Source organism: Chelon labrosus (assembly GCF_963514085.1).
Source record: "Chelon labrosus genome assembly, chromosome: 23".
Taxonomy (NCBI): Eukaryota; Metazoa; Chordata; class Actinopteri; order Mugiliformes; family Mugilidae; genus Chelon; species Chelon labrosus.
The window spans coordinates 13,281,974-13,570,331 of record NC_140356.1 but is presented as its reverse complement, the minus strand read 5'-3'; the positions used below and the strand labels follow the sequence as shown (position 1 = coordinate 13,570,331).

General features: G+C 42.3%; 10 protein-coding genes across 12 annotated transcripts in view; 5 read left to right on the top strand and 5 right to left on the bottom strand.

Moving 5' to 3' along the window:
* Positions 1-3,361, top strand: part of mettl25 (methyltransferase like 25) — a 12,610-nt gene extending 9,249 nt beyond the window's left edge. Inside the window, exon 12 of the mRNA XM_084573483.1 lies at positions 2,735-3,361. Within this exon, the coding sequence (XP_084429609.1) occupies positions 2,735-2,842 (108 nt within the window). The 3' untranslated portion in view covers positions 2,843-3,361. The remainder of the gene's footprint in view (positions 1-2,734) is intronic.
* Positions 3,362-9,570: 6,209 nt separating this feature from the next.
* Positions 9,571-68,748, top strand: LOC311508571 (protein O-mannosyl-transferase TMTC2-like). Its single transcript, XM_084573392.1, has 12 exons — positions 9,571-10,014; positions 36,134-36,737; positions 50,603-51,437; positions 52,126-52,240; positions 52,905-52,990; positions 53,684-53,868; positions 54,220-54,298; positions 56,184-56,305; positions 59,864-59,945; positions 61,978-62,092; positions 64,670-64,733; positions 68,220-68,748. Exons 1-12 carry the CDS (start codon positions 9,932-9,934, stop codon positions 68,427-68,429), a joined length of 2,580 nt encoding a protein of 859 aa, XP_084429518.1. The 5' UTR covers positions 9,571-9,931; the 3' UTR covers positions 68,430-68,748.
* A 5,526-nt stretch (positions 68,749-74,274) lies between these two features.
* On the bottom strand, positions 74,275-79,324 carry LOC311508314 (protein mono-ADP-ribosyltransferase PARP11-like). The gene is made up of 8 exons (XM_084573024.1): positions 79,184-79,324; positions 76,391-76,505; positions 76,243-76,312; positions 76,037-76,100; positions 75,180-75,280; positions 75,012-75,100; positions 74,781-74,928; positions 74,275-74,603 (listed from the first exon to the last, which is right to left on the bottom strand). Exons 1-7 carry the CDS (start codon positions 79,277-79,279, stop codon positions 74,804-74,806), a joined length of 660 nt encoding a protein of 219 aa, XP_084429150.1. The 5' UTR covers positions 79,280-79,324; the 3' UTR covers positions 74,275-74,603; positions 74,781-74,803.
* Positions 79,325-83,132: 3,808 nt separating this feature from the next.
* On the bottom strand, positions 83,133-98,718 carry LOC311508882 (uncharacterized protein). The gene is made up of 14 exons (XM_084573871.1): positions 96,964-98,718; positions 96,757-96,871; positions 96,617-96,686; positions 96,411-96,474; positions 94,771-94,904; positions 94,535-94,686; positions 94,166-94,454; positions 88,576-88,735; positions 85,590-85,704; positions 85,446-85,515; positions 85,236-85,299; positions 83,861-83,994; positions 83,626-83,777; positions 83,133-83,545 (listed from the first exon to the last, which is right to left on the bottom strand). Exons 1-14 carry the CDS (start codon positions 97,060-97,062, stop codon positions 83,247-83,249), a joined length of 1,917 nt encoding a protein of 638 aa, XP_084429997.1. The 5' UTR covers positions 97,063-98,718; the 3' UTR covers positions 83,133-83,246.
* Positions 98,719-99,892: 1,174 nt separating this feature from the next.
* On the bottom strand, positions 99,893-103,494 carry parp11 (poly(ADP-ribose) polymerase family member 11). 2 transcript variants are annotated; one of them, XM_084573145.1, is made up of 8 exons: positions 103,355-103,494; positions 102,983-103,107; positions 102,049-102,169; positions 101,880-101,955; positions 101,564-101,636; positions 100,870-100,997; positions 100,374-100,525; positions 99,893-100,259 (listed from the first exon to the last, which is right to left on the bottom strand). In XM_084573145.1, exons 2-8 carry the CDS (start codon positions 103,097-103,099, stop codon positions 99,943-99,945), a joined length of 984 nt encoding a protein of 327 aa, XP_084429271.1. In that variant the 5' UTR covers positions 103,100-103,107; positions 103,355-103,494; the 3' UTR covers positions 99,893-99,942. The 2 variants fall into 2 exon arrangements, with proteins under 2 accessions (XP_084429271.1, XP_084429272.1); XM_084573146.1 differs by having other exon boundaries at positions 100,431-100,525.
* Positions 103,495-104,312: 818 nt separating this feature from the next.
* On the top strand, positions 104,313-118,185 carry LOC311508702 (sodium- and chloride-dependent GABA transporter 2-like). Its single transcript, XM_084573619.1, has 15 exons — positions 104,313-104,573; positions 105,002-105,136; positions 105,393-105,533; positions 105,650-105,764; positions 106,241-106,288; positions 106,979-107,108; positions 108,102-108,236; positions 110,162-110,265; positions 110,358-110,482; positions 111,622-111,734; positions 111,812-111,949; positions 112,111-112,213; positions 114,748-114,848; positions 116,479-116,625; positions 116,832-118,185. Exons 1-15 carry the CDS (start codon positions 104,384-104,386, stop codon positions 116,997-116,999), a joined length of 1,893 nt encoding a protein of 630 aa, XP_084429745.1. The 5' UTR covers positions 104,313-104,383; the 3' UTR covers positions 117,000-118,185.
* A 10,404-nt stretch (positions 118,186-128,589) lies between these two features.
* Positions 128,590-139,288, top strand: LOC311508703 (sodium- and chloride-dependent GABA transporter 1-like; the record flags this gene model as incomplete). 2 transcript variants are annotated; one of them, XM_084573621.1, is made up of 14 exons in its annotated part: positions 128,590-128,830; positions 129,416-129,547; positions 130,272-130,372; positions 132,048-132,157; positions 132,236-132,368; positions 134,681-134,815; positions 134,905-135,008; positions 135,094-135,218; positions 135,367-135,479; positions 136,111-136,242; positions 136,572-136,674; positions 136,957-137,057; positions 137,782-137,949; positions 138,372-139,288. In XM_084573621.1, the coding sequence occupies 14 exons, from the start codon at positions 128,590-128,592 to the stop codon at positions 138,465-138,467; spliced, it is 1,794 nt and encodes a 597-aa protein (XP_084429747.1). In that variant the 3' UTR covers positions 138,468-139,288. The 2 variants fall into 2 exon arrangements, with proteins under 2 accessions (XP_084429747.1, XP_084429746.1); XM_084573620.1 differs by lacking the exon at positions 138,372-139,288 and having other exon boundaries at positions 137,782-138,258.
* A 4,414-nt stretch (positions 139,289-143,702) lies between these two features.
* Positions 143,703-244,414, bottom strand: iqsec3a (IQ motif and Sec7 domain ArfGEF 3a; the record flags this gene model as incomplete). Its single annotated transcript, XM_084573426.1, has 14 exons — positions 143,703-144,417; positions 148,298-148,341; positions 149,885-149,977; positions 152,597-152,755; positions 152,955-153,054; positions 155,159-155,284; positions 158,792-158,931; positions 162,437-162,603; positions 166,639-166,761; positions 172,592-172,753; positions 182,344-183,659; positions 193,234-193,921; positions 223,455-223,535; positions 243,741-244,414. The coding sequence occupies 14 exons, from the start codon at positions 244,412-244,414 to the stop codon at positions 143,836-143,838; spliced, it is 4,455 nt and encodes a 1,484-aa protein (XP_084429552.1). The 3' UTR covers positions 143,703-143,835.
* A 13,201-nt stretch (positions 244,415-257,615) lies between these two features.
* On the bottom strand, positions 257,616-258,575 carry tnni1d (troponin I, skeletal, slow d). The gene is made up of 4 exons (XM_084573030.1): positions 258,414-258,575; positions 258,226-258,315; positions 257,935-258,117; positions 257,616-257,851 (listed from the first exon to the last, which is right to left on the bottom strand). Exons 1-4 carry the CDS (start codon positions 258,543-258,545, stop codon positions 257,750-257,752), a joined length of 507 nt encoding a protein of 168 aa, XP_084429156.1. The 5' UTR covers positions 258,546-258,575; the 3' UTR covers positions 257,616-257,749.
* An 8,185-nt stretch (positions 258,576-266,760) lies between these two features.
* st8sia1 (ST8 alpha-N-acetyl-neuraminide alpha-2,8-sialyltransferase 1) lies at positions 266,761-280,304 on the top strand. Its single transcript, XM_084573939.1, has 5 exons — positions 266,761-267,458; positions 268,239-268,383; positions 272,376-272,485; positions 274,403-274,495; positions 274,978-280,304. The coding sequence occupies exons 1-5, from the start codon at positions 267,280-267,282 to the stop codon at positions 275,456-275,458; spliced, it is 1,008 nt and encodes a 335-aa protein (XP_084430065.1). The 5' UTR covers positions 266,761-267,279; the 3' UTR covers positions 275,459-280,304.
* Positions 280,305-288,358: the final 8,054 nt, after the last annotated feature.

Genomic DNA, 288,358 nt, shown 5'->3' with positions numbered 1-288,358 from the left:
GCCCCCACTAACAACATTCTGTTGCCAGACACCACAGGACACCCTCAGAAGGACCATGTCCATTCTCTGATGAGTCACGACTGTTTTGGACGCACAAGGGAGACCTACACAATATTAGAAAGTTGGTCATAATGTTATGCCTGATAGACGTAAGTGTACGTTGAGTTGACAAACACAGAATTGCAGCACCGGCAACTGGCATTTAGCATTGCAATAAACCCCAGCTCTTAACACAAGCCTAAAAACGTGGACATATGGACGGACAGTGAACTCCACTCTTTATTGAGCTGTCATGCAACTTTGCTGTATGTCCCACACTTCAGGTCTCCTGTTAATGTGCAAATGCCAGGTAACCCTTGGCTGTCCGCAGAACTGTTTAGTCTGAAAAACCTTAACCGACATCCAAGAAGTACTGGCAGTGAAGGCTGACTGTGACTTGGCCTCACGTTGCCGGAAAAGCTCAGGTCACAGATGCTCCCCAGTGGCCCGACCCCATCAAGCAGCTGATTGTCATCTTGTCATGTCGTGGCCTTTGGATGCATTGTTTTGTGAATGCAGTTTGGCAGGGCGATGTGGACCAGCTCCATGGTGCTGAGGAAGTATTATGCACTATCATGACAAGGCCTGGGATACATGAGTCATATTGAAGGACATAAGGTCTAATGTTACCTGGAATGGAAACATAAAACTAATGAAAACACAATGATGTCAAATACCAAACTGTTCCCCCATTATGTAATCCATGTCACAGCTATTCTCTTTTTACTTTTTACTCTTTTTCAGCTGGATTCATCTTTATTATTTGCTTGTACAGCCCGTTGATTGGGATTTTATTTTTGCATGATGAAAGGGAACACGCGGAAATCTCAGCTGAAATCTGGAAACCTCTTTTCAATCCGGACACGAATATAGGTGTCGGCCAGCCTGCAATTTATCGTCCCGCGCTAGTGCAGCCAAACACAACACGGTAATCTTCGTTCTGAGTCGCTGGGACGAGAGATGTACGATCCGAAAGCTTTGAAGTTCTGATTACACGTGATTGTATGTCAGATGGGCTTCCTTAACTGGGTCGCGTAATCAAAATATGTAACATCAAGAGAGCTGGTCAGCTTTAGGAGATGTCCCTCGAGGAGGTGCGGAGAAGAAAGAGAGGAGGCGATGGATGTATGTTAATGTGATCCATGTGATGATAAATGTGCTGGAGCGTGTTCGTGACCGCGTGTGTTAGCTTTGCGCCTTTTGATTGAAAACACATTTTTACATATTGATTGGCATCATTCAGGACTGAATATCAGGTAATTTCTATGTGTCATGATTGTTCTGACCATGCAGGCTGAATACTCTGTGTTCTGATGTGGTTGTCTCAAAGATCAGTGGATCAACAGTGGACAATGAAATATACATTGGTTATCATGTGTTTGGAGATTTTACTGCTCAGGCAGTGAGTCCTAATAACCTGGCAATTGTCTAACATCTCTTGTAGCGTCACTGTGAGGTTTCTGGTTTTAAGGCCACGACACACCAAGCTAACGGTCGGCTGTTTGTCGGCCATTGGGGAGCATCTGTAGCTGCAGTTTTTGCAGAGTGTCACACATCACTGCCACTAATCTGACCCCAGCATGTTGAGTTGGCCAAATGACGAATACAGACTACTGCCAGCAGCTTGTCACGATTTCCGGTGAGGTGGGACCCAAATGCAGGACACAGAGGGATGAGGCAGAAGTAGGAAACAAACTGTATTTAGTGACAACTTACAAAACAGGGAACTAAAGATGCTGCAGTTGAGAGCGAGGGTAATCCAAGAACACAAATTCAGAACAGGGCAAAGATTGCAGATGATGCAGAGAACAAAGGGAATGGCAGAGGGGTGACGAGACACAGGTGAAACTGGATTTGAAAATGAGGGAGGAGCACACAAGGAGAAACCAATCCAGCAACCAAAGGGGGGGGGGGACACAGGAAGTAACACAAGACAAAATAAAACAGTAAACAAAGAAAACCAAACAGGGTAACGGAATATTCAAAATTCAGAACCATGACACAGCTAGTACGAGCAATTATTTCCTCTTATGCAAGCACAGAAATGGATGTGCCTCATGGCCGTTGGCTGTAGTCTTTGCGGTGTGTTCAGTTTTGTTTGTCATGCAAGTGTAATTTGCATGACATGAGGAAACGTCACATCGGTTTGGTGTGCCCATGCCTTTAGATTGGTGATGCAAAACCAAAACCATTCCCATCGTCCATTAGCATTGTCAATATGTTAGCAGGCTGATTATGCATTTCACTAAGTGATTGTGAATGCAGCAAGCACTCTTTCCCATTAGTCACTTTAGGTCCAAGCAGAATCTCCATCGCAGGTACTTACAGTAGATCTAAATAATATCTAATACTAAGAGTAGCAAATAAGACTCAGCTAATGTCAGATACCACAGCAACAATAGCTAATTTAGGCTATTTAAATGGTGTGACTGCTTTGCAAACACAGTAGTTACCTAGCTACCAAGGAAAACAAACGAAAAATGAAAAGGAATCAACATTTGTATAGATATTTTTCCTTTGAGGATTCAATAGATAAATCGTTAATAGAGAAAACATCACAGAGGAGAGGAGAGGACGCCAAGGGCCACAAAGCCAAACTAAACTGGAGAAGACAGATTTTTTATATATATAAATACATCCATGTGTTTTTCATTCATTTCTGTTGTGAGTTATTGTTTTACGTGTTTTTCTGCAGGAGGGTGTATCATTCTCTGCTCTGGTGCAACTGTTTGAACCCCTGCTGTCGCCAAGATGTTATGCCGTTGTCGGTCTCAAGAGTTATGGAAAGAGGACCACAAGCTGAACAACTTAGGCACATGATTGTAATACACTGATTCGGGGATTACACTTTAAAAGTGATTGCATTCTTGCTTGCCTGTTTTAATAATATGTATGATTTTATTTTTTATTTCAGTAATTTTGTTTAAAATACTGTTATTGATGAAAGAATGTGAGGTTCTTGGCTTTGATCTTGTTCTCTGTGAGCAGCACAAAGTTTTTGTGTGAAGTCACTAAAAAGCCAAGTGCTCAAAAACACCTGGAAAAACTGTCCCGTCTGTTTGATTGAATTACGTCCATTGCAGGCTTTTGTCTTCAAGTTTGAGTGACTCTAGAGAAAACACTTGTTTTTAAGGACCATTCAGGGAGCCAGGGGCATTGTGGGATTTTGGGAGGATCTGATCCCCTCGACAGGTCTGCAAAGTCCATTTCTAGGCTCCCTAACCAGGAAGTAGGGGAAACGATAGGCTGGGCAAGAGGCGCCCTTGACTTCTTTTTTAATGTTTACTTCTGTTATGCTTTGTTCTTGGTCATTCAATAAATCATGTTCTTACATGTTTAACGCAAATGTTTTAGCTTTGAGTGCACACATGAATTACGGTTGTGGGAACGACAGTAAAGCTGAATGGACACAGATAGATGGAGAAAGATGGGGAATTAAAACATTTTCCCACCAAATTCATCACACTATGTCAGAACAGTATTCCTATTATTCCAACTGTATTTTACTGTATTTAAATTCAACTTCTTTATCTCCAACCAGGAGAACTTCAAGTAATTTTTTGGGGAAAACCTTAGAGTATAACACTTGAAGATCAAGCTATATGAGTACACAGAGAAGTTAGCGAGTAGAATAGATTCAGCTAAGAGAAGGCAAAGTGATTAATAGTTATAATATAGCCCTACAGTTAAGTAGCCAAAAGTAATGCCTACATAACTGCAACAATAGGCTGTAACAGTAATAGGCCAACACATCGTTTAAATAACTAAAAGTAACAGTTTATTAGTTGAAAGCATTAGCTAAATGGTTGAACTTGCTAATGCTAAAAGTACTAGCTAAATGGTTGATATTTCTATCAAAACATCATGATGGTTGAAATAGCTAACGAACAAATATTTGAAATAGCTAATGCTAATGGACCAATGTTTGAAAAAGCGGTTGTTGTGACGGTTGTTCTTTATTGTTTGGAATAGCTAAAAGTAACTAGCCTGACCAACAAGCCTGTCCTTCCAGGCTAAATTTGTAATAGCTAAAGATTTTTAAATATTTAGCTAAAACAATTGACAAATGGATGAAACTGTTAAAAGTAATAGTTAAATGGTTGAAAAAGCAGTAATGGATAAATAGTATAGCTAACAATGCTCGTTAAATATTTAAAATATTTAGCTAAATATGTAGATAATTGCGTAGTGGTTGAAATACAAATACAACAATGGACACAAATAGTAAGAAGTAAGAAGTTAAATGTTTGACATAGTTAGCTAGTAATAATAAATGGTTGACATAGCTAATGCTAATAGATACGTAGCTTAAACTAACAGCTAGTAGTTGAAATGTAGCTAAACTTAGCTTAATGGATAAGTCAAAATAGCAAAAAATGATGGATGGAACCACTAAACACGGACAGTGCACATCAATTAACATGAGTGCCCATCCTGTAAATGTACCATGATTTAGCCACGAAAGCTAATTTTCACCTGCATATGGTTGAAATAAGTAAAAGTAATAAGATAAGTTAAGATAAGTTAGGACTTCATTCATCCCCGTGGGGAAATTAGGGTGTTACAGCGGCAGGGAACAACAGTGCAAGATACAAAAAAATAGAATAAGGCAGTAAATATCTATTGTAATGACTAAATAGTTAAAAGCTCCAGCTACTGCCTTTCAGTGCAATGGCTGATTACAAATTTGATCAAACCAAGCTAAACATACACTAATATTGCTGAATGAGTTTTTAAATTAGCACATCTGGAACATGTAGCGCCAGCAAAGGGATTCTTGAGTTTATTTAACGATATATATTCAACCGTTTCAAAATGAGGATTAATTCTGTTCCGCCCTAGTGGCAGCAGTGCATGTGAACATTATTATTTATAAACGTAGAGACATTAATTTTCGGGAAATTATAGAGACCTTGAACTAAATTGGTCTGAAACGAAGGGAATAGGGCATACTTCCCACTGTGCAGTACTGGTACAGAGCATTTGTTCCCATCACATCTTCCACTGCCTCTATTATTTGTCACTGTGGCCACAGCGGGCTGCACATCTGCTGGCCATTCATAGGCCTGTCAACATTGCTGTGGTAAAACTATGTCCCAATGCTTTATTTTTATCATGATAAAGACAGATGGTGAGCTTCTCTGCTGTGTCTGGGCCGTGTTTGGAGCCAGCACCATGTTTCGCACTGACAGCCCGCAGCGATGGCCAAACCGGACTGACACGAACACAAGCAATCCAAGACGCGAATGAAGCTTGTTTGGGATATAACGGTTGGGTTTTGTTGTGGCAGAGTGAGTCACGTCCTCTCGACCTGTCCCATCCTTGATGCTTGCACGCATGTATTTCCGCACGTGTATGTATGTATAAACACTGCGGACTTTCATGTGCCCACATAGAAAACAAGAAAAATGACATGATGAAAGGCCGGCATCCAACACACACACAAACGTTTAGGGAAGAAGTCAGTTAAAGCTATCCAGGTGGCGAGGAAGGTAAACTACAATTTCCTGACCTTGCACTTAACAGAAGACAGGAAGAAGTTTTTCAGGACGTGATGAAGGCTCGGAGACAGAAATAGGCTGGAGAATCTCGCATTGCTTTCCCACCTCAGATGAACTTGCGCTGCAAGGTAGGAATGAAAGGAAATGGAGCGGAAATGAGGAGAGTGCGTCAACACTTTGGCCTTTAGCGCCAATCACTGTTTCTCACGGTAGTGTTTGGATATGATACAATGTCAGACCTCCCTTCCTGATTTGAAAAATAATAATCTCAGTGTTCTCAGAATTTGACAAACACTGGGGGTGATACACTTTAAAGGTAAACCAATAATGAAGGAATAAGTCAATGTACCCAAACAAATCCAATGATACAGTTGGAAGGAGAAGTGGATTTATCAGACCTCTTAATGTTTTTCCAACTGAGCATCGTCACCATATTGTGTTGTTTTAAATGTCTCCAACAGAAACTGGACGAGTGCCCTAGCCGCCACCATGATGCCCTTCCAGTCAAAAAGTGAATTCCCCGCTCTGCCAGATGCCACGTTTGTGAAAAAAAACAATACATCTGACTGGTCTTTGAGCTGGGCCCACTGCACTTGCTTTACATAAAAATCACTGTTATCGCCTCAAGATGTATTCCCCGAAGAAACACGAGGAGCGAAATTCATTTTACAGCTGTCAAAAAGTGCGTAAACAGACTTGGGGAAACTGTGTCGATGTTTGAATGTTGTCCTTCTGACTCATGTTTTCCATTAATGTCGCAATATTTCTAGGAGTGTTGTCCAAATTAGATGAGATCAGTCTAAAAGAATAGCTGTCCTCAAACCAGAAACATTATGTTTGGTCTTCAGACTCTTCTAAACACAAATGGAATCAGAAACCTAATCAACCCTTATATCATAGAGGAAAAAAGTCATTTTTCCCACAAACTGTAAAACACATTTCAGGTCATATGTACAACTATAATGCTACAGCCACAACTTTAATGGACATGACAGAGGGACACAACTGAAGCTTTCCTGCCACGTAGAATAAACCACTTAGTATCTACACTGTCCTTTACTGTCACTGCATTTAAAGACTTTCCCGTTGTTGTATAAATTTAGATTGACTTCACAGTATTTACAAACCCTTTAACCAGTCAGATCAATCCACAGACAAAGGGTATCCTGAACTGCTGCATTTTAGTGTTGAAGCAAGTGTTTTCATTTCATTTGAATTGTATTTCTTTCCTTTTTTCATTCTTCATAAACTGTTTTCTTTTCTGAAACTATACAATCCAGAGAGCCTTTTAACCGCAGTTTAGGCCATTTTACAGCACATCATTAGTGCGTTTTTTTTGTGTGTGTGTGTGTGTGTGTGTGTTATCCATCTAAATCCAGGGCCAAACCCAAACAATCATCAAGCTCCCCGATTTTCTTTATTTTTTTCCTTTTTTCCAGACAGCATTATATTTTTAATCTTCCTGCGCGAAAATAGGAAGTGCCACCCTTGTGGATGTTCCGCGCAGCCCGGCTGGATTTGATCTGCTGATTTTCACGTTGCCGAGCTTCAGTGTTGATATTAATACAGCTAGTGGGCTATTTTTGTGAGGGCAAAGCCCCGGCCTGGCCCTTCCAGCTGTGATTATCTGTTTCCTGTGTGATGTTTATCTGGTGGGGTGAAGAGCAGTGGTTCCGGAGTGAAAGGCATGGGGGGAAATTACCGCTATTTGCGTTGAATGGCTTAAAGGGGCGAGGACGCCTCTTAATTGCAGCGTCGGTGGAAGCAGACTTTGTTGTTGAAGACGGTCCGTAGGCTACGTGTGTGGACTTTCCCTGAGGCCTTGTCTTTCACTTGAGGTTGCTGTCTCTCAGGAAAGAAATAGTTCTATGCACAATTCCCCTGTAAAACTCATGACTGTATACAGTATATGACAACACTCTTTGGACATGTGGACAGTTGACCCTTTGTTGGCCAACCAGAGAGCTCAAGACCTGTCTTCTTATGTTACTGTCAGGGTTGCTAGTTCCACTTCCATTGGAAAAGCATTAAAAACTTGCAATAATAGAGCCTAGAGGTAACGTGGAAGCGGGTCAGCTAGCATTAGCAACTGTGCTAACTTTAACAAACACCAGGATAATGACTGGTCTTTCACCCCTTTCCTCCGCTGTACCTACACAGTAAAAAATGTACAGTTTTCACGTTTTTTCAAGTTTTAATGCTAACTAAGCTGGCATTTGCTTGTTTTGTGGGAACGGACCCTCGCATTGCTATCGTTTGTCTAACCTAGCAACAGTAACTTAAGTCGGGACTTGAGAAGGGGCAGGAGCCCTCTGGTTGGTGGTACGCAAATCAATCAGAAGTCCAACAAAGGGTCAGTTATATACTTTTTATTAGCCTAAAAGTTGGTGGGCTTTAGAAAGTGCCGAGTGGTGTCCCCTTTTGTTTCATGTCTTAACGCTAAGCTAAATGCTAACATCTAAAGCAAACATTCTCAAGCTGAAGACACATTAAATCATTAGCTTTGTCCGTGAGCGAAATAAAATGTGGTTTAAATAAGAAAACTCATGACCTTTAAATTATAAGCTCTATAAATGTTTGTTATTTCCCCCCCAAAAACTGCAGAAATGAAATAGGAAAGGATGGAAGAAAAATACATCCATCAGATATGGCAAATATTTAGACAAAAGGGCAAACAGTGCACGCATGCTCAAAGATTCCTAATCATCCATGTAATCGAGGCCTAAAATGACCCTGAGGACCTGCTGCATCTGAAACTGAAAATAAGATGTTTTTCTTCAGGACTGCACCTAAAGTGCAGGAAATGTGTTAATTACTGCACGGTGAGGATGTAGCAGGTAATCAGTCAGAGGGTGTAAACACGTTTTTTTTCCCTCCATATAATGTGTTTGCTTTGCTCTGGGCATGTTTATACTCTCCACCAGAATATTTTTTTGCCTCATTTTCCTCAACTAATCCCTTAATCACTTGTGCAGGCTGCTGCCAGAGAGCGCTCCGCTTGTCCCCGTGGGCCAGACTGAGGGCAGAGTGCTCATTTTTGTGTTTGTTTAGTTGTGTGCCGGTGACAATGCCGGTGCGGTGCACGATCTAACAAAAGGTTGTCTTGCAGATAAAGTGCCACAAGGAGCAGGTCTCCTTCCAACAACAACCAAAAAAACAAAGACTCCCATCTGTCACCTCTCGACGCTGACGGATGCCACAGAAGAGGAAGCGCGTCGACATAAGTCTCAGGTACGGAAACAGTGCAAGCCTTCCTAAATTATCCAACAGGTTCCTGGAGGACGAGGTCAAGTTTTGTTCAGAATCAGGGTCACCGTTACAAATGACTCCCCGACCAAGCTCTGTCACTGTCTCTGCCGTTGTCTTTATGCTCCACACATCCATCTGTTTTTCTTTTTTTCCTTTCTCCGCTGTTCCGCACTGGATTTATCCTTTCAGAGCCCCGGCTGTGGGACAGGCGTCGGCCCAGCTGGTAGTCAGCAGGACCAGGCTGCACGTTTTCCAAACTGATGCCCAAATGTACACCCGCCATAGGCAGTCCACCAGACGCGCCCACTCAACAGAGACGATGGGCAAATGAATCTTTATTTTTAATTTGAAGTCAGGATGTGACAGCATTTCCTGCACCCCTGGTTCTTAAATTTAAACAGAAACGCAAATCAAGTGCCCATAAAGTCTGGATTTATGTGGCCTACTTTATAACTCAGAGCATATATAGTTAAGAAATGCTGTCTGCTGTCTGATGTCAACTGTTTTCAGTTGAAATGACTAATCTAAATATTCCATATTAATTAAACACCTGCTGTTGAATAAAAAATAATGCAATCTACTACACATATCATTTTAAGCCTGACTTCCTCTTTATAATTGATTCAAAGTCGATCACTAATGCATAATACCGTACCACGATTCCTCACATCCCTCCCTCTCCACCTTTCCTCTCCGGCGCAGAGCCCACTGCGCATGCTCCGCCTCCCTGAAAACCACATGCGTCTCCCCGCTCCGCTCTCTCCGGTGCCAAGGCAGAGAGATGCGCACGCTGAGGACACCGCAGCAGCAGCAGCAGCAGCAGCACCGAAATGCGCACGGCTCCGAGGCAGACCCGGCGGCAGATTCACCTCCCCTCCAGCAGCCCTCGCCCGCCTCTCAACGCAATGGGTTAGAGGGAATATGGCAAACTTTGACACACTTTGCGTGACGTGCGAAATGCCCCGCGTTGTCTGGAGAGCTGCGCTGCCGAGCGGCTGAATTGAGAGCACAATAACACAGAGACTTGAGAGAGAGAGAGAGAGAAAGAAATAGAGAGAGTGAGAGAGAGGAGGGGACCTGATTCCAGTCATTTCTATCCAGGATCCTCTCCCAGGATCCAACCTCCACGTTGGTTTTGAGAGATGATCACGGAGCTGGTGTGCACCGCCGTGGCTGTGGGTCTCTATCTGAACACGCTGGACGCGGATTTCTGCTACGATGACAGGTAGGTTGCGCCCGCAGAGCGCAGCAGCGCCGCCGCCAACGACATCACCATCCGCCGCTCCACTTGTCATCTCCTCTTGTTACCTCGGCACGGAAGCGAGAAGGGGGGGACGGGTCGTTGCGCCTGCCCGCTCCCTTGCCTTGCATGTGCTGTTGTTTGTAGCCCGCAATAAATCACAGCTTATTTGTTCATCAGTCAAAGACACAAAGACAGGGAGAGGATGGCAGTGTGCTGATACCTAAAATTACAAGGAAACGTGCATGCATTGGTGTCTCCTTAGAACTTGTGCTGCTCCTCACTTCACATAAACACACATCCCCCAATACCTCTCGACACTTGCACATAAAACAAATAACCTTTATGTCTTTATGACTGATAGAGTGAAAGCCCAAACAGATATTTCCACGGAGAGCAGCCCACGAGAACAAAAGAAGTGGAAGTGTGAGGTAAAGTTGTGAAGCGGCCGTCTCCCCGCCGCACGTGGAGCGCCTCAGATGCTCTTTGTGTTGATGGAGCACTTGTTCTAACAATGCTGCGCCCTCCGGGGAGTAATTTCAGTTTGAAGCGGGAGCGGTTTTGCAAACAGCTGAACAAACGTGTCAACACGCTCACGCTGTGCAGGGGCCGGTCGGAGGCAAACCTGTTCTGGAGGTGAAGGTGGATAAACCAGGGCTTAAAGTAAGACTTCTGTCAGCACAAGTGTTTGCGCAGAGACGTGCATCAGGGACTTTGACATTATTCGGTAATCTACTCTTTATTTTAGCTGTTAATCAGTTAAATGTGCAGACTACAACAAGCCTAAAGGTTTTCAGTTCAGACATCTGTGATACAATGATCATATCCATCTTTGAAATAAAATAATATTTAAAGAAAAACAAAGTAGCTCGTAACTCATCACGCTGAGGCCTAAATGGCGATGAGTGCTCATAAGCCAGAAAAGATGGGAAGTCATGTGCAAAAGAGAGCAAAGACGTCTTTGGGAGGACATGTATATATGTGATTTTGAGAATAACCATCCTTCCTAGTCGCGCCACAGCTGCGCTTATTTTAAAAAGCACATCTGGACAGCCAGCTCCTTATGTTCCCTGACGATGTACCATACATGGGCATGAAGTTTATTTTCTCCTCTCCGTCAAAACCGATGTTTGTCTTTTATTATCAAGTGCTGAATCGCCGGTCGAAAACGCTAATACGCGAGGCATGTGGTAGATTTCTCTGCGGATTATGCGCATGAACGGACAGTGAACAGGTTGCCTCCCTTATTTCAGCTCAGCCAGGGGGTTGCTGTCTGCTTAGCATCTGCAGACACCCCTCAAAGGTCAAATATCCCCCCTGCACTTTGCTTTTCAGCACCATCAGCGGCCGCTCTGTGTTTTTGTGTGACTGGGACGGAGTGTGTGCGGAGGTGAAGAAAGAGGAGGAGACGTAGAGGTGGTGGTGGCAGAAATGAGCTCCGTATGTTGTCTTAAGTTACATCACACCCCGCCAAATATCCAGCGCAAAACGCCCAGAGGTCACGCATCCGTCAGCTCCGTCTGCACGACACCGCGAGGTTGTCAGAAAGCCAGCTGGTGACAGATGACCCGGGGCGCCGCCTCGGCCCCCGCTTCGGCCTACGCTCGCACTCCATCCCCTCGGTGAAAGCTCGCTGTCCGCCGACACCGTGTATCTATCAAAGTCACCGGGTTGATTTACACTCTCGGGGACAGACACTGGTGTTTTGGTTCAGCGCTCTCACATGGAGGAGGTTGAATACCAATCAGAGGTCTGACCTTCCCTGGTCGTTCATCAAACGGTGTCCTCTCTCGGGGTCAAGAGTCGTGCGCTCCCGCTCTCTTCCCTCAGGAATTAGAAGAGAGTTACGGGCTAAAGGTTAAGGCAAGAGAAAGACTGAAGTGGAGGGGTGTTGAACTTATCATTCTCCTCTGGAGATGTCTGAAAACACTGACCAGGGTGTAGACCAACTAGTTTTTCTTCATTTGACCCGGGCCGTGAGCCGATCTTATCTTTCCTCTCGCTCTATAATCAAATTCTCGTTACATGTCACATGCAGTTCTCCACATCCTAGACGAGATGGCGAAGCAGATAAATCTTCAATATTACCCAGGCGCCCCCGAGTTGTGGGGATGTTCTGGGCCGCTCTGTTTTTTCAATCATGTCAAGTGTTTTTCCTGGGCATAGCTCAGAGGCTGGCCAAGCGCTCTCTGGGTCGGCGGTAATCCCAATGAAGAGCCTCTGCGTGTGAAATGACTAAGTTTTACGGGAGCTCTGCGAGGACTTGAGCCAGCCCTTTTTTTTTTTTTTGATTCAGGGAAAAATCAAGACGTGATCTGCTGCTTTATAGTCTGTTTTTTTTCCCTGTTTTAGCTACATGTAAGGGAAGGCTTATTATCATATTTTTAACAAGACATCACAGTGCTGATATGTTTGTGCAGGCGGCTAGATTGATTGCCTGCAAGCTGTGTTCATAGATTGGAAAATATATTTACCATAACCTCTGAACTCGGCTTTGAATACCCATCATCGAAGCTTTTGACAGGTTAAAAAATGAGGCTCTGCTTCATTCTGACATGTTAATGATATTGGTTTTTCAACTACACCTTATGACAAATGGACCCGGCGGATGAATGGGTCTTTACTTGGAGGACAAGAGATAAAGGAGGCGATGCTGTGAAATGAAATGCATCCTAAGTGACTTTCAGTTCTTGCGGTTCTGTCTCCTGAAACATCTATGACCCCAGTAACGTCACATTCCCTCCGCTCAACTCAGAAATGCATTATGGTCCCCCAGGGGATTGAAGTGAAAACATCTTTTCTCATTTCTACTCAAGCGCAAATCAGTTTCATCTCTGGATTTGGAGATGTTTGGTGCGGATGGGAGTTTAATATCTGGCACTTCACGGTTAATATTCCCTCTGCCAAAACTGAAGATGTTCATCCCGTTCAGGGATTTATACAATTAAGTAAGCCACACAAATAACGCAGAGGTGACGCTGAGTGGTGACTGGGGAGAAGCGGCACAGTGAAGTAAGAGGATCACAGAGTCTGTTGGTTGCAGCATCTGTTTCTTTTCTAGCTCGGTTTCTGAGGTTGACCGATAAATGCATCAATATGGGATTGTCTTTAAGAAGCGCCCTTTCATCATAGTTCAAACCACAGAGCTTTTGAATTGATGTCCTAATGGTTTACTTTTATATATGTTAATGGTGCACACATTGCAAAGCACGCTGGGACGCCTGTAAATAAAACCCATATTGTTGGGTGTTCTACCAAAGACAACACACACCGAAATCGGCAACAATTCGTCTTAGTTCCTCGCTTTTGTCATTTGTTCACTTACCACACATATAAATCTTTATGTGGACACTGTGACGAAGTATGCCGACTTAATAAGGGTCATTGTCGTGTCAGGAATGTCCACATGCTTGTATCAACAGCCGCTGAGATAAGAGCTGCAGTAAATTCAATCAGTTTGAAGCACGAGGGCAATTTTCACGGTCATTTCTATGCTACCCGCTACTATTCTGAATTTATCACAAAAAGTCATTGCATACCTCGGCTTACTCCTATAAACTTTGGCTTCCAACCGCTCCAAAACCGCAAAATGTCACATATTTAAAGCTGCCGCACTCAAAATTTGTATTTTCAGCCTAAGCTAAGTTCGGACCTTGGCAGGAAGTAGTTGCTAAAAAGCCAGATAAAATGCTAACGTTGTCTGCTAGGATCTTTACTCTTCTAGTCGTGAAAGGATGTGCACGAACATTACCGATATGTGCGCGTAACGTACGCCTACTGTCCCTTACTTTGTTTCATTGTTGTTCTATGAGAACAATTCAGTGGTAGTCTATGTTTGTCCTCACCACTGCTTTTGTTTTTAGACTGTAATCTTTCCTCAGAATTTACTTTTTTTATCTGGAGCCTCAGAAAACCTTTCTTCGTTGCTTGGTTTTATGTCATTCTTCATGACCCTCAGAGATGGTGAAATCATAGAACCCAAGTTACCCTCCATAACTCCCCTCTTCTGCCAAACAGTAATTCCTGATTGATGTGGAAGCGCATCGCTTCCAGTGCACTAGCGCATGAATGTCACCACAAAAAACAGACCAAAGACTGTAGTATTTGGCAAAATACAGAGAGATTTAGAATAGGACGTAACGTACAACAAAATTAAGTTAATGTGAGTCTTTTGGGCTTTCAGTGGCTTGGTAACAAACTGAAAAAGACACAGCCCTGTCTGCTGAAAGGAAACCTCTATGCAACTCTTGGAAAGACAGGAAACAAGCCAAACCCTAACATGTATTGAGGGTTTCAGAGATTAGTTGCAGATTTACAGAATCGTATAATCTTTTCCACTACCAATCAAGTGACAACAATGCCGATTATTGACCATGACACAAGTTTCTCAGAATCCAAAATTGCAGGGATAATCACCAGACAGATGTGATGTGTTAAAATGACAGGAAGCCAATAACAATAATGAAAGATATTCAACAATGTAGTAATGTTGGTTTGTGCATGACTGTTTGCAAAACTACTATATAAGATGCTCTATGTGTAGATGAAGCACAAAAATACCCATGTTGCCTCAATCTGTTTTTAATAATGGCTCATAATCATTATCTGTTATGGGCTGGCACTCCCAAGGCTCAGTGTGATCAGTTTCAGCCCCCTGTAGTAAATGCTACCAGGAAGGCCCTGTGCCTCTAGTGGAATAATTATCTAAACCATGTGCCCTAGTTGTGTTCGGGCTGTTTAAGTTACAGTATGTGCTTGGAGCAGATAAATATTGAGTGAAGAAGTAGGCTAATGAAATGAGTGAGCAGAATCCCTTTGACTGAACTGCGTGCGGTACAGCCTAAGCGAGAAAGAATGTGTCAGGAGGAGTTTCCACCGTAAGCATTTTAAACCGCCTGCAGACAGGAATGAGGTGAACAGCGTGGCGAGGGTAACTGATGAAAAAAGTGTTTATGAATAGTAATTGGAGATGGTTTTGTGGCAAGAGGCTTTTAACCAGATTTGCGTTCATGAAGGATTGTGGGTTTTCGAGGAGAAACGGGCAGACCTCGTGAAAAGTGGTGAACAAAGCGTTTCTGGTTATGTGTCGCCATCGTATGCGCCATCCCTCTAAATTTAACATGTGTTTTTACTTCCCTGAAAGTGTTGCTATTGATGTCTTGTTTTTGCAGTCTGTGGTCACCTTAGATTTGCAGTTGGAGGGATCAGACTATCCTTAAAACAAAAGGAAGGCGATATTAAAAAAGTCGTATTGATTACTAGCAGATTTAGTCAAAGTAAGCACTTAGTGGTCAATTCTTCTATCCACAAATGAAGGCTTCAGGGACCTAGTATGTCGAATGGGGTGAATTGGGATTTCTTGCCAGCAGTGTCCAGCTCAATTTTTAAAGAAAGAAGTTGTGCTGAATGCACAAGATGAAATGTTATAGCTCATCTTGTTGCGCTCGGATGAACTCCAGGTTTTACGGGGGCAGGAAAAGCAGTTTTCTAGTAAACAGCCACTTGCATGGATTTTTCTTTGTAATGAATAGGAAGTGAGGTATGGGGCAGTTTTTTTTTTCTCTTGTCATAATAAGCTAAATCTGCTTTATCTGCTGTGGTATGGTGCGCCAACTTTAACATCTGACTTTAACAAAAGATGAAGACTTGAGGTTTCCTTGGACTGAGTGTCCATGGTGTTGGATATCTTTAGGTAGTTTGTGAAATTTTGAAAAGCGTTGCAGGGTTAACTTTTGGACCTGACATTCATGTGGATGTTGTTTAGACATTTTCCACCCACCTAGCAGGATGCAGCCTGACACATGCACACAAACAAAAATGGTTTGGGAACAACTCAAAAAACATGAAAAACAGCGCAAGATGTTGACCTGGCCTCCATATCCCCTAGATACTAAACTGATCAAGTGCCTGTGGGATACACTGGAACAAGCCTGATCCACAGAGGATCCTCCCCTCGACCCATAGGACCCAAAGGCTCCCACTAACAACATCCTGTTGCCAGGCACCACATGACACCCTCAGAAGGCCAATGTCCATTCTCTGATAAGAATGTTTTGGAGGCACGAGGGAGGCCTACACAATATTAGGAAGGTGGTCATAATGTTATGCCTGATCGGTGTATGTGTGCATTGATGTACATTTTCTGACATTTTATTGACTAAATGAGTCAGTTTTTCAGGAAAGTAATTGACAGATTGGTCAATATTCTAAAATAATCAGTAGCTGCAGCCATAGCTTGAAAGCCCTAGGGGATGTATCTGGTCTCTGAAGCTAGCATGTTACATAATTAATAATACTTCAACCACGCTTGCCTCTAGATCATCTAGTCATAGATTTTATTTGTATGTGTTTGTCCCGTTGGATCCCGGCGACGCACGAGTCTTGCAGAGGCTGCTGCTAACCCTTGGCTGGCCCTTGTGCTCCGCAGGCCGCAGTCGCCCCGCCCAGTCTGCCAAGACACCGCGGCCAAACCTCAGTCCCACGACCCTGACTGTATACACACCATATGTGGCTCCCAAAACAGCGGTATCCAAGGACGGCCAGGCTTATTTGATTGCCAGCTCTCTGTGAGATACACATACCAAAGTCATAGATTTGTCATGTAACACCCATGCCGGACTGGGGAGCATGAAACCCTCAGAACCGCAGATAAAGTGGTGAAAACACAGACTCGCAAATTTCTCTCAATCATCATGCTCTTCTTTAACTGAGACCCTTCATAACTGTGTTCACCAGCATGGGGTTGAATTTCTACCACAGCGCACTAAATTCACTTTGTAAGCAAAGCGCTTTTTTGTGGCATTGGATTACACTTCCAAACTGGCGTCCGCTTTCCCTCTTTAAACTACAAGGTGGACTTCTGAAACAACTTACAGCAGTTGAGGCGTAATACGAAACCAAAACCAAACTGGGGATCACACGATTAGCCTTTCTACCTTTTGTAATCAATAGCCATTGAGTATCGTCTTTCGGTGACTGCAGAGATTTTTTTTTCCTCTGTAGCCCAGAACAGCTGTCGGAACAGAAAATCAAACGTGTTTCTTTTGTTACTCTTGACAAAGTGCTCATGTTTTACGACACAGCAACAAGGAACGGTGAGCGTGAAATTCATCGGGCATTTTCTGAGGATCTGAAAGGGATCTGTTGTTGACTGACCACCAACAGCCTTTCTCTGGTGATGGTGAAGCTGTCACTAGTAGGAAATGATCAGACTGATGGATCAGGTCTGGCTATGGTGCTTGTGGTTGGTGTGATCTGTGAGTTTTTCTTTACTATTTGGTGTAAAACTGTAGAAGAGGGAATGTCTGACATGAGTTCTGTTTTCGCTTAGGCTAGACTTGAAGAAATAGTTTGGTTTTTATCCAAAGATAGTTGGTTGTTAGCCACTCAACCAAACAATAAACTATATTTTGTGTTTAAAACTTGGGTTTTGTGTGAATTAAACCAAACAAAACTATTTATTGTATTCCAGTCTTCTCATATAACTCTTGCCAAAAGACCAAATCGAATGGTTTCTTTGCTCTTGCTTACGCTAATGATATTTTTGTCAATAAAGACATCGAACCTTTTTTGGCTACTCAGAATTTTTGCAGATATAAACTATGAATCCTGCTAACATTTAAATCCATCTGCTATTATTGCCTGATATTTTAGATTTTTGATATTCTGCTCCTGAAGATGGTGAGGAAAATTGCGTTTTAATAATGGCAAGTACCTAGAAAATGATGAGTTAAAAATGCGGCGCAAGCTGTGGTGAAACTCCCAGTCATCTCAGCGTGTGATTCCGAGACAGCGCTGTGACTTAATTACAATTCTAAGTGCCGAGCGCTTCGCAAAACCAATAGAGATTCATTAGCTAGGCAGCCTTGGCTCTGAACCCTAGCTGAGCGCTGCTCACGCTCTTTCCATCTTCACGCATGGCTACTCCAGGTAGTAAACCATACTAATATGCATAAGGCTTTCTGGGTCAGAACAGGGCCAAATGCAGTGTGTGTGTGTGGTGGGGGAAATCAGTTTGTGATTCTCACCTCATAAAAACCTGAGAGGGGGAGAGTGAGAGTGTTGGTGTGAAGGCTTGAGGGATTTGCTACCTTTAGTCATAGATGCAGTTCTGGAGCTTGGTCCTTGTAGCATGTTACCCGAGATTTTATAATGCAGAGCCTGTGGGAGGTCACCATCTGTGGGTAGTGATGGATTTTTTTTAAATTTGCATTCACACTTTTAGTTAAGAGGGAATATACCGTATTCATATTTCACTCCCGTCCACTTGATTTACCCTGCAGAGGGAGATGGCCTTTCTCCTTTTCCTGTTTCCTCCTGATAAGCGCCTAAACGCGGAGAACAACACTAGAAAATACAGATAGAGGAAGTGTGGATGTCTTGATACATGCCCGTTGTTTAGAGGTTCTCTCTTTGCGGTACAATGGAGGGCTATTTGGAGGAGTGATGACACAATCTGCATTATTAAAGGAGAGGATTGTAAGGCCATTGTGGCTAAAAATACTGCTTTATTCAAGAAGAGTCCGGATCCGCATGCTTTAATGCTAAGCTGTCCTGAGCTGAAGGCACATTTGTAATTTCCTGTTTCATCATTTAGCCACAGCGTTTGGTTTCCTGAGCATTTCCGGCCCAAATCAAAAGTCACTGGATCGGTTGGAAAGTCGTTATTCTGCATTTAGAACAATGCTTCAAGTTAACTATCCTCCTTAATTACCCAGCCAGGGTCAGGAAACATTTGATCCAATCCTCCCAATTTGATGCGCTAACCTTTTAAACACCGGCTCAATAGTCTGCTCAGCCAATCTCATGGAGAGGAACTGAGTTATACCTGCTTTTATACCTGCTTATATCTCTATACACTTATACCGGCCATCTGTATTTGATAATGGCTGTGTTTGAGATAAACCGACCACTGTACTTATCTTTCTTCAGAAAATAGTTTTCATTTTTTTAGATGAGTGGCTGCAAAGTTATAGTGCTGCCGTGATGAGCTGTAATTTATTTTGCAGGGAGTCTTCACAGTTTACTCTTTGAATCTACTATTTTTTACTTTTAATCTGGAGGACTGTATGAAGACCAGTGAATTATGCATAGTGCTTTTGATAAGCCCATGATCAGTTTCTGTGAGGTCTGTGATGTGTTTTCACTTTGATATGAAGAAGCAGCAGGGAATTTGGAATGTGTCGATACCGTGACTGGTTGCCCCCCCCCGCCTAAAAAAACATAAAAAAATCTGTATCCCACACATTCAGTCATTCTGTTTCATGTGAATGTGAGCTAAGGAAACATCCCGAGGCGCCGTCCAGTTGTAGATTGGTATCTCTGCTGTGTACACATGGCGAGCAGTCGGAGATTAGAGGTCACCGCATAGTGTGACGATGCCAGCTCATCCGCCACACTGGCTGCATTTCATCTAAAGATGCATGCAGTCTCTTCTCCGCCCCCCCAAGGCTCGCTCATTACTGTGATACCACATCCAGTCAATCCGCAACCGAGGTGGCTGACAACGGCAATTTAATCTGCACTCCTTGGCCTTTCCCGGGTTTTCCCTCTCTAACCAGCAGCAGCTACTCACAGCGTTATCAGCAGAAAGGAGCACAGCATGTGACATCCCTATAGGAGACAGGAAAGATGTTTGTCTGGGTGGTGACCCATTTTTCACCCGGTTACACACATGAGGATATATTGTTCTGTAATGAGATGTTTTCCTGGTGTGTTTAGCAGCTGTCGAGGAGTTAAAGGTAAATATAGATTTTTTTGGAAATATGCTATCTGACAATTGGTCCTTGCCTGGAAATACTTTTGGACTTAGAGCCATAAAAACACATGGATTATATATGAAGATGTACAAACCACCTAATGTTGCCCATAGTTTTCTTGAAGAACAACGTTAAAACTCAGTGTGGAAGGCACATTGAGCTTCTTGGCATTGCTATCTTGGCATTTCCTGAATCCAACTAACAAGAAGGTGGAACATGAGTGGATCCGAGGTGGGCGGGTTATGCCCTTAAACCTTAAACTAAAATCATTATTTTGTGCCAGGATGTATACATGGTTATTTCTGCTGTAATGTTGGGGAATTTAATATTCAGGTTTGTGCTCACTGTATATAAATATGGACAATGCGTCCCCACTTCCTTGCATTAGCCAAACTGACGCTATTCTTCCCGGGGATACAGGTGGCGCCATCTTGCGACTTTGGAGCCAATGTATTTTTAACATGTATTTTAGTGTTTTAATTTGGCCCAATTCCCATTCACTAACATGGAGGGGATGGAGCTTATGACCTGTACTGCAGCCAGTCACCAGGGGGAGCTCTAGTTTGGCCGCCATCCATTTTATATTGTCTATGTTTGGAACCAGTCACCTAAGGACCTGCCATTTTTGATACCTTGCATTGGCTTATTTTTTCAACTGCGGAGGTTGCCACTCGGAAAAACGGCAACACTTTTGTTTTTGTACAAATAAAACTCCAAAAATACAATGTGCAAATTAGTGAGCGTTATGTTGAGCTACATAACTGTATGCCTAACTACTCCTTTAAACCTACAGTCAGTTCTTTTTAGATGTAACGTGATGGAAGTGTTCGGTTTCTTTCCGTCAGCTCCTACTTCTCTTGTATCTTTGCACCGAATAACAAAAGGACCAACTTGGCTACAATCGCTTGTAACCCGGTCGTCCATACCCGTGTCACCATGCCGCACCATGACATAATGTCTGCGTGTCCCTCCAGTCTATCTCAGTGGGGAATATGGTATTTTTATGACGCGTTTTATGGTTTTATAATGGAGGTTCCTGCAGCATTTAAACAAGGCCATATATTTTCAAACTCCTGCTGATAGTTTGTCAAACTTGGATCATATTAAACCTCCTGCAGGAAAGTGGATTTGACATTTTTTTATACACTGGATTTTGTTGGTGTCAGAATTCATAGACTATAATATTTTGTGCTCGCACATGGGGACTTGGTAGAATTTGCACTGATTGGTGTTTCTGAGCCAAATAAAAACAGGGCTCTAGTCAAAATACCTTTGAACCACTTTAGTCGACTTTTGCTTTTATCTGAAGTTAAGGGTCAAATGGATGGGGTTTGAACTTTTGGGATGACTTCATTGGTTCCAATGTTAAAGTTGAGCTCAGGCAAATGGTGGTGTTGTACCAGCCGTGTTCAACAGATCACAGATCAGAATTTGAAAAGATCTTAGATAATTAGCTCAGGTCCTTGAAAAGAAGACAGATTTGGTTTGGGTTGGCCCCAGTGGTACCCCTCTTTAACTGCCGTTTCTCTCTGGCTAATGCTGGAATGTGACAACTGGTCACGGCAGAAGAAAGGACGGCCTATTCTGGATTGGATACAGTGCTGTACGGTCTATTAGTGTGGCTTACTTGGCCATTACGAATGCTGCATGTGAATCTGACCACTGAAAGCTTTCAAAACAGAAAGTGGCCGGCATGTGCGCTCTGCTTTTTGTCACTTTCATTCTTTGCGTCCAGTATATAGGGACAGATGACCTACATTCTCAAAATAGCTGCATTTTTTAAATATGCGATCGGATTACGAACCAAATTCTAATGGAGCTTTAAGGTGATTTTATTTTTTTTTTCTAATCAAAGACAGAAAGCTTTTGAGCAGAAACAGAATGCTGCTTTGTTTCTCCAGCTGCTCCCTTGGCAGCACTGCACCCCTCAGATCCTCCACTGGCTCTGTGATTTGTCATCGGCAATTAAACTTGTCCTCATTATAATCTCCACAGCGGATCAAAAGTGATCCAGTTTTTCAGGGTCTGAAGAGAAGTTCTGTCTCCATGGACCAGATTTGTACCTCAACGTATGGACTTACCATATCCCCAGGTTCATTAGTCTTCAGCAAAAAACGAAAAACTTCCTGAGCGGCACAATTCAGCGCTTCGTATTCCAGTTGTTTCCAGGGCCCGATAGACAAATTTCTGGTGCTGAATCAAGAAAAGAAATCAAGACTTTTTTCTTGGCAGTTGATAGTAGACTCAGCTGGTCATTTCCAAGGCTTGCCATGCTTTTGATCCCAGCGATTAAAGTGGGCCTGCACCGCTCTGGAGAGGGCATTGTGGATGCTTTGTGTCCACACCTGGTGCTCCGCATGTGCGAGCTCAAATTTGAACATATGTGCGCGCAAATCGTACAGCTGGACCGAGGTGAAAAGTGAACCGTGAACATTGGCAGCCCTTTGTGAGCCGCGGCTCTCCGTGACCCGTCGGCATCCGTCTTTTCCCCGCGGAGAAAAAAAATCAATGCCAGCCACCGTATTTGCCCCCCCTCCCTCCCGCGCCGGATTGCCCCGTTTTAATTCAAGTGTGGAATAATGATGAGTTTAGGTGGATGGAGCTTTTTGTAGGTCACCGTGCCAACACCCACAGCTCTTTGGAACTAGGCCGGTGGAATTGATTGTACAAGCAGAAGGTAAAATGTATTAAAGAGCTTAGGGAAAAGGATCTGTACCTGAAGCTAAAAAAGGACACCATGTCGTCGTGTAGCGGTGCAATAGCCATCCCAGCTGTAATAGTAACCTCAGCAGAGCATCTGCACAAAAACATCATTGCTCATTATGACAGCCACTATTGCTTTAGGTGTTATCGGCTTGGACAGTATGTTAAGTATCTGCTAGGTAGAGGATTGATTACATGAATGATTTCAAAACTAGAAATTCAAAAGTCTTTTACCTTTATTCATATCTGTGGTGTAAAATCCAAATTGATTCCTCACATTATTTCTTAGAGGCTTTGGTGGCATGAATTATGGCTATCAGAGAGAACAAAATTAGCCCTGTTTAATAATCACAAACATCCCTTGCTGGACTTTGCCAAAATCTTTACATTTACACACTTGGAATTTTAAATTGAAATATATAATTATTGTACTATGAATATTACATTTTTCTGCTACATTCAAATGGTAGTTTGGCCTTGTGGCTCATTTTTGCATATTTTGAGTAGATAATGGAAGGCAGGAAATTAAGGCCCAAGTAAAAATTGGGTAATTCTGCATAAATTCCTGGAGATGCAACACCGTTTTATCAGCAGCAGCAGCAAGCTGAGATACAACAACATCTGTCTGGCATTTTAAATCATATCCCCAGCCTGTACACGGCCGTGATTTGTGTATTGTTTGGCTGAGTCTGAGAACAGCGTTCTGTCCGCTCGCAATCAAGCATCACATTTATCACTGTGGATGCAGGCGACTCGTGAAGGCCACCCTAATTACCCGTCCACAGTCAGAAGTTGTAATTAACTGTCAAGCCCCTGCTAGATGGAGAATTGAGAACTGATTGGCTGCTCATTTGTTTTCTTGTAAAATGCCGGAGGAGGTTGTTCTGGCTGGAACCCATTGGTGGGGATGGATGGTGTTAAAGTTGGCGACTGTTTCACTGATAAGAGTTGGCAGAGTGGGAAAGCCTAAGATTTTAGAAACTCTTAAGCATCCAATACTCCTGGCAGTGTTCTGCCGTTCTTTGACCACGTTCATATTTTTGTGAACTGTGAACTGAACGCATCATTTTCCCAACTGAGAGCGTATACGTGAGTTTCGCTCAATCTGGAGGGAAATAACGACGTTCACCCCCGTTCAGGAAAAAAAAAGACAATAAAAGTTTTACGACAGCTGTCAACTGACGTGCGATTTACGGCATACAGGATGGCTGGTGCAGCTGAAAGAGAAGCCGCCTCCGGCACCGCAGAAGCAGCAGATCCACACAAACATTTGAGTTATTTACAAGTCTGTACAGTCAATGGTTATTCAAAAAGGCAGTAAAGATACTGGCGGAAGAAATATCACGGGCTGGGGATGGATGGGCAGGTCAGTCAGAGATTATTTTTTAACAAGAATAGCTCGAAGCTGCTCATTAAAAAAAAAAGTGGAGTCTATGAAAAAATGTGAACTATGAACTAGTTCACTTTTGTCGATGCGAACTGAACTTTGAGCTAGTTCAAGTTTTGTGTGAACTTGCACAACACTGACTCCTGGACATTGGCCCACTTAAATGTATGTGAGTGCTATTGGGCACGGTACCAACTGCACCGTAGGCATATGGTTTATTTATTGGGTGAGACTTCTCGAAAGCTATAAATTTCACAGTCGGGGCTCCTATCTTGATTTATATGTGATAAACAAGCCAATGCCTTTTTCCACAAGAGTTCCTGGTGGTCTTTGGTCAGTTCATGAAGGTGAGAAACTGTAAGTTTTTGTTGAATTGAACAGTCAAACTCTCCAAACCATGACCTTTAGCGTTCTTCAGTCTGATTACATGCAATCATTCTGCTTACTGTGTACAAGTACTCTCAAGTGTACAAGGAGTCCTAATCTCTCTAAACAAGCTAAGTATCAACAAACTGCGGCTGGGAGGTAATATTATACATGAAAAACTCCATTAATTACACAGCTTTTTGGAGCCTCGACGCCTTTAAATCCCGACAAATTCTTTCCCGTCACTGCATCTGCTGTATTTTCCTCTGGGGCAGCGTAAAGCATTAGTTTTATTAGCCATTGATTTCCAATAGCTTTCCTCCTCCGGTGAGGCTGAGTATTCATCACAGCCTTTTATTGACACCATCACTCAGGAAACGTTGCAGTGGGCCCAGAGTCTCCTTTTTAGCTGAGGTGGTGCTGGTGGCGTTGTTGTCGGATCACCTCTATTTTGTGCGGCCAGCTAATGGGAAGTGATCAATCAGTCACTTAGATAAAGACTGGGCAATCAATCTGCTGAAAAATAGATGAGGAGTCGAACTTTCAATGACAGGGTTCATCTTTTTTTCTTTTTTTTTTCTCAGCATGTTAAAAAATGCCTTGGTCAGAAATACTCTATGAGATGAAATATTGAGTAACTTGTGCAGATAATTAGATCAAATGACTTTTAACTACCGCATGTAAGTATGACCTTAGAAACAGTCCCGGAGACTTCTTTGGCAAAAAGCGAACTCACTGTAAAACCCAAGCAAATGTAAGAAATTAACTAGCAAGCTTTGAACTGTTTGCACCCATTCACAGATATAAGCTAAGATAAGCTAAGCTATGCTAGGCTAGGCTAACTGCTTCCTGGCTCCGGAAATAATTTTTATGAAGCATCTACTGCACTTTCATTGTTGCATAAAATATACTTTATACTAAATATGCTTTATCTTTTCAAGAATACAATGGAGCTTGATGGCACAAAAGAATAAGCCAGATAAGCTACTTGTTAGCAGGATCTGTTCTCTATAGGTTTTTTTTTTTTTTCCCATTAGATTTGTTTGCTATGAATATATACCATCATATACCATCTTTTAATTTACTGTCCTTTCACTGATGGTTCCAGCTACCAAACCCCCGACTCTCTCTTTTCAGACGAAGAATTAAAGATTCAATAGAGAAACAATGTTTGGTGTTCATTCAAGGAATATAAAGCAGCCATAAATGGAATTTATTTCATTTACGTGTACATTTCAAGTCAGGTCACGGTCTATTAAAGTGCACAACACAAATTAACTACAGTGAGTCGACCAGGGCTGTGGCCTATTTGTTAGTCGTTCTGCTAATCAGGAAACCGACTTCACAGGGGACATGAAAGCAAGTGCACTGCCTGACAAAGGAGAGACAGCCAACTTCCTGGCGTTTAGCTCAGGCCTTCCTCCCCCTCTTTGAAGACAGGAGCCCCCGGAAGAAATGTGTTTGCCCCGACTAGCTTGCTTCGACAAACTGAGGAAGTAGAGGAGACTTTATCTTAATCAGCTATGAGTCGACCTGTTGGGCCTGATGGTTATGAAACTAAAACAGCTGGGCTAGACTGGACTGATGAGGAGTAAGTATCCTAAATATTGCTTTCTTTGGATCACAACAATTAAATCTAAGTAGACATACAATACTTCACTGGACTTAAACCAAACAGTGATGTGAGTGGAACATAAGTGTGTGTCAACTATCCTTAGTCTTTCATCAAGATAAATACAGTTTCTTTTGTAATTATTTTTGTAAGTTTCGTTAAAGTAAGAGAAACAGATGCTTCTGGAAACCTTGTGCTGCTTGACAATGGCAGGAAACGATTCCCTGGAGTTAACGTATTAAAAGGTGCATACTAAAGGAAAGCTTTGAATATTTTGTCTCTTATTTCTTTAACCTTGGTGGGCCTTTATCATCAGGATGCACCGAAAGCGCGTCCAAAAATAGTTTTGGATTGCCGTATTTCCTCTAATAAAACCACAATCGGACTGGTCCGAACAAGCAATGATTTGGCCAGACCCTGCACTGTTGAAGTATATTGTCAATTGTCATTTACAGCCGAGTGCATACTCAGCAGTTTTCGGTTACTGTAATTCCTCTAATTCCTCTTGCTGCAAAAGACTCTGTTGTGCACTTGTTGACATTACTTCAGCTAGTCTTCTTCACACTTGGCAGGGAAGGGAAGGGTTAGGTTTATTGAACTGCCACGAGTTGAACAGGTACATGTTGTGTGTACGTTCAGTGCGAGAATCAGGGGGTGCTGTGGAAGCATTGCTTGACTGAAAGCTAACTTCCAGGAAAGACAAAGCGTTAATTCGTGAGCTTTAGAATCTGCACCTGTTCCCTGCTTTAAGCTAAGCTAAGCTAAGCGAAGCGAAGCTAAGCTATACTATGATAGGCTAACTGTTTCATTGCTTTAGCTAATCAGACAGAAATAATTAAAGTAACTGCTGAAAATTACATTTGGTTTACGATCCAACACTTTTGCACCGTTGCACAAATTTTGCCTTTGCATTTTGAACCACCCCTGTTAAATCAGTAGGCTTGCGGGAAGAAAAATCAGAACTTCTCCATCTTTTGCATTTTACTCCAGGTAAATTGTGAGTTGATGGCACCACTTAAGGTCGGCATCATTGGTGTTTTCGCTAGAATGCAGAAGAGACTGAGTCAGAGTCTCCTTTTCCTTTAAATGTTTGTACAAGTTGTGTATATATACCCCAAGCATGGAAGCCAGCTACTTTTATACAGTAAACATTGTCCTTATAAACAACTCCACCAATGCGCATTTCCTCAGAGTAAACATATACATGGCATTACATAGATTTGTGTGCCTCAAATAAAATGTAAACTGTAAATATGAACAGTTACAATACGTCATTGAACTGGCCTTTCCATTCCACCGCACTTCCCACTGGTTTCTCTGCACCCATGGGAAAACTACTGGGAACTGCAGGATGGACTATTTTTAATCAATGAAAAGACAGACCCAGCGATCTGAGCAGGAGGATAAAAAAAAAAATAAATGAATGTAGGTTAGTACCTTGAATACAAAGTAAGCTTCATCCTGCGTATCTGTAATAAAAACAGATGAATATCTCGCCATTTTTTTCCCTTCATCAGTGGCCAGCAGTGCGGAACGCCGCTTTATCACTGTTCACACATTTCAGATGATGGAAAGAAGCAAATAATTGCGTCTGAGCCGGGCATAAAGCCTGCCAAATTAATGTCAGACTCCATCAGGAAAGGGAAGAGCCTCTGCAAAGCTAAGCATAAAAAATTTCACAGCCAGACCACTGGCGGAATGACCGAGTTTTATGAATGCTATCTGGACATTTATTCAGTTTTCCCTCTCCTCCCATGTTCGTGCCACGCTGGCGTGGGACGGAGTGTGGGAAAGCAGCCGTGCCACTTCTGGATGGGGTATTGTTCTGCCGGCGGTGTCGATGACGTACGACGTTAGAGCGCACCCTTAATGCTCACTTCCTGACCCTTCAGCCTACAGATACGCAAGCTAAACAGATACACTGGGGAGAGGGGATACAATTTAAATAGGAAACGTATGTAAGGCCCCTCAAGATCTCGCTCTTTCATCTTCATCACCATCTCCTCGTTGCCTGCCATCATGCTGTGGCTACATACTGGCAGGATAGTAGCAGCTGATAATCAGTGAATGAATCACGTATAGGTCCAGCCAGCAAGCACATAATGGAGTTACGCATGATTGTCCAACCTTGCACTGTGATGGATGGGTAGCTACCTTCGGATTAAAACCAGACCAGCCCCGTCCCCATGTGTTCAGCTGCCTCATGCGGTGCAGCACAACGCTCTCCCCTTCAAGAGTGATCATTGAGGTGAAATTTATGGGATTTTGCTCCCGAGCCATTTGTGGCGTCAGCTGGGAACAAAGCCCTGAACACTGTTATCCTGCCAACTACAACACTGCACAGGATTATGGCACTGTACTGCATAGATTACATGTACGGCGCATGCAGAACGGCACGAAAGTCTTGGAGTCTTGGATGCACATACACAAAGCACACAGCTATTAATGAGATTAGCCGTTGACTCCCGACCTCCGTGCATGTCTCTGAAACTGTGTATATGATCACTTTCTAATCCTGTTATTTTTGGATTAACACGGAGGTGATTCAGACCCTGACATCCACTCACACATACACTCTCTCACTGATACACTGGTCCTCATCCAGCTCCATGTAAGACTGAATCTGAATTAAGATGAGATCAGTTATTGGTAGCAGTCTTCGTCCAGTGCAAATCACTTATTAAAATAGGACAAACTTGGTGTAAACCAGTTTCTTTTATCAGTTCACGGTGAGCGTTGGATTTTGACAATAGCAGAAACACCATCAGAAGATGGGACCCACAAATACCCGCATTGGAGAAGCTACGATCAATAGATGAATTGTTTAGGCAGCTAGTTTTCTCCGCTGGTTTAATATTTTCTCCATTCACGGTGGCCCGGCAGCTTGTGGCGTGCTCGATTTTTCTCACACTGAAGTCGACAATTGTGAGAAGCGAATGATATTTTTGATAGGGAGACCAAAACAATGGTACGCTCATTGTTTTGCACTGTGGCACATTGTGACGGTTTTGACAAAGTCAAACAACTTAGAAGCGAGGTCTTCAGTGCCAGCCAAATAACTGAGCAATGAAGTCAGTGTTTGAGCTAATCAGTGCAATATCTGCAAAATGCAATATTTACTTGATTTTGGAGTCAGCCTCGGCGGTTGCGTCTCGGTGTCATTCAGTCAATCTGCAGATTATGTGTCCATCAGGATCCCCTTTCTCCTTACCCTTTTGTCTGGTTTTGAAAATTCCTCTCTGATTCTTGTCAAATTCTTTTAGACATTTTGTTTTAAAATGCGTCTTGGGTGATCAGCAATCAAAGCAGTCGTAAAAGGCTTGCATAACCAATGTGATATGATTACTTAAACCTTTTGCCAATATGGTGTAGTGGCCTTTTAACAACATGTCTTTTATATGGCAAATGCATATTCGCAATGCTTTTCATTGGAATACCACACACATTTACACCAGTCCTTGAAATGTTTTTTACCTTCTTATCAAGCCTGTCTGACAGAGGGACGTAATAGCTCTGTGGGGGGCTCTGACCTTGTAGCGAAAGCAACGTAGGCAATAATGAAATCTAAACACAAGTGTTTAGCTGGAAAACATGGAGAGAGCACTTGTGTCTGGGTCTTCAGATTTTCCAATCTAGTGTAAACAGGGTCTTAGCATCAGAATGAAATGAATGCAAAAACACGTAATAATTCATAGTAGATCTGTCTGGTTTATAGAGATGGCAGCTCTGTAATCAACTCCGAGAGTTTGAATCATCTGGGTTCTGGACAGTCCTACACAAAGCCAGGAGCATCAGCAGTGTATTTACTTCAGCGGTGCGCCAGCCCAAGATTAGCATTGTGTGAATAAGGCTGTCTGCTGCAGCTCCATGACTGCCTGTTTAATTAGCACTCAGATTGTGCAGCAAGGAGATGGAAATTTAATAGATCTTGGCCAGACGAGGGGTGTTGTAAAAGGCTCGGTAGTGAAGCAGACTGCTCGAGGAGATATGGTCCAAGAGGCAGATAGTAAAGATAAAAAGGACAAAGAAAAAGGAAACGGACAAAGCGATCTTAACTGCAGAAGAGGCAGAGACATAGATAAAGGAATGAATGGAGACGGTGAAGTGGGTGAAGGCGAGACATAATAGAATAAAATGGAAAAAGAACCAAGAGGCGATGATGTCCGTGAAAAATTTGTCCAGGCCAGTTATCCATTAACTGTTTCGTGATGATTGGCTAGTCTATCTCATTACTGCCATCAGGGAGCAGGAGGATGCACTCGGCTACTAAAGGTTGTGTTTCAGCCTTCCCTGATTATATTAACTGATGGCAGTTTACTGGAAATGTTTATTATAGTGGAGCAGGCCGGCCTGCGCACATGCTGCAGACAGACAGTCTGGACCAGAGCCCAAACATTTAAAAACAGACTCAAGTAGTGCAGTTAAATGTTGTTGTCCTTTCAATAAAGGTCACAAACACATTTAGACCAGTGGTTGGTTCGCCATGTCAGACCACAGTGGGAGAGACGGGACTGCAGCGAAGCACGGTGTATGTTTGTGCACAAACATGTCATCTGAAGTCTCTAAACTGAACTTTTCAAGGGTGCAATTAAGAAAACAACTTTTCATGGGCTGCGGTTGGTGATTCAAGCTTTTAGCTGATGCAGTGTTTGGACCCAGCCATGTATATCCAATATGGCGCATTGGCATTCGTGCAGCTAAATAAATGAATCCAGTTTACATGAGCCAAAACATCAGTCAGCATGTGCAAAGCGGTTCTACCCTCTGTAGGGCATCAACACTGAATCCGTTCAATGGGAGAAGATGACAATGGTGGATCCGTGTTTTCGACGACACTGCCCACAAAAAAATGATGGGAATGACCAGTTCAGCAGTGCTGTTATTTTCCCATTCTACAAATTATTAAAAGTTTACCCCACCCTTTTTGGCCTGGGGCAGAAAACAGGTTTTCTAATATTCCTTACTCTACACATTATTAACCAGTCTATTCACCATCCTTCTCAATGAAGTCAATATACTGTATATATAATAGGTTTAACATATATATTTCATAATATCAGCCCAGTCTGGTCCGACTAAGGTGATTACACGAAGCATTTTTGTTCTGATTGGGTTATTATTCCAGTCATCACAATACTAGTGTCTAATAAATGGAGCCATTGATTTCCATTTAAAAGGACTGCATGGACATATTAGTTCTATATCATGTGTTTCAGGTTTTTTGATTTGAAATACAGAATGGACACTTTTTGTTCTTGTTATAATGGCTAGGAATTAATATTGGATGGATGGATGAAAAAATGAAACTGCAATGAAATGCAATGAATTTACAGCCACCAACCTAACAACCATGTGCCAAATGTCCAGTAACAATAAGTTCGGTCCAGTGTCATCTATAGTGCATAGTTACATAATGTGTATAATATGCACATACACATTGCAGCTGACAACTTCAGATCTTTAGCATATATGTAGAACTGAGACAATATTAACTCATTCATTTGACAAATTACTATGCAAATGAGTCGCTTTATCAAGACTATGAGGGTGGGGTTTGATAAGGTTTGACAAGTTCGATGTCCAAAATCTGATTCCAGAAATCTGATTGGTGCATAAAAGGAGCCCCATCCAGCAATTTTACAATAAAACTTCACACCAAAAACATAAATAAGGTAATAATTTTATGAAAGTACCTAAACTATTTGGTGCTCAGGTTTTCAAGTCCTTTTAATATTCAGAAGTGCTGGCATCAATCATACAGCCTTGTACTAGAGGTGTCCACTTGAAGCACCTGCTGACATTAGTGACAAGTCGACAAGACTCAATCCAGGAGACGAGGAAGGCATTACAGAAAAATCTGTGCTTCTTTTCCAGTTCTGTTCAGCATAGAAATGGAAAAAAATAAAGAATGAAGACCTCATCCTGATAGATTTGGATGCCTGTGTATTATTTTAATATGTACAATTTGGGATTTTCGACATTTCATGAATGAAGGAATCGTAATTTACATTCGGCGTGATAGTAAAAATGCCTAATAAAGTCCCCATAAAGGCCTGGTGTGCTGTGTGGGCAGCCAGAGCACATGAAAAAGCAAATCACTGGTGGTGAGATCACTGCTCGGGAGGCGGTGGAGTGCCTCATTTGCATACTGAAAAGACACATACCCAAACACCCAAAGACGGCCAATTTTCTCTCCACTCAAAGCAGCAGACAGGTGAAAAAAAAAAAAAAAAGAAAAAAAAAGACCTCACCCCGTCACCCCCGCCCAGTAATGTCTCTTTTCAGAGATGATGGAAATCCCTCAGATTTTTACCTCCCCCCGCCCCAAAAAAAGGAAAAAAAAAGAAAACTGAAAAGAAAAAACCCCGTCCTGTACTTTGTGGATTGTGAATAGAGTGCCCTGCAGCCCGCCTGCCTGCCCCACATACGGTGGCTGAATACAAAAGACCCCCTTCTGTAAGAGCAATCACTACGGGAGGCCGCTCTATCTGCACCGCTGCAGCGAGCGGCCTCAATGAAGCCGTCAGCACCGTCTCTGTTGTCGCACACTCTCGCGGCACAAAGACGGAAACATTGCATGTAGCCATTTACTCCTTTAGCCTTTACGGCGCACATGCACGGGCCCTTTCCCAAACCCCTTGCAGCTAATGCATTCTTTTCATCCGCCGGTGCCGGGCAGGAGCAGGGAGGGAGACGAGTGTTTGGCGGCCGATTTGAATATTTAAATTATTTATCACCGCAGAGTATTGAGACCCAGGACATGCCGAGGGACACGGGGGGAGCCAAGGGAGCGCGAATAAAGCCGGGTTTGGATTAGTCCGCTAACTGAACGCCTCTGGGGGACGGGAAAACAGTTTCAGAATTAGATGGACGCCATATTTATTCAGTCGAACTCTTCCTGACAGAGGCGGCGGAAACGTGAGGCGGCTATAGTTTATACATTTTTGAGACGTTATACTCAAAGGACACGGCGCACTAATAAAACTTTCAGTGTTGATCATCATTACATTTCAATATGTTTATTGTACTTGCATTGCCGCCCTCGTATCAAACCGGAGAGGGACTGTTAAACATTTTAGAAATAATGTCTCACTGTGGAGTTACAGTAAAAAAAAAAACGAAAAAAGAAAACAACTGGATGATGTAATGCTCTCGGTCTGCAGAAATATCAGACAAGAGAGAGTTTGGCGCTTGCTGTACTTATTGAAAGCCTGAGAAACACACTTGCTTTTCCCCGGCTGAACAATCCTGGGAAATGGAGGAATTTACTACAGCTCACGCGATGACAGGGCCGTAGGCTCGTAGGAAAAAACACTTAAATTAATTCATTGAGCAGTTATCGCTCTGACACCGGATCTGTATCATTTTTGCTTCACTGTCGGGCTCTCGCTTTTAACTCGTCTGCAAGCTCGAGCTCTTTCTCCTTCATGCTGCTCTTGGTTACAGTCTGCAGACAAAGGAAGACCCCGACTGGCCCCCATTTTCCTTTTTTTCTTCTTTCCTCCCAGGCTCAGGCACAGTAGCGCCGTTAATGACAATCAAAATCCTCAGAGCAAGAGAGAGAAGGCTGCCGCCGAGGCTGCGCGATCAAAACCTGGAAATCCGAAGCCTTTCATGCTCACAGTACCCAGGTTTCACGTTGCAGTATGCAAATAAAAATATGTGGCCTGCTGAGCGGCATTGTCCTCAGAGGATAAGACAAGCTGTTATGACTCTGCTTGTTGTCTTTCTCCCGGCTGCTTTTAATTGGCACGTCAGCGCTCAGATCAGTAGATTTGGCCACCCTTTGATATTCTGGAAGCTAGAAATGTGCCTTTTCTATTTATTCCTTCATTGTGTTGCAGTCTTATTGCACCCTGGGTTTGTTTGATGTATTTTTTATTTTATTTTTTTTACATTCTCTATGTGATCTAGCTTGTAAAGCCCATCTTAACATGTCCATTGTTGTATATATTAGAAGACAAATGGCAGTGGAATGGCAGTGTACCAGTAAAACTCTTTTAAAAACAAAGGATCAGAAACCCAAGGAACTAATCTCGTCACTTTGCTGCGTGGGGTTTATGCTGCCTTCAAAGGAACTCATGAGCTTGTGGTTACACAACATCAACTTGGCTGCTAGGTAGCGTCTAAAAGCATCCAAGGCTAACAGTTTAGCAGGGTAACTTAACTTGCAAATGGAAATGCATAAATGAAAGGAAGAAATTTTGGGAGTATTAAAAATGTCCATATTTACTTGCTATGAAATCCTAAAGAAAACTAATTTCTGAAAATCCAGCAAACACATCACAACTTGTGAACTACGAGGTGGTAGTAATACCACAAATGTCCTCATTTGAAGGCAGCAGTACTTACGATGTCTTTCTTTGGTGTCTGAGTTGGACATGGAGAGCTACACCGATCAGCCACAACATTAAAACCAGGAGAAGTAAATAACATTGACCTGTGGGGGGCCTTTGGGTCCTATGGGTCATCCCATAGCTTTGCTGGGAAACTTTTGGACCTGGCATTCATGTGGATGTTACTTAGACATGTAGCACCCACTTAGACCAGACCAGGCACCCCCAAAAAACGGTTAAGGAACAACTAAAAAAAAACATGAAAAACAGCACAAGGCGTTGACCTGGCCTCCAAATTGACTAGATCCCAAACTGATCAAGTATCTGTGGGATGATCCACAGAGGCCCCTCCCCTCAACCCATAGGACCCAAAGGTCCCCACTAACAACATCCTGTTTCCAGACACCACAGGACACCCCCAGAAGGCCCATGTCCATTCTCTGATGAGTCACAACTGTTTTGGAGGCACAAGGGAGACCTACACAATATTAGGAAGGTGGTCATAATGTTATGCCTGATCGAAGTAGGTTTATCTAAACATCGCAAAACACTAGTTTGATAAGTAAAGCTGGATGTTATCTGTCACTCATTACCATTCTCAGCTTGTGCAATTTGCCCTTCGTCTTGAATCACATGCACATACATCTGAATTATTTCAATATCACAACTTGCCGTTGCGTAGCATAGATTAGTTTTGTTTGAGTGCAGTCAAAGGTGAGCAAGTGTGCTCGAGTCGCCGTCGAGCAGCGGAGGGGCGGGCGGGCGGGCGGAGGCAGAAGTGCAGACCAATTTCCATATTTATAGCCCCATGCATGCTAAATGAGTCAGAGGCGTAGAGTTACATCTAAACCATGTTAAGGTATGAAGGGATTCTCTTCATCTCTTTAGTGATACATCAAATTATCCTCGTTCTGTTTGGCTGTGGAGCCTTTAAAAGTTAATTAACCGCCCTTCAGTTTGTGATTCAGTTTGGGGAAATAAGTTGTAATGCAATAGAATAAAGATTAATTTCATTGAAGTGGTGCTGCCTTCATATGGCGTCGTTTTTTACCGTGCTCACAAGAATAGACGTCTAAACACCTTCCTCTGGCGCTAATCACAACCTCAGAAGTGGAAATTTTCATTAAGTTCATATAAATTTAATCAGTTGTATAGAGTCTTATTCCTAATTTTAAGGAAAATGAACAACCGTTAGCATCGCACCTCAGAGCCACGTTTTAAATTACAGAGAAATGCAAAAAAAATACATGCTTTATTGATGATTGCATTAAAATAAACTCAAATTTGAACTGTGTTTTCCTTCTGTGACATCCCTTTGTTTGTTCCCTTCGACTTCCAGCTGCCTAGAGTCAGGAGAATCAAATGCAGATACTTTTTTTGTTTGTAATATCTAGGCCAGTTTCAACTTTAATCAAATTTCACTTTCTTGAGGAAAAAAAACCCCAAAAAAACTTGTTGTGCTTGTGTTTCCTGGGGGAATTTCTCCCACAAGCCTCCGAGTTGTTCCAGCGGCCAGCCCATTCATCACTCTTAATCCCCGCAGTGATCCTGATTTGTAGCCGCGCGTGAGTGTACACGAATGCAGCAAAAAACCCCAAACACACACACACACTGGTAATGATCCGCTAATTATGAGGATCCCGCAGCAGCCTCGGGGGTGTGAAACCACCTGTCTGCAAGTGTGCATGTGCAGGTATCTGTAACATATGTACATGCTGTGGCAGACCGCGCGAGGGTATAAATCAAATATTCTGTGGCCTGTTATTACATTTGGTGTCCTTGTTGCCTTGGTCTATTAAATTTCACTTGTGAGGCGGTCGACAGCAAGCTGGGAAGCTCATTAGGAGACCATGCTTTAACAGTTCATACTTAAATACTTTGAAAAATAGACACAAATAAGACATTCGTAGTGGTTTACAGTGTATTTCTTTTGTTCTTTCAGCCGGGCCATAAAGACCAACCAGGACCTCCTCCTAGATACTCCGTGGACCAACATCCTCTATGACGACTTCTGGGGCACCCTGCTCACCCACAGCGGCAGCCACAAGTCCTTCCGCCCGCTCTGCACCCTCTCCTTCCGCCTCAACTACACCCTTCACGGCCTGCGTCCCTGGGGCTACCACCTCCTGAACGTGGTGCTGCACGGCCTGGTCACCGCCCTCGTCACGGCCTTCAGCCGCCCGCTGCTGGGCGGAGGGCCGTGGAGCCTCCTGGCGGGCCTCCTTTTCGCCTCTCACCCGGTGCACACCGAGGCGGTCGCCGGCGTGGTGGGGAGGGCGGACGTCGGCGCCGCTCTGTTTTTCCTGCTGTCTCTTCTCTGCTACGTGAGACACTGTGGACTCCGCGGGGCCTTCCAGAGCAGGCGATGCGCCGCCGGCTCGGTCACCAGGTGCTGGGGCTGGATGCTGGGCAGCGTCTGGTGCGCGGCGGCGAGCATGCTGTGGAAGGAGCAAGGCGTGACGGTGCTGGCCGTGTCCGCTGTGTACGACCTCTTCGTGTTCCAGAGACTCCGGTTTCGCCAGGCTCTCCTCCTCCTCTTAGGAAAGGTAAATCAATGCACGCCGCCGGGGCCGTAGAATATATGTGTGTTCACTGGCTCTCGTCTCGCATCTGTACTTATCCAGTTTCCTCTTCCTGCCCTCAGAGGCAAACCTCAGCCAGCCATCTGTGAATGTTTCCTGTATTGTGGAGTGTTGTGTGCAAAGAAAAAAAATATGTGTTTGCTTTTCATTACGAGTCCAATTAGGAAAAACTGTTTGCTTATCCGGGCCCGTCTGCTGGTGCACGAACTATAAGCTTTGCTCATTTGATTCTGCTTAACAGGAAGTAATGTATGTAGAAGGGGAAGTTTCCTACTTCCTCGCAACGCCGCTGCCAGCTTCAATTTGCTGCAGTAAATAGATACACATTCATGCAAGGAAATCTAAATTAGGATCTCGGCCTCATTATGTGTGTGTGTGTACATGTGTACTCGTGGAAAGGACGCTTGAGCAGGAAAAGCTATTTTTGGGGTGAGTTGTTTTCTCATTTTAAGGTGACAAAAGGTATTTGCAGGAAAAAAAAAACTAATATCGCGTCCTTCACAGGTACATTATTTGGTTCACTTGTTCGAGTAAGCTGTCCAAACATACGGTAATGTAGACACAAAAACCTGCCTTCCACTGCAGGGAATCTCTGCAGGGCTCCTTCCAAACTGAAGTTATTTGAGGAGGACAACCTTGACGCAGTGACTCATCTGATTATGGGAATCAGCGTTTGACTGGAAAGCCTCCTCGCACAAGCACTCCACATTTGATTAGAGAGACTGCTCCTCAGCCAACATGATGGGCCTCGTAAAACGCATAACTAGCGTAATAAAAAGTCCCCTTGGGTTTACTGAGCAAGGACGGCCTAGCGCCGAACGTGCATGTGCGCGCCCGCTGATCTTTTTATAGAGGTTTCTTCTTGTGGAAACATCTATAAATACCTCAGTTTGTCGCAAGGGTTTGTGACGTAGCCTTGTACCGGCCGTCGGAAACGTCTCGCAGGAACTCGAACAAGCTGTCAGCGCTTTGCAAACTGATGCGTGACTTTTCTTATTTATCCTGCCAGCGTCCAAATGAAAATCACCTTCTTACCCACAATTGGCTTTAGCGTACCTGTGGGGGGCGGCTTCCGCAGGAGTTGTTTCTGGCAGGGTGAGAACCGACAGCTGTTATTAAAGGGCTCGCTGTGAGCGGCCCGGAGAGATCACAGACAGGGGAGAAAGGAGTTACAGTGTGTTTTTTCCTTGTCTGTGCTCAGCGGGGGTGACCCAACCGCTAGGCCTTAGCAGATAAAAACACAACACCTGTCTTTCAAATTGTACTCTAGTAAATCTAGTAAAGCTGCAAAACTATGGCTGAGTTTATATGGAAACAAATATTCTGCTGATAATCAGAACAATAGTCCAGTCACAATAATAATGACTCACTTAACCACCTCATAGGTGGTTTATGCTAATCCGTCAATACCCAGACCCTAATGACGTAGCCTGACGTGCCCCTCTCCAGAAATATAACTACACGTTGCGGCGTCACAGACCGCAGGAGCTGTGACTTGTCCACCTGGTAGTAGCGTATTTCCACTTTAGTATTTCAGGTTGCTTCTCCATCTCCGCAATTTTCTAATTGATTGTTTTGGGTTGATAAAGATGGAACAAATCGAGGAAAGATTAACTGAGGGGGTACAAGCATTTGTGTAACTCGTCTTTGATGCAATTTCAGCGAAAGTTTCACTCGCTATTGTTGAACGTGAAGCAAAAAGTGGAAAAAATTAACCCGACTGGCAAAAAAACACTGTGCTGACCAGCGTTTTGGTGGTGTTTTTGCAGAGCGAGCCAGACTGACGAGGTAGGCTATGTACGTAGGTTACGGCGTCAAGTCCCACAGTACAGTCCTTGCCACTTCGTGGGTTTTTAATTCATACATATCTAATTTTATATTGTGAAAATTTCGCTGTATCTCTATAGCGGGAAAATATGGCCAATAAAAAGTTAACATAACGGTTTAAAATACATATACGTAAACCCCGCGATAAACGAGGGAACACTATACTATTTGTTCAGTAGGAAAACATTAATATGTACCATGTTCATAGCTGATCTGATTGGTATTCTCTTGATGGAACAAATACGTTCTTAATGCACATGTCTACATGAGGTAAATGACGTTGGAATCGAGTATTGTCAATAAAGTTCGAAAAAAAAAACTTATTCTTCTTCTTCTGTTAAATTTCTTGTAGATTTGACACAATAACTTCTCATGGGTCATAAAAATTATATTCTGATTGATCCTTTTGGGTATGTATAGATAAGACCATATGTGGAATAAGAAATATGAAATAATGAAGGAATTTTATTTTATTTTATTTTATTGGTTTATTTAAGACAGGGACCATGTACAAGGTTCATTAATTACGCGAAGTAAAAAGATGGCTTGTACCAGATTATAGCTAGGAGCTAATTTCCATCTGCAGTCCCTGGGCAGGTAAGAATGTGCCACCTTTTTATGAAACCGCTTTGTCCCCTTAAAATAGAAGACCGCCTATATAAATTGTTGTAATTCCTTTCGATTTGGATGTCAGTACTGTTCTTTAAGTCCATTTTTTTTATATAACAAATATGTTTTGGGAAATAAAAAATGTGGCAGTGACCAGACATATATGGTCCTAACTGTAAATCATTGTAAATGGATAAATTGCAATTTCCTGTCTGAATTATTTCAGCTGGCTTGAACTCCATGTTTTACCTGAATGGGAATTTGCATTTGTGTCATGAATACAATACTTGAATTTGGTGAGACCACCTTTCTGAACACGTCTCAACTAAATAAGATAAGAAAAAGAGAAAATTGGCTAAATCTAGTTATTCCATATTTTTTTTGTATAAACAAAGAAAGTAGAGAGACACAGCCTTGGAAACGAAACCGCAACTTGTTCCAGTCTGTTGCATTACAGTCTGACAGATTTCATCACCCTCACTGCTTGTCAGGAGTTGTTATGAAAAGTCACAATTCCTTACGTATTTATCAAAAAGTAGAGGAGCGGGTCTTTGCCCAGACACAACAGACCTGGCCAGAATCCCCGTGCCAGCCCGTCGGGTCTCAAAGCCAACACCCCAGCGCCTCCCGCCGCTGCCGGCACATCTGGCTCGTTTATCACTCTGGCAATGCCCTCCTCGACTGCCCCAGTCACGGTTATCTTGGCCGAGAGCTCGTTACGAGCTGGGGCCAGCCACGGGGGCAATCATTTCCTCGATTATGAGCCAGACGTCTCGGGACGCATGGGAAAACAAAAGGGAGAGAGATACAGAGAGAGAGAGAGAGAATAAGAGAGAGAGAAGGGAAAACTATGCCCTCACTTCCTTTCCTTTATCTGTTCTCAGTGTTTCTCACCCCCAGTGCCCTAAAAGCACTCAGCTTATCCTGCTTTATATTCTACAACTGAGGCACAATCAGTTGCTGTTGAATCGGATAGTAGGTGGAGAGACTGCAGAGGTCTGTCATCGAGAACAAGCCGGCTCATTATATATTCTATTCAATCAAAATTTTTTCCATTTCTTCCCAAATGAAGGAGAAGAATGAAAAATCAACACCTGACCGCGGCCTCACAGCAGCCACAAACAATAAGGAAATGCAAATCAGATCCGGCGTAGCAGAGGGGACAGATGTGTTTCGAACCAGGACTCCATTTCTCATCCTATTAACTCTCTAATCAGAGCGAGATGAGATTTAAAATTAGACAAGGTAGAACGGAGGGAGAGTTAGAAAGTGATAGATGGAGACAAAGGGAAGGGGTGGTGTTTGCGCCGCAGCCTATCGAGAAAACTATTATACCCTGGGATTATAAGAACATGATGTCTTTGTTCTCTGAAGTCAGTGTTTGTCAGTGGCAGAAACGTGGTGACGAATGAGGCACCAGGCTTTAGACAGGGCCAGGAAAGAAGTTTTGTTGTTATAAGAAAAAAAAAAAAAATCTAGATCTGTGTGAAAACAGCGGCATGCAACATTCATTAAAAGGTGCTGAGCTGGGATTTTCAGCATCTACGTACTTGGTTGAAAAACACAGATGTGAGCGATTATACCTTTCAGATAAAGTCATGCATGAAAAGCTCTGAATCTGGAGTGTGAAATTAAATATTGTAACTCAAAGAAAACTGGTTTAGAGGCTAAGGCGTTTTTTCCCACTCTCCCCGATCCTCCGCACCTTTGAATTTCTCCCTGCACCTGGAGCCAAATGAAAGATGACGGATAACGTTTGATCAGAGGCCCGTGGATATTAGAAGGATTTGATGGCATCTTCACCAGCCTGCGCCCGAAAGCGTCACAGACTCCTCCTTCCTCGTTTGTCTCAATGAGAGCCGCAGACGCGCAGATGAAGTTCAGCGTAACCAGCTGACGGCTTGACGAATCGCCGCGCCAATTATCCCATCGCCAAAGCATTCAGCTGTGAAATGATGCCCTCTGTTGCAGATTCTGCTGCGTGCTCTTTATTTAGCCGGCATTCCTGTGGATGTTGGCAAGCCCAAAGCGAGTGTGAGCGTTCCAAGTCGGATTCAGAAAAATCCTCTTAACCGCACAAACTTTTGTTCCAGCCTGAACACGGCCTGTTTATGGGTAGATGCATGCTCGTACGGTTTTCTGGGACCCGGCATAGTGTTGAAAAAGTGACAATGGCTGCTAAAGTCATTCCATCACAGGAGCAGGTCAGAAAGAACAGAACAAATGTTGGACACAGATGTAGGTAACTGAGTTAAGGGTCAAACAAGAGATATTGAAAAGCACGCCTATCTAACTCTTAACCCCAAGCGATTTTCTTTGTGAACAAAACACTTCAGAATTTTGATCATAAATTGGAAATAATTAGTAAATTCAACAAGTTCTCCTTCCACTTAAAGGGGAATTATAGTTTTTTACAACCTGGACCTTATTTCTGGCATAAAATACGATCGTTTACTCATCCATATAAGTTTTGTGTAATTTGGAGTCGTTTGGGAGATAGTTAGATCTGTGTATATCCATATAGTGGGAGTGACTGGGGCACCGAAATGCAGCCTCTAAATAGTGCATTATCTGCAGTGAAACTTGTTCATTTCACCAATATTTTGTTATGATACACTAGTGCTATTCCACGTTGAGCTCCAAATGACACCAAAGTTGTATGGGTGAGTAAATGATCGTATTTTATGCCAGAAATAAGGTCCGGGTTGTAGTTCCCCTTTAAGGACTTAAGGCTCATTTAAAGTACTGCAGGACATAGGCGGCATAATCTACGTACGTAACCTACATATGTAGCCTAAGCTGGTGCGAGTCATTCACCCAAACTCTAGTTGGTGCTGTGTTGTTGTTGTTTTTTTTGCCAGTCGGGTTAAGTTTTGTTTCTACTTCCTGCTTCACTTTCAACAATGGCGAGTGAAACTTTCAGAGAAATTTCGGTGAAACTTTCAGTCGAGGACGATTCACACAAATGTTTGCATCTCCGAACCTTCCTCAGTTAACCTTTCTGCGATGTGTTCCATCTTTATTGATACAAAACAGTCAATTAGAAAATAGCGCAGATGGAGAAGCAGACGGAAATACGCGACTACCAAGGGGACCAATAACAGCTCTTGCGGTCTGCATCGCTGTGACGCCTAGTTATATTTCTGGGGAGGTGCACGTCAGGCTACGGCATTAGGGGCTGAGCAGGGTCTGGGCTGATAAACCTTGCATTATGGGCATACACACAAGAAGAAACCAGTGGCAATGAGACGACAAGGGAATACTTAAATCCAGCAAGTTGTAACAACCTATGGTGACGCCAAGTGGACGGGTACCAAGAACTAAGCTGAACTTTGAGGTTACACAATTGAGGTGGTGAGCAGTGACTAATGAGTTGATTATCCTATGACACAAACACAGAGTGCCTCAAAGATTTACAAAGAAAACCCTCGTCCATGATTTTGGTTCCCACCGCTGAATTCACCATGCTGATTGCAGGCTTGGAGCGCCTAGACCCAGATGGAGCTGTGGTGGAGTTGATGGTATTTTCTTTTCAAACAGAGAGCAGTGATAGCAAGAAGGGCTGGCTCCGTCCATACGCTAGCAATATTTTTATGTTTAGCTCGTTTCCCTTGGAAGCAAGGGGGTTACCTAGGCAACCAGAGCATGGAATGTCCACTGTCGGATACAAACATACTGTATATATATATATATATGGACTGGGCGTCAGTCATTAGCTGTTTTTTCACAACATATTGTGATGTGCATTTTGAAGTATCACGTCTGGAAAATGGAAATGGCAAAATTTATATTATTTACATTCTTTGTCTTGCATATATCCAAGGCAACTGGTTTTCTTTCTTCTTCTGTTTCGTTTGCAACCTCTTCTTCAGTCTGTTTTTTGCAACCATGCGCAACTTCCAAAGCATCTACTGCCTCTATCTGGTAAAGATTTGTTCGTTCAAAACAAGTTTTGCATGTTTGTTTTCTCCAAATTGACTTCAGAATTATACTGAGGCAAGGCTACTTTACGTCCCTTGGACTGATCCACCGGCTTTAGGAAAAACATGTGTAAATAGCTTCACAAGGTCTTCAAGACAGGTAGAAATTCTGTTGCCAGTCAAATCTTGAAAGCCTGTAAATGCAGCCGTCTCCTGGATGCATATGTAATTTTCGTCCTGCCATGTAATTGCATTCGAACAGTAAGTGGTCTGTGGAAATAACACTCACGGCTTGTGTCAGCTAAAAGACGTGGCAGCTGAAATTACACCAGTATTACCTGTCAGGACCTAAGTTCCAAGATTCTCAACACAGAAAGTTGTTTTTTTGTGATTATTTGACTCATTTACACTAAGACATATCTGTCGACTTAGTATTTGGCCAATGGATGTACTGTATGCTTAAGTGTCTGGATTATAAAAAGATGGATAGATGTCATTTGAAGCAATCCAAATACTCCAAATGAAGCATCAAATCACTTGAAAATGTTCCTTTTTGTTTTTGCAACAGGTCTATTGTAGTTGTTGTACTTGGAACATGCTGCTCCAACAGCACAAATGAACTGATGAGAGTCTTTTAAGCGACTTAGCAAGAACGAACGGGGAGAACTAATCTAAATCAGATGCGTCACATCCCTTCGAGAGCATTAGGGGAACCCTGTGTTTTACTAACCCCCCTCGGATTCTGACGTCCCCACATTACTCAAACAGGAAGCTCTTTAAACGTCACGTTAACACGGACGGCGCCCCCTCTTTGATCAGTTGTTCTAGCGCATGGCATGCCAAGGTTCAGCCCGTGACCCGTCTCATTACAGGCCTCTGTGTCGGCAGCAGCGCGGCCAATCATGGAGAGAACTACGGGCTAAATTGGGTCACTCTATCAAAGTCATTCCTTTCAGTGCCAGCTGTCTGCTGACTTGGATGAGCTGCGCCAAGTCAGCACAATCCAGAACACATTAGAGCGCTGGAAAAGGGAGCTGGATGCATGCCTCGTTGTACCTTCCATCACAACTTAGCATGTCAGTGATAATGCAGCAAATGGGAGCGCCGCTGGATGTGTGTTGTGCAACGTGTCCAAGGCTTTTGAAGTTACTTATTCTGTAGTTTTGGAGAAACTTTTTAGCTTTGTAGGAAAACAGGATTTTAATTTACACATCTCAAACAAGAAGTCCAAAAAATGTTCTGTTTAATCAGACCAGTATGTTGGAGGGAGTTATGAGCAGTTTAAATAGGACATGACTTTAACAAGAAAACCCCGGAAGATTGTTCCCCTGCTGTTTTGCGTCACTCCACAGCAGCTTTAAACAGCGCACGTATGAAGTCAAGCCGCAGCTCGATGTTTCTTCTGACATGTTTTAAACATTTTGCACGCTACGTGTGTCAACAGGCGGACCACACACTTCTGGGATTAATAAAAGCGAAGGCTAATAACGAAAGGCACCTTTTATAGATGAAGGCTTGGGAAAAAGGAAAGAGAGAAGGGTTGGTTCAAGAGAGAAAGTGGGTAATAAACTAAAAGGGAATAAAGAAAAAAGAAGTATTAGAAGGAGAGCTGTAGAAACTGATGTTGAATTTCCAAACGAGGTATCCAAAGTGGAGGAGATGTGTGGAAGAGCTTTAGGTTCAAAGACTTGGAGCGGGCGGGATGCTGCTTTTGACAGTTGGCTGGGGATTGTGCCAGCCGTTCTCCATGGATACACGCAGATCTCAGGAAGGCCAATCAGTCATAGTTAGCTCCCAGGAATTTCTGTTTGACAGCAGTAAGACTGGAAATGTTGAAATCTAAAAACAACACACTAGTGATAGAGCAGGTCGTACTTCTTTTTCTTGGTGCACTCTCAATTATTCCACAAAAAAACAAAAACAAAACATGGATCTAGCACAGATAGATCACTTCCAGAAGGTACTACAATTTGTAGTAGTAGTTTACAGAAAATGCTATCAAGCCAGTATCCTTCCCACAATGAATTATGCTAGCTTTGCACTAGTGACCTCTTTTTTTCCCCTTCCCATTAGCCACAATAGCTAATCCGGAGGGTACTTTTTTACACTCTGTTTACTTTCAAGAGAATTGAGATCCCCCATGTTGACTCAAACCCCCCGTGTCTGTAACAGGAAGCACTTTAAATGTCTTGTTAACACAGATGGTGGCCATGCATTATTAGCTGTCATCAGGGATGCTGTGCGAGGCTTTCATCGCATGTCGCATTAGTTGACTTTCACAAATCACTCCTTTGCTAAAGCTGTTGCACGGCTGATTGTGGACGATGCTTAGTAAGGGTCTAAAACCTCAAATGTATGGCTTTGCAAATCCTGTGTATTCTAGATAATTTACATACACAGGCATGTTCCACATAAATCATGGTAGCAGCCGCAAAAATGGAATTAGTTTCTTGTATTGGGCCAGGTGTTAAGACCCGGCTCGAGGGCCACAACATAAAGTGGAGACACATGACAGAGTTACAAAAATAAGGACTTATTTCATGAAAAAGAAAGACAAAAAAAAAGGCAACAGGTGAGACACGGTGCGTCTGCAGCTGACAAGTGGCCAGCTGAGGCCTCTTCAACAAGGCCCTTTTATTCAGTCTTCTCAGGTGTGGCTGGTTAAGGTGATTAAGCACGAGCCAAAGACACTTGCACAGCCAGTGGAAGGCCGGTAGAGGTGCAGAGGAGCGTAACATTGGGAAACATGGAAAAAGTCAAATGGACAAAAACCGTGTTTAAATAAAAGAATGGGATCAAATGTGTGGAATAGATCTCGTGGTTCTCAAACCTTGTAGAACTTGTGCTTACGACACTGGAAGTCATATACGTGACTAATGTCATGTCTGTGAAGGTTCTCAGCCATCCACGTCATGGTATTTCCAAAAAAAATGGCGACTGGACTTTGAGTTTTCAGTTCAGAACTAAAGAAGTGGCTAAACATCTTCAAAAAAATAAAAAATCTACATGTCCAGTTGCCTTTTTTTAAATGTTTTTTGGATACCCGACTAATGACCTTTGAACTTATCAGAATTTCCACTTAAAGGGGAACAACATTGGTGAAATGAACAAGTTTCGCGACAGATAATGCGTTATTTAGAGGCTGCATTTCGGTGCCCCAGTCACTCCCACTACATGGATATACGCTGATCTAAATATCTCCTGAAGGACTACAAATTACACAAAAGTTATATGGGTGAGTAAACGATCGTATTTTATGCCAAAAATAAGGTCCAGGTTGTAAAAAACAGTAGTTCCCCTTTAAGTGGTCATGAATACCACAATTTGGGTACGTTCATGTGGAGTTTACTCATGAAGCTGATAAACAGAGCACTGTATGGATGTTCAAACCACGAGTTGCTCTTTACACTTCACCTCAGACGTTTTGTGACAAATTATCCACCGAATCCCTTCCTTTCCGTCCTCATTCTTCATTTTCTGCTTTTTTCTTTTTCGTCGTCTCCGTTTTGTTTACATCCGCTTCCCAGCGGGATCACGTGAGGTGGTGCATTTAATCACCGCTACCCGTCATTTGCAGGATAATACTGTCCCGTAGCGTGTGTTCTCCCTGGTTAAAGGCAACAAATCAGCAGTTGCCTTTGTAAGAATTTCAGCAGCGTTGTAATATATGTTTATAGAAGCAGAAATAATAGTTTGGCTTGTTAAAAAAGAGCTCTTACACCACAAGCTTAATTAGGACAGCCCTGGCTTTGCTCTGCTACCTTAATGGCAGAACCATGTGATAGATGGTGGTTGGCTTCACCCAGCCTTCTCCTGCCAGGAGCCAGGAGTGTGCACCATGAAAAAAAATCTTTAGAAATTTTCCGTGTGAGCAGATTCACAGATACCAATACTGGTCTGAATAATTTGATTTTAAACCAGAAGTACAAAGTAGGAATTAAGTAAGAGAATTAAGAAAATTGCTCGTAAATATAGAATGACAGATTCAACTGGGATTATTAGGGAATTCGATAAATCAGGGCCAAGCGTGGATATAAAAGGACATTTTAGAGCAATTAAGGAGCGAAAGGAGCGATTCAGCTGCTAAGAGGGTGATGCTATTGAAGATCTATTTCCATCTGACCACAAAAAGAGAACCGAGTGCACAGGGAAGAGACTCTCCAACAGTATTGGTTACAACTCCTACACCACTCCTTCCATTTCATGCTTGCTTCGGCAGCCAACCTCCAAAACAGACTAATTAGAAAGCTCGCGTCAGGTTGGCTTGAGAGGCGCAGTCACTTGTTGCTTTTGTGGATTCGCGGTCGTACATCACTGACAAGCAGAACCAGCCTCTGCTCTGCAGCTTGCACGTGTGTGTGTGTGTGTGTTTGTGTGTGTGTGTGTGATTGATCGCCAAGTCAATTAGGGAACGATTTAGAAATAGACAAGAGCAGAATGAAGCTCATTCACCTAAATACCGCAGATGACTCTCTTACTGGAATTGGCTTATCTTCTAATACCAAGCAGAATTGGATTTCTCGGGCAGTTTCCTCCCTTGACAGGCAATGTGGCCTCATCCATCAATGAGCACATCCTTCTTTTTTTGTGTGCAAAAGGCGCTCTCTCTCTTATCCTTTATGCACCAGTTTTCAGGGCTCCAATCAATATCCAATTTTTTGCCACGGTCGATTCCTCAATGCTCCTCAGAGTGCTTCAGAACCCTGAACTCCTTGAACTGGCCCTTTTTCATCTTACTATTGACAAGTCACCGACTGTGTCTCCATTTCCTTCCTTCTTTCTCCGCTGACTTCTTTGGAGAACATGAGCTAGAGCTGGAGCTCGTTGGTCAGGCGAGTCAATGCTAAACCTCTTATTCTAATCCCAGCGTGGGTTTGATGTGGAGAACTTGTGTTTTCCATTGTGAGAGTGCACACATTGGCTTATTCAATCAGTGCTCGCTGTGAGACAACTGGATTGTTCTTTGTGCATTGTACAGCTTCCAGAAGCCCTGTCCATTGTGCAATCCATTTAGAGTGGATTACACAACGAGAGAATTATTACTATATTAGAGTAAACTCAAATAAGCGATAAAACCAGAAGTGCGGCAACGCTGACTGTTATTATCGGTTATATCAAAGCCAACGCTGATAAAACAACTACTGGACAAGAAATATGTAAACTTTCCCATTTCTGCGGCAGTGATACTACACAGCATAAACTTACAGTGTGCGAGCATGCAGCCCTAATTCCCCCAAGACAGGTTCAAATAGAGTTCATATTACTCTGAAAGGAATAAATGGGCTAAGAAAACAGGAAGTGAGCAGCATCTCCGTGATGAGGGGGAGGAAAGCGGATGGCGACCACGTTTGGGTCAAGCCTGCGCCAGAACGTCTCTGCCAATAAGTCTATATTACTTTAAAGTTTAGAATGCAATAAATGTAATCAGATTTACTCAAACTTGGCAAAAACACACCACTAAATCACATTTGTGCAGTAATTGATTTCAGAGAGCATCATACGAAAATGTGTTGAAGGCTCGTAATGTTACGTGTGGCGGAAAACCAAAAGGATTTGCTGTCATTGGTCTCAGTGACGAACTTTACATGGACTGTTTTTTCGTGCCAGATTAAAAATCGTTCTGAATCCAACTTAATCGTTTACTCGAACGCTTAATAAGATGATCTAATAAGTTATACGTGTTTATATTCACCGAAGCATCTACCAGAATGTAACTTATTTTAACGCGTCATGTGGGTCTGCCCATGTGGAGCATTGGATCTGCCTGAAGTATAAAACTCATTCAATTGATTTAATGCAGTAAAAGAAGAAGAAGAACAAGGGAGACTCACATTCTCAGCTGAGCTGCCTATATCAATGTTGATGTTGTCTTTTTTGAACAACTGGTTTTCCCACCACCATGTTTCTATACCGCCTAGAAACCCCAGAGTTGACCCGATGTGGGGCAAACAATCTCAGAAAGAACGTATTTATTCCAATCACAGAGAAAATAATCAGATTAACAAGGAGGTTACTACAATACGAGTGTCTGTGTAAATACAGCAACTGGCAAGTGTACTTACACCAACCAGGCATAACATTATGACCACCTTTCTACTGTGTAGGTCTCCCCTGTGTCTCCAAAACAGTTGTGTTTCACCAGAGAATGGACATGGGCCTTCTGAAGGTTGTCCTGTGGTGTCTGGCAACAAAATGTTGTTAGTGGGGAGCCTTTGGGTCCTATGGGTTGAGGAGACGGGCTTCTGTAGATCAGGCTTGTTTCAGTACATCCCACAGATATTCAATCAGTTTGGGATCTAGTGAATTTGGAGGCCAGGTCAACACCTTATGCTGTTATTCATGTTGCTGTAGTTTCATTACTATGGGGTGGGGGTGTCTGGTCTGGTCTAGGTGGGTGCTACATGTCTAAGTAACATCCACATGAATGAATGCCAGGTCCAAAAGTGTCCCAGCAGAACATTGAATTGTCACAAGATGGTCAATGATATTTACTTCTCCCGTCAGTGGTTATAATGTTGTGGCTGATCGGTGTACCTTATGCCTTGGGGAATGTCACATAATTCCTGTCACTTGCTTTGACTCTAATGAGTGCTACGTTGCCGTGTGAGTTCAGGGAAAAGGTGTTGCGTGACAGAGGACTTAATGTGGTGATCATGCTGCAGAATTAATGCTCTCATGAGATGTAAACAGCATCTACATGCCAACACATTGAGTCCTAAGCTGATTACCAGTCACACTCAGTGCAGCCCTGACAGGCAGCAAGGAAAGACTTAGGAGCAAAGCCTCTCGTGCTTCAAATGACCCCAGTTAGGTCAAAACTGAAGGGAGTGTGGATTATAAATATATGGAGAATCATTGAAGTACATAGAGTTCGCTCTTGTTATCCTTAATAAAAACCCCCTTGACATTTAAGAATTTACTGGTGAACCAAATGTGAAATTCAAAATAATAATCTTTCACCGGCTTGAATATGACAAACTCAATTCTTTCAACATATAAACAATCATATTTCTGCCTGCCGACAGTGACATTCCAGACAGCATGCAGCTGTCCAAACCCCAGCGTATCTTTTTACCACGCCGAATGTCATAGCTAAGTATTTTATATGTAAATTTGGTGGTGTTGTTTCTGGCTTTGGTGCATTTGAAGAAGCATGCCAGTGTTACGCGGAACTGTATAACTGCACCAGAGTGTGGTTTAAACCCAAGACAGCAGCCGAAAACATTCCTGAGATCTTTTTCAATAAACTGCAGCAGAGAACTAATAATTAATCAGTTCATGCTCATATAAATAATGACAAAAATTAGATGTCTGTCTTCATAACTTGTCATTGACTTTGAAAGATTTCATATAAATAAAACTTTCTGAATGAAAAATACTCCCGAGGCTGTGGAACCCTGACAAAATGCTGTGGCTTTGACCTAAATGTTGATTTAGGTGTTTTCCTTCAGCATTATTTTTGCTCTCTTTCAGAAAAAGAACGGCAGCGTTCTGCTGAGTCTCGCCGTGCTGGCTTCTTCGGGAGTGATTCTGCTGTCAGCTCGCCTCTACTGGATGGGTAACAAGCCTCCCAACTTCTCCAACTCGGACAACCCCGCGGCGGACTCGCCACATTTCCTCACCCGGACGCTAACGTTCCTCCACCTGCCCGCCGCCAACGCCTGGCTCCTGCTGTGCCCCGACAAGCTCAGTTTCGACTGGTCCATGGATGCCGTGCCCTTGGTCAGGTCCTTGGCCGACTGGAGGAACCTTCACACTGTGGCCTTCTATGGTGGAGTTATCCTTCTGGCATTGTTTGGCCTTCGCGGTCCCACCTCCAAAATCAAAGAGACCAATGGAAAAGCCCACGTCACTAATGGGAAATCCATCACTAATGGGAATGGCTACCATGCCCATGACGCAAATCATAACACAGACCAGGGGTTGCCAAAGACCACCCTGAACGGGTCAGCTGAACTCAACCATTGTCCTCTGCAGACATCCCTGCCCCCTACAGAAAGCCTAGTGCTATTTTCATTAGGCATCCTGTCGTTGCCTTTCCTCCCAGCTACCAACCTATTCTTTTACGTAGGTTTCGTAATTGCAGAGCGGGTACTGTACATCCCCAGTATAGGCTTTTGTTTACTGGTTGCTGCTGGTGCTAGAACCCTGTATGTCAGACTGAGGACTAGAGGCTGCAGGGCCTTAGTTTTGTGTCTCTGCACGGGACTAGTGCTGCTGAATGGATTCAGAACTGTTCAGAGGAACAAAGACTGGAGCAATGAGGAAAATCTCTACAAATCAGGGATTAATGTTAATCCCGCTAAAGGTAAGAACGCTACCAGTTATCATTAGGGATGGGAATTAAGCCTACTACATATTTTTGGGATACAGACTCAGTCAGCAGCCAAAAGCTGGCAGTGAATATGTTTCCTTTTTTAATATTTCCCCTGTTCAATTTAAATTAGTATTACTTGAATGAAGCAATAACACATGTTTTTTTACACAGCTGCCTTACTCGATCTTGAACAACCACTAGCTAGCTTAGAGCGGCTAAAATTAGCTAATGTAAGAAAACAATCTTTGTAGCTTATTTTTACCAATTCATTTTGCAGACTAAAATTGTGAATTTAGTGGGATCAGAGTGATCAGAATTTACAGTCATGCCTTTTTAAATAGCTTAGTTAAAGGTGCTCCATGGAGGTTTCGACCACTAGTGGGAGCTGTTGAGCAGTTTGCTGCCTTCGAGTGGAACTTGCGAGCTGGTGGTTACGACATGTGAAGTTGTGTACAGGAAATTCTAGTGCATTTATCAGTAAAAATGATTTAGAAAGTTTCAACTATGGCTCAAGGGTTTGTAGAGGTTTGCAGGTTTTTCTACGGAATACCTAAGTTTAGATGCTGACGTTATAGTATAGCAGTATAATTTAAGTTTATTTTGTAAAACTGGTGGCAATAAAACTATTTAAATGAAAACCAACACTGTGTAACTTTTGACTGACATCTGTCTCCTGTAGCCTGGGGAAACTTGGGGAACGTACTGAAGAATCAGGGCAAGATGGCGGAGGCGGAGAAGGCGTACAGAAATGCTCTACACTACCGAGGGAACATGGCTGACATGCTGTATAACCTGTGAGTCTTAAAGACACCCGTTCCACCTCCTCCTGTTTGCACAGTCTTGACACGAACGAGTTCCGATTCCTCCCATCCGTCACTTGAGATGGCAGCCGCTTGAGGAGAGAAGGCAGCAAGAGAGAGATGGAGAGGGGATAAAGCGCAAAGACAGCGAGTGACAGACAGGGAGAACTTACAGAAATAGATCTAACACAGGAGGAACATAGCAAGAGAGACGCAGAGCACGGCTTGAATCAAGAGTGCGGCAGAGAGGAAATAACTTCATGCGTCTCTTGCGGCTCTTTGTACTTTCTGCTGCTGATTTGATTAGTCATGGTTTGCATGGCCTTTGGGAGAGCACAAAGCCACTTCCAATCCTGCGACTCAAGGTGTCAGAGGTGCCAAAACCTCATAGCAGACCCATGCTTCTTACTCTCATGCCGACAATGTTTTTTCTCCCCACTTCACTATTCCCTCTCAAGTTACGGGTGTCAGGACGTTGGCAAGGAACGAAAAAAGAGAGACAACCAGAGAGACAGTGGTGTTTTGCATTCTTTAAAACATAGACGCTATTTCCACATGACGTATGGTTGGATATATTAGAAAAACTGAGCTTAGCATTAGATTTGAGAAACCATAATGGAGGTAAAAGGTTTCATATTTTTGCCTTTTCATTTTTCAGGGGTTTGCTGCTGCAGGAGAACGAACGTTTTTCTGAAGCGCTGCATTATTACAAAATGGCCATTGGGAGTCGGCCAACACTGGCATGTAAGTAAACATGGTCTCGTTTTGTAGCTGATGCAAAATGAGTAGACTGACGAGGATCAGGAGGAGAGATACAGTATCAGCGATTAGAGGTTCACGCACCTTTGTCTGGATTAATGAATTTGCCACGTGGTCCTTTTGGAAGGCCGTATTCAGCTTGACGGTATAATGTTGAGATTCAATCTCACACCTGAGTGCTCTCATGCGAGATGAGGGTCCGTCTTTTAATGTACCAAGGACGCTTCTATGACAAGGGATGCCTTTCCTCTGTGCGTTAACGTTAGTTCTTCTCTAGCTTGATGTCTTTTTGGCCTAATTTATTCTCTATTTACTAAGTGCTTTTCTCATGGTAATATCATCTGCATCAGAGCACTGCCCTGTCTTCTTTTAGCTGTATTATGGCTTGTACATTTTTGCAGATCCTCCTCATTGTCTCCACTCCAGTTTGTAATTTTTTGAGTGTCTACTACTTGTAAATTGATATAAATTGGAGTATATATCTGACAGGGAGTTGTGCTTTTGTGGTGTTTAGCGTGATTCTGCCATAAATCACACTGTAAACACCACAAAATACAGATTTAGCCATTGTCTCCTCTTAATCAATGTATTAAAAGACCTGAAGGTGGATACATATCTTCACTTTGTGCGTTTCATGACGTTAATATAGCCCTACTTTCTCATACCTCTGACCCTCAGCGGCCTACTTGAACACAGGAATAATCCTGATGAACCAGGGAAACCTGGAAGAGGCCAAACGCACCTTCCTCACATGTGCCGACATTCCCGACGAGAACTTGAAGGATCCGCATGCCCACAAGAGCTCCGTCACCAGCTGCCTGTACAACCTGGGAAAACTACTCCACGAGCAGGGCCAGCAGGAGGTCAGTGTGTCTGGCCAAGTGAATATTTGGCTCCACACAAGTTTTTAGCACAGTTTTTAAACAGCTCGCCGCTACTGAATGAGTAACAAGCCTCCCAAGAAACATTGTCACAGATTGCCTGAATAGTGGCTCCTAGAGGCAGTAGTCAAGTGGTAAAATACAGAATATGTAGTTAGTTAGAGTAGTTAAGGCTGAGGCCTTTCTACAGTATTCATCTGGAAAAGATGAATACTGAAAAGTTTTGTCACATGCTTTGTGCCCCACTTCCAGTTACAGGGTCTGCAATTACGCTGACGTAAACCAAACCTGAAAACCTGTACTGCCTAAATTAACATTTTTCTTCTTCTACAGGAGGCCCTGTCTGTTTATAAGGAAGCCGTGCAGAAAATGCCCAAACAGTTCGCACCGCACAGCCTTTTTAACATGATGGGTGAGCTACTGTTGGAGCCTTTCAAACCATTTCTGTGAAGTGCAGCAACAGAAAAGTCAGGATTAAAAAATAGTCAAGTGTCGATCTTACATTTTCATACATGTAATTACCTTAGAAACAGCTGCGAAGGACTTTGTCATCACTGTTTTACAAGGAGTGAAAACAGTGCAGTCCTGGGACAAGTTTGGCTTTGGCTTCGGTGCCTTAATCTTACATGTTAGTTTCCATTTTAAACGCTGGTCTTTCATTTTATCTGAGCTTTGAATTTAGTTCAACAAACTGACATTTACTTATTGCCAAAGAAAACCTCCAGAGGACTGGAACCACCTGTTGGATTCCACCGCTGCGGCTCTGTGCACAAGCTCGGTGTGTCCTCTCTGAGAGGACCGAAGCTAATCCGTGTAATAAATCACTTCCCCTTCTTTGTTATTCTAGCACTAATTACATTATTGGACGCTCATCCTGACGACATAGCTGAGATTGCCGGGTGATGCCTGTATGAAAATAGGAGTCGTGTTTAGTCAGGTGGAAGGAGAGGTTGAGGAAGGCCAGTGTTTTCTATTAGTGTGACATCTGGGGGATACTTTGTAAAAACTGATGTCATAAGCCCACATGTATCCTCTTACCTCAGGGGACATGTCGTCGTCGTGTCTTCGCATCCAAGGGTTTTAACAATGGTTCTTTCAGAGAAAACTGTCATTTATTTCAGCAGTTTTCAGAAGAAACACTTCACTAGGGTAGATTCAGATGATGACAGTTAAATATGGAACTGCAGACATGAATATCAAGGTTAAGTACATGTTTATGTGCTGTCGTAATTTGCTCCGACCAGCCGCTGACTCTGTTACTCAGTCTGGGAACCTATCGGCTATTGTCTGATGGCTGGCCTTCTAGCCAGTGACCATTATTGTGGTGCTTCAGGTGTAGCTAGCTAGCTAACAGTGCCAGTCATCATTTACAGTCCGACTAGCAACTTGAGAGACAAGGACTGGTTGAAGACTGGAGAGTTTACACTCCATTAAAGGGGGACTTCTGTTTTTTACAACCTGGACCTTATTTCTGGCATAAAATACGATCGTTTAGTCACCCATATAACTTTTGTGTAATTTGTAGTCCTTTGGGAGATACTTAGATCTGCGTATATCCATATAGTGGGAGTGACTGGGGCACCGAAAATAACACAATATCTGCCGTGAAACCTGTTCATTTCACCAATATATTGTTATTGTACGCTAATGCTAGTGCCCTTTGAGTCCGGAGTTAGCTGTTATTAGCGGAGTTAGCTTGCACCACAGCCGTTTGTCTGACCCCCACTGACAGCGTTTCAACCGATTGATCGAGGGGAATTGGCATGCTTCTGGAGAGGCCGGCTTTTTATGACAGTTTGCAGCTCTTCCCAGGCTCCCAGCTAATAGTAGCTCTTCTGGTTTTCCATTTGAAATGACGAATACAGGCTACTACCACCTGCTGGTATGGAAAATGATTTCCTTTCATGCGGGTGCATAGTGTGTGTGCTAGCTGGCTGTCGGCTGTGGTCTCTGTGGTGTGTTGAAATAGAAAGTTTTGGTCCAGGCGCAGGCGATGTGAGGCAATGTCACAGCTGGCCTTCGTTCTTTGATGTCAGTTTTTGTGTTTTCAGGCCTTCAGCTTGATTTCTGACAAGGTATGATACAACTGCCCGTCTCTTTTGTTTACCTTACAGTTTACCTTCAAATATAATTGGTTATACTTCTTAGACTGAAATCGCCTGATGCAAAAACCTTGTCCTTGCCCACAGACTCTGCACGTTTGTTTAAATGATGTAAAACACTTCTGTCTGTCTTTAAATTTGTGCTATTTAATTTTTCTTAAATAATAATTATCCTGATCTGTGATTATGTTTCAGGAGAGGCCTACATGAGGCTCAACAGGCTGGAGGAAGCAGGCCACTGGTACAGAGAGTCCCTCAAGGCCAAGCCCGACCACATCCCAGCCCACCTCACTTACGGCAAACTCCTGTCCATCATTGTACGTCCCTCCCCTTCACGCACAAACACAGGGGAAGAATCACGAGGCAAAACATTATCTCAGTAATGATTGCAGTGGTTAACTATGCGGCAGAGTGTAATTAAATGGGACCTGAAGTAGGCAGAGAGGAGGGATGAATAATGCATATCGAGTGAGTTACGGGACACTGGAGCAAGGCAAATTCATCCTATTGATTCCTCTGCAGAGCCTGAAGAAGTGTGATAATTGTTATTAGGTGAAAGCTTCTCACTGGGAAAGGTGGGGGGAAAAAAACTCTTCTCTCCGGATCAGAAGCCTAAGAGGATTTCTGATGCCTTCATGAATATCGTGTCTGACCTCCAGCACTGTAAGTAGTGAGGAAAATGAATAATACACTGCGAAAGAAGACCAAAATATTGCCGTAAATGGCATTTTGTGTGACCTTGGGTTGACCCCGATCCAGGACGGATGCCAAATGCTTTAACAAACTGCTATCGGAGCTTCATAAATACACTCCTGATGTCTGAAGGTCAGAGACGTGGGGAGACTGTCTGGTGTGATGGGATGAGTTCCAGACCTTCTGTGTGTTTGTTTTTCTGCCCCTCGCTGTGTGGAACTGTACACGTATGCGAGCGGTGGAAGACATGCAAACTCTCTCAGCTTCTCCCAAATGTTGCCTTGATTTCTAAAGACGGTATCGTCATCCATAGGATTTCTGAAGGAGCAGTTTTGAAGCTCTGCGTGGCGGCTGTGGTCGTTGCCATGTTGGTATGAGGGTAGCCACCTGTCACTTTACTACGACAATGCACTAAATTATGCGTAACTGTATTGTTCTCATGAAAGTAGCTAAAACCAGTTTGATATCGGACTCTAAACGCGATTGTTTCACATGTAAAGTGGGTGCATTTCCCCATGGGGATTTGGAGTATGCCCCAAGTGGCCATTTGGGGAACTGCAGTTTCCGGCATTTCCGCCTTGGCTTACGTTTTCACCCCTGGAGGTTACAGCCTCTAATGCATTTCTCCTGCAGGAAATAAAAGCTACCTATGATTCATCCACTCTCCCCATTCCATAAAAACAAAAACACATTTATATGACAACAGATGTGTTCACAGCTGAGTCCAGTTTAGATCTGGGAGGTGAACCGTGTGTCCTTTGCAACCCTCGCGAAGATATTTGACTTCAACTTGTGGAGTGATTGCAGCTGCGAGCCTTAAGGGCTCTTGACCTTCGTTCTGACCAGTTCCGGTCTAAGTCGAAAGATTTGAAGATATTCAGTCACAGACACACACACCCACAGACATCATGTAGGTTCAGATTATAGCAGAGTCGCCCGGTGTGGTTGGACATCTGCAGTGCTCCCTGAGGCTCAGGGCTCCAAACCAGTGCAGGGCCCCAACTCGCAGAGAGGCCGCCACAGGGCTTAAGAAACAGGAGATTGGATGGACGCTGGACAATGGTCGAGTGGACAGGCTTATAATGCAATTACTCTGTTTCCTTATTGAATCACTCCATCAGCTACATTTTTGGTCATCCAGCTGGAGTCAGCCGGCGATACAGACAAGAGAAGGAGAGGTCAAACTGAAGTCTCGTACTGTGGTTTACCCCGTCGCGTGGTGTCGTGCTGAAGTACAACAACTTTCAAAGTGAGCCACGAAAAAAAGCTACGAAGGGGAGTCAACATAATAATAAAACCGTCCACCTCGCAACTCCAAAGCTACTGATTTGCCTTACTCCTCCCAAGTGTCTGGCACAACATTAGAGCTCTCCGTCTGGAGTCAGAGTGGTCCGCTTTAGGAAAAGTTGTGGCCACTCATGACTGAGCTTATTTATGAGTTCAACCTCAGCCGTATACGTAGATATTTCAACCCCAAGGCTAACGACCGTGTCTCACTGCAAAAGACAGCTCAGTGACGAAAACGCACAAGACCTAATCTGAGCTGAATCTCGACCTGAAACCTTTCATGAATCCGCTAAATGATGGCTCGCTCCAAGCTAACTGGACTGAACCGCCGTAGTTTCAGCGCTGACGGATGACTGGGGGAAAAAGGTTTAATTGAATGTAAAGAGGAAGGTGCCAAAGAAAATGCGAAATAAGCCATCCACTCCCCGCGTTCGCTCATTCATTTAGAGCGATCGCGGGCATGGGGGGAAGCTAATGAAGCAAACCTAATATGCCAGCTCCTCTCATTTCTCGCCGCATGGCAAGTCCATTGGCAATGTGGAAGCAATCAGTAGTGAGGCATGAAACAAAAGAGGTGGGGGAATTCGAGGCTCATGCACACACAGAAGCAATATCTCTCGCAGGTCCTCACACACACCTTGCTGATCGTTCTTTAAAGGTTGCGGTGAAGCCGGGATACTGTGTTCTTTATTAGTATCCGTTTCCAGCAGATAAGGAAGCAGCAGGGGATGTCTCAACCGATGCATGTCAGTTCAGAGCAGATACAATAAAATACAAGGCCAGTTTGTAGTTTTTGTCTGTATGAGTTGGTTTCAAGTGGAGGAAGTATGTAAAATGTTAGAGTCTGACCACTGAGCAAAGCCTTCTCCAGCACGTCCCAAAGATTCTCAATGGGGTTAATGTTTGAAAATGATGTCTCATGCTCCCTGAGCCACTCTTTCACAATTTGAGCCCCATGAATCCTGGCATTGTCATCTTGGAATATGCCCGTGGCATATGCAATTTGCGATTTGATTTCGCCAAACGTTTAAGTGATTGCCGATCACGATTAATCAGGATTTTTTTCCGACCACATTTCTTCCTCGAAGACGATGGTTCCCTGCTATCCTTCCAGTTTTTAATAATGCGTTGGACAGTTCTTAACCCAGTTTTAGTAGTTTCTGCAATCTCCTTAGATGTTTTCTCTGCTTGATGCATGCCAGTTGGGATTAAATAACTTGTCGCCAGCTGAAAGATAATCGCCCATGCAGTAATTATCCAATAGGAGGCTCATACCTAGTTGCTTAGTTGCCAGGCAGTGTAGTATTGCATTCAAACCCTTACTTAAGTACTATACAAAAGTATTAAAATCAAAAAGTAAAAGTGCAGAATGGTCCATTTCAGAATGACATACAGTATACGACTGGATTGATATGTTTATCTGTGATGTTGGAGCTGGTAGTGGTAATTTTAAGTTATCTATAGTAATACATCAGAATGTATTAGTTGATGTTTATTTTATGTTACTAATATGAATCTACAAAGTAACTAGGTACTAAAGATATCAAATAAATGCATTGGGGTATAAGGTATATGCTTCCCAAAAGGTAGTGAAGTATAAAGTAGCAAAAAATACAATTATAATACTATATAAGTATCCTTTATACATAGCACTAGTGATTAATGAATGAGTTTAGTATCATTTTATAATAGTATTTTATTGTTTCCGTGAAGTTTTATGTTAGATTCATTAGATTCCTCCACTGTTACAGACAAATCCATCAATGAAAAAGTGAATTTAATAAATCTCCATTACCTCTCCGGTGGTGGCTTTAACTTTCTGGTTTGAATACGCTGTGTGGTTTAGAACATTTATCATGCAGGTGTATTTATCACCGATTTCTTTTTCCTTTTAGGGGCAGAAGGCCGAAGCGGAGAAATACTATCTGAGAGCAATTCAACTGGACCCGATGAAAGGAAATTGCTACATGCACTATGGTAAGAAAAGCCACCCCCTCATTTGTAGAGAATGGTGAACCCTTTGTAGCAAAACTGACACACTGATTTTAAAAATGCAAACACCTCTATCTGCAAAAGTACCTCTCTCGTGTAGACAGAGCTATGTAAATCTGGTTTGAAGTGCCTTTTCTGCCAGCTAAAAAAACCACACGGCTGCATATTTATAATACCATAATGATCAGGCGGTGCAGCAGTAAGCTGTGGCATCCTTTACACTCTTTAATTCCAACCCTCAGATGCAGAGTCATTAAATTTACCTCGTTATAAAACGGCCTAAATCAAAGCTTGTTACTTACGTACTGTAACCTGAAAGAATGTTGGCTAGAGGTAATTATCTCGAAATGCCACATCCCTTTTTCAACGGCTATAAGGAAATACTGGTGTATGACGGTAATGCTTTATCTGCATTATTTAATGTTCAGTTTTCTAAACGGCGTTGGCAGCGTTGGAGCTGGCTGAGGTTTTGCAGATGGTGCGATCGGACGAACGTGCGCAAACACACAAACAGACATGTATGCTGTGTTTATCCGAGTGAGGAGACGGGATCAGAATACACTGTTTGCTATTCGGAACGGAGAAACGAAACACGATTTCATATCAGTTTGGAGGCTCCTCGCTGGTCCGCGTTACTATCGCCAGGATATTCGTAGGAAATTAAATCTGTCCTGTAAAGCTGAACGCGCCATTGTGTCTTCCTTATCGCTTTCCGTTCCCGCTGATGCTTTCGCTGCTCCGGTATCTCGGGTTTTGGGTTTAGTTTGGTCAGCAGCGAGGGCTCCCATGCTGTCTTTGGACTGAGCTGTTTCCTCTGCTGTAGCCCTACACTCTTTTGTCCGTTTTCTTTATTCAATGTTATCTTGTAGTGTCTTGTTATAGATGTTTATTCGGGCTGTTCCCCTTCCATTATCTCACATCTGGCTGTGTTAGCTATCCTGGGGTGACTGGAAGAGCTCCAGGTGTGTAAGGAGGAGCTGATGATATCTGTCCACGTTATAACACAGCGGATGCACACAAAGACACACACGTGGGAGAATGCGTGAAAAGGGAGGGTCAAACAGAAGGTCAAAGCTAAGACAAGGTCCTCTTTCCTGCCATTGTTTACAGTCACACATTTTAGAGCCACAGTCCTTCGCAAGGCTCTCCTTTGGTGTCTAGAAGCTGCACATACAGACCTCGAAGGGGCCAGCTGAACCATGCTCTTCTTCCTGCATTAAGCAACATCTGTGGCCAGGCATGGCCGACAATTTACAGCCCCTGAAGCAGGCGCTCGTGGGTGCCGCACCAGGTGGCCAGACTCCCACAGGAAAAAGCATGAAATACAGGACAAACGCTTTCACTGACTCACTTCTCCCTCGCTTTGTCTGCCTGCGTTCTCTGCGGAAGGCCGTCTCTTTCACAGCCTCCATTCGTCTTCGTTTCTTTCTCCGCAGATGTCCATCTTTGCCAGCCATTGCTCCTTTACAGGCTTTCTTTTCTCTGTGTAACACCGACATATAAATTCAAGACTAATTCACACACACAAGCTTTGAAAAGTATGTGCAGGGTATAAAACTGTATTCAGGCACAGCTGGTCTTATACTAACACTAATGTCTGTGTGGTAACATGCTCACAATGTCAATGCAAAAATGTTAGCGTAATTTAGCAATATTAGCAAGCCAACAAATTTGCTAGTTACTTTTTAACAATTTTTTTTTGCTCTTAATGGGTGGTCAGAGAATTTAAATGGGTGTACCAAATTTCATCTCAATCTATCCAATAGTTTGCAAGATATTTCATTTGAAACCACAGATTTAACCTGATGGTGGCACAAGATGGAAAACCAAAACCATGAGCATTCATCATCTAGGACGTCTAAGACTTTCTTTCTTCTATGTAGTGGAAATTAATAAAATTCAATATCTGTAAATGTCTAACCATCCAGTAATCGTTGAGACATTTCAGTCTGGACCTGAGTCGTGGAGTGGAAACCAACCCTGGAAATAAACGTCTCTGCCTTGCCTCTCTCTGCAGGTCAGTTTCTGTTGGAGCAGTCTCGTCTTGGCGAGGCGGCGGAGATGGCGGAGCGAGCTGCGGAGCTGGACAACTCCGAGTTTGATGTGGTCTTCAGCGCTGCTCACATGCTAAGGTCGGTCCGGCTGCTGACGTACGGCGGTACCGCTTCCAAGCAGGGTTTCCCTCGTTCCCTTTCTAGTAGTCCAAGCAGTGTTTGTGTTTTAAGTTTGCAATTTGCTGCTTCACCATTTGCGGGTTTTCCTCCTTACTACTCCTATTTAATGACCGTCTTTGAAATATAAATTATACAAATGTTATAGGATAGTAAATGTCCTTTGAGTGGAAAAGCTGCTATAAAAGTGTGTATTAAGTATTACATATATAAAGAGCAGTACAGTTTCAGTCCATCATGGGGAAGTTTTAGTCGAGGGCTTGTAAAGAAGCCATTGGAGCATTTTCCTACAAAGTCTGGCAAGTACGTGTGCACAGACAGCTTATAAATCTTAAAAAAGTGTCAAAAGGGACTGCAAATGTCCTCTGCTCCCAGCAGCTGAAGGGAATATTGATATGATGTCCCCTAATTCTTTTTTGCTCTACATATCTGGGAAAGTCATTACAGCTCTCTTAGCATTTCTCTTGATGCGGGACCACAGAGGATTTGTAAAAAGTTAAAAGTCCCAGGTCTTGGCGGCGGCTCGCTTTCGGTAACGTAAGAATAAATCTAAATGACTGATCATCCTGCCGTGTTCTGGTCTGAAAGACTGTTCTCAGCGGAGACTCTTTGGGACTTAAATCCAAACAGATTAGGGTTTATTAATGTGACATGCACCTATTTTAAGTTAAGTTAAACTTGCTCTGCGAGAAGAAAAATGAGGCAGAAATATTGGCTTGGTTTACAGTATGTACTGCTATTGACTGACCATAAACATGGCAGTAATAATGACCTAACAACCCAGTGTGATAATATGAAGGCTTTCTTGTAATTGCTTTTACATTACAGTACATGGCAAGTCATGCAAGTAGAGCACTGGTGATGCGCAGCCTAAAGCGAGTAACAGACCTGCTGGTCAATTTGAGGTGTCTGTCATGTTTTACCTCATTTACGCGTGAAACGTACGCCACATGCGAAGCAGTACCAACAGGGGGCGATAATTTACTCAATGTCAACCTGGCACCCTCTGATAAATGAAAACAAATCCAAAAAAATAAGCACTTTAACGTTTAAAAGGATCTGTTTAAGCCAAACTCTCTCAAGGATCTTTTCCTAAATGGGCTAGGGCCAGGGCTAGGATTAGGTCGAGGGTTAGGGTTAGGGTTAGCGTTAACCAAGAGTTTTCTTTGCTAATCTGCTGCCGTTAGCAACTAAACACGGTGAAAACCAAACTTAAGTGTAAAAGTGAAACAAAATTCAAAATAAAAAGGTCCTACATTGGATTTAAACCCCAGTCTCTGGATTTAATGTTCTTAAATGTGGACTTCTATCAGTGTTCCTACTTGATGATACCTTTGCCTATTTTTCGCGTCTAAATGGACGAAGCGTGTCTGCTACACACTTTGGCGTGACACCAAATCTGATAATTTTTCAATATTTAGGATTAACATATTCCTCTTAAATAAAATAAAAACAAAACAACACCTTTACTTCTCCCCGGATACCTTAGCTTCCTTTAATCCAGACTTCCTGAATCTTCATCTGTCACCGAACAACTCGTAGCGCTTGACCAAACAAAACAAAGACAGAGGAAGGAGCCTAAAGATGACGACTGCGATATCACTTAATAAAATAAACTAGCATGAACCCGGTGTTTTCGAAGACATGTTGTACTTGAATAACAGGCTTATAAATATGAATTACCATGTCAGGAAGGAATGGCCTCTTTTGACTTTATTAACTTTGGCGCAGCAAAGTCCGGTTCATGAACTCCTTGAATAAAATCGTATGTATGGAATAGATTAACTGCTGCTACTTTATGTACCCAGCTGTAACAAGGAGGACTGGCAGGTGTTTCAAGTATTTATGGCTTTGACACTGTCCCCAGAACTTGCATTTCTTTTCCTTCGTGCTAGAATAATAACTTAGCTATAACGTGCCGTAAGCCAGTCAACTGAAAGTGTGTCCCTAACAAGGTAAGTTAATGTCCTGGCAGAAAATGCATTATCCCAGTTATTACACGCCTAATTACTCGTCCTGGAACACTCCTTACTCATGATTTTATAAAAAGCGTAAATATTTTACGACCATGTACCGTCCTTTATTCAGCAGCCTCACAATAAATGATTAAACATTTTCATCTGTAGGAACAAAGAGTTTTGACAATAACTTGTTGAATATAAAGTAAAACGCTTGCCAGTCAATAAATTAGCACTTAGAATGTGTTCATTATCCTATCAGTATATAGTTAATTAACTGGTCTTGACATGATTAACAAAAGAAGAAAGTTTCTGCTACACAAACTTATCTTTAAATAACCTCCAAGTTATTAGGTAGCAGGGTTAACATGTCCATTTCAAGTGAAGCCATCAGAGACCCCTCTTTCTTACTAATACGGTTAATGACTGACTGACTATAATGATAGTAATTTATATGCTAAGCGGTTTAACGATGAATGAAGACTATCATTAGCAGTAATTTGCATTAGTGCAGCAATATTAATATAAATTGTGTTATTACGTGCAGATTTCTTACTCTTGTGTTCTTCTTCCTCTTCAGACAGGCCAATCTAAATGAGGCAGCGGAAAGGCAGTACGAGCGTGCAGCCAGCCTCAGACCAGATGTAAGTAGCTGGACCGGTCGGCCTGTTAGCACTTAACATGGAAATGCGCACACACGCCTGCACTGTAAATGCGATTTACAACGCACTATGTGTTACCCATCATTCTGACATTATGCTATAGTGCTGTTGTTCCTGGCAAACAGGGATACAGCTGCGTATAAAATGGAAACTTCTCCGTTCGTGGCCGTGAACCGGTGCCCCGATGTGCTTATGCAAACACAAAAAAACCCAGAAGAGAAATGAGTTGTCTGACAGTGAAGTCACACAGTCGGCTTCAGAGTGGTCATCACAGTGCAGTTAAACAGGCAGAGCCTTGTGAGATGTCAGCACAGGCGGTTGAGGAAGTCAGGCGCTATTATATCCTGTTTTTGCCTTGTGTGCATCAGTCACTTCAAAGGGTGAAAGGGGTGCGTGAACCAGTCAGAGAAACGTAATTTAAAGTCATGCAAACCCCTGCTTTTTTTTTTGTTTTTTTAAGACAGGGCCTAGAAGGAGCTTCCTGCAGCCATTTGTTATGTTAGTCTGCTTAGACGGTCTTCTCTGTGACTTATGTTCAGCCATGAGACGGGGGTTAAAGCTTCATCTGCACGTCTCCACTGCATTAACCGATGTTTTTTTGCTACACCCTTTGTAGCAGTGGCGCCCAAGCAACCACAGCCCTGTCAGATAAACACAAGACCACCATGTTATGCCCACCACCATGTCCCAAAGATGTTATTTTGAACTGAAATGAAACGTAGTTGTTTCAGTCATTTATCTTTTAGCTAATCTTTGCTTTAGCTTGTTAAATTCTTTTTAATTTTTAGTTTAAGCTAATTTAGCTATTCATTTATCTGTCACATTCATGCCAGTATATTATGTGTATTTTTAGATATATTCGTACTTTTAGCTGAGTATTTAAACAATTTCTTTGCTTCTGATTTATCATTTTAGCTTTTAGCAGCTACTATGGCCTTGTCTGTTTATTTTAGCTGTCTTTTCTCTCTTATTTTATCTTTAGCTTTTTATCTTTCAGCTATTTTTAGCTATAACAAACTGGTTAAATCTAAAAATACAGCAATAGAGAAAAGCATTAATGGCTAAAAACTTTCATTAACAGCTAGCTACTAGCTACTATTTCAGCAATGTATTGCCATGTTATGCTCACGTGTCTGTTTAAATTTTTTATGCATAATGCTTATTTAAGTGTTCTAGTTGCTAATGTCAACTATTTTTTCTATATTGAGTCCGTTGATTTTATCTTTGAGCATATTTTTAGATTTTAGCTTTAGCATTTCATTTTTTTTTTAGCTAATATAGCTATTCAGACATCCTTTATCTGTTTCTGTGTGACTCTTCCTATCCTATTTTGTAGCTAAGAATTTACAACCATTTTTTTTCTGCTATATAACTACTCACTAAAATATATAATATTTTAATTTACTGCAAAACTACCCCACTGAGAACCAGTATAAGCTGTGAATTACAGCTTTGTAGCATCTGCGACCCTTAAGATGAGGTCTTCCTGTTTATATCCTCTTTAAGCCTTAAAAGCTCAGTAAAACCATAGACGAGAAGAACTCCGGTTGTCCATTTTAATCTGGAAAGCTGTGTTTATATTATGTTCTGTAAATACATAAGTAACCTCGAAAGTCACAGTCATTGTAATTCACAGCGCGGCAGCCGTCATGTGCTCTTTCAGACACGCTAAGGGGCCCCTCTTGTCATTTGTCGGGAGTATCGCGGCTCTTGTCTTTGACATTTTCCCCCGCGCACGTGGGCCTGGTGAATGGCAGTCCTCTCAAATATCATCTTAATCCAACAGCTTTGAGGTCATGAAAGATTCAGTGGCGGCTCTGCGTGCTAAGAAAAGCAATGAATGCGCGCCTCGGGGAGGAAGGTGTGAGGGAGTTTTTCATTTTACACTCTGAAAATGAAAATGCCTCATTCACCAGCTCAAACAGGCTCTCATCTCAGAATATAATCGGGTATCTGAGCAGAATATCCAGCATTTAGGGCAAATAGTGATCATTTTAGACGTAAAATGGTGCAGCAGATATCATAAAATCTTGTTCCATTGCTCCCTGCTATATATAAAATGGATCTGCTATCAAACAATGATGAAGTAATTTTGTCTAAGTGTGTTAAATAGTGTGTCAGTAAAAGGCTTCCAGGTGTTTGAGCATTTGAAGTAGCATAAGATGTTCTGTTTTGTCTTTGCAGTAAAGTAATACAGATTTGATTTTATGAATATCTTACGGATTACAATAATAAATATGATAGTGGTCTGCTAAGGATTGTAGAACAGTATGTGGGTTGTAGGGATGTATGTTTTGACTCTGATCCAGTAGTGGAATTATTTGTCTAGAACTTTCTAAACAGACTTTCTGGTTTGTCTTTTTATATACACAAAAGCTTCATTCCTAATGTCACCTAATCAGCTCTGGTGTGATTTATCCCAGACAGTGTATTGCATATTGCCCTGTTGTTTAGAAAGATAAAGGGATCCCCATTCATCTGTCTTAGTATGTCTCATCTCTCTACATGTATGGGATGAAAACCAGAGCATGGCTTTGAGGGGCTTTCAAATACCGCTCATGTGCAGCTGCGTGTGTGAGAAAACGAAAGAGGTGGCAACGCCGCGCTGCGACGGCCCCTGATGTAAAACCGCGTTCGATTAATTAATTTCCTGCCGTCTTCCAGGCCACTGTTTGAAATGTTCCAGCTCTTTACCATCATTTGTTACGCGAGGTGAGAAAAACAAGCTCTCGCAATCAGTCGTCTTGAAAAGCGGAATGTAAACGTGCACAATATCAGCGCTGAGAAGATACAAACAGTTGCGCTCTGGGGAGAGAGAGAGAGAGAGAGAGAGAGAGAGTCTGTGAACTAGTTGCCAAGTTGCTAACCATATGTCACACAGAGAGGACTGGGAACGAGGCCAGGTCTGCGGGATGAGGTGCAGATGAGTTTTAGGATGAGTTTTGGGCGTGTTTGTTAGATACGGCCTGTCGAGGGTCGTGTCTATGACTTGGATTTTATTTCTTAAACTCCCACAACTGGTGCGCCACTCCAGGTGCAGATGGTTTCAATTTGCGGCTTGAAGAGATGGGATTTTATTAAATCAGACTCCAGGAGCACACCTCTAAATGCGGTAGTTCGACTACATTATAAAAAACTCGCCCACACGCACACATACACACAATCTGTAGCTACTTTTTTGTTCACCCTTTTATCTTTCGCCCATTCCTGCTGCAGTGAGATGGCATTAAGGCTAATTTAATTTGATTTTCTTCGCCTTAGGCACATTTCAGCACAGCCCTTGCCTTGATCCACCTTCCACAAAAATCCTGGCAAACTTCCTAAAATGTGTGTCTCACGTAAATGACCGTGTCAGATGTAGGAGTGAGAAGTGCGGGTTTAAATGAAGTATATCCGTTTAAATCCCGTAACCCAGCGCTCTAAACCTCTCACATGTAACACCCTTCACTCCCTGTTTCTTTTTCCCAGTACCCGGCCGCTCTGATGAACCTCGGGGCCATCCTCCACCTGAATGGGAAACTTCCCGAAGCGGAGGCCAACTACCTGCGGGCCCTCCAGCTCAAACCGGACGATGTCATCACCCAGTCCAACCTGCGCAAGTTGTGGAACATCATGGAGAGGCAGGGACTCAGGACTAAGAATGGGCTCGGGGTACAAAAAAGCCAACCCGTGAGCTGAGGGAGTTGTTGAACTGCTTCCCTCGCTGAAGAGTCCTCCAGAGAACGAACCAAGAGGCTGGAAGTCCGATCGAGGGCGAGACAATAAAGACAATTTTGTTCTCGGTTTGGCCTGAGATGCTTGTTAAAGGCTTGGCACGTTTGGGACTCAGTGGGCAGGTTCTGCCCGACGCCACCAGTGCCGTGCGGTGGCTCAAACTACTAAAACCTTTATATAAGATTTTATAATACTCACTTGTTAAGTGATACAAGGAAGAGAAAAGTCCAAAACAAAGAAAAACTTAAACTTCTCAAATATGAGCTGATTATTATTATTTCATGTTTTAGAGCACTTAATTTGAACGAAAATGTAGCGAATTTAAATAATTATTTCTGCAAAATGGGGTTTTGAAGCGTAACCCCGATCAGTAGCTGACTGCGATCGCATTGGGTTTTATTCATGTGCCAGAGGAAGTCCATGTCCGCGATTTTACTCATCTGTTTACATGTAAAAAGAAACTTTTATAAAGCCTTTCGTGGCTCCAGAGGGAGCAAGTGATGTCAAGTGAGTTAGCGCCATTTGGGCCGAAGACAAATACAACAAGGAAATAGTTCTAAAGGGTGCAACCTAGACTTAGGTCGTTGGAACCAGCGCGAAATTTAATATTGGTCCAAATTGTCGCTGGTCAAGTTGCAGGTTTCAACAAGGGAGAAGGACTTCTTTTGCTAAACTGTCCGCCATGAGTCTTTATTGTTGTCGAGTGCAATGCTTAATAGGTGGTGTACTCATGAAATCCATGATAGAGTGGTCTCAAACAGTAAATGCATAAGCAGACCACTGCTTTGGTGGACACTGTGGGACCTTATTTCAGACAAAACACAAAGAGTTTTAGGATGAGAGACATCGTTATTTTGATCCCGTCGGGCCCATATATCATGTCCCGTGAGACGCACATACTGTATGTTGTTTGTCAGCTTAAAAGATAATTTTGCAAGTGAAGAAATTCCGCAGTTTTATGTATTTTCACAACCGTTTTTTTTTTTACCACAAACGGGATCAAAAATCCTTGATGAATGCCTCTCAGGGTGGTCTCTAGCCTCGAACTTTGACTTTCTCAACACTCACTGCACAATAAATGTATATAGTATCAAAAGTATACACATATTCTGATAGCACCCACTAATACAGTGCTGAACAGTACATTGCTCCAAGTACGTTAAAGAATAGGTTTAGGCACAGAGAAGCAAAAGTCTGGCAGTGTGGGACAATATTTGGGGAAAAATATGTCAAATAAACCAATGGCGACAGAAGAAGAAAAAAAATTTGGATGTTGTTTGAATTGTGGTCACGAATTACAGTTTGTCAAGAAACCAAAAAAGATGATGTTTGATGTAAAGATAGGAAAAAAGTAATCGGTTTTTCGGCATTAGCTCCCAGACGGAATAAGGTCCTCCTGTGTCCACCGACAATCTGCATCACTGAAGCTTGTTCGGTGGATATTAAAATATCTTGCGACTGTAAAAACGGAAACCGACCACGAGGAAAAACTCGTCGGCGGCACCAAAGCTTGTACCGAGTCTCAACACCTCTCAGGCCAAGCAAGAACTTTACCACGCGTGTGTTGTCGTGTTCCTTGTGTCAAATGAAGATGTTTCATTTCTTGTGGTCAGATTTAATTTATTAATTAATATGTGTTGTTTTATGTAAAAAAAAAAAATGCCAACACTGTGCCGTTTCACTGTCATATCAGCCCGTCCGCTCTCATTTCTTTCACATAGATCGCTGCAGTAGGCAACATGACATTGAGATGCTTTTATACTGTATATGTGTGTTTTGTTTGTTCCTCTCTGCTCAGGGACATCAGGATGTGATTTCTGTCACAGAATGGGTTTGTGACACAGAGAGAGCAGCTTTCTTAATTTTTTTTTTTTTTTTTTTTAAATGATTGTGACGGTTAAACGGTTAAATTATAGAGAGACATGTAGCTGAAAATTGTGTTGTGTTTTGTAAAAGAAAAGCGACTCTTTTTCCATAATAAAAAGATGATTTTTTTGCGGTCAGCAGAGTGAAACACTGTGATATTTTTGTGTCACGCCACAAAGATCTGCCTTCAAAGACTGGGGAGTGACCACTGACTATATATAATAATGGGTTACCATAGGATTACTGAGGAGGCTCTGGCAGTCGGCATCTTGGCTATTGCCTGACTCTTCCTAACTAAATGGCATGAGTGGAACTGAAGTGGATGGGTGTCATCTCGGCAGACAACTAGAAACTTGAGGCCACACCCACCTGTCACGGAAGGCATCCAACCACTAAATTACGCGTACTTACTTAACTTAAAGAGGTGAGTTATACACAAATCCACCCCTTCTATAGTGGTCATAAATGTAGAAATTATCTATATAAGGCCAAAAGTATAAATATGACAATTTTTTATTGTTTCTGTTGTAAAGTTGCTCATTTTAACACAGAGGTCTATGGGGATTGACTTGCGAGAGTCACCCTCAAGTGGCCATTTGAGGAACTGCAATCTTGGAATTCAAAAAAAACGGTATGGGAGTGACGCGTAGCCCCTGAGCACAAACCACCATGTCACTGGTTTCAGTACACCTGGCTCATCTCTCCACTGCCTGACCCAAAAAGACATTAAGAGTGACAGTGATACCAAATAATATGCATCATAGACATGACTTAGAGGTTGCATATGTAAATTTGTGTATGGAATGGGCTGAAGAGAACCATTGTTTGCATCGCAACAGTACATACATTTATAACTCAAACACAAGACTTTCACTAGTGATATCTGAAAGAGAAGACATTACAATCAGCCACAATAAAAAGCAATTTACACAACATCAAATCCTGCACAAAGGCTCAGGAGGAGTCAGTGCAAGACATTTCTTTCTGCAGATCTATAGGGGACTTGCACAGCTTGAACTGAAGCATGGACTCGTGGTATTGACTCTTGCACAAGCAGCAAAATAAAATGTTGCAGGGACCTGATGACAGATTTGATTGTACTTGTATGTGACAGAGAGTTGACGAGGCTCGTCGTTACTAGGAGCAGAGCAAATGTGGCACAAAGGTTTGGAAAAAAGTGTCATGCAAGGGCACACAAAATGAATGGGTTATAGCAGAATTGATCTAGCAAATGCAATTAACACTGTTCTTTTTGACTGCTTAAACCTCATTCTCACAGAATATGTGATTACTTTATATAAGGAAATGTCTAATGTTTCATACGCAACATGGACGACGGAAAGAGTGATCCTGATGTTGATGGGAAGTCAGACACCAGAGAACCTGGAAAACGTGAAACAGGATCTGAAATACAGATTGGGGTGTTTGAGATTTGGTACCATCACTGCAAGTCACACAAAAGGATAATATGAAAAGCAGTTCTGTTTAATCTTTTAAAACTGTACTGTAAAATTATCCATATAGTGGGAGTGACAGGGGCACCGAAACGCAGTCTCTAAATAAGGCATTATCTGCCGTGAAACTTGTTAATTTCCAATATTTTGTTATGATACGCTAGTGCTATTCCCCGTTGAGTCCAGAGTTACCTGTTATCATCATCGGGATCTGTAGATTGACCGATGCGTTTTGGTGCCCCAGTCACTCCCACTATATGGATATACGCTAATCTAATTATCTCCCGAACGGCTACAAATTACACAAAAGTTATATGGGTGAGTAAACGATCGTATTTTATGCCAGAAATAAGGTCCAGGTTGTAAAAAACAGTAGTTCCCCTTTAAAGAGCAGCCAGGACCCCAAATAGAAGCGTCCTGTACAAGTTTGCAAGATTTGCTCCATTTGATAAAATTCTAAACCATTTTGTCCAAGCGTTTGATCGGTGCAACATTAAATAATTTGAAATGAAAATGACTTCTCTCCAGTCTCGCTACCTGACACTCGTTTCATTAGAAACAGAAGAGAACTTTGCCACAACCTCGGTTTCTCTCTCACACGCGGACCCACTAATTGAAGTTGGTCTTTCCAAAAAAAACTCCACACGCTGATATCATCTGACATCAAAGAGTCCATAATCACGCGCCAGACTCTGAGCGCACACCAGGCTGTAAATATTTAACCAGATATCAAGCCCCACTCACTCGCTAAGTCGAGAGAACTCGTAGCCCCAGTTCCGAACATCTGAAAGCGTGCACTGTATCTGTGTGGACATATTTAGTTATGCGATGACGACGACGAAAACAGCAACACAGGATGAAGAATGCGTTTATTATGCACAGAAAGAAGTTTAGTTCGAAACACCATCTGCTACGCCGAATCCATCCATCTCACCCGCAGCACCAATTAAATTCATCTCACTGAGAGATGATAGCCTGGCTCACGAACACAGTTGCATCCAATCAGTATGCAGCCACACACTGTGGACTCCACTGCAGAGGACCGTACATGATGAAGTCTGAATGAAATAAAAGGGACGGATCCTAGAATATAGCTGGCTAAATATGAATCTAAAAATATTCTAGTATTGGACATGTTTGTTCTTTTTTTTTTTTTTAGTTTAGCCTTTTCATTTCTGTTCAAATGGATTTAATCGTTCACAAGGAGCCCGGACACAGCCTACATGCTGAAGCAGGCTACCACAATACCCAATTCAAATGAACTTGGGACGAGTAAAACGTGAATAAAAACAGAATCTAATGATTTGCAAATATTTTTCCAACCTACATTCGGCTGAATACGCTACAAAGACAAGATGTTTAATGTTCAAACTGATAAACTTTTTTTTTTTTTATTATAGACTCATTTTGATTTTGATGCCTGCAAGGCATTCCAAAGAAGCTGGGACAGGGGCGTGTTTACCACTGTTTTACATCACCTTTCCTTTTAACAACACTCAATAAGCATTTGGGAACTGAGGACAAAATTGTTGAAGCTTTGTAGGTGGAATTATTTCCCATTCTTGCTTGATTTGGACTACTACATTAATTGCTTAACACTCTGGAGTCTCCGTTGTTGTATTACGCGCTTCATAATGCACCACATGTTTTCAGTGGGAGACAGGTCTGCAGGTTGTGCAGGTTATACAAGTACTGGCACACTGTTGTAACACATGCAGAATGTATGGGCAATGCCTTTGTTACGGTCTCTTTTTCTAACTGCTCAAAAGACTCAGAACATACACTGCCTGGCCACCTACAACCCAAAATAAAATAATAAAGCCTACGAAGTTCTAATACCTCATAGGGAATGGAATAAACCACCTGCTTAAGGGAAAAGAAAAATCAATTTAAAAGACAACCTGGCCTCTGGCATTGTCACGAACGCGTGCCAGACAAAGAGAGCGAGCAAGAGAGAGAGACATCGCTCCCCTCCTCCTCCTCCTCCTCCTTTTATACCCAGTCATGACACTCACCTGTTTCCAATTAACCTGTTCACCTGTGGCTCGTTCCAATCAGGTGTTTTTCTGAGACTTCCTCAACTTTCCCAGTCTTTTGTTTCCGCTGTCCCAACTTGTCTGTAACGTGTTACAGGTGTCAAATTCAAAATGATTTTTTGTTATCAAGTTAGCTACTGATCCCATTAATGTTATGGCTGTTAATACACTGCCTGGCCAAAAAAAAAAAAAAAAGTGGCCAATTTAAAGCTGTACTTGTGTTTATAATATTAATAATGTACATTTCACTGAGCAACCTTCCAACATGACAAAGGTCAATAAAAATGCTCTAGAACCAAGTAAATAACCTAATAAAATTTGAAGAATTAATTCTGTTTCAAAATAAAAAATATCTTCACAAATTTGGACAAAATTTCTTGTTACAGCCTCTTTTCTAAAACGGCTCATAAGACACATAACATATAGAAAGGACGCCAGACTACAACTGGAGGTTCCAGAAAAGGTGTGTTTTATTTTAAATTGAAAGCAGGGGAGAAAACAACCAAACAAGTGCCGAGACAGGAAGGGCCCCGGAAAAGGGCACAGGAGTAGAAACAGGATCAGGATCTGGCACAGGAACAGGAGCGGAAGCCTTCCTAGGAGCTGGGACAGGAGCACATGGAGCAGGGACAAAGGCCAACCTGGGAGCCGGGTCAGGAGCACTAGGAGCAGGAGCCACAGCCTTCCTAGGAGCTGGGACAGGAGCACATGGAGCAGGAGCAGGTGCTGAGGCCTTCCTGGGAGCTGGGACAGGAGCACAAGGAGTAGGAGCAAAGGCCAACCTGGGAGTAAAACAGGAAACCGGAAAACATGAAACATGAAGAAAACTGAAAACACGAACACAGGAGTCACAAAACCAGAACCATCACAGATATTGCATATGTGACTTCATATATACTGAATCAAATATTCTGGGTAAATCTAATATGGATGAGTAATAACAAAAATCGGGAGATTACAGGTGTCTTCAGAGGTCCCGAGCCTAAAATAGTCCTCTAATGGTTCCAGCGTTGAAAACTTGCAGCCCTCCACCATACATCAGCAATGGATTTGTGCCATTACTGCTGAATATGTCTGCAAACGATGCATATCCGGCAAAATATATTCCTGCAGGAAACACAAAGACACTCAAATCAGCTCTGGTGGTGAACAGTTACACGTACATGAAAAGTATCAGTGAGGCAACTCACCTCTGCCAGCTAAATCAAAGTTTTTGTCAACGCTGTCAACAATGACGGTATCAGTCCCATGAAAGGTCCATGGCGCGACACATTTAATCCTTGCAAAACACAGAAAAAAAAAAACATTTAGGAATCATGAAAAGAAACAGAGAAAGCCAAACTTGAATACATTCTTACCTGTTGTATATTTCCCAGAAATCCAAACTCAACAGTCCGTCAGTCTTCACAAAATGTGCAACAGTCTGATACCCAGGGGTGGATTCAGTCAGCGGAATAAACTAATATATCAGAAATATAGGTTCAAGGCTGCAGCTGACACTAGTGCATGTACAGTCTGAATTACACTAATGTGCCTAAAGTGTAATGAACATTTACATATCCTACTTAATTTGACTATCAACAATTGTAAAACTTTTGGTATGTTTATTTTTTATGCATTGTTCATCCTTAAATTTGAAGAAAAATAGAGCTAGGCAGGAATTCCATCCTTTTTTTCGGTGTCACATTGCTACGCTAACAGAATAGCTGCGTACAGAACTGTGCAAAAAATTACACTTTTACATGTGTCAACCAACGTTTTTAGTATTTTATTCAACCACTAAGCATCTATTGTTTTTCAAGAAGACAAAATCCTCTACTGCATAACACAAACGCTTTTCAACCAGTTTCAAGCTGCTACAAAATGCTAACTGAAAATTAGCTTCCCCAGATTCTGGTCGATTTAATTGTATTAGGTAACACTGGTAGCCTATTCTCTTCCTTTTCATTTCATACAAAATGTTCATTTAATTTCCGTAGTCACACGTTGGACTTCTTGAATTCATCTTATCTTTCAGAAACAAACCCTTAGTTAGCTACTGGAATACATGGGGCACAAAAACTGGGGCTGCACAACAGCTAGCTTGCTAATGCTAATTATGTAGCTCATGGTGCCTTTAACTGGATTGCAGTATAGATTACACGGGCTACTTGCCCACTTTAACACCTTATAATCAATGAAAAATATTTACTGCAAAGTTTTCTCTTACTATTACCTGATACAGACACATAGGATTGACTGTCTCCCAGAAAACTGGAGCAGAAATAAAACAGGAGCAGCTGTGGGAGGAGAGTAACAGGTTTCACTTTAATTTTCAGAGAAATCATACTGAAGACTTGTATTGTTCACAACCTAATGTTATCAGTGTCAGTCATAGACCGTAGAAGAGTCTATGGTGTGAATTCTTAAGGCCTATTTCACCTTCTTTTAATGTCGAAGCTCCGCTTGATTCTTTTCTGCTTTCCTGTCATGACATCAGTCAGTAACATTGCTGTAAAGGATCAGGCACATTGATCAGTTCATCCAAATTACATGGACGGATTGAGAACAAGTAAATGTTCACACATACCTGAGAAATCAATTATTATGCAGCAGTTGGATGAAAATGTAATCACAACGACCTTCAGGCCCATTAGATAATATTTTTCAATATTATCACTGTTAATGAGGTCATAGAGGTAAACCTGTAAAATGGAAACATGAGGTCACAGTTGATCAGATCAGGGACCGTATTCCTAAATTCCTCTTAGCGCAAAGAGTTGCTCCTAGTGGCCAAATTCTAAGAAAATTCTTAGACTCCTGGGCCCGTATTCCTAAAGATTCTAAGAATCCTCTAAGAGAGCTCCTATCTTAGCCTAAAAATTCCTAGCTAGGAGTCTTAGCTTAGGAGTGATTCCAGAAAATTCTTAGAGAACTCTTAGCAAGGAATGGACAGAAACTCTTATCTTAGTGAGGAGGTGTGGTTGACCCCGTTGCTAGGTATGAGTCATCATTTCAAGAGGTGTGATTGGTTGATCCTAAAAGCTAGATAACAATACACTTTTGGTGATAATTGGCCTAGAATAGACGTCAAATTAATAGACTTAATAACAGAGTCTAATCTCTATGAAGACTGTATAATTATAAATAATACTTTACATAAAAATAAATAAATAGTAAGCTATACTTTAAAAAGTATCCTATAAAATGTGTGATTAAACTCAGGCCACTACCACAGTATTCACATGCTGATAGTTCTATTTATTTGCTTTCATTTATTTACCACACTGGTAACATTTTGCACTTCACCTATTTGGTATTAACAAGAGTAAAATGGCTCAGCTTTCATCAATTTCTGTGATTGCTAACCGGCCTAGAAGAAGCAGTGTTGGTTAGTGTTCAAATCTTCCAAAAACCGAACAGCAGTGGAGAAGAAATGAAGTAGGAAACCCAACTGAAGAGGAACAGTGTTTGCTTCTGGATCAACTGGTCAATGAGAATAAAAGTGTTTAGAGACGTAGATTTGGCTCCAAGTCATCACTGCTGCATTGTTGCATTTTTGCATTTTTCCTGTTGCTAAATACCTCAGTGTTGTGATGACTTTCATTTCCGGTGATACAGTAGTCCCTCGCTATAACGCGGTTCACCTTTCGCGGCCTCCCGGATTTTTTTAGTGCAATTTTGCATGTTTTTTTTTTTTTTTTTTTTTTTTTTTTTACAGCGCATTGTTTTCTGCGTCCTGATTGGCTAAGGAACTGTAGACCATTGTCAATCAATCTCCTCCGTACGGTGTCTACAGAATTGTTGCAAATTTACATATGTATCTTTGATCGCTGGCAGTGTGACTGAAGTGCGGTATGTTTGCAAGTTATTGAGAAAAGTGTATAAAGTGTGTAGCGAGGGGTTTTGCAACCTTAAAACATTTATAATCATTGTAAAAAATAAAGCTGACTACTTCGCGGATTTCGCCTATTGCGGGTTATTTTTAGAACGTAACTCCCGCGATAAACGAGGGACCACTGTATTGCGATTGTAACAAGCTTGATTGTCATTCAGTGTTTGGAGAATATCTCTCCTCCTCTTCTTTCAGCCATTTTCTCCTCTGCTTAAGAAATTCCTAAGGCTCCTAAAAGTCCTCCTCCCTGCTCTTAGCAGATCTCACCTTAGGAGCACTCTTAAGAGCTAAGATTCTTTAGGAATAGCTTTTATCTTTACTAGGAGCTACTCCTAACTTTGAGAGGGAAACGTCATGATTCTAAGAATTTTCTTAGAATTTGGCCACTAGGAGCAACTCTTAGCGCTAAGAATCTTTAGGAATACGGGCCCTGATGTTTTCATAGAATTCCCCTCAAAGTTAAGAGTAGATCCTGATAAAGATAAAAGGTATTCCTAAAGAATAAGAGAGCTCCTAAGGTGAGATCTGTTAAGAGCAGGGAGGAGGACTTTAAAGAGAACTGGGAGTTTAAGCAGAGGAGAAAAGGAGGGATTTATCTGTTGTGCTATATTTTCCCATGCCTGCTTCTTGGTAGTGATGACACCCGGGGCACTGACACGTGTGGTAGCTCAAGAAACGATTGTACTGAACCACTGTGCTAAGACGTGGTTCGGTCATGTAACTAATGATGTTTGAAGCATCTGAGTGACGTTCGAAGCAGTTGACTGCTTCGGTTTGTCATGCAAATCACCTGGCGGAATCGAATGTGTTTGGTGTGTTGAAGGAGGAATTTTCCCTCTCCTTCAGCCCAGGATCTTTAGATAGATAGATACTTTATTGATCCCAAAGGAAATTCAAGCATCCAGTAGCAGTAACATACATTGACCATACTTATAAACTATATTAAAAATATAGCTTCAGCTTTACCACCTTATGGGTAAAAAAGGAGAAGCCCCGAGCAAAGCATGCACAGAAATTTTGTTCTATCTGGGTTCTGCCTGAAGACAACAGGAGGACCGCTGCCTTTCATGTATCAGTAGTTTTCCATGTGTAGCCGAGACCGGCTCTAACTGGTTTGTACAAGGTGGAACATGAGGGTGAGGTGCATTCTATCTCGTGACCAAGGCTGCAGCTGATACCGACACCTTTTACTTGAAATCTCATGATCATTGAATGATTTTTGTCATTTTGCCTTTGATTAGTCATGGGGTCAACCATAATTCCTCATTAAGATAGTAATTTCTGTCCATTCCTTGCTCAGAGTTCTCGGAAAATGTTCTGGAATCACTCCTAAGCTAAGGCTCCTAGCTAGGAATTTTTAGGCTAAGTTAGGAGCTCTCTGAGATGATTCTCAGAATCTTTAGGAATATGGGCCCAGAACTTATGCAATAAAATGCAATAAAATAGACTGACTGTGATCTAGAGACAACAAAAAAATATTTTTCTTACCCCAAATTTGTGCAAGCTTTTACAATCTGCCTTGTAATGCCAAACCCAAGAGGTGTCTGACGTGTCCATGGGTTCCACATCATCACTGCCCATCATTAAAAAAATTTTTTAACTTAAAAATCTAAATGAATAAAAGTATCCTTCCTCTGTCTGATTTGCTCAGGCACCTATTCGAACTGACAGAGTTTCAAAACTCATTCATGGCTCCGCCTTCTCAGGTGCGCGCGCAGCTTACCTCACAGAGGAAATAGTTATTAGTGTTGCATCTGATTGCCTATTTTGTGGGGAATCATTGTAGATAGATAGTAAGTTACAGAGAGAAATAGACAGATAAATTAGTCTGTTAGATAACACTAGATTGGTAGATAGACATAGGTCCTATGTACCCCAGCTTCATCTGTGCCTTGGGAACAAGTTTTTTCTAAGGCTGGGGAAATACTATGCAAAAGACGAAACCACCTGAGTCTGAAAACCGTGAATAAACTTTTATTTCTTAATAAAAATTTACATCAGTCTGTATTTGTAGCGCACATCTCATGAATGTAGCAGCACCATGTAAATGTTTTATAACACAATATAAGTGAGGAGTATTATTTTATCCACTCGAAACCATACAATAGTCTAGAGCAGGGGTGTCAAACTCATTTTAGTTCAGGGGCCATATACAGCCCAGTTTGAGGTCAAGGGGGCCAGACCAATAACACGATGTTTACCTATAAATAACGACAACTCCAAATGTTTCCCTTTGTTTTAGTGCAAAGAAGAACATTATGAAAATGTTGACATTTAATGACTGGACATTTCTTAAGAAAAATAAGTGCAATTTCTGTTTAGTTCTAGGTCTCAGCGTTGTGTTATGTCCACAACTCTAACTAAATCTGTGTGAACCCTAGGAATAGCAATTACTTTTAATGGAAAATTGCAGTTAATGTCTTCCGTGTAATTTTTGCAATTCACAAATTCATTCCACGGGCCACATTAGACCCGCTTGCGGGCCGGTTTTGGCCCCCGGGCCGTATGTTTGACACGTATGGTCTAGAGCAATCAAACATTTGCTATACAGTCCTGTTTTTCTAACTCTCACTCAGACTCTGAGTCAGGCGTGCGTGTTTAGTTTTGGTACGGACAAATCACGTGTTTTATGACGTATGAACCACTTTACTGCTTCATTCAGTTTTGAGACTAGGGGTGGGTGATACTGAATGTTTTGGTATCGATCCGATACCAAGTAAATATGGGGCCAGTGCTGCCGATATCAATCCCTTTTACTTGAAATTTCACTGTGGACACTGTGGGACCTTATTTCAGACAAAATATGAAGAGACGTCAAGAGACAGCATTATTTTGATCCCGTTGGGCCCGTATATCACGACCCATGAAACACACCACTGTATGTTGTTTGTCAGCTTAAAAGATAATTTTGCAAGTCAAGAAAGTCCACAGTTTTACATATTTTCACAACCGGTTTTACCACAAACAGGGTGATCTCTAGCCTTGAACTTTGACTCTGAACACTCATCGCACAATAAATCTATATAGCATTGAAAGCATACACATATTCTGATAGCATCCTCTAATACGGTACGTTAAAGAATAGGTTTAGGTACAGAGAAGCAAAGTCTGGCAGTGTGGGACAATATTTGGGAAAAATATGTCAAATAAACCAATGGAGACAGAAAAAGTAAAAAACTGGATGTTGTTTGAATTGTGGTCATGAAAGGTTTGTCAGGAATCCAGTGATGTTTGATATAAAGACAATAAAAAGGTAATTGGTTTTTCAGGAATTAGCTACCAGACGGTAGTGTGTCCAACCACAATCGGCAGGACTTCCTCTCTTTTTCCATAATGAAAAGATGATTTTTGCTGCCAGCAGAGTGAAATACTGTGATATTTTTGTGCACAGAGGTTATATATAGAGTCTCATAGTATAATTCCCTATAATATCTCATAGGGAATGAAATAAACCACCTGCTTGAGGGAAAAGAAAAATCTATTTAACCCCTTGACGCTGAGTATCGCAAATTCACGACGCACTGCTTCCGCTCAGACTGCAGCTGAAATATACTCTCATGTCGGTTTGTGCACATTCAGTACATACCTAGGAACCTTTTGCATGCACTAGTTTCTCATAGGACTAGTCGGAGTTCAAAGCACAAACACAAATAATTAATTTTGTATATAATTGTAAATCAAATCAGGCGTCAAGGGGTTAAAAGACAACCTGGCCTCTGGCATTGTCACGAGCGTGTCCAGACAAAGAGAGCGAGCGAGAGAGAGAGAGACATCGCTCCCCTCCCCTCCCCTCCCCTCCTCCTCCTACCCTGAGCACAAACCGTATTCAGGTGCTCAGCAGGCCAAGGGAGGAGTGATCAGGAGGAGACAGGAAGCAAAGCTGCACATATCAGTCTTGCTGAAATAAGCAGGGACGTCCCGGAAAAAGACATTGATTGGTTGGCAGAATTTGATCCAAAACCTGTATGTACCTTTCTGTATTCATGGTGCCTTCACAGATGCCATGGGCACTAACACACCCCTATGCCATCTCAGTTGCTAGCTTTTGAGCTTTTCGTGATAACAATCTGGACGGCCTTTTTCCTCTTTAGCCCTGAGGATACAACGTCTATGATATGCAAAAACAGTCTGACTTGCTTTGCATGGAGTTTTAACTTGTACTTGTATATGTGGCAGAGAAACTGAATTAACTGATTTGTCTGAAGTGTTCCTGAGCCCAACTGGTAATATCCTGTACAGAATGACGTCAGTTTCTGATGCAGTGTCAGTCGAGGGGTCGAGGGTCATGGGCCTTTAATGTTGGTTGGTTTTAGCCTTGCTGCTTTGGTAAGATTTTTCCCATTTTGATATTATATGATGGACTGTAGAGGATGAAATCCTTAAATTTCTTGCAATTCAGATACATTATTCTTAAACTGTTTGCCCAGAGTTGCTCACAAGGTGATGACCCTCAACCCACCCTTGCTTGTAAATGAATGAGTATTTCGTCGAGACTCCTTTTATACCCAGTCATGACACTCACCTGTTTCCAATGAGCCTGTTCACCTGTGGAACGTTCCAATCAGGTGTTTTTTTGAGACTTCCTCAACTTTCCCAGTCTTTTGTTTCCCCTGTGACATGTTACAGGTGTCAAATTCAAAATGAGTGAACATTTGAAACGAAACAATAAAGTTTGAACATTAAACATCTTGTCTTTTGCAAATCATTTTACACAACGTTCCAACTTCATTGGAATTGGGGTTTGTACATCATAGGCAAGAAACAACAAACCATTTCCTCCTGGTGTTTCAGCACCACGTCTAATGACGGAACAGTCACAGAAACAAACACATCTTCAGTATCTGAAGTGGTTTTCTTCCTTTTTCGTGTTTCAGTTGCATCGTTTGAAAATGTATATAAATTACTCTGTGTTAGCCCTGCGATAAACTAGTGCAGTAAACAACCTGTCCAGGTTGTACCCCGCCTCTCGCCCAGTGACAGCTGGGGTAGGCTCCAGCTCCCCTGTGACCCACCAGAGGACAAGCAGTTACAGAAAATGAATCAATGACTTCATGAATTACTTAATCTGGATGTAGGAAATATGAATTTGTGGCAGCTTTTTTTTATCTTTACACAACTTTTCCTCATTTAAAAAAAGGCCCAAACAAAATGTAAGGTTTCTTCACAACCTGCATGTCTGTTAGAAATGTATTGAATTTAAAGCTGCACTTGTGTTTATAATATTAATATTTACATTTCACTGAGCGACCGTCCAAACATGACAAAGTTCAATAAAAATGCTTTAGAACCAAGTAAATAAATGAAGACTTACTTCTCTTTCAAAATAGAAAAAAATATCTTCACAGATTTGGACTCAATTTCTTCTTCAAAGTCATCAGGAATCATAAGACATAAGACACAAGACATAAGACATAAGAAATTGTTTATTTACCGTATGGGAAATTTCCATGTCACAGCTCAAATTTGGCAAAAATATATAATAGAAACAATAATGAAAGAACCTTGCATGCAAAGAAAATCTTTGAGACTCTGGACATTTTGATTTTGCACTTCATCTGTACCAAATCAAGTATTCCGGGTAAACCTGATTTGGATCGAAAATAACAAAAATCGTGGGATGATGGGCGTCGTTCACACAGCTGTCGTGAGAATTTTCAAGTTTTCCGTGATCAGGTTTTTGGAAAGAAGAACATCCAACAACAGATTTTCCGATTATCACCCGAGCCAGAAACATTACTCTAGTAGTTCCACTGCTCAAACCTTGCGGTCCTCCACCATACACCGGCAATGGATCTGTGCTGTCCCCACTGTATTTGTCTGCATATGATGCATATCTGGCAAAATATATTCCTGCAGAAAAACAAAGACACCCAAATCAGTTCTGGTGGTGAGCAGTTAGACGTAAATGATTAATGTATCAGTTAACTCACCTTTGCCATACGAGCTGCCATGTTTTCCAGCTAACCGTAAATCAAAGTTATACTTGCAAATGCTGTCAACATTTTCGATATTAGTCCCATGAAAGAGCCTTCGCTCTTCAATGTCTGTGACACCTTTAATCCTTTCAAGCTGTATCTTTTTCCTTTGATAGAAACACAGAAAAAAAAAATACATTTAGGAATTATGAAAAGAAACAGAGACAGCCAAACTTAAATACATTTTTACCTGTTGTATATTTCCCTGATGTCCAAATTCTGTATCCTTGTGATAGATACAACGGGCCTGTCCAACAGCCCGTCAGTCTTCACATAATTTGCCACAGTCTGATACTCAAAGGTGGATTCAGTCAGCGGGATTAACTTTAAAACATATCAGAAATATAGGTTTAAGGCTTCAGCTGACACAAGTGCATATACAGCTTAAATTACACTAATGTGCCTAAATTTTAATGAACATTTACATCTCCTACTTACACTGACTATCAATAATTGTAAAACTTTCAGTATGTTTATTTTCTATGCATTGTTCACCCTTAAATTTTTGGTGTCACATTGCTACGCTAACAGAATAGCTGTGTACAGAATTATGTTAAAATAATCAAAAAATTGATTGTGTCAACCACGTTTGTATTTTGTTTTTAGCATTTTATTCACGGATTGCAGTATAGCATACGTGGGCTACTTGCCCACTTTAACACCTTATAATCAATGAGCAACATTTACTATGAAGTAGTGCTGGAAAAAAAGATTCTGGATCCAGCCCATATAACCAACGAATCGAGAATCATGAATCATGAATCTAGACGTCTATTTAACCGACTCAGTTGAGTCCTACCACATTTGACTGACATATAATCAATAAACAGCACCATTCAAACATCTTACATCTCACTTGGCAGAGAAACAAAACGTACTTGACCACGAGCAAGCAGCACAAACTAAGGCACTCAGTCACTCACTCACTCACTTACGCATAATACGCAGAGAAACGAAACTTAACCAACTAATAACCAAGACTTGTGGATCCCTGCTTAACCAAGAGCAGGGATAAGATTTTCTGTCAAGTGAGTGGGCAAGTGAAGCCCCATTCTCATCTCAGAGAAAACACAAATGCTCTTCATCTGTTGCCACCTACAGCCAATCTAAAGATAAAAAAAAAAAAGACCATATTTTAAAATTTGGACCATTAATCAGACACAAATGTCTTGTTTACTTCTCGTGCACCTAACTCATGACCGCTAGAACATCAAAACCAAAACTAACCGACAGCTAATCGTAACCATAACCGTAACTCACAAGGCTTCACTTGTGGATCCCTGCTTGATATGATTTTTAGTGGCCATTTACATGAACACAATGAACTGATAAATGGCAATAACAGGTGGCTGTAATTATCCGTTCTTAGGTGTTTACTATGCTTCATTATGTCTCGAGTGAATGTACTGGAAACACGTTCTTTCGCAATTGGGCCATTTTGGGTTAAGTGACTCAAGTGACTCACACAACCCGGCTCATATCAGTGAGTGACTCAGAATGATCTGAATCCCTCGAAAGATCCGGGTTTCACACTGCTATACTGTGAAGTTTTCTCTTACTATTACCTGATATGGAAATTTAGGATCAAATGTCTCCCAGTGAACAGGAGCAGAAATAAAACAGGAGCAGCTGTGGGAGGAGAGTAACAGGTTTCACTTTAATTTTCAGAGAAATCATACTGAAGACTTGTATTGTCCACAGCTCAATGAACGTTATGAGTGTCAGTCATAGACCGTAGAAGAGTCTATGGTGTGAATTTTTAAGGCCCATTTCACCTTCTTTTAATGTCGAAGATCCGCTTGATTCTTTTCTGCCTTCCTGTCATGACATCAGTCAGTAACATCGCTGTAAAGGAGCACATTGATCAGTTCATCCAAATTACACGGACGGATTGAGAACAAGTAAATGTGCACACATACCTGAGAAATCAATTATTATGCGGCAGTCGGATGAAGGTATCTTCAAATCTGCCTTCCAGTCCTTTCGAAAATATTTGTCAACTTCTTCACTGTTAATGGGGTAATTGAGGTAATCCTGTAAAATGGGAAAATCAGGTCAAAGTTGATCAGATCAGGGACCGTATTCCTAAAGATTCTTATAGCAAAGAGCTGCTCCTAGTGGCCAAATTCTAAGAAAATTCTTAGAATCATGTTTTCAAAGAATTTCCCCTCAAAGTTAAGAGTAGATCCTGGTAAAGATAAATATGGAGTGAAATTAGTCTCAAAATGGTCACAAACGCGTGTTTCATGATCCACGCGTGAAACATGACATTCACAAATGTGTACAACGATTTGTGTGTGAATTCTGGGGGTCACAACTGCATACCGAGCTATCTGAACGTGTGTGACCCCACTAAACATTCGACGTCTGATAGACGTGCAGATCAGGTCTATATTGCGTCCGTCGGTCCATGACCAATTCTGAACGTCTACACGACGTGCAAACTAGGTCCGCTATTTCGACGTCTAACCATGACCCCATTTAGACATCAATATGCCGTTCAACATTTGATCGTCAGACTTAATAACTTTTCTGGAGGTCATATAGACGTCTAAGACAGGTGCAGGAAATTGACGAATGTATATATTTTTTTTTATTTAAGATAAATATCAAACTTGTTGTTATCAACATGATTAATCAATACGAATGATTAATAATTTATATTCATATTCATTGTTGATTGTTGATTTGAGATTAAAAAATATTTATTATTTATTTATTGTATACATAATATTTTGTTATTTTACATTTTCGTATTTTTCCTACTGTTTTATTTAAGGGTCTCTGGACCGTAGTTTGTGCAACTAATCCGGTCTGGCTAAATTTAACTGAGTTCTGCGCCACAGTCATATCGGGCGAAATCGAAATGTGTGCAAATTTGCGACTCTAACTGGCTGAAGCATTGTGTCATCACATACACCGTAAGAGCCACTCTGACTGGCCCAGGTGTTCCTCTTCTGTGGAAGCAATGGCCGAGTCTGCTCCGTAGGCTACGACCGCTACTACAGCTGTTCTAAATCAGCGTTCACTAAATTGCAGGTAAGTTCGGTCAACCCATACTGCCTATGTTTATTTATAGTGTTTGCAGTTTTAGCTTTGTCGTATTAATCTAAACAGTTGTTGCTGCAGTTAGCATTGCATCTTTTCCCATCAGCTCGTTAGCTTTTGAACGCAACCACCGTGCTAACGTTTACAGACGCTTTAACGTGAACAATTGTACACATTAAAGCGTTTATTAGACGTCGAAATGTTTGCAGGGAACACTGCAAACAACAGTTGTTCGGTCGCTATCATTATGAGAGCGATAGTAGTTATTCCTGTGTGAGACTTTGGCTGGCCGCCATTGTTGGGATAACTGTTCTTGTTGTTTTTTTCCGGAAATACAGACGCATTCTAAAAAAGCTGGCGGTGTTAACTGCCGTTTCGATCGCTAATCATTTGTCTTTTTCTACTTGTGCAGATGGAGTCATCCTGTTTCATAATCGGGCAACTGAGGACTTCATACGGGCACTTTTTTTTTACTTTTATTTTTATTATTATGTTATTGTTCTATTTGTATTATATTTGTAGGCTATTGCTACATTTTTATTCACAGACCGAAGGTAATTTTATTTATTGTATTTTACCACTTTTTCCACAAATTGTACTGCATTTTATGCTGCCTAAGACTGACGTTTGCAATAAAGATTGGGGAAAAAACTGTCGGGATTGGATTGTGATTTATTGAAGACCAGATTAGTCTAAAATGAGTTTAAGTTTAACGTAGAAACGACGTCTAGAAGACCACATTCGGACTACAACTGGCTCCTATACAGAGGTCCTGTGGACGTCGGTAACGGACGTTCACTCGACGTCGGGAAAAGACGTCGTCTGCTGTAACAGTCTGCACCTTCAGAGGACCAAACTTCGACGTTCAAAAACGACGTTGAAAAGACGTTGTTTGAACGTGTCTTTGCGCAGTGGGACTGTTTTGCAAATTCACAAATCAGATCGTTCAACTTCACAAAGCTCATCCTTTCGTTTCCAAAAGACTACCTACGCATACGGATCGGCAGATACGGACGGATCAGGCACCGCACGCACGCGGAGGTTTGAGACTATTTTCACGCTGCTCAGATCCGCAGATCCACAAATGGATGGTGCCTTTAAATGTCACTGGGAAAATGGGAAATCTGGGTTTTGGGCGAAGTGCGCTTTATCGTTCCTTTGGGGAAAATTAATCGTTACTGATATAACTCGCGTCTCGTTTAGTTACAACACTGAACTCAACAGAGGACCACGTAGATATTATTATATATTTTTAATTTAAGATTATTTTAAAAATTTAAAAATCTTTGACTTTTAGCCTCTACCAAAGACTTATTGGACCAAAGTTTTTTCAATTTTTAAAGAAAGCTCTTTTTAAAATAATAATAATTAAAAAAAAGATGTGTGCCTTATGTGGCACACATGTTGGCATGTGGGCTTGCACCTGGCCCAGTTTTGCTATGGGGGATGGTTAGAAGCAGTTGACTGCTTCGGTTTGTCATGTGAATCACTTGGCGGGCTCGAGTGTGTTTGTTGTGTGGTTTGCATTTTAATGTTTCCAATCGCACTTTTTGAAATGATAACTCATACCTAGCAACGGTCTCAACCACATTCTTCACTAACATAAAAGTTTCTGCCCATTCCTTGCTCACAGTTCTCTGAGAATGTTCTGAAATGTTCTGGAATCACTAACCTAAGCTAACGCTCCTAGCTAGGATTTTTTAAGCTAAGTTAGGAGCTCTCTGAGACGATTCTCGGAATCTTTAGGAAAACGGGTCCAGAACTGTATGCAATAAAACAGACAGACCTTTATCTAGAGACATGACAAAAATTTTTTATTATTATTATTATTATTATTATTATTATTATTATTTTTACCTCAAATCGGTGCCAACTTTCACAATCTGCCAGGTAATGCCACATCCCAGATCTGTCTGATGCATCCATAAATTCCACATAATCATTGTTTGACATTATACAAAATTTAAACAGAAAAATCCTTTGTCCGTCGGATTTGCTCAGGCACCTATTCAGACTGACAGGATTGTATCAAAGGACAGAGGTGTGGTTCGGTCGCGTAACTATGACGTTTGAAGCACCTGAGTGAAGCAGTCGACTACGTCGGTCTGTCATGTGAATCAGGATCGAGTGTGTTCAGTGTGTGGTGTTCATTTGAATTTTTCTTTGCAGAGAAGGTTGGTTTGTTGCTGTTGTTAGTTGCTTTGAGAGTTAGTAATGTATCAGATTACATATTTTGTGGAGAATCATTGTAGATAGATAGTAAGTCACAGAGAGAAATAGACAGATAAATTAGTTACACAGAGTTTCTGTCTCTTTAATCAAAATTCATTCATAGCCACACCTTCTCAGGTCTTATTGTGAGGAAGTCCATTCTTGCTTTTGTACACCACCTTGTGACGAGGTTGATAGATTGATAGACAGACATAGGTCCTATGTCCCCAGCCTCATCTGTGCCGAGGGAACTAGTTTTTTCTAAGGCTGGGGAAATAGTATGCAAAAGAAGAAACCGCCTGAGTCTGAAAACTGTTATTTCTTAAAAAAAAACTCAAACAAAACCACAAGCACATCCACTGCCCTGTTTTTAAAGCACACCCTCTTTATCCACGTAGCTTTGAACCTCTTTACCAATGAACCCTAAAATGTACTTTGGCAAAATCCATGATATAATCTGTATCTGTCAGTCGGTATTTGTAGAGCACATCTCATGAATGTAGCAGCACCATGTTTTTTTTTTTCTCTAAACTGTTATTTATTGATTGATTTATTCTTTTTTTTCTGTTCAATAGATAAAGGTTCTGTCAGTTATGTTTCATTTCTTTTGGAAAGAAAAGGAAGAAAAAGAAAGAACCCCCCCCCCAAAAAAAAACTATCCATTTACATTGCTGTAATTCATCGAATTAGGAAATATTAATAAATTAATCATTGAAAATATTATTTGTCTTATTGTAATTAAGCAAAACATAATGTAACAGATAACATTGATTTCTTGTCACCCTCTCCACTCTTTGTTTACTAGTATTGCAATTTCTTTCTTTATTTACTTATTTATTTATTTTTTTCTTCTTTTTTTTCTTTTTTCTTCACCCACCCACACAACACAACACGTACAACTAGCACAGTTTATATTGTTCAATGTTCTACACTGTTTTTGTCCTTGTCCTATAAGCACTTTGCTTGTTTTTCTTTATCAATAAAAAAATAAATAAAAAAATAAAAAAAATAAGTGAGGAGTATTATTTTATCCACATGAAATAGTTTAGAGCAATCAAACATTTGCTATACAGTCCTATTTTTCGAACTCTTACGTGAATAGTTTTGGTTCGGACAAATCATGCTAGAGCCGAGATGAGTCTTTGAAGCAAATAATGACTGAGACGAGAGAGATTTGAGGGCTACTTTCCCCGAAGTCCTCCAGGCTGATTTCCAAGGGGGCCTGGATTTGAAGCGTGCTCACTGGTCGCTATTACCAGCAAAACAAGGCCCCCACAAGGCCTTTCATTGTGCGTTTACGGAGGTTTCAACAGAAGGAGTGGGTATCAAGACTTCTCCAAGGCTACGCAGGAGCGATAACACTCTTTCCTTGAGTGTAAACGTCTGCTTCACTCAGCTAAAATCCCGTTTGGCATCGATTCTCCTGCTGTGCTTTCATTCACAACGCCTAGCGGGATAAAGCATAGTTTTGAAAACATTTCGGGTTCATAACACTGAAGCTGGAGATGGTTTTTCTTTGCCCAGCCTTTGGACTATGTCAGGTGCCACTACCCATAACCTACCTCATAGTATAGGTCTACCACTTTATCCTTGCTATTGTCATTGTTGTTTTTTATAGGTTCACACTCATATATAATCCTGATATATAATCATATATTAGGTGTGCATTTATATTTGTGCCTAGGTTCGGGTGATGTATGTGTGGGGTGGGGGATATGTCCAGAGGTGCCATGGGATGCTGAAGGTGTCCCATGATGTTATAAGGCTGGTGTTCTAATGTTGAAGAACATGTTCACACTGCTGCTGTTTTGCTTTTTGATAATTGGTGGTGTTGCTGCCAAACTTGGGCGGCCGGAAACTCTTAGTTCCTAGAGTTAGTTTTCTAGTTGTGGATTATCAGGAAGGTTTGATAGTACTTTTATTCTTCACCTTCCAGCAATTTCATTCAATGCCAGGGGTCTTAACATTCTACATAAAAGTACCACTGTACTAGAGTTTCTCCGTAAGGAGTCTCTAAAAACTTATTTATGGGGATAGATATTTATTCTTCTATACAGACTATAACTAACCAGGTACTCACTCCTGACTGTTCTCCGTGGGTTTCAAGTGTTTGAGGTATGGAGTCTGGACCTTATATGTATATGTATATATTTATACATTTTAGACAGTACTTATTATTGTTTTTTTATTTTTGTTATTTACTTTCCATTTATACTATTTATTTTACTTTCTAATTTAATTTTTTTTACACGCATTTTTAATTTAATTTTACTTGTTTATTTTGCCGTATCTGTTCATTTGTATAGGTATGTGTATATGTGAATATATACTTTGTGATACACTAGATGTCCTAACAGAGCACTGTGTCATTCAAGCCTTGCCTAATAGCTACCTCAAGCATGGTGAAGGTAACAAAACAACCTGCCACCACTGAAACCAGAGAACATTGGTTCCGCTATGTAGACAATATACAGTTCCCTTTTAAACATAAATGATTTGTGTTTTTAACTGAATTAATAATTAATTTAAATGAACTTAAATAGTATAACTGACTCTGATGGCATCTACATCAGATGAAATCCTTACATTTCTTGCAATTCAGATACGTTATTCCTAAACTGTTTGATCACAGAGTTGCTCACAGGGTGATGACCCTCACCCCACTCATGCTTGTAAATGAATGAGGGAGACTCCTTTTATAATCAGTCATGACACTCACCTGTTTCCAATGAACCTGTTCACCTGTGGAACGTTCCAGTCAGGTGTTTTTTTGCACGTTCCTCAACTTTCCTAGTCTTTTGTTTCCCCTGTAAAATTCAAAATAAGCAAATATTTGAAACGAAACAATAAAGTTTATCAGTTTGAACATTAAACATATTGTCTTTGTAGTGTATTCAATCGAATGTAGGTTGAAAAAGACTTGCAAATCATTGATTGTGTTATTATTTATTGTCAACTTCACTGGAATTGGGGTTTGTACAAGAAACAACAGTCCATTTCCTCTTGGTGTTTCTGCACCAGGTCTAATGCTGATGTTCGTCAGCGATAGATTTGCTTTGACGGAACAGACGGTCATAGAAACAAACACATCTTCAGTATCTGAAGTGGTTTTCTTCCTTTTTGGTATTTCTCTTGCATTGTTTGAAAATGTATATAAATTACTCTGGTTAGCCCTGTGATAGACTGGCGACCTGTCCAGCGTGTACCCCGCCTCTCACCTGATGTCAGATGGGATAGGCTGCAGCCCCCGCGACCCTCCAGAGGACAAGCAGTTACAGAAAATGAATGAATGAATGAATTACTCTGGATGTGGCTGGATATGAAGTCTTTTTTCCTCATTTAAAAAAAAAAAAGCCCCAAAGCTGTAGAACTGGTGCTATTATTTGCCTATAGTTAGCTGTCATTTGAATTTGTAAAATATAATTGCAGTTTAAAGTGTATTGAAAGTATTATTTTTTTAAAAAAAAAAATAGAAGTGAGAAGGTGAACATGAAAGTAAGTGTTAAAACCTCTTTTTGAGTTCACCATACATTATGAGTAAATGTCTTGCATTCAAAAAGCTATTGGAGACAAAGAAGAGAAGTATAAAATACAATATAAATGTATAAAAAGTAAAAATGAGCCCTCTGGTTGAAATGTTGTAATGTCTTACTGTTACAATAGACAATGCAGAGTTCAGTCCAGTGGTTCACAAAGTCAGGAGTCACAAGATAGACCTGAGGGCTTGTTTCTGTAAAATACTGCATAAAAATTCATCTCCAAGCCACTTGTTAAATCAACCCTTCTGACGAGGTAAAAGGAGAAAAGTAGTATTTATTTATTTTTTTTCTCTGGAATTCACTACCACCCCAACTCAGAAATATTGATTCATTTCCCCTTTTCAAATCACAACTCAAAACATATCTGTTTAAAACTGCCTATTCCACCTGATGACAATTACTGCCTTTTTTTTTTTTTTTTTTTTTTTTTTTTTGTTGTTTTTATATATATATATTTTATTCTTCTGCTGTCTTTTCTTATGAATGTATGTACGGTGTCCTTGAGTGCCAAGAAAGGCGCCTTTAAATAAAATGCATTATTATTATAACAGCTCATATACAGAGACGCAAGCCAGGAATATAGGGAACCATTGGTTAATGAATGGATTGCCACGTAACAGGAACCAATCCCCCTTCTGCAAATAAATGCAGTGGAACACAGGTAAAAAATAGGCAGAAAATAAAAAGCCAACACCTCAAATTTGTATAGTTATTGTATATTTAATGTTATTTCCAGTGCATCCAATAGTGCAAGCAGAAAGTGAACAGTTTTAATAAATTACTAGGAACTGCTGACTTGCTCTGAAATGTATTTTTTATTGTATTTATTTTTTAAATATGGCAGAGCTTATGCTGACCTGAGTAAAATCTCTAGGATGTGTATACAGCATCCTCTGCTGGCGGTTTCCATGAACTGCAGATGTCTATTAGACCAGCTGTGGTAACGAGGAACTGAAACCCTTTCAGGTGTGTGTCATCTAAGTGAAGTGGAGCTGAATGAGGCTGGCTTCAGGAAAAAAAGGAAGACAAATGGCTTTTATCCAGGGATGAAAACTCTTTATTTATTTATTTATTTCGCTTTGCTTCCCTGACAAGTTATTTACTTTGGGTGTGACTGGACTTTACCTGTTTTGATGTCATTCATTTAATGTGAATTCTGCAGAAATGCCTCTTAGGAGTTAAGTTTCATTTTCCTGCAGAGAGTGCAAACAAGTTTCTTAAGTTTATCCAAGAAGCTTCTTAAACAATAATTAAATAAATATAGTGTATTTTACATTAAACGACTCTGTGTTTAGAAAGTATTTGGAGAATCATTATTTTTTTTTAAAAAGAAAATATATATATATATACATTATTATAAATTTGTTTTACAGTTTACAGTTAATATGTGCCATTGCTGCAAGGGTTTCTTCACAACCTGCATGTCTGTTAGAAATGTATTGAATTTAAAGCTGCACTTGTGTTTATAATAAATAATAATTTACATTTCACTGAGCGACCGTCCAAACGTGACAGGTCAATAAAAATGCTTTAGAACCAAGTAAATAAACTAATAAAATCTGAAGAATTACTTCTCTTTCAAAATAGAAAAAATATCTTCACAGATTTGGACTCAATCTGTTCTTCAAAGTCATCAGGAATCATGCCAAGAAAATCTTTGAGGCATGTTGATTTTGCACACGTGGCTTCATCTGTACCGAATCAAGTATTCCGGGTAAACCTGATTTGGATCAAAAATAACAAAAATCGTGGGATGATGGGCGTCGTTCACACAGCTGTCGTGAGAATTTTCAAGTTTTCCGTGATCAGGTTTTTGGAAAGAAGAACGTCCAACAACAAATTTTCCGATTATCACCCGAGCCAGGAATATTACTTTAGTGCTCCCACTGCTCAAACCTTGCGGTCCTCCACCGTACACCGGCAATGGATCTGTGCTGTCCCCACTGTATTTGTCTGCAAATGACGCATATCTGGCAAAATATATTCCTGCAGAAAAACAAAGACACTCAAATCAGTTCTGGTGGTGAACAGTTAGACATAAATGATTAATGTATCAGTTAACTCACCTTTGCCAAAAGAGCTGCCATGTTTTCCAGCTAACCGTAAATCAAAGTTATACTTGCAAATGCTGTCAACATTTTCGTTATTAGTCCCATGAAAGAGCCTTCGCTCTTCAATGTCTGTGACACCTTTAATCCTTGCAAGCTGTATCTTTTTCCTTTGATAGCAACACAGAAAAAAAAAACAACATTTAGGAATTATGAAAAGAAACAGAGAAAGCCAAACTTAAATACATTTTTACCTGTTGTATATTTCCCAGAGATCCAAATTCTGTATCCTTGTGATGGAAACAACGGGCCTGTCCAACAGCCCGTCAGTCTTCACATAATTTGCCACAGTCTGGTACTCAGGGGTGGATTCAGTCAGCGGGATTAACTTTAAAACATATCAGAAATATAGGTTTAAGGCTTCAGCTGATACAAGTGCATATACAGTTTGAATTACACTAATGTGCCTAAATTTTAATGAACATTTACATGTCTTACTTACACTGACCATCAACAATTTGTAAAACTTTTGGTATGTTTATTTTCTATGCATTGTTCACCTTTAAATTTGAAGAAAATTAAACATTCCTTCTTCAAAGTCAAACAGCTAGCAAGAATTCCATCCTTTTTTCCGGTGTCACATTGCTTGTTTTTCAGCATTTTATTCAAGCACTAAGCATCTATTGTTTTCAAGAAGACAAAATAATACATCTATGCTTTTCAGCCGGTTTCAAGTTGCTACAAAATGCTAACTGAAAATTAGCTTCCACAGTTTCTGGCTGATTTAATTCTATTAGGTAACACTGGTAGCCTATTCTCTATATTGGAGCCACTTCCTTTTATTTCACGCAAATTTCTCCTTTAATTTCCGTAGTCACACATTGGACTTCTTGGATTTATATAATCTTTCAGAAACAAACGCTTAGTTAGTTACAGTAATACATGAGGGCACAAAAACTGGGGCTACACAACAGCTAGCTTGCTAACGCTAATTACGTTTAAGCTCGTGGTGCCTTTATTCGTTAGCAGTGTTGTTAGCATGCCATGACTGATTCAAATATGGCAGCAATGAGGAGCAAAGATTTTAATTTTGTAACATTATGGGAAAAAAAACAAAAAACGTTTTTTAGCCAAATGCTAATTGAATTGCTGAAAATGTTCGCAAATTCTGCTGCCATTTTGATCGTAAGCTCAGTATCCTAAACAACTTGTAGGAAAAATGGAATCTCAAAGGGAGGAATTAAAATTTATTCATTGCTATTTATAAAAGAGGCCTATACCTACACCTAATAAATAAATAAATAGATAAAGTACCTAAAAATACATACATCTTTGCTGTTCTCACTTGTATTTTCATTATCAAGCTAGCTACTGTGTGTGTTGTCTTATTTTTATATACTGTTTGTGATTAAGTGATTAAATTTATGATCCCATTGATGCCACGGCTGTTAATATAAATGCATATATGCAGCAAAACTGAAAGCTCTGATATGGCTGGGTCATCATGAGCATCATGTGCTTGTTGTCAATGACTCCTCTGCACAAACTGTGAATCTGTGCAACAGCTCAGCTACTGTAGAATGTTATTTAGGCAAGATTACAAATCAGTGCAAATAGACACTGTCAATTTTGAGACAGTAAGAATCACATGCAGTACAGGGCTGTGTACAGCCCTGTACTGTCTACAGCAAATCCATACCATATTTGTGTGATCAGCATTTGAAAAGCAGATTGTAAAGAGTTGTATGCATACTGGCAATGCTGTCATTTGGATGTCAGGAAGAAGAGAGGGTGCAATGTAAATATCAGAAACTGGATTGCACTATAGTTTACACTTTAACACCTTACAATCAATGAGCAACATTTACTGTCAACTTTTTCTCTTTACTATTACCTGGTACGGACACGTAGGATCGACTGTCTCCCAGAAGACAGGAGCAGAGCTGAAACAGGAGCAGCTGTGAGAGAAGAAAAATAGGTTTCACTTTCATTTTCAGAGAAATCATACTGAAGACTTGTCTTGTCCCCAACTCAGTGTTATGAGTGTCAGTCATAGACCGCAGAAGAGTCTATGGTGTGAATTCTTAAGGCCCATTTCACCTTTTTTGGATGTTGAAGCTCCGTTGGATCAGTCTTTCCTTTCCTGTCTTGACATCAGTCAGTAACATTGCTGTAAAGGAACACATTGATCAGTTCATTCAAATTACACGAACCGAGAGCAAGTTAATGTTCACACATACCTGAGAAATCAATCTTTACGTGGCAGCCGGATGAAGATTTATTCAAAACTGCCTTCTGGTCCATTAGATAATATTTGTCAATATCCTGACTGTTAATGGAGTCACTGGGGTAATCCTGTAAAATAGGAACACATGATCAGATCAGAACTTTATGCAATAAAATCGAATTGACTGTAATCTGGAGATGTGACAAAACTTTTATTTTACCTCAAATTGGTGCCACCTTCCACAATCTGCCAGGTAATACCAACTCCAAGAGGTGTCTGATGTGTCCATCAATTCCACGTACTCACCGTCCAACATCATGCTGAAAAATCTGAATGAATAAAACTATCCTTCCTCTGTCTGAATTGCTCAGAGACCTATTCAAATAGACGTCAGAGTTTCTATCACCTGAATCAAAACTCATTCGTAGCCACACCTCCTAGAGTAGGCGTCTTACCTCACTGAGCAGCATGTAATTTATTGTGAGGAAGTCCATTCGTCCTTTATACACCACCTTGTGGCGAGATTAATAATAATCTGATGCACTTTGTTTCCCTGAAGGCTCAAAAACAAACCACACAGCAAAGCAGTTTTACATTGTATTGTTCATTTTTATTACAGTACTGCACATGTGTTGGCTACATTCATTTTTTTGAATGAATTCGACAACAGGTGCAAAGACAACCTGCTTATTTGATCAGGTGGCAACATCACAGTCTAATGATTTTGGTTTGAAACTAACTTAGAAATTCAAGTCATCGTCAAATCTTATGCAGACTGAAAAAGAAAATAACAAAAACACACAGGAGTGACGAGTGAGAACGACATCACAACTTCGTGTCATTGTGACACAATTACAAAACCTTTCGCGGAAAGGGGGATAAGCGAACTGATGCAAAACAAAAATGTAGAAGAGGTAGAAGCGTTTTTAGGAGAACAAACTAAATTTAAAAAATCAACAAAAATGATCTGTAAAAATATGTGTGTAACTAGTGTAATATCAATATATAGGCATGTGCAAAATGAGTGAGCAGGAACATGTTTTTGGTTTTGTGAATAAGCGTATGCATGGCACCGTGGATGTGAAGGAAGGGGTGTGCACCTTTGCGAGAGCCACTCTTAATTTTAACAACACACTGAATACGCAAGCACAGGGTCTGAATTTAATACAAAATTGACACGAAGACTGATCTTCAGTCCTTATTTCTATCCTTGCACGTCACAGAAACATACCAGCCACAGGGTCCCGACTTTGAATATCCTGTACAGTAGTCAAACTGTACACAGTGTCTTTATTGTCTTCGTGCTTTTCCAGTTTTTCCAAAGGCACTTTATATGACCAATGATCCCGTGAGGCGCTGGATCTGACCGTGATAAAAACCAAATGCCTCTTAAAGGGCCAGTGTGTAGGATTTACAGCTATAGACAGAAATATAGTTTACATTAGCTCATTCTTCATTCTTAGCTAATAAGACTCGATTACTAGCTGCTTACTTAGAATAAGGCTAAGGTTACATAAAAGCATAGCCCTAAAAGCTAAACCGTTTTTTAAGCTTTGAATAAAGCTAAGATTTTTGTTAGCTTAGCTCTTTTCTAAGCTAGTAGCTAATAGTCGTATTTTCATTAGTTTAGCCTTATTCTAAGCTAATAGCCAATAGTTCTGTTATTAGTAGCCTATTTATATCATGACTAAACATGAATATCAGCTATTAGTTTAGAATAAGGCTAAGCTAATAAATATATATGGAATAAAGCTTTTTGTTGGTTTAGCCTTGTGCTAAGCTAATACTAAGTATAAGGCTTAAAGGGGAACTACTGTTTTTTTACAACCTGGACCTTATTTCTAGTGTAAAATACGAACGTTTGCACTCGTTCAGGAGATAATTTGATCAGTGTATATCCATATAGCGGGAGTGACTGGGGCACCGAGACACAGCCTCTAAATAACGCATTATCTGCCACAAAACTCGTTCATTTCGCCAATATTGCGTTATGATACGCGAATGCTATTCCCTGTTGAGTCCGGAGTTACCTGTTATCATCATTTGTAGATTTGCCTACAGACCCCGGATGATGTCTTCTGACCTGGATGATGTCATCCCCCTCACCCTCCCTCCCATCACCCTCGACGGTTGGCTTGTTTACCTGTAATTTGCTACTGCTCTGGATGATGATAACAGGTAACTCCAGACTCAACGGGGAATAGCACTAGCGTATCATAACAAAATATTGGTGAAATTAACGAGTTTGCGGCAGATAATGCGTTATTTAGAGGCTGCGTCTTGGTGCCCCAGTCACTACCACTATGTGGATATACGCAGATCTAATTATCTCCTGAACGAGTGCACATGACACAAAACCTATATGGGTGAGGAAACGTTCGTATTTTATGCTAGAGATAAGGTCCAGATTGTAAAAAACAGTAGTTCTCCTTTAAGGCCTAATTTATTAGCTAATAGATATGTTTTTGTTAGCTTCGAAAAGGGTCTTCATATCTACATAGGGAGCTCTTGTCATCTTTTTACAGTTGCCCAGAATAGACAAACCAAACACTGAAGAGTCTTTAGCAATTTTACACTTGTTTGAATCCAGAGTTACTCCTTCACGCTTGGAAATGGAGGGGCTTTCGTTTGGATGCCAACTTCAACCTCATCGCTGGACGCCACTAAACCCCACACACTTGTCCTTTAAGCTGCTCCTTTACTGATTTCCTCTCATCATCCGATCCTGTAGCCTAACATTTCCATGTTGGAGATTTGACCTTTATATATATATACTGTATTAGGGCTGTCAAAATTAACGCGTTAACGCGGATTAATCCATCATCCTGATTAATCTGATTAAATATTTTAATGCAAGTAACCCATTTGTAGCGGAGAATGACTCTGACAATGCATTTAGGGCAGTTTGTCCAAGTAGAGTTACTGTTAAGTGACCGATAAAGATGGAAGACGCTTAACAGCACGTTATCTTTATCGGTTGGTTCTGCTGCCTGTCATTACCGGATCAACTGCCCATTTGCGCATGCGCGACGGTAACTCTACTTGGACAAACTGCCGGAAATATATTGCGTTAAAATTTTTAATCAGATTAATCAGGGTGATGAATTAATCTGCGTTAACGCGTTAATTTTGACAGTCCTGATATATATATATATATACACACACATGAATATGAAAGTGGATATCTTCTTGTTAGGCATCAGTAGAATTCAATCAGATACTCTGGGTAAATCTGGTTGCTGTCAAAAATGACGTAGATCTTTGGATTGGCCATGTCGTCCACGCAGCTGTCGTAAAAGTTTGTGAAGCTGGCATCCTTGGAGGGCGGTCTGCAGTACATAGGATGACCGACTGTGTATTCTCCAACAAGCACTCTGGCCAGGAACATGGTCTTATATGGTGGCTCAGTAGCAAATATAGGTGGCGTGAGTCCGTGTCTTTGTAAGGTGTTGTTGTGTTTCCCTGTGGTGTGACAGAATTTACTGGAGTATTTGGCATCCCGGGCAAAGTAGCTCCCTGTAGGTAGGACGGTGAAAAGAAACGTTTACAATCAGACAAAAAGAAAAAAAACAAAAAAAAAAGTGCCATCAATTCTTTTCATGGTGTCACGTCACAACACAAAGGATCTACCTTTGCCATAGACATCACCATGGCTTCCTGTCAGCCGCCAGTCAAAGTTAAACGTACATATAGCTTGTATGTTGCTGTGTCCCGTGCCGTGGAACAGCATTCGCTCCTCAATATCCAAGGTTCGCTTGACTTTTCGCAACTGTGTTTTCTTCCTTAGAGGAGAACCAAGGAATGACAACACAACACTGATCATCGCTTGATAGTGCTCATAACAAAGGACAGCGTGACTGACTTTCGCCGGCAAACACAAACTCGGTGTGGACTCAGATGCCACAGGAAAGTCTATTCAAAGCTATACTCTAACAGAGGACATGCTTTGTCTGTAATGGGAGTGGTTCTGGCACAGTGTCTGAAAGACTGTAAATTCATTTAGGCAGTGCATGAAAATAAATTAGTGGAATCAAATTACAATCATAGCAGAATCATCCGCTTATACAGAGCATTGCTGTGGACAATGTACAGTCCACTTAGCGTTACAGATGAAACAGCTATCTACCTGCAGAAGAACTCCCATAAGTCCAAGTTCTGAATCCTCTGGATGGATTTGATTGGATGATCCATTGTCCTTTCATACAGCCTGGCTACCTCTTTAAATTCATATGTGTCTCTGCCCAGCTGGATGAGCTGCAGAAACACAATCACGTAACGTAATTACACTTACAAGGCTCTGCTGGAGAGTGAAATAAATGAAGATTTTGGTAAACAACTAAACAATAAGAGTCCAGGTCATTCAGATGCAGTAACGCAGCAGAACATCTATTCTGCTGGCGCAGCATAAATGCTAGACAGCATATAAATTGGTTTCATTTTGTATTTTTAAGATGATGATAAAACTATTGATACAGTGATCATAAAAGCAAGGACTGTGTCTGGTCTTTTTCTTTAAATTACATTTATCCCCTTGCAGATGAAACTACTTCTACTACTAACACTTCTACTGAATGTCACAGTAAACTTGTAAACTACACGGCCTCCACTGAAAAAGCACTTTTGGGTCGAGAGAAGTGACAAGCTGACGGTGTCAACTGTGGCGACAACACGTCTGCAGACGCCGTCAGTCTGCAGAGGCCCACGTGCAACAATTCCAGGACCTTTTCAGCTTTAAGGCTTTTAAAAAACAAATCTAACTCCAGCCTTCTCATCACAAAAAAGTAAACGGGAACGCGAGAATACGGAATTATGTTACTCACCTGATACGGCTCATCTGTGTTGATTCTTTCCCAGTGACAGGGAACAGGCAAGGCAAGATTATCACAAATGAACCTGAGGGAGTAGGAGAGAATAATTTGTCAGTTATTAAAAGATTGCAAAACAGAGAATGTCTCCTTGCTAAAAGGCAGAAATCATCTTTTCTAATGCCAACTGTTTTGGAATTTCATGCTGGCCTCTCAGATTCCTAAGATGCTCACATCCTGACCTTTTTATTTAAAGCATGGCCCTCTTAACCTTCCAGCATGTCGTCTAACATCATATCTCTGCATGTTTACTACGCCCACCGGTTTTTACCTGAAGCCAGTTGCAGAGTGGAGGGAGCGTTTGATCGGCCGCTGCTTTCCCGTTGTTACGTTTATCTGCCGCATTACTGGAGAGGGATTTAATAAGTGAACAAGTGAACTAAAGACATTCAGACAGACTTAGTAACTTTCATTTTGGATTAGGAAACTCGTCACCGTACCCGAGAAGTCCAGCCTGTACGTGTACTTGGCCGTGTAGAACTCCATGACGCCACGCTGGTTTCTGTTGTAGCACTGCTCTATCTGAGCGCTGGTCACAGAGCAGGCGGCACTGGGGTCAATCTGACGGAGGGGAAAAACAGTTAAACAATCAGTTCATAATCAGTAGACAGAAAATAATCAGCAACTTGTTTGAAAGAAGACTGAGTTAAAGCAGGTTTATCAATAGTTGGCTGCCTTTAAATGTATTTGCTGCCATTCTAACCTTCCAATTATAATGTGCAAGTAAAAAAATGATTAAAATGAGGATTCTGCAATTTCCCCATTGCAAATAGAGTTTTTATTAATTCTTAATTTAATGCATTTGTTTGTTTTGTATGTGTGTAAACTGATTATATTTGGGAGCTGGACTGAAACAAGATATCTGAAATTAACACTTTGGACTGGTCGAGTTGGGCGGCTGTGGCTCGGAGGGTGAAGCAGGTTGCCGAACTGTCCTTGAGCAAGACACTGAACCCTCAGCTGGCTCACTGGTGTGTGAATGTGTGTGCGCTTGTGTGAGCGCTACATAAAAACAAGGCCGTTTACCATCAGTGTTTCACTAGAGGGCATTTATTATAGACAGATGTTTACAGACTGTAACTGATTAATCAAGATAAGTGTTAGTTGCAGCTGCACGTGTCGGCAACTAGGTTTGCTGACACGTGCAACTGTTATCTAAAGCTGTCACTTCATCATTCTGCTGGTTACAGTCATAGTCTAATAGTTTGCATATAAATAAACTTTTTTTAATGTGTACCTGTGCATTGACTGATTTGCACTGATTTAGACTTTGGTTGACACTTAAACCTGCAGACTCTGGGTTGCAAACATTGCATACATTAAGCCCAAAAGGGGGGGATGTGCATTAGAAAGTTGTGGCATCACGTGAACTACCTCAAACATGTGCCACACTCCACACTCAGCCAGGTAGAACCAGCACCAGTTGGGCTCTGAGGTGTCCATCTCCTCCATCTCTGTGCACTCCTCCTCTGAAGCTCTGATGGCTAACATAGCTAAATCTGAAAGTAACAAGTGAAAACACGCCAGAACACACTTAGGCAACTAAAATGCAAAAAAAAAAGGCATGCGGGGGGCGCCGAGATTTGTGTTTTATTCCTCGGACAAACCTAACGCCGGGGCGGTGTTTGCTTTTAAACCGTGGCCCTGAGGGCATTTCGTTCTGTAAACAAATTCAAATAATACAGCGACTTGTCATGTCGAGCTAGCTACCATTAGCGGCTGCCGAAACCGACTCCGGTGTCTTACCAGTTGTCAGCCTCAGTCTCCAAACGCGTCTCCAACCTTATCGGGATATTAATACTTCATACATTATTAATAAAACACCAGCAAAATCACAGACTCGGTCTGAGTTTCGATGACAAAATACCATTTTCGTCAACCTCTCTTAGTTGTTTACTTTTATTTCCTGGTTAGTCACAGCACGACGTCAGCACGTCGACGCACGTAACTCCGCCCTCTGACTTTGGAGCGCTGCTGCCCGGAGTTGGTCCCGTTATGTGCGCAATCTGTGCAGAAAACACATGGTTTAATTAAGATGAGACAGCAGATACGAAGGATATTAAAAAAAAAATAATCTAGAGTCAGATAAAAGTAGAAGTCAATGTCTGGGACATAATAGACAGTGGTTACAATTAGCTTAGACAAGCGCCTGCGTTTAAATTGGACTGTCAATGGGCATGTGCTGCAAGAAAGTTCTCGGGGGTGGGGTAATGGGAGGCAACGGGGGTTATTCTACATAATCTGATTCTCGTTTATAGTTTGCTTGCATCACATTCAGTTGTGATGCATATGCATGCTTTTTTTATTGCTCTGTATAGATGCGTCCTATTCGTCTTCCAGTGACCTTTGAATGTTCAAAAAAGGGAGGGTGCATTGGACAACCCGAGTTTGTTTGGTAGCCTATCCTACAGGACACACCCCTATTTAGGCTTTTCCTTCAACTTCGCTCAGCCAGTAAAGGAATCTCATTGTCTGCGCCCACTGAAAGCTCACGGGTGAGTTGCATGCATTCGGATCTGTTTGAGGAGCTAGAAAATCTTATTTTCCTATGATCCTCAGCGCAAATTAATCGAGGCATGTCAGTGATTTGCAGCATTTGGAGTTTGATGCTCATTTCTGTTGGAGGGAATGAGACCTATATAGTGTGTGCTGTGCTGTAGGGTGGACATTATCAATTATATTCTAAATCTGCTGCATAGATGCACGCATGCAAGAGAGCTGAAGAGAATGTAACAGCCACTGCCTTTCACTCGTCTTTATCACATACAGCAGAGGATGACTGAGGAAAATGCCAGAGGGGCCCGTTCTGGAGAGCCTGGGCTAGAGAAAGGGGCTCCCGTGGACGGGGCTCTGCCGAGGGGGAAATGGGCCAACAAAATGGAGTTCTTATTGTCCATGGCTGGAGAAATCATCGGCCTTGGAAATGTTTGGCGCTTTCCCTATCTGTGCTTCAAAAATGGAGGAGGTGAGGAGCTGGGTTTGTTTGTGGGAGAGTCTTAGGGACTTAAGGCTGTCATTGTGTATTTGCATGCCTGCTCATGCATGTTGGTTGCATCTGTTGCGTGCATGAATGAAATAAGCTATTGAGCTATCGTGGGAGCCTGGACAAAACCCAAAAGTACTCAAAAAGAGACTTAACAGGCTACTTTAGATATAATCATCTGAATGAGTTCTCAGTGAAAGATAAGTTTGTGTGTTTGCAGCACACTCAAAAATGCTTTGTTGTTATTAATGAGAGTGTTTGCAGGTAAAATCACTTTCTGTTCATTGCAAATCATCCATGAGAAGTTGAATAATCAGCTTCCTGGAGAAATCAAAGAGGCTTTGTGTGCACGTATATGACATGCTAATAAAACTCTCAATTACTTTTTTCATCTGTGTTTTTGTTTTCAGGCGTGTTCTTCATCCCATACTTTATCTTCCTCTTCTTTTGTGGCATCCCCGTGTTCTTCCTGGAGACGGCGTTGGGCCAGTACACCAGTGAGGGCGGGGTGACGGCCTGGAGGAAGATATGCCCCATGTTTGAGGGTAAAAACAACATTTTGATGGATTTTTCTTGCAGAATTAGCCCGGCAAGGGATTCAATTTTGACTGAGGATGTGTCTTTAAAGAGAAGCGGAAGGGAGGAGTAGGTCTTACTTATATCAAATGCTGATCTTTGTCCAGAACTGAAATATAACAGCACAGCTCAGTGTCAGACCCTGGCAACCGAACGAGTTATGCAGAGATGTTGTGAAATGCAGAAAAAGTCAGCTAACCATGTGGAAACTCACTTGCCCTGCAGGGATTGGGGTTGCATCGCAGGTGATCGTGTTCTACCTGAACATTTACTACATTGTCATTCTCGCCTGGGCTATCTTCTACCTATATAACTCCTTCAAAAACCCCCTGCCCTGGTCCACATGCGACAACGTGTGGAACTCCAGTAAGCCCCTCTGAACACATCTGTACTTCATTGGCTTTCTTTAAGAGAAACCTCAAGACAGTTTCTCCCAAACGTTGGTTCACCTCGCTTAAATCTTCCTTTTCTCAACCTCTTAGTGTCGTGCCACAGTCGCCTTGGCGTCTTTGCTAACCCGAAGCTGTTTCAGCCCGAGTCCAACTGGTCATTCCTGAACAACTTCACCTTTTTTGACTATGACAGCGAACCTTACTTGTAAGTGGCATCTTTGTTTTTTGAGCTGTGCCAGGTGTCTCAAGTTAGCAGTTTGTGACACACACACACACACAGGATGAATAGCAGGTATTCATTACACTGATGGGATCCACGGAAGGATTGGAACGGCCTTTGTTTTTGGGACACGCCCGTGCTTTTATGTGCACCACGCTCACATCTGTTATTTGTGATTTATCAAGTTTAGGCATGAAACTTGCACCCAGTACATCTAAAGGACTTCTGAGAAATGAATTTGCTTTATAGTTGTGAAAACAATTAGAGTGTCAAATGGAAGAGAAATGACATATTAAAGTAGTCCTTCGTGGGAAATATGTTAATAATCAGTCTTGCTAAGAGTTGCATGTCCTTATTGTCTGTGAAAGATGAACTGCATTACGAGAACTTTACTCATAATCTTTGGTAATATTTCAGTTTTTGTCAGAGCTCTTTACTTACTGCAATTTTTATATTTCCAGGAATCACACAATTCTGACGATCAAGTCACCGGAAGAGGAGTTCTGGACGTGAGAATCACACATACACACACACACACACACACGCGCACTTGTCTTCTTTAAGCATGACAAACGCTTCGACCGTACGCTTGTCCTCCCCACTGAGCTCGCCTTTGGGTAGAGCATTCCTCAGCATTACCGCTTAATGCTTCCCAGATACTGAAAAAAGGCCATATTTACTCACGGCGAGCTCGTGAGTGCCGCGTTCACTGTGAACCGACAAAAGGGAACCAAAACCAGACAAGACGGAACAATTGAGAACGAGCCGGTTGCATTCCTTGCAAGCTCCAGAGTTCTTGTGCGACTCCAAGCGTGATCAAAGTTCCTCAATTCTCTCTTGCCTTTTTTTATTTATTTTTTTTTGGGGGGGGGGGGTATTTTGAAACCCCTGCTCTTCACATGATGATCTGCTGATTCGATGTGAGAGCAGATATTGGGACATCACTGAGTTACATGATGAGAACAATATGTGCTCTTTCCCCTGCAGCTTTCTAAAATAAACTGAACAGTTGTTAACGTAAATCTGTTAATCAGACCTTTGGTGCTTTTCACCTTACGCTAATATATTTCCACTGTGAGGGATGCAATTAAAAAGGCTGTGTTTACTGCATGTGCTGCTCCATCATCTCGGTTGTTGTTTATTTATTTGCAGAGGCTGCATGGACGCATGCATGCTCATATGTCTCTGTTCCCCCGCAGTAATCGTGTGCTGAGAATGTCAGACGACATGACCTTGGGTAACGTACACTGGGACCTGGCTCTGTGTCTCATGATCGCCTGGGTCATATGTTACTTCTGCATCTGGAAAGGGATCAAAACCACTGGGAAGGTGAGTACTCCTTCAGAATATACCCTCTCTTTGTTTACTTCTGTGTCACGTGACATAAATTTAATAAAGAGGAATTAATACACGATAATGTGACATGGATGTGAAGGTTTCAGAATATTGAAAATGTTTCTGTTTGCGTTGCTGGTTGCCGTTTCTGTGAATGCAATCAGAAAACCTGCTTAGGCGCACTGTAAAAAAATTATTTTGCTGCTCAAGTTGTGTTTACTGCCCCCAGTCACCAGCGGTCATTTTGGAAACAACAATACGTACTTGCCGTTGCCAAAGATGTTGTCAAATGAACCAGAAAATCTAAAGGTTTTTTTAATTATAAAAAGTTCAAATCGATGTTTTTTTATGTTATGGGTGAATTAATTATTTTGTACAGCGCACAAGGAACATTCTTATAACAGCAGCCCCTCCCCTCCATGCTGTATAGCCCCAGGCAAGCGGGGAAACTGCTGTTTCTTTCAAATTCCTTCATTATTAATTCATCCGTAGATAAAAACTTTCCACAAATAAATAAATAAATGTGTGCGGGGGAAGTTTGAGCTTGCTTCACTTCTAACGGAACATTTTAGCTCCTTTCAGCTAACCGCACCTAGCTTCAGCCCATTAAACAAGAAAAAAAACTTTGATTAACTTAGTGTGCGCCTTTAAATGAGGACAAAACTGCAGCAAAAAAAAGTAATTGCTCATCTTGTTGGTCGCGTAATCGTGCATTTAGCTGCTAAAGATTCTTCATTTTGGAGGTGCAGACCAAAATTTAGCAAAAAAAAGGAGTCGCTAGTAACATTAATACTAGCATTGCCTCGTATATGTCAAGATTATGTATGGAAGCAGCTCTTTGCAACACTTCACGTCACATGTGTCTCGTGTGTTTACATCACTGCAAAACACATCAACTTTAAACAACAGAGCGAGTGTTTGTGTGCGAGACGTTTTGCGCTCACGCGTGAGTAACCCTGACCTGCTTGTATGTGTTTTTTTTGGCAGGTGGTGTACTTCACCGCTACGTTCCCCTACTTGATGCTGTTCATCCTCTTCATCCGTGGAGTGACGCTCCCAGGAGCGGCGGAAGGCCTGAGGTACTACCTCCAGCCTGACTTCGCAAGACTGGGCGACCCAGGTGTAAGAACTCACAATCAGCTGTTTTTCTGACAATGTGTGGTCCTGAGATGATTAATTCCAAACAGACTGCAGCCTCTTTGCTGACAGCTGAAATCCACAATGTGAACGATGAGGTCAGCGCTCATCTCCTCTGGAAATCACAACCAAGCTTAGCAGCGCCTGTCTCTCCATTTCCCAACACATGGCTCTCTGTTAGAGTCCTCTCCGCTCTAACAGGGTGAATGAAGTGTCCTGTTATCCTCAGCCCCCCTCCTGTCGTTTTCTTTGCCTAGACTCTTGTTTCCGGTCCCAAGACGGACTCTTAACACGAAAAGCAAACCACGAAGAAGGCTGCGAAAGCAGGTCTTTCCCCTTGAGTAGCATCGTCACGCAGAAGCGCTCTCCGTGGGGAATGTGTAGCACATTTAGAGGATGTATTCACCTGAAAAAATCTGTGCAACTTGCTTAAAAGTTACATCAGTTTTTTATTTAATAAAAACTGTAGGCTGTATTACAAAGTAGAAGGTAAATTCTGGGCTGTGCAAGCCAGCAGCATTTGTTTAGTTCATATTTCACAACACATTGTGCAGAGGTTTGAATTGTCCACTGCCTGGGTCCCTCACAATGTATTTCTTTGTTTTTTAGCTCCTGAGCGAGCTGTACAAGCCAGGAGCATTTAACGTGTTTTGCCTGGGATCTTGGCACAGGGGATTGTAACATCTAATCCCACGTATTAACGAATGGGTTGGTCAGCATGCTTTTGGACAAGGACGCTTAAAAAAAAAAAAACTGGATCTTGCTTCGGATGGCTTTGCTTTCTCCAGCTCCACCTCCCCCAGCGTGTCTGTCTCTTTTCACAGCATGACTATCAGCTTCAGGGGTCATATGCTAACCCCGCGGGGTCAAGCCTCGGAGCTTGTGCCGGGGCGGAGGGAGGCGGCTTCTCCGATGCGCGCCTATTATGTTTGGATGAGTTTCTACATAAAACAACACAATCAAGGAACGATGTGTGTTGGAGGTCCTTGACATTGCCCAGGATTTCTCTGTTTCTAACTCAAGACTCTCTCTCTCTCAATAAAAAAGCGTCTGCTCCTCTAAAAAAAAAACAGTAAAAACACATTTCTCACGGGGCTGTGGTCCACCATAGGAGTTGTGCACTGTTTGAAGAAAAAAAAAAACTGTGAGAAAATGGTTTAAAGTGATATTAAAAGCAGGTGAAAGCAGTCATAGCTAACAGAGTTATGGAATGCCAGATGCTCTGAAACACAGATCTGGAAGCGGATTCTTGCTCTAGCATGCGAGTGTCTGTTTTCCACAGAGGAAGTGTCGGTCGAGCTCTGGACCACATCTGGAGTCTTTTCATTGCGCGCCAGTGTGCGTGCGTGAGTCTCTTAGAGCGCTTCAGAGTGAAACGCATGCTTCTAAAGGGCACAACAGCTTCCCCTGTTTCCAGTGTAAGAAGTGAAGCTCCTTTGCAGCACATTCGGGGGTGCCATTCGTGACCCGAGCCACAGTTAGGGGCCTGTTTACTGCCTTGGAGCCCTGCCAAGTCTGTCGTTTTTGCGCGAGGGAGAGCAGAGCTGCGATACTTGTAATGTTAACCAGATGCCGTGGGGACTGCAGGCTGCAGACTGTGTAAACAAACCCCCACCTTTGCCCACAGTCCTGAATGTGCACTCACTCGCTCGCATAATTCTCAGTTATCGCGCAGCAATGACAAAAAAAGATGCAATTCTGTTCCTGTCGGTTTAATTAGTGCATCAAGACACAGATTTTGTATCGTTGTTATTGAGGCCGTGTCATTTCCTGTGCAGCTCTGTGACTTTTTATTGCTCTGCAACAACAGAAGTTGATGGAAAACACATGCTTTGGGTTATTTCAACACTTTTAAATGTTTCACTTTAGCCTTTCAAATGTTTCAGCGTGCAATCTGTAACCCCCTCCAGGTATGGCTCGATGCAGGGACTCAGGTGTTCTTCTCCTACGCCGTGTGTCAGGGAGTGCTAACGGCTCTGGGGAGCTACAACAAATACAACAACAACTGCTACAGGTCAGTGTCCTCCCACCCCAGCCTCGTCACACGTGCGCTTTTTCCATTTGCGTGCTCTTTTTAACGGTGCATCCTCCACTGTTCTGCTGCAGGGATTGCTTGGCCCTGTGCTGCCTGAACAGCGCCACCAGCATCTTTGCTGGCTTCGCCGTCTTCTCGGTGTTGGGATTCCTGGCTCATGACCTCGGAGTTTCGGTATCCGAGGTTGCTTCAAGCGGTCAGTTTATCACGCATTTTTCTCCCTCTGCATTTTCGTAGGCGTTATATATTCTGAAACGTGTTTATTTTTATGCATCAGGGCTTTAGGGATGGCGTGCTGACAGCCGCCACCAGTGTCCACAAGATGGCATCTTATGAATGTTTTGATACCACTGAAGGGTTGTGCATTTTCCAGTCATTGTTTTTTCAGTGACTTCTTCTTACTTTTAAAATGATTTATTTTTATTTATCAGTGTTTTAATTCACCAATTAACTTCTCCTCAGCATGCACATATTTTTCGGCAAAAATAGGAATACCCAACATAGGACAATGTAATATTTTAACAGTTTTATTAAAGCAGTGCTACTTAAAGTGTAGGTCGAGTTGTCTCAAAGATGTGGGATAATTCTAACCAGGCGAAAAGAGAAGCACAAGCAGATGAATTCATGCATCTGGATAAAGCCTACGTGCAGAATATAAACATAATACAGTCAACAGTTTATGGTACTAAGTGACATATGATACCCGGGAGGCAGCATTCCTTTAGGAAAAGCTCAGTGGTTGTACAGTGTCCTCATAAAGTTACTGTTATAGGAACAAACAGGAGGCAGGAAACTCAGTGAGGACATGCTTTAAATTACAGATGAGGATGCCATAAAGTACACCGATCAGCCACAACATTAAAACCTGACACAGGCACACGCACAAAAACAGTTTAGGAGCAAAGCAAAAAATCACGAAGAATTAGATCCCAAACTGATCAAGTATCTGTGGGATGATCCACAGAGGCCCCTCCCCTCAACCCATAGGACCCAAAGGCCCCCACTAACAACATTCTGTTACCAGACACCACAGGACACCCTCAGGAGGCCCATGTCCATTCTCTGATGAGTCCCAACTGTTTTGGAGGCACAAGGGAGACCTACACAATATTAGGAAGGTGCTCATAATGTTATGCCTGATCGGTGTATGAGGAAGGGAAATAAAGAAAGGGAGACAGAGTTAATGATGTGAAATACAGTAGTAGAATATGAATCCATGGTTGATGAGAAAAAACTGACCCCAACAGCCTGGGCCTATATCAGCACAGTTTGTCTTTCTTGGGCCTTGAACTGCAGCAATCTATGTTAATAAACACATTTATGTTCTCCGTACAGGTCCCGGTTTAGCCTTCATAGCCTACCCCACGGCTCTGTCGCTGCTGCCCGGCTCATCCTTCTGGGCTGTGCTCTTCTTCCTCATGCTCCTCTTCCTGGGCCTCGACAGTCAGGTATTGTACGGAGAGCAATGCACACTGCACACGGAGTGTTATGCTAAATAAGGTAACCTGCAGCCCTGTGCTCTCAGTTTGTGTGTGTGGAGAGTCTGGCCACAGCCATCACGGACTTGTTCCCTCGTCACCTGAGGAGGCCCGGCGCAAGAGAGATACTCATCCTAGTGATCGCCGTTGTTTGCTTCCTGCTGGGGCTGCCGCTCATTACTGAAGTAAGCTGCTGGACACACTGATTAATTGTTTTGTTATTCATGGGTAAAAGAAAAAAGAGGGAAGTGAACTGTGCAAAGTGCAAAAATGAGAAATTCCAAACACCTTCTCATGGACTCATCTCTGTTTTCTCCTTCTCGTGGTTTGTCTGTCCATGTTTCAGGGAGGGATCGTCGTCTTCCAGCTGGTTGACAGCTTTGGTCCGAGTGGAACCACTCTCCTCTTCATTGCTTGTGCAGAGACCATCGTTGTTGCCTGGGTGTACGGTGAGTCACCGGCTGCTTTGATTGTGTTACACAATCCTTTCTTTTAGGCTCTGCACTTCCAGTTATCTAGTTTTCAAACGTCAGAAGGCGTTTGCATTAAGGTATTACTAATGTATCCCTGAATTATTATGGCTGCAGTCTTCCAATGATTACTTAAAGTGTTTGGGACGTAGTTTATCTTCCCAGTATTATTATATTCAATGCATCCACAGTAGCTATACAAAGGGAACTCCATTATACTTCCTTGGCTTATGCAACTCAGACAGCAGCATTTGTTTCATCAGTGTAATCAACTTATCTGTATGAGCTTATCACTTGGAGTCTAACTTCTGACTGAAGGGGAACAGGTGTATTTTTGTCCTCTACCGACGGCATTAAAATGCACATTTTAATGAGATTTGAAGGATAACAGCATTCTCTGTTCATTTCTGTTTTACACAAGACAATGTTTTGCTCGTACGCCCGGAACTACAGTAAAAAGGAAAAACAGCCAATATGGTGTAGGACATGGTGACTCTTATATTTAAGGGTGTCCCTGCCTCTCAAAAATACCATAACATAAATTTGCTTCTGCCATTGTTTTCCCACCCCTTCCTACATCTTCATTATGAGCTGCATTGCTGTCTAAATGAAACGATGTAGGTGGAGATTTCCCCTGTTCTCACATATTTCCCTCATCACTCAATTCTTCAGCCCGCTTGTGTTGCAATGACACAGGCCATTTCCTTTAAAGAACCTGATACTGTGCTATATTACTCACAGAATTATTGCATATTCTTTGGAAATGCAAACCTCTTGACTTGATACATGTTCAGATTGTGTAACTCATGGGAAGCACTGAAAACAGATGCAGAAAGTGATGTTCTCCAGCGTCTTTCCCTTCCAAGTTGGAGTTGTTTATGGAGTTGTGACGTTTGCGAACGAACCGAATCTTTTGACTGGCTCTTTAAAACGAATGATGGGAACCGAGTTGCAGTTGTGAGCCGTTTTTCTTTTTTTTTTTTACCCAGTCACTGCAAAGGTTTTTACCAAATTTTCCACATCTAGACTCAATATTTCAGAATAATTCAAACTCAGACATCCCACCAATAGAGTCTATAATGGCGGGATGTCTAAGTTTGGGTGATCAAAATCTGCCCTATCATTCCTCCCATTGAAGTAATTCCTGGATAAAATCTTAAAAAGCATCTTAAAAATAATTAAATATAAAAATGGGCCAGTCTTTTGTACGGCTCTTTAAAAAGGAACAGATCCACAAGATCCGTCTCCTTTCAAAGAGCCATAAATCCCGTCTCTAGCTGTTAAGTCATTTGTTTACCTGCTCCGCCTCCTTTCAGAAGGAGTCTGTGTTGAGACACGTCCTCACTTAAATTTAAATGAGGCCTCTCGCTATCCTCCTCCTCCTCCTCCTCCTCCTCCTCCTCCTCCTCTGTAAGGGCGCACTTAGTTTCAAGGTTGGTCACTGTATCATTTATGGAGCTGCTTTTCCTAAAACGATTTGGCAACTCCTACGGCTGTTACGCGCTCGCAAAATTCAATCTGCGGATGTTGTTCCATCCAGCGGGGTCGTGTACTTTTCCAGTTTCCCCCAGTTTTCTCTTCAAGGTGAGCAGCTTTCTCATCTTCATCTCCCATTTAATTCCTCCTCCTCCTCCTCCTCCTCATCCACTCCCCGTTAGCCAATGACTACAGTGTTACGAGTCATCATTCTGTCCTCACTCCTCATTTGAGAGTCGTTTTGTTAATGTTCACATTGCTCGCTGACCCGACCTCAACCTCGCTGTGTGCTGAAACATCACATATGCGATCCAAAATTCCATCTTAGTTTGTCACTCTTACTTATTCCAGTACCAAAATTGATAGCAGTGGTGTTGACATGTGATTCTGAATACATTACAGGAGTATGAAGAATGACTGATCAGGCATAATATTATGACCACCTTCCTAATATTGTGTAGGTCTCCCTCGTGCCTCCAAAACAGTTGTGACTCATCAGAGAATGGACATGGGCCTTCTGAGGGTGTCCTGTGGTGTCTGGTAACAGGATGTTGTTAGTGGGGGCCTTTGGATCCTATGGGTTGAGGGGAGCGGCCTCTGTGGATCATCCCACAGATACTTGATCAGTTTGGGATCTAGTGAATTTGGAGGCCAGGTCAACACCTTGTGCTGATCGTCATGTTTTTTGAGTTGTTCCTAAAGTGTTTTTGTGTGTGTGCCTGTGTCAGGCTGCATCCTGCTGGGGATGGCTGCTGCCATCAAGGAATGTCATTGTTATGGGGTGGGGGTGCCTGGCCTGGTCTAGGTGGGTGCTACATGTCACATCCACATGAATGACAGGTCCAAAAGTTTCTCAGCAGAACAATGAATTGTCCACAGATGGTCAATGTTATTTACTTCTCCTGTCAGTGGTTTTAATGTTGTGGATGATCGGTGTAGTTCACATAAAAATTTTCTGACACTTAAAGACCTCATCCATGCATTTATTTTGACAAAATCTAGACTCCCCCTGACTGACTTATCTTTTCACTTTACAGGTGCAGACCGTTTCTTGGACAACATTGAGGACATGATCGGGTATCGTCCCTTCCCCGTGCTGAAGTACTGCTGGCTGTTCATCACGCCGCTCATCTGCATGGTGAGTCTTCACACCTGGGTCACAGATCTGATCTCATCTACTTTGAGTCTCTTCCTTCCTCTTTGATATCTGCTTCCTCTCATGTTTTCATTTCTATTCATTATTTTTCCTGATATTATTTCCGGACACAGATCTTTTGCAGCCTTTCATCTACGCATATTTCATTTTGCCACATCAGCAACTATGCTTGAGCGCACATATAGGAGAGAAGAAGAGCTGCATTTACCTGAATATGTGGACTCCCTGCAGATATGATCAGTACAAGAAAAGAGATTGCAGGAGGCATAATAGCCAGGTGTCAAATGAGCATGTGAAAACAAGGTGAGGATGTGTGATGAATATATATCAAATATGCAGATCATCTTGGCTGGATTTCAGCTTCATAGTGAGTTTCAGCTCATGCTTCTAGATTAACGTTTTGGTTCACTGTCACAGCTGTGAAACGCCCATTTCTACTTTAGCAGGTGACAGTTCAGAACAAAAAAGGCCAGAGCCCTTTTGTTCACTACCTGCTCAACACCACTAAATCCACTAAGTGACCAGGACCCATAATTACGATGATGCCAAACTGGCTGAAACAAGCTTGAAGTGTAATAGAAAAATAAATAAAAGTCCTGAAACTTGAAACTTGGTAAAAACAACATGTGATTGGACTGTACATCTTTTTGGCTTTCCTCTTTCTAGGGCCTGATTCAGAGTTTCAAAAGAGATAAACAAGAGAATGCTGCCACATGACTTAAAAGCTCGTAACTGTGACGTCAAAACCTCTGAAAACTGGAGCATCTGAAAAAGAACAGAAAGTTTCACCATCTGAAGCTGAAGTTTAAAGCTTTTATATAAAAAAAACATTTGACCATGACCATTTAGAAGTACTCAAACTTGGAAAGCATTGACAAATTTTAAACTCTGAAACACAAAAAGCACCGCTGCAGCTGTCAAGAATAACATTTGCAGAGATTTGATTAAAAAAAAATGAATATGCAAGCTTTCCAAAGCTGGTTTCAGACTTGCAAAACGTTTTTTTAATTTGATTTCAAGCTTTTAAACAATCACTCTCAGTATCCTGTATAAAACATTCTTTGCTGACAACCCAAAAAGCCTACTACCACGTCTATCTCAAAGACCTCATAGTGCCATATCATCCCAATAGATCCCAATAGAGACTTCGATCTCAAAGTGCAGGCTTACTTGTGGTTCCTAGAGTTTCAAAATGTAGAATGGGAGGTAGAGCCTTCAGCTACCAGGTCCCTCTCCTGTGGAACCAGCGCCCAGTTTGGGTTCGGGATGCAGACACCCTCTCTACTTTTAAGGCTAGGCCTAAGACTTTCTTTTTTGATAAAGCTTATAGTTAGGGCTGACTCAGGTGACACCAAACCATCCATTAGTTATGCTGCTATAGACCTAGACTGCTGGGGGAATGCCGCACTGAGCACCTATCCTCTATTTTCTTCTCTATGGCACCCAGCATCTATCCTCTAATTGTTCTCTCTTATACTCATGCATTGTGTGCTACTAATGTTTAGAATGTTATTATCTGTGTGTCTACCTTTCCATCTTCCTTAAAAACTGAATTAAATGGAATTATTTTGTTACATATCTTTCTAACTTTGACTCATTTCCCCTACCATAGATTACGTTACTTTATGACCTGACACAAAGATCTCCCATCAACGTGCATGGTTTTGCACTTGGCAAAGGGGCCTACGTGGTGGGCGGCCTTCTAATTTGCACTCCACTGATATGCATCCCAGTATTCGTTTTGGTCGCACTTTGTAGGGTGAGTGAACTTTATTTATTTATTTATTGGATTTATTGGATTATTTATTGTCAATTTCCCTGCGGGAACCTCCCAAAGGGATCAATAAAATTGTCTGTAATTTCCATCAAATCGTATTTTTAACCAGATGAAACTAAATTTAGACGCTTATGCTGTTCTGTGATGTGTGCCTAACACTTTAATTACACGTCTGCTCTAACAATCAGAATCCCATGAACATGACTAGGCCGTCCAGCAACCTACGCCAGGCTCGACCACACAAGCCCGTGCTCACGTTGTGCAAACGAGTCATCTTCAAGGCCCAGGGCCTGCCGGACGGGAACGTAGACGAAAGGCATGATAAGATGATGATGGAGGAACCAGCCAGTGTTTGATGGTTGCTAGTGATTTCTTTAAAGATGTGAACATTTCTAAGCATTTATAAATGTTTACACTTTTCTTAAAGTCTTCAGGGAGTTTTGTCTATGTGTTTTGCTAGCATATTAGTCTTTACCGTACTACTACTTTTTACTGAATAATAACGGAAAAGCTTTGTATATTGAAGCGTTGTAACCACTATGCCTGTAATCATGCAGACAGTAACTGGATTAGAAGGTAAAAGTTTATTTCGCATTGCGCTTGTGTAACACTTATGGACAAAATCGATGCAGCAGAACTAAAAGTATTTTAAAAATCCCTTTATTAAAACTGCCATTTGAGGTGCGTACGTAAGTATGGCAACATAAAGTGCACAAATGCTGGACACTTATCCCCCTTTGTTCCAACTGCGATCAAAAGGTATGATTTAGCTAGCACAACAATATGCGGCAGGTAGTGTTAGCTCGGTAGATTAGCAAACGTTGCTAACGTCTAGTTTCTAGTGCGCGCGCAGTTAACTACTAAAGATGGAAATCCAGGAAAATTGTTCTGTTTCTAGTACATTTTAAAAGCATTTTACCATTGTGTAATTATATAAAGTATTACTGACTACAACTTTATTAATACTACTAATGCGTTTTTTATTCACTAATATTAGGGCTAGAGGGTGGGTTCTGAAGATGAGTTACAACTCGTTTATTTTTTACAAAAACTGCCTTATTTTTGTCTTATCCTTCCATACAGTCGTTATGTGACGGATAAGGAGATATTGTTATAGTGTAGATGAAGTATTGAATGTGCAAAATTATATCAAAAATTTAACTGTGTGGTCGTACGTAGCTGACTAATGAACATAAACTTGCCGGTGTAGGAATAGTGGTGCACTAATGGAAGTATGGAAATCGGGTAATATTAATAACGGTGATAATCTCAGGCACTGCTGGGACTTGAACCCACGATCTCTGTTTACTAAACAGGCCCTTTACCAACTAATCATCAATGTCGATGGCTTGAGCACTTCCGCAACTCAATCGTTTGCTATTGATGTCAATTTGAAACATCTTAACACTCGTTTAAGCTGTTGCTTTTTAAAATGTGTGCATTCTTCTTGTATCACCACGTTTTTTTTATACCATGTGAAGACAACTGTGATCGACCGTTTCAGTAAACGTATCAATACACTAAACACCCTGGTGCAGTGTGCCTCTGTGTGATTGTGTCCGTATCGATCTCTGACCTGAAAGGATCAACATTCAATACGAGCTGATCACTTTTCATCTCATTTCCTGTTTTGTAGCAAGAAAACAAGCTAACAAGAAGATATTTTATGTCTTCCGGGACATCCTTCGTGGTTGTGAAATAACAAAAAAAAAAAAGGCAGGTTACTCTGCATGTGTGTGATCTGAGAATGTGAACTTGCTCCACCATAATGCCAAACTCAGTCATGTGTGTGATCCAAACCGGCATTCAATTAACAGGCAATTCCACCAAGTTGCCTCCCGCCTCTAGTCACCCTACATCCCTCCGGTCCGCCCCCGTTGACACTAAATGACTTGAACAAGTTTGGACGTGAAAACTTAGGTCAGTGTATGACCTAATTTTGACATTGATCAGAGGATAAAAATCAATAAGAGGAAGTTTTTGAGGTGGCCTTTGGGTGTTTAATGTTTCTCAAGTGCAGTAATATGTAATAATTTTGTTAGTGATAGCTCTGTGCTTGAAGCTGAAGGTTGCCCGAGGCTTGATATAGAACTATAGGTCTACAAGTGCAGCAGTTCTTCCAGTATTTATAAGTAGAGCTTCTGTCCATGAGCTTTTACATAACTAGCCACTGACACAGAGTCACAGTAATGGAAAACCCCTACAACTGGCATGGGTACCAACAACTGACTCAATGTGCTATTCAAATACAGAGCACTACAAAGGCCAGTAGGGTGTCATGGAAACAGCAATTATGGTGAGATCATCATTCCATCATCGGCAGCTGTGTTATTTACACTTTTTTCAACCCAAATAAAATTGTTCTGATCATAGATTCCAGCTTCACTGTTTATGTTGGCGCTGAAGAAAAACCTCATAAGATATGAGTTACATGCGTTATACTAAGAAAAGACATGTGCACAGTGGTTCTGCCAGAAATTTCATAGAAGAAGTTTCTATCCTGACTTTACTGACAGCGCTGAAGTCATTCAGCCACATTGGGCTATTACACCGATCAGCCACAACATTAAAACCACCGGCAGGAGAAGTAAATAACCATCTTGTGACAATTCAGTGTTCTGCTGGGAAACTTGTGGACCTGGCATTCATTCATGTGGATGTTACTTAGACATGTACCACCAACCTAGACCAGACCAGGCACCCCCACTCCATAGCAATGACACTCCTTGATGGCAGCAGCCAACCCTAGCAGGATGCAGCCTGACGGGCAACAAAAACATGAAGAATAGGTGTTGACCTGGCCTCCAAATTCACTAGATCGCAAACTGATCAAGTATCTGTGGGATGATCCGCAGAGGCCCCTCCCCTCAACCCACAGGACCCAAAGGCCCCCACTAACAACATCCTGTTGCCAGACACCACAGGACACCCTCAAAAGGCCCATGTCCATTCTCTGATGGGAGACCTACACAATACTAGCAAGGTAGTCATACTGTAATGTTATGCCTGATTGATGTATTTAATTCTCTAACTACATTAAAGATGCAAAAGCTGCTGTACAGAAAACCTATGGGCAATGTCACAGACCGGCCATCTTTTTATACATCTCCAAGAACCCTAGAGACTACATTTCAATTTATGCAACTTGATGCTATCTTTTGTTCTGCTTCCAGGCTACAAAACATACATTGTGTCCCTTAGTGTCCCCAGGGAGACTCCTGAAAACAGGTTTCCACAGCGTGTCCCTGCAGGTAAACTGATTAGTTAGATTCGTCAGGGCGATTCGTCTCACCTGTACTGAGCGCCGCATCCTCAGATTGTTTTGGTTTGCAATTAAAGTCTCAATTCCTGCGTCGTGTCATGCGTTCTCTGTCCAAGACATGTCGTGAAGATGTTTCAACTCTTTCAAATTAAAGATTTAAGATTTAAGACGCAACTCTGTCCCACTCGGTTAGCATATCTTTCATGTAACTTTCTCCCTTAGTTTCAATGTTAATGCAAAGGACCCCTCTAAAACAGTCATTGCCCTCTGTCTGGTCCTGGGCCCCTTTCCAAAAAGCATCTTAAGAGAGAGATCGTAAATCAAATTTTATGAAATTATCACAGATTAACGAGGAGCTCCTGCCCTGTCAATGTGTCTTCAGATGTATAATAACCCTCAGGAGCCACCGTGGACTGCATGCTTCGGGTTCAGTTCTTTGGCTGAGACTGTTACTGTTATATATTGAGAGAAATATTTATAATCAGTACTAGCACAACCTACTTCCGCAATTTATTTAAAATTGATCATTTTCCATCCGCTTTTGTTTTGAGTCTGTTTGTGGTGGCAGCAAGCTAAGCACGTCTCGCTCCCTAGCAATTTTTTCCAGTTCTTCTTGAAGGATCCCAAAGCGTTCACAGGCCAGATGAGATGTATAATACCTGTGCATCACCCTACAAGGGAACATGCACAAGAGGGATCGATACCGGACTCCCGGACCCCTTCAGCTTGATCCAAGCTTCCTCCAAATGTCTGAGCTCCTCGTCCTATCTCTGAGCCCAACCGCCACCACCACGTAGGAAACCAATTTTACCTTCTTTTATCCATAAATCTAATTTTCTCCATCAGTTCACAAAGTTCATGATGATGGGTGAGAGTTAGGACGCACTTTCCCTTACAGCTCAGGTACCTCTTCACCTAAATGTTCCCCATACAGCAGCGACATTACTGCAGACGCCACGCCCTCTTATCCATCTCCTGGTCCATGGCCTCAGATTCTGAAGTCCTGACTTGATTAATTAAATCGTTTTAGTCTAGTTTGACATTTTGGTGATGGCTTAAGGCTTTTTTTTTTTTAAATGAAATACATGGTAATACTTTTGAGAGGCGGGCCCCTCTGTGCCTCATTTCTAGCCATCTTCCCCGGACTGTATGTCTTCATCAGCGTTTAATGGCGGTGTTGATTGTTTTGCTGCGCTCAGCAACTATTCCCGCAGAAGAAAGAAGAAAAATGTCTGACCTTATCGCTTTTAAGTCGCGGGCAACACCAAATGCATTAGAGTGAGTGACTTTAATAAATTCCATATAACAGATTGTCATTTTCCTTGATTGCTTCTTCTTCTTCTTCTTCTTCTTCTTCTTGGGGGCTTTTATGGCGACAGTGCCTCGATGTCATTTGGAAAGGACAATGACTTTGCATATAACAAGGTCACAAGGTTTGGAGAGACTTGCAATGATGAAACATGACTCAGGGATAATGGCAGGAGAGCAGAATGAGATTTAGAAATGAGCCTGCTGATGGATCTCCGGCGGGGAATCGCTCGCTCTGCAGAGAAGCGAGCGAAACTGTAACGGATACATGTATCAGCCAAACTGTGAATGCAGACATGCCTATGCCCTCTGTCACTTCTTTTATCTGATGTTCTCTCCATTTCTTTTCTCCCCCCCAATCTCTAGCAATAGAGCAGTCTTCCCATGTGTCTTACAGTCGTCTCCTCATTTCTATGTATCTTTTAATCTCACTCTCATCTTATCTACCCGAGCCCAGCTGCGACATATCAACTTTTCCTATTTTTATCTCACTATCTTTTCATTCCGCCTTCCAACTCATACCTATACCTTCCCCCCTCTTCTCATTCTTTGCAGAGATTTCTCTGCCCCTAGCATTTTCATATTTCATCTTTCCACTCTTTCCCTCTCATTAACACAATCATGCCGTCTCTGATGTGCACCTCTCTCTCTCTCGCCGCGTTTGTCCTTAACCTGTGGAAATTTATGCGGCGCGCGTCGTCCTGCTGCAATCCTGGATGAAAATGTTGGTAATATTAGCCTCCTTTCGAGGCGTGCCTATCACCTCTGGGGTTTTCTCGCTTTATAATAGCCCCTGAATTGATTCGCAGAACACAACACGTGCTGTGAATTAAGCTTGCGGAGAGGCCTCAAAAACAGCAGGACTTTTTTTTCCCCCCTTTCAAACTGTTTGTTGGTGCGGTTATTGAAGAATGATTTTGTTTTCACTTTCACTGAACTGATTTAAAAAAAGGTAAACTTATTACTTGATGTACTGAGTCAGCGTTCAAGTGGTTGAAATTCTGCTTGCACTATGCATCCACAGCAAATTTCCGAAGTATTAGTTTTAGTATATTTATAGATTATCTCATTACTTACACGTGAGCGCTTTGTATCTTTATTACTTTACGAAGGAGAGTCATGCAGCTCTGAGGCTGCGTGGCTGAAGTGCTAACATCAGCATGCTAACATTTTCACAATGACTGTATGATTGAAGTGGCAATAGAGGAAATGTCATTTAGATTCATCATCATCTATGTGTCTGCACATAATCTTGCACTAGTTTCTGCATCAATTAATGCAGAGATCGTGGAATCAGTCGGCTAAAAGACTAGACATCGCCATCCAAGGAACCATGATGCTAACGTGGCTAAAAAGTCCTTTAACACAGGAATATAAAAAGTGCACAGATGATTAATTCGATGTGTCATGTTTTAGTCATTACTCAGTGACAGGACCAGGGCTCATTTGCAAAGATGACAGATCTGGTAATGTCTATATCGAAGCATGCAACTCAGACACATTTGATCACATTAAGCCTCTGTTATAAAGACACCAAAGCTATAAAGCTCTATAAGCTACAAAAGGTTTTGCAGTATGTAAGTGAATTGTATAGAAGTGTTATACTCTGCAAAATGTTAACTTTTCAAAAATGTTCCTCATTCATTCTATCAAATATAAGCTTCCTTAACAACTTCCTTTTACGGAGGTAATATGATCAATCTTAACATAATTATCATCGGGCAAACATTAACATTCAATCTCCATCCTCTGTCACCTGCATAACCGCTCTCTATTATTCTTGGATGCTCTGGAATCATAATTAGGCTACATTGATCGGGGGATGCTGTAAGCAGACTGATGAAAATCAGCTTTGACAACTCCAATCCAGCCAGTTGTCATCATTAGTGTCCACATGGACAATAAACCCCGCCAGAGATTACACCGAATCTTCTCCCAACGGGTGTCGTTAGGCTTTTAATATGATTTAATCTCTCACTTTTGAAAACCCTGAGTCAAACAGCGATCCTCTTCCCCCAGCAAACCAATGGGCATTGTGGGAATCTTCATTAGTCTCTCTAATTGGCTGCTGATAGAATTTCTGGAGCAGACGCTGAATCTTTGAAGTTACTTGCCAGAAGAAACAGGGAATTTCATTTCTGATATCTTATTCCATTAACTGAAGACATTATTTAACTATCACTAGAGTAATTAAAGAGACAATGCTGATAACATCAGCAAATCTCCTGTTTTTACATTAGGAACATGGCTGCAGGCTTATATACAGTCTATGGCATTGACCAATTACAAAATAGCAAGGACTGCTATGTAACTTTTAAAAGAAAAAAAATTACAATGGCACACGTTCATCTGCGGAGTGACTTCCATTACTGAATCATTTCACTGGCTTTATGACTCTCCTCTTTGTTACGAAGTGAACAAATACAGCATCAGGTTGTGTTATGATGAGGTCTTTCAAGCAAGACAAAAAAATCTCCGTCATGGGATTTGGTTTTTACAAAATTATTGAAAATAATATTAATTAAATTCAATAAACTTAACATTTTGGGAAATGTAATGTAATGTTTCCTTTGCAGAAAGTGAGATGACATGACTGGTACCACTTTCATATGTTATATAGTAAGCTACAAAAGGCAGCCATTAGCTTAGATCAGTTTAGCTTGGCACAAAGACATTAAACAAAGTGAAAAAGCCCTCCAAGCTGTCTACAGATATTACAAAATCTGCCTGACAGAAACTTTAATTGTGCTTTTAAACTACTGGTTAAAAAGAAACTGGGAACAAGTTATTTTTAATGGATGCTGAGGATAGAAAGCTACAAAGTGACACTCATTTGTTGCTTTGTGACGTCCTGTAAACTAAAGCTTTCCAGACCTAATCCTTTCTCAGTGCTCAAACAATCATTCATGTGTTTTCACCAGTACTTTTTTTAGGCTGACAACTGAAACAAGGAACTTGTACAGGAATCCAAGACACAGATGGTGGACTGAAAGTCTTTGCTTGACAAAACAGACAAAGAGCAAAGCAAAAGAACTAAATACTTTTGAAACAGGCTGGTACACTTCTGGCACAAAGCATAAAGACAAACTGGGAAAGTGGGAAAGGAACACAGAGGTTAAATACAAGTGGGACAATGAGGCACAGGTGAGATACATCAGGGCGGGGCTAACAATCAGAGACAGCAACCAACAAGGGGGGAAGTGAAGACATCTGAAATGACAGAGAGTTTAGCAACTAACTCAAAGTGCCCAAAAAACACAAATAGAGTTAACCATGACCAGGCGATACAATGAGCACTTTAGCAACATTTCACTTTGGCGTCAATGTAGCTGGCCATGCTTGGCCATTTTGCAACTTTGTAGTAGGAACATATCACAAGGCTCTGATTGTTCTAAGTCGTAGAATGGCGTGACACATAAACAAACACATTTATTCTTTTGAGCAACTGAACAAAACAAGATATAACCACGCTAAGCTAAGCTAAACTAGCTGGTGGCTAGGGGTTTCAGTTGTCGGTTGCTGCCGTTCCTAAAGATATCGCATAACTGTACAGATGATTTTGCATGTCAAATTTATTTGGAAGCAAAAATGGCGGCCACTTGTAGCCATGGTGGCTGCTATTTAGCTAAAGATTCTTTCTTAGATGTCATTGTGATGAGATAGAAGACAGGACTAGCTTGAAGATAGAACGGGAGTTTATGGAAATATAAAGGAGAGAAGGCATAACATGGCACGGAGCAGAATGTTGTGGAATTTCCTCTTCTGTCTGTGGATATGAATGAGTGTTTTGGTCTTCATTAAATGCTGGGTGCAGTGGACCGGTGCCTGTAGATGCAGGCCTAGAATGGTTAGCAATCAATATGCCGCGTCTTTAGTCATAAATAGCCACGATTAGCAATCACACATTCACACATGTCCGACTACACATTCAAAAAACATTTAGACATAGAAAATGATCCAATCTTTTTTTCATCTGTCCCATATTTTGAACCATTCAAACGATGACACTGTAGATGAATATTCGGCCACTTCATGCGCTGATGTGATTCTGGGTCCGATGTTGGCATGACTTCACGCTCATACAGTACATTTCCCGGGTCTCTGCCAGCAGCCGTCTCTAGTTTCATTTTCCAAAACTCCACGAGCTCTTTCATTGATCAGGCCCTTCTCCGCTGGGAAACACCATGGTAACAGCGCTGGCAAGGACCGACCTCAGCCATCACAACAAACACACATGCCCGATGCACATACACACCCACTGTAGCTGCCGCTGCTAGCATTTCCCACCCGAGTTGGGCGATTGATATACTGTATCCCCCCATCAGATGGCCGCGGGGCCTCACCAGTCAGAAGTGAGCAGTAATCAAAACAGACACACAGGTCGAACTTTATTATCAGCCACTCGATACCAGGCACAGGAAGAGCCACAAAGTCCTCCAAAGTACAGAGCACGGGCAAGAGTGAGGTGCCAAATCAAAAACGAGGCACCAGATACATTGCGGCTTCCTCTGGGCCCGTAGGATCTGCTTGAAGCTTTTCAAGTTTTCCTCTGGATGATACGTTTTGAAACTTTTGTGCTGCAGAACCGAAGCTGATGACCTGACAAAGAAGTTGGAAAACTCTCAGGTAAGTTGATTTAATTCCACCCGTCCTGCAAAGTTTCAGGATTGCAAGTGCACGAATGCACCCTTAATAGTCACTGCTGTGATTGTTGGCAAATAACAAAACTTTTCTGCTTTGGAAAGCCAAAATATAAAAACTGGCATCCGCAAAAAAAGAAAAAAAAAAAAGTCCCTGCTGTCAAAAACAGCACGAATTACTTTGAATCTAAATGGATGACACTCTCAAAGGGAATTTCTGATGTGTTTCATATTATTGGTTTGCTTTTGAAGCAGGCGCCCGGACTCACCTAGATAACAATTTGAAAGCACATTTGTGATCATTTCACGCTATTATGCACAACTGAGGCTGAGTATTTTTCACACAGCGTGAGAACGTGACTCGTCTCACAGCGGGAATATCTATCTGTGTGAATTTGTTTCATCAATATTGATTAAAACTGAAAATGTGCCGTTTTAAAACTTTTTCTTTCACCTTACACGACATTTGTTTTTTGTAATACAGAATATGTACGTTCACTGAAGTTGTGCACGGTATGTAGTAGACTCTGGTGAAACTTATTTTCATCATCAAAGACTCGGAGGCATAAATGAGACGTGTGAAATGCTACAAAGGCTTTTCATCGTCAGATACAGCAACTGGACATTCTTTGAAAAAGGCACCAAGTATAATGAATTAGGCGCAACACATACACTCAGAACTCTATGTAATAAAAAGCAGTGAAATTACCCAGAAAAAAATAAAAAAAATAAATAAAAAATCAGGGTTGAGCTTCTCTCTGGGAAATATATCAGCAAGCGGTTTGTAATTAACCTCGAGCAGCGGCATGAAGCAATTTGGACAATTTCTGGGTCAATCAATAGCCGCAAACATCAGCAACTTCCTCCCAGCGCTCAGACTTCCTGACCGTATGATGCTATCCATGCATGAGATGCATAGGCAATGAACAATTATTGGTGCAAATGTGCTATTGTTCCGACAACAATGACCCGCTCTTGCTATGAAGCTGATTGCAATAATTCGTGAGCAGGTGTTGACGACGGTAGCAAAATCCTGCATTTATTGAAAACAAGTGGCCAAAGCTTTGAGGCATTTTCATCAAGGTAGCTCCTCTTCTGGCGTTTGGGTGACGCAGCGTGAACGGGACGAGAGGGAAAGGTGCAGCAGGAGGTGATAAAGACGTGTAGAGCGTTGTTCTCAACGTTGGCCTTGACTGTGCCGCCTGTCCCCTCGTATCAAGCTAATGCAGCGTGTTCTGTGCTATTTCTGCGACTCGGTTTGGTTTGCCCACAAAGAGCACCAACATCAAATGTGTGTAATGGTGCTATTTATATATGCTATTATGAATCTGAGGGATAGAAGCGAGAGATGCATGTAAATTTAAATGAGCTATTTTGATTATCTGTTAATAGACTGAATCATTTTCACCAACAAAAAACAACATTTTCTGATTCCAGCTTCGCAAATAAGAGCATGTGCGGCACAGCTGGATCTAAAGCTTAAAATTCAAGAAGACACCTGAAGGCATCACTTTGTCTTTGGGAAAGTTGCAATTTTTCACAATTCTCTTGAAAACGAATGAGTGAGTGTTTTGATTATTACCACACTGTGCACATGGAAAGCCAACACACCTCTGATTCAGTAGTCGCCCGGCTATCTATAACATGGTTGTGTTCGTAATAGAGTTGTGTTTTTAGAGCTCCAAACTGTCAAATAGACACTGCAGGCATCAGTTAAAATGTTAATCTGGATATTGGCTCTGCAGCTAATATCTAGCATTATGCAAACTAGTGTGGTTAGAAACACACTCACAGATCTAATAATCTGCACAGAGAGTCGACTTTACTTCTTAAATATCAATACTTACAGTTAGCCTTAGGGCTAGGGCTCAGTGCACTCTATAATGAGCTCTTGGATTGGCCATCTATTGACAGTATCTGTAGCCGGATTAGAGAAGTGACACATCAAGCTGACGGTCACCCAGTTGGCCGGTGTCAGGTGGTCAATGAGCATCCGTGGTCCTAGATTTAAGCGCGTCCCACACCGTTGCCAAAAGTCTCTCAGTCCTAGCCCTTTCGGTTTCCAGACTACTGCCACCTGCTGTTGTGGAGGGCTATTTCCCCTCAGGCCGATGCGGAGAGAATGCCTTGAGACGTAATCAAGTGCAGCTTTTTGGCAAAGGCTCAGGCGACATGACGCAACGCCACAGTCAGCCTTCACCGTCTCTAGATCTTTGATGTCAGTTCGATCTGTCAGGGGCCTTTAAAGATAAACCGAGGAAAGTCTAAAGTCTCTCTAGCTAAGAAGTCAGCCTGAGCCCGGACCCCTCTGATATCATGTCGTCACCTGCGATCAGGAAAATGTGTCCTCTTTCACCATTTTTGTTCTTTGCTCCACTTCATCTTTTCTTGTGCAGGAGTTTCCTGAGATTTATGTTGCAGCAAATGAACTTTAGTGTAGTTTAGCTCTAGTTCATAAAAAGGTTGTAAAAGGCCGTAAAAATGTCTCAACATCAGTAAATTGTAATTTGAGTAGTGTTTCCCTCCACTAAAAATGCTTTAAATGCTTAGAATAGATAAAACCTTTAAAAAAACACATCCCCTATGCTTTTTTTTTTTTTTTTTTTTACAGCCTTTCTGCACATCCAGTGTCAGCACGTTGTCTTTAATCCGTCCAGCTGAGATCCAAACTCAGACATTAACAGACTGTGAGGACTCGGTGGCTTTCTGACCCCACTGGTCCGTAGAGGTCCCGCCATGGGGAAGACTGGGCAGAGCACGGTGGACTTAAACTCCCCAACAGAGGTCAAACAAGCGGTTCCCTTTGAGGAACTGAACGCTGTGGCGCCCCCTGCAGACGGAGCAAAGAAAGAGGAAGAGCCGCCTGACAGGGGAAGCTGGAAGGGCAAGTTTGACTTCCTGCTGTCGTGCGTGGGATATGCCATCGGTTTAGGAAACGTCTGGAGGTTTCCGTATTTGTGTGGCAAGAACGGAGGAGGTAAGAGAGCCGAGATGAAACTGAAAAAACAAAAAGTGCACAAAGTATACAGTCTGCTCTGATGAATATTGATTTGCTCCATGAAAGAAAATCAAGGCGATAAAGCAGTGACGTTTTATCCAAAATCACCACAATAAATCAGCTTTTCCCTTTAAACCAAATCACACAGATACCTTTAGGAATACATTCTACTGGAATAAAGTGTTTAGCAGCACAATAACTTTCCTAATGGTCATTTTTGTCACACTTTTTGAAATTATCCTCTGGCACGTTTCATAAAATTCTAATAAAAAGACAGATCTTCAGGCAGGAGCAGCTTTTTAACCAACTCAAGCCGAGGATATGTCATTCTCACTATACTATTACAACAAGAACATTTCTTCTAAAATGAAGAAAATGAATCATTTGATTTTGTGTGTCAGAGACTTTCTAATACGATAATATGGCGTCACAGTACACAGCGATGCTATATTATGCCACTAAAATGACACATCATTGCAAGGAAAAGAGTAAATGCATGCGACTTTAATTTATAATTTGTTATTTCTATCTACATGAACTTCTCAAACGTATTCTGTGTGCCAGGAGCCTTCCTCATCCCGTACTTTATGACGCTGGTGTTTGCTGGGATACCCCTCTTCTTACTGGAGACGTCTCTGGGACAGTTCACCTCGGTTGGAGGACTGGGCGTGTGGAAACTCATCCCTATGATGAAAGGTAACACAGGTTTTTGCAAAAAGGCAGATATGGACGTACATATGTGTGTCATTTATACATCTAAAACTGAGTGAGAGTGAACTTGGAGCCGTGTGAAAGCTACTTTTTGTCCAACTCCTAGAAGTAAAAAATTGATGCATCATCACTGATTGAAAGTCTTCTGAGTCAGGGACAGATTTTACTTTTTTGGGTGCTTCAACTCTTTTTACACACTCTTAACTTTTCGCTCATTATTCCAACCTGACAACGGGCTGTCTCTTTAAACAAAGATGACAAAAGGAAAAAGAGGTAAAATGGTTTTGCTGACAACTTATTTTTTTTATTATTATTTTTTATTTAAACATCTTTGCTGCTCGGCGGTAGCAATTATACCTCTCTCTGCCTCCAAGCACCAAAGAGCTTCAATGAAGCACATTTTATCTGCAGCCAGCACAGACAGCAGCGGTTGATAGCGAGGCTGGGGCTGCGCCAGGTTTTTGCTCAACGCCAGAGGCAAGTAAACATTAGAAACAGCAAAATAACAATGACGAGGAAGATGAAGAAGAAGAAGAAGATGTTGAGTGACACCATATTTCTTTTCTGTTAGGCAAAGTTGGTGCTCTAGTCATTGTCAGTATAAAGTGTTGACTTTTGTACCTTACATCTTATATTACATATGACTTTATGTGTTAGCTGACCTTTAAGATGTTTCACAGTGCAATGCCGATGTCTCTTCCCTCTAAAGGTGTTGGTCTGGCTGCGGTGGTCCTGTCCTTCTGGCTCAACATCTACTACATTATCATCATTGCCTGGGCTCTTTACTACTTATTCAACTCCTTTGCTTCGGTATGTAACGCTGAGAAACAAACCTTTGATCTGCTTCAACTGAGTTTTGAAAGTGGAAGAAACAAGTTGTGAATGCGACATTGACATCATGACCTTGGCCATATCTTGCTCTGGGACACATTTGGCATGTGGACCATGTACCGGGGACGACACCACTAACTCTCTAGTTCCTGGACTGAGCCAGGAACTAGCGTTGGTTCACTTTCACTGCTAACCTCTGCTTCGCTTTCAGCAGCCACTGGCAGCTGTATTTATTGAACAAAGTGCTCGAAAACTCTTTGTAATACTACCTACGGAGCACTAAACACTGGCTAGCAATTGCTAACAAGCACCTTTCTGTCAGCAGTTGGTGGAGACCAAAACAGAGCTAAAAGTGTAAATTAGAGCTCCAGTCTTCAGTTGTTTAGAAGCATGGCTTTATATGATACGATAGAATAGCTAAATATTTGCTAAATGTGTAGATATGAAGCATTTTTTTGCTAATATAAACTTTACAAGTCCATAATACATGTTGTGTTCACAGTTTGTTCAGCTGATCGGCATTGTTTTCAGTAGCAGAAGCAATTCTCACTGAACGTTTTATTTAAAGGAAATTACCATTTTTTACAACCTGGACCTTATTTCTGGCATAAAATCCGATCGTTTACTCACCCATTTGGAGTCCTTCGGAAGATATTTAGCTCCAGCAGAGCGCCGCATATATCTATATAGTGGGAGTGATTGGGGCACCGAAACGCAGCCTCTAAATAACGCATTATCTGCTGCGAAACTCGTTCGTTTCACCAATATTTTGTTATGATACGCTAGTGCTATTCCCCGTTGAGTCCGGAGTTAGCTGTTATCGATGGATATACGTGGCAAAAATGACACCAAAGTTAAATGGGTGAGTAAACGATGCCAGAAATAAGGTCCAGGTTGTAAAAAACGGTAGTTTCCCCTTAAGACTACGAGCCTTTATAGATAATTGGCGGAGAAAAAAACTGGATAGAAACACAAAAGGAATGCTAACAACTTTGGATCTGATCAACTTGTAAACATGTTCTATGAGAAAACCCTTAAAGTTTGTAATGTGCCGTTTATGTTGCCCCCATGTGGCTAAAAAATGTACTGCTGCAGATTCACCGTCCCATCAGATAGAATTTCACTTCTGTATTATTATTTGTGTTTTGTACCTGACTGCAGCCAACCAGTTTTTCATCACCTCATCCATAAGTCACAGACATTTACGACTTGTTTACTGCCTCCATCAATCTGCAATGGCTTTATTTCTCTCCTTTGTTATTTCTTTGCGAGACGGCCCGGCTCAAAGAGGCCTGGTGGCGGGAATATAAAGACTTTGCAGATATATTTTCACCGTTTCTTGTGCGCAGTGTTTTCAGCTGAAGGTCGAAAGCATAGTCGGTTCACTAAATGTCATTTTCACTGTTGGATGGTTTGCCTTTCTGTCTCTGTGTCCTTTGTTCTGAAAAGTCTTTGTGCAGTTCGAGGCTGCTGAGTCACAAAAAACAGGTGACTGAAGAGTCAAGGAGACTCAAGTAAACTTTTATTTCCGATAAAGTAAATGTAGAAGCTTGTGTTAATCCCACTAAAATATATAATGAAAAATGCAGAGATGTTTCATCGTGTTTTGTCCTACCTGTTTCAGTTCATGGATACCGTATGCGTGTGTTTGCAGGAGCTGCCTTGGCAAAGCTGTGATAACCCCTGGAACACAGAGAAATGTTTTTCCAACTACAGTCTGACAGACACCACCAACCTGACCAGCGCTGTCACCGAGTTCTGGGAGTAAGTCAGTGAGAAGCTATTTCTGGAAAATGTTTGCGGCTTCCTCTGTCTGAATTCGGTGCATGTGTGTTTCTGTAGGCGTAACATGCACCAGATGTCAGGTGGTCTGGAGGAGCCAGGAGAGGTACGCTGGCCCTTAGTGGGCACGCTGGCGCTGGCGTGGGTCCTTGTCTACTTCTCAATCTGGAAAGGAGTGGAGTGGACGGGGAAGGTCAGACGCTGCAAAAGTTTTTCTTAACTCGCTCCCTTTATTTCTATGCTTCGTGCTTTCTTTGACCTCAGATTGCTTTTGCAACATTACACAGTCTTCTTTATCCGAGCTCCTCCTGCATATTAAAGCTGCAATCATGCAAACATGACTCTTCTCAGGAGGCAGACCTCCTGCTGTTGGTGCCCGAGTGGAGCCAAATAAAAATGGATTCAGTAATACAAACAGTTAAATATTCAATTCTTAGTAGTACAAGCTGCAAGGCTCTAAGGATAGTATGGTCAGCTGGTCCACTGCGTCCTAGTGTGAGATGCAAAAGTTTGCAAGAAAGAAAGTATAACTCTTGAAACAGACAGATATATGGTAAAATCTTTGTCATGTTTCAGTCATGTTTAATACATTGATTTATTTACTTCCAACATCTACATCCACTGTTATACTTGCATGCTACTTTGTGTTTAGTGCTAATTAGCACTAAACACAAAGTAGCATGCAGGCAAATTGAAATTAGACTGTGGGAATGGTTAACATAACACATCACTATGTTAGCATTGTCCCTGAGGTTACACTGATCAGGCATAACATTATGACCACCTTCCTAATATTGTGTAGGTCTCCCTTGTGCCTCCAAAACAGCTGTGACTCATCAGAGAATGGACATGGGCCTTCTGAGGGTGTCCTGTGGTGTCTGGCAACAGGATGTTGTTAGTGGGGGGCCTTTGGGTCCTATGGGTTGAGAGGAGGGGCCTCTGTGGATCATCCCACAGATACCTGATCAGTTTGTGAATTTGGAGGCCAGGTCAACACCTTGCGCTGTTCTTCATGTTTTTTTTGAGTCGTTTCTAAATCAATCAGGCTGCATCCTGCTGGGGATGGCTGCTGCCATCAAGGAGTCTGTTCTAGGCAGGTGGTACATGGGTGGCCAGGTCCAAAAGCTTCCTATCAGAACATTGTTTTGTCACAAGATGGTCAATGTTATTTACTTCTCCTGTCTGTGGTCATAATGTTGTGGCCATAATGTTGCCATGCTTTAAAATCAAAGCATCTTAATTTGTATCCATTAGTCCAGTGGTCCCTTCCAAAAACTAACACACCTAATGTGCTTCTAGTGAGTTTTTTTTTTTTTTTTTTTTTACATCATTTACGACTTGTCTTGCTCCAGGAACCACAATTAACTGGTTCGTTGCCCATTTAAACATCTTGTTTCTCTTCTTCTTCTTCTTCTTTTGCAATATATTACTCTCAAAGAGGATGCAACTCAGTCAGAAACTTCTTATAACCGCTTCTAAAGCTATTGATCCGTGCCAGAATTTGAAAAAGTGAGCTTCTAAAAGGGCGACTTTGATTGATCGTCCATTGATCCAGAACTAACACTGACATGAATGATTGTGCATTAGACTCAGCTGAGGGGTTTCCGGTCAAGCAGGTGGAACATTTAAAGCCCTTCGCCCACTTTACTAAACGTTATATCGTGATTTTTAGTTGATTTATTGGAACTGGAGACGACAATGTTTCGATTTAGTCTCTTCCTCTTTATAAATATACCGACTCTCCTTTGATTTCCTGTGTTGATGACACCTCTGTCTTGTAAAGTTTGTGTCTTTATGATGCCAGAGCCAGTTGTAATGTTAGAAAAGAGCAGAGGATGTGTTAATTGGCTCGAGAGCCTAACAACAACCTGAAAAAAACCCTGTCTCTGTGTATTAGTTTGTATCATTTTGCTGTCCTCCTCTCGATTCAGTGCAAATAAAAAATGTTTTATCTTAAACGGCTGCAAGATTTAGAGCTGATAGGAAGGGAGTAAAAGGAAATAAGCGTAACTCTCCGCACTGCCTGGGATTTTTAAATTATCACCAGTCGAGGCAGAGTATATAAGCAGAAACACATTTACACATTCCCTGCCAGGAATAATTGGATTTTAATGTGTGGCATCTGAGAGCAGTGAGAAAAATGAATTCCTCCAAGGCCCTGGCCTTGACGGACATTACCAATTAAGCATAATGATTTTGCTACAGAACTGCGGGCCATGTCCTGCAGATACTCTTCTAGAGAGAAGCCATGGAAATATTTCAGCATCTCTCCCTCTCTCTCTCTTTCTGTGCACTGTTTGTTTGCCACTGGCTGTTTGCAGCATGTCATTATTTAAGGCTTATTTAAATGGCTTGTTTGCGATTGTGATTATCCTGAAAACAAATTCCTAACCCTATTTTAACACACACTGACGCCAACGTTACTGTATGACTAATCATTTTCAACCAAAACCCATGTTTCAGATTAAGCTAACACCTCAAAAGAGCTTACTCCGTCTCTCTTAGGTGGTGTATTTCTCAGCCACCTATCCCTACTTCATGCTGTTCATCCTGTTCTTCCGAGGAGTCACGCTGCCCGGGGCCATCGATGGAATCCGCTTCTACATCACCCCAGACTTCAATAAGCTCGTCCGATCTGAGGTACGCACAGCCGGCACACATCGAAGCTCGCAAATGTGCCCGCAGACAAACATTTGCACTGACTGTACTTGTTTCTGTCGCCCTCGAAGGTGTGGCTGGATGCTGCAACTCAGATCTTCTTCTCGTATGGGTTAGGCCTGGGCTCGCTCATTGCGCTGGGAAGCTACAACACGTATCACAATGATGTCTACAAGTAAGGACAGGAAATCAAAGCTTTGATAGTTAATATTGTATTTTTTCTTTTACCCTTACTCTTTACTTTGGTTTTCCCTCCTCAGGGATTCCATCATTGTGTGCTGCATCAACTCCTGCACCAGCATGTTTGCTGGATTTGTCATCTTCTCCATCGTAGGCTTCATGTCCTACATCACTAAGAAACCTGTACAGGAACTGGCAGCATCAGGTATGACCCTAACGGATAAGAAAAGCTCACAGATGATGTTGTTTTTGAAATAGTATGTGTGCTGGAAACATACATGCAATTATGTAAATGCATATACGTTGCAGATAAACGATATGTAATTTGTAATGGTCTTGTTTGTGCCATTTAGGTCCAGGTTTGGCGTTTTTAGCTTATCCTCAGGCCGTCACCCAGCTTCCCATGTCCTCGCTATGGGCCATCCTCTTTTTCTCCATGCTCATGATGCTGGGCCTGGACAGTCAGGTATGAACAATGCATTCACAACTCTTGGGACTTGTATGTGGGCGGGGCATTAACTGTGCACATCAAAATCCAGTTGCAGGACTAGAGCCAGAAATCTCCAAATCTCATAAATTACCTCAAGTGATCTCGATTGAGAGTAAATGTTTAAAAATTAAAAATAACCTGAGGGTTTAAGAGTTAGAAAGTGAGACCTTTGCGGTCTGCCACTTATCTCTGCTTGAGGCTAGAAGCTTGAGGCTACGTTAGCAAGAACTAGCATAACTCAGAGAATTTCGCATTTCCGACTTGAAAAGCTGGCACAACCTCACCAACCTTAAAATTAAAAATAACCTGAGGGTTTAAGAGTTAGAAAGTGAGACCTTTGCGGTCTGCCACTCATCTCTGCTTGAGGCTAGAAGCTTGAGGCTACATTAGCAAGAAGTAGCATAACTCAGAGAAGTCACATTTCTGACTTGAAAAGTTGGCGCAACCTCACCAACCTTAAAATCCAAGATGGATGTTGGGCACCATGCATTGACAACCAAAAGTTTAAACTAACCCTAATGAGCCTGACGATATTATATCTGGGCCATGCTAGACTGGTGGAGTTCTCTATGTTACACCCATGCCTCTCCATAATGTTGTGTTTTAGTTCTGCACAGTAGAAGGCTTCATCACAGCGCTCATGGATGAATATCCAATGGTGTTGAGGAAGAGGAAGAAGGTCTTCATCCTCATCGTCTGCTTGGTCTCCTTCATCATCGGCTTCTCCAACATCACGCAGGTGCAGCAACCACATCTCTGTATATTGAATGAGCAGTGTCCGTTTATGAAATCCAAACTGTGCGGGTTTAAACTACTCACAGCCCGCGTGCAAACCCATGTGAGACTGAATATCATAAAGACCGTTTTAAAAACCCAACACGCGTGAACACCGTTTCTGACACTAGGGAAAAGAACTCGTGCATTATACATAATGACAAAGCGGATCCCACAACAACCTGCAGTGTACATTCACCATGCATATTTTATTCAATAAAGAGAGGGGTGTTAATATTCTGGCTCTAAAAGCAGGTGCGTGCGTCTCTCTGTGTGTGTGCTGAAATCTCTCAGGGTGGCCTGTACGTGTTCAAGCTGTTTGATTACTACTCCGCCAGTGGGATGTGTCTTCTCTTCCTCGTCTTCTTTGAAACCGTTTCCATAGCCTGGTTTTACGGTAGGAAATTCATTTTTGCTCTACAATTGCCTGATTGAAACAAACGTTGCAGACTAAAATTAAAAGCACAGCTGAAATAATCTGAGGAAATCTGCATAATCAAGCATATAGATTTTGTACATTGCCGTCCAACAGGAAATTACATCTATCTGCTTCCCTTCCTCTGATAAGACCCTCGTCTTTCACCGTCTTTCACCCCATCATGCTTTTGTTCTTGCTGTTGTTCTCTCTCCATTAACACACACCCTCCTTCTTTTTCCTTCTCCTCTCTTTATAACACAGGAGCTGAAAGGTTTTATAAGAACATCGAGGACATGATTGGCTATCGGCCATGTGCCTGGTGGAAGTATTGTTGGATGTTCTTCACGCCTTTGATTTGCCTGGTAGGAAAAGAAAGATCATTGATTAAACCTCCCTGACCTTTAACCTGCTGAAATCTTTCAATGTGTTATTCCCAGTCAAGCTTCCTCCTCGCTCAAGGAGATCTATGTACCCATCAAGCTGCAATGTGCAGGTGCCAATCGGTAGAGGATTGATGTCATTGCAGCAAACGGTTCTTTTGCCATGAAGTGATTTGTACTTCATCTCATGGCCTGTCCGGCCCTCGGGGAAATCATGGCAATGTAGGGAAAAGGGAAGTGTACTGTGAGCGGAAATGGAAGGCAAATTAAGTGGTAAAAAGACAAAAGTGCAAAAGTGATTATTTGATAATTTGCAGGTTTAAAGACAGAAGAAGCTACTTGGATGAGTGGTGAAACATCTTCTCAAAAAAACTGTACGAGTCCAGTTGCCTTCTTTTAAATGCTTTTTTGGAGTTTTCGTAATGGTAATGACAATGGGTCACTGGCTTGCATGAAATATGGTCACAGACATTTGTCCAGTCTGGTTTAAATGCAAATACCTGAGAAGCTAATGAAAATTAGCCTAAACTGCATTTAGCGTTAATTAGCAAATATTAACTGTTAGCATGCTAGCACATAAAACTAAACTAAAAGAAGTGAATGTAACCTTTAGGGTACGACTCTACTTGTAGAGTTGGGCTCTCGTTAAGGCATCATGGGAACAAATAACGCTGTTCCAAACATGTTTCTCCTTTTTTTTTTTTAGGGGGTATTTACCTTCAGTGCGATTGAGATGACCCCTCTGACCTTGGGGAAGTACGTATATCCAATGTGGGGCCAAGTGATTGGGTGGTTCATGGCTTTGTCGTCCATGATACTAATCCCAAGCTACGTCATCTATATGTTCTGCACCACAAAGGGCAGCATCAAACAGGTACAAACTTTCCACAGGACTCGTTGTCTTCTCAGATTTGAATGTGCGCTTGTTCCAGATAAACAGAGGTCTAACAAGGATACCGTGATGCAGAGCTACGGCAAGGAGTGTAGAAAAGAAAGTAAACAAAGTAATATAGCAGAGGAGACAGAGGAGGATTTTTTTTCTTATGTATGCTGAAGTCATTTGGGAATGAACAGAGAAGATGAGTTTGGCTCAAGGCCAACATCATTATCCTGGTGTTAGGTAGGAGAGAACATTTTAAAGGTGAGCACAGCTCGCTACAGATGTTTTGTTATTGCTTTTCAAATATAGTTTGTGTTGAATGTAAGCAACAATTTTAACAGCACAGCTCTTAACTCTATCTTCTGTATTACTGTTTGTCACTTAATCTGATGCAACTCTCTTTATGTGACCACCAGCGTTGGCGGATGATGACAAGTTCCCAGGAGGATGAAAAACCATCGGGGCATGAAGAATTCACTCACACAGGGAGCGTGGGCGAAGCTCCTGTCTAGCCAGGATCGCCCAGGTTGATATGATCTGACTGCAGGGACTTAATCTAGTCAACACTGAAGCCTGACAACTGGACAGTCTTGTCTCTACAGTATTGTATTACGATTGTTTTCCTCCGTCTTAAATTGCGCTGAAAAATCCGGCAAACGAGGAAAAACCGTGAAGAGGTTCTTCTGATAAATTTAGAGCATAGAATGATTCCTTTAACTGTAAAAACTGACCACAAATTAAATGCTATAGCTCAACGATGAACCTTTGTATGAAATCCAAATGCCACATATGACTGTAAATCCCCTCCCTTCTTGTAAATCTTGACGACTCAACCATAATGAATGTTTTTATACAGCGAAATTAAAGAATCTGGTTAAACTTGATCTGAAAACTGTAAAAAAAAAAGTCAATAATTATTTGCTTATCTTGCAGCTTAAAGAACAAGCAAACCGCTTTGATATAGTTGTCCACAAAGTAAGTGTCACTTTTACCATTAAACATCCATTGATGTCTTCGGTCTTCAGACAAATAGAAGGAATCTACACATGCTATTTACCATACTCTGTCATCTAACACAACTTTGACGTACTGTACGTATTTTTAGTTTGAACTTGTGTATATTGAGGAGTATTCACGGAAATATGTTTTACGATATTAGAGATCTGTATATAATATTATTGTTTCATTATACTATGTATATTTTTTTTCGTACCATTGGATGATAAAACAAAGCACTAACACTATAAGGCAACTCTGAAAAGCAAGCATCTCCAGAACACACTTTTTATGAGCTCAGAAATGGTTTTTAATAATTTTAAAAGGTTTATTTTCCTCAGTCCACTTAAAGGGTCAAATATAAATTGACCAAATTTGGGAATACATGGTTTTCTTTGGACTGCAACTTAATGATCTGTATTAAAGATTCACATGTGTGACTTCACATATGTCATGTCAATAAAAACATCCAAAAAAACCCCACAGTAGATGGCACCTTGTGACTCCATTTTTAGTGACTTGCATGTAACATATTATAAAATGACTTTCTGCTGAGGTCTTAGCAAGGCAACTTTTTATTATTATTATTATTATTTCATTCCTGTTCTTCTCTTCTGTTGTTTCCTTAAAGCCTTTGAGGAAAATTAACTTCCTTTACCAAACACTGACAGATTCAGTATGTTGACAGCATACTTCTGTTCAACCACTACTGTAAAATGGTGCTTTACACGTCTGGGATTGTGGTGAAAAGTGATGCAATCCGAAGATTTAGCCCAGCACTGGTACTGACTCTGAAAATGTTTTCCTGTTGGATTTTAACCCTTATAACACTGCAGGCTTTACACATAAGGGCACACACTAGAACAGCTTTTATAGTGCAGTATATTAACCTCAATGTTTCTTTAAGAAATTGCTCTTCTAATGAAATGACTCTACAGGCCTCTTGGGGGCAGCAGAAACAAGATTTAAACCGAACATTGATAGGTCCTCAGGAAGTTTCGTTCACCTACAAAGAGTTAGTTGTCTATGGTGATACAAGATTCTCCGCCATCACGCCCTGTGTTTTCATGCATACTTTTATTCCACTAATATTACGAATATGACAATTTTATTAATATGATATGGGTCATGTAAATGGTATATATTTCATTTGAATATTCCAAGTTAGGCCTTTTTTCTGAATGTAGCATTTTTCAGTTAAGCAAATGTGAAATGGACATCCACGCCCAAAATAAAAGCCTGCGTTTCTTTTTTTTTAGAAGGAGCGACACACTTCATTTTAAACTTTATGCACTGACTTTGGCATCAAAAGGTTTTAAGACGTGAGCAAATACTGCATTGTCAACCTTGTCCAAAAGGAAACCAGAGAAAAAATCTGAAAAAACTATTTGGCTGCTTGTGAACATGAATATGAGTGGAACATTTACTTTTATTAGATACACCAACTGATTACTAGGACTATTTATGTATCTCCTTTGAACAAGGCAAAACCTGGAATATTTTGAACATATAGACGTAACTTTCGTCACTTTTGGTAGCGACTTTAGGTCCGACAAAACAGCTGAAGCATGTTTAATTAACTCGTTTCGAATTTGCATTTCCAGCAGACATGGAGCAACATTAGCATTAATTAAGAGTCGGCTTTTACCTCAGTTTTGTTCTCCACCATTCTGGAGGAACATGTCTAGCTATACTTTGAGGCCAGTTGTTGCATCTCTATCAGCTAATTCTTTACGTTGCCTCCTGTGTACCTTTATGTGCTGAGCCAGAAGTGTTTAGTGTTTTTTTAGTTTGCGTAAAGGCAGACAAAGCCGAAATAATGAGCTGACGGACCCTGCTCATGGGTCATGGAGCAGAATCCGGAGACAATTTGTGGTTTGTACGAGTCTTGTGATCCATTAATGTATTAGTAATCTGTTGTGTTGATTTTGTTCAAACTGTGTTGATAGTGCAACGATAACCATTTCCACAGCAAGCTAAAACATACCAACTCCCAAATCCAATAACCAAGGCAAACCATTGTGGTGAATAGACTTAAATCATCTTTAATTGCATGTTGATATACTGCAGAGACAGGTAGAGAGGGGTTCAAAGCCAACTGAGGAAGATGATGGTTCATATCGGTTACACTCAGTTTCCGCCTGTCTATCCATAAATACGTCCACTATTTGTGTTTCTTTTAACTAACATGAGCAAACCACAGTGTTGAGGAACCGGACAAGATCCACGCGTCGTTCATGAAGCAGTGCACTGGTATGGCAGAGCCCTTTGGTGCGTTTCTTCATGAAAGGTAACCTCTAGTGCGCTTCATTCGCTTCACTCTCAAAATGCTACATTGGTTGACCTTTCTTCTCCTCATATTCATGGTTTTTGCAGACACAGCGTATCTGCCCCCCAAAAATGCATAAACACATTGTTGAGTAGGAAGAATTGTGCAACCATAAGCTAAGGGTGGTAACAGACTGAAACAAAAAAATGGCCGTGAAAAAGGCGTTTCTAGTTTGCCGAGAGGCACGTACCCGTCCAAATATCCATTTTCATTTTTTAAGGGGTGTTTACTATCGCAGAAAATTCAATCATTTCACCACAAACCTTCTTTTACATCATAAGCAGCAAGATCCGTCATGCACAATAAATTCTTGTGGGGTTCAAATAGGCCTTCAGAAAGATGGCATGCATGAGAAAAATCAATCACGATACATCTGAAAGTTGGTTTAAACAAATAAAATGGCTAACCGTAAAATCATCATCAATCAATGGACTCTCTTTGTGACACAACCTTCAAAAGTTTGCTTCTAGCCAGTGAAAGTATTGAACTAATCATCCCAGATCTTCATTCAAAATTTTCCCATTGTGTTATGAAATAAAAAAAAGGAAAAAAAACACGCAATCCCTAGGGTGAACAGGTAATCAGGATGGACTTGTTTACTGGGAAGGTTTGCTGTGAACAGGTCACACACTCCTCATCTGCGGCAACAGTCTGTGCAACCTTTTTTTTTGTGCAACCTTTGTCTTTTCACGGGGTGAAATCAAAAGAGGAAAAGGACAGAAAGATGAGATAGAGACCTCCCTGCAGTGGCTCTGTGATTATAAATCAACAAATCAGACGGACAGAGGTCAGATGGGAGCAGAGTTAACTGAACATCCATTCCACAGTACCTGCTGGGGCTTATGTTTAAAAGATGGACGCATTCAGGCCGGGGCAGTCGCTGACCTATTTCAGAATGAAGGACGCTTGGCGGGGCAATAGCAATTTGAAGGGGCTAAAGGTAGCTTGCTTGTTCTTTCCGACACTGCTCGCAGGTGGTATTTACAATCTAGGCTGAGGTGAAATAGAAAGAGATCAGATAATGCATTCTTTTTGTCCCATTCTTATTTAAAGCAGGGTAGCCAACAGCACAAACAATACCATTGATGCCAGCGTTTGCAATATAAGCCGCGTGTAGTTTTTGCCTTTTTGAAAATGTCAGATGGAGAAAGGTTAGGGGGGAAGAGAAAAACAGTCACGGGGGGATCTGAAACGAAAACCCGGGAGTCGTACAGACACGCACAGAGACGACGGTGTCCGGGTGTTTTCTTGGCCCGGACTGCGTTTAATCCGGAAAACACACACACACACACACACACAGAGGCGGCACGAAGGCAAATTAGAATAAAACACACATCTCGACATTTTACAGCTGCAGCAGAATCTAGTCTTGGTGGATATCCTGAAAAAGCGAAGAAGCGTTTGAACAGATGGCAGCACGGTGCGTCGTACTCACACACCGCACGTGATCGCGATATAGAAAAGGTTCGAGACCATTTCAAAATATGCAAAACCCTTTCCTTCATTAGCAGATAAAAGTGACGAGAATTCCTGGGAAGCCTTAGCGATATTAAACATTAAGAGACGAACAACCGGACTATCCTGGAATGACTTTCCGGTTCAGGTGCGATCCTCCTGATCGGTTGGTTCCCGTCATCCGTCGCTGCAGATCGATCTACGGAGAGTGAGCGTTTTCTGACGACAGAGAGCCACAACACAACAGAGAATTGGATGGCAAAGACAGTTTATTGGAGGATGTCACTTTGTTTTGTTTTGTTTTTTTTTAAATCCGGGGCAAGCGGAGAAGAAGAGTAGAAGAGAGAAGGCCCTCTATCACATAAATAAATCAGCAACAGCGCAAATGGGTAGATTTCTATGAAGTTTTGCTATTTCTTTTTTGTACTCTTTGAGGGAGAAGCCTGAAATGACTATTTTTTTTTAATAAGCAAAGGATTTTTTCTTCTCTTTTCTAGCCCTAGCGTTTAGTCAAGTGCAAAGGAGTCCATGTTTAGTGGAGGCGTATGTATTTTGGCACACGTTTTTTTTTTTCTTTTTTTTCCAGTTTAAAGTGTCAACTACAGCACAGTAGGCATGAGGTTCCCGGGGACGATAAAAGCAAACGGAAGCGGAAGGTCCTCGGAGCGCGTGTCCGTCCACCGCTGGAAAAAAATTCAAGCGCTCTGCGTATTTCTGTTGTTCTCGTTTGTTGGAGAGGTGTGAATACTGCGACTACAAGGAATCCATCCATGGACTGAACACCTGCGATTTGTTTTCTAGCAAGAGTTAAAACTGACAAAAAGTTATAGAAATTTGTTAAAACTACGTAATATTTCAAAATACATGTGGAGTCAAGTAAAACTTTATATATGCACTTATTTTTCCTTGTCGTTTTTTTTAAAACCTTGTTTTTTTCTTTAGTTTTTTTCCTTAAATATATGCATATAAGTGGGGTTTTATTTTTTCATTATAGCTCTTTCATCTGTATGTATATATGTACATTATGTACTGTTAAATAGGTAGAGAAGGGGGACGGTTTATGTGAAAGCCTTTCAGGGGAAGAGTACTAATTTATCTATTTACACCATGCTCCGAGAGCCACTTGGGGTCCGATGTAGACCGAGGCGAGGGTCTGGGGGTATATACTGATGCGGGTGGTTGTAAGGTGGAGGTGGGGGAGGCAGCGGGGGCTGGTGGCCGTCGTTGCCGTGCGAGCCATCCGGCGAGCGGACAGGGGTGGACATGGCGGACTGACTGAGCTGGTGGTGGCTGTGGTGGTGGTGATGCTGGTAGTGGTGGTGGTGGTGTGTGGGCGTCTGGCTGAGGAAGGCCTCCACGCGTCCGTGGCTGCTGTTGTCGAGCATGATGACCTTGACGATCTGCTGACACTGGATGAGTGCCTCGGGCCGCAGGTCGGCCATGCTGACAGCGGGCTGGTGGTGGTGGTGCTGCTGCTGGAAGGGGAGGTGGTGGGCGGGGGTGCTCGCCGCTGACTGCAGCTGCGGGTGCTGAGGCGGAGGAGGCGCCGGCCCCTGGGTTAGCCCCTGGGGCGCCTGCTGGTAAAGCAGCTCTCCGCGGTGGTTAAGAAGGGCCACGCTCTCGGGACTCCGAGCCGTGCTGCTGCTGAGCTGGTACGTCTGAAGCCTGTTGTGAATTGACACCTAGTTTAGAAAACAGCCAAGAGAACAGCATCAAATGTTATAAAACTGGTTCCTCCTCTACAATTCGTCAAGCCCTCTTTTTCTTTTTTAGGGGGGTGGTGAACGCATAGCACACACACACACGCACATACACACAGGGCATGCGTGGGGGCTTAGGTGTTAAGGGTCGGTGGAGGTGTAAAATCATTGTGATTACGATCCACTCCCCTCCCTCCACCCCCACAAAGTACTGGGAACAGTGTCGATTGGATGCTGGGAACAGCAGTGTGTGACTGGGGTCGGGAAAACAGTGGTGGGGGTATGGGGGTGGGAACGATGCTACAGAAGGGGCCCGGTGGTTCCAAAGGGGACACTGAGGGCCCCTGTGTCTCCCTTCCAAACCACTGTGTGGCACTATGGTGACAGCGGACACGAGGATACTTGGGGGTCGAGGTAGTCAGAACATACACGGAGGTCATACGAAGAAGAAGGGTAGGTGGAGGAAGAGGAGGAGAGGAAGTGAGCAGACTGACAACCACAGACGTCCACAGGCAACACTCACTTAGAATGCAAACCTCCAGATGTCGCATCTGTTTCAGTTCTCTATTTTCTGCAGACATTTTCCTGTCTCTGTCTCTCTCTCTCTCTGTTCTTTTCCTTGAATTATTTTTATGTAGCCTATTTTAGGAATCAAGTCACATCTCCTTTGCTAACTGCTTTATGCAGCGTTTCTCAGAAAACATATGCCAAAACTACAATTTCATCAAAATTCATAGAATGAGCACAATCTCAAAAACATATTGTATGTGTTGGGCAAAACTAATGGAAGATTTGAAAGAAACAACCAATCCAGTGCAAGCTATTTTCAGATTCGTCAAAAGCTAATGGCTACTTAACATTAGTCAACTTGTGACATTAGTCGGCTTGGGACAAGTGTGAAATGTAGCTTGCACATAGCTAATTTCACATAGCTTGTTTTTACCCTTAAACTAGATTGAGTTGTATAATTGGCGAATAAAACTACATTTATTTAAATGCATGAGTTTTTGGCTAATGTACACCCCACATCATTTGTAGTGGTGTGATTCCTTTTAGTTTTTAAATGGGGCTTGCATTAGCATTTAAATAATGTGCCCATTTCTTTGAATTTTGTGAGACTGTAGGCCACGTATCAAAGAAGTGAATTTTTAAAAGGACTCATTCCAGTAAATGTAACTTGGGATTTGTTGCCAAACCGTGTAAATGTTTGTCTCATTTGTTTTTAGCTAGCCAGTTCTGTCCAAACTAGCTAGCTAGTTTCCTAGCTAGTTGCCAACTTGCTAACTCTGCACTTTAAAGAGGTTGTTTCTCAGACTGCTGCACTAAAAATCTTCGTTTTAAATTAGTTTTTGATCTAATATAAGTATTTCAATCCCAATATAATTTTACAACAAAACTCTTCTGTGTGAATAAGTCCTCTGGTATCTGTCCTGCAGTATAAAAGACCTTTAATGTTTAGCATCCAACGTCTTATGGAAGCGTTCTCGCACTCTCTTACAGCAGCTGATGTAACTCCATTAACATGCTCCTTTTCAATCTAAGTTTTATCCTTGACTTTGCCCACGTCCATAAAGTACAGCATCACGGGCTCTGGAGCGCCTCGGATAAAGAGTGACTTTATATTGCCTATCAGAGGTTTAATTTCCAAGCAGGCTCGTTCTGTGGATGAATACCCGTTAGATTTTTCTGAGGCCCCAAGGTGACATCTTATAACTGCATTGTTCAAAATGAATGGATAAACCATATTTAACAGGACATCTTTGTAAAGATGCAAACAAATGTGACGCCTTTGTTCTCTTGGATTAGTAATGGATGTACTATCACTGACACAAATAGAAGAAAAGAGATGGCAGATTAAAGTCCAGGCATAATATTTAATAGCTATCCTTGGTTTCTTTGTGGCCTGGTTGTATTTAAGACCTTTGGTGAAGTCAAGCTGGGATTGACTGTGAAGCAGGTGGACTGAATTGAAGGACCATTAGCTGGATTGGTTGCACCTGGAAAGAAGCTGGCAGGGCTTAAAAGGACAAAGAGTCGCTGCAACCCCTGTTTGCCAGCCTTTGTTTTTGTGTTTATGTCCAAAAAAATGACCCATATTTTCTGATTAACTGTCTTTAACAAGTGTTACATTATGGGGCTACATATTAGGCAGAGTGGTTTTTATTCTACCCCCAAAACATGAATCCTCCAGCGGAGAATCTGGGAGACAAAAATCACTGCCTGTAAATTTAATCGCAAACAAACTGTAAAAGTGTGTGGGGAAAAAAACAGGCTTTTAAAAAGTGATGGGGATGTGTAAATTGCCTCAATTGTCTTTAATTGTCTCGCAACTAACAACCCATTTTGACATCTCAGCACAGCCTTGCCTATTATCACCACTTGGAAGCAGCTGGCAACATTAGAATTTAAACACTTTCTTATCAAATCTCCCGAGATTAAAAGCTTGCCACGAGATTTAGCATCTGTACATTCGTGCCTCTAGAGCGAGCGGGATTTTTTTTCTCCGAGCGATCTCTCCTGGTCCCTGAGATAAATGTGTTTCGACAGCTAGCGGCTCCCCACCAGCCCCTGACATTTACTGTAGGCTACGTGACAGAGGGGAAGATTGCTGGCGAAGGTAGCTCAGACAACCATGAAGACTGACCTGAGGTGCAAACATGGGTGAAAAATAGGAAGAGGGGAAAACCTTCAAGCATACGACATATGAGAAAATCTTATTTCGATTGGAATAAATCGAAGCTCTTCATTTGCGTTTTATTCTAGTGTTTTTTTTCTTCCTCTCTGGTGTGGCTTTTGTCAGTGAGATCTATAAAACCTCAGATCAAATTGCACAGTATAAAAGCTCTTTCAAATTTAAGTTAATCAAAGTTCCCTATTATCAGAACCTAAAGGCTGCCAAGAGTGCCAGTATGCATAAGTGAGCAGTGAGCAGATATTGCACTTCACACTTTTCTTAAAATCTCTTTTGTGTAGAGTCAAGTACGCGCAATCGCCATTCAAACCGGCGCCTGCGTAAAGATTTACAGCCGTAACATGTGACCAAAGAGCTGTGTGGAATTAAACAGCCGCTGAATGTCAAATTGACCCCGTGTATTTGGCTTTTCGCTTCAGCTTTAAACTCCGCAGCCACAAAAGGGACGAGGAAAGGTCACCTCATGCCTCTAGGATGGTAATTGCAAAGCCCAGACGGTACTGTAGTTCAGCTTGCTTTCTTGCTTGCACGAAATGTTTGCACGAGTCCCCCCCCTCTCCCCCGGAGGTCTGGCGAGGGGCGGGGAGGTGACGACTCGGGGTCAAATGAGCGTTAAATTTATCTGCCTGCTTGTTGCTGTGTTAATTAAGGTCTCGGTGCATGAATGCGGGTACGCACACATGCGCACAGAATATGTATTCCACGCATGTCCCCATCTGCTTTTAGCAATGGCTGCTCTGAATTGTCCCAGTGGAGTCACAGTTTCTGCCTGAGCTTGTGAAACTAATTGCAACCTATTCCTTGTTAGCTTCTGAGTCGGATGCATTTTAAGTGTGAGGAGAACCTAACTGCTATGGTTGTTCTAATTCCCCCAAACCACCATCTTTGATTTTTTTGTATGACAAAGGAGTCCTTTTATCTAATATTAGTTGGCTCGCATAGTTTGGTAGGGTCACCTCACATGCCCACAGCACTTTACCCAGCAGCACTCGTTCTCTCATGCACTCTTCACCCACGCTTGCTTGACGCCTCTAGTCCTGAAGATATGACTAGTCCTGTTTTTTTTTTTTCTGTTTTACATCCTATCTCATCCTACCTTGATGCTGCGCTGACTCTTTCTGCTCTGACTTACCTGCTTTTTGGGACATGGACCTATCTCTAACCACTTACCTCAACTGCATTGTGTCCACTTCTCTCATCTAACTCCTGGTTTCCTGAGGGTGGGGGAAAATAGATGGAAAAGGGGGGAAAAAGTAGGGCAGCAAAATCTTTGAGTTATACTGTAATGTTATTTCAATGCAACTTTAAATGTTTTAGGACTATAAAAAAACAGCACTCTAAATTCAATTTAAAAATCAGTTTTGTGCGAGATATATTGTAAAGTAGATTCAAAAATCGCAATCAGTGGCGCCAATCATGAATAGCTTTCTGGGAAATGTAATAAGTAAAACTAGTCGAGTAAGTTTTTCAGTTGGCCACTTGGAGAAACGCTCAAACTGCTAAACAATGGCAAATTTGGTGGTAGGAACCAAAATTGTGGATGTTGCTTCACAGCGGCAAATGTTTGCAGAATCAACAGTATGTGCCACTCCCATTGGTCGTTGCCTCAATCACATTGCCCCAAAGTTGATATTAAGTTCAACTTGGTACCACCCATTGGGTTGCCGACTATAGTGACGCTAACTTAGCAAAAAACACAACTTTGCGGAGTGGTATAAGTGTATTCTCCAAAATAAAATACAAATATTAGCAAATCCCAGTTTGCTAATGTAGAGTTTTTCCAAAACTGCGGCATTAACATTATTTATGCTAAAGATTATGCTAAAGTCCTTGATGCTGCACCATCACTATCTATTCATGGAAGAGACCTAATTTTATCTTATTGGATAGACCAAAAAAAAACAAACAGTCTGATGTTAGTTTAATCTGCTTTGCAAGAACAGCTCCTTCATCTGCATGTCAGCTTGCGGAGATGCTAACTTTATGCTAGGACATGCGGTTTTAGCCACAGTGTTTCAAACAATATTAAGTAGTTAGCTCAAACTCAGGACATTAAATATCAAGATTGTGCAACAGACGTGGCAACAACGCAAACAATTTGCTCAAAAAAAGCCAGACTAGTACAGCTTTACTCAAAGAATGACTGCCTCTTACTATTTGCCAACTCATTCCAGAAGTAAGGTAAATAGTCCCAGAACCAGTCTTCACCAGTTCACAGTTGGTGTGAGGATGTTTCAAAGCCAGTCTCTCACCTGGCATCAAGTAAAGATCTCTAATACCTACTGGGGGCATCATCTTCTAGACTCCAGTGATAATCAAACCTTTCATATACTCACAGTCGTGTGTTGGTGGATTCTATTATGTTCTCAAAAAAGAAAAAAGCTCAGTTTTGAAGAATACAGTTTGACATACAAATGATTGTAAAACTTTGGAGCAGTGCAGGTTTAAGATCCTTCTGCACTGCTCTCTTTTTAAGAGTTTCTAGCCTACTGGTAGGAAACTGCAAACTGCATATGTGCCATGCTGGAATTGAAAGCGTGCAGGTCTGAAAACAAGAATTAAAGATTGAAATTAAAGGTTTAGCTGTTCCACATTGCTAAACCTTTTAAGATCTGTTCCACAGATTTTAAATAATCCAGTCTTTTTGAAGTTAAACTGCTGCTGGTTACGTCTACTTTTTAAAAATATCATACATTTTTCTTTGTCAGTTCATCTTTATTCTGACAGCAGTGCAGCCGTGCACAGCCACTCACACACCTGATGGGGAGCCCTGTTTGCCGCGCAGCTCTAGCTGTGTGCCGTTGTTCTTTACCGAGTGTGTCTTTGCCCCCTGCTGCTTCTCCAGCTCCCCTGCAGAAAGCGGAAAAACAAAAACGGTCCTCCTCAATAATCATCGTGACGGAGAGCGGAGAGAAGGAAGCAGATAGACTGGTTGACGGTGATGAGTAAGAGTGACAACATGAACAGGCATGATTTGTGTGCGCAAGCGTGCACATACACAACCCACAAGCTCTTTTTTTTTGCCTTCCCCTCCCGCTCCCGCCCCAAACACGACTCTCCGTCTCTCTAATTAAACTTTACACTTGATGGTAATTGCATGTCATTTCCAATCACGATGACTAAATGTTGTTTTGTTTCCAACACCGCACTGCATTCTGATGATGAATCACAAAACACATAGGTGAGGCTTCAATGGTGCGGTACACCACGTCGTTCAATTATGTGTAGTGCTAATCTGAGAGGAACTAAAAGGAAAATGTCAGGTTTCGTAATTTAGTTCTTAGAAAAGGTAGATGATGCTATAACTTTATTTTGCATGTCTTTATTGTCATATTTTTTTCCCAAGATAATTGTATATAATAAGTGTCCTGGAAATAATTTATTTTGGTACTAAATGAAAACTTGACAGTAACTTTCCTAGAGTAGAGTATTTCATTGGATGCTAAATTTGTACACGCCCCCAAGTGCAGCATGAGTCATCAGCATTTAAAATCGTAAACTCTAAAATACTACCAAGAATACAAATTAAAAAAACCCATTTATTTTGTCAATTTTGGGCCAGATGCTGTGAAAAGGCGATGCATAGAGCGAGACAAGTCATATAAAATGACTTCAGATTTTATTTAATGGGACCTTTAAACTTCAACATTGCCTTAATTAGAGAAAGAGAGAAGGGAGAAGCAGAAATATTCCATTATTATTTTTGATTTTTGTTCTTTTAACAGCCATGTGCATGAGAATCCAGATAAACAAGCTTCTTTCTGTTTCAAACAGGGGAAGCCCCAACACAATGGAGCCTGCCACAGGCCTGTTTACTAATGTGCTACCAAAACGAAGCCCTTGGAGGAGAAATGTGATGTTTGTCTGAGCAGGTGCCAGCTCTCCACATTTAGAAAATGTTCATGCCTAATGTTCCGTGAAAAAGTTTGTCGTCTCCGTAAAGATAATAAACGTGTCTCGGCATACATTTCTTATTTGAACATGCTGTTCAAGGGAGCCGTCTAACTTCCCTTTGTCAACCTTTGTCTGTCTCAGTATGTTGTTGCCTTCTCTCCCTGGCTGCAGGCCCGACCTCTCTGTGAAGGGTAAGGCAGTTTCATCAAATATCAGCAGGGAGGCTCTCTTTGATGCCCACTGACAGGCCAGGCTCTGGATACTCGGTTTCTTCCATGTGTAAGTATGTTGCAATGTCTCATCCGTCTAGAGAATATCATATGCACACGAGCCCAAACAATCGGATGCCTGGCTGCTTTGAGGAACACTGGCCTATTTTCGCATTCAATTCACTGCCCTCCTGCAGTCACTTGGAGCTGCAGTGCACCAAAGGAAACAAAATGCAAAAGTTTGTCTGCACCAGCATGACTGGGACACTGACTACAAGTCAGGGCATGATACAAAACAAAAGATGGCTTCTGACTCATGTGTCTAATCTGAGGACCTATTGATTCTCACACAGAGCATCTAAGGATTCACAGCAGTCTCCGACTTTCCAAGATATGAGGTTATTGATTTGGTTCAAAAGGTAATGGGGAGTTGACCATTCTTTCATTGGAAGGTTCATCGCCGTGAAAGGAATAGACATTTCGTTTGATGGATACAAAGCAACACATTCACAAACGTTCATGTCTTAAAAACAAACTGTGGCAGTTCGATGATTGCAAAAAACTGCGTTAGCCTGATATTCTAAAGTTCTGTATGTGGGTATATTTTGTTTGTGCTGATAAAGCTAATTTCCAGAAACACTATCCAAGATAAATTCTAAACATTCGAGTATACTTGGATGGGAAGAACACAACAGTTTCCCATGATAATATTGCTGTTTATGCCAATGTATGTCAAAAGGGCGACAAACTACTGAAACTGTCTGCAATAAACACTATTTTGACTCACAAGTAAAGTGTGTGAGACTTATTTGCCACCACACTGGCGTCACAAACAAGACTGGAAGAAAAAGAGAAGATCTGCTGGCTGATATCTGGACTCAGAGATACTTTGAGTTTGTTTAATAGAGTTAGGGTTAGGGTTAAGGTTAGATGGTCAGATTTGAAACTCTGAAACTCTGTGCTAGGGTCAGGGTTAGGGTTAGGGTTAGTTTCTACTTCAGGGTAGATATTTTCCCAGTAATTTTAAACTTAAGAAAACACATCACATCAGCACTGTTAAAAGCGTTGCAAACAGTCAAAAAATGGAACATATCATTCAGAAATGGACCATCACTGTAGTCCTGGCTTTATCAAGCCAATAGCTGATGCTACATCAACCATCAGCTGGCTTTTGCGTCACTTCATCATGCCTATCGGTGTTACTGACACAAACAGAAGAGTGGTTAAAAAATCAAGGTACACACTTCATCGGAACTTGCAGTAGGTAGTTACCTACGAGAGTCCCCGGGATTGGTCCAAGAGTACCTATGCCCTAGCATGTTGTGAAGAGTCCCTGAATATCTCTTCAAAGCACAAAGGTACTCACACTCGATGCGTATCTGCTCCATCTCAGACACCTCCGCGATTGATTCCTTCAGGTCTTCTACAAACTTGAGTAGCTCCTCAGCACTTTGGGCACAGAAGTTGAGTACCTGCTTCTTGTCTGAGCCAAACGGCGAGAGGATGGTGATTCCATGAGGGTAGTCTGCGGAGTACAGAGGGGGTTAAGTCAGGCCAAAATTAAACCTCCTCTAAAATATGCCAGAGAAAAAGTCATTAACAGTAACAAGGATAATTAGTTTCCCATAGTGATTACAGGGAACTCTTTTAAACAGTGCCATATGTCCTTGTCAGTTTCTTTCGTAGCAGCAGTCTGCTAATGTGAAGTCCCGTTCAAGACTTACATTCATTTTCAAAAAGGTGGAACTGCATGCCAAGTAGGCCCATTGCTTTGCAGAAAGTGTAGGCTGCAGAACTCTTCTTCTTTGGACAAAGCTTCAAGATCTGCAGAAATAAAACAAGGAAATGCCAGTTCAATTCTTTCAGTTCCATTTTCTTGATATTCCAGAAATGTTGTTGACTGAGATACATAAAAAAAAAAGCTCAGAAAGAGCAAACTGTTGGATCATTTAAATTCTCTCTCATTCAGAGAGCAGACAGTCGAGATTAATGTATGCTACAACCTTCAAAGTGTTTCAGATTGGACGCCGGTGGTCTAATTTGTATGAAAAACAACACTTTGGCAAGATTATATCAGGATGTATTAGAGGTGTTACAGCGCTTTTTCACCGAATGACCTTCCAGGTAGAGAAAGATGAGGCAAATCGGTTTTGCAGTGCTACTGTGGGGCATAATTTACCAGGCAAGGCGTATTAAACCAATACATCACATTGGCATTTCAAGCACTTCTTGACATGTTCAAGCTGCTAGAACAGGAGCCAAATTCAAAGAAAAGTCCCTGTCACTTTCAAAGACGGCTTCTGCCCTGCTTTCAAAGCCATCACGAGAATACCTCTCTCTGGAATGCATCGTGCCGCTAACTTTTAGTGCCAAATGAACAGAATTTTGCTGTGATGTTGGAAGATGGCTTCTTTCGTCTCTTACTTCAAATCGGCCTTTTAACCTCCTTTCCTGCGGCTACCAATTACTTTTATGCTCCGGCAGAAGAAGCAGGAAGGGAATGGCCGTGCTGCTTTCCCCCTTTGCTGTGTGTTTCTGGATTGAGATCAGCATTTGACACAATTATGAGAGCAGTGAAATACTTTTGATAGATAACCCCTATGTGGCTCCTAATGAGCACATTAATTATGACCAACATTAAACTTTTGATAATTCCCCAATCTGCACAACTTTGGATCTGCACTTTGGCTCGAGTGCAATGCAACTTTATTACCAGACGCTCTGCAAGGGACAGATCTTTGCTTACGGGTGCACTGCAACGCTGCATTTGCTGCTATCTATTATTAAAAGCATAGGGCTGGAGAGCCCAGAGTTATGAAACTACATAAAAGAAGAGAAGCCTTGAGAAATGGCTTACAGTCGAAGTAGGTGATGGTGCATTGCAGCTGTCACAACACAATAAGCAGCTTTAAAGCTTGACTGTGTGCAGCAGGAACAAACATTTGAGGGTGGTTTGAAAGAAACTGAAAGCCACAAAGACATGTATGGATGGTGAAACGTCCTCATACATAAACAGCAGAGTAGTTTAACTGTTAATGAAGAAACATATATGAGAAAATTTACATTAAGTTTGGTTTATACGTCCATGCTAGTGATCTAAACCAGTGTGAGCACTTATACTTGAGCATTTGGAAACCTGCGTCAGTATGTGATTAGCATAATGCTGGTTGGAAGTGTGATTTCTATGCTGTTGAGTTTCTTTTTATTCACGGCCTGGATCATTTTGGACTTGGAGCTAACAAATGCTGAACAACAGTTGCTTTTACTGAAACACTGAAGAGAGTAAAGATGTCTGATGAGATGGTGTGTGCGACCAGTGAAAAAGCAGATAAGGTAAATTTCTGTGCTTGGTGTGCTGATGTGGATCGGGCAATGGATTTCAGAGCAATCACGGTTGTTGCGGTCCCTGACAGCTAAACCCCTTCAATGCATTTCTTAAAAGGAAATCCGGGGTAGGCATAGGGCGTTGTACCTACCTAGGGTGGAGACTCACTACGGAAGCATCAATTCTTCAGTTTCAGGCGTAGATATTGACAATGCCATAAATTGAACCCAGGCAACTTTGTGAATAGATTTGTGTCCCATGTCGGTTATATTGTTTTTTTAAATGGTTTGTAATAGGCATTGGACCATTGTGAAAATATTTACTATTCTCATTAAAATTATATTTGACTGGTATTAGGAACCTAAAATACTTTTGAAAAAGATAATGGTTTGGGTTACACATCAACATTAACACAAGTTAAGGCAAATTTCTCCCATCGGCAACAAGTTTCTCCTTCAGTTCCTTGCCTACTATGTATGGCAGGAGTTTTTACATGCACGTATTTATACAGCTAGACATCGCCTACATAAACATTGGCAGTTTTTACCCACAAAAACAGTGGGCTGATGGCTTACTCTCATTATTATCCTTCTTTTTACTTACCACAATAAGATCGTTGAAGAGGAAGACTTCTCTCTGGTGCGCCGCCTGTTTTTGGGCCTTATTGACATCGGTCACCTCAAAAAGTCGACTGCAGCACACTAGTCTTCTATGAGGGACAGACAGAACCTGAAGACACAGAAAAAGACAACCAGGATTAAAATGATTCAGAAGACCAGATAACGAGCCTTTGCCCCAGAAAAACTACGAAATTTCTCTTAAATGCTACAGTAAAAGACAAAAATAAACATTAAATGCAGTATGTTGAGCCAATTTGGTGACAGTAAGGGTCTTAAGAGATCTTTAATGGTAATCAGAGCAACAGACGAGTGTGTTTTGACAAATACTGTCGAGCTGACAAGAACAGGTTTCGCCTTCACATTTTGGTGTAATGGTTCCGAATTGTGTCTTTGTTGTCGCGCAAGTCGTTCTATCACGGTTTTTCTGTGGAAGTGTACTACCCAAATTCAAGGCACTAAGGGAGAATTTTACAAAATAAAAACAGGAATCACAAGGAAAACCAAATAGGGTCACAGGAAATACTTGAAATTCAACACCATGGCATCTGGTGCTAATCAGGGTGGCTGTGACCAAGAATAATCCAATCTCAATATCGGAAATGAGGACAGATAGTACTTTATGCTCTGCTGTTTATCACATGTCTTTGGACCAAAAGTGACAACTTGTTATAGTGTCAGATAAAATCAAGTAGGTTTTTAAAAAAAAGAGGAGACAGGGAAGGGAGGAAGGAAGTCAAACTTTATAACTATATGGTCCCGGTCATACGATTTAGTTAGATCTCCAACAATGAATTTTACTTCTGATATCTGTAGTGGTCCGAAAGGGGATGTTGTATCGGCCACAGGTTACTTGTAAAAAAAGTTTTAGAAGTTGTTGCCAAATTGTGTTATATTTTTTTTGCAGTGTACATCTCTTTAGCGTTTTAGTCACAGGCTCCTACACAAGTCAAACTGGATTAGCAAAGGTGCCGGCAATGCACAGCGCTTGGAGGTCTAATGTAAAGATTATCCTTTTTTTTTTTTTTTTTTAACAAAATGCGGCAGCTGTCCCTTGAGGTCTGGCTTCTTCTCTTGTACTTAAGTGCTTTTCCGGGTTTAAGCAGATTACACTGCAAAAATGGCTCACGCCTTCGGAGGGTGATCTAATCATGTTCTCACCCCTCCGCACTCTTGTCTCTGTCTCGTCTCGCCCAGTTTTCCGTGCTCGATCACTGGAGGAATCCGAACGGCGGCTGACTGACAGCCGGAGGACGTGCAATTGATCCCTCCTCGGGGCAAAACACAAATATACGCAGCCTCCGTTCAGTTTTCTCCATGTGCATCTCCCAATTTCTCTCCCCCTCTGCTCCCGGTGAACGATTTTGCAATGCACTGAGTACACACAGATAGGCTGTGTGTCTTTTTCTCCCGCTCTCTCATCCGTCATCACTGCAGGGTATACAGGCTCCCAGCCCAGCCCGCTGCAGCCGGCCTGTTTTCTCATTACACTAATGTCAGAAACATGTAAAGACATCATTAGCCTGAAATGCCTCTCGCTCACGCACACACACAAAAAAAGAATTCCAGATGTTTGCCAATGCATTCATTAACAAATTAAACTATAAGACCCAATAGTTCATGATAATGCTTAGACTAGAACTTTATAATCCACTATATAGGGACTGAGACACCTGCTGGGATATAGTTTCTGAGGAAGAAACTTTAACTAAGTCTGTTTCTTTTTAAAGCAGACAGCTCCCATAGGCAGGAACAGTCACTTCCTGTCACAACAATCCATCATTGTTTTGGCTATGACAGCAGTGCCTCTGTCGTCCTCTGGCTACTCATCTATCACTGAGAGACACTTAAAGGCAAAAGACAAAAAGAAAAAGTCAGAGCTTCAATGTCATCCGAAAAGTTAATAGGATGTAACGGAGATTAAATTTAAAGCTAATCAGAACTCGTAGTGACGTTCATCCATTTACACAATGCTAACATGTTGGAGGTCTAACAATCACCGTGCTCATCATCTTAGTTTAGCATGTTTGTCTGTAGGACAGCTGAGGCTAATGATAATGCCACTGGATTTTTAGGTACTTAGCACAGGCTACATCAAAGAAGTGGACGTTGCTTCTGGGTCTAAGCTGTAATGCTGTTTCCAGTGGCAAGCAAGGGGCGACTACACTAGTTGCAAAAAAAAAAAAGTTATTATACAAAAGTCTACGAGGAATATATCCTACTTTTGATTTATTGGCTCAGCAAACAACAACAAAGTTCATATAAAATAATAAGATCACATTCAAAGTAAAACATACGTTGAAGTATGGCATGCTAGCTTTGGAATGACCTCGATCTTTCGTCTTTTCTAATTTGGGAGCATCTCGTTAACATTTACAAATGTGGCCCTTACCCACGTGTTAGCTGATGGCCATGCTCTCTCTGTGAAGGTGTATGGGCTGTACTGGGCCAGCGATGCTTGGAGCCAAATGCTAACGTCAACATGCTACATGCTAACATGGTAACACCAAGCAGGGAAGTCGGGAAGTGTGAATGACATTACGCACAAGTTGAACCGTGCTCCAGCACAAGTTCGAAAGCCAACATACAACACAGACTATACACTATACAGCTTAGCCACTGTTTGCAGTACCAGATAATAAAAATGCATTATATGGTATTTTGCACATACAAAAGTTGGATACTACTGTGTATACATCTGATTCAATGAGATACAATGGACAGAAGTGCTAGTTTTACTACAGTATTTGCTACTGTTGAAGGGCACTGCCGCCATTTTCATTTTGGTGTCAGGGTTAGCGAATTAGCAATTCCACTTGTGGGAGAATTTCCTACTGGAACTGAAAAATACTGACTTCCTGCACCAAATGTCTACAAAACATCTACACTTAATGTTATTGCAATCCGTCCAAAGTAGTGGACTGATAAATTGATCCGCACGGCCAACCCTTCACCCACACTGCTAGCATGAGATCGATAGATTTCTGTTTTAAATGAATCTATCTGGATCTGAATGTAATTTTTAAGGCATTGCCCATACACTGTGGTTGCTTGTAATCAAATTCTTTAAACTTGAAGCTTTTTTAAAAATGCATTTCAGAGTTACGAGTGAGACCATCTGATACAGTCCCACATAAATCAGTGTCATCAGTCAAAGATGAAGCCAAACACCTCTACCTTTGTGTCCGTCTTTGTGTTGAGTCTGGACATTGCATAGATAAATGAAGACAATAGCTACAAATCAGCATGCGAGCGTTTTCATTTCTAAAGTCGTCTCAGAACTGAAGAAACTCAAACGTTGGGTTCACCCACATTTTGCTACTCGTGTGCATCGGCACTGCACTGAAGTCTTTTTAACCTTAAACCGAAGATAGCAGTGGTTAATGGCGTATCTAGCCGGAGTAATGAGCTGAGGTAATGACTGAACTGCTGATGAGTCATTTAACGGCTAATAAATGTGCTCCAGACGCTACAAAGTCTAGGTGATAGCGAAGAGGGCTGGAATAATGAGCAGGTGACTTGGCAAATCAAGGTTTCGGTTCCATCGTATTCATGTTTTGCGTGACCCAGCCTACACCTTGCGATTCACGGAAATCTCATTTTGAGCGTGTGTACTTACTGTTTTCATGCCAACGATGGACTGCTCGACCTTGGAGACGTAGGTGACGTGGTCTTCGTTGGAGCGCAACTCTCTCAGTTGTATCCTCTCATAGATTCCCACCACCATGTCCCTGGGGATGTCTGCTCCGTCATCCACACCTGAGAGAGGAGAGGAACAGGCTGATTACTCACAAGTATGAACACATTACACGGTGGTTGCTTTGACTTTTATCAAACGGCTCCATCTGGAGGAATATGGAGTGACAGCTGTTTTACCAGGGATAAGAGCCAAAGTGTGTCTACATTGGCCCAAACACCGACTTCCTTTACCTCAACACGTACACTAAATACATCTGTTTTGCTACTTGACATGCAAAAAAAAAGTGGAAAAGAAAAATCAATAATCACAGAAAAAGAGAGTCTCCCCATCTGTCCTTCTTTGACTTTCTGTCTTTCACCGTCTCCATTAAGTAATGACAGAAGGCAATGTGAGAGGAGGTTAATTGGCACGTGGGTTGCAATCCCGCCTCGCTCTTGGAAGATTTTTCCCGTCTGGGACGCGGTACGGTTCAAGGCAGCGGCATTTCTGACGCAGGTAAAGGCTGCGTGCCATTAGGCTGGGAGGTTGCCCCCGAGATGCACCCCATTATATCGACGCAGCTGCACCGGCGCTGCGTGGCACATTGAGTTTTCAATGGGGCAGGGGGGTGTTTGGAGAAAATGAAGCTGCCACAAGTGATGGCGGTGTCAGCGAGGCACCGTGGGACACCGCTGAGACATCATTGCACATTACGGAGTCAGGGGGAGAAGGGGAGATGACCACGGGGGAAAGTGCGTACAGTGTCAGATTAGTACAGAGCATTTTTGTTGCGGAGTGTCTCTTTATTTCTATCTCTTGTTCAACTTTCCTTAAGCGCCTCGGGTCTGTAATTGTTTTTGTCATCTAACACAGTTCTATGCATGGCAACGTTAATCAGTCCAGTACTTTGGTCCAATCAGACGTATCTCAACAAGTATTAGATTGACATGAATTTTGCCAGTTGGCCAAAAGAGAGGCTTTAATGCCTGATGTACAAAGACAGGTCGTTCCACAGTTTGGGGACAGCATCTATGTCAGGCTGCATCCTGCTGGGGATGGCTGTTGCCATCAAGGAGTGTCATCATCTCTGCCATGGGGTGGGGATGCCTTGTCTGGTCTAGGTGGGTGCTACATGTTTATGTAACATCCACACCAATGCCAGGTCCAAAAGTTTCCCAGCAGAACACTGAATTGTGACAAGATGGTCAATGTTATTTACTTCTCCTGGTCATAATGTTATGCCTGATTGGTCTATAGTCCTTGTACCATGGGCCATGCATCAACAGTCTCATGTCTGTTGCCAAGGCACCTTTGGAACTTAAAAAGAAAACGGTATTTGTTCTGGAAATCTCAGCCCATCCTCTAGAAAAAACAAATAAAGGATCCAATAACAGAGGCGGTACAGTTTGTCCAATGAGCCGGCATGGTGGATTAATTAATGGCAGAAGCTGGTTTATATTATGTTGTCCCACTGTGGAACAGCTTTGACACTGACGGCCTGTTTTAATTGAGATAATGAATGTTCTATGCTTCTTCATTACTATTGGTTTCTGGAGCATAATTGCATTTCACCTCAGCCAATTAGTCGAGAGAGCTATTCTTCTTCTGTCAGTGCACGAGACGGGCACAAGTGATGAGGAAAGAGAAGAGAGAAACGGAATACAAACAAGGAGAGACACAGTAACAAACGGACGGCTTGATATTCTGACTGGAACAAAACCAGATAAGACGACAGACGGAGGAACGAAAGAGAAAAAACTGAGCAAAAGACAAACAGAAAGGCCAAGAGAGAGCGGCACATTTTAATTTGCATAAGATGCTGAAATTGATTTTCCAAGCTAATTTAATTGGGAGGACCAGTCTGGATGAATCTATTAAAGTTGTTCTGCATCGACCTCGGTGGGTCCCTGATTGATTGCGCAGAGGGAGAGCAAAACTACGACGCTCCCGTCTCGTCCTCGGAGCTCGGCGAAAGAGCATCTGTCTGCCCATTGGAAGGCGAGATTTACAGGTGTTTTCTGTCTGTGTCGCAGCGAGGGAGTGTGTAAAGCCAGGCGGGCGGGGAAGAGAAATATAACCGTATCTTTATCCGCTAAATTTATGCAGGCAGGTTTGATTTAATGTACGCCCTATTCTACACTCGCTTGTGTTTGATTCATCTGGGGATCTGCTGCTTTGCTCTGCACAACAGGAGTTAATACAGATGGAGAGGAATTTAGAAGTACTTGCTAATGACAGTCAGTCATTAGCAAGTACTTTTTGGCATCTTGTGTGTCTTCTTTTGTGATACTGTATTTCAGTTTTTGGTGTCATATTAACACTTTCAGGTGACAATGCTTGGCTCTACACAATTTGTTTTGTCCAAGAGGTAAGGGTGATCGGTAAGGGTGAGCTATAGGCGCTTTCGGTCCAAACAGCTCTAGGGACTCTCTGAGCGTAGCTACCTGGAGGAGGAACCCTAAGGCTAACGTTAAGGTTGTTTACCCAGCTAACATAAAGGTTTGCATACGTTGCACATTCAGTACATAGGGTAAGTAAAGCCTGGACTTCACTGTTCATCACTTGCAGAGTTAGCGTTTTGACAGTGAGTACACATTGTTGTTTTCTTTATTGACGATTTCCGGTGCTGTATTCAGGTCTCTGACCAAGCAATGTACTCTTATGCACCAATCACCATGCACTTAAGTCACCCGAGGTTCCTCTTGTCCTGGGCAAAGTCCAACACTGAAGAAGAAGCTAAAAATGTTCTAGGAACTACTCTCAGTTGTTGATGTGCGGACACAACAAAGAGTTCTGCGTTCTTCAATAGATCTATGAAGTATGAATTACTACTGTCCAAAAGCATATTGTGTCACTACTAGGGGTTTAACGGTATTTGTATTCGTCCCGCAGTGTCACAGTTCAGTGCACGCAGTCATACGGCGAATACGTCTGAGTGAGTAGCTGCCAGCAAACGTCATTAGCCTACAGAAGACGAAAAACAGACAAAGAAGAAAAGTAATTGAGAGTGTGGAGTTGGAAGAGTCGCCGGCTTCATTTAAAACACCAGTGAGGGAAACTTTGGTTTCCCGGTGCAACATAATGGCGATGGGACGCGAGTGGTGGACCAGAGAAAGACTGTCGGCCAACGGCGTTTCGCAGAGGTGCGGTACGTCGCTGGAAACACATCAAACAGGCCAACTCACATAAGACGGCATCACCCCGATATGTGTGTTTTTTAATTTTATTTTTTACTTTTATAACAGGAGGTGGTTTTTAGTTTGTTTCAGTCACTTGGTGTCTGTTGAAAATAAAAGAAAAAAGCTAGTTTTATACGTTTTGTTGCCCTTTTCCCGTTGTACCGAGCCATGACTTGTGTGTACCGTTACGCCTTAGTCACTATAGGGTAGCATAAAGCATAGTAGGTTTCCTAAATTCCTAAAATGTTACATATTTCCTTATTAGTCATGCTTCTCACCTATCCTAAGGATTGGACAGATTTGGACGCAGCAAAGCACCTCAGTGGGAGTGACGGTTGCTTTGCATGATGTTGATATTATTAGCTCCATAACCAACCCACAGCCCGAACCGTGCTTGATCCCTTACCTCGCAGATTGCGGATGAAGTCCTCCAGCAACATCTTGCGGTCGGGCTTGATGTTGGGGCTGTACATGTCGGTGTTGAGCAGAATGATGGCGAAGGCCAGGATGAAGATGGTGTCCGGATTGTGGAACTGCTGCACCACGTCAGGGTTACACATGCAGTAGCGCTGGCTGTGGGGAGAATCAATAAGTGGGGAGAGAACACATGAAAATAATGTATTTAAGAAGAGATGGTCTTGAAGGCAAGAGTATAAAGAGGGATGGGTGTGGGTCAGGACAAAGATTAGATGCATGAAGATGTGCGTCTTCCACACATCCCTTGCTCCTTAAAAGCGAGGTGCAAGCTCCCTTTGAAATGAGAATTATCGCTTTAATTTTGCTCGTGGCTTCATCTCTTCATCAGCCCAACAGCAATGAACTTCACAGCAGGCGAGGTTGCGCACGCTCTGCCGGAACAATTTCTCCCTGTATGAACACGTTTCGCCCACTGGATTGAATGTTTTTATTTGAAAACAAAGACGTTTATCTTCTTTCAATCATTTAAAAAAAACTAATAACAATGCAGGAGCTCAATTATCTTTGAGTAGCATGTGTAAATGGACAATAAATTCAAAGAAATGGGCAAAGTCCTAGCTTGAGTCATTTATGAACTTGGGGTTTTCCGGATTTATGCAAGTTGTCTTCATGCCAGAGTGAAGAAATAGGAATTCCTGACAGAGGACAGGAGCGGTTTGATTTAGTTTCCCTAGACCAAAAGCCAAAAAGTAAAGAAAGGACGCCATTAACTTCTAGAAGATTTGATGCCTACTTTGGATGTCTGCATATATAGTAGGTGCGTTTAAGAAACTCTCGCTGTGAAATGCACCGATACTTGGGGGGGATGAATAATAGGACACAACAGCCACAGCTTACAAGCAATCAGAAAAGTTAAATACAGATTAAGAAGATAATGCAAAGGTGTATTTAGACTTTAATCAGTCATCTCTTCCTCAATGAGGCTGCAGAGTTGTTCTGCAGACCCGCTGAGCTGCATGATTAGCACCTAACGTCTCCGTGGGACTGAGTAATGACACACATTGCTGCGCATATGTAGGTTCACCCGGTTTTAACGCTAAGATAATTCAAAGCAAATATTTCTGTACCTTTAAACGAAATGTTTTCATGGCATCCCCACAGTATTTTCGCTATAGCGTGACAATCGCGGGGCACAAACACACAGATGCTCATTCACGCCTGAGAACCGTGACTCGACAGCAACCAATAATTACACCCTCGTCTGTGAATCCTAATGTAGCACCATGCGGTGAAAAACCTCAATTTGGGCTGCTCTGTGAGTGTGCGCTCACTCCGCACAGAAAGGCGTGGAAACATGACTAACCCGAAAAACAAAATGAGAGGGTAAAATGCCACACGGTGCTTGTCACTGAATAGGTTTGCCAGCCTTCAAAATTAGCATTCGCTGCTGTCCCCCCCAAACCAATTTAAGCCTTTTTTGCACGTTGCTAAAGATGGTGTAACCCATCAATCATTATATACTCCTCAGACAGATTTTAGTGCAAAATTATACGTGCAGCATGATCTTTATCTGTGATAACTGTAATATAAGAGAGCAGAAAATTAGGTGGTGTTAGTATTAGTGGCTAAAGATGCTAAATATATGTGCGGCATTGGGAGCCGGTTCATATTTGCTCATTCATTAGTAGACTGACGCAGCAGATACCGAGGCTGCTGGCTGCTTTTCCCTTTCACCCCCCCTCCCTCGCTCTTTTTCACTGCTGCTTCAAATCCCCTTCACTTACTTTGGAGATTTCTCTCTTTCTCTGTTGTGTATGTATGTGTGTTTGGAGGCATTTCAAAGCCCAGGAGCAGGAGAGGCAGGCACAGAGAGGCAGTGGCGGTTACGCAACGCTGGTTATTTATAAACCATCTTCCCTCTTTCCTTTCCCTCCCCTTCTTTCCTTCCTTTCTCAGTTCGCGTCTCCTCACACCCTCCCATCTCCTCCTCCTCCTCTTCATCCCCTCTCCCGCTCCTGATAGCACGCAGAGCCAGCCTGATGGCCAAACACTACCAGCGCCAACCTCTCTGCCCACTGACTATGACAATGCAGCCGTTTTTCTCCTCATTGGGCACCTTGACAACGGTGACAGGTGGTGGTTACTCCAGAGGGGCTACGGCAAACACTGAGCATTAACACACAGCGCCACAGCTGCACCGTAAATTGTCACCCTGTCACAAATTGTGGCCAAGAATTACACGCTGCCTGGCTCTTCAGATGGGGACTGAATTGCCAACATTTTTTAGTGTGGCCACGCAGAAAGGAAACACAGTGTGTAAAAAGATTCGCGTGATTCGACCTCTCCGGCATGTTTCTCTTTTTGCGCGCAGGCTGTCTGGTTAAATCACATTGTTTTTTGTGTTCCCTCTTTGCATGAATGTTTGGCCCAGCGGTCCTCCTGGAAAAAAGGTTGGGACTTACATTTGAAGAAAGAAAAATACCTCTCAGCTTGCCACTTTATGCTGGACTATTTCACCATCAAAAAACTTGCAAATTGCACTGAAAAGCATTGGAAGTTAAATCTAGCCCAGAGGTAATTTTTGATTATTTTCTTACATTTCCGTACAAAGTAAATTAGGGTTATTTGCATAACATACAAGATGATGAATATTCATATTCAGCTCCTGTCTAACATCTGTTCTTTCTGCACAACAAGTTTTTTTTTAATATTAATAAATTAGTCATACATGGTCAAATCTGTTTCCTATCATCTGACCGTGCATTAAGCCCCCAGCAACTCTCAGTTTCTGTTACTACACTTAATAAGTTTTTTATTTTCAACTGGCGTATTTGCAGTTCAGAGTGATAAATGTGGGAAATTAACTCTCATTTATTATAATTCAATCATTTGATTGAGTTCAGCAGGCTAATTCACGTTGAAAACCACGGAGTCCGTCAACCGCAGTACCTAGCAACAAGCTAACAAACGTTAGCTTCATGAGTTGGTTTAAAAAAAAAAAAGCCGTCTCTAACAACTGAATATTTAAAGCTGAATTTCTAAACAAAAAAGCTTGAAAAGGGTTCTTATATACACTTGACAGCTTGTCACCAGTTAATTATCCCTGCAGAATAAAATTAATTGTAAAATAACTCGGTACCCTGCTTAGCTTATGTAATTAAAGAATGGAGGTTAGATTTATGCATTTTTGTTTGCATTTTTAAACAGTATACTTCACAAATCCAATAAAGCAGAACTGCCACTGCCAGTTTCAGCTAACACGCTGATGTAGCAAGCTAGCACGGTCTTCCAGAGTGTGAAAAGAGAATTTAAAAAGCTAAATACGTTTATGTGGCCCCACAAACAAAGATGTTATGTGAAACGCTCCTTGACTGTGGCAATAAATCATGGTTACTGAGTGGTTACTAAGTAACCCCGCTTCACTGAAACACTTTACGGTTTGGTTTTGGAGAACGTGAAGACATACCAATGACTTAGTCTCTTTTATCTTTTAGAACTACTGACAGACTTTGTTACTGTTAAGCACAAAAAGCTGTTAAGCTTGGAGTGGAGAGTCGCAGGGGTTTTTAGCGAACTGCCAATAGAGTTAGAAAGCAGGGACAAGCTATTTCACTTCCCAAGTCCTGTTCATTTTTCCCCATTGACAGTTTTATGTAATTTGCATTCTGAGTCTTTTTACAATTTGTCTGGACATGAAAATCTATGGGATGAATCTGAACTAAAAAAAAAAAGGAGCTGCAGCAGAAAAATATCAGGTTATTTGATGGAGTGAAGAGTCGAGCTTGTGTAGATAAAGACTGGATGAGAAGTTAACCACGACTTCAAAGACACATTGGACGAAATCCAGAGAAATATCCAATCACCAAGCTTGAAAATCCTACACTCTGCACTGCTACCAGTGGGTACATGCTGAAAATGATGGTGTTAAGAAAACTAACATGCAACTTAAAATGATTTACATTTGAATTCTAGTTCAAATGTGGGTGTTTGTTCCTTTATTTGTGCCTCTGTGCTGATTTACATATGGGTATATTTGTGTTTAAATCTGCCTGCTGGGCCAAAACGACGGGCGTGTTATAATACAAAGCTGAAAATAATTAAATCTGGCGGCCGATATCTGTATCTCTAATCCTTTGGAAACCGCGGCTGACGTGCTCCCCATCCAATACCGGCGAGAAAGATAAAAAGTACCTGAAAGCCTCTATAAGACGTTCCACCTTCTGAGCTTCTCCCTGGACACGAATGTGGGCTTGAAACTTCCTCAGTGCTTCGTCCAGCTCCATGCCTGAGAAGTCCATCTCATCCACCACGCAGCTGTGGCGTACAGAGAGGGGGAGGGAGGAGATAAGCGAAAGCAGGGGAAAAGGAGGACACAAACACATTAAAATTTATGGGAAAACGCATAGCACTATATCAGTATGATGGTAGTGGTTGCCCCTTCACTGGTGGGCTGTATGAACCAGTGAACGGACACCCAAGATAAAAAATTCAGGAGCCTCAACTCATCTGCTTCCTAGTCACAGCACCACTCTGCTCACTGCAGGTATTAGCCACGCACGGACACCAGGGATAAGACTGGGCCCCGGCTATCTCCCCTTTACCGCATCTGCCAAGACTCAAACACACAATTTTCTCAGAGCTGAAAATCCTCCTATTACCTGACAAACCTCGCTTAATGACTTTAATTAAAAAAGCAAAATATCCCGCCCTGTGAGTTCAGGGGGGGATAAATACAACGTGGGCAATTTGGAGGTGAAATGAGGTTTGAAGTGAAAGGTGACTTTGAAAACGGGATGGGAGGTTTTAAAAGTTTTCCTTGCTTTGATGTGAGGTGTTATTGTCAAGGTACAAAGTGAAATCCTAATCAAGCTATGAAATTAAAGTCTCTTTTTTTTCTTCGTTCGGGATTGGCTTTCGTGTGGTTTACTTCAAACCAAGGTAGTTCAAGATAAATTAGTTTTTTGCTATCAGTCATTTTTTTGGGGGGGGGGTTAGGCACAGAACGTTCAAGAGAGAGACGGTGGAGTTGATCTGAAAATCCTCAATACACACAGTAGCATCAAGACATCGCCTCCTGTTTCTGATCTTTTTCTGTTTGTTGTACACTGCAGGAAACACTGGCGTACATGCACGCACACACTCTACATTAAGATAGATTACTGTGAACAAAGCGAGTTAACGAGGTGAGTACTTGACTGTGACACATGCTGCTCCAGCAGAAAGGAGTCAAAAAGCTGAGTCTACAGTATTGCACATCGTATAACATGAAACTGCAGCAGAATCTGCTCACAGTGAGAGCAGTGTAAAGGCCCAGACGCACCAAACTGAGATCAAAGAACTACCAGCAACAAAGGCTGGCTGGGATATCATCTTACGTCGTCTCGGTCTGGACCAGAAATTTGCACTCAAACACATCACAAAGACGACAGCCAATTGCCAGCGGGCACATTCGTTGCGCACCTTGCGTTAAGGGAAATAATTCCCCCATACCAGCAGGTGGCAGTAGTCTGCATTTGTCATTGGAAAGGGGGGAAGCTGTAAGGCTAAGAAGCTAGGAAGGAGCTAGCTTGTCGTGAAACTATCTCTGTAGTGGAATGACTTCTGTACACTTTGCACTGGTTTACTAAGATGGAAAAACAAGAGAAACTAGCACCGCAGACACTCACCCACGGCGTGACTACGGCAAATGGCCGACCTTCAGCTTAGTGTGTATAGCTACTGGGAGATATATACCAACTCTCCAGCCTAGCTTAACCATACTCAATACTTTAAGTCTGGTAACACGCAATTTGAATTTTATTATGGGGCGTGTTTGAACCAGTACAGAGAACCAAACATCTCTGCACACAACTGGATTGTCCAACAGCCAATCAGAGCCATTTAGTTGTAAAGAAATGCTCAGATTATGTATATGTGGACTATGCTACTGCTACTCCTCTGTCCTTCGCAGCATAAAGCTCGGCCAAACAAATTTAATTGGCCTGTCAGAGCTTTGCCAGAGCATAATCAGTTCCCAGTGGAGTGATTCCAGTACAACTTTCTGACACAAACATTTTTGGGGCGGGGGAGGGGCTGGCTTCCAGGCTACCTACTCTCCTACTTATAGTATCGCTGCTACTTAAACTTCTACTACTAATACTAATATCATCTGGTGACTGGGCTGCTTCTGGCATTTGTAGTGGTTCTGTCTCATCACTACCGCTGCAATACGAGGATGACACTACTGGTGGTACTAAAGGTTCCTGCCCCAATAGTAACTTTTGTGGTTGCTAATACCATTGCTACTTCTGCCTCACATAATGCTACTACAACTATCTAGCCCTCCATTATGTCTACTTGCTTAACGTGAGAGAGGACACTCGAATTTGTAAAGTAACTTGCGCGTTTTGGACAGGTGGCTTATAATCACAATATTGCCGACACTTCAACAGTTAGAAGAAAGTCAAACGATGCATTCGTTAATACACAGGATTAGATGTTACAGTTCCTTGTGCCATAATCCCAGGCAAAACACATTTAGAGGCCCTGTCCAACTGAGAAACCCTAACAAACCTACAGTCATGAGATATGATGATTAAACCTACAATCTAAAAAAAACAAAGAAATATCGTTACCAAGCAATATGAAGACATGAGATACCTGGCCTAGTCAACAGCAGTGTGCAGCATGTCATTGGGGTTTTCAAGTGGGCACCTCCCTTCACGGATGTTTCGTTAAGTTAGGCCCACGACACCTCAAGAAGGCTTAACAGTGAATTCCAGCGTCCTGGAGTCACCCCCCTCCACGCTGCCACTGCACAGCCCTGTTTTTCTCACCATTCAGTGACTATCAACAACTAACTTTCTATAATTTAGCCTAGCCCTTTATGTGGCAATCAGGCTAATACGTTGATGCGGACTGAATCACGACCCAAACAAACAAATCTATCGTGGTTCGGTGTGTATGTATTATTACCTACAAGTATTTTCGCACAATGATTCCAAAGGTTAAGCTTATAGCGCGTAGCAAATCTGACTTGATAGTCCTCTGGAGCTACTCTCTAGACTGTCGGGCCTCTCTGATCGCCCTCCTCATGACTCACTTCCTCGCTCCACCACCTCTCTCTCTTCGTTCCTTCCCGGCTGTCACTCCTTGTTTATGTAATGTCAGACGAGATGCTCTCTAGCCTAAGTACATCGGCCCCCATCCTCCCGCTCCCATCTCTCTAACTCTCTCCCCCACCGTACACGCTCAAATATAATGAAGAATATGCACGTGCACCCAAACGCACACGCTGCTATCACGGATACACTTTGTTGATTTGTATACGGCGCTTGGCAGGGAAAGAGACGCATCTGTCTGCAAAGCTGCGATGGAAGCTACGCGCGTGCGTATACAAAATAAAAAGAAATAGAAGGCCAGATGGAGGCACATTCTGAGCAGCCAATAAGCAGATGACGGGATGAAAACAGATCCCATATTTCATGCTAAACAACTACACTACGTTACCAGTAAATGAGTCCTTGGGGCGCCACATTTTCTCGGAACCCGAATCTATAACCACAATTTGGCTTAATTGACTCGAGACGTTTTAACTATTCTTGTTTATGCTCGGAGAAATGGGAAGAGAACGAGCCACTCTTTTCTTTACAAGGGGGGGATGAGGGAGGATTCAATAGCGCGGGAGATCGACAGGTTCTAGATAATCACACAAACGCAGGCACACGTGCGTTCAAAGCCTACACACATGGAGTCACACGCTCACGCGCAGGCTCAGTAAATCACCGTAAGTGATTTTCACATTAGACTGCAATCCTTCACCGGCTCTCCTGTGACTACACTTTATCGGAAGTGCCCTCACACACACACACTTTGCGCTCTTCCTATCATGTTCCTCTTCAACATCGCTTCCACTCTGCTGAGGGCTGCTGCTCGACTGCTGCAGGCAGGGAAAATATACGTCTATATATCCCAATGTCACCTGCGCCGAGGATATATCTGCCCCGCGAACTGGACTTTCAAGCCTTAAGAGCATAATCCTGTTAATAAAATGTCTTTGCAACCGTGGCGGTGACCATTTAAGAATATGTGGGTATTAGATGAAGCTGACCTGGGGTGAACACCTCGGCAGAGAGTGCTTTGTCGTGTTTGCCTGACCTTGCAAGAACTAAAAGTGTGTTCTCGGCTCCGGTACAAAAAAAACGAGTTTAAAAGAACGAACGTGGTGGAGCTGATATGCAAATGTCCTCGTAATTGCTTAATAGGGGAATGTAATAGAATGAAAAAGACAATTAGGTGCTGAAAGATGGAAGTAAGTGCCAAGGAGAGAACGGTGGGAAAAGGGGCCTTTGTAGTTACAAAGCAAACGATGCCGATCAGGTTAATGACCTGGAATGAAGCTTAAAGGGTGATGTGAGTAATGGGTGCGTGTGTTACAACGTCTTCATGTTTATCCCCAGCTTTGTCTGGGATTTTTAGGATTTTATTTCTATTCTGCTGCACAAAACTGTCTAATAAATTCTAATAAATGGTGTTATTTAATGAATATTTATGGATTCCCTCCCGACACAAACATTTATTAAGAGGTTTAAGTCGAAGGCAGACATACATATCTTTTGTCGATTACGTACTGCTTCTAAATGCTTAAACGTTCCAGGCAGTTGTTTCTAACTAAAGTCCAAATTAGTACGGCTTCTCACTTAATAATATGTCGAGGACTGTGAAGCTCTTGAGTTATTGTGCACACAAGAAAAGTACATAGTGGTTCATAATGGTCTGACATCAAATAAATGAAAATATTCAGACTCGAATGTGTCTGTGACTCTGGAGGAACTTTGAAATAGTAACCCTGATATTATTAGATCAATTGAGTAAGAGCCTGAAAAAAAAAGTGGTGTTTGAGTCCGGTGTTATTGTAGAAGTTATTAAATTTGGCGTTTAAGCTTACTCTATGCAAGATCTAAAAGGCCCACTGTGGCCCTCAGGCTGGGAGTTTAAGACCCAATCTGGACCCAGTCTGGTCTAACCAAGAACTCTACATATGGGAATCACGGGAAGTGAAGGTTTCGACATCTTGTATATTATTAAAAGTCAGGATACGACGGCCTCCGCTGCTTCAGCTCCAACCATTCCCCCTGAAATCACATTAATAGCGTTTGTGTTATTGAAATAAAAGAGAGTCCTTTGAGGAAATACAGTCTATGAAGAGCTCTTTTTTTTTTTTTTGTCTCAGCCGTGGGCCGTGTTGTGTCTGTGTTTGACTGACAGTGGCGGGGAGACAGCCAGAGCGTCAGTACGCCGCAGGGAACGAGGGTAAAGTAGGTAAACAAACTTGTGCTGTAGCCTACGTGTCACGGGAAGACGGTGCGCAGTTAGCAGGGAATCTGAAGACTCACTAGAATCTGAGTGGACCAATGTGACATCTGCAAATACTTTAGCATGCTATTTAATGTGCTGCAGCTGATTAGCTATCTAGACTGTCTAGAATCCATCCATTAGCAGATATAATGCTATTTAATTTAAGTTGGACTATAAATAAGTATAAACACAACATCAATGCACAAACCTTGATTCGGGGAAAGCTCCTTTGTGCAAATACCTACATATTACATACATTCCTGAGGTGACAGTAGCTTATTTACACTATCAGATGGCAGCTAACTTGCTCCTTGTTTCTTACTTATCTGTCTGATAAGATAATGCAGGTACAAGATATATTCAAAGTTCAGGAAATACTTGTCAGCCTTTGTCATTTCTTCTCTAATGCAACATTTACAAGTTGAATCTGATAAGGGGCCAAGTTGCTGTATCATGACTCTTCAATTTCAGCTTATTTCAAGCTTGCTTACAAGAATGCAAAATATATATATAAATATATCATCGCCTACAGCTTTGACAGCTGTAGGCGATGAAGTTATCATTTAGGTTTGAGGTTCAGGGAATCATCAGTCCACAAGAAAACTGTCTCTAAAAAGGAATATCATTTTCCCCCTGCTAAACCCGCTATCAAATCTAGGACCGTAGTTGTCGGCGAGCCCTCATCTCCCTCAAAAACAGAGGGATTATCAAAGAGAATCACCTAAAACGAGTTCAGGAAATGATGTGCGAAATCCTTTAAACCACAGCCTTTACATAAGAGCACATGCGTGTGATACGAGCCACTCACTCCAGGACATCTCTGTTGAACGGCTTCTTGCTGTTGCCGAGGAACTCTCCAATCATCTGTCGGCTCAGGCCCTTCCTCTGCAGCAGGAAGTGGGCCACACCGATGGGCGTGTCCGGGATGAAGCCTCGCGAGATCAGGAACTGAAGGCCCTTGTCGGGGTTTCTGAGTTAAAAAAGGGAGAGAAAATAAAGTGAATGACTTGTCAGTGACCTAGGAGTGGTCTGAAGCTGTGTAATTGTCTGAAATATTAAGGACAGATGATCTGCTCTGGAACATACCTAACCACAGTAAGAAGCAGTAATGAGTCAGTTTGCTCAGGTTAGCACTTAAGGGTATAAAAGGTATAAATGTGGCACAGATGGACACAAAGTTGCAAAGTTTTTTACTGTGGGAACTTACCGGCCATTAAACTATAATACTAAAAATGATTTATTGTGGTAATTAGGTTCTTGGTCTGAAAACCGGTAGGTTGGGATCTCTCTGCACACACCTGCATGTTGCGGGTTGAGGCTGATAAAGGGCTAAAACACAAAGGGCAGAGTCTGTAATCACTCCCTTGCCGAATCACAACATTCATTAAGAAGTACGAAGAAGCTCCACACACTAAATTTAGAGGACACTGTTAGAGTCGCGCTGGCTGCTTTGGGATGCCGCTCTGGATCCCTGTTTGTAAGCGAAGACTTGATGTTCCTCTCGAGCGGAGTTCGTAGCAGCGGGACACACACGATTAGCTTGAGTTTGACATCTGTCTGTACCTTTCTTTAATTTAATGACATTGTGTTCTCTGTGATGGACTTCAACCACGTCAAGTTGCTTCAAGGTGATTTAAAGAGCGTACCTAAATGAACACAAACCACTGTGTAGGTCTAATCCACACTATAATCACTGCATACTGCAGCTTTAACCCCTCAAATGCTCCCGTTGGAACATTATGTGTAACATAATTTAACTTCTGTGGGCTATATAAATGTAATACAGGCATAACATTATGACCACCTTCCTAATATTGTGTCGGTCTCCCTTGTGCCTCTGAAACAGTTGTGACTCATCAGAGAATGGACATGGGTCTTCTGAGGGTGTCCTGTGGTGTCTGGCAACAGAATATTGTTAGTGGGGGCCTTTGGGTCCTATGGGTTGAATGGAGGGGCCTCTGTGGAACATCCCATAGATACTTGATCAGTTTGGGATGTAGTGAATTTGGAGGACAGGTCAACACCTTGTGCTGTTTTTCATGTGTGTGTGCCTGTGTCAGGCTGCATCCTGCTGAGTGTCATTGCTATGGGGTGGTGGGTGCTACATGTCTAAATAACATCCACATGAATGAATGCCAGGTGCAAAAGGTTCCCAGCAGAACACTGGATTGTCATGAGATGGTCTGTGTTATTTACTTCTCCTGCCAGAGGTCATAATGTTATGCCTGATCGGTGTATATCTGCGTTTCCAGTTGACTGCTCATTCATTTTTGCAAACATTTACTCTTTCATGGTTTATAGTATCTCATCTTTTTGTGTCGTTTGTAGTCACATCTTTGAATTTGCTGTCAGCGCCGGTTTCATTCTTTTCCCAGCTGCTTCATGTGAAGACTTCAAAGCTCTCCCCTGCTGTTTTCAACCTTTTTTTGAAAGTGTGTTTTCTAGCTCTGTGTGCAGCTGTTCACATGTGCATCGCTACATACACAGTAGAGGGTGGAAAAGGCCTTTAATTCTGCAAGCTAAAGCGTGCAAAGCCACGGGCAGGATCCCTTTCATTCACAGATGCTTGCAAGTAGGGCGCACTGTAAGTCTATATGAACATCTGTATTGCTGAGCAATGAAGTGTACTTCCATTCAAACTGATTCCTCGTAGGTTTCTGTGAATCATCGTTTTCAAATGTATTTCCCTGCCTATGATGAACAGGTGACTGCATGCCAGAAGTTACTCATATATGAACAGGGGAGTAATAGCTAAAATATTTATAACCCTATTAAAGGCAGATAGCTGCTGTCAGGAGGCTACCATATTATTGTCACAGCTCTCCCACTCCTAACAGTGTTTAAACGACAGACTTTACATAAGAGCGCTGCGTGTGTGCACCACAGCTAATGGGTTTAGTAAGGCATGGGCAGGACAGAGGGGAAGTGAAGGGAGGATAAAGGGCAGGATAGGAGGAGGAGGCTGGAAGAGGACCAGGCAGAGCAGATGTGCGGGAATGAGAGAGCGAGGACGCCGAGTGCCGGCTGGACTCGCCCGAAAGCATCTGCTGCGACAGCCTCAGCTCGCGCTCAGCTTCTAGCGCACCCTCTCAGCCGAAGGTGATGTCTCGCCAAATGAATCTGGCGGATATCGCTCATTTGATGTTTGCCCAACAACAGATGGATCACACATGGTGATTATTATTCGCGATCAGGAGTGGATGGCGGGGTGAAGATTGGGAAATTGTGCAGGAGATTCAGGATTCAGATGAGCGCAGAGCAGAATGAGACCGTCCTCGTCGTATGGATTGTTTGTTCAAATGCTGAAAGACTCATTTGTAGATAGATATGCTTTGGTCTTGATGGGAAATGGGGAAATGTCACTGGTGGCTGGAAGAACGTGCAACATAAATGATAAACTTTGGACCGGGCCATGTACTTAGCTTTCCTAATCTTGCTCACGGCATAATCATAGATGTGTCAGAACATATGTGAAGGGCATATGGATTAGACACAAGCCAGAACAGGAAGAGACATCATTTAAAATAGGGGATTTGGCAGGAATGGCGCCAGACGGGACCCAGATGTCACGCTAAAACGACAACTTCCAAAATTAGCCATCTTTCTTCTACACACACTTCTCTCCTTGTTGCACCCACACATTTTTCAAATCTTTTTTCGCTTCCATCTTCGCGGACTGTCTCCTCATCATAAATATGCCCCCCTGTGTCACCTCCAGGACGCCAGCTTTTATCGCCCCCCTCTATTTTATCGCTAATGGACAGATGTGCGGCGGTCGCACCTCGGAACCGTGTTTTACGGCGCTCGCGAGGGCTTAACTGTCAGGCGCTGCATGTTGCCTATTTCTCCACATGCACGGTTCCGTTACTGAACTTGAGATAGATTGATGGCCGGTTAGCGCCCCCGTGCATTTCTCTGAGTGGAAACACGACTGTGTGTTGTACCTGTAAACGCTTCGAAACCCTGAATCATTACACTAATGTGAACTCGCTGCTTCGCCCGAGCCGCTCTCGTCTGTCAAGTATGCTTTTGCTGATAAGGCAGCCGGGGCGGCGATACGATGATTTGGCTGCATTTCCTCTTCCTAAGGCTGGCTTGTGTTGCAGCGGCTTGCAACCTTTTTTTCTTTTGCTTTGTCAGATATGCTCCAAAGGAGATGAAACACTTGCATCTGAGGTGCGTAGAGGCTATATTAAGTTGCACAGACATCAGTTCATGAGTTCTGCGTTGGTCCGCTTGCAAAATTGAGGTACGTAGAATAAAAAAAGCACAATATGGTTGGCCTTATCTTTTAAATATCCAAAGCAAATGAGGGTAAAAAGGTGCTGGGTTCCAAGAGAAATTGGAAAGGCTTCCTCTGTTCGCCATCTGGATTTCAGAGTGTGTAATTATGTGCTGGGTCATTTAGCATCGGGGGCAGGATGTTAAAACAGAGAAAGGTTTGTGTACGCCAAAAACAAGCGCATACCGACACACACATCGCAGTGGAGCTCCCGCCTCCGGAGGTGCAGGATCCCTCTGGAGGAGTCCGGCAAACTTCGCTGAGTTAATTAGCCTCGCTTGACATGTGTATTTAGATATCTCTCTCGCACGCCCGTTCTTCATACGTCTCTTATGCCACCTATTCTTTAATTCACAAAGCTGCGATGGCGCCCCATTTTCCTGCGTGATAGGGAGTCGATCTGAAGCCACCGCGAGCTGCTCTGATGTCTAATCAATGCGCTCGCAACGCTGGAATGTATGAAGGAGAAAAATGAATTAATGGGGTGTAGAACGGAGCCATATTAAATGGAAAAGTCATGCATACAAAAAGAGAAATCTACTCGGGGATCTGTCATTAAAGTCCAGGGTTGAAGGTTTGGTTCTAGCCCCCCGTGTGTGTCGACGTCCTTGACACTCTCCTCACATAATGGAGTCATTGCCATTCCAGCCACACTCATGCTGGAAACTTTATCAAGTGCTCTTTCTCTCAGCCTTTTCCCTGCGCTACCTTTTTGTGTCTCTTTTACTTCTTCCCTCTCGATTTTGCACTCCATTTCCATCACTCGCTTGCCTGGTGAACACACACATACACACACAAAACTTTCCTGTTTAATTTACTTTCCACCCCCTGTGCAAAGATTGTGCATTGACCTCCTGCTGCAAGAAAAGCACACACACTGAGAGTTTACACAACCTGTGTGCATATTTTGTGTAGCTTTTTTTTTTTTTTTGTTCGCATCATCAAGCAATACCTAAGTTTTAGCCCAAAGCAAACAGCCCTGTTTAAGATGCAAAGGATACACCAGCGCAGGTATTAAAGTGAGGATATGAACTGGTGGAACTAATAAGCCTCAAGCCCGATTGCCCTCTCCCGTCTACTTTTTTTTTTTTATGCTCTGCTTCCTCGTTCTATCCCTCTCTTCCCTCCGAAGCCAAATTATTAAAAGTCAGCTTATCTTTCAAGGTGTTTGATCAGAGGTATGAGAAGTGGGTTTGCAAACAGACAGAAATCCCGTACCTGTCATTTTTAGAAAAGAATCACGGATCCCAGTAATCAAACAAGGCGCCGTCGTTAAACAGTCATTACAAATGTGTCTATTCCCTCTAAAGATATGTAGAAAAAATGAAGTTTGCACAAACAGATAAATGCTACATCCAGTCGACCTGAAGTTTGGACTGAAACTATCAAAGTGGACAAGATACATACACACTCCTGCAAGATCACTATCACCAGAAATTACTTGGTTAGTGAATAGATTTGCAATAATTTAGTTGCCAATGGAAGAAGTGTGTATTTAGCAGGTCCAGCGACATTCTCCAATCTTCTACCTTTTTAAAAATGGACTGCCACTACATTTCCTGAACCCAAGTGGGTAAATGAAGTTAAAAATGTGTTTACACTGGGTGTGATCCAAGATTTTGCAGAATGATGTAAATCACCTAAACCTATCTTGGCAATAGTGACAGGGTTGTAGCAGCATAACAGCTTCCATTAATGAAAACAACAGCATTTTCTGCTGTCTAGAGAAAACCATGCACCTAACCACTTCTCATTGTGTCCTTTTAAAGCTCTGTGAAAATTAGTGTGTTTTAATGATTTAATTACCTCTTAACAAGTGGGGCAATTTTCTCAGCCTCATCAACTGAAGGGTCAGGGACTGTAGGAACCCAACTGGGCAGCAACAAAATAATGTTTTGCAATAATGAAAGTGTCAATGCCAAGCTTGTGATTGCATGAAAACATCCAATCATAGGTTAAGGAGCTGAGGTCTCGATTAATATGTTAATTAATATGATGGAGTCTGTGGTCAATTTCCTAACATCTATAGACATATATTTGAAATGAATTTCCTCATTTAACCACAACAAAACTTTGACCTGAACTTGGACACAGTTGTTTTGGTTGCTAAAACTACACTTTACGTAATTTAAAGCTATGGTGCAGAGCTTTTGTTGCCCCCTGCTGCCAGTGAAAGAAATAACACAAACATTGTTAACATGTGTGACCCCATTAATCGCTTGCTTTTTTAGACTAAAGCTCTTCCCCAGAGTTCCTCTTAGACACGTCTTCGATTCTACTGCATTGTTCCTGACCATAAGAGGAAGCCATTCATAGAAACCATAGTTACATTCATAACTCCCAGTTGCTGTAGGCTACACCACTGTTCAGTCCCAATCCCTTGAGTTCCCTTCACATTGTACGTGTGGAAATGCTCTTACTTTCACTATTAAACATAGCCCTGAGGTCTACTGTTGTTTTTCTTCAATTTGATTTCAGTCAGTATTTTTTTCCAACATTTCTCCCTCAAAGACGATGGTTCTCCACTATCCTTCCAGTTTTTAATAATGCGTTGGACAGTTCTTAACCCAGTTTTAGTAGTTTCTTCAATCTCCTTAGATGTTTTCTCTGCTTGATGCATGCCAATGATTTGACCCTTCCCAAACAGACAAACATCTCTTCTACGACCACGTGTCTTCAGTCATGGTTGTTTAAGAAATGAAAAGCTACTCATTGCATCATTTGGGGTTAAATAACTTGTTGTCAGCTGAAAGATAATAGCCCATCAGTAATTATCCAATAGGAGGCTCGTAGCTATTTGCTTAGTTAAATCCAGGTGGTGACGTTTTGTTTTTTTTGGCCAGGCAGTGTATTTTTGATGTGAACACAGTTTCTGCTTTGCGCATTTCCCCTGGTTATTATCCCCCCCCCCCCCCCCCCACACTCATTCTTCACTAAGCGCACAGCTCGCTCTTCCTTTTGTTTTCAGTGTCCCGCTCCAGCATTGAGTCAAAGTTAATTGGCTTTAATTTGCACTTTTATGGCACTGCAGAGCTTGGCAGTATAAGCAAAAAGATAATGTGTGTTTATGAGCTCCAATCTTCCGCATTTGTGTGAGATGGCTTAATTGGGGCAATATCTTAACAAAATCTTGGAGTGGTTTTGGACCCGAGGGAACAGAGTGAATTTTCCACCGGTGCAAGATATTTTGGAAAGCTAAAGGCTTTAGAGAAATGGCTGAGGTGGCAGGAATAGAAAAACAATCCAACTCTGACTGAAATTTTTCATCCCAGTTCCCTTGGTGCTGGGGTGCACTGTGCCTAAAGAACTTTTAATTACATTCACGACTCACAGCAGAATGAATAATGAGAATTTTAGGCTTTGTGGATCGTTGCCATTATCTTTTGGATTCATCCTTCATGCATTCGAACGAATTGTTACCCAGCTACTCAATCAGTGATTGAGCTCAGCTTGTTATATATGCCAGGGAGTCCAGCTCATTTCATTAGAATAAGCGGGGTGTAAAATCCTTTAGGGTATGCTACGGGTGAAAAGCTAATAGAGCATATGGTAAATCTCCCTATTAATCAATTCCTCCTGAGTGTGCCGTTGGCTGGTTAGCATTTTTAGGAGTCATTTGGTTACAAACATGTTTAAATGGGAAATGCTGAACACATAAAATCAGGGCTGCTGTGAAGGGTCAACCCACTTAAGGTAAATTAAACATTTGTTTTCATTTGTGTGTCAAAAACTCAACATATCATATGCATCATTTATAATAGACTAGTTTCATAATTAGCACTCTTGAGTAGGAGTCTTTCTCAATAAATCAACACAGGAGATTCAGACAATGCACTCCATGCACTGTTGTCACCATGGCAACTTTTTTCTTCCTATCTCTCGCTGCCGTGTAAGTACCTTGCACCTGTCCGCAGTGTGTCTCGGGAAGTTCTTATCTGGTTTTGACTTTGTCACTCTTCGCTAGACAGCAAGGGGAAACTAACTGGAAAGCCGCAACCAGCAAACATAAACAAGCTTCTCAAGACAGAGAGCATGATTTATTTTATTTTTTATTTGTTTTTGTTCAGCTGACTGTTTGTGAAGCCACTGAGAGAAATAACACAGTTGGGAGTTGGGTAGTGGCAGGAATGGAGGAGTCAGGTTGCACATCCCACAGATGTGAATGTTCCCCGACAAGAACATTAAACAAACTGTTTAATTTGATATTTAATTAGCAACTCAGACACTCATTAGTTCTCTTAATGACTCAAACCTGTAAATTAAAATTTTGGAAATTCACTAAGCAACGTCAGCTGTTGCATTTAAAAACTGCATTATGGGAGTGTGGGCGGAATTAGTGCATACAGCAGGTATCTCCACTTACAAGGCACCAAGTCACAAGAGAACGCTATGTGGAGATAAACACAGTAAACAAAAGGCAGCATTACTTAGAAAATCGAACGCGCATTAGTTCACTTAACAACTTAAAAGCTGTAAACATAAATTCTGGACACACACTAATCAATGTCAGCTTTATAAGTTGGCTGTTGATTTTTGGAAATGCATTTACACACTAAGAATTTGGACACAAACAATATGGCAGACTACAGCCTACAATAAGTGGGTAATTATATGAAAATGTGCCATTGTACAGCCCTCAAACTAAACATTTTTTTATGTATTTAGTGGCATTGAAAAGTTCAGGGTACTTCGACATAGCTTGTGCCCCTTTCTGCTAATGTAAACAGCAACTGTTAGCATATCCAGCTAACTAACGTAAAGCTTGCTAGCTTGCTAGCTAAGTAACACTGCTCTACTTCATGAGCTAACACTACTAGCATATTATGGGGTTATAGCATAAACTATGGGTTATAGGCTACATAAATCAGCACAGTCATATTTTGGTATTAGAGTTTAAGCTAACGTTAGCAGCTAGGTCAAACTGTTACCTGGTGTTAGCATTAAAATTAGGTTTTGTTATAAAAAACACATTTTAAAGTGACATTAAAAGCGAAAATACAAACAAGTACCTGTAAACAAAGAGTCACCTGGTAACCAAGTCACGCAGCCAATGTTAGCTTAGGTAGCTGGCTAAATGGTTAAAAGGTTAAACGGCTATAGTACTGGACCCAATGTAAACGTGTAAGTGTGGTAAGGTCACTTTCTGTGTAAACTCGGAGATTGTGTGCAGCTCAACTGGTTGTTTTATGAAAAAGGATTGAGGTTAACAAGGCTAATGTGAGATCACATTAGAATATCTAAATGATCAATGAAGTAACTGCTGCTGTGCTGCTTGCATAAATTGCCCACAGCTTCTCTCTCAATTTGGAGACATGTATTAAACTTCCTGCTGTATAATGTCTAAAAACGTTTGATAATGTCAAGGGAAATAATACATTTGTGTGTCTGGAAGCAGATTTCCAGGGCTGAGAGAGCTGGCGGTGACCTTGGTCTTTCTGTTCCACATGCACAGTGTCTTAAATATCACCCTGGGCGTGCAGATCTTTGAATAAATTGTCTGTCATGTCTGAATAAAGCTAGAAAAGTCACCCATGTCTAAATGACACAAAGCCGTCAGTGCATCAACTTGACAAATCTATCAATGTTGCATAGTCGCTATCTGAAAAGGGTGTCTGTCTCAACTCCAGCATCCATCGTCTGCCACTGAGAAATGCATGAGGCTCAGCCTGCTGTCATTACCACCATGTCTGGGTACATCCGTAAATATTGTTAGCTTGCTCCTAACTGTCTTGTCCCATCTCAGTCAGGTACTCACATTCTTTCATTTCCTCTTACAAATCAATCTTCCCACATACCCGTTTTAGTCCCTGTGCTTATGCGTCTATGTGAAAAGGAGGAAGACACATTGGATCTAGCTTGGCTTCATTCTGTTTACACTTTCGGCACAATGGGGACCTGTAAGGGAAAATGTTTTTCATTGCTTTCTTTGGGTCCAGAGGGTACCATCAAACTTCAGGTACACCTAGAGGACAGGTGGAGACACAGGTTTCATAAATCTAGCTGTGTATACAGCTTTATCCTTTCCAATATATCTGCTGTCATCTTTTTTGACCTTCTCAAGAATAATTTCCACCACTAAATCTGACTGAATTTAAGACCTTACAAGAAAAATAGTCAAATTTCTGGGCACAGGTTAGTTCTGAAGGGAAGAGGAAACAATGTGTACCTTAACATTTCGGATCCACAATCCATTAGTGTGTTTTTGAGTAAAGTTAATTATAGCTTACAAGTTTGCAGTAATCTAAACATAAATGAATACAACTGGACTGACTACTCACACATTGAAGAGGTTCAGGCCGATGCGGTAGAGGCGTTTTCGCATGACGTCCGTGGACAGCGTGGGTGATTTACAGCTTGCTGGGTTCTCACAGTGGTAGCGTGGCAGGCTGAGAATCATGGCCTGCAGTGCCTCCTTGGACGAGGCTTCGGATGTCGAGCGAGCCTCTGTCGACGTGCTGCTGCTGCTCATCTGCTCCGAGCTGTTGTCTGCCGTCTCAGAGCCACATCTCTTGACATCCAGTGGCTCCACCAAAGGAGAGATTCCCAGCGTTACAGTCTCCTGTGGTGGGGGGGCATAAGGGGGTTCTCTTGTTGGTGGTGGTGGTGCCACCATCGCAGCCTTCTCTGGGCTTTGAGGGGCAGCCATCTTATCCAGTGGGGTAAGAGGAGGTAGATCTTCCTCACACAGCTCCTCTTCACTAGGAGGCGGGGCAGGAAATTCAACCTCCTGGTCGCTTCCTTCTAACTCTGGCTCTGGGGGTGGTGGTGGTGGTTCTTGTGGTGGCGGCGGGGGATCTATAGTTTCAGCTGGGACCTCTACAGGGGGAGGAGGAGGTTCTTGTGAGGGACCAGGTGGGATGAAGGACGGTGTGGAGTTTGTCGTTATGGGAGTAAACGTGACAGTGGGGGATGCTCCTTCTTGTTGGACGCTGCTGCCGAGTGTAACAGAAGTGGATGATTCCAGGACTGAGGACGAAACACGAAAGTTCTGGCTGTCAAACTGCACCGTCACGTCACGAAATGCCATCATCAGCTTGCTAGCACTTCTGGACAGGTCACTTGGATCCACCGGGCCTTGGTGAACTGTTGATTCTCCCACACCACCTCCTTCTCCACCTCCTCCTACTCCTACTCCCACTCCTGCTGTTGCTGCTGCTGCTGCTGCTGCTGCATTGAAGGAGTCGGCACTGAACTGATAGGTGCCACCTTCCTGCAGTGAACACATGGTCTTTAAGCTCCAGTTGCTAAGTGCATCGTCTATGGACTTTGCCAGTGACTGGACCTGTTCGGTGAAGGAGTCTTCCAGGTCGGTCAGGGTGCCACCAACTGTGGCAGGCAGAGATGGTGAGCGTACCAGTGGGATGCCTGCCAAGTTACAGCCTTCTGCCAGGGCCCGCTCAGCGGAGAATCCCTCCGTATTCTGCACTCGAACCTTGCGCAGGGAGATGCGTCGAGGCAGACGGCTCTCCAGAAGCGAGTTGCGGATCTTCTCAAAGTTTTTGCTGAGCTGGTACTGGCGGAAGGCAGTCTGGATCTTGCAGGCGGCACGGCGGGAGATGAGGTGGCCACCGTATTTGTGCTCTAACATTTCGATCTAAAAGAAATAGAAGAGGGATACAGAAATAAAGTAATGAGTTGCCGGAAATTCTATGGTGTTTTAGAACTTACAAGATAATAATAGGAACACTTATCTAACTGTACTCAACCAGTAATGGCCGAGATGGCATGTTAATGGTAATTAGAATTTGCAGAACAAACACACACAGATACGTAAAGGGGGAAAAACAAGATCAGAGTCCTCAGCCAGCTGTCCCGGACTCCCATAATCCCTCCCTCATGGAAGGTTATGTTAGAAGTAAGAAGCTAAAGCCTGAAATAAACTTTATTACCCAGGGGGCGGGGCACTATCTGATACTTCTGGCTGCGGCTAGTTAAAGTAGCCTAAAATTGCATTCGCTTTACAGTCCAGGAGGCACATAAAGAACATGAACAGAGTAAGAAGATCCCACAACAGAGCTTGGGAAAGTGAAAAACCTACCCAACTTTCACTGCACTACACACTAAAGCCAGTGGGACGACTGGACGTAGAACAGGTTGCAAATGCTTTAGGTTAATTTAGGTGACACACTAAAACTAGAGAAAACAGAACGTATCCAGGTATTTTTGCAAGGGCAATATAAGAAACTGAATGCATCCAAACCCTATGACCGCACCACACACTAAACCAAACAATTTGTTCACACTTCAAGCAACGATGAGTAGGGAGCATGTGGACCGTAGCACTACAGGTGTTTCAGCTCTCTGCAGTGCATGAAAGGTGAATAGCTCATGAAAGTGTGGGTGTGGATGGAAAATGAATGAGCCTGACATTAAAAGAGAAATCGTGGTGGGAATACAAAAAAAAAAAAAGAGAGATGTAAAGGGCTGTGAAAAATAATTTTTGGATGACTTGGCAATATTCAGATATTAAAGCACCAAAAATACAAATTCTAATTTTCCCAGATGGCTTAGCAATTTTATTTTCCAAGCTGGTCCTGTCTATACGTAGTGAGAACGATTGAATTTTTTGTCAAAGCCACACTTTGAGAGCAAGAACACAGCAACGGCTGACTCATGGCATTTGGACAAACCGTTCATTTCCTCAACAAATAGAGCTCATAATCTGTGTGAATTCCACAGAGAGGCCCTCCACCCAGCTTTAAATTGTCTGAAGCCGAACAAGTCATTAATCTTGCCTGTGAAAAATTGCTCAAATGCTGTGGGAAATAGATAGAGATGTAATATGGCCCTCCCCATCTGGCAGCAGCTCAAACACTGGATGAAACCTCTTTGAGTTTCCCAGAACAATCGGGGTGTGGGTATCTTTGGAAGTGCCCAGAAAGAGCGCTTATCTTCTGAAGTCGCTCTGAAATCCTTTTCATTCAGACTAAATCAATGAATATAGTTCTGTTTCTGTTATAGCTTTATTAATGGCCACGAGTGTGGAGGAGGTTTCAGCTCTGAAAGAACTGCAGTGTCGACTTACAAACACAAAGATATATTAAATATACATGATCTAAATGTCATGCGTAGCAACGTATGGCACTTAATTCTAAGAGATCAAAATCCTTGCTGATCCCTCTGTTAAGGATTTAAAGCAGCTCCTTGTATCAGGGTGATGTCTACATGAGGATTAATCTGGTCCACGTAAAAAAATACCCCTCCTCTCAATTCAAATGCATCAGAGTGAATGGTCACTGCAGCCCAGAAGGATGAAATTGTGACTTTCAGCCGCTAATCTCCTTTCACTTCAGTCATGGACAAAGTCAAACTGAACCACCTCATACAGACTTCTGCGAGGAAAAAAAAAAAAGCACTGATAGGCAGTAACGGCTGGAGGGTTTGCAATTTGCGATAAGTGGTTAGTTCAACAAGATGCAGGCTGTGTCGTTGTCACTGGAGGAACGAAATCACATACAAAGCTCTTTAGAAAAGTGGAATGACACTGAAAATCCATCTTATCTACTCCATTTACATTCCACTGCAGAGCCTCTGCGTGCAGAGTGAAACGTATTGAGAATATTAAGGTGGTTTTCTGAATAGGATGCTGGTTTGCAGCTCTACTGTATCTGCTGATGGCGACTTCTCTGCAGCCGTCAGCTAATGCAGACAGGTCAAACTCAGCCTGAATATTCATCACTTTTTAATCTGGATTGTTCTGTGCTGTGCTTTTTTTTTTTTTTTTTAAAAAGACAGGGGCCGAGGTAATATGATTGACCTGATTACTCAGAGAAGTGTCCCTCATCAAAACACATTCTGCAAAGAGTTCCAGTGCAGAGGTGCCCTTGAGTGCGAGAAAGGGCCGTCAGTGTGGCGCCGTTTGATTAAATGTAGCAGTCGAGCTTGTTTGTTTTTTGCCTTCTGCGTAAGCTGGGTCGGGGATGATGAATAAAGCATTTGGGTCACGTTGTTTTCTTTATTGGAGTGTGTAGCTGATACACTCTGCCATTCAGATGGAATTATAGCAAGCAGGACGAGCTGGGACATGATGGATGGAGGAAGGAAGCGTGGCGAGGAAGAAGAAAGTGGAGAATGTAGATTAGGTTTTGATACGAGGCTAACAGGGATTGCGTTGGGGATGCTGATGTGTTGGTAGCCCTGTCTTTATTGCAAATTTTATTCATCTATACACAAAGGAAGCCAAAACAAAGGCAGCACCACTGACCCAAACTCCTTGGCTTTCTAGCTTCAACTACTCTGTCCATGACTTGATATGCTAGCATTAGTCAACCTAATGAAACACATGTTTAGTTTTTCTAACCCTAGGGCACCTCTGCACTGGAACTATTTGCAAAATGTGTTTACAGACGCAAATTGATTAAAGATCTCTGGCCAACCCATTTGATCACTTGGAAGTGACATTGTGGACAGTCTGTCCTAAAGATCGGGTGTTTGACCACCACGGTTTTTCCTTTTAACTAATAAATTTATCCAAAACAACACTTTTTTTCCAGTTTGGGGATCAGAGCCAAGTTTTAAGCGTTTTACATGAATTTGGAGTTGGGTTTCTGGCCACTTAATTGAGGCATGTCAACATTCACTCTTTTAGCTCTATTTTTGGTCCCTACCAACCAGTGATGTGTCATGCGTAAAAGAGCCGGCTCTAAGATTCGGCTCTTGGTAGTGAATCAGAAGAGCCGATTCCCATCTAGCTCCCCACTATTTTTGTTTTGATGGGCACGCCATGTGGCCAATCACATGTGAGGACTTAGGATCATACCATTATGTGAGAGCAGAGAGGGGGACAGACGCTGTGGCTGACTGAGTAAGACGGCAGAGAGAAGAAAGAAAGAGAGAAGAAGTCGCATCAGCCCGATTTTCTCGATGCCAATATGCACTAAGGACATTTATATCATTTGAGTTTGGCTCTGTTTTTGCTTGTCTGGATTTGATTGCAGTGTTTTGTTCATTTATTTGCGCAATTCAAGTTTTATTGAAATATTAAACAAAAGTAAGAATGCTTTTGTAACAGAATAACTGCACAAAATGAAACAATTATTAGGCTTCTCATAAAAACATTGAATGCAAAAGGGCTTATCAACACACAAACCATATGTATTTGTTATGTTGGGCTAAAATATCAGTCTATAAACGATACTAAATAAAGAGCTTCTCAGGTGCCGAAAGAGCCGGCTCTTTTTTGGGAGCCGTGGCAAAAGAGCCGTCTCTCAGAAAAGAGCTGAACTTCCCATCACTACTACCAACTCATTAGAGAAATATCTCTCTTTTCACGCCTTGATACTTCACTATGGTCTTCAGGTAGATACTAACTTTGTCTGCTCTTTGGTACAGTGTTGTGTGCAGAGATATTTAGGAAGCTTTTTCGTCTAAAAGTGGGCCGGACACATTAACAATGAGCTGAAACAAATCTCCATCTAATTTACTATTTGATTAGCAAAGCAGCATTAACAATAATATTTCAGGACACCCTAATGATCATGCGTAACTGCAATATTTATGCCTGCAAAAATCTATTACCAGCATTAGGCAACTGTCGCAAGTATGAGGCAAAAAGGAAAGAACAAAAATCCAACCAAATGATATGTGGAAAGTGCACCAAAGAAACAAGAAAGCTGTGACTCAGTTTGTCGAGAAGGTGAGATACAAAAAAGCGGTGGTGAGACTGATGATTGCGCCAAGAGTGGCACTGCTGAAGGTCCTCCCCATTAGCCCACTGTCAGTTCTATCTCTGATCACTTCACTAAGCGCTGATGGAGAGAGATTATTCCAGAGACGCAGCGGTTTGAGAGAATGGTGATGGCACTGCTCCCTTTCCTCCTGTGTCTCTAAATCGATTTTGACGGGCAGATCAGCACCACGTTGACCTCATGTCCCCAGTTGAACGAAGGAAGGGGAAAAAAAAGGAAAACAACTCAGTGGAAAGTGGCGCCACACTACAGAATGCGTAGGAAGAAATTGCAAGTATGTAGTGGCAGATTTAACTCCAAGTCTGAAGCTTAAAAGTGAACATAAACAGAAAAACTGCAATAGAAAACGAAGAGGAAAAGAATAGATAAGAGAGGATAAAAGTGGACAAGGACATTAGTCTCTAAGCCCCCTGAAGGATATGGGTTTTCATATGGGTAAAGCAATTTCCGATAACAATCTCAAATAAATAGAAACATAAACTCAAATGCAAATGTTGAATATTTTTCAAGGATGCAGAAGCGCAGCCTGATTTTGGGCCTCAGATGCTTTGGGGGATGTTTGATATCTTGGCTCAAAAGATGAGACTTTCCTCTGTCTGTGTATGAAATATTAATACCCAGAGGCTCTGGAAAAAGAATGTGTTTTTAGTCCGAAAATATTTGAGCTTTAAATGGAAATGGGTCTAAAGACTAAAGGTCAACCAAAGGTACAATTCACCACATGTTTTTTCACAGATGTGTCTCTTCTTTCTGTGGTATCGTAACAAAACATCCTCACTGTTAAAAGCCTCCTTTATAACCTTCTGATTTGCGAGGTTAAAGAAGCATGAAAGTCACAATATTTGAATTATAACATTTACAACAAATTTGTTGAACTAAATCGACGTCTTGTAATTTTAAAAGTCCTGTCATTCTTAGTTCGCAGCCTCTTACAACGTCTGAAGGGAATAACCCCTTTCCTGACTAATACAAACATCTACAGTTAAACAGCTTTTCTGCCAAAAATGGGCGTGGCCAAAGCAGCTAATTTGCATTTAAAGCTACAGACACAGAAGCAGCCTGCTGGGGAAAAAAAGCCAAAACCAGTGGCATACAGGCATGGCAGAATTATCTGTGCAGTATTTTGAACTCAAAGACACATTGTGGGTACATGACACTAATTAAACAGGAGTATAATATAATATATAATAATAAAAAAACAAAAAAATACAGCCAGTTTAACTCTTTAGTTTAGGTTGACTTGGTCTGAAGACATTAAAATCTGTATTACTGCACTTTCAAAACTCATCAATTAATACATATCTCTTGTTTGTTTCATATGTGCAAAAAAACTAAATGTAATAAATGCAGGTCGCTGCTTTATTGGAAGTTTCAGCCCAGGTAGCTGCTACCTCCAGTGTTTGTTTTAAACTGAGCTAATCAGCTGCTGGCAGTAGCTTCATATTTACTGTACAGAGCAAAGACAACAGGAATAGGAAAATCAGTGCCACAAGGTCGTGATAACAGTCATACTGAGATTAAAGTCTGCCCTCTCTATTCATATTTACTTTTGCCATAAATCAAACAACACTAAAGTCAGCATTCAATGGGTTTTGCCCTTTAATGAGCCAGAGGAGACTGATATGTGGAAGTAAAGCTGCAGATCGGATCTTACAGGGGGAGGGAAATGCAAAGCCACGATTATTAGCTTCCATGCTCATGCACACTGTCTCACAGCAGAGAAACATCTGCATGATTAATGAGACGATTATATAACGGCAGAACTGGGACACAACAAATGCTGACTGCATTACAAAATGAGGATGACAATGGGAACGACTTGATGTCGTCAGAGGATGCAGATCTGTTTAGCTCATGCATCCTCGACCAAAGTCACGTAAAGGTCAGTGGCAGCTAAATTTGATGCAGACAAAACCGGAAATTAATGAAAAACGTAGAAGTGGTGTCAAACAACAAACTGCAGAGAGGACAAACTGTGATATGATACCTTTTTGGTTTTCTCAGCAGTAATCTACTGAACAGTGCCACATTTTTTTGCATCAGCAGTTTTGAGGCAAGCTACTAGTGAACTTCTTAATGTGTAGCATAAAATCCGCCCTCTAACCTGGGCCTTGTTTCAGAAGTTGCATGCTCTTGCACATTTCAGTGTAATTATGACTGAATACAAGCCATCAAAACACTTTCCTGTGCTGAATGTTTCACTTTATGGAGATAAATGCCTTTTGATTCACGGGGGAACCTCGGCCGCTCCAGCGCAGATTAGCAGCAATTACGAAGCGGGAGAAGCCGTTTAAAGTCGGGTCTCGTCGCCTGTCACTTCATCATCCCGTAAAACAAATGATTTGCATTCAGCACGGGCGACTTACTTCTCAGAGAACTCTCCATCTGATGACAAACTTCTTAGCAAATTTGTCGGCGTTATATAAACAGGAAAAAAGCACACAGTGGTGTGTTCTTAAGGCTTTGGCTGACAGAGCTGGAATTGACTCAGATCAACTGGAAATGCCAGCACTGGTTCACTGGAGACTGATTTAAAGTAAAATGTAGTCATTATAATGAATGCGCTTGAATATTACAGCTTGTGATTTATTCCTTTCGCTATAAATCGTCGCCTGGTTACAGTGTGATCAATGGGATATTTGTCTGAAGCATAGACTGTATATAAATATGTTGCCACCGCTTTGCATTGGCTAAAAGGAAACTTATCCAAAAAATTGACACTTGAACATGCATCAACATTATATTAACTACCTAAAATGACAGAAACCATCCTTGAAAAAAAAAAAAAAAAAAGTTTATTTTAGTGTTAATTTGGCCCAAGTCCCATCCTCTAACAGGGAGGAAGTGGAGCTTATGACCTATACTGCAACCAGACACCAGGGGGAGCTCTACTTGCTTTGGCTTCACTTTTGGAGGAGCGGGTCTAAAGTGTGACACATTTCTTATTCAGAAATATACACATTAACCTGCACTTTTTATAATTAATTTCCCTTGCACCTATCCATAGATAGGCATATCTCTTACCATGAATAGTCTCTTTTACAGCATCACATGCATTTTTAGGTAAAGTGTTATTGCAAAAAACTATGGGTTGCATATTATATATCAGAACTTGCAAGAAATTCATATAAGGGAGTAACTTTAACATTATAATTTGCTTCCTCTATCAGTTTGAGGGGACACCTGCTGATTGCAAACAACTAAAACATCTTCGATTTTACAGTTTTACAATTTCACACCACTGTGATGGTGAGAGAATTGGAAGCTGAGCACGTAAATCAGCCAGCAGATTCATTGTGAATCTTATAGAAATACAATATAATCAATACAAACTTACAAAATCACCCCGTGGCATGAGACTAATGTGCAAATTTAAGGCATTGTTTTAAATTTATGGCGATTAAAATTTAAGGAAGAAAAGGTAACAGAGGTTTCTGGAGGTGGGACGCTTGAAGTGAGTTAGCGCTCAAATACTTCATCATGAGGTTCTTACACAGCAATCAAGGTATCGCCCCGCAGATCCAATTACCCTGACATTGATCCGGAGATCCATCAAGCCCCTGCACCCCCAGCCGTACAGACAGAAGATCAATCTAGCTGATCACGTATCTCCAGCCTCGCTGACAGGGAGATAGCAGGAAACGGGGACTTTCAGATGTGAGATTAAACGGGTGAGAATGGAGGCGGGAGGGAGACACAGGTAGGAGGCTGAGGTTAAAAGAACCCCGATCCTCGATAAGGGACGTGACGAGTGAGAAAATGAAGTCAAAACTAAGGTGAAAATGGAGCTGACAGAAAGTGAAATATGAGATCACCCATCACACTTGGGTACATCAGTTTCTTTGGCAAGTGTAAGACTAATTTTTAGTCACCATCCGCCTACATGTTTTGTTAGTCACATGTGAACAAGTTTCCTTTCCCAGCCTGTGGTTGGTGGTCTGAGACTGAGACACACTTAACACCAGAGCGAATACGTTTACTCATTGTTCAGGGTTATTGATCACGCCACACTAATAGGTCAAGACTTGAGGAACGGAAGTCAGTAACCTTTGCATCTCATAGAGAAACCAATTGATCCGAGAGCACTGAGATATCTGAGACACAAATACCAGCGCGTTGTTCAAGTTAGTTATTGGCTGCAAGTAATGATTATTCTTGCTGTCAATTAATCTGAAATAAGTTGTCTTTATGTAGTGAATACTTGTTTCTATTTGAAATTGCAGTTTCTAGATCTTGAGGTAACGTCTTTGTCCGAGATCATGCTTGAAGAAAAAATGCCTTAAACTCATATGTTTTCAGTTCCAGAAACATCTGAACTTCCAATAATGCAACTTGAAAGCTCGAGTTTCTGGGCATCACCGTCTTGGGGGTTTTGGAGCCAGAGGGAGGAGCTGGGGTGGAGCGAGGGGTGTATCTGGCTGAGAACCTGAGGATGCCTTGCCAGTCACTCCAGACCAGAACATGTCAGCCACATCCCTAAACATACATCTTTTTGGGTATTACACTTCTACGCTGGCTTCACTTTTTGGATCCAATAGCTAAATCCCCCAAGACCATTTGGGAGAGCCTCATAGATATCTGCTAGAAGCCCCACAAGCTGGACCCAAAACTCTGCCGCCTTACCTGGTCGAAGATCCATGGAGGGGAGAATGTTGTTTGGATGGGTGATGATGGGAATGGATGGTAAATGTTTGATGGTTCTGGAAATGCAGATGACTACGTAACGCGGATGATTTCCGAGTCCCTGATGAACGGGATGTAAGAACACAGACATGAGAAATGCATGTACAAACGCAGTCACATTTCACAGACACATCAGCTTAGGAAAATAATCAAGTTGCTGTAATAACAGAAGATAACATAACATAACAGTCACAGGCTTTATTCTCCAGAGAAATTAGAGCTTTTCACGATCCAGAGAGTATTGTAAAGCAGCAGAACAAGGACAAATTAAAAGGCTTTTGATTCATGCCGGCACAAACTGCTTGTACATTGTCGTTATATTGCCCTGGTGTGTGTATAAAAGTGTGCATACGTGCCAAAGTAATACAGGGCCCTAAAAACGGTTGCTAAAACAACATTGTGGGAAAAAAAACCCTATGTTTCAGAAGACAATCCTTCACAATTTATTTTTGATGAAAGACAAAACCAGTTGAGGATGCTGATGGAGTAATGGAGTAATGACATGGCAATGGTTAATGATGGTTTAAGGAAGGAAAGGAAGCAGATACAGTTTTGATCGTCCAATACAAGAGCCAATACAAATCAATGCGGCCGACAAAAACAAAAGCCTCATCAGACACCAGCGTCGCCCACAAACTAAATGTTCTCCTCCTCAGACAGAAACACCACAAACATGTCAGACCACAAGACGCACAACAACACACAAGTCACCGTACCTTCCGTAACCCTCCCCCTCCCCTCACCCAAACAACACACCAACCCTCACACCGCCCTCTCCCGACCCCAACACAACCCTACCTGCTTATTTTTGAGGTCAAGTGAGAGCTCATAGTCAGAAGTGGCGGAGTGTGAGCCGGCCCCGTTGCGCTGCACCCTCAACGGAGAGGCCGTGTGGTGCAGACTGGCTCTCCTCCCCGCGCCACCTCCTTTTGCTCCTCCCCCTTCCTCGTCCTCCTCTTCCTCCTGTGCTGCGTCGCCCTCACGCCGCTCGGCCTGCGCCTCCTCTTCCTCCCGCGCTCTCTTTGCCTCCACGTCTTCTTCTGACTTTTCAATCTCTTCCTCGCCCACTGTCTGCTCCTCCCTGCGAGGCGAAGAAGGGGCTTCAGAGGCGTCCTGAGGTGCCGCCTCGCTCGGAGCCTCGGCTTGGGGCGGAGGCTCGGGCTGAGGCTCGGGCTCAGGCTCGGGCTGAGGCTCGGGCTCCCGTGCAGGCTCCGGTTTCGGTTCAGGCTCCGGCTCAGGTTTGACTTCTGGCTGGGGCTGAGGCTGAGTCTGTGGTTGGGGCTCAGACTGGGGTTGCGGGTGAGTCTGTGGATGAGTCTCTTGCTGCTGTTGTTGTGGCTGTGGCTCCGGTTCAGGTTCTGGTTCAGGTTCTGGTTCTGGTTCTGGTTCTGGTTCTGGCTGTGGCTGTGACTGGGCCCCACTCTGCAGCTCCCCCTCTCCTCCCTTCCCTTCCTCCCCCATAGACGAATCTGGAGAAAGGTCATCGCTGCAGAAAGGAGGAGAAAACGCAGAGTGAGGTTGCTGCTGCATCCGTGGTGAGCTCTGACCTCTTCTCCAGGCTGCCTGGGTTAGTGGTAAGAAGTTGACCTTTTTTTTTTGTCTTTTCTGTGTATGATCACTCACTCTGCTACCAATCTGCTGTGTGCACGGCCAGTTCATCTGTCTACCTGCTCTGGTATGAATGTCTCTCTTGTCTGTCTACACACTGACAGACAGTGAAAACCAGGAAAAATACACAGCACAGAAATAGCTAACAAAAACCACAGTGTTCAAGAGTGTGGGGGGAAAAAAAAAAGATCAAAAACGATTATTCACTAGAGCAAAATCTTCAGAAGAAAAAAAATGTGAAAAAACAAGATTGTTGACAGCCAGTAGTGACACACGCCTTCACACACAGAGACATGAGGGACAGTCATGCAGCTAGTACAAATATCTCTACAGCTCTTAGACCATACTGTACGTGTGTTTGTAAAGGTGTGAATGGTTGTACATATGAGTGTTAGTGTGGGAGGTGGCAGATTTTCTTTTTTTTTTTTTCAAGGTGTAATAACAACAAGAGGTGCAACCTTGAGTGCGGAGAGAAGGTGGGACCCTGTCTGTTTCTGAAGACCGGCATACTTTGCATTTTGTTTTAATATTTCTTTGAGATTTGAATGAGCGTAGTGCATGATCTCAGAACGGAGAGTCAAACTGTGTTATGCAAAATTCTTCAGAGACAGTAAATGTCAGCTGTTTCTGAAATGGCCTGATGTATTTTGGAGCATCTGGATCGAAATGTCGAGGTCTTTTGAGTTTAGTGTTCAATTACCATTTGACGGCAAGAAGAGTCTGTAGTTATGCAAGAGCGTCTGTACAGCTACGCTTATTCCCACCGTATGCTTTTTGACAAAAGTTTGTCAGATGGTCAAAAAAAGCTACCAAAACACCCTCCCCTCGGACGTCCAAACTAGACAAACCTAGCACTTAGCACTTAGCATTTTCACGGTTGAAACTGCTCTCCAAGCCTTTATCGTCCATTCAGCTCAACTATTTTGGCCACTTGTATATGTAAAAATGAGCACAACACTATGAACAGAGCTAAACACTCTAGTTCGGTATAGTTGCTAAATGCTAAATGTTAGCAAACATCTGTCGTTGCAGCAATGTCTTTTTGAGCAAAGCTCTACTACCACCGCAAAAACTCACACTCGCTCTTCGCTGATGCCAGCATGCAAACATGACGATGGTGACATGGTCAGGTTGAACAGGGGTGAAGTTTACCGTGTCCTCCATCTTCGTGTGGCTACTAGCATGCTAACATTTCATAGCTAGCACGAAATCAAAAAGCGCAGCTGAGAATGCCATTTGCTCATACATTTACAGTTGTCTCGAAGGAACAAAATAAAAAGCTCCGCATTATAAATTCATAAGGTTATTATAAGTTTTAGATAGAGCAGTGGAGCAGAATAGCTTCTTCACCAGTTTGGACAAAATGCACGACTGGTGTGAAGAGCCTGGCTACTGCTGCCACCAGAACTGAGTCATCTCCTTGGACCCAGTGCAAGTCCTGGTCACGTTTCTGTCTTTCTATAATTCAAAGATTCATTTGAATTCAAGCCAAATTTGTACACTAGTTAATAATAGCTGTGATAACAGCTGGGCATGACTAAGATGGGAGTTACTGGATACGATGATGAGGACTGAAGCCACTGAGCTTAAAAACTTGGATGCTACCATGTGCGCCGAGCTCCAGGAGAAAATTGTCAGAAAATTCCTCGCATGGACGAGCTCTAGAAACCTGCCCAGAGTAAACTATGTTTGCGGTCTAAAAATAAAAGCTTGTATTAAGAAGTGTGTGCCTTTCTGTACATTTATTGGCTTATTTCCTGTTCTGGTCCAGGGTGTACTTTTGCCTGTACATGCCTTGTATCGGGGGGATTCAAACTGATTTTAGCAGAATCCTGTCCACCTCCTCATCCTGCACAGGAGGCTTTCTTCTTATTTTCCTCACTCACGGCAGCACATAGGCATTAGGAGAAAGTATCCTTAGCGTGGCTATATAGCTGGGTCTGCTACGTCTAAAATAGAGCTTGTAGGAGTGATGAATAATAAATGCCGAAATAAAGTCTGCTGCTTCGACGCACAGCTGCAGGTGAGCTTTTTCTTGTGCGAAAAATAGGTCTGGATGGGGAAAAAAAAACAAAAACATAAGACTTCTTCTTTTAGGAGGAGAGTGGTTCTGTAGAGTACCATGCCTCTGATAACAATGTTCCTGCTCATCGCTATGAATCTAAATGTGGTCTTTCCTGTTTGTATTTTGCAGCAGCACCCGTTCTGGTGAGGGATAATATGACAAACAACAGGCTACGTGCAGCTGGTGTTGAAGTGAGATTCTATGAAACTTAAAAGAGGTTTAAAAGCTGTTATTGTGTGCAGGCGCATAAATAATTATGTAAAATGAATGCTTTTAATGTACTCTGTGTGCATCTGCTAAGGAGTTATTTTAAACAGCTTCACTTCCCTCCAACCTCTAGCTGTGTCTCTTACATTCTCTCTGCACCTCCTCTCCATTCCTTTTCATCCATTTTGTCAAGCTTCCTGTCATCCTCCGTTCAACCGTCCCTCCCTCACGCACGCACACATATATATAGAGTCCTCCAGCCGCTCCATCCTACACCAGGTAAGAAGATTGAGCGATTCCAGGTGTCAACGTGACTGACGAGGCGGAGACGAGCCCAGGATGGTGCCTCTCTCTCCCTCTCTCTCTCTCCTCTCATATTTCCATACGTCAGTGTTGAAGACGGATGAGCGCCGTGGCCTCCACGCTTTGCTTTCCATCCAGAATATAATTACAGTGTCCGCTGACGTCTCCCGCTCCCCTTGTCATGACTGCTAACAGGCTGGTATGACGCCAGTACAAGTTTGTCTGCTGACGACGCGGCAAACAACTGGCAATAACAAATCTGCGGATAATACGTTGAACCAAGATGCATTAGGGAAATGTTTTCATCCTGCTTGCAGCTGCATCTGTACGCGTAGACTTTAATGCATTTGGTGAGATTATATGTCACTTTGCAGAGATGCAGGAATGGGAAAAATCCATCTCTATGCGTCTTTATACCTACCAGATGGATTGTGTTGCTTCTACTGCCCATCATGTAATAATATTTAAACATAAGTCCTGCATTAAGTAAAAGGATTATCAGCAAAATGCACTTAAAGAAGCAGAAGCAGAAGAAGTCATTAGGCAGAGAAATGATCCCTGCGACTGATGTACTATGATTAATGGGGTTATTACATTACTAATGTGGATGCATCTATGGTAGCTGGTTTAAAGGCAGTAAGGCATTTTAGTCCAGTGGTTCCCAGCCTATAGGGGTCAAGATAAAAATCTGTTCCACAAATCTGTTTTTGACTTTTTACATGTTCACTTTAAAATTTATTTTGCTAATTTCTTTAATTTAGAATGGAAATCTGCCTTTTTGTTGGAACTGCTAAAAGCTTTGAGTGCAAGTACAATAGCTACTTCCTTTTATAAGTCACAAGATAAAAAGATAGCAAAACACACGCTTGTCATATATTCTTTTAATGAAAAAATTATAGTAATTATCTAAATAATCATCTAAAGGTGATAGTAGGTGTTGTAGCACTATACAGTCAATTTAGCCAGCTGCTTCCAGGCCAATTCCTCACCAATATCTCTTTCTGAAACCTAAAAGCTCCTTTGGCCTTGTGGCCGTCTTAGTTCCTCTCTTTTAAAAAGCCTCCTGAGTGCATCAGAAGAGGCTTTGCTCCATCTTTCAGCACCAGCAAAGGAACATCAAGGAGATGCATTTTGAAGATGCTGCACCCTCTCCGCCCATTTATTTTTTTCTCTTGTTGAATGAAAGGGAGCAAAAGGGCAGCAGCAGAACAAAAATAAAAAACTGACAAAGGCATCATTCAGTTCTTCTGGCATGAAGCCTCATTAACTACTGAAAACATTCAAGAGTTGCGGAGTATCTCGGCATTTAAAGCCTGGACTGGACCGGTGGTTGACCAGTGGCAGCCATATCCAAGAATTTAACCAAAGTCCTGAAACGTGGTTGGTTTTAGGTTAAAAGAGCATTTTGTAATTTTAGGAAATATCCAGTTGCAAAGCAACCAGCAGCAACTCCAAGATCCATAACCCTCATAAATTTCCCACAACATCATTGTTCACCTTTAGGATTAAATACATGAGATATCAGAAGTTACCGTGAGCTTTAGAGAAGCTGTAAGCTAGCATATTTGGTTACATTAGAATAAAACCTTATTTCCAAATGGTCATGCTAGACCAGACAGATGGACATTAGAGTAGTGTCAATCACTCATCTTAACGACTGACAAGAGAGCATATTTTGGGTGTATTTAGTCCTTAGAGCAGATATATCGTCTGTATGCCAACTTTCCTAAATGAAGACCCAAGTACGCAGATGTCCCGACAACGATAAGACACGGCCACTTAGCATCTGTTGCAGCATGACCACCATCTTCATCCAGTATGCACAGAGATTCTGTTTCCATTGTGAAGTCAGCGTCTGCTCGCTACTTCGACTTTCATTAACCTTGATCGCAGAGCTTTTGCTGACTCATCAGCGCCGAGGTGGGCAGCAGCAGGGATGAGATATCGGGTGGTGAGACCAGCGGGGTTCAAAGGGCCTATCCTCTGGTGGACCGCAGCCAAGGAGTTGCTGAAGAGGGCATTATATGAGGAAAAGCGCATCAGCAGAAGTTGTAGCAAATGAGATCCCTGAAGAAGCTGCTACCTTTTCTCGTTGAAGAAGTCTAGGAAGAGGATTTTATTTTATATTTTTCCACATACAGTAGAATGATGATTTATTTGTAGCCAGAAAACAATTACTTCCTCTTTTCCCCCATATCTTCTGCCTCCCAAAACCATTCCTCTTTGCAACAAAGCAGGAATCCCTCGCCTTGTCACTTCAGCTATATTCCTCTTCACCTCCTGCGTTTGTCGTACGGCTCATGGAGAATTAATCAGTTCATCAGGCAGAACACAAGGGCAGACTGAAGAGCAGTTCCTCTGCATAAATAAGCGTATTTCTTTCTTGCGATGCACGGAGAGGGTAATGTATGGGGTAAATTTGCTGAATACATCACCCGAGTGTATTTGAAATTCATCACAGTCACAGGGAAAAACACGACTTAGTGCCACGTGCACAAGAGAGAATTCAAGCCGCAGAGGGAAAGATGTCAGATACAAAGTGTTGTACGTTTACTGAATTTTTATGCTCATTACTAAAGCCAAAAGAAGGATTCTGCATTACAGTCAATTCTCCTCCGTCTCAAACCGAAGAAAAACATGAATGCGACAAACTATACTTGGAAACTATTACCGTAGGATTGCACCATTCCTCTGCAGACTGCAAATCATTTTTATTCATTTAAAAAGCTAACACCCCTGATAAAGAAACAGTAGCTCTTAAAATGCACAATTAGTATCAAAAAGACCCCTGTCCTCTCTAATCACCACGTTAGGCTGAGCCATTTTTTTCTTGACTGTTTGTAAAAGTGTACATAACATAATTCGCTGCTTCTCACCATTAATCTTTGACACTTGCTAACTGTCCTGTGAGCATGTATTATCAGCGGTTCGGGAGGGGATAGTGGGGTTTTCAGTTATTTTGTGTCACTTTTAAAATGCTGGGTTATATGAAGGAGACCTTGAGTTTGAGGAAAAAAGATTAATCTGTGTGCCAGGAGATGTGTAATCCCAATTAGACCAGCCCACGCCAAATAATGACGTTCACGATGTTCCAGCTTTAAAGAGAAACGTCATCAATTTACAGATGAAAGTTTTATAGCTCAAAGGGAACTTTAATTTTTTTTGGCAAGTAAAAATTAAAGACGCCATCAAGTCCCTGGCACAAAGATAACTACAGTGTGACTGATAACCGTGCGAATGTGTGCCTTCTTAAACATGTCATGGCGGGACAGTGTCTCCACAGACACCCAGGTCTGAATACTGGAGTGGGCTTTTTCAACAGTGGAATATTGGCTCAAACACTGTTACCTCACTGCGTGCCAAATTATCATTTCAAAGACATTTATTTCAATGAAAATCTTTGAGATTTTTACTTAAAAGTTATAGGAAAGCACATAAAACCGTGACATGCTAATGCTAAATTAAGGGATTTCATTAGCATCACGCATTTCTTTTTCTGGACATATAAAATTCGAACTCTCAACGTTTAGATTACCAGTGTTGGCTCAATGTGGCTGTTATTTCATCTAGCACGGCTATGAGCGAAATGCTAACCTTACGAGCTATCACGCTGACAATGCTAACATGTGCAGGTTTAGCACGTCTATAGTCATCGTTGCAGTTTGCTGTGTTAGCATGACAACATTTGCTCATTTGCACTAAACATAAGGTACGTTTGTCTTAACCAACAGACAAGCTAGGCATGCTATCCCTAGAGCCATGTTGCTAGCTAGCTAAAATTAGGGAAGTGAGTTACAAATGTGAATGAATGTCATGTGCAAGAATGCCATGTTGCTAGCTAGCTAAAAATAGGATTGGTTTCAAATGTTCTGATTTCAGTATTTTATATCAAACATTTTGGGGTATGGTTCCCTTTTTTCACATATTTATGTAGGCTATTGTGTAATTAACAGATATGAAAGCTGTAAAAGAGAGATATAAAATGATAAAAGAACAAATGAAAAGCCATACAGTACATCCTGTAACTGAGTCTTTGTTTTCAGTGACCAAGGTGAAACAAAGACACACTACCCACACACACTTCTGTAGCATCACAGCTCCCGTGAGAGCCACCATCTTGTTTCTGAGCAGACAATAAAAGCCCAGAACTGAGGAAGCGTTTCACATGCTTTCTGCATACTGTGTAATCTCCAGAGAGCCGGCAGCACACCGTGGTTAACAAATATAGCCATGACATGTTTAAATCATGAGATAGGCACTGGATGAGTCATTTTGAAAGAAAGTTAAATCAAAAATTCTTCTGACTAGTTTTTCAGCGGTTGATAAAATATAAAATATGAATGGAGTCACAATGCTGCTGCTGCACCGAGCGAGACCAGACTGAAATTCACCTTGAGCAGACGTGCGGTGATGCATGGTAGGGGGCATCCTCTTTGTGCTTGCTGCTCACCTCATGATCAATCTTGGAGTGATGGATTGATTATGGAGATGCCAATCAATACTGTGCTCACTTGGGTGGGAGGACATACAGTAGTTCATAAATAGCGTTGTTTATGAGAGAAAGCGAGGCAAAGAGAGGCGAAGAATCTGTGATAGAAGAGAAGCTGCTTGTAATTCTGTATTTTTATATGTAATCCATACATTTTGAGCACTTGGAATATAGGACTGAGCTCAATGTAGATCAGTTTATGCGTCTGAAAAGCAGAGAATCAGCCTTTAGGTCTTGTTAAAACCCCATGCAGACGCTCTGTTCTTTTATGGAAGGGCAGTGATGGTATCACAGGGTGAGCAGGCTGAGGTAAGAATGCAAAAAGAGGTACAACACACAGTTTGTTGCCTCTTTCTGTAAAAGAAAATGCTAGGCATTTATTTACCATGTTGGATTTTAAGACTGATCAAGCACACTCACACCAAAAAGGATTCGGGAACAAACTACTTGAGCAGACAGTACACAAGAATACACCCACAGACCGGTGTAACCACAGGCTTTCCCGTGCAATGTCAATGAAACATCTTTCCGGCAACTACGCAGAAAGAGCACAGGGTATAAAAACAGGTTGGGCTCGTGAAATATGCAAGACGGTATTTCAAACTGAATCTCTTCAAATGCTGTTGCCCGGGGTTGTGGGTAAAAGGGAGAGAAAGAGACAGAGGCGCAGAGAGAAAGAGAGGGAGACAGTGGCAGTGGAAATAGCAACATATAGGGTCGACACGCTACGGATATATACAAGTATACAGTATGCACAGCCCAGTATGCATAAGAAGGACTTCAAGGATGGAAAAAGACTAGTAGCTTTGGGGGATTGGTACTTCCAGCATTAACTGTTAGAGGCAGTGGCGCTAATGAACACGTCTTTGATTAGCTTGTTAGCATGCTGCCATTTGCTTGCCAAGTAGCACTGTTCACAAACTACAACTGAGGAGGCTGGAAATGGGAAGATTTTGCATGTTTACCTTATTTACCAAAATCAAATTTTGAACATAATAGGTCATGCTGGGTGACGATTCAAGGGATCACCAAAGCAATTACAATTCATCCTGAGTTGTACGTGGTTGTGTGCACAAACATTGTGCTGCAGCTGCAGGAAAAGTCCAGAAGTCATCTAGGAACGACAACTGTCCGTACAAGGTTTCATCTTAATCTGTCTAGAAGTTGGTGTGTCCGTCTGCACCGAGCCACGCTGCTAGCGTGACAGAAAACAACATGATTAAGGGTGAGTGTTTGTATGTTTCGTCCTGAAATTACAATCATAATCTCTGAGCTGAATGGATTGCTTGTTGGGGCCAGTTATTTGTCGACCCCAGCACAGTCCTGACATCCTGATGGGATAATCTGTTGTCTGCACTGCCAAACGCACCTTTCCCTACCAGCGTTTGGCTTTAGGTGTAATGAGGAAAGGGAAGAGCAGATTTTTATTTTTTTTGCACAAGTCCAAATTCTAAAGGCGTGACTCACTCAAGTCATATTTGATTTTGTCAAGTTCAAACGCATTAGCACTGAAACTGTTTCAAGTCCAGGTGATGTTATCCTGAGCTTGAGTCCTGCATCCCAAATTCAGTATAGGCTGCTTTAAACTACCTACAAACAACCACAGTCCAGTGTAGATATTGACTAGCACCATGTTTTATATGCTCTACAGTCAGAGCAGAGCAGATACACTGTTCCCAGCATAGTTTTTGTATTTCCTGACGCTTATTTCCCTGCTTCTTATTCACATCACAAGAATCACAATACTATTTTTATACCTCATGGCAAAAACAGCTTTCAACGGGTGCCTGGCAGAGAGGCAGAAAGAAAAGGGTGAGTTGAAGAACAACAACAATGCCTAGAGAAAAAGATTCAGCTGCTGCTACGCCTCGCTGCGAGTGGAACAAACAATTGAGCCGTCCCCCCCACCCACCCTGATGATTTCACAAACTAATTGCCTATTATGTGGCCCATCAGGGGGAAATAACTGTTTCTTTTTTTGTTTAGGTTTCTCCCCTTTTTTTCACACATTTGAAAATATCCTAAGGCAAGTTCCCATTGCTCAAATTCGAGTTGAAATTTATCCCCTTTAAGCAACACTTCAAAACGTCAAAATCTCTGTGATGCTAAATCTTCAAAAATAATGTCAATATCTAAGAGAAATCTGATATACAAACACGGTTCACAATTTGTATTTGACATAAATTTTATATATTTGGCTTAATTTTATATACTCTGCGAGTTACTGTCTCTTCCTCTACTACTTTGTTACTCTACCGAGGACAAAGGGGTAATAATGTGATAATATAAGTGTCAGAGCATTCAGCTCGTAATTCTCTGCATGGTGGTTATGATCAAAGCGCAGGTTGTCAACCCCAGTCTGACAAAACCCAGTTACATGTTGGCTGCGTGCTGATGTGAAAATGGAACAAAAGAGCTGAAAGAGCCACTGATGAGAAATGACGGGATAAGTTAACTCTAAAATTCAGTTCTTTTAGGTGAAGTTAGAAGAATAAACTCTGAACTATTATGTATTAGGGTTTTCGAAAAAAGTTTGCCTTTTATTGCTTTTTAAAAGGAGGCGAGGTAACCTATGGCATCCACCTTATTCTTATGATAAAGGTTTTATAGTGGTGATGCTCATAGTAATTTCACAGTCATAGATGATTGCAGTGCCGCTGTTTAGCAGATTTGTTCATATTATGTATAAAACTGTTTAAAAGTGGTGCTCCCAGTGGTGAATTTAAACCAAATTTAAAATACTAAATCTCAAAGTATATTTCACAAATGAGTAAAATCTCAAACAGAAATAGAAATACAGTGATTATAAAGTGGACTGACACTCATGCACACACACAGAAAATCCGAAGGTAAGGCTGTAAACGGTTGGACGACGTTCAACAGAGGACAATGGTAAGATCAGATTTGATCCTGTTGGAGCCAAGATGCTACGATATCCAGAAATAATAACTTAAAGCAGTAGGTTAACTTGCAGAGCTGTAAGACCTGACCTTAACTAACAAAATTAGCAACTTGCAACCCGTCAAAAACGACATAAGACATGGATTTCTAAAGTCTCGTCGTGTCTTGTCTTCTTTCGCTTATCCGGGTCTGGGTCGCGGGGTCAGCAGCCTCAGCAGGGAAGTCCAGACAGCCCTCTCCACAGCCACTTCCACCAGCTCCTCTGGAGGAATCCCCCAGGCATTCCCAGGCCAGACAAGAGATATAATCCCTCCATCGTGTCCTAGGTTGGCCTCGGTCTCCTTCTGGTGGTACATGCCCGAAACACCTCTCCCGGGAGGCATGCAGGAGGCATCCTTACCAGACGCCCTAGCCACCTCAACTGACTCCTTTCAACGTAGAGGAGCAGCGGTTCTGCTCTGAGCTCCTCCCGTATGTCCGAACTCCTTACCCTATCTGTAAGGCTGAGCCTGGCCACCATGCGAAGGAAACTCATTTCGGCCGCTTGTATTCGCAATCTTACCCAAAGTTCATTACCATAGGTGAAGGCTGGAACGTAGATCGACTGGTGGATTGAGAGCTTCGCCTTTCGGCTTACCACGACAGAGCAGTTATGCGTCCGTATCACTGCAGATGCCGCTCCAATCCTCCTGTCCATCTCCCGCTCCATCCTACCCTCACTCATGAACAAGATCCCGAGATACTTGAACTCCTCCACTTGAGGCAGGACCTCTTCCCCGACCCGGAGTGGGCAATCCACCTTTTTCCAACTGAGGACCACGGCCTAGGGAGGTTGTTGGCCAAGAAATTCTGTCCATAGAAGTTATGAACAGAACCGGTGACAAAGGACAGCCCTGGCAGAGTCCAACCCTCACCGGGAACAGGTCTGACTTACTACCAGCTACACGGCCCAAACTCGCACTCCCTTGATACAGGGACTGAATGGCCCTTAGCAAGGGTCCATCCACCCCATACTCCCGGAGCACATCCCACAGGATTTCTAAAGTCTTGACTTGAAAACCTGAAGCCCCTTAAATACTGAGCCTCAGCCTTTTGGCAGATTTGGGACCCTTTTATTAAGCTGCTTATATTGAGTTGCGAAAGGTGGATGGAAGGAAAGAGATGGCAAGGAAATGAATTGGACACGAATGGCCTGAAAGAAACACCTACAGACTCGTTCTACAAATAGCAGTGGGAGTTGTCAGGCCATCCAGGGGAATTGGACGTGGAGATAAATCCAGACTTTCATTACATCCAGGAGGAGAGAGGGAGTGAGCTGCCATATTTATGTTGGGACTGGGAGTGGCTTAATTCACTGTGTTGTTGCAGGAGAGGATGAGGAGCAGAAAGGACAGATTCACAAACGACACAGAAAGGTTTAGAGGGAAAAAAAAGTCATGGGAAATGAAAATGAACACCAGTAACTCAGTATGGTGGTGGCGACAGCAGAAATACAAACACAGAACAAGATGTTGCAAGTGAGAAATTCCCCGGAGTGTTGAGGAACGACTTTGTGGCATGGAGAATAAAGACGAGTTCTGAGAGGATTATCAATACAGATTGTCTAAGAGATTATAGCCAAACAAACACAGAGCTGACAAGTGTGGGAGATGGAAATACATCAGCAATTTCCAGAATGATTTGGACAGAATATGATGAAAGGCAGACTGAGGTACTGAAATGGAAGATCGGCTGCAGTGATACACTGTCGGGTATGGGCGGATGGTGGCAAATTTGAAGAGACAACCAGTGAAAATGCTCTAAATGAAAGACACAAACATGGAAATGGTGAAGGATTTAAAGCTACTATTACTTTTTTTTTTTTTTAGACCAATAGCTGATCATAGTAAGGTCATAGTAAAACATCAAGGAACATCAACGTCATTCGGATCTGTATTTTAAAGCTCTTAAACTTGTATTGATTGGTTTTCTAAAATGTTTTGGCCACCTTTATGCAGTATATCAACTGTCACAGCGCCCCTCCCCCTGCTTTGATTTCTCGCTTGTTGACCACCTGATCTTCTCCACCCACCTGCCTCCATTAGTCCACCAGTATATATGTGTAGGCAAGTGGTTCACATCCATTCTTTGCCTTTCTGCCTGTGTTATCTCGGAGCTTTGCTAGCCAACACATCATTATCTTATGAAGTCCATTGCACTCCATGATAGGAATACATTTACACACCCAGCAGACACATATGACACAAGATTGGCATTCACTATTGAAATGCTTTCGTCCATCATGACTAAGATAAATAATCGCTCCCCTTTTACCCTTTTACCACTGTTTTGGTCTCCACCATCTCCTGAGCTAAATGTCCCCCTCCTTAGCTGCTGAAAGTGCCTACGTGTTCACAAGCTAGCTGCTAACTTTGACAGTTGTTTTGTGCTGGGCATGGCTGAAAATGATGCTGGTGACGGCAGTGGAAGAGAATCAGAAAAGTAAAATTATAAGCCATATAAGAAAAACGTTTTGCAGAAATTTGACCCGTTGTTGGTATGAGATTACGAATTACTGCAGCAATAAGTTTCTCCTTATCCCACAATCAATCTGGCCTAGAATTGTCTGGTCGGTATATGAAATAATGTGTGTATATACTGCATATAGATTAAATTATGTTTTGCTATATACTGTATCGATAAGGCAAATACAAAATCACAAAAAGGCAGCCCTCCATAAAACAAATGTGGCGAGATACTCTTCTAAAATCAGATATAGTTAAAGGCATTTACCCTGCAACACTACAATGCTGCTGTAAAACTCACTTCAGTTCACCTTCAACAACCTTGTGTGTGTGTTTGACGATCCATCAAACACACACAGACACTGACACATGCGCATATTTTCCTGTCGGTACAAGAAGTATACGAGTCAGGGTAAAAGCTGCCCTGTAAAGAGATAAAGAAACAAGACAGCGCATTTGGCATCTGATTAAACACATTATAAGTGAATTACACCAGGGTGGGAACTGATGCTGGGAAACACACACACACTCATTCATATACTCGACACAGCACAGACGGATAGCTAATGCAGCCAAACGCAGTAAGTGGCTCAGGGCTTGTGAAACAATCACACATGGTGCCACATATCAGATATAAACTACTGTATTATACCACACACACCGCCTCTATGTACAAAAGCAAATAAAGGATGACGAAGATTGTTTGTTGACCCTACTTTGATTTATATTTTTCATTTAGTAGCGCATTCAAATGCCGCCGTCTTTTCCATTTTGGCTCGTGACGCCTTCTGGGCTTACTCCAGCCGTCTACCTGCATGTGAGGTGTTGTGGAAACATCGGTAAATTGTATTTGCAGAAATTTACCTGGATTACGCTCTGCATGAGTCTCCGCATGCATCCGTCACACGCCGTACCACCCACCACCACCGCAAGTAAATTCTCAGCCTGCGAGAAACACTACGGTGAATTTCTGGTACAACACTGAAAAGGATGTCTCCATGCAGTCAATCACTGCTCCTCTTCCCCTGCCAGCTGTTTTTTTAATGTGTTCCTGTTCATCAAATGAGCATTAATGTTGTGTTTATCAAAGTATTTTGAGCTCCCAGGACGTTGATTGTGGCTTACTGAATTAATTGCCCTGTTGGGATAAGTAAATTTCTCTGAATCTGAATCTAAAATTTGTTATGGAGCATAACATACGCAGAGCCATACCGCCAAATTAAAGTAATGTAATGTAAGTGTAGACTAATGTGAATCCATCTTATGAAAATATCAATCTTTGTATTGGAAAAAAATATGTAAATAAGCATTAAAAAACCCAAATGCCATTTCTTTGAGTTAAATCAAAGGCTTGTACTAAGATACATTTTGTAGACACTTAGCTTAGCTTAGCATCAACAGTTTGCCTGGATTTGCCCATAAGTTGACAGAAAATGAGCTACCTACCGCAGGTTTCAGAGAATTGTATCAGAGGTTTTAAAAAATGACTAAAAATAAACAATCACAACGCTTGAATCCGGACCAAAAAGTTGCACATCGCAAGGGCTACAGCAAAAAGCCAGCTGGCACATACTGTATGTTCGACACCTGCGTGAAATGTAATAACCCTCCATACCAGCAGGTGGCAGTAGTCTGTATGCGTCATTCAAGACTAACAGTGGTGCAGGACACATGGCAAAAACTAGGAGCACAGGCATTCAAGCGATGACCCAACACCAGCAAACGGCCCAACACCGGCTAAATGTGTCCTTTAACACTTTTATTTCGCTGCGCTTCAAGGATGGCAAGCGACTATGTGCCTTGGCACCAAACATAAACGCAGGTTATTTTAAAGCATCTCAGCAAACACCAAACGCCGTCTATTTTCCCGCAGAAGACAGTCTCCAGATTACGCACTCAAACCTGCAGTGTGAAGTTATTTATTTCTCTCTTCCTGCAGGGTTTATTTGTCACCAGCACTTGGCGCCACGAGAGGAAAAAAATGGAGCGAGGAAGAGCCGTTTGTTACAACAATGGAGCCGAGGCGGGAGAAGCACGGTCGGGCATCGGGGGCGCTATTCGCTCTGCGGCACGTTCTCCATTATCTTTCGCCGTCGTAAGAAACACACACATGCACAAGGTCACACACCTCGAATAGGTCTCCCCTCATCGGTGAAATTGCTTTCAAGGGAACGGTTAAAAAAAAAAAAAGTTTCACTCCGTTCATTGTATGGCAAAATAAAATAATAAAAAAAAAAGTAAAGAAGAGTTGGCATAGTGTTTCTATTGACTCTACGGAAAGCGGTGAGATGCTATCCCGTCGCTGGGCCGATAAGAACAGGGGAAAATTCAATTACATCTCGGTGAAATGTGAAAGGTTTTTCTTCCAGAGAGAGAGAGTGCGTCTATCCGTGTGTGGGCCTTCAGCGTTTAATCTTTTCTCCGACATTGGTCCCCTTTGGAGGTGAGGTGTGCTGTTAGAGACTGTTAGTATGTCTACGCCAAAAGGGGCTTAGCGGGCTCCCACGGGAGCAAACTAATGGTGCGTTCTATGGTTACCAAGCTGCAACGGTGGTGCAACAACAGGTCTGACCAACATTGTCCTTTACATTGAAGGAGAAATTTAAGTTTCCGTGAGAAGAATCTAAATCAGCTCCCTGAACTCCTAAAGGGGAACTACTGTTTTTTACAACCTGGACCTTACTTCTGGCATAAAATACTATCGTTTAATCACCCATATAACTTTTGTGTAATTTGTAGTCCTTCGGGAGATATTTAGATCTGCGTATATCCGTATAGTGGGAGTGACTGGGGCACCGAAACCTCAGCCTCTAAATAACGCATTATCTGCCGTGAGACTCGTTCATTTCACCAGTATTTTGTTAATTATGTGCTACTGCTGAATGGCTGGATATTTTTCCGATTCTGAGGTTGTGGACGAACCATAGCAGTAGCAAATTACAGGTAAACAAGCCGACCATCGCGGGTGCGCGCGGCGCTCAGAGATGACATCATCCAGGTCAGAAGACATCATCCGATGACAACAGGTAACTCCGGACTCAACTGGGAATAGCACTAGCGTATCCTAACAAAATATTGGTGAAATGAACGAGTTTCGCGGCAGACAATGCGTCAGTTAGAGGCTGCGTTTCGGTGCCCCAGTCACTCCCACTATATGGATATACGCTGATCTAATTATCTCCCAAAGGAATACAAAGTACACAAAAGTTTTATGGGTGAGTAAATGATCGTTTTTTATGCCAGAAATAAGGTCCAGGTTGTAAAAAACAGTAGTTCCCCTTTAAGGCTTCTACATGCTGATCGTTTCTTGATGTGTCAAGACGCTTTGGACGGAGGCCGCTGGCTCGCACGTTGTTTTTTAACGTCTATTATTCTGACCACCTCTTCAAAACACAGCTCGAAACTGACAGAGCGTGACAAAGCCTGACGTGCATCCTGCAAAGATGACTCAACCACACCTCCTTCCCATCAAAAAATAAAAAATAAAATAAAAGTAAAAACATAAAATGAAACCCACAGCTGAAGTCATGGTAACGGCTGCACTGTGCACAAAGGCATGACAGAGTATGTAGGGATGCTCTCCTCCCCCTCTGTCTTTCATTCTCTTTCATCAGCACTCGATTGTCTGACGGTGGGTCATTTGTTATTAAGTACTAAACAAAGACAAGAGCCATTTTTTATATCCTTCCCACAGAAGTCTTGAACAGATAATTAAACAGAAAAACGCCACGTTCAAAGAGCGTCTCTTTCACCGGATGGAAACAAGTATCTGTGTTAATAAATCTCACTTGTCCCTCCATCTCTCTTCTTTACCCTCCAAGCTTCTAAGCCACTCTCCGCCCTCTCTCCCCTTCACTCTCATCCTCGTCGTCCCCATCTCCCATTATGGCGAGCGAGGCGACAGCAGGTAGCCTCGTCAGCAGTTTTCCACGTCCTCCTCCTCCTCCGCTGCTTCCTCCTCTCCTTTCATTTCCATGTTGATCTACCGTCACGAGGCTGTCGGCGGACTGTCGGGGACAAGGACTCTGCCTGGTGATGTACGCTGAACCTGACAGTGTCATCCGCTCAGGGGACACCTAATGTCCCTTCACAGGCAACAGCAGGGAACAACCTGTACCCCATTACATTATGGTGGATACTTCATTCGGTGTGTGTGTGTATAAATGTCCTATTTTATTTTTTTTTCCATTCCATTGGTGAAGAGCGTGCAAAGTCCAGTCTGTATAAAAACCAGACCATAAAAATAAGAAACTGATGTAACTGGCTTCTGGATCTGGCTTTAGATTTTAGTGTGCTGATATGAGAGCAGCATCAGTAAATGCAGTTGTGTAGTTGCTTTAAACTATTTTCCGATAATCTACAACAAGGTGTTTCCATATCATCCAAGAATCTCTAGCATTAAAACATACACCGATAAGGTAGAACATTATGACCACCATCCTAATATTGTGTAGGTCTCCCTTGTGCCTCCAAAACAGTTCTGACTCATCAGAGAATGGATGTAGGCCTTCTGAGGATGTCCTGGGTTGGCTATGGGTTGAGGGGAGGGGCCTCTGTGGATCATCCCACACATACTTGATCAGTTTGGGATCTAGTGAATTTGGAGGCCAGGTCAACAGCACAAGGTGTTGACCTGGCCTCCAAATTCACTAGATTCATGTTTTTTTTTAGTTGTGTGTGTCTGTGTCAGGCTGCATCCTGCTGGGGATGGCTGCTGCCATCAAGGAGTGTCATTGCTATGGGGGATGGGGGTGCCTGGTCTGGTCTAGGTGGGTGGTACATGTCTAAGTAACATCCACACCAATGAATGAATGCCAGGTCCAAACGTTCCCATCAGAACATTGAATTGTCACAAGATGGTCAACGTTATTTACTTCTCCTGTCAGTGGTCATAATGTTATGCCTGATTAGTGTACTACCAGCTGCTATTTAGGATCAACTGGATTGAAGTAGACCATCAGATTTGAAAAACCCTCTTTCAGCTCTTGACGAATCATAATAAAACCCGTCAAACTCAGTGTACCATAACTAATTACAGGAGCATGACCCTGTCGGAGACAAGTAGGGGCCAGTATGCGTCAGGAATCAGATACAAGCGAGTCCGACTTTGAGGCACATTGATCACGCAACCACAGATCCAAAGTCGATACTCACTGCGGTCGACAAAAAGCGGTCTTTGCAAGTAACTCTCTCATTCTACTCAGCTAATGGGCAAAGACTTTGAAACTCTGATCGTTAAAGTTTTCGAAACAGGTCCAGCCTTGCGTGTTTTCTTACGTCTCAGTGCCACCACACGTGCAACAGTGCAGACACTAAAGCTACAGAGATCAGCAGTCAATGTGCATTTCATTAGCATTAGCATCTCATTCTACTGTAATTGACGTGGTGTGCTAGTTTATTTAGAGGCATGTCGGAGCTCACAGAATTCGTGACGGAATCCTCACGGCCACGTCAGCGTGGAGTAAGTGATCGGCACGCGATAAAGATGTGAATCATCTGTGCTTAAAAGGTCAAATCGAGACCGTTTCGGGATCCTTTGACATCTGCCATGCTCTGCGGAATGACGCAGCTTGTTAATTCTTCCCTCTGTCTGATCCCGCATGAGATTTACAGCTCACACTCTGTCCTCTCTGCAACCTCTGGAGCTAATGGGTAGGACAGCAGCTGACGGCACCAGATGCCTGCTTTTTTGTAGGGGGGCGGCGGGGGCGTTTTGCTCTTTTTTTTTTCTTCTCTTTTCTGTACACAGTAACTCAAAGTGATGACGTGAACCGTGTGGCTGCGATGATGGCGAATGGACTCAAATTTTACAACTGCGGCCATTAACTTTTTTTACGGTTTAACAGGAAGAGCCAGAGACGGAGGGTGAGAGCGTGGGCAGACGTCCAGAAGTAAAAAGGTCAGGACAAAATGTGCAGCGAGCATGTGGACGGACAGATGTCTCCGGCTGCCGGAACCTCTGCTACTCATTAGCACCCCCTGCTGCCCAGAGAGGAAACACGGTGTCCGTTTATAGAGCAGCAGGCAATTTAGGTTGAGGGACGGCCACACGCAGAGAACATCCCTGGACAAAACACACTCTGTCTTTTTACTTGGCTCACGCTCTCTTGCGCGTACACAAACACTCATCTACACACAGGGGGAATTTATCAGAGCTCAGTCAGGCAGGAGTTGAGCTATTGACCAGTCTGCAGAATGGGACTATGGGTATTCTGGGACCCTTGAGATGATGGAGACTAATAAGATGGCAGACCATTAAAGACAGACAAATGAACAAAAGAAGGAAAGGGAGAGCATTAGTGCTACCACGTCACATATCAGTGAGCTTGCAGGTGTGTGTGTGAGGGGACAGCGAGATGGCAAGAGGTCCACAAGCCTATACATCACAAAGCTCTGCCGCTTTACGCAAAATCTTATTACGGGAAATCATACGAGCGGGTTGTAGCCGGAATACGACATTCATCTGAGCTGCGAGGAAATCAAAAGATCTGTATTCATGCAGAGAACAAAGCGATCGTGAATAGAAATTGGGCTCGTAATGATCGCCTCGTTCTCCCCTGAAAGATGGAAAACACTAAGGAAAAAATGTGCCGTTATTGTTTTATTTCTCGCGGCGACTCCGCCAGCAGCGGAGAGTGGCTATCACTGCATAATAAGCCATCCTGCGGCTCATCTCAGCGGATGTTATGGCAGCAGCTGCGCCTTCGGGGGCAAGCGGGGCCGGTCCTTGAAATGACCAGAAACTATTGTTAAACATGATCAGAAACCCAAGCAGTCAGAAAACTACTCACATTAGGCCTTCCACTGTATATTTTCAGTCTAATTCCTGCAACACAACTTGACTGACATACTAATGCTATACATATTGCCATATACAGGCTATATATTTCACTGTTGTAGCTGTTTGAGATTCTTTTCACTACTGTTTGCACTTAATTCCTGTTAGTCCTACAGAGGACAACTCATGGACATCTGAGCAAAATCTCCAGGGCCACAAAAAACGGACAATGCAGAAGTACCACAATTGGCCACAGGGGGCGAACTTCAATTGATGGTCAACCCCCATAGACAGTATAAAGAGCGAAGCCAAAGCAAGTAGAGCTCCCCCTGGTGGCTGGCTGCAGTATAGGTCATAAGCTCCACCTCCTCCATGTTAGTGGGTGGGACTTGGGCCGAACTAAAACACTAAAGTACAGGTCAAATAATTTTTTTTCAATGATTGTTTCTGTCATTTTACGTAGTTAATATAACGTTGATGAATGTTCAAGCGTCAATTTTTTGGATAAGTTTCGCGCCACCAGTTGCCACAAGATGGCGCTGCCCACATCCCCGGGAAAATAGCGTCAGTTTGGCCGATGCAAGGAAGTGGGGACACATTGTTCATATTTAAATACAGTCTAAGGTCAACCCCCATAGACCTAAATGTTAAAATGCCCAACTTTACACCAGAAACACAATTACAACCCGCTACAAATCTCTATAGCTAACTTTTTTCAGTAACTATCACTGTACAGGGCGAATTTTAAATAACCCATTCAATTATAGAGATCCTTTGAATATTATGAATAATTTAGACCTGTTGCTGCTTTAAATAAGAGGTGCGTGGCCTCGCAGGTTGCTAGCTAGAAGTAGCCATGTTAAAATGCCCAACTTTATCACAACCTAACAGGTTTTATGGCCTGGTGTGTCTTGGTTGCCTGTATACAGGAAGTGAATTCTTAATTTGCTCATTCATTTAAAAATGATATCAAGATGTAGGGTTATGCATGCTTAAGGGCACTGTTGCTAAATGTCTGCCTGTGAGTCAGCCTTGCTCATCAGCTCCAAATTTCTGAATTAGCTCAAAGCTGGCAGAGTCAGGGACTGCCAAGATGGCGACCTCCCAGAGCTACCCATGTTGAGCTTCAAAACTGCTCTTAGTGAATCCTGTGTGATACATGAAACAAGTTGCTTCAGAAGGATGCACATGATAAAGATGTGAATAATTTGTGTTTAATATGTTTATCAGACGTTTTTTTTTTTCCTTTTTTTTTCCTTATATCAAATAAATACGGTGGAGTAGTAACCTACAACGATAATTTCTCCCAGGTAAAAACTTATGACGATTATTCTGTTATTTCTTTGTCTTAAGAAATATTTTCCAGAACTATAAAAGACATTATACAACAGTTTTGTATGTGTACTCCTTATGACTCATGAAATGATTTTCATATCTTTTGGAGTACTCTTTTAAAAATTGCTAATCTATGACATTACTCTCAAGATTCTGCCTTTCCCCGCAGTTCACACGTGTCAAAGCAGATCTAAGGACCAGGCCGTGACATTTATACAGCTGCTGAAACTTAAAAGACGGCTGAGAAGCGCAGGCATTTTGAAAAGCCCATCCGCGCAGCAGATGCCGGCGCGCACGAGGAGACGCTGCAGCGACTTCATCAAAACGTTGCGCTTTTATTAAATCTCCTCTGCAATGAAAGCCCGCGCTTGCTTCACAGCGCCGAGATAAGCTGCAGAACGAAGAGAGGAGAGGAGGAGATGCTCTCAGATCAGAGCGCTCAGCACTCGCCGCCGTAGCACTGCTCCTCTGAAGACGGCGGTGGCATGACGCCGCGCAGAAATGCAGCTGAAAAATCATGAAAAGTGCCGCGGTCTTCTTCGTGTACACTTTGTCTCCTCGGGCATTAAAAGAAACAAACCGATGCATGACGTCTCACGCAGCTGCACGAGCAGATCTGGTGTCACTGTTCTGTGCTAGCACAAGCCTTAGGGCGGAAATAAATTAGTCAGAGCATCACTTAAATTAGAAATTACTCCAAGCACTTGCACTCTTTAAAGCTCCTTTCATTCATTCACAATGCTGTTTCAATTTTTGAGTGAATTTAAGCTAGTCGAGTCCCAGAGGATGTGTTTAAAGAGGACTAAGCTAAAACAAAACCAACAGCTGAATGGATGGACCCCCAAGGATAACGCCACCGACAGTGCTCTTCCGCTTGGCTAAGAGGCAAACCCTTTGAGCCAATGGGAAGACGACAGCGAAAAAGACAGGGAAATGGAAACGTCGAGAGAGGGAGATTTAATCCCGGCGGTATCTGGATGCTACGCCGTGTGTTTCTGCTGCGCCCTGTGTTCCCATGACGACAGAACAGCCAGTCGACAAGGTCACTCTCTCCAGCTGAGGCAGCGGCCGCGGCGTGCGACGCTCGAGAGAGAGGCAGAGACGGAGCGAGGCGCGGACAAATATTAAATTATGGCGCGAGGACGTGAAGGAATCCGCGGTCGAGGAGGCCACTTGTGAAATTTAATTTGCAGCTGCACAGGTGAGACTAAAGCCGGGTGTCCGCTGGTGTGAGGACAAAAAGCAGGGGTGGTCTCACACTTTAACGCACGTGTGTCAAGACTTAAAGAAAAACACCTCCAGGCGTACTTTCCTAACGTGACCCTGAACGTCCTCCAAAGGATCGGATCAATCATCCCATCACTTCATCCGTCTGCCTCGATGCATCACGGTCCCTGCAGTCCAGACAGGATCTGTGCCGGTTTCAACCCCAAGTGCCAACGTATTTCCAGCTGTGTCCTTACTCACCTCACCTTTCCATTTGGCAGCCACAACTCCACTAATTAGTGCAGTTTATGATTAATTCTACAGATTAATTACAAAAAAAAACTGGTGTCTTGGCGAGACGACACAGCTGTCTACCTGTGCCACGGTCAGAGGTGAATTAATTTACTGCAGGAACATCATAACTCTCCCCGCTGCAACCTTCCAAGGTGTCGCCTCGCCATTCGTCTTTTTTTCAAGGGCGCTTTTGAGAGCGCAGATAAAAATTACGACTCTTAAATCGGATCAACGGTCCAAATGTGTTGTCCTTCTTTTTATATTTCTCTAAAGTCATATGCTCCCCCTTTCCCCTCCTCCACTTTAGCGGCCTTTATAGCCCATCATAAAACGCAGGGACGCAAACTGCAACTAAACTGGCACTTTAAAAGAGCAGATGACCACTAATTTACCGTAATTGCAAAGGTTCAATTTTAGCTACAAAACCCACTTTTAACTTTTGGATGGGCTTATGCTCAAGAAACAATCCATGACCCTCAGGATGAACTTCATAAATTCATTTTAATGCGCTCGCCAAGATGAAACTTCAGGAAGCGCTCTCCTCTGTGACGAGGCTAATGGCAGATTGTGCGAGCTAATTAGCGAAGGATACCTCATTAAGGTGTTGGTGTAGAACGCGTTTGCAGTGAAGGGGCTTTAGACGGTGAGCACACCGTGTCGAGTCTTTCCGACTCGTGCCAAAAATGTGTGCTGTCATCTGCCAAAGGCTGACTGGTCAGTTTATTTTTAACCCCCTCTCAAAATAAAAAGTGTGTGTTTATACTGTCCTATTAGCTCCATTATTACTGGCCCGGGATGACTCAGCTGACATGTGACATTAGTTTTGAAGAAGAAGACATATTGTAAAATATAGAAGCTGAGACCGGCTGTGATTGCGTTTGTTAGAAATGTCATTATCTCAAAAATCACAAGTTAATTATCTGGAGATAACGAAGCTGGTTTTCTCCACGATAACAAGTTGATTTATCTTGAGAAAACAAAAGGCAGATTTCTTGAGATAATGAGATCATTTATCAGGAGAGAAAAAAAAATGAGATTACGGGATAATTAGGGAGAACCGGTGTCTGGTTCATTTGATCACGTCCAATTTCAGCCTTCACTGTCTTCGCTGTCTTGACTGCGGGGTCGAATCCATAAGTGAACAGTTGGGATAGAAGTTATTTTCATTGAAAGATCGCCGTCTTCTATCTAATTTTCACGCTTTGCAAATTCATGCTGTGGGCCAGATTAGACCCCCTTGCGGGCTGTTTTTGGCCCGCGGGCCATATGTTTGACACCTGTGCCTTTACCAAACTAAACTGCGACTGAAAATGGGGGGAATCTGTTAGTTTTTCTCGTGATGACACAATAATTAACTCATGATCTCAAGTATCTCTGCCTGAGTGCGTCTAACCTGTCTGTTCATGACAACTCCATGTCCTGGATTAGCATACTCGACCGACTTCCTGGTTCACCCCCTGACCTGCCTCCAACTTTCACTCATTCGCCCAATGTCCGGAGTGTCAGCAGCCACCAATCGGACCGCTGCCATGATAAGAACACCTGCTTAAAAGCCTCGTTCACCAGCTATTCAAGGCAGCTGTGGCACCTTGGTGTCCGTTTGTCTTTGGGAATCTGATAGTTAGCAGTGTTTGGACGAGAGCTTTTGTGCACATTTGTTTGTTCTTTTCATACCCCCGTAATTTTTCCTCTAGATACACAAGGGTTTAGGGGTGCTTCTCCCTCTCGTCTGGTTCAGTTTTAAGAGCTTAGATAGGAAACTTGGTTTTTGTTTCAGCTTTAGAGCAGACTTAAACACCTATTTGAAGAGCCTAGACCTTTAAAACTATTTCAAACATGGCCCTTAAAAGCATACATGTATCATTCTGTGTCTGCCTTGAGTTCAGCGAAGCTGCAAGTACGAAAACTCAGCTGCAAGTTGTTTTATGGAAATCGGGATGTACTGCAACACGTATGTGCACTACAAGTCTTAGATTAACGACGGTGTCTTGTTCTTTTCTCCAACGTCTGTGAAGCCATTGCAGAAATGTGCTCCTATTTATAGAATGCATACTGTATTGTTGTCGCCAATCAGGTGCGTTTCTTTGTGATCGAAAGCATCTAAAGACGAACTGGCACTCATAAATATTCTCCCTTACATCTTGTAGGCTGCAGGTTTTCTGTAGGGGAAGCTGATTATTCACTGCCAGGGTTTTACTCCGCTCATCATCCCCACCCCACCCTTCCTTCGAGCGGCACGAGTTTTTAAAATTGCAGAAGCCAACCGCTTGCCAAGGCTAAATCTGCAAATCTACACACCGCTCCTGCTGTTCCTCCTCTAAAGGCCTTGTCAGCCCAGGAAGCGGCAGAGCGAAACCGATCTGCAAGTCTATTTTTTTTTTTTTTTTTTTTTTTAAAGCGTTTTTGCTCAGGAAGCACGGTGACTTTTCGGAACGCCGTGACTTTAGAACTCGGTGTGCAAAATTTGTGTGAATCTCCGCGGGCTCCGTTGGAACGACGGTGTGATATTTCAATCGTTTTTATTTTTCCGGTGAAGTACAATAAAGGCTGCCACCTGGATTCACCTTGTCGCCATGCTTCATTAGGAATTAGCAGGAATTAATATTTAGTATTTTCAGTCTGTTGTTTGTATGGAGTCTGGCCGTGTGCCTTTTCTCCGGGGCCTTTCTGCTGCGTCGTGCTCTACGCATGCCAGATATTGCACCGCTCACTATCCAAGTTCCAAGCGACAACTGTAATCAACCCTGGTCTGCAATTTATCAGCTATTTATTTTAGCGAGATGTGAAAGTAGCTGCCCTCTCGCTGATATCCTGGTAGTAACACCTCTCAGCTAACGAGCTGCCAATATATCTCATATACACTGTACGTCGGTTGTTTGCTGATAAAACAACACTGCGGTTCACAGCGTCTGCAAAAGAAAAGAAGAAAGAGATGGACTTCTAAAGCAGGAGTGCGCAGCGTTCGAGACTCCCTGAAAAATGAGTTGGATGCGATCCCAAACTCTCAAGATAACTTCACACAGTGGCATCAATAGTGTGGACGTAAATTTGCGCACTGGAAGTGTTACCGAGCTGATTTAGTGGCCCTTGCAATGTGCTGCAATTCAAATCAAGCTACAGGCTTAAATCTCCATCAATTGCACTGACTGCACGAAAAGCTGGACAGAAGGCTTTTGCATACACACACACACAAAAAAAACAACAGTATTTTAGAGGTAATAATTCTACTTGCAGCTCCTCCACCAGGCGTCTTCCTGAGAGTCATTATTTACAGTTGTGCCTTTTTTCTCTGCGCTGGAATAACATTTTCCTTCCATTTATTAGGTTTCTGGGGCTCTGTGTGTTGACCGCAGCACTTCTCAGTTCTGCTGCAGAGCAGAAAGTTAAACCTACGGTCCCCTATGGAAGTGCGAAAGTAACGGCCAGATCTCTGAGAGTGCGAGTTGAGCACAGTGCAGCAGAAGATGGCTCGCGGCTGCTAATTGAACGGCTGCGGCCATCCCGCACAATCAGCGCCTTCCGCGGGTGATTATAGATCTGGCTAGGTGACCCCGGCTGCAAATCTCCTATGCTCTCCGGAAACCCTGTCAAAAGTGACCACGCCGTGGCGATGTGTTTCCAGCCTCCTTGGGGTCCTCATTATATGTGACAGTAAAATCCTTGCTGCTCTTTTCGGTTTGCAACTTCCCACTTTCTGCTCATTTAAATGGTCCCACATACGCCGCGATATTAATCCCTGCCCGCTTCCTGCTTCCTAATCGGATAAAACCCCCCAGGTGTGGACACGTACAAATCAAGAGCTTCAAATGAGGACGCTGGGTTGTTGTTGCTTTCTGAGCTGACCCCTGCGTCACAGGGGCTGGAATTACTCTCAGCAGAAAGAACAGCGCAAATGAAATATCAATGACTGCACTCTGTCAGGTTCGGTGAGTGAAACAAGGCTTCCTTCCATTCTGCAGTGCGGGCAGAGCTTAAAGATGCTTCTTTTTTTGGTACGTTAATGAGGCCTTGTTTTTGTGTGGAAGCACTCAATCATGAACGACGACAGAATCCACTCTCTCGCTTGTTTGCAGGGTTCGCTGGTTGCGTTCCCTCTCGGGGTCATAACTCGGTCAAATCTGTGTAATGTCACACATATTTTTAGTGCAATGCATGCTTTCTGAGGATAATATAATCTGTGATGCCCACCAATCAGGTAGAACATTATGACCACCTTCCTAATATTGTGTAGGTCTCCCTTGTGCCTCCAAAACAGTTGTGACTCATCAGAGAATGGACATGGGCCTTCCCCCTGGAAACAGGATGTTGTTAGTGGGGGTCTTTGGGTCCAGAAATTTACCAAAATACACAAATAGCTAAACAAATAAAGCTCAACTTGCCCACAGTTTAACTCACTGAATCCACTACATGTCCTATTTTTTCCAAAGAATTTTTGGAAATTTTACAAGCAAAATTTTATGATTATCCCCTGATAGAAGTTGCAGAAATCATTAATTTAAGTTTGTTCCTATTAAAATGACAAATTATGCACTTATATAAATGTATTAAAAATAATAACATGCGTCAAACCTGTGGTTAAAAAGTTGTAAATAAGGAAAAATAAACGTAAAAAATCCCAGGGGTCAGTAAACGTGGCATGACACGCCCCACTCTATATGGCCAGTCTATCATTATGGATCTCCCTGCTGATCATCTGCTGCACAGTGGTGGTGTGTGTTTTCCTGCAGTATGTAGATCACCTGTTGTATGCCATGTGCACCGTAGTGACACACCGGCACATGTGCATAAACACACACACACACACACACACACACTCTCACGGATAGACAGGGAGCTATGTTCTGATCACTGCCAAGCCAAAGCATGCAAACATGATAAGAACTTTTTTTTTTTTTTTCACATGGACACAGATGCATTACATGTGTCAACAAGAAGGCTCGCCGGTTTCCCTACACATCAATGCATTATGGCTGGTCGTACACACATAGTTAAAAGTTCAGTTACACATGGTTGTATCCTTTCAAACGTGACCACAGTGGAGAGACAAGCCCGAATGAAGTGAGCATGGATGACGGATGGATGCGATGGGGCGTGGGTGCCGTGTGGAGTTGTGCCGCTGCGGTGTGGTGATGCCACGTGAGGAAAACGATCAACAAATCACTGACAACAATGCGGAAGTACAGAAACAACAGAGTACAGCTTCTAAAAAAAATAAAATAAAAAAAATAGAGATCAAAACGAGAAGGAAAAGAAAGGACAAAACCACAAGCTGCTTTTTTTTTATCTCGCCCCCAGAGAGTCCTGCTTTGAAGTGGTTTGCTTCAGAGATTGACAGGTTGCTTTTTTTTTTTTTTTTAAGGAGTCAGAGGAGTTGACAAGTTAGCAAGTAAGACCTTCTGTTGTGCACTTTGTGTTGTACCTGTAGCTAATGGTCCCTAAGCACAAAGCAATCACAAAACACGCCGCCTTCCATCAAGCAAAGTTCACGCTGCTGAACTCCGATCGATTCTTGTCTTATTTTTTATTTTTCTTGTCCGCCTTTCCAATTTCCCCCCGAGCTTTCCTCTTACGACAGTCACTCTCGGGTATTTTTAAACCGCCGCCTATAGATGCTCTGTACTTAATAAAGGCGTGCACCGACGTTTGTGACAACAGACTCTGTAGGAGACGTGGGTTTTGAGCTAGTCGCCAGGTGTCTGACTGATAAATGGCTTTCTGTTCTGAACAAAGCTAGAAAATCTTCCGCTTCTTCGACCCATCTGGCAGGTTTCGTACCACACAATCCTCTGCGGCGTTTAAACTTGCGTAGGTGCTTCTTGGTCCCTCAGCCGTCTGCCACTTATTGTCCCCGGCGCTGCGGGGGCCCACCGTTTGCCATCAATACCCTTATCTGCTATTTTCCGCCAACCTCAGACAATGCAGCAAAACGTCGAGTCCACAACAAACAAACCATTTTGTTTGCAGATGGCTTAATTGCTATTGATGCGCCTTGGCTAGATGAATGCCGTAATTTTCAGTGAAACCCCAGTGGCAGGATTCAGATATAAAAAGCAGGAGGCAAACAACAATGTTGTGCTGTCAATTCTCCTCAAAGGGGAAAGATAACACCCCCAGAGCCATTAATTATCTAATTCTATATTTTGTAGATTCTCCATTCATTGCTGAATACCAATCATTTTCTCCGCTGAAGCTACCTGGCCAGCTAATAGTCAAAGAAAAGTTCAGCGATTGAATCAGATAATTATTGTTCTATTTTTCGTACTTTTCATACGGCGGTTTAGGCTTCTGCATCAATTTGACGCCCTATCACCGTAGCTGACATGCACCTCCCCAGAAATCTAACTACAGACCGCAAGAGCTGTGATTGGTCCACTTGGTAGCAGCTTATTTCTGCTTTTATATCTGCTTCTCTGCTTCTCTATCTCTGCAATTTTCTAATTGATTGTTTTGGATCAATAAAGATGGAACACATTGAGGAAAGGTTAACTGAGGAGGTTCGGAGATAGAAACATTTGTATTACTCGAGTTCGGCGACATTTCCGTAAAAGTTTTGGTCGCCATTGTTGAAAGTGAAGCAGGAAGTAGAAGGAAAAATTAACCCCACTGGTGGTGGTGTTTTTACAGAGCAGGCCAGACTGACGAGCGCATAAGTATCGCATCGGCGTAGGTTACGCGCGTAGGCTATGGCGTCTATGTCCCACAGTACCCTAAATAAGCCTTTGCAACAGTTGGCCAGGAAATTGGCACTCACATATCACTATGTGCTAATCTGACACAGAAAAATGACAGCGTCATTGCTGCGCATCGCCTGCCAAGCCCAAAGGAATATCTTCCCCAGTTGTTCAAAACTTGACCACAGTCCATGAAATGGGATCTTGACGTTACTGACTTGGGTTTTATTACTGTGTTCCACTGGCAAGCACAGCGCTAACACAAATCAGTGTATCCAAGATTCACTCAGGAAACAATCTCAACCTGAATAAAAACCCAAAACCCAAGCTGTTGTCACAAAGGACTATTAAAACCATGTGGAGTGACTCCCTCTCTAGTTTAAGATGTTAAGACTACTTTTGGTTGGGGGAGGGGTAACATTTTAGTTTGTCCCTCAAATAACCTGAAGCATTTCCAACCACTTCAACTTAGATACCACTGCTGGGGCAGTTGTGTTGACTACTGCTGTAGCTACTGCAACTCTGCTGTTAACAGGATGCATGGTAAGCGTCTGCGACTAAAGACTTACAGACAAGAGAAATCAAGTTGTTCAAAGTAAACCAAAAAAAAAAAAAAAAAAAAGTTTGTGCAGATGTTACAAGGATGCAGTCGTCTTACCTGGGGACACAGGCGGTCGAGGTCTCTCCCTCGGGGGCCTCGGGGGCCGGGCAGCAGAACTGGTGGAGCACTGTTTGGTTGCTGTGTGAAGAAAAGTAGGAAAAGAAGATCATAAGGATGTTATAATGTACTTCAGCAATATTAATTAGATGCTTAAGGGCTTGTAAGGCATTGGATTTCCAATGGGGAAGTGGTAAAAACTGCAGTTCATTGAATGGCCACTTGAGGCTGGCACCAAAAATGAGACAATACCAGACGACCTTCATGTTACGATGCCCAACAAAAAACATCTGTACAGAGGTAAATCTTAATCGTATCAAGGCTTCAAGTTATGTATGATTAAGGGTTTGGTAGCTTAAGTGACCTCTTTGCCCATTTTTGAATTAGAGATGGCAACGTTCAGAGCCACCACACTGAGCTTCAAAATCAGGAATCAGGAATCCTATGGGTGAAACCACAGAGTGTTTGACTATGTTTATATAGCCAACATTTTATATGATATCACTTCAACTATCTTTCACTTTAATATTTCATGGAAGCTCGTCCTTGACCCCTTTCCCCATGAAGAACCTTTTACATGTTTCTGATTTTAGTTGCCAAGGAACATCAAAAATTCTGCCATTAGTCCCAAACATGACTGTTGGCCTTAACCAGACAGTCTTGTGCAGGTATATCAGAAAGCAACATTTATAAAAAATGTTGTATAAGGTTGTTTTTCATCCCCCAAAGGCCAGAGAAAAAAGTGATGTCCTTGCATCATCAAAACTCAGAATCGGGGTCCTGCCCATGTCTGCAATTACTCATCTGCCCACCGTCGATTTTCCATTTTAGCTTCTCTCCTCATTAGTTTCCCGCCTACACACCTTTTCTGTTTCCGACCACAGCCTGAAATGTCTCCACATTTCAGGGTAAATCGCTACCTTCCTCAACAAAGACTCAAGTGTCCCTACAGAGTTTACTTACAGAGAGACTTTAAGGATTATACCCGAGCGTGAAATCACCGCGCAAGCGTTGGAGAGGCTGGCAGTCGTAAGAAAATAGTGGCCTGAATCTGAGCCACCGAAAGCTTTGTTGCATGATTAACAGCAGACCCACAAACACTCAAGTCATCTCAAGCCAAAGTTGGGCAAACACGGTTCGCATGTTGGCAAGAGTACTCATTAAATTCTCAAGGAGTCCCAGCTGCCACTGATGATTGCTAGATTTAGTTTTGCTTTGATGTGGAATATTAATACAAATCAACATGTCGGTTTTTCTTCCTTTTCATTGAGGCATGCTAATGCTGATACAAATATTTGAAAGCAGGATTAGATGTTCTGCTTCTTCTTTTTTTTGCGAATCCTGCGCACAAACAGAGCAACAAAAAAAAAAAAACGTGATAATTCTAGGGGGCATCGACTCAGATTTGTCATACAGAAGCAATTCAAGACAGGTTTGTGCGATTCTGTGCGAGCTTTGTGAATCTGATCTGAACACTTGTCGGCAAACTCCAGAAGTTTCCATGATAACCAGTTAACGCGTTCACAGCTTCGTTTATTTTAAAAGAAAACTCTTCAGGTCATCTTCGATGTCAGCGTAAAGTGCAATGTCTTTGTAGTCTGAAAAGCGCGTCTGCATTTCATCTTCTGAACTCTCATCATCGTCATGAAATTTGATAAAAAGTGGAATTTGGGGGGAGAAAAAAAATAAATGAATAAAAGATGAAGATGAAGGGAAATGTGCACTGTGTTGCTTTTGAAGTATGCGTGCCTGATTTAAAAGCAGATATGCAGATAGAGAGAGGCTAAGTGTTTCGTCACCACAGAGAGAGACACACACAAAGTTATGTTTCATTACTGATTCATCTGTTGATCATTTACCAGTTAAACCAATCATTGTTTCTCAATTAAACGTTTGACAACTGTGAAATATGTCAATTCTTTGTGTGTAGAATAGTCTGACTAATAATTTCAGTTCATGACATGATAACTTACACCAGTCAGCCACAACATTAAAACCACTGACAGGAGAAGAATATAACATTGACCATATTGTGACAATTCAATGTTCTGCTGGGAAACATTTGGAACTAGTAATCGCATGGACCAGGCACCACCAGACCAGGCACCCCCACCCCATATCAATGACACTCCTTGATGGCAGCAGCCATCCCCAGCAGGATGCAGCCTGATTGATTTAGAAACTACTAAAAACACATGAAAAAACAGCACAAGGTGTTGATCTGGCCTCTGAATCCACTAGATCCCAAACTGATCAAGTATCTGTGGGATGCACTGATCCACAGAGGCCCCTCCCCTCAACCCATTGGACCCAAAGGCCCCCACTAACAACATCCTGTTGCCAGACACCACAGGACACCCTCAAAAGGCCCATGTCCATTCTCTGATGAGTCAGAAGGCTCAAAGGAGGCCTACACAGTATTAGGAAGGTGGTCATAATGTTAAGCCTCATCAGTGTTGGTGGTACTCGTGGATAAGTTGGTCTTCGGCCTTCTGGAACTAATAACCCGCTAACAAAACGATGTTAAGACACTTGTTTCCTCTTGTGGATAAGTGTACAATGAGCTACAACCCAGTTTTCATCAAAGCTGGTTTCTGGGGAAAACAACATTAGTCTGGTCTCTGGGCTGAAAGATGAGTGCACGGGGATCGTCTACAGCTATATTCAATAACCTTTTCCTTATTTCTACCAATCTGTTTTTCTTTTTCCGGCATGACAGCAATGGACTTCCATACTGATGCAATGTCTGTAATAGAGTTAAACTTAATAGGCTCTCTCATTTTTTGTTTCTTTACAGCGTGGTGGTAAAATACTGCCAGAGTTTTAAATTTTTCGTTAAAAAGCTGCTCCTCTGACCTTGCAGTTTTTGTCTTTCCGGTCACTTGCCATGAACTTGCAAAGCTTTCAGCAGTTTATCATATTCTGGCAGACGAGAAATGAGTCAAATTTACGAGTTTGGGGGAAGAGTGACTGCAGCAGGTCTACTAATAATGCCCTTATTTAAAGACATCACCATATTTCACCGGAACGTTCTCTGGATGGAGAGGCACAGGTGATACGGAAATGTAGCAAGGAGAGAGCGAGGATATAAAATTTTAATGTGCATGTGAGAAAGCCATGAGTGCATTTTCTTCCCCCTCCTTCTCAGTTTGCTCACTCTTTCAAAGTGGATGCGACTTCACATTTTTCACATTCTTGGCCTTCATCCACCTCTTCCTTCAGTATCATCACTCCGGCCCAATTCTTCACCTCTCTCCTTCTGTCCCTTTTACACCGATTCTCCATCACTCTCCTCGACTCCCCGCCGCCTCGTTGCGGGTCCTGGAGGCGCGGCGTGTCGTGCAAAAGAGGAATTTGCTCGATTATTCTTGCTGTCAGAAGATGTAGGCAGGAAACGGAGCAGCAGCTTGTCACTTGCAACGCCCCATCCTTGGACATTGGCGCGTGGGGAAGGACGAATAGAAGACGTCTTCTCAGACTTTTGTTGTCTTATGATCACTTGCAGAAAACACAAGATGCACAATACTTCTTATAAACCTCCTTCAAGAGCATGGCTGCAGGAGGACCTCCCCCCATTCCCTCTGTCTGACTTTTTAAACTCCAAAGGTTTATCCCAAAATGGCTCACCCATGAAAGCACAGATTGTTTAGTCTCCCTTTGAGCTGCTTTTGCTCACTAAAGTCAGAAAACAGAAGAGGGGAGAGAGCATGGAATGGAGGTTTTGGGGCGAAGTATTTGACAGCGACAATAACCGACGACACGGGGAGGGCTTGAGAGCAAATTAATTCCCATTGTCGAAGGCTCCTCTAATTGTGTTCGCCTTAACGAGCATGTCACCGCTGCCGCCGTGTTTTTAATAGGTCCAGAACACAGGCGGTCTCTGAGGGGACTCAGATTAGCGGGAGAGCTGCAACAGCGGAGTCACTTGCCCGCACAGATAACGGGCGTGTGCTCTGCAGGTGAGTCACATGAGGCAGGTTCAATCAGCGATGCGATTTTAATACGGTTGTAAATTTGTGGGTGAAAGCAGGGGTTCTTTTTATGCAGGAGAAATTATGAGGGATCAGAGATGCTATAAAAGAAAGGCAAACCAAAGAACCTTAATAGAAATCTGAGGGGGGGAACAATAACAAGGATAGCAGCTGTATGACATTCCTCCCCTTCCCTGAGAAAGCAGATCGTCTGCTTTTCTAACCAGGAAACAGGAAGCCAATTCTTTTGTTGCACTGATGCAAGCCCACTGTAACGTTCAATTATTGTACTTATTGTTTTCCTTGGCTTACTGTATCAATAATGTGAATGAACAAGCATTTATTCAAGTGATCTGTTGTGATCGAGGCTCTGGTCATGAAACCTTGTGCATGTGAAGTTTTTTAAAACCTTACTTTGGAGCAAAGTCTCAAAACATTTTAAGTAGATTTAAGTTGTGTTTTTTGTCCTACTGACAATTAAAATTGCAGTTATTGCCTTTCCAGTTCATTCAGATGGTCAAGAAGCTCGTCTTGTTGCCCCAACATAACTGCCCGAGGGTATTACCAAGACGACACTTGAGCGGTGAGACTTTGGCCCTTGGACATACATCATTCATAGTCTAAACTGGAGTTTAAGTTGTCTCAATATATTATGTGCAGTTTTATAAAAATCATCCGATAGAAATACCTTGCACGCTAAACTAGATTAGTGAGGAACATTTCGTGGTTTTCTAAAAACTAGCTAACCATACCAACCTTGGAAAACGTCAGGACCACAAGCACAAGTTAAGCCGATAAAAGAGGCGGCAATTGCCCCAATCCTTCCAAGTCTATATCGAGACTTCAAGCCATCAAAAAAACTAACTAAATAAATGAAATGATCCTGTACAACAGCTGGCAACATGCCTACATGGTTTGTCAGAAGCCAATTTGCCAATGTGTAGTATGGTATGACACCATCTCCCAGGCAACCCAGCTAACACAAGCCCTGATCAGACCACGGCTTGTGTTGAGGTAGCGCTCGCTTGCCCCCATGGTTCTCCTCTCTGGATCCAGAGCCATCTCAAGGCTTTCTCCTCTGCTTCTTGATGGCTCTGCTCCTTGCTGTTCCTGTAATGCCCGGTGCACTAAGGGCTTTGTGAAGTGAGTGCCCCACAAGTCCGAATCAGGAAGGTGATGCAGTGTGGCTCACTTTGACGGAGATCCATCCAGGTGACCTTATGGTCCATGGCCTGCTCCCACCTGGTCTCAGACTGTCAAAGACCTTGCCCAAGCTCTTCATGCTCTGCTCAGAGACTAATGGTATCAATAGCTTTTATCGATTGAAAGATTGAAGATTGTTCTGAAAAGACAACTGACAAAACGTGGGGTTGTTTTTAAATATGCAAAATGTTCATATGATAGTTGGACTTGGTGTGCAACCTCTTTAGATGAAAACATCTAAAGCAATCTTTTATATACTTAATATGAAACGAAAGGAAGCATATTAGCTTAGCATAAAGTTTGCAAACCGAGTCAAATATCCACCTGGCTCACAAAAAATGGTTTCATCTAATTTAGTTTAGTCCACGTACAACACTTGCGTAACTGTTTCTGCATCCTCCCTACTTTCCTCCCAATAAAATCCTCATTCTGTGATTTTGTGTCTCGTGAATTTTACATTCATTCATCATCCCCTGGTGCCCTCGACACTTTGTGCTGACCGTTCCCTTTATGAATAAAGACGGCGTAGCCTCAAACGCTCCAATCCGTCTGAGTCAGCAGCCCTGTTTAATCAATGAACATTATTATATACGAGGACGCGCAGTGTGTGTGTGGCGGGGTTTGTGGCCTGTGACAATGACACGCATGTAGGCGACGCACAGTCATATCTGAAGTACATCCACGCAGAGTCGAACCGAGCTGTGGCCTCGAGGGCGTTTGAGTCACTGATTTCCGCCAAAAACACCTCACAGGAAGGTAATATGGGACGGAATGAGGGTGAAGTCTTTTTATCTTTTAAAACACCTTCCCTTTTACTCATCCTAACCATCTATCTGTTTCTGCTTTGATCTCTGGCTCCTCTTCATTTTCCCTCCATTACTTCAGAAATCTCTTGCTGCTCAGTTTCACTATCGGCTCCATCTTTCCAGTCAAAAACAGCTTGCAAGCTTTTTAGAGCCGTTTCGTTTTACGGAGGAGGGGGGGCCTTTAAAGACACGGCTGTGCAACGTAGATAGCAGAAAACGGAGAAAATTCAACTATCGTGTCCTGTTTCATGAATCTGCTCATGCTCGAGACAACTTGTACTCATCTGTGGACACTGGGAGCTATAACTTCCTAATTAATCTCTTAATATCTTTCTTCCTTCCCACTCTTTGTGACGACAATCCACTTATTCCCATGTCCGGGCGCACTCAAAGACGTCAACGTGAATTCTTCTGCGCGCATTTGAATCAGGAAAATTTGTACAAATCCTTGCCTCCAGTTTCATACACACACACACACACACACACCACCCTCGAACGGTCTGTTTGATCAATGCGGGTGCCGAAGATTAAACTGAACTCGCATGACCTGCTTCCTGATCTTCCACACCACTGACTCAGTTCCCCTCGTGGCCTAAGCTCACTAATACCACCTATAAAAAATCTATAAGCTTTTATAAGCTCCTCCACACACTGGCTCAGCGCGAGGGAGACTGCAATTTGTCGCACGGCGGCTTCATTGTATTTTGTTTTAACTTCTCGTGTCTAATGTGTTTGTCGATGCGCTCCTCCCGGTGTTGAATTCAGCTTTACTGTGTCAATAGCTCTCCGGCTGATTCGACTCGGCTCAAGGCGAGAAAATAAAAAATAAAAAATAAAATGACACACTTTGAAGCATGGGTGGTTGGCGAGAGGAAGTGAGACGGATTCAAAGTTTGCAATAATTGATCGAGTTTTCGCAGAATTTTTCCTGGCAGTCAGAAAAAAGCATCTCGCTCGCTGAAACGACATGTAGTTGTTCCATTAAAGGCCACTTATATTCATATGAAAACAGGATGAACAGTAGTGGAGGCTTTTTACTTTGCATGGGTGTTCATTCAAAGGGAGATTGGTTTCCATTATTCTATTTCCACATTTCATCGTGGAATAAAAGCATTTTAAAGTCAGGGTCAAATTGTGAGTCTAACTCAAAAGGAGAAAGGAAAACACTTCCGCCTAGCATCAGTAAGATAGCTTCAAAAGAAACCGAAACCGAAAACAGGTTTGAGCCCAGATAAAAGGGAAAGTAATCAGCATTGAGATCATCCCTGAAATTAATCTAGCTCGGCTAATATATTATACGCACATCACAAGTCAGACCATCTCCTGGGAGTATTATTGGAAGCACTTTGATCATGTTAAATAATAAAAAAAAAGAGAGAGAAATGTGTTTTTGCAATATTTCACTTCCATTTCGCAAATTGGTAGTCGTTGAAAGTGCTAATTTATTGCAGTGTTTTACAGGCTGGAAGTGTGTAGGGCGTTCAGGCTTAGCTTACACACATGCACCTGATATTTCTGTCCTAAATGCCTGCTGTATAAATTCTCTTACGCATGGCGAGCTGAAAGAAGAAAAAAAAAAGCTTCCCTGGAAGGTTTACGTCAGCACAGACTATATACCGGGCAGTCCCAAGCGGCTTAGCTCGCCTCCTGTAAGCGAGAGAGCTAGAGATGGACGCAAGACCAATTTTCCCAGGAGGAAGCCAACAAAGGAGGAGGAAAAAACATTTTGTCCCGATTCAATCCCTTAAAAAAAACTGACTGTGCCAGATGCAGCATCCGAGCTTTATATTCACACTCTCTCCCTGACTCATTGTGGTGATTCTGCTACAAACCTTTGACAGCAAGTCCAATCTCAACCTCAGGATTATGACAACCTTGAAACCGAAATGATCCGTGTTGGTCCTAGGGAGAATTATGCGAAAAATGTCTTAAAAAACAGAAATTGTTCATATAGTAGATAGAAGGCAGGCAGCCACTATGGGGGTTTGTAGAGTATTGTCAATGCACTGTAGTGCCTTCAAACGCTTAGCCAGACTAAATTCTTCTCAGAATATGAGTCTAGTAACACACCAACTGGATTTCATTTTGGGATGTTTCAACCAATACAGAGAAGAAAGATAGCACTGGCACTCAGATGATCCGTATGAATACATTACTTTTACTCTTCTGTCCATCAATGGACATCCTAAAGCCTTCCTGACAAGAGTTACTCCAGACCAACTTTCTGCCACAAAAATATTGTAGACAAAGGAAGTTTGGGCTGGCTTCCAATCTGTCCAGGTTGTCATTGCAAAACATGCCAACGTTTTGCCATCTAGAGGTCCCTTTTCTCATTATTATGGGCCCCAAACGTCCCTGATGGACTGCTCTGACAATGATGTAGGCTGGTGGAACTGAAGTTCATTATGTTTGTTAAAGACATTCGGATAAATGTAAACCTACAGTTTGGGACTATTTTCAGCAGATCTGTGAGTTCTGTACAAGAAAAAATAAAGTACTCTATCCAAAATACCAATAGTAAATGTCTAGATTTTGATGTCATCACTCAAAAAAAATCAAAGGAGTTTTCTAGGCCCGCAACATTTTACACTCCTTTTCATCTTAACTCCCAACCGTTGGTCCCTCTTCAATAAAACTTTTAGAGGAGGCTTTTGATGGAAGAGGCGAAAACAGCACAGAATGAAAGAGCTGAGCCCGGAGGGGGAAGAACAGGAGCGAACCACTTTCTGGCGTTCGCTTGTCAAGAGAGAGCTCCCGAGCTGGATTTATTTCACCTGACAAGTTAGTGAAAGAAATAAAATATGTTGTACGTTATCCAAATTTGATGCCACACTGGGACAGATCTCTGGGCTTTTAGTGGCAAAGATCACATAGAACAAAAAGCGAGGGAATGCATGTTTCCTTTTGCAAGAAAAATCCCTACACTGATTTAATTGACAAACACTTCCTGAATTATTCAGAGCAGAACAGCAAACAAGGAACAGGATTAGTTCCTTCACTTCCCTTTATTGGACCAACTAAATTATGTATGTTTTTAGCCAAATTTTATGCCACAGTGCCTAATACTATTGTTTGTGAACTTCTAGTTACATGCAACAAACTTCTCATTAGCGTACACTGGTACATTGAGAGAACACCATCAGGGCGTAATGAAAGGACGGGGCTATGTTTCTGTTCCTGAAAGACTTGGCTATCAATATGCACCAATACCCAATGGAAACTTTTTGAACTACTGAGAAGAACTGATGAATTTCCTGCTGCATTTAATATTCATTGGTATTAGCAAAAATATTAGCTTAAATATTCTGGCTTTGTGTAAATGTAGTCACATGTTCAAGTGAAGAATTAGCTCAGTATTAGCTAGAGACTGCAAATGGTTTTCATGCTAATTTGAAATGTCAAGTTATTCAACAATGCCAGCGTTGCTAGCAAGCTAAAATGTAGCCTCAATTTTAGCTAATGTTTTACAGTATGTAAGCAGAAAGACTGACGCTCTTGTGTTAACATCATCGTCCTAGAGCTAGCTAGCTAGCTAGCTGCATTCACAAGGATTGATGATGCAAATCAATGCGACACCTGCACAACATTAATAGCAACTCAAACTAAATAATAACTCCTTTTACCAACTGCTACAACAACTTCAATATCAATTGAAACTAAAATAATACAGTAATCTATCCAATCTATCCCATGTCAGGCAGAAATAATCACTGAAACACAGAGTCAGACTGAGAGATGAGACCTTTTGCATTAGAAAGACCAGCGGGATGGCAATCATAAGGTACAACGAAAACACCACAGAGAAACGACGCACTCTCCCATGAAAGCAGCAGGTTTTCCTACTGTTTTCATCTGATCTCCAGCTGGTGCCTCCACTATCGAGCAGTTTTAGCTGCTCGCAACGAGCGTGGAGCTACACAGTCTTGCTGCAGGGCCATCTGCTGAAGACTTGGCAGTGGGTCAGATTTCACAGATATTTTCCATGCTTCACGCCGATGCTTGACAGCTATCAAACCGTCATGGCTGCCATATAGCAGCCAGGGATTGCGCTGAGGAGGGAACCCCATCTACCCCATTAGCACCAACAGTCACACATTTTCTGATTAAAATTTTGAATTTTCATTTTTACATTAATAGAGTCTGAAGTACTGCACAGGCTGCTTGTGTCCTGGAGTCTGCATGAGGAAGAAATATAGTTTTTGTGAATAAGCAGATGATGACAAGGACATGGCAGGAGAAGACATCATTATCTACATACCCTAATGTCTATCCTCCAGTTCCCACATGTATGACTCACTCATTATTCTTATTTTTTGGAGTTGAAACCTCCGACGGCATCGCGGATAGAGTCATCGGCTCCTCCACATGGCACCGCATACCTGATGATGTAATCCCGGCGTCAAGGGTTTTGACAGACAGATGTTGATGATGTAACCGCGGAGCAGGGGAGGATGAGGTGAAAGTGAAGACAGTCTATTATGTGGCAGACACATCCAAATGACAGACACATGCAAGGTCTACCTGGGGCCTCCAGCCAAGGAGGTTTCAACCAAGGATTTAATGCAAAGTAATGAACCATGTTATATGCAACAAAGGCACACGTAAACAAGGATATAAACTCAAAAAAAAATATGAAAAGCAGGACAAATTAACTGCCTGAGCAAATGTGCGTGTGTCATAATGCAAATGAATGAATGTGTCCCTCTTTTTTTTCTACCGCATAGTAAATAAATCACGGTTTTGGCTTGGTGGAGAATTCGTGTGATCTGTTCAGAAGACCAGGAAAGCCGATTGGACATGCAGTGCCTGTTCTGATTAGCTCTGCTGTGCCTCGCAGCCTTAGGTGGATGGCTTTGAACATTACACTGGGTCGTAAAGTTAACCATACCTGACATTTCCTTGGGCGAGTTAGTACCTAGGCGTAAGTGTGTGTGTGTTGTGTGAGCACATAACGCCACAACAGACATAGAGACAACGTTACATGGTGAGCAATGGCAAATAAATGAACTCCATTAATATTCAAGTTACACTAAGATAAAACGACAGGATATAGATTTATTACTTATCTAACATCACTCACGAAAAAGAATATGTAGTCCTGTAAGTAAAATAATTTGAAAGAGTCCTGGGGTGCTTTGAAAAATGAATTAATGTTCATTCTGGAGCAATATAGCAGCAAAAATGGGCTTCTTGTGCTTTTCTGTGTCAGTTTCAATGTCTTTATGGCTGTTGTGTTTTTGCACATGAAGCTCACAGTTGCTAACATCACAAATGGACAGATGTTTGAATCGCCCGCCTTAAATTCGCAACTCGCGATTTTTGAACATTTTGTCAGTCTGCAAATCTAACATAGCAATTCGCTCATGCTGCGAATGCCCATCGTCACCAGCACACACCGTAACAGCAACTAGCATAATATAACATGAAAATTGTCTCGAGCAGCTAGCAGGCTGCAGATTATCAGTCTGATGTCAAACTTTACAAAACATTACAAAACAGTAATACCAAATTAAATGCAGGCAAAATTTTTCTAGAAATTTCTAGAAATTTTACTCCCAGCAATCAATTACTATGTGATTCCATTATTTTAAAAAATCTAAAAAGTTTGCATTAATGCAAGTACGAGTATAGTATGCTGCATAGACAACTAGGGTATAGTTTTATTCATAAGACAATGCAAAAAGTACTGGTCCAAACTCCACATAATTAGATATTCGGCTCAAACTGTTCAGATCTACCATGATCCCAACCCTCTAAACCCTCTTTGGACAAAATCACAGATGCACACTGGCACTCACGGTGCAAAACAATTATGATTGTCTGTTGAGGGATTTTCAGAGCTAAGCCCTGAGGAGGTGAAATCTCTGTCACAGATGGGCGGACGTTTTTTCCATAGCTGCACAATGCTTCATCTTCAGTTCAGAGGCTCCACTGACCACCGAGAGTCAAACCACACCACAGCGCTGTCCTTGTTTAAGCATACTTGTTTAAGGGCAAACACCGCAGTAACACACGTTTCGGTTAATGCACAAAGTGCTAGTCGGTGGTCAACACATCTGTCTTCTTCCAGCGCCGCATACGCTAGCGGCTGCTAATTGCCAGCTAATAGCGCATTTTGTGCTGAAAGATAAAACAGGTTGTAATCCATTACAGGGCAATTAAAAGCAAGATATGAGCAGTATATTAGTGCTGCTCAAATTACATCAGCACATTACTGTTTTCTTCCTTCCACAAGGACACTCCGTGCAGTCACTGTATAAAATGATACTACTGGCAAGCAGCTGCTTAAGTAGCTCACTCTTTAAAATATTATATAATAGTAATCATTTTACCAAGGCTTAAAATATTTGTTTTTATAGCAAACTAAAGCGGGTCATCATTAACGCAGACATAACAAAAAAAAAGGGGATTTTTAAAAAAAATTTTTATCATAGCAACAACGATAAAAAAAAAGGGGACTGATAAGGAGGAAAGCTTTGGTTATTTAATGACATTATCTGTTTACAATATGCGATCAGGCTGAGTGACACCAGATGACTACACGGATGGCATTTCCATTTGCAACCAGAACTCTGAAATATGTAGATTGCATACTAATGACAAACACTCTCTGCTGATTGCTCATTAGACCTGCTGTTCATTTGCATGGAAAAGAGATGAAATGCATCCATCAGATGTTTGAATAATTTACCTCCAACCACGAAGGAGGCGGCTCGCTGTGCAGCTAGTGTAACATGACAAACAACAAAAACAATATTGTACGCTGAGCCAGAATGTGTGTGTGTGTGTGCTACTTTTGCGTATAAAGGATGGCGCCATATGAGGCATCCGGATGTGTCAAGGACGAGGATGATGCGCCTGTCTTTCGGTGAGTCAGCGTGTTGCCCGGGAGACAGTTGGGAAGACATGGCAAATTTTATCATTTGGAGTTACGTGCAGTATGTATGTGCTACACGCTGCATTATCCTCGACTCTTTATAGCCCCAAATGAAACATCTGCCAACGTCCAAAAGGTGCAGCAAGACAGCCAAAACTAACCGTCAATCAATTCGACGTGATTTAATTAAGTAATGGATGCTACTAAAGTGGACCAACACTCCAGTGAGTCAAAACCATAGAGTTAAGGCTCTTTTAGAGTCCTGCAGGACCTAGATGCCGTAACTTACGTACGCAACCTGCACCGGTATGAACCATTTAAAGTTGTGCACTCGTTAGTCTGGCTTGCTCTGTAACAACGCCACCCAAACGCTAGTCAGCCTTTTGTCTTTTTTGCCAGTCGGGTTAATTTTTGTTTCTACTTCCTGCTTCACTTTCAACGAAACCTTCGCAGAAATTTTCCCAAACACGAGTCATACAAATGTTTGCATCTCCGAACCTCCTCAGTTAATCTTTCCTCCATGTGTTCCATCTTTGTTGATCCAAAACAATCAATTCAAAAAATGCGGAGATGGAGAAGCAGCCGGAAATACTAAAGCGGAGAGATGCAACAACCAAGCGGACCAATCAACCAGCTGTCAGTTATGGCACTAGGGTCTGCACTGTCGCCGTAGCTTCTCTAGTCTACACCGCCTATTACACCCTGGATTACCACACATTCATCCCACACGAATGTAAAGCTTCAAAATATCCTGTATATCTCCCCATAACAGCAAATTTCCATGTCCCTTTAACCCCCTCAGCACAAAACAAAACACAATCCTGTATATATGTATACACACATGAACACGCACGGTTGGATTACAGATAACCGGGACTGTCTTTCGTCTCGCTCAACTTGTGCATGAAAACAGCTAATATTCTAGCAGGGAGTCAGGAATCACCCGGCGGCTACATCCTCGGAGAAATGAAGCAATTTAAAAGCACTACGCACCAAATGTGATATTCATGATTTGGATTCCAGCAGCAGCAGAAGCCACCCTGTCATAACCAAGCAGACGTGATTCCCATTCAGACGGGAGAGGGGAGGGCGAGCCGGGTAAAAGAGGACAGGCCTGCAGGAGAGTCGAGACTCTCAAGAAATGGCAGGAAGGGAAATGGAAAGGACAAAGAGGGCAGCAGGAATGGAAAGTCGGTTCGAATCCTTGAATCTATCAACCATCACCTACTCCGGGGTATCAAACATATGGCGCGGGGGCCAAAAAAGGTCTGGCAGAGGGTCCAGTCTGGTCCCAGGATGAATGCGAAAATGACACTGAAGCCATTAATTGAAATCTTTTCAATAAAACTGCTAACTCACTGCTATTCCTAATTTCTCCAGTTTCTCGCACAACACTGGGACCCAGACTAAACCCCAGACGGCAGCAACGCCCTGAAATCGCACTTATTTTTCTTAAGAAATTTAGTTTAGTTGTTCATAAAATGTGCAAAATGAGAGGCAATAGAAAGTACCTTAGTTGCGCCAACAGCCTAATGACAAGTTAGCCGCTAGCTGGTCAACACGGTGGAAGAAAAAGTGAACCAAGTCTGAGCAAAACCAGAGTGAACATTGAATTTACATTCAGCAGGCAAGTATAAACACAACTCCCAAGAAAATGCATGCTGAAATTACCTCCTGGACGAGTAAATTGGTCCAATCAGCACGACAAGGTGTTAATATGTTGGAGCTCTCTTTGCTCGGCCAGAGAAGTCAAATAACACTTAAAATAGGGATAAGGAATAATGGTTTTCATGATTAAAAGCACAACTAATTGGTTGAGGTTGGTGAAAAAGTCCAGAGGCGCAGTAAAGAGCAAGGAAACCAGACAGGTGGAACCATGTTGGCCAATCAGAAGGGTGAAAGCAATGGCTTCGGTAGCCTTCGGTCACTTTTGTGGGTGTGAAGGATTACGATGCAGTGACCTCTGTGGCGCATTTTGACACCTCTCTTTCTCATTAGTGGAAGAGTTGCTGTACATTTACGCGTAAACATCCTACATAGTCAAGCAAGGTAGTTTGGGCGCATGTCACTATATATATTTGTCACTATACATGCAACCACACTCAAGCCAGAAAATCCATTTATTTCCAACCATCCACCCTCAAATCTCCTAAGAGCTTGCTTCTAGGTTTGCCTCTGACAGTTGACATTCAACCAAAACAGGCTACTTACTGCATTGAAAGGAATGTATGACTTTAAAACATCTAATCAGAGGAATGACACTGTCAAATTCTGGAGAGCACAATCGTGGCAATGTCTTTTTCTTTAGCACCTTCTGTTAACCTTGTGCTTGCTGCACGTTGCTCTTGTGAAGTCAGACTGAGGCATGTTATTTGGAGAGAAGGAAGATGAGTGGTTCTGATCAAAGCAATAGTCTGGCTTTAGAGTGAGGATATAGCTCGCAGAGATCAAGGCTAGCACGGTGCTCTGAAGCACTGGCCTAGCCGTTGGAGCCTGTGCTGGCAAAGCTCCAGGCTCATTGATCTGAGAGCATCAGAACAAGGAGACACTGCAGCATCCGGCAGGCACTCAGCAGGGGCCACTCTATGCTTCGATGTATGTGGGAGCCTATGTGTGTGCCCCGCCGAACCCCCTCCGTTCTCAAGTGCTATGTGCTCAGTCCATTTTCTTCTTAAAGGGGACGGTCACATCATGGAGGGAACGGCACACGAGATGGCGCACATTCTGCTCTCCAGTTGGTGCGATTCCAGCAGGAGGAAAACGAGGGCATGGTGGGCGCAGAGGGAGTCACAACCAATGTGGAAAAACATGCGGGCTGCCAGGTGGCGCGTTAGGGCGTGTGCGCCACGGCGAAGTGTTTTGTGTGTAAGAGCAAGAGCTTAATATAACTGGGAGAGCATGTGGGAGGCAGGGAAGGCAGCAGAGAAGCACCTGGAGCTACACGAGAACCCTGGGATTTCCACCGCAGGCGATGGGATGGCTGCCTATCAAACGCTCAAGCGCCTTGCACACATGAGCGCCACCTCGCCTACTCTTATTGTCGCTGTCATTGACTCCCTACTGAACACACGGTCCAGCTTCATTTTAGCACACACACTTGGCAGCCCCAGTGCGTACACAGAGAAGCAAAGGACGAGGTAGGACTGAAGTCAGGAGATGGGTTAAGTGGTGGAGAGCCCAATGGTTAGAGGATGGGAGTGAATACTGATTCAGACTGCAGAGGTGGCTCCAGTAGCATAAGCTGCTGATTACAGGAAAGGAGAAAAAGAGGGGGGAGGGGAATGAAGATAGGAAAGGAGAAGGAAATTCAAAATGAAGGAGAAAGTATAAGAAGACGGATGGTCAAGGGAAAAGATGGAGTAATGAGGTATGTGGACAAAGGTGTCGTCTACAGGCGAAGAACAGGGAGTCAAAGATCGGGAGGAAATGAGAATAAGAACAATGGAAGCTGAGAGAGTGGGAGGCGCACTTGACAGAGAAATCAGGAAGAAAGAGGAGTAGACGGGATCGCTGACGGCTTCCTTCAGATCACACGGGGCCCCAGAAGAATCTCCGGCAGACTGAGCAACGCGACGGCAACACTTCACACTCTCTTCTCGTCTGAGAAGTTTGCGCTCCAGCACCAGAAACAACTTTTCAACCGCCGCTCGAAGCTGAAGGCAACCCTGATTTGCATTCTTCAAATTACGCCACTGAACGATACGAGGACGAGGTGTTTCGACGGGAGCGAGCGAGCATTTCATTTTTCATTTGGGGCTTTGCAAATGGATTTTCTGCTCCCTTTTAATCAAATAAAAACATAGTTGAGCCGGGAAAATGGTGATTAAAGTGGGAATTCATTACATCCCAACGACAGAGGGGGTATTTGTTTACTGACTTGCTTCTTTGCTTCACTAATTAACACAAAAACGTGTCGTAGTTTGGGTTAGTTGCTTTCTATACATTTCAACATTGATAGAAAAACAAATCACGCACAAAACTTTTGACTGCGATTCAATAATTGCTAAAGTCTTGTTTCATTATTCATACGGATAAATCTAACATGAAAATGTAAGAATCTAAGACTTGATTGTACCCCTGCTCCCGTTTGTGCCTTTTCAAATATTTCTGTGAACGACTGAAATGGAACATGAGTTATGAAATCCAGACACTGGTGCTTTTTGATTGGTTTTCCCAGCTTGTTTCTATGTGATACATAAATAAAGTAACGTCTCTATGAATGAAATATGCTCAGAGTACAGGGCAAGAGTTACGGATCGATAGCAGGCTCCAGGAATTTTGAGAATTACACTTATCTTATTTATTTCTTACCGGAAGTTAGATAAAAAGATAGATACCACCATGATGTCTGCACGGAACAGGAAGAAACAGCTGACCTGTAGACAGATACGCAAATGTCGGACTTTTCCTTTAAAGTCTCGATGAAACAGCTAGCAGATGTGTACAAAAGTATGTGTTTACTGTAAAAACAGAGGTAGGAAGGGCACCCCTCTCCCCAATAAAAGCACAGTCTGCTCTGATTGGTCAGCCAGCAATGTTTGAGATCTGAAAGCAGCTGCTAGGCAAGAAAGCATTTCATTGGACGCAAATGTAGTACACGCCCCCAAGTTCTGGATGAGTCAGCAACATTTCTAAATAGTCTTCCAGGAAATTAAACACTCTATAACACTATCAAGAATACAAAAAAATACTTTTTTTGTCAGTATTGGGCTAGAATTAAGGGTATAGGTGACTTAAAGTGCACAACATGACATATAAAAAACCTTCAAATTTGATTTAATGGGGACTTTAAAATAGTTCACCATTCCCAGATTTCTCAGAGGATAGCTCTTGTTGCTCAGCTTGTGCCCCGGTAAAAGGACTACCAGAAGTCATGGTGCTTTAAATGACATGGACAAGTACATAAACGCCTTATTAGTAAGTATTCAACATGTCCCTGTCACCCTCCCATTAACAGATATATGTATATATCACTTCTCCCGCTGCACTGACAGCACAGCGGCACATCATCTTGTCGGCCCCGGGATCAGCGCGCAGAGTGAAAATTACAATGCCGCTTCACGTCTCCTGCGTTTTCATGTATCACTGCTTTTACATTGGGGATAAGATAGTGTACAGTACGCTCTCTTGAGTCCTTTCCTCCTCTTCATTTCTCCATCTCATTGTTCGTCATTCTGCTGAGCTGTCAGGGGGCACGGTTGGTAAATCACAAACGAACCCACTTATTGAATCCCCCCCTCTGACATTTGTTTTTTGCGCATGTCGTGTTAGTTTGGCTCAGAGAATCCATTTGAGAGCAGATGTGTTTTTTTATTTTTTCATCCCGTATCCATGCCATGGTACGCTATTGCTAACCTCGCACTCTTTAGGAATTATGCCTTAATTGCACGATGAATCAGCCTGGATTAACGGAAACAATGCACACGCAGCCGAGTGGAACAGATGGGGCTCAGCGCGGCTGCGTATGTGGCTTCGGCGGAGGCACTTCATGTGACCTTGATCACGCCAAGCAAGGAACATCCAGCGGTTCTAAACAGCAGCCATCAAGAGCGGAGGTTTTTGTGTCTAATCGTTTAGGCGATGGCGATTTAATAGGACTTTGGAGACACTTCTTTGCAGTATGCAGTCACTGCAAACGTTATTATACTGACAGACACAGAGCAAAAAGTCTGCACAGCAATGCATTAAAACATCTAAACAAAGTCATGTAGTAGGCAAATTAGAAGCCATGACTTAGTTTGATCGAGAAACGATCTTTACTTGCAGCTTTTTAAGGGAAGATGAAGCTTAGAGGGAGCTCAAACGAGAATTTAGTTTTTGCACAAAGTAAAAAAGCAATGCCGATTCTAATCTACTACTTCATAGACACACATGCATGAGTGCTAACACTTTTCAGATAGCCGTCGCACATTTTAATGTTCATTTAATTGCATAGAGCCTGTGTGTTTTGCTATATTGTCTATTTTGTATACCCTTGCTGCCCAAAATGTTCTGTAGAACTATAAACAGTGAATATTTTAACCGTTTGCATGCATTTTGTATTGCTTCCCTAATTTATAATTTAACTACTTGTTCTATTAAGGGTCAGACAGTTTTCAAATGTGCCTGTAAAGTCCAAGTTTATGTCCTCATGTTGCCCCAAATGTCCAACCAGAACACAAAATCGATCTGTTCACTCTTATTTTAGACAAAGAAACTGTCTTTCCAATGTTTTGAAGAGATGTTAGCAACTCTGAAGGTGTTTTTTTAAGCCGTTGCTACCCCTTCACTGTCTTATTATCCCTCAAGCGTGTTCCTGTGATGCAAGGCCTTCCAGTGTCTATAAGGAATAAGGAATAAACTGTTATACTCTTAAGTGCAGCTCGTGAACTCAAACGCCGACACCTATTCCTGAAGTCAGTGATATGCCTTGTAGGAGTCGGCACTTCACTCGTTCCAGGACGTGTGTTTACAAAGTCGCCACGCTCTCCCGGCACCTGTGAAGCTGCAACCTCAGCCCGAGCCTAAAAACAGATGCATTTCAACAAAAGCTCATTCCACATTCAGAGAGCGGAGACACGAGGGGCTGCAGGAAAACAGAGAGCGCTGCAAAACTCACCGTGTACGGCTCTAAAGGAACAAGCCGACCCAGAACATTTCAAGCTGTTCAACCTAACCTTAGTTCTAGTCACCTGAAAAGCACTCATCTCCCAAGTAGTCACCTTGGTGCCGGATTAATAAACCACCGCTGTTAAAGTGCCAGCAGGGGCCCTCAAAATCAATATCCATTAGGCATTGAATTGATTCGACCAAGTGAATAATGTGCAAATACAGGAGGAGCTTGAATTACCTGTCAGAAAATTAAGCCTCGGCCTGTCAGGGGGGGATGTGAAGTTAATCAAAACCAAATCGTGTGCAGTCCGGCGCAGGACTTCAGGTTTCTGCAGCTTATGTTTGCGGGCTACTCATTTGTATTTCCAGAACAACGTGTGGCGTTCCCAAATGTTCGTCTGACACCCTGACTCGGGTGATAACAGGCTGTGACATTACACGTCTACCCGACGGCCCTTGAGGATATCACATTGTGTTGTGGCCAAACACATCTGCTATATTTAGACAAGAAAAATTGGCAGTCTGGCACACTGCCGGTGCACGCCTTATTGGGGTCAGTGCATCTCATATTAATTATTTTTACTTGGATTTCATGAGACAGGCGATGAAATGAAGCCTGGCAGTCTGGTGAAATAATGTTTGACATACATTGCAGGTTCTAGCATTTCATTTAAATGTAATTTAAGGGAAGATATGACTATTTTTTTGCATCAGATAAAAAGCCAAAACAAAATATAACCTGATTTGCATTAAACATTATTGTTATATGAGGAGTTGTCATAATTTGATGGAGGCTAAATCCTCATTTTGCAGTGTGCACAGCATGGAATCTACTCACTCTGCTTTCCTGGCCAGTCCAACTGAGCGGCAGAGAGTGGTTGGAGTCTGCGGAACAAGAGACTTGCAGCAGGGGCTCCTCTTGTCCTCCTCGGCGGAGTCGGGGCTGGCTTGGCTCGCTTTGGGCGACTGCGGCGAGGTGGGAACGAGCTGCAGCTGCTGGGGGTGGTGGGAAGACGGCGCAGGAGGAGTCGGGTGCTGCTGAGGCTGGGCCGATAGACTGGTGATGTGCTGCTGCTGCGGTTGCTGCTGCTGCTGCTGAGGCGGAGGCGGCTGCTGCTGCTGCTGCTGCTGCGCCTGATGGCCGAGATGAGCCGCGGCTTTGTTGCTCCCCGGGTGCTGATGGAGGTGGGCCGGCGCCTGGGGACTGGCGCTGCGGTGAGTCGGGTGGTGGTGGTGGTGGTGGTGAAGATGTTGCTGCTGCTGCTGCTGCTGGTGGTGTTGGTGGTGCTGCTGCTGCTGCTGCTGCTGAGGCGGCTGCTGAGGCGGCTGCTGGACGTAGTGATGGGGGTCCCGCAGCTGTCGGTTCTCTCCGATCAGGTCCTCCACCTTTCGCTCGAGCTCGTCGATGCGTTGGCGCTGCGTCTGGATCAGGCTCTGCTGGTTCTGGACGATAGTGGTGAGCTCCTTCAGGTACAGAACGGCTTTCATTGGATTATCCAGCAGGCTCTCCATTACTGACTGTAGCTATGGCCGTGTGTGTTCGGCTGTGCTGACTTCTTCTTCAGCTGTTTCTGGCGCTGTGATCCGTCGGTGGGGCCTCTGAAAAGTGCGTAACCGGGATGCTGTGGAAACAGTCTGACGCCTCTGCGCTCTGGTGAGGTGGGGTAGCTCCCTCTCTCTCTCTCGCTCCTTCGCTCTATCTCACTTTCTCTCTCTCTCCCTCTCTCTCTCTATCCATTTCCTCCTCTCTCTCTCTCTCTTTCTCTCTCTCTCTCTCTCTCTCTCTCTGGATGCTTTCTGAGGATACCAGAAATGGTGCTGATGCAAGGGGGCGGTTCAGCATCGGCTCAGCTCAGAGGCGGGGCCGTAGTAGACCAGTGACGTCAACGCGCAGGGCCAATAAGGAAGCAGTTTTGCTCGTGCAAATTTATTTATTTATTTATTTATTTATTTATTTATTTATTTTTGCATCTCATATATCCCAAGCCAACGTGATTTACGGCCAGCCTCTTAAAAATATCTCTCAAGACTTTTATGTGCCTCTAAAAGAATTGAGACGTTACAGAGCAGAACTAAAAATGCATGCACAGACTAAATGGCTACCCATCGTCCAAGAATTTATTAGAACAGTCTAATATTTCCTCATTGGTGTAAATATAGACCATACACTTGACTAATTTCTGCTTTTTTTTGGGGGTGGGGGGACTCATAAACAAGAGTTCTCCTGCCAAAAAGCTCACTTAATTTATAAATTTAAGTCTTCATTTCAGATGTAAGACTAGTGGTTAGAGAAGCAGCTTTGGGATCCTGAGGTCACTGGTGTCAATCCTCTCTATGTCCATGGCTGAACCTTGAGCAAGCACCTAAAGTCCTGCAAAACTGCTCTTCGGGCGCTCCAAGTGTGCTCTCTTAAATGCAGACAACCAATTATTGTATGTGTGCACATATGCATGTCAAACAAAGCCAATTTTATTTGATTTGAAGTCCAGTTATTGGTTGGATTTACGCTTTCACAACTCACAAGTCAAGTTTGATCTCATTCCTTCGTTAAGGAGATATTTTTCAAGTTAAAATCTTAAAATATTGTCAGTGTAGAATGATTTAATCCTGCAGAGCTAATAAATTCAAACTAGTTTTGTCCGCCAGCATGCCTGCTATTATTTTTTTCATTCTCCTACCTTTGCATTCCTTATGCACTCTCTGAAATCAAACCTCATTTTGTGTCACTGTAAAAAGCTTTCAACTTGGGTGTTCGTATTAGACGAGCAAAAGCTCAGGAAGTCCCCTCTCTCCACGTGAACGTGTGATGTGATTAGAATCGCTCGTGGTGATCTTTTTGTTGCACGGCAGTCTTTGTGTGCTGCGGATGGAAGTTAATTTTTTTTGCGGGGCGTACGTTCCCCCCCGCAGGGCCGGAAAATAACAGCATGGTGGAGAATTTAATAGCTTCCTCCAAATGCACCTCACTCAGCAGAACCAAACACTTTGAGGATGTGGATCTTTATTTCACGGGATACCTGTAGGTTCCCTTTAGTGTGGTCATGTTAGACCATTTTTAGGAAGCTTCTGCACAAACACGTCTTCCACTCTCCATTCCTAGAAGTACTAATTTTGCAAAATGGATCAGGGTGCTTCTAGGTCTGTGTCTGACTTCACCAAAAGAGGAATAAAAAAACACTTTATCCAGACAGTTAGCATGCATGCATAGCTAGGAATGGAGATGGGTTGTAGGCCCGCAGAGATCAATCCTCCCGATGCACACTAAAGTGATATTTCTCCGAGGGGAATACTCAGCTCAACTTCATCTTTTGTGCTAAAAATGTGCAGACATTTGTTCTCCTCACTCGTCTGTTCTTAACTAAATAACAGTTTTTGTGTGCAATCTGCATGCCTAATAGTGTTTTGATTAGATTTATGCAGCTTTTGTCAAGATCAGATTTGCTTATTGCTGTCTGGTGTTTTCGATATCTGCATTTAGAATGAGAAATTACTGTTTATTGGTGCCAGTGTCTGCTGAAGCAAAGGACAGAACAAGGTGGACGCTGAACACATGCTGCCAATATTTTTCAATACGTTTCTTTCTCTTTTAATAGATATCGTTAAAAGTTCAGCTCGGAGAAAGTATAATATATGACCTTGAGGCTGTGAAACATTAGGACCACAGCGGTGAGCGAGCTCGGGTGCAGCCAGGTCCCTCCTTCCATATGGCTGCTTTACAAGCTGCATGAAGTGAGAAATAGCTTGCACGCCCGACCAGCGGCACAGAGCTGGACGGAGCCAAAATTGAGTCTTGCAGCGGGATTGTAAAAAAGAGGGTTGGAAGTGGTTGCCAGCTGTGACTTTGGTGCCGCGCAGACATCTGCAAGGTCCGGCCTCACTCATTATGGACTCTCCGCTGGAAGAGGTGCAACCCACCTTTAACTCCAATTATCTTCCGGAGGAGTCTGAGGCCCGAGAGGGTCGCACATCCTTGATCTGGAACGACGAGGATGGAGGACAAAGTGTGATGTGAATAACCAAGTTACCCTGCATCTGCGCACAAGAAAATGTTAAGTGCCCTTTAAAAAAAAAGATAAAAATCTTCCAGTTTTATCCCATTCAAACCTGTACGACCTTCGAGAGATGACTGATATTCTAATTCACATTTTAAAGTTCAGAAGTTGGTAGGAAGTCTTAAAGTTTTGCCCCCTCCTCGGAGCCTCCTCCAGAACTTTTCATTTCAGAGCTTTGCTTTATCAATACATTCTTACTCCCCGGAGCGCTGTTTTCTCTCAAGTTTGTTGCTTAGTTCAAAGTAGACCATTTGTATTCTCTCTCATTATTCAGCACAATTTGATGCAGCCTAACTGGTGAAGAGTGACTGAACTGTTGTGAACCCAGGGCAAGATTCAGAGAAACAGAAAGTCGTCTGTCGATAAGAAAAAGTGTCTATCTTTGTTTTGAATAGCCATGGCTCCCGGCACCTGACATATTTGAATGTTTCCCCTTGACACGATGGCTCATTTTCATCTTATCACTACAGCATTGAAAGTTAATTCTCACTTTAATCTTCAGACTCTACAATAAAAGAAAACTGCCCTATTCCTTAGCTTTTTGGGGTCAGCGCTTCTCATTAATATTGATAAATGGCTTGTTGGGTGCACTCGAGTGAGCCAGAATACGAGAGATTTATGCCCTTAGATGGCTCATTGGTTATGGCTGTTGCGTGTCCTTTCGGCATTAAGTGTTTTAGAAAAGGGAAATGCATTAAACACAGAGAGATTTATCAAAATGAAGGCGTCACTGTCCTCTTTTGAATGACGCTGAAGGGGCAACGTCACATCCTCGGCGAAGAGAGGAAAGTCAAAATATGATGGAGTGGAGAAAAGACATTTTTTTCCAAGGACTTTAGAGCATTAATGACTTCAAGAGACGCGATAAGAGCAAAAAAAAAAAGCACGATAAAGTAATTAACGTCAGGTAGAGATTAATTACTTGCAATGATACACTTCATTAGTGACACTTTGCAGTGACGCCAGTTGAGATGAGCGAGTCAGGAAGTCGCTGACAGTACGAGCATCTGGTAAGAACACTTTTAATTATTTAGGCAAGTTGCAGCAAACATTGTTTGGTAAGCACACACCATGCAGCTGTCTCATTACAACATTTAGATGCTAGTTTAATTCCAACATGAGTATCACCAGAGGAAAAATGCGTCCAAAAAGGTCAACTTTAAACAAAGAGCTACGCTAGCTGCTGTGAAGAGTTACCATGTAAGCAGTCTTAGTATACCAGGACCGCTAAGGTAGCACTGAACCCAAGGTATAGCTGAGACTAATGAGAATGTCTTTTGTTTGGAAAGAAAATGAAAATGGTAAATGGCATTCTCAACTTTTGCACAAAATATTTGTCGCAAGGTAGTTTGAGAAATAGTCACATTTTTAACAGGCTGATTTGCATCAATGGATTGAAGAGGATATATTTCAAACGGTCGGATGTCTTTTTCCTGCATGCCACATGGGGAATAGCACCAGTGTATCATAACAAAATGTTGGTGAAATGAACGAGTTTCATGGCAGATAATGCATTATTTCGAGGCTGCGTTTCGGTGCCCCAGTCACTCCCACTATATGGATATACGCGGATCTAAATATCGTCTGAACGACTCCAAATGACACCAAAGTTGTATGGATGAGTAAACGATCGTATTTTATGCCAGAAATAAGGTCCAGGTTGTAAAACACTGTAGTTCCTCTTTAATGCAAGGTCCGAACAAGCCCTTGGAGGCTACCCAGTCTCACTGCAAAGTCTGTGAAACAGTCACGAAATGTAATAAGCTAATTTGCGTAGATTGATGCAGATTTTTTCTCGGCACAGACCACAACTTTTTTTGAAGGTGCATTACGAGCAGGTAGAAAGACTCACAAATGTCCAACTTTGGAGATGCGTTTGAGGCAATAACAGGTAATCTGAGTCCAACTCAAGGAAGGGGACTGGAGCATCTCTCAACTACCATTGGGCAGGAGGTGGGGTACACCCTGGACATTCACACTCCCATTGACACCTGCGTCCCATTTCACCTTAACAAGCATGTCTATGGACTGTAGGAGGAAGCCGGCGCAACCGGAGAAACCCCATGGGTTTAAATCCATGCCTAGTGGCATGGGCTTAGGCCTACCCTGTGTTTAGGCTGCATTTCAATGTATAAGTGAAAACTTGTTGGCGCTATAAACTCTACGTTATAAGTTCATACAATTCATCCTGAGTAGCAAAGCAATTTTCCAAACTTCAAGGCATAGTTGGTTTTATGAAATAATAAATCAAGTCAGATGATCACCAAAGTTGTTCCTACTGGATCCATAAACAACTGTGCAACGTTTCATTGCAAATAATCCAAGACTTGGACCAAGCACAGAGATGCAACATTCCCATCCCTAGAGCCATGCTGCTTGGGTGAAGAATGAAGACATAACATAGTGCAGAGTCTTTCTACAAACCACTCTGCTGAGGTGAGTCTTGGTAAAAAATCTATTATTCTTTATTGATTCTCCCCAGTATCTCAACACCGAGGAGGAGATGAAGATAAAACAGGAGCAGATGAGCAACAGAGGGACTTTTAAGCTTTGATAAAAGTCAAATGTGGGTCGTAAGACTTGGCTGGGACTAAATGTCCTTAATATTTTGGTTTACTCAGCGGTTTTATTTAGCGCTGGCAACGGCAGAGGTTTCCGAAACACTGAGCGATTTATTTTAAAGAAACCCACAAAGACCTCTTCAAGTCTTGGACAACAATAGCTCACAGGATATTTGGCGCCGCTGCCAATAAAAGAAAAGTACGAGTTCGAGCAAACTTCACGGCTGCACTTTTTCAACATCTTCTATTCCAAACATCCCTAATAATAACTTGCCTGTTCACGCAGTCGCTTCAGGGAGACCAGAGGCAACACAGGATCAGCCAAACAAGTTTCTTTCTGTGTGTTGTGTAGAGGGTTTTGATTCCAGTCAGAAATGACAGCTAGAAGGTTTAGTTTCCCCATAAATTAAAGTAATTGTAAACAGTTTTTCAAAGAAAGAAGCGGTTTATGAAATACAATAAAATACAGTTCCTTCTTAAGATGAATATGTCTATGAAAGCCTCCGGCTGATTAAAACAATGGGAATCATTAATGGCTGCATCTTGTTGAACCTTGACCAGCTTTAGTGTCCAAAACCAATACCCATCAGCCACCTCCCCCTTACTATTGGCTCAGATGAGATCAATAACGAGAGGAGAGCATTAGCATAAATAGCTAATGCATAGCTCTCTATGCTAATAGCATAGCATAGAGAGCATAACTTAAAGCATTAGAGGTGATAGAGGGAAAAGTGTGCACGGTGCAGAGTTGAATGCACACTAGTGGCTTATATTTACCAAGGTGTTCAGGTGTTTTTCTGTGTTTTGATTGAAAGTTATTTGAACACACTGTGCAACACCATGAATACCGATGGATAGTAATAGATACTCACAGGGAACAGGTTGGGATGTTTTCTTTAAAAATGAATACGCCTTCGAACACGACTCAAAGCAGCAATGCGAGCAGCCATTAAAAGACGTATTAATGTTTCATCTGAGAAAGGTTCTGCTGCTCCTTCCCATATTGACTTGTTTGCCTCTGCGATTTATTACTGTGAATATATAAAAGCAACAGAGACAGACCAAAGCTCTCCACGGGTGGGCATGACAAGCGCTGACCTGCTGTGAACCACAGCTGAAGGTGATGAAACGGCTCGGAAACGCAGAAAATATTCGCATGTCGAAAGAACGTCTTTCTCTTTTCTGCATAATGCGTCTCCTCTGACACCTCAAAAAAAAATGTAAAACAGTGTAGAAAGCGCTAAAGTAATATATTTAACGTTAGCCGCGGAACAAATGATTACTTTTTGTGATTGTGTAGTGTGAAAGAAGTTCAACACCAACGATTCCCCAAAGACACAGTAGCTAGGTGTTGAAAAATAGTGCCTAACGAGCCCGATGTTTCCCTGAGGAACTGGTGGAGAACAAAAACAGAGCTAAAAGCGAGATTCGTCACAATGAATGCTAATTTAGATCTGTTTGTTCTGGATCTGTTCAAAGATGACTACTTGTTTTCCATGTGAGTGATAATATATTCAGTTTGTGTTTGTTTCTAGAAGCATTTTGACACTTAGCCACAGTGCAGATCTTTTGATTCATCCTTTCGGCAGTGAGATTAATTAAGCAACACTATTTGTACATGTGTTTGCTGTATGCCTACAATCTTCAGTTCCCAGAAGTGGTGTTATGTTTTCAGAAAAAGAGCACAAAACAGTTAGTCTATGTTTACCCCTACTGGTGATCACGTTATTTTTTTAGACTTTAATCTTTCCCTGATGCAATGAGTCTCTGAAGCATCAGAAACCTTTTTTTTGGACACCTGTATTTCATTCTTCCAAAATGCCAGAGTTGGTGAATTCATAGTACCCAAGTTACATTAGTAACTACTGCATCTCTGCATTGGACGCTGCAGGCTACTCCATATTGATTAATACAGATACTCTTCCTCTCCAGTTCGGGTAAATAATCATTGCAGGTTGACATAAAACACAACTGCACCAGGGTGCTTGTGCAGGAACCACAGATTAGTAAACTGCAAAATACAGAGAGATTTTCAAGGTGCTAATTAGCTTGATCAGCATTGTGTGAACTCAGTTGACATGGGCATGAATGTAATGGACATTCATTAATATTTTAAAGTCCAGCGCCATAGTTTTATGTGAGCTCAGCCTGCAGTTCAGCATAAAAAGAATTCCCTCTCTTAATGCATATAGCGAATTCTATTACGACTTACCTATGGGGATAATTATGTATGAGGAAAGCTGGTGTCTAAATACAGATTCGGTGATAGAGAAAACTTCAAAAACTAAATGAGTTTGTCTCATTAGGCAACTTGTAGTCTTAGTTCAAATTATCAAAATGAACCCTCAGCCTCTTAGCTGGTTCACACGGATTAGCACTGAGTAACAAATCTTCATCATTTTCTTCCCAGTCATTTCTAGCTGCTGCCTGTTAACGTTCCATTGAGGTTGAAAAGAGATTCACCACTCAGTCCAAATCCAATTAACACTTTTTGAGGGGAGCGTATTGCATTTTGTGCGTGTGTGCGCGCTCGCAAGAGTGTGTGCGTGTGTTTTTGTGGTTGTTTAAACCCTTGAATCCACCAGTCTAATGCTATTTTTAAGCTCCTTTTCTGTGTCATTACCTCCAAATATAGACTACCATTTAGGAAAGAAACAGGATTTGACTCAAGCTGCTTATTTGTCACATCACAACGGGAAGCTATGAACACATACAGCCTCTAGTTTGTGCAGCAAGAGCCCAGAGGTCGCAGATATGGGTCTGACATGAAAGGGAGGTTGCCAGTATTGTAGCATCAAAATCAATGGCATGTTCCATTTGAGTTGTGACGGTTTTGTGTGCAATTTACATATTAGTCTATTATCAACTCGTGAAACATTGGCTAACGGCATGAACTTGGTTTCCAGACTTGCATTCAAGTGGCAACATCAGCAAACCGCGAGAACACTGCTGCTAGGCAACTGTTGCCGTCTAGAAGTCACCAAGGCCGACAGTTTAGTCAGCTAATAAGCAGAGAGGGTGATCGAAGTGGTGAACAAGCATAGAGGAGATGAGGCCCAGAATATGAGTCTGGTAACACGCCACTGAGATTTGAGATTGACAAGGGTCATGTTTCAACTGGTACAGAGAAAACTGGATAGTCTTAAAACCAATCAAAGCAACGAAGTACGTGACATTAAAGGGGAATTACCGTTTTTTACAACCTGGACCTTATTTCTAGCATTAAATACGATTGTTTACTCACCCATATAACTTTGGTGTCATTCAGAGTTATTCGGAAGATATTTAGATCCAGCGTAGCACCGCATATAGACAAATCCGGCGAAACACGGAAGTAAAGCAGCGCCGCCATTACTGCGGGCCTCGCTGCTAAGGAAATAGCGGAAGTAGCGTGTTGGTCCCGTAGGCGGCTGTAGCAGATGTTAGCTGTAGGAAATGTTATTTTTATTTAGTTTATTTTAGTACGTATGCTGTCCAGTGATGCCGGGAAGATCGTGTTGTGTGCTTGGCTGTTTTAACAACAGCACAAAACTACAGGCCTGGAATAAAACTGTTTGTGAAATTCACGAACCTTTATTGCACATCGACTGTCCATGTTTACGGCCATACGGATTACACAGAGTTCCTGGTTATTCTATATAACTAGATGTAGATGTAGAATATTTATTCTATTATTATTCTATTTATTCCTAGATGTAGGACATTTTATTGCTACAACTGGTCGTGGCTAATAGTTATTTGCAACTTGTGAACATATTAGCAACACAGCTAGTGTAGAATGACCTTCGGTTTTATTGTTGTCATCAATTAGCTTAGCCTTATAGCTACACGTCTCAATTACATTACATTACATTTTGCTGACGCATTTTTACATTAATACATTATGTTGTCAGTAAATTACCTTTATCGGTAAGTTTTGGCCACTGCCTGACATCATCTACCCAATGTTCCCTTTCACCAGACATTTTCTTTAATGAGCAGGGTCCGCTTACCGGCAACTGTACTGTACTGTACTGTACACATACAGTCAATGACTGTACACCGTCACACTTCTCAGGCCCGCAGTAATGGCGGCAGGCAAGATGGCGGCGCCCATAGAGTTCGCGGCGGATTTGTCTATATCCATATAGTGGGAGTGAATGGGGCACCGAAGCACAGCCTCTAAATAACGCATTATCTGCCGCCAAACTGGTTAATTTCACCAATATTTTGTTATGATACGCTAGTGCTATTTCCCGTTGAGTCCGGAGTTACCTGTAGATTGACCTACTAACCTCTGACCTGGATGATGTCATCTCTGAGCGCCGCACGCACCCGTGACAGTTGGCTTGTTTACCTGTAATTTGCTACTGCTAGTTTTTTTGCAACATGGCTGAATATTTTTGCGATTCTGAGGTTGTGGACGACGACTTTGTTTATGCTGGACGTCCTTACCGTTTTGAGCCAGAGTATATGGATGAGGAGCTCGTTGAAAGGAGGATGCAGAGGCAGAGAGAGGAACAGCTGGCGAAAGAACAACAAACTGTTGCATGTCCTCAAATAGACAACAGCAAATGATCCAGTTTCGCGGCAGATAAAGCGTTATTTAGAGGCTGCGTTTCAGTGCCCCAGTCACTCCCACTATATGGATATATCTTCCAAACAACTCCAAATGACACTAAAGTTGGTGAGTAAACGATTGTATTTTATGCCAGAAATAAGGTCCAGGTTGTAAAAAAATGGTAATTCCCCTTTAAGCATTTTTGACAAATGCTCCATTCGTTCTCCATTGTTAGCAAGACACAAGAAGTTAATAAAGGCCTTCACTGAGAAACAGCTTCAGTAACTGCACTTGAGCGTCAGCAACCCCTTCTCGAGTTTGACATGTCTAATGTATTCAAGGAGCTCATTTAAAAACCGATGACCTGCCTTACTGACAAAATTTAAATGTTACGCAGGTAAATCATTTATACAACAATATATCACACAAGTCTAGACAAAAAATAAATGAGAGGCAGAAAAAACCATCCATTAGAAAATGTAGGATCAACGCATGACTGACATTGTTAATGTCATGGCGACAGCATAGCAGCTCTTCATAAAACTTTTTCCACGCATTGTCTTCCCCCATCTATATAAGAACCTACCTGGCTTCACGCCCGCCTCTCATACCCTCATTAAGCCCAAGTACAAGTATACCCTTCACCTTCCTGCTTCCTGTTTCCACAGTATCTTTTTTTAACATAGACTGTTCAGTTGTTGCTGCCTGGGCTTTAAAAATTACATCTCGTCTGTGGCTGTCCAGCTGCAAGTTGCGGACTCTTGGCCCATCTACTGATCACCTTGCCTTCGATTCAACCCTCTCTACCTGAGTGTCTGAATTTGGTTCCTCTTTCCTGATGAAGCACCTGAATTGCAATAAAAGCCCTGATTCCATGTCAAGTGATATTTGGTAATTTTGTCACAGGTCATTTTACATTGTTTGTTAATATATATATATATATATATATAACTTTTTGTACTAATTAGCTGACTGATTATGGGGCATTTAGTCAAACATACAAATCCCCTTCTGAACTTTATTTTGAGATTTAGTGGGACTTTCCAATGGGAAGTTTGAGTTTAAACTTTAGCTGTCAGGTATGCAGATATACCTGTGCTGTCGCTGATCTGTGATTGGATACGAATTGCCACGCCCTTTCGATGGAGTGGGGAGTCCTCTGATTGGTTCTGGGCCCTATTTAAACGTCGTGCTGACGTGCTGACGGCGACCCAACGCTGGTGTAAGGAGCCATCTTTATTTTGTGATTTGTGCTTATCGTTATTGCAAATTACATTTGGAAAAATTTAATTAGCAAGAACTTGAGCCCCCGATATTTAAGCATTTTGATTTGAGGCCTAATAGCTGGAATTAGACCCCCTTTTCCACTTTGAATTGCAATTATTTGTATCTACATTTAGGTTTGGGGTGTTTTTTATTGCTGTGTTTTGAGTTTGGATAAGGGTTTTTGTCTGTGTGTTTATGTATGTTAATGCAGCTAGGCAGGAAATTCATCTCATTGCAGGAGCAATACACTATGAAACAGCCTCTTCACTGTGACTTTAACCAACATGAGCATGCTGACTGTTCACTATCTCCCTGAAGGACATTTTGACAAGACACATGACTGCTTGCGTGCACGACATTAAGAAACGCGCCCGGAGCGCCCAGTCACAGGGCGGTCTGTCTAATCACCAGACCCCCCCACGTGTTACCGTCCACCCACCCCCAGTCCCCGCAGCAATAAATACACTGCTCGAGCTGTATGTCGAAGATTAACGACATCAATCACACAACCTCATCAAGCCGCACACACGCATGCCTGTGCAGACTAACGCTCATTTTTCTTTTCCTTTGGGTTATTCCATGAGTGAAATGAACTGTCGCCGCTTGGTAATTATTTATCGTCAGGCTCTGCTACTGCTGTCTTACAACTCCTACAAGAGACGAGTCAGAGGTAGAATATGAACATGACAGATTGGAGGGAAGATGTTTTGTTGTGTATTATCCAAAATCGCAAATTCAGTTCAGCCACATTTCTCCCATCCTCCCATGAAGACCTGGAAAAGAGATGCTCTAATACCGGATCATTTGCTCACACAGGCAGTAACTGATTTTAGAGAAATAGTGACACCTAGACTCTTTATCAGTCATTTAAAACTGAGAAAACCACTTGGATGAGTGGTGAAATGCCTTTGGGTTAGATACCTGTATGACCTGAATGACCTCTAAGATGAACCAATGTCTATCGTTTCAAGTTACCAGATAAAATGCATTAGTTTGTAAATCAGAAACTTTGAAGGAGCAGGTTTAAACTCAAGACTAATAAAAAAGTGAATTTCTACTGAATTCTCAACGCTGATTACACACTTTTTAATAGTTGCCACTGCAGATTCGATTATGCAATCGTGGGTTGCCACCATGTGGCACAAATGATGAAGTACACTGAGACCAGTGTATCACGTCCGGTGATCGGTGGCTCACACAGGCTGTGTTGATTTTGACACATCAAGCTGCATCATGACCTTTTCACTTGCCACTCACCATCCTGTGGCATTGACATGAACGCACTCAGTCATATCTGCAACATGGGCTTCTTCTGTAAGAAGGTCGTTCTCATCAGAGGTTATTTATACGTACAGAGAGTATATAGAGATCTGGGTTGCTTTTCATTAACGGCTTCAGTCCAAGGGCAGAAGACCCTTGACCAATAATCATGACTGATGATAGGACAGACTGATAGTGTCTTGCACCTTTTCATCATCCATATTTCACACAGTGCTTATTTATAATCATGCATATTGCCTGTGCATGTGTGAGTGCGAACCTTTCCACAACCAGTACATACAGTAAAAGCTACAGATACATTGCCTGATGTCTGAGTACAGAGATCTTAAAGCTATTGTTGGCGTCATACTTCACATAACAATGGCCGGGCGTCAACAGCCAAGTGAACCCGGCGCCATGCGCAGAAGAAGCAGAGGAATGCGTGCGGCGTTTAGGACAACAATGTCAGTGGCTTGTGCCATCCAGCTGGAGGTATGCTTTCCGAGGCAGGGCAGTTATGGAGGGCACCATCGAGGCTAAAAATACCCGGTCCAGGTGTTTCGGAGTCCAAGACTCACCATCTGCTGGAAATCCCATCCCCTGTGGTTTTATTTTTATAGTCAAACCGTAAGTCATCAAGAGGAATCTTTTATTAAACTCATTATAAAGGCAAAGGCTAATCTTTCGAAATTTATCTCTTCATTAAGTATCCAAAATTCCCAAACCAGTAAAAGTCCAGTTATTTGATATTTCAGTAGTTTTTCGTTTACTTTAAATGTGGTCTTTTGTTATCATGGATGTATCTTTGATATCTATTTAAATGTAGATAACACCTGTTGCTCTTTCTTTTTTAATCCATCATCGTAAGCCGCTTCCTGCAGCAGCTGCCAATAAAATGAAACATGATAAAGTCAAGTACGGATATGGACCATCGAAGAAGGCAAACAGTATCTGTGTATTTCTATCCACTTTAATTGTATTAAGGTGTCATAACAAAACAAAATATGATTTTTCTTTTAAAAAAACAACAACGAGAGGGTTTACTCATCTTACACTTCAAGGGCTTTTGAGTCGTTACACTGAAAATGGCCATTGAGCAAATGGGGGCTCCTTATTTCTCTGCCTGTCCCTTTGCTTTTTCCTCGACCTGTTTCATCTTTGCAGCGTCTCACTGGCCTCCGCCGCCTGTGTCGAACATCTTCTTGCGGCCCTCCATGCCCGACATGGCCTCCACGTTCTTACGCCAGTCGCCCACTTCGCTGGTGAGCACCTGGAGGAATACGAAAAAATTGAGTCGTCAGCACGTTTCCCCGCCATCTCTGAGACAATCAGGAGTCTGACGGATGCGGGTACCTTGTCCTGTTTGACGTCCTCCTTCTTCACAGACTTGAGGTTGGCTCTGAGGTCCATCGAGCCCTTGTGCTTGGAGCCCAGCAGAGCTCTCATCATCTCATCTGCCGACACCCTCACCTTCCTCAGTGCGGGCTTTTTGAACTTGCCGCCAAGGTCTTGCACCTTCAGTTTCAGCTCGTGGATCTGGAATAATATGACACAAGACATGTGAAATCTGAGCTCAGGCTTCTGGGAAGCTCTACCTTTAACTGCCTGGAGGTACAACATGTGCAAAGTGCAGGAAGTACTTACGTCTTTGTTGTGCTTGCTCACTTTGGATTCACAATCGTATCTCTCCTCGTCCACAACGTCAATTTTTGAATGAAGCTGCTTGCATAGGTTCTAAACGAAGAAGAAGAAGAAGGAGAAGAAAGACGTTTCAAACACTCAAACTCTTTTCGCTCTACGAAAGCTGATCTTAGGCAGTAGTTTATAGTTGCCTGTAGCTCATCCAGTGGCATTCCAGACAGCTGCAAAGGAGGCAGCTTCTCTCCCAGATAGCGCACTTTCTCCTCCTCCCTCTCCTGCGTCTCCCTCTCCAAATCCTCGCAGGCTCTCGTGAGGAGCAGCATCTGGCCACCAAAGGCATATATTTCAGTGTGATATATGGCAGTGGTTCCAAACTACAGATGTGCAGCGGGGCAGCTGCTTCCATTAGCAACAATGTGTAAAAGCATGGCATGAAAATATGTTTAAATATGAGTAAAAGACAAACAATTAAATAAAATAAGCTAAATGCTAAATGGTATTTTTATTGCCACTCTTAATTGGGGCGGTAAAAATGTTTCAACTTAAAAACAGACTTAATTATCAGTCTTTTATATGAATGGGCTTAATAATATCAAGTCTAAAACAGTTTGATGTGAGTACATTTGGACCAATAACAACTCACTTTGAGGGAGAGCTTGCGAGACGCCGAAATCTTCGACTTCGGCTGTGGAAAGAGATTTTTGTCATTATAATATAACAGCACAAAAGTCTACTATGCTTCAATGATTATGATGCAACAGCTCCTGGGATTATTTTAGCTAGTAAAGAGGCACATACGCAGAACAGGGGAAATAAAAATAGCATCTTTCAAGAAAAATTAAACATGTTCAATTCTTTTATTTAGAAGTCACTTATATAGTGTATATATATAGTATGTCCATATACAGTAAAAGGCTTGTGAGTGTCAGGCTGGACACCACTTACTGCAGCCGCATGTCAAAAGATAATGCTTTATTATTAGGATGAAGTCAAGGGGAAAGCTCTCGGGGATGCTGATAACAATCCTGACAGATAACCACTGCCAGGTCTTTGCCATGTGCATAAGGACAATGTGTCCCCTTCTCCACGCATGGAGGATTAACACCGTGGAATATAGCAGGCTCACCTTATCCCCTTTGGGATTCATCGCAGCGGGTCTGTCGAGCTCCTGAAAGAGCAAACGGGGCCAAATGAGAGAGATGATGCTCAGTTAGGTTTGGCATTATCTATTCTTATCTTAAGCGAATACTGCTTTCCTTTAATCAGCAGTAGCCAACTGCACAAATATAAACCACACAAGTAGCATTCAAGAATAAAAGGAGCCTTCTTACCTCAGTTCAGCTATATTCACAAACAAAAGGGACAGGAAACAGGAGTGTGTATTAATAAAATGAAATCTTAATAAGTTTGTTAACAGATTACATTGACTACTACACATGTACTGACAAAACAAACAGAAGTCATTGATTTACAAACAAATGTAATCAAATCACAGTAACCCTGGCTAAGGGTATGTATGTTCCTATTAGATAGTTTTGATTATTTATTCTAAAACCTTATTAAAGAAAATGCACATATATCTATAAAATACACCACAATTTACCTAAACTATAACAAAAAAAATAAATATAAATCACATCTGGAAACTTCTGGAAAGCCTTAGATACTTAAAACACACTACAAACCAGTTGCTTTACCTGAGAATGGGTGTCTTGCAGAGGTACAGAGAGTCAAACAGCGTCTGCCGACTACAATGGGCAGCTTTTTATGTGAGGTGGGTGGCGAGTGGACAGCAGATATAACGTCTGGTCCCAAGAATGTGCTGGCACCAAACCAAGCATGAAGTATCACCTCCCCTGACGCTGTGACAACGCCAGCGAAGTGTAATAATACAGCATGAGCATTACCTTAATGGTGTTTTCTAGAAATCGCCACTGAGCCGTGAAACAGTCCTAATGTCCCGCTCGGAATAAAAGGATAAATATATGAACTCGTATTATAGCCTCGAACAAAAGTCGCCTTTACAGTGTTTTGAAATCTTGACAAATCTTTTATGTGTTGCTCAAGTCTGCAGCAGCTTAGCTTAGCTTAGCTTAGCTTAGCTTAGCTTAGCTTGGCTTAGCATAAACAGGGACAATTAACTTTATATAAAAGTAATAAAATCAGCTCTCAAGCACTTTAAAATCCAAGTCTGTTTTTGTTTGTTTAACACTTACAAAAACTGAAATTTAAAAATGTTTAACTGATTGCTTGGAAAATATCACATAACTTTGATATTTTCCAAGCAATCAGTTAAATTCTTGTTGCCCCTTTTCACTTTTTCTTTGGACCTAATTAAATAAGACGCAGTATGTGTTAAATTACTATACAATTAAGGCACTAAACTGGTTGCTGAAAGAGGGTGTGGACAGCAAAGTGTTTTTGTGAATGACTGATTAAAAGGAGTCACAAAAGTGAGGTTGGGGTGGATGGTGGGTTCACAAAGCAGCGGCTGATTGTCAAGGTCAGGGGTTACATCCAGATTCCAGTCCAAGGTCAGGTTTAGGACACAAAAACTATAGTTTTGAACAGATGCTAATGACTGATCATGTGTCAAGCCTCTGTGGACTCTTTCTGCATTAAACCAAAAATATGATATTTTGCTAACTTTAACCATGTGTGGAAACCTAACCATAAAAATTGTTTTGGAGAGACATGGGCCATATTGGTGGTTAGCAAATGAAGGTGACGTTGTCAGCAAACATTTAACATACATCCGTCCCTGTGTCCAGTCTTTAAGCTAAGCTAACGTAACTGGGGTGGTGACGGTAACCTACTACAATGATATTAACCACCTGCTTGAAAACAAATTTCCCTGAACCCTAATTCCTGTTCAACTAATGCAATCTAAATAATTACATTCATGGATTAGCATAAACGACTAATAATTGCACAGCTAATGAGCAGACGATAACACACACCCAAAGCCTTCATAGATGGCAAAAGCGCACAATCATATTCTAATAATAGGTCGTGACCCTCTTCCATTATAGACTGTTTACAGTATAGCTGTGGTAACACTGTCATCACACAAGATCTAAGGGCATTATTCACCTTTATTACTTATTATTTATTTTCTGCACATTTTCTGGGTATTGCGGTGTCAACAAGTAGACTATACGGGCTAATCACACGCAAGGCATCTGTGTCTGCGCGGCAGCAATGTAAGAACTGTTGCCGCTCTGATTTATCACAGAGGAAGGTTAAATAACAGAATTAGCTTCAAAGCTATTCTGAGCACACGTATTGTGATAAAAATACTGGTTGGTGTGATTACATGTAATAACAAAATGACGAGAGGTTGTTCCATTTTGCCGCTCTGCCCGTGAGCTCAATAGAACAGAGGGAGGAAGAGGAGGAGGAGAGATAACGGGTTTAAATAGCTGCAGCAGTGAAGATATACTACAATTTAACTCACACTGCGACTGAGAGAAAATGAGAGTGAGCACAGGAGGAGGGGGGAAAACAGCTTAAAATAATCCACCATTATTTGTCTTTTAGTAGAAGCGGAGTGAAAGAAATTACAAGCAAAACCCCATTTAAGAAATCAGTTCATTTACAGTGCTTTATTTGGTTCTTGTGTACGAGTTGACAGATTTATGTAAGCAAAACATTTTCATTTTTGAGACAAAGCACAAAATTAACAATGTGGCAATGCTTTCCCTTTCTGGTCATAGTGTAAGAAACCACAGCATTGGGTTCATGTCACAAAGCCAAGCCAAAGCATACATGCATCTGCTGAAAGAAACAAGCATAAACTTAAAATTAAAAAGTTTGCACAAAGGGCCTCAGGAGTTTGTTTCATGCAATATCCTCTTCTTATGCTTACCATATGCTTTTTTTATTTTTGAACCCAGTGCTTCAAATATAAATATTGATTCAGTCCAAACTGGAATATGTCACACAGCTTTTATTGCTAATTTCAGTCTCCCGGCTTCAACTGTAAACTCCTGTAAAAGCAGGCCTTGACTGCTGTGTTGTGTTCATGTGACTCAAGTAAAACTGTCAGCTCCATATAAACAGACGGTAAATCAGACTTTGAAGAAAAAAAAAAAAAGAGTGGATCCAAAACGATTCCCTGTGGAACCCCACATTCAGTTTTTAATCTGTGGATGTCATTGTTGGCTGTTTAATCCCATACACTGATTAACCATTGACAAATACTAATCAACCTGAAAGCTAGCTGCAGAATACTGATCTATTATTGTATCTACAGTGTATAGTGTGCATTGTTGTTGCACGTAGAAGCAATAAAATACACAATGCAACACACTCAGGTTTTTGCTGCTTCCTCAGCAGATTACTGTGACAAATTTTAGCAAATTTTTAACTTCAGATAAAAACTGTTGTTATACAACTTTCCAGCATTCACTATTGTCTCATAATTGCCCAGCAAAAGTTAGAGAATATTGCCTCTGACCACCCCAGCTTACTGTCTTGGTTCTCTGATGTTTACATCTATGTTCAGTTACTGTCAACAATTCCTTGGCCTGACTTCAGATTTCATAGCGCACGAGTGCTAATCTTGACCTGAGCTTTGGCACTTCTTGCAAATCACTTAACCCCCAAGCATCAAGTTTCTAATCTTTCAAGTGGCTTATACTGGAATAAAGCAGATGCATGCGCTAAGATGTTTTTTGTAAACAGAGCATTGGCTACAAGGTCATTTTTGCCTGAGCCACAAGGTTCAGCAGCCCAAGAGTTGTGAGGGATTCTCAGAGATTAGTGACAACAGTGAAAGTAAATGTGAAGATTTGTCGGCTACGAAGCTGGTGTAGCTACGTTTCATTTGGTGCTTTCTTGTGCACGAGCCACTTGGTCTCTGGTTTATTGATCATAGCATATCAATGTAATGTTCTCATATGACTGCAACAGAATAATGTGGTCAAAGTTGGAACATTATGTATGTTTTCTGTTTTTCTAACAGGAGGGTGGTCACATTTTCTAGAAAAAAAGCTTTTCCTTTAGTTTCCTTGAGTAGGTTCATGTTTTATTTCAGTCTTCCCTTACACGATTGATTTTTAATCAAGCTGTTTACTCTTGACAGCTTTAGTGAAATGGGTCAAACAGAAGCACTATATGTATATGCAAAGGATAACAACTGTGTCTCACAGTCATCATTTAGCTCATAAGATCAATATGTTGATTTTTAAGAAATACATTATACACTCCAGATTTATGATGATAGACGGTTGCTATAGATTTCGCTTCAAACAGTGGTTCCAAATATTGACTGTAACAATCCCCATGTGGTGATTTTTCTGCCATATTTGCCAATTGCCAATTCAGTTTTCTCAGTGCAGTTGTTGGTTGTGTGTCTTGTTAAGACGTTATGCTTTAACTTGTCATGTCTTCACTTGTAAATAAACATACTGTTTTTGACATGTGGGAAATGAGCGCCGTTTTTAGATTTTAGAACAAAAGCATGACAAGTCTAAGTCTAACCTTTTTTAAAGGTGAAACCTAAGATCCAGAAACCCTCCTGACCCCAATCATTATCTCCATATTTTTATAAGGTATCATATCAGGTGAAAACACACCTCAGACGTCCTGTCATGATAGCTCTACGAGGTGACATCCGGTGTTGCTTTCAGCTCCTACACAACAGAAGGGCAACGGGAGCTAAAAAGACAATACATCAATGAGCAATGAGAGGCAATAAAAGGAAGAAGATGTGTGTGTGTGAGTGTGTTGTGTGGGGGACAAATGTTCTGTCATCATTTTTTTTTTCTTTCTCAGTGATCCTAAGCAGGTGGGACGGCTATTTCTGATGCAACCCAACTCCCTTCTGTCTCCACAGAGACACATACACCCAAAAACAAAAAGATAGGGAGGCCTTGGTATTGGGGAACTGCTTCTAATAAACTTTATTATTATTTATACTGTTCATAAATCGGTTGATAACATTTGAATTGGAAAGAAAAATCAACAGTAACAAACATATTTTATAAAGGAGGCTGGTGGTAGTACACTGAGGTACTACCTTTGTTTGCATTTACTTTATACAGGTACTTTATTATTTATTACTATCGCATCTTTATATCATTATCATATTGTATCATTATAATACATTTATCTCCAACTCAGTGAGCCACAACAGTAAGATCTTAAACTAAAAAAAATGAAAATAAATAGTAATGACTCATCTCCAATATGAACACTTTTACTATAGCTTTACACTGATCTGTTAATACTGCTTTTAATTAGGCTGTATTATCAATTATCATCCTAATGGGGGTATACAGTATTTTTTCTATTCACCCATGCCTCTGCACTGCTGCCAGCCCGTCTCCGGGCACATTTAGTTTCAGATCTCTCACAGGCCTCCATTGTGGCACCTTTGTTTGGACACAGGGCACACAGAACAGCTGACACATGACTTCAGCCAAGCAGCCTGCCATGGCATCCCTGTGCCCGGCGGCCCAACCTTGACTCTGCCCTCCAAGATTCGCAGGCGAGTGCAGCGGGCGTCCCGAGTGAGTCACATTTCTGAGCCACCCTTTTGCCAAATTAAAGGCCAGTGCTGAGAGACAACTTCTCTTTTATGTGTTTGTGTTTGTGTTTATCCTCTTTGAGTGTCCTTATAAACAGCCAGACAGCCAAAGGGAAAACTGAGTATACAAACTTCTGTCACAGCTGGCAGCCATATTAAAGAGCCTAAAAACGCTCACACCCACACACTGGATTTACTTCACTGGAAATAAAACTCATTTGTCCCATTGACTGTCTACTAGGTCTGTCCACATGGGGTCAGCAGAGCCTTAAACAATAGACTCCTGCAGCTGCCTGTACACAAAGCCAGAATAAAGTAGAATAAAAGATAATATAGCATTAAAGAGCGTGTGTAAGATTTAATTTCTGGAGAAAAATGATATATCAAACGGCGTTCTGGTAAAATACATCGGACTTAAAAGGAGATCAGAAACTGATTTTAGTGTGGAGTCAGGGTGTGGTAATCTCGCCGACAGCTGCAGCAGCGTCTCAATCATCTGAAATCCCTTTGTCATCGGTGCAGACCGAGTCCAGCAGGGGGCGACAGAAGCTCACAACACGGATCTCAGCGGGAAGCTGAAGGAGACGTTGGCAGTCTGCAGCAGGCGGTGACAACAAGCCAGCAGGAATCACGTCAGGATTTTAAAACGGGGACTTTCAAAATAATAAGTCTTATTTAAGTCCTATTCAGAATGTTTGATGTTAGCAAGTTGAAAGTCCATGAGTAAAAAGTCACTAAAACTTAAATTAAAAAATAAATAAAAAACAATAGTCCTCTAGGAAAACTACTGAAAGAAATACATAAATAATATCAATGTGAAAACTATATTTGAGGGTTGAGCCAGGTTCAATCCATATATCTTTAAAGACAGCCATGAGAAAAATGGACTTTTTTATTTTTATTTATTTATTTTATTTGACAATGCTCTAGTTTATGAGACAATAGGACACGTCCCATGTAAAAGTGCCCCCCTCCTATCTAAGAGGGATTAATATTAGCATCAAGGACAGAACTTTTTTTTCCAAAAGTTTTGATTCACTCAAGATTTTGCAAAAAGTATTGATGCAGAAACATTTTGAGATGAAGACCAAACTAAAAGCAGGAGAAACAAAAGTCAAAAGACAGTGATAACCACCGCTTTGATAACCTATAGCTCCATTGCTAGTGAACTAAGCTGTAAAGTGGGCCTTCGGCAATTGTGCAACACTCACACAGGCATTTTCATACATTTTCAAATGTTGAAGTACCCTAAAAAACACATTTGTTGTGCAGATAAACATTGGCTAAACCAACATGCATAAGAAAACGCAATGTGAACCAAATATAAGTCTTTTAAACGATGTTCCCTTTTTGCCCCTTATTTCAAGTAAAACTTTTTCAATGTTACAGATTACTTCAATTATAAACATAAATATAAACAATAATGCACTAGTGTATATTTTATTGCCTGTGTTTCAATTTAATCTTTATGTAAAGAGCTGTGTTGTGATATGTTGCTATAGCCTCCTCTGCTACTAGTTTCATGTTTGCTAAACAATTAGCTATCAGGTGTTATGGAAGTAAACTTTTTTCCTGGAACCAGTTGTCTTATTAAAGCCATAGTGTGAGGCCTATAATTGGTCTTTAACTGTGAAATCAATTATTTGGAGACGTTAAAAAAGCAGGAAGACGGTTTAAGCTAAGGAGTTGTAGCATTAGCTTCGACTAGCTTGACGCTAGCTAGCTAGAAATGTGTTAGCTACATCTACAAATATAATGTGTGCTTAAAAGTTATTGACCTAAAAGACTTAAAAGTTGGGTTTTGCTTTTTTGTTTCATTATTTACTGTGGAATTAAAGTAAATAATGTAAAGCTCGTTTATTTTTATTTTGAAATTCCTTTTCCGGTCTCAGCCTCGTCATTTTAGTGTCCTTGACTCGCCTCCTGCAACACAAGAAGCACTTTGTCTCGGCGGAGGGGGGTGTTGACAGGAGAAAGACGGGGGAGTGGAGGGAGTCTAAATTGGACTAGTCCGTTTCACTTGCACCGCAGACCCTGCAGTAGGACAGCACAGGCCCGAGGAGAAGCCCGGAAGGAGGCAGGCAAGGGGACCAAGGGTTGGATTGGATCGGGGGACCCCCTTCGGATTTTGGGATGAGGCGGGACCCCAGGTTTGGAGGGAGCCCGCATGATTCCTCGCAATCCGCAGGCTGTGATGATGGTGGTGATGCACCGAGGGCAGAGCAGCGGATTCCTGCAGAGCTCGACACACTGCACCACAGCCCCGCACCCGAGCCGCTGCAGGGATAGACGCTCCTCTCTGTCCAGCCCTCGCCAGCACAGAACCGGATTTCGTGCCCGATGCTTCAGCCAGACAACCCGGTAACAGACTACCTTGTGCCGCTCCATTCATACCTCCGCCTCGCCCGCGGGATGCGACTGAGATTTGCAGCGGAGACTTCAGAGCTGTGAGCCGAGCCTGCGCTTTACGCCACCGGTTTTGATGTACCTGCGCCGGCTGTTTTGAAGCAAGACGTGGGGGAAAGATGTTGGTGCGATGCTACCGGGCCAAACTCTCTGTGTGGGCCGCTCTGTGCGTCCTGGTGCTCTGCTGGATTTACGTTTTCCCCGTCTACAGACTCCCAAGAGATAAGGACATAGTGGAAGAGGTGCTGAGGCAGGGGGAAGAGTGGCACAAGAACCAGACGGGCATCGATTTGTACAGGTTCGACTCATGGCTCAGATTTCTGTCCATTAGTTTAAGATAATGCTCCAGTTGCATGATGGAGTTAAACAAAGGGATTCAGTTCTTCTTTAAGCCTGTGTAGACTTTTGAACGGAAATTATGTCCTATCTGTATTATCTGTATAAATCCCATGAACATATGGCAATGGTGTCATAATCAGATTGTAATATACACTCAGCAGGAAATTGAGCTTTTAAGACCCATGGGGCATGCAACAATGCCACCGGAAAGCATTGAAACTGCTGCAACTTTGCACATTACCACAAAGCGCCTTTACAGTAATATCACAGAGTGACTGTGGTTTTTTTTCAGCTGCAGATCAGATCAACGGGGCATGCTAGTCCCACTGTGGCAGTCTTATTTAAGTCCTATTCAGCTGAGAACGTGACTATTCTCAGAGGCGAAGCCGATTAGGATAATCAGAGAAAGTGACACCTGCAGAGCGGCAGATAGGCCTACTGGGGGATGTGATGCTCAACCGGTGCTTGTGTTTGCGTGCTATTCATCTCGCTGATAATAATTCGTCCAACTGATTCTTGCTAATTAACGGAAGAGAAGAGTGCATAACCTAAAACACTTGATTGTCCCCCCTCTAATGTGCACTAGCTGACCTCACACAGGGCACGTCTTTCTCCAACCCTGGACCAATAATTAAGCAATCATTGCATCACTCCCCCTCCCCCCAGAGTCCCAGCTGTCCTGTTCAGTCCAATTTGTGTCAAACTGTCCAGACTTTATTATGTCATCCTCCCTGTGCAGGAAGTTGCTGACAGAATGCTGCGACCCGAGGCGGATGTTTGCAGTGACCAAGGCGAACTCGCCACTGGGGAAGGTCCTGTGGTACGACGGCGAGTTCTACCACTCGCACACCGTCAACAACGAGACCTACCCACTCTTCGTGCAGGTATATTAACACAATTGTTCAGTGACTCTTGTTTTCTTTGCTTTATGTTTTTTTTTTACCACCAGACAGCCACAATATCGTTGCTGTATTCCTCACCACAAAAAACCCGGCTCGGGAATAGCCGCCGTGTTCATGGAGGAGTAAATAAAACCAGATGATGGAACGCGGTTTCTCTCCCAGCCGGCGCAATACGACGCCCATGTGTGTGCACTGTGGGTTTTTAACAGGGAACCAGTGGAGGAGGGGAGTGGGGGTGGTGGGGCCATCCTCTAAATGGAAGAGGATTATAGTGCTCTCAGTGTGAGGCGAGTCAATATTAAGATGTGGAGACGGGAGATTAGGAGCAGGTTAGAGAGAGCAGACATCTTTTACGTTTTCATTTCAACCAGGAAGGGTTTGTTTCACTTTAGCTGTAGTCGCCCGTCTACGGAGCTACAACGAGCAGCAGCGAGAGGGACAGATTTTAAGTGTTAATGTGTTATCTGTATGTGCTTTTTCCAGATAAGTGTGTTTAAACTTGGGTAAAAACCGGAGGAGGATGTGATTTGAAATGATTTCCCCCGTCTTTCCCATGTCGAATAGTTCAGTGTGTGTTTATTCCCCTGCACATCATCTCATCCCCCGCATCTGGATGAGGGCATTTATATGTGTTTGTGCCTGGAAACAGGACAAAACGAGAAACTCGGGGGTGGGGGGGGGGGGGGGGGGTGACTGCTGTTGCCGTGGTTATTGTATCCAGGGGCAGTAGACCTCAATAATAATGAAGACTGAATCCCGCTTACGGAGGCGGCCGATCCACAGTCTAATATTCTGGTTGGTAAACGTGATGAATATCTGACCCTAATTTGCAGGCGTGAGGCCGTGCATGTTCATTCATGAAGGATGGGGGGAGGTGATGGTGAATAAATAAAGGAGAATCTGAAGAGAGAGAGTGGCAGGCTGGAGCGTGAACGCACCGCACCCTGACCTTTATGTGGGTGTTTTATTGGGAAAGTTGATTTATTCCTAAAATAAGGGCTCTAATATCGGAGTACGCCGGGAATCTGCAGCTACTGGTGCACACGCAGGAAGAAGAGCGGCGACAAGAGAGGGGGAATTTTAATGAAAGGCAGGCAGTTGTAGCAGTGACGGGCAAAGAAACCCCTGGCGTCAGATGACAGCGAGAAGAGCTAGTCCTCGGTGATCCTTAATGTCAACTTGTGTTCTGCTCGTTTCCCTCGGAAACAAGAGGGTTACCAAGGCAACCAGAGGATGGTACCTCCCTCGTCGACACAGCTACGAAGCAACAGTCGCAACGGTTCAGCTTTCGAGTAGGACTTGGTTTTTAGTGACATCTTGATCTTGAATTGATTCATAGAAAAAACGTATTAATTGTGACCTTAAACAATATTTTACATATCCAGTGCTGAGATTTCCAGTTTTTACTTGCAAAACCCAGCGGTAGCACGTCTTTCAGGAAGCTTCTGGCTTCCTTGATGTATATTGTTTCTTATTTTCTATTATTTGGTTAGTGGAAGCGTTTAAAAAGTAGATATACCAGAGTATTTGGTGTCAAGGAACAAAATAAATCCTGGTTCTACGAAGATCCTGCAGCTAAAAAGCGTAAAGTGAAAATAAAGTGTAAACCAGCCAGCCTTTCGGAAACACTGAATTTAGCAGCATACTAAAACTGTAGTATAAATGAAACCAGGCGCATGTCCACATGAAAATCTGCACTGCACATGCGGATGCCAAAACTAGAAATCGGCCTTAAGATATTTTCTGCACTGTGATATAACTGACCCCTAAAAGTGCGTAAAAGTCCCTGTACTATACATAACTTTTATTTAATGTAGCTAATTAGCTAATTTAATGTTTGGACTGTTTATATTCCTGTACATTATGACTTCCTGTCACTGTGATGTTGCTGTTAGTTATTGTGCTGCCTCTGACTCCAGTTCATCGTCCTGCCCAAGGTTACGGACACACTGCTGCTCTGTACAACTGTGTGCAAGTCTCCATTATAACACTTGCTCTATTTTTAGCAGCTGTGTTGCACTTCCCCTACATGCATATATTGTGGGCAGCTACATGTTTCCCAGCAGGAAGGTAACTGGTAGTTAGGGGGCACGGATGACGTTCAAGAAGGCTTCTTAACTACCACTGCCGTGATTACAGGTCTAGAACACAGACAACCAGCCACGCTGCACCAAGCTGGCAGCGGCTACAGTGTCTGGGCATCTGCCAGGAAATGTGCCAATTAGGCCTTTGACAGTTAATTGCGGGTTAGTTCAATGGCTCAAACAGAGCGCACTGTACATACATACAGTTCAGTGGACTGAACAGTTAGGGTCCTGTGATCATTTTGTTCTGCTTTCTGTGGACCTTTGACAGTGAATTGATGAAACTAACCAGAAAATGTCACTTTAGTATCTTAAAAAAGCTATTTCCCACACGCTGAATGAAAAGACGTGACAAGACATTCACTCGCACGCACAATGGACGCACTTTCCGCTTACAATATAAACAAAAAAGTCTGGTTTCTCCTTCTCAAACGTGAGATTTGCTCATTTTCTCTTTTTTTATTTCTTCTAAAATTGAGCGTCTTTAGGTTTTTGGCTGTTGGTTGGATAAAGTATATTGAAAACTTTAGCCTGTTAAACTATTGGTGAGATTTGACTTAATGTTCTGGTTCCCCTCGCCATCTTTACGTGCTGTTAGCCGCACATTGTCCTCTGCCCCTGTCACGGTTCAGAAGACACCCTGAAGGCACAGATAGGGGTGTGTGTGTGTGCGCGTGGGTGTGTGTGTTGTGTGCGCGTATTCTCAAGTGAGTGCACTCCGAAGGGAATAATGAGCACAATTGTTTCCGCCGTCTCCATGCCTCGGACTTAAATGCAGCCAAGGCAAAGGGCTTTTTTTTTTTTTTAGGCTTTGCCCCATGAGGACTGATGTTACAGTGTCCTCTGAAGCAGATTTTAATTCTGTCCAAAACAAGGATACAATTTAGATGATGATACAGCATTGATTCAGAACAAAGAGTGCCGGTAGTGAGTCACTAGTTAACAGTATGGAAAGATTGTAAAAATAGCTCGACTGTTCCACAATGAAAAAAATATGATGGGGGATAAAATGCTTAAAATGTTAGCAGGAAACCAGAAATGTCTGAAAAATGTAAGGTTGCAACTTGCAACTATGAATTTTAACTTAGCTAACAGTATTTCTCGTCATAAAAGTTAATCATTGTAGACACCGTTGAGCGTGATTTACTTGAATAGCTAATGCCGAAGTGGAAATTGATTCATTCATTTTCTGTAACCGTGTGTCCTCTGGAGGGTTGCGGGGGAGCTGGAGCCTATCCCGGCTGTCATTGGGCGAGAGGCGGGGTACACCATGGACAGGTCTCCAGTCCAACACCTATGGCCAATCTGCAATCCGAACTGGAAATTCACCAAGTACTTACATCCTCTTAGAGCATGATGAACAGAAATCTAGGTTGTTTAGTATTGTAGGTCCTTAAAATTTGCAAATTGCACCTAGACGTTCACATCTGTTCTTGGGAGTCTTTGTTGACTTTTAGTCTTAACACTACAGATAAAGACGGAATAATGACTCCCAGGAGCTGGCCACCTCCAGGAATCACTAAAAACTCACTGCTGAAATACAATTACCAATGGTCTAAATACCAGAGCATCTTCGGATGGATCCACTTGATGTATAGCGGTTGTGCTACTATTTAGACTAGTGGTAGACTATTTAATTAGTCCAGGTTATTAGACCTCTGTTTAACCATTTTGTCTGCTTGGCATCTTGATAATATCACTATACATGGATGTTGTTCCTGGAGCTGATTCATAGCCTGTTTGATCTCCTTGTTGGTTTTTCCAGTCTCTCCTTAGGCCAAGGTTGACAGACAGTGACTCATGTATGGGCCTCCGCTTTAGAACCCAGATCAAAAGACAACCAATCGTTTGTTTCTGTGTAACCGGCTGTGAATTTTGCCCTCCTCCCAGGACAACCCTCTTCAGCTGCCCCTGAAGAAGTGTGCGGTGGTGGGCAACGGCGGCATCCTCAGGCACAGCAAGTGCGGACGGGACATCGACCGAGCCGACTTCATCATGCGGTGAGAAACGGGGACCGTTAGGGGACACAGGTGCTTCACTGCTTCTCCAAATTTGAATCGTCCGTGCCCAGGAGAGCGGACGAACACCACGAGCCCTAAGTGATAATGAGAGCTGGTGTTGATTGTAGCCAAGAGAGGACGGCGGAGAGAAAAGTGAGGCCGAGTAAGGTCGTGATAAAAAGGACGATAGGTATGAGTAAGAAAAACAGGAATAGGAGTCAGATGAAAATGAGTAGAGAAGTAATAAGCAAATAAATCCAGTAACAATAGGCGCCTTCACTGAGATTTTGCATTTAGAAAAACACATTGCATGAAATTTACATGTCCAAAAGAAGGACATTTAAGGGCACCAGGAAGTAGCTGTGAATCGGGAAACCTGCCAACTGGTTTTATTCACAGATGCTTCCTACTTCAGTGAAGGGGCATTCTCACATTCATCATAGTGAATGTAATCAGAGAGAAGCAGCATTTTACAAAACACATCCTTTGAAGGGAAAGTTGCTTGTGATCACACACAGTTTTGTCTCAACACACGAGGTACAGGAGACAGGAAATGAAACTTAAGTGCAGGGGCGCAGTCAGCATTAAGAAACAGGAGAATATACAACACGTCTAACAAAGAATGATAAAACCAAACCAATCTAAAAGTGGATAAGTATAAAAACAACAGTGCAGCGTGTACAAATTGTCAGTTTGTGCTGAAACGAGCCATCAGTTCAATCCTTTTTGTGAGGGTTGTCGCTGATCTGCTTGGAATCCCTTTCCCCTATTTCTTGTACCACACATCCCTTTTTTTTTTTTTTTTTTTAATACTGCAACAAAAAAAAAAAAATTCCATACAGATGACTGTGAGGAGGAAAATGTCTTCTGGCCGCAGCAGCAAATTACACCATTCAGCTCCCACATAACAATAACAGATCTCATTCAGACTCTCTCCATCGTCACCAAACATCCTGTGTATCTTGCTCTGCGGAGCATCGCGTTTCAGGGATCAAAGGACCTGTAATATGGCACAGATTACTACAGGAAAATTATCAAGATAGTGTCCAGGATGCACATTTGAATGGACATCCTGCAACTTCAGTGCCTTCAAATAACCTTTCCTCAAGTGACAGCAGTTTTGAATATGACGGAAATACGCATTTTTGGTGCATTTACGGTAAGGTGATCCTCTTTCGCCTCTCGAAGGCGAGGGTTGGTACGCACCAACGAGTGTGGGGAAGCTCGCTCTTCAACTGTATCTCATGATTTGCTCCGGTTTCTGCCAAATAGTGACGCAATTTCATGCTGCATTACCAACAATATTAACAGTTGTCTGGCTTCTTAAGGCAGCCAGATTTTAATAACTGAAGGTCATTGAGAGACTCAGAAAACAGCGCAATACCGACTGATACGTCTTGAAAAATGTGGTCCAGGATTTTGTGGACTACAAAATCCTTCCCAAGTGGTCCTTAATTTCCTTGCCTGTTGTGGCCGATGTGTAATTGTCTAATTTTTTACAACAGGAAATGACTATTTAAAGTGTAAAGTCATTTTCCATGAAGCTGAACAAACGTTTTGGATCCATGTGTGACCGACAAAAAGAGCCCCGTGTCATGTGAAAGACTGTATTTTCCATGTTTAACTGTTCGTCTCTGAAATGTAGGTTGTAATTCCACACAGGCATTGTCACTCCACTTATTAATTATTTAAAACGTGGCGGCTACGCTGTCAGCTTTGAAGTTGTGTAACCACTTCTCAGCCATGCCGTTCCGCTTTCAACCTTTCCTCTGCTAATTCTGCTTGGGGCATGCCCATTGACCGTATATATGCCTCAGGAGATCTTATCGTCGTCTTATCTACGAGGAAAGCAGAAAAGGCATTTGTCATTAGTTGATATAAATCGGTTTGAGACTGTGTGTTGTTTTGTTTATGCAGGTGTAACCTTCCACCGCTCTCAAAGAAATATGTGGAGGATGTGGGAACCAGAACACATCTGGTTACAGCCAACCCCAGCATCATAGAGAAAAGGTAATGTGAGATCAAATGAATGGAACTGTACCGTAAAACTTGTTTGCTTAGTAAAAAGGCAATGAAACGAAGAGGGGGGAGACAAATGTACAGCATGGGCTGTGTAAAGGAAGTGGACGTGACATGTGGTTGGTTTTGAAGGCCTAAATTTGACATTTAGACATCAGCATCGTTTTGAAGCCCATTAGCAATACCCTGCTTCACGGGACCATAATTTATTTTAAAGATGACTTGAAACTAACGATTGAGACCATAAACCCATTAGGAAATAGTTTCTGAGGCAATAAGTAAAGTAATTTTCTCATAGGCTCAGAGACAATCTGACTTTTTTAGCCCCCGTTGGCTGTTAGCAATGGATTACGTTCATTTTTTTTATTCAGTCTATGCTTTATTGATCAGTCTACAGACCTTTTACCAGATAATGTTGACTTCAATAGTGGATTAACTCCCATTTTTACTCTTTTACTCCGCTCTGTGATCAGATTTCAGAACCTTTTGTGGTCAAGAAAAGCTTTTGTGGACAGTATGAAGGCCTATGGCTCCAGCTACATCTACATGCCAGCCTTTTCAATGAAGCCCGGCACCGACCCTTCACTTCGGGCGTATTACGCGCTGGAGGACACCTCCTCCAACCTCACCATGCTCTTCGCTAACCCCGAATTCCTGCGCACGGTGGGCAAATTCTGGAAAGCCCGCGGCGTGCACGCCAAACGCCTCTCCACGGGGCTCTTCCTGGTCAGCCTAGCCCTGGGGCTGTGCGAAGAAGTGACGGCCTACGGCTTCTGGCCGTTTTCCGTCGGCCTGGATGAGCAACCGGTCAGCCACCATTACTACGACAACATCTTGCCCTATAAATGGTTCCACGCGATGCCCGAGGAGTTTGTCCAGCTCTGGCACCTGCACAAAAGTGGCACACTCCGCATGAGGGTGGGACACTGCCCCCCTCAGGAAGGGGGGAGTTAAGTGATAGCGGTTAGCTGAAGTTTTTTAGCAGGTTTCCGGAAATGAAGAGTTTTGGGTTATCAAGTGGCAGGAAGCTGTCACGGTGAAAACAATTAGCGCGCATATTTCCTCTAACAATCCTCTGCACTGCATCTCTGTGCATACACACTCTTGCTGCCCCCCCATCCCTCCAACTAATCCCTAATTATCATGAGAATGTCCTCCACCCAGACCAACAGCATCAGGGACAGAATACACACTGACAGGCGTACACACACACGGTGTGAAACAATCATACATTCCCAAAAAACTTGCCATATCTCTACCCATGTTTCTGAAATTGTATGTGTGCATGGATGTGTGTTTTTAGGGGAAGCATCAGCTGGTGAAAAGCGGGATGGATGGGTGGGGGGTGGATTTTATACGCTGACTACTGTATCTGACTGACATATGGGGCAGCTGGACCAAACCCCCCCCCCCTCTGGGTCTTTGTTAAACAGAGACAGACGGAGTGGAGGACCAGGGGGAATAATAAAACGCACTGAAAGACTGGCGAAATGCGAGGAACAAGGGAGAGATAATGGTGTCCTGGTACCTAGTGGCTTGAATAGGAGCGAAACTTAATGGAGAGAGAAAAAAGAATAGCAGGGGGTAGAAAGAGTAAAAGCTGGCTGCTGTGTGTATGAAAGGATTTTTCTCTGCTTTTCTTCAACCGAGCGCTTGATTGGCATTCTGTGGTGCCAAATAGAGCTTTAGTTCAAAGCAGGAGCTATTAGAAATGGAGTCTTAAGTCCTATATCCCCTAGAATGTTTAGCCAAGTTGCATTTTTTAACCCTTTACTGAAAAGGGAAAATGAGTACACCCTGGTGTCCACATATTGTTTTTGTCCGGCAAATGTGTTCTGTGTTGTTTTTTTTTCAGGAATAATGTGAATTCTGATTTATATTCATAATCAAGTTGGAAGCCGTTATCGACATACATAATCAGAAACACAAAAAAACACACATATGTACCTCATTTCCGTTGACTTTCATCCTCACTGGCAGGCTCTTTGGTAGAGTTCAATTGCGAGCAGGCTCCTTAGATAAAAGCAGCCTAACCCAGTTTTTAAGAGGGACTGCTGGAAGTCATCTCTTGGTAACTGTACTATACTTGTCAAGTGCCAAGCCGAGGAAACAGTGGTCTCTTTGATACACAGTCTCGCGCTGTTCTTGTGCTTTGGAATAAGGAGACACTGATATAAAGAGAGGCTGTGACAGAAAAAGACTGTGTCACAAAATGGCATTTTAATCTCTCTTTTTTTTTAACGGTAAATTATGATTTAATCATGTAATTATTGTTATCACTTTGCATCACAGCACAGGATTAACTGAGCCTCCGTCCTGTGCTTCTTCTTAATTTGTGTTTTTGTTTTTGCCTTTTTGTTTGCACAAGGGAATAAGGATAGGGAGGCGACGTCTTGTTCTTTACGGTGGACACCATGGGACCTTATTTTGTAAATACAAAAAAAAAAATAAATATGCACTATTTAGTGGCGGGAGATAAATAATTTTTTTGGATCCTGTTTTAATTTTGCCCAGAAATATATATATATATATGCTGGTCAACTTGAAAGATAATTTTGCAAGTCAGGAAAGCCTTGTAGATGGGAACGTAGCTTTTAGCTTTGCGTGAAACCTTCCGTAAAATCTCATCTCACAAAATATCACAAAGTCTCAATCTTCTGCGGCTCTGGGCAGCTTGTGGCGATAGAAATGTATGAGTACGTTTCTTACGGGACTGCTCGGTGTTGCTTTTCTGATTACGCATTTTAACACTCGAATACTTAAATAGTTTTACGACAATCTGCAACTTTCTGGACTTGCAACATCCATCCATTTTTGCCGACTTATCTGAGACTGGGTCATGGTAGATCCTCCACCTAGCAACACATTGCAGATCCTCAAAGCCGGACCAGATATGTAATCTCTCCAGCAAATTATGGGTCTTTCCTGGGATCTAGTCTCAACAGGCCATGCCCAGTAAACCTTCAAGAGGAGGCACCCAGGAGGCATCCTTACCAGATTCCCAAACTACCTCAGCTGGCCTATTTGGATGTGAAGGAGCTCCCCTGGATGTCCAACCTCCTTCCCCTGTCTCTAAGCCCTAAGGCTGAGCCCTTGCTCTCTATGGAGGAAGCTCGTTCCAGCCTCTTGTATCCGTGATGCCAACCTTTCGGTCACTACCCAAAGTCCATGACCACGGGTGGCGGTTGGAAAGTCGAGTGGTTGGAATGCACCGTTTTCCGCCTCGCAACTTGCAACATCATGTTTCAGCCTGACAAACACCATATGTGTAACTCATTGAAAAATGACCACGGGATCAAAACAGAAGTATTCGTTTCTCGTCACTGACTGCTGTACATATTTTTTCCAAAACCAACTCCCATGGTGGTCCATTGGAAGCCGTGGGACGTTGCCTCCATATGTGCTGATGTAGAAACCAAGACATCAGACAGATTTATTGTACTTGCAGGCCTTGCAGATGAAAAAAAAGAAAAAAAAAAAAAAAAATGTTATTCAAGAATGACAAATGTGACCGTGCCATACTGTCGTTTCCGCAACAAAAGGATGACTCTGCATGGAAAGCGCATGGAGCGTACCACTATCCTTAAAAAGTTCTCCTAGGTACAAAACAAGTCCATGTGTTAGTGCTTTACGTTCTCATTCTGTTAAACTGAGCAAGGTCCAGTGCCTTTAAGATGTATTAAGGCAAAAAGAATCGTTCAAACGAGGGATATTTCTTATATTGATCGTCTGGCTGGCTCTACGGATGAGTTAGACAATATCTGGTACATTGATTATCCGTAATATAATGATGTTAAGTGCATACAGTTGGACCAATATTGTGAAGAGAGAGAAAAAAAAAAAAAAATGATGTCCAGTCCAAATGCACATGTGGCTATTTATGACTGGGAACTGAGCTGTATGAACACTTTGACCAATTTGTTTTACGGTTAGTCTTTCTATTGTGATGTTTCTTATTTGCACCTTTTATTGTTTTGTCTGCAGCCCAGTATTGTGTATGAATGAGACGTGATGTAAAGTGAATTTTAAGTAAGCATGACGATTTTTAGATGTGTATGTGCTTTTTGGTACACAGATTTTTACCTATTTTCATTATGTTCAGATCCACGCCCTCATTCCATACTGTCCGAATGATCTGAGCAAAGCGCCACCGTACTGCGCTTAGATTTCGTCTGGAAAGGGATTGATGTAAATATTGATCTGCGAGCAAAATGACTAGTTAGTTTTAGATCTCCAGTCGTCCTTTAAAAACATTCAAACGCAACTCCACTGAGCTCGAGTCCAAATAAACTGCATTTGTGTACTTCCTGCTACAACCTGCACATCTCACACACACACCATGTGCAACCCGTGAGCCATTAAAAGGTCCTCTTGTTGATCTAGTGTGGAAGAACATGTACGAGCAATATCATTACCATAGACAACGATGGCTGCCTGTCACCAAGAATGTTTTTTTTTAACCTTGAACACACCGAGATGTATTCCACAGATTCATGTTTGTGTTTTATCACCAATTGTCGAATCATTTTGGGAAATACACTTTCGGTCTCTTTTTACGAAACTTAAACAAGTAAATTACTGAGCCACAGACGTCCTGATAGGTGGGCTACGTCGCCTCTGGACAGACAGAACCAGGCTAGCTGTTTCCAGGCTTGATGCTAGGCTACGCTAACAGGTTGAGTGACGTTCCTATCTGTTAACAAAAAAAATAAATAAAAAATCGAGAATGGGTATTTCCTTAAAATGTCAAATGATTCCTGTGAAGCTGCCAGCGTCAACGAGAGGTTTGTGAGACAAGAAATTGGGAAAAGGACGGATCAAAATAGAGCACGGCATACGGACAATTGCAGCCTTGTCATCCTTTTTTTTTTTTCCTGTCTCAGGCCATTAATCAAGCTACAGTATGTGTGGTTGCAGGGCGATCCAGATTGGTTCTAGTCTGGTCATGCAAAGGTCACATGCTTGATCCGCCGTAGCAGCCATATGATCAGCTGCAGTGTCCTTAAAACAACGCACTCCTCTCTTCTATGTGATGATAATGTGAAACTTGCCACTTCTGTCCATTAGTTGTGTAAACCTTGTACTGTCTCATGATGATAATGTCATCCACTGTATCCTCTTGGCAGCAGGAAAACAAGAAAATAGGTCGTTCCCATGTCATAGTGCAGGTTTGGCATTACCGAGTCTCAAATGTAGTTGCTGAAAGCCACGTTTTTTTCTGCTACATATTCACGCACGGTCTATGAGAATTCAAGTAATGGCATGACAAACTTAATATATAGAGGGTCAAATAGTACAAAAAGGTGGATTTATTTTAATCTGATGAAGCTACTTTAAAATAAGGCAGAAAACAAAAAAAGTAATATAGTAAAATAGTTAAAGACCAATTATAGTATGATTTGTTGATTAGGAATTGACACAATTTCAGTCGCAGAGACGCCTTAAATCGTGCCAAAACGAATACAAATAATCGTGTAAATAAAGTTGGACCTATGTTCGATTGAGTCCAGATGTCTCAGCTTTCCCGCATATTTATTGTTCTGCCAGGCTGTCTCTTGAAAAGACGACATTTACGTGTGCTTTATTTGCCTCAACTGTCTGAATTTGATGCGAAAAGATCCGATTATTTTCACCTTGTCCAAGTCATCTGATACGAACAAACCGTACCTGAGCATGTTAAAAAATAAATCAGAACGACTGTAAATGAATGGACTAAACCAGTTGTGTGTGCCACCTGGATTAAACTGTGAAGGATGAATAAGAAAAAATAAAATAAAAACAAGTGAAAACAACCATGTCCATAAACAAAGTGAACACTGGAAACCAATAAAAGAAATGAAATAAAATATCTTCATCTGTGTGGTTTTCTTTTAGATTTCTTTAGAGGTATTTGGGATTTTGTGCATTTGTTAGTGATAAGTGTAAATTATAAATATCTTGCTTCTAGGAAATGGCGTCAGTGAAACTCCTCTGTTTGCCATATCCTGTTAGCATGGCCTTTTTTTCTTTTTGGGCCATGAATTTTTAAAGACGTGTCAGCCAAAGCTGCACAGCTGCTGTCCTCCTCTTCCCCCCCGCCCCTCCGGTTCTCTGCCGGACCATTCAACTTCGCATGTGCTTTATTTATGATCAAGGCCCTAATTTGTTTGTCTGGTTTGGAGAGATAACTGAAAGGATGGAGCACATTAAGGATGAAGGAGATTTAATTACGGAGGTCTGAAGAAAATTGGACGTGAATGTATTTGTGGGTTCGTGTGTGCGCTAAGAAACAGTGGCACCCTTAGGGAATTCTGGCATTTTTTTACCACATTAGCATCAAAGCGCTAAGGAAGGCAATGCCAATCAGACTATGATTAGATGAAGTGATATGACGTTTTTGTCGTAGTGTTGAATTTTGAATGTTTTGGGTAAAATTGACAGTTTTTCCACTCACTTTTCTTGCCTTGTGTCTTTTGTCTGCATGCTCCGCCCCTTATTGGTCTCACCTGTCTCTCATAATTCCATCAGCCCTTGTGTTGCTTGAGTCCATATATAACCCTGCCTTTTCCTTTTTCCTTTCCCTTGTGTTCTCATCTTGGTTTTTGCGTTTCACCAGTTTCATTTGGATTTATGTGTCTGGATTACCCTGCCATCCATGCAGCTCCTTAAAATCTGTTTTTTTTTTTTTTAAATAATTTTACTTTCTGGTAATGCCTCCCTCTGTGTCCTGCATTTGGGTCCTACTAGAAACTGACACAAAATAATGGACATTTGTAGCCCTGAAAGGATGAATCTAGACAGACCCTACCAGAATGACAAAGTGCCACTCATCCTATGAAGTATCTTCTTGGATTAGAGCAAAAATGTTATGTCCTTGGAAGGCCACCCCTACAGATCTCTAGTTTGTATTGCCACCATTACGTTGACAATTATTACTTTAAATTGAAATTTGGATGGATTCCTGCAAATTTCTAGCCTGGGTGTTCCCATACTGCTTTGCGCGCGATTTCATTCTTGCTGCAAAAGCAGTCTGGAAACCATCGCCCATATTTGCGCCTGAGATAGGGAACCAATCACAGAACGGGGGGGGGGGGGGCAGCAAGACGATGACGACGTCTATGCGCGACACCGAAGCTTGTAGTGTGTTAATCCAACATGGCAGCGGACCTAACGTTACCGTTCGATGCAGCCTTAGACAGTGTTTTAAGTAGCTTAGAACGCAAGTTTATTTTAAAAAAAGAGCAACGTTTGGCGTTGAAAGACTTCATTGCCAAGAAGGATGTGTTTGCTCTGCTACCAACAGGCTTTGGCTATGAATCGCGCGCAAGGCAGCATGGGAATTACCAGGCGCATTTGATAGACATTCGTAGCGCCCAATAAACGGCTCTAGGCATTTGTAAAACCACGCCTCAAATACGAGAAAATAAACACGTAGTTTCCAGACCAGCATCTCATTGAGATGTGCAGTCGCGTCAGCCAGGCTAGCAAATTTCAGACATTCACGTTCCCTTGAGAACTTTATTGACCCTTTATTTCATCTGTAGCAACAGAAAAATAACTGAAATGAAATTGTGACGTGAAAAAAGGAATCACAACCTTTGCAGTAAGAGTTTTGAAGTCAGCGTATCTTTACTCAAGCACTGCACAGAATCTCACACAACCAAAGGTCATGGGAGTGGAGCTCCCAGAACAGACAAATAAAACAGCATTTATACACAATGATAGATTGTCTTCAGTACACGTCATACTGCCTGTCGTCAAACATGTTATCTATTCTTCAGAAGAAGGGAGTATCTTCCTTGAAATGCGTCCTGCACTCTTCATGAACTTTTCTACAAAACAAGGCACTTAATCGTGCATGAATATAATCTAGTAACTAAACCCAATATGTTTCTATCAGAAAAACTTTGGTTTATGTCCAAAGCATACACATATTCAAAACTAAAGGGGTGTACACACAGGAAGTGACGAGCAGCGATGAGATAAGGAATTTGAATTGAATTCCATGAGTTCGCAAAAAATACCCTTGACAATGCAAAGTAGGCTGTAGCAAGTTGAGCTAATCTCAACTTTGAGGTGACAACCAATTTTTGGGTGCATCTGATACAGTTGATTGATATAAGCAAAGATTTCCCCCAATGTTTATGACAAGGAAATGTCATTAGCATTTTGGTTCCTACCACCAAAGCCATGCCAACAGCAGGCTTGGAACATTAGGGGAACCCAGGACTCACAATGCGGTCATTGGTGGTATTAGCTTTTCAAACAGAGAGCGGTAATGGCAATATTCTGATATGCTGCTGGTTTCGGTTGAAAACAGTTGGGCTGGAAAATATACAATGGCGTTACCTAAGCAGCCAGAGTTTGGAATGTCCACTAGCGACCAGCTGTTAGCTACAAAGCTAGTAAAGGTTATAATACTTGAACATGGATTAGTGTTTTTGCCCTTCCAAACTCAATTCACACTACAGAAACCTGGATATATGTTCATCCAAGCTCGGAGGATTTTGTGTTTTTGTTCTATTGTTGTTGTTCTATTACACATAAGTTGACTAGGTTTCATTCTGTTGGCTTATTCTTGTTACTACCCTAGAATAAGATGGAGTCATGCTCTGCTGCAAGTGGTGACTGGACAGTGAACCAACTGTAAACACTATTTTGGACGGCCAGATCACCTCCTTTAAAGTCTATAATGAAACGGTACTAAGTGGCTGTCTGCCTGTCCTGTTTTTATTTGCTCTTGGCAGTGGTGGTGCTCTTATAGCAGGTGACTCTGCTTGCCTTTGGCCCCATCTCGCATTTAAGAACAAAATTCACATCCTATTCTTGGCCTTGCTAGTAATGCCATCAGAAGCACAGAAGCAGGTGTTAAACAACCCTGCAATGTGGCAACATTCATGCTCAGCTTCAAATCAGAAAAGTGCTTAAAGGTGAATTTGAAATCTTTCCCTTTCATGGCAGTATGCATTGAGCTTTTTAGTGTTCTCATCAGATGTGTTCCACTATTAAACACTGCCGAGTCCGCCCAGTTTGAGGCACGCTGAAAGGATTCCTCCGCAGTTAATCGAATTAGTGGCACTTTACGGTGGCCACAGACCTTATGGTAGCAGGACAATGTTGTGGTGCATCCATTACCACACACTTACACATTTTTGCATCCAACGCTCACACAGAAGCGATATGAGAAAGGGTTTACACTGTCCGTGTCAGTTCAGTGGATTGTTTTTCTTGACATAAATGAATGTGGTTCTGTCACTTTTTATTTTACTTGGTTTATGCTTGTGATATCTCAGATGTTGTTCCTGGGATTTGCTGGAGTTTGGGGGGTCACAGGGACTACTGTTGCTTTCACTTTCCACACCTTTCTAGTTCTTCTTTCAGCCCTTGGTATTTCTCAGGCTTCTCATGTTCCCGTTTCCTGATGTTGCTATCACTTGGAATTGCTGATTGGTTAGCCATCAGCAGCTTGTCAGTCTGTATCTGGAGGTCCCACTGGAGCTTGGCTCGGTCATTCTCCACTACCTTCGGAAATGTCTCCCATTTTGACCTTGGGACTTCCAGTCCATACAAATGTTTCTGTTCACTATTCCCGCTTCTTGGTTATGGCATTTCAAGTATTCCCTGCCTGCAAGTGTCTTACACCCTACTGCTACATGCTGGATTGTTTCAGAGGCATTTTTTGCACAGGCTGCACCTAAGGTCACTTCCTGGCGTGTTGTAGACCCTGGCCTCTACTGATCTTGTACTCAGAGCCTTTTCCTGTGCTGTCATGAATAGTGCCTCTGTAATTATTTTTTTTTTTCTTTACAAAATTCCCTAAGGCACATTTGAACGGTAATTATTAAACAGATAGTTCCGTTCATGGTAAAGAATCTATCCCTCACAGGGAAATATTTGCCATTTAAAATGTGTTAATCAAACAGAAACTTGGTTATTTGTATATTTGGAGCTTCTTGGTATGACTAATCAGTGATATTACAGTAAACGTAACTATGAAAAGAATGAGGAACAAGTAAAACAGTATGAGTAGCAGAAAGTCATGTTGTGTCCTCAAATGTCTAACTTTAGAGCAGAAATAATCATTTTTGAAGCCTGGTACAGTGAACATTTTTGGTCTCTATGGCCAGTTCCCTATTTATGTAAATGTAAATGTACTTTATTTATATAGCACCTTACAACAACCCACAGGCGACTTTACAAAAGATTAAACAACGATTAAAAAAACGCACAAAGAAGAGAAAGCTAAATAATAAAAACAATAAATGAAAGGATACTGTTACAATCATAGACTGTATAAATATGAACAGCGTATCCGCACATATACAGTCAATGATCCGCACTTCCTTGCATTGGCCAAACTGAAGCTATTTTCCGGGGATACGGGCGGCGCCATCTTGCGACTCAGGAGCCAGAGTCTGCGCAGTACGATCCAAGAGTGGAGGCACGTGGAGCCGAGCCGCGATATCGATGATCCGGCCACACTTCCGCCAGACTCACTCGCATTTCGTTTAATTAATTGACACTAAACTCTGCTCTACCTCCACTAGTTACAAGGAAATGTTTGATTATACACTGTACTTGTTTTTATAACTCTCACGGCTCACGGGACCACTTTACAGGGTGGTTGGCATGGCAACTGGTGCTGTTACTATGTCACATCCTGTTTCTATAGCGTCAAATAACTAATTAAAACGAAACTTATCAAAAAATAAAAAATAAAAAACATTCATCAACATTATATTAACTGCCTGGAATGACTGAAACCATCTTTGAAAAAAAATATTTTTGTTGTGTATTTTCGTGTTTTAGTTTGACCCAAGTCCCATCCACTAACATGGTGGGGGCGGAGCTTATAACCTATACTGCAGCCAGACACCAGGGGGAGCTCTACTTGCTTTGGCTTCACTTTTGAGGAGATACAGTCTATGGTTACAGTACGTGCCTTGTTAAATTCTAGCAAGGCTTAAAGTTATGCATAATTAAGGGCCTGGCTGCTTTGACACAGGTCATCACCAGACCATGTCAGCTTCACTCACGCTCCACCACTCCGCACACTGCCAAGAAGCCAAGACAAAAGGGAGACATCACACTCGGCTTCGAATCGCTCTTTAGGAGTCCCATGGGTGGCATCACAGAGAATTCGTCGGCCTTTTTTTACAGTCCACGATCGATGCACAAGTTTAAGTTTTTGCTATGCTATTTCACTCCTTATAATCTTCCTGCACGCCTGTACTGACTCAAACCCTCTTGACTATGATTTACTGCTGTAAAAATGACAAAAGCATGATGTGCAAAAAAAGAAATATGCAGTTCCACAACTACACAGTGCATATTAATACACACTGATACGGAGCAGTCGGAGATGAGTTCATTTTGTAGGTTGGGCTCTCCTTACATAGGTCCACATCATAATGAATAATTAAGGGAGTTGTTGTGCTGCATGCCCATCCTCCCTGCCATGTTACATGTTGTCGCTTGGTTTTTGTTGTGCATGTTTATCACAACTCAGTGTGAAAGTGGGGTCAGCACTCATGCCTCACAGCAAGAAAGGCCTTGGGTTCCAATCTGTTGGCTGACTGGGGACTTTCCATGTGGAGTTTGCATGTTCTCCCTTTGTCTGTGTGGGTTCTCTCCGGATACTCCAGCTTCCTCCCACCATCCAAAGACATGGCTATAAGTGTGAGTGTGAATGGTTGTCTGTTTCTCTGTGTTAGCCCTGTGTGTCCAGGGTGTACCCCGCCTTTTGCCAAAATAACAGCTGGCGACCCTACAGAGGACAAGCGGTTACAGAAAATGAACGAACGAATGTGAAAGTCTAAAAAAGAGCCACGACCACTAGAAGGACAGCACGCATACTTTCTACACCAGACCTACACACAGGCTGTTCAGCCTTTCAAGACTGTTAAAAAGTGTCATTTGATTCAATGCATGCCACGAAGAAATGGACTGCCTCATTATATCTGAAAAATCTGTAGCAGTCCTCTCTCTTGCTTTGCTCCAAGTGTCCCTGATGTGAAATATTGCATCTACTGCTCAGAGTGTTATTTATTTATTAAGACCATTAGCCAGACGGCACAGAGCAGCCATTATACTTTCTGCAGGCAATACGACCATCAAGCTCAGACTTGCACAATCTCCGTGCAGCCAGTGGAGCCCATTTCATTTAGCACAGCGTCTCAGTTGCTGGCTTTTTCTAACTTCTACTGCTTTATTGATCAGGTCGATCCGGTCTGGTATAGATGCGGCTAAACCATGCCATTCAACTGACAGGGGTTCTCTGCCGCTGTCATCCTTCTCTCCTGTTGAATGCAAGTGATATTTATAGACGACGCGAGGGCTGGCAAGAGGGGGAAAACTAATTAAATCAGTGTTTCTGCTGTGCCTCTGCAGTGTTCTCAGCTTATTTAAATTCATCCCTCAGCGAACACTCGCAAGAAAACTCTTCAAGGTTTTCACTGGTGTGACAAAGACATCATGTGCTTTCTAAAATGTAGATTTCCCCCTCTATCTAAAGACAAAACAACTCCGCTGAGCTTAATAATTCATTAATTCATTGGTGGGTCATTTCACCCATTTGTAGAAAATATCTATTATTAACTGTGTCTAAAGATGCCTCTGCACTTGATCTCATCTTTGCTATTTTGCATTTCAACTGCATGCATAGACGCGTGCAGCTTCTGCTACACTTTTGCTGAAATGCATTAGCCTATTATTCAGACCAACATTATGTGATAAATGCTGCTGCAAAATCCCCTAAAATGCCAAATGCGGACTCATTGCACATGAAGTATATTAATCATATGACATAAGAGACAACATCACATTGCATTTCTATGAATGCATCTATAAAATGGGTAGAAAAATGAAAATGCAGCATCTTATTTTGCCACTTTCTTTGTTTGTTCAAGCCGTTTTTTTGCACCGGAAGCAATCAGATCAATGTATTTATCAAAACTCTCGGTTATGCATGATAATTCATGTATATTTAATACTCTGTGTTAATCTGGGGCAGTCAGGCCCTTCACACGCATGCACACTGAGCTCTCAGGCTCCCTGTGAATGCACAGGGGAGGAAGAGGTGGGTGACATAAGCCCGAAGAGCGGCCTTTGAGACATGCAAACGCAAACACACTTCCCCACCGGTGCCTGATGTCAGCTCTCATTACATCGAGCAGCAGGCCCCTTGGGCCAATTAGGGGCAAGGGGCTGCTCTCCTACAGGCTATAGGATTGGCCCGTCACTCCAACCCCCTCCCTGGTGCGGATATTATAGACAAATAATAAAGCAGATTGGTGGAAAATGAAGACTGCACAGATTCAATTAGTAAAATCTATCAATTAAAGAGCTGTCTGCAGTGATTTTGTAAACTTGGATATTGTTTATTCATGCTGAAATGAAAGGCACGCAATGAGACCCTGACTTCAATGTGCTTCCCAGTCTTTTTTCCAGTGTTTATCTAATTACTAATTTCTTCTGGGTCCCCCACGGGACAAATTGAGTCTTTTTATGAGTAAATAAAACGATGTTTCTGATCTCAAAAGCAATGCATACAAAGAGAGGAGCTATCATCTGCCGTCTAGCTCTCTCCCTGGTGGCATGCCATTTTCCCCTCCGTCCAATCCATAATGTATCACATAGCCAACAGGGGGGAGAAAGCAGAAAGCCTCTGGGATTTTTTCCAAGGAACAGAGGGTAATTTGGAGATGGCTCATGTGGTTCATTTGAATGGACCAGAAGGAGGGGGCTGCTGTATAACTTGAGCCACTTTGGAAATGAGCTGATTTGGCCGATTGTAATTCTGGGGTAATAATTCAAAGCCAAGGAGGTCCTAATAAGCAAAGCTGTGCACAAGAGGAAATGCAGAAGTAGAAAACG

Excerpts from the sequence above, each read along its gene's own strand:
- LOC311508702 (XM_084573619.1), top strand. The coding sequence starts at position 104,384 with ATGACTGAGGAAAATGCCAGAGGGGCCCGTTCTGGAGAGCCTGGGCTA. Across the intron at positions 105,534-105,649 it reads CGACAACGTGTGGAACTCCA|TGTCGTGCCACAGTCGCCTT; the intron begins GTAAGCCCCTCT and ends TCAACCTCTTAG. Across the intron at positions 107,109-108,101 it reads GGATCAAAACCACTGGGAAG|GTGGTGTACTTCACCGCTAC; the intron begins GTGAGTACTCCT and ends TTTTTTTGGCAG.
- LOC311508571 (XM_084573392.1), top strand. The coding sequence starts at position 9,932 with ATGATCACGGAGCTGGTGTGCACCGCCGTGGCTGTGGGTCTCTATCTG. Across the intron at positions 56,306-59,863 it reads GCAAACTCCTGTCCATCATT|GGGCAGAAGGCCGAAGCGGA; the intron begins GTACGTCCCTCC and ends TTTTCCTTTTAG. Across the intron at positions 64,734-68,219 it reads CAGCCAGCCTCAGACCAGAT|TACCCGGCCGCTCTGATGAA; the intron begins GTAAGTAGCTGG and ends TCTTTTTCCCAG.
- parp11 (XM_084573145.1), bottom strand. The coding sequence starts at position 103,099 with ATGTTAGCCATCAGAGCTTCAGAGGAGGAGTGCACAGAGATGGAGGAG. Across the intron at positions 101,956-102,048 it reads GTACAGGCTGGACTTCTCGG|TAATGCGGCAGATAAACGTA; the intron begins GTACGGTGACGA and ends ATCCCTCTCCAG. Across the intron at positions 100,260-100,373 it reads TGGTGATGTCTATGGCAAAG|GGAGCTACTTTGCCCGGGAT; the intron begins GTAGATCCTTTG and ends TCCTACCTACAG.
- LOC311508882 (XM_084573871.1), bottom strand. The coding sequence starts at position 97,062 with ATGATGTTGGACGGTGAGTACGTGGAATTGATGGACACATCAGACACC. Across the intron at positions 96,872-96,963 it reads GAAGGTGGCACCAATTTGAG|GATTACCCCAGTGACTCCAT; the intron begins GTAAAATAAAAG and ends CCTATTTTACAG. Across the intron at positions 85,516-85,589 it reads CATAATAATTGATTTCTCAG|CGATGTTACTGACTGATGTC; the intron begins GTATGTGTGCAC and ends GCTCCTTTACAG.
- tnni1d (XM_084573030.1), bottom strand. The coding sequence starts at position 258,545 with ATGCTGCTCCTCACGAGAGCCTGCGAGGATTTGGAGAGGGAGACGCAG. Across the intron at positions 258,316-258,413 it reads TGCCACTGGATGAGCTACAG|AACCTATGCAAGCAGCTTCA; the intron begins GCAACTATAAAC and ends TTCTTCGTTTAG. Across the intron at positions 258,118-258,225 it reads TGAGCAAGCACAACAAAGAC|ATCCACGAGCTGAAACTGAA; the intron begins GTAAGTACTTCC and ends ATATTATTCCAG.
- st8sia1 (XM_084573939.1), top strand. The coding sequence starts at position 267,280 with ATGTTGGTGCGATGCTACCGGGCCAAACTCTCTGTGTGGGCCGCTCTG. Across the intron at positions 267,459-268,238 it reads ACGGGCATCGATTTGTACAG|GAAGTTGCTGACAGAATGCT; the intron begins GTTCGACTCATG and ends CTCCCTGTGCAG. Across the intron at positions 268,384-272,375 it reads CCTACCCACTCTTCGTGCAG|GACAACCCTCTTCAGCTGCC; the intron begins GTATATTAACAC and ends CCCTCCTCCCAG.
- LOC311508314 (XM_084573024.1), bottom strand. The coding sequence starts at position 79,279 with ATGATGGGCAGTGATGATGTGGAACCCATGGACACGTCAGACACCTCT. Across the intron at positions 76,506-79,183 it reads AAAGCTTGCACAAATTTGGG|GTTTACCTCTATGACCTCAT; the intron begins GTAAGAAAAATA and ends TCCATTTTACAG. Across the intron at positions 75,281-76,036 it reads ATCCTATGTGTCTGTATCAG|TTTATTCCGCTGACTGAATC; the intron begins GTAATAGTAAGA and ends CTGATATATTAG.